We start from the raw sequence: 275,635 nt of genomic DNA on the forward strand, positions 1-275,635 counted from the left end.
GATCTCACTGCCATGGTGGGCACACCACATCGCCCTGATACCTCTCACCTCAGAGATGCCACAAAGGTGCCCCCTACCTGCTGGACACTGAGCCCCTGTTACAAGGAGGGGCCAGCTGGCACAGAGCAGAGCCTCCCCACCACTGAAGCTGGCTCCGCAGATCGCCAAAAGAATCTCCCCACACCACTGCAGAGAGATGCCCCTCAGCCCGCCTTCACTGCTATAGAGGGTACACCAGCCACCCGCCACACCTCATTCAGTGGCCAACAGAAATAAGCCCCCTCTGGAACCAACACGCTCCCACCAGCTGAGATGCCCTCTGACACCCCTCCCCTCCAATATGGGAATATCTGACCTGGAGAAGACTGCCCAAACATCTGAGGGGACAGCTGACCACTTGCTCAAAGGAGCCCCATCGGATAACACAATTGTCACCCAGGCCTGCGAGGGCACAGCAGCCACCTGTGGGACGTCTCCGTGGGGAGCACTCAAGAGAGCCCCCTCCAAAACCGCCACACCGCCACTGCCGAGTTGTCCACGGAAAACGCTCCCTTACAATGAGGGAACTGTGCATACACTGGAAACTCCTTCAGTATCCGAAGTGCCCCCTCACTGCCCGGAAAACCTCCCGGCATCTGCTGCCCCCGGCCACGCATCTGCGTCTCCGAGGGCACACGGACTAGTTGTAATACTTCTCCAAACTGTCCACAACGGCAACTTTGGGGTGTTTTCTCCAACCATACCTGAAGGCCTGCTGCCCTTTACTGAGCAAAGCCTGCCTGCAGGCGACAACCAAGCAGCCACCCAGCAAAGACAGCCTGCCATGGAGGACTCTGCTGGCCAAACCTCCTCCCTGACACCATCCAAGAAGGTGGGTGGCGGGTGGGGGTTAAAGCTTGGCTGTTTTGGATCCAAACCTCCCCAGCGCCGCCTGCCAAGCTGCCCACCTCAAAGTCTCCAGTCCACCAAGGGCAAAGCTGCCGGCGGAGCAGCCTCTCCACTCCGATGGTGGAAGGAGGTGTCACGCATCAAAACCCCGCACCATCACAGGCCTAGGTGCCCATCCGAAGGCCACCCTGCTTCCATCTGCCAAGGTGACATCCAACGAAGCCTCCCTGAAGCGGAGGGCAGAGCTGTCACCTGTAAAACACCTTCCACGCCAGAAGTCAAGAAGGCGCATGGCCGGGGGCGAGCAAGGCTTCGCTGGTGGTGAGCAAGGGCCCCACGCTGCCGTGGGGTAAGCTGCTCTCCGTTAACCCTCCTCTCCAAGGAGGGCACGCTGCCTTACAGCAAAACCTCCCCATCGCTGATGGGACTCCCTCCTACGGCTCCCCACTGCCAACGTCTCCCAGACTAGGGAGGGCCAGCTGATCCTCTACTAAGCCACCCCGCTTGTCATAGCCCCGCTTGTCAACAGCAAGGCCGCCTGCCCGTGGAGGGCACAGCTTCGACTGCAATACCTGCCAGCTGGCTCCACACGAGGAGATGGATGGTCGGAGATGCGCAATCTTGCCGTGGGAAAAACGCCCCCACCACGTCCAGCCTGGCACTGATAACACCCAGGAGAGCCTCCTGGCCACCATGAGCACAGCCGCCAGCTCCTGTGAATCGTCCCTGCTGTGCCCGTCAAGAAGGTGCCCGCCTCCCACAAACCCACCCGCCTTCACAGCCCTGCCTGCCCACAGCAACACTGCCCTGTGACCTAAGGAACATTCGCCGCCTGAAAAACCTACCAGTAAAGAATTGGCTGCTGCTTCAACCTTTTAGAAGTGACCTACTTGAGTGTGTGTGTGTGTGTGTGTGTGTGTGTGAGAGAGAGAGAGAGAGAGAGACCTTTTGCAAGTTCCTTCTCCTTGCCTCGGTTTCCTCATTCGTAAAATAGGGAAACAGTGTACACGTGTAAATTGTCCCTGTCAGTGTTACCAGCGGAACGGACGGGTTGTTCGATGAAGTGAGATGCCACCAGGGTGATGGAAAGGTGGCCTTAAGGATTACATAGTCACATGCTAGCAATCACTGAAAGAGTGAATTTCTTCTCCTTTTCTAGGACAGGTAGCCTGTGAGAATTTTATATGAGGGAGTACCCCCCAAAAAACAGAATTTTTTTTCAAAGCTATGTATTTAAATTATTTTACAAGACAACCTTAGCACCTTCAAAGTACACTCCATTACACTTAATACATTTGTCAAATCTGTGACTCCGTTCTTGGAAACATTCATCTTTCATGACTGACAGCACCTCCCTCGTTTTCATCTTCACCTCCCTCATTATTTTCTTCACCTCTTCTGCATCGACAACTCACACTCCTTTCATGTCCCTCGTCGTTCTCACAAACAGAGAAGTTGCATGGAGCGAGGTCAGGTGAATAAGGTGCATGGAGCAAGAGAGCCATGCTGTTTTTTGCTCAAAACCTGTACACAGATGGCTGCATGAACAGGTGCATGGTGGCAAAACCAGTCCCCCGTCCGCCACTTATCAGGCATTTTTGTTGCACACTGTTACACAATCCTTTCAGAACCTCTAAATAGAAAGCTTGCTTAACAGTCTGAACGCGGTGGAATGAACTCCAAATGCACCACCTCTCTCACATCAAAAAAACATAAATGAGTATTGGGTTTTCTTAGGGAGTACCCCTGGCATATTTTCTATGAATTGAAATCAGCTGAAGAACACTTGGGTTTGCTTTGTTTGGGGTTCTCTGGAATATACAGGAGGAGCCCTTTGTGGTATAGTGATTACAAAGTTGGGCTACTAACCTCAAGGTCAGCAGTTTGAAATCACCAGCCTCCGCTGTGGGAGAATGGCAGGACTTTTGAAACTGTAAAGAGTTGCAGGCTTGGAAACACACAGGAGCAGTTCTGTCTTCCCAATGGGGTCTGTTGCCAGGAGTCAGAATTGACTCAAGGGCAGTGAGTTTGGTTTTGGAGAGGCTCAGGGTGCCCTGTTGGAATAGTAGGTTAAGAGTTGGGCTGCTCACCTCAAAATGGATGGTTCGAACCCACCATCTGCTCCCTGGGAAAAAGAGGAGGCTACTGGCTTCTATAAAGACTTATAGTTTCAGGAACCCTAAGGACTCTTTATTTTTTTTAAAACAATTTTATTGTCATTCAATCCACATACCACACAATTCAATAAGATCAAGAAGAGTTGTACAATCATTACCACAATCAGTTTTAGAATACTTTCATCCCCCTCCCCATGGTTAAATCACTTTTAAAATGAGCTATGTAATCACCAATTCTAGTGCCCCCCCACCCATAGACATCCACTGTTTGATACCCCTGCCCCCTCACCCTCCCTATCTCCTACCCTCACCCCTCCCTTCCTATAAACCCATGCTCAGTTCTTATCTCCTCCTCCTGTGCTTCACAAACTGGAAAGCCCAACAGAATCAGTGAAACAGAAAATAAAGGCTAAAATAATAATAATGCAAAGACAAAAATACAGATAGTAAGAAAGAAAATACCACTGGGACTATTTAAAAGGTCAGGGAAGAAATTTTTGTCATGGAACTAGCAAGAAACATTTGCACCTAGAAGAATTGCAGATTGGGTCAAGAAGAAAGTTGACAGACAAGTATCAAGTTTGATCCAGTACAATCATGATTACAATGATCTCTATCTGAGAGTAAAGCTCTTTATGATCCCTGCCTGTGGCTAAAAGGGATGTGCAAGCCCAATCAGGCGACAGCCTCTACATCTGGGTTTTGGGTGCCCACAGTCCTCCACAGCCTTCTACAAATTGGGTGTCCACAATTTAGGATCTGATACTTTTCCCCTCATCATATTTGAACTTTGTTATTGTCCTCTTTGGGTCACACAAGCTGGTGGGCTTCTTCCATGTGGCAGAGTTGACTCCTCGTGTTCATGGCTGCTTGTTTGGATGCAAGGCTTGAAGGCCCCAGACCCTACTCTGATTGATAGCCAGACACAGTTTGCTGTAGTACCATTATCTTCAGTGATCATTTCATGAAGTTGAGTTTCGAGCAAGGCCATGTTATCAGAATTAACTGTTCTTGGATTGGGGCTACAGTTCAGTGGGGGCCCAGAATCCTTCAGCTTGTCCCTGGAATCTGCATGACTCAGATGTACTTTTTTTTTTTTGGACTCAGATGTACTTTGATGGTTGTATTAGGACAAATTCAAAACCTCATAAGACCAACTGCCCCAACATAAGCAAGCAACCAACTAGCAGACAACAAGAAGCAAGCAAACAATCAAAACCAAGCAAACGAAGGGCAGGAAAACAAATACCAATAGAGGCAGAAAAGTGAAACATTGTCAATCATGCCCTGGGGTACAAGGCGATTGCACTTGTGATGTCATCAATGTTTCCAATGACACACCTCTCTGGACACTGTAGGCACGAGGAGTCTGTGCAAGTACAGTTCCACTGTGAGCTGCCATCCATGGTTGTGGCTCCGCACAGCTCTCCCATGCGATGGAGCTCAGTTTACCTTAATATGGCGATTTGTGCCAGGGGGAATCTTCCTGGATCAGTTCTTCCAAGTTCAGATCCCTGCCCAACAGATCAAAACCTGTCATTTCACTGCGAGGGGGGCCTCCAAGTACTAAACAGGTGGTGCTTCTGGGTCCCTTTCCATTGGACACTCACCAAACCAGGGGTTCCCCCAAAGTTCCAATGACTGCTACTTTCACAGGTCTGGAGCGGTCCCTCTCTGTGTTCTCTCCCATCCGAGTACCCCAGTCCTTGGTCTGAGGGTAGGGCAGCTTTGGGGCAGGGCTCACTGCCAGGCCTCTCTGATCAGTCCTTCTGGGGTAGCATTATTCATAATTGTCACAAGTTGTAAGTCCAAATGTACATCAACAGAAGCATGGATAAACAAATTATACTATCTATGAGGATATTATTCAGCCATAAAATGAAGAAAGTACGGATAGACGCGACAATGGGAATCAAGATACATGCTAGGTGAGTTGAAACACAACAGGATGGTGCAGGACTGGACAGTGTTTCATTCTACTGTACATAGCATTGCTAGGAGTTGGAACCAACTCAAGGATACCTAAAAACAACAGCACAAAATATACCTAATATTCATTTTGGTACATGAATATTCATGTGATATTCTTTTACATGAAGCACGCATAATGGCTCAATCCACAGAAAAATTACAGACATGGATGGTTGCTGGGTCTATGGGAAGGGAAAACTGGGCAGTAAGTGCCGAATGGTTGTTGTGTTTCCTTTTGGGTAATGAAAATGTTTGTAACTAGTTAGAGTGTGATTACATAAGTCTGAATATACTAAATGTATTGAATTCTTCACTTGAAAATGATTGATTTGTTATTTGAATTTCATCTCAATAAGAAATTTTAACTGTTTTTGAAGTATAAAATTCTGTTAATTTTCTGTTTCCTATTTTATTGGTTTCTAGTCAGATCTCTAGTCTTTGTATCATAATTACTTTGAATTTAATTTTACCTTCTTCTTACTTATCTAGTGGTTCTGTAACAGAAATACCACATGTGGAAGCTTTTACAAACTGTTATTTCTTCTCTCACAGTAGAGGAGTCCAGACTTTTGATATCCTGGCACCAGCTCAGAGAGAAAGCTCTCTTTCCCTGTCCATCCCCACTTTAGGCGGAGGGTCTTGTCTCTGTCGGGCCAACAATGGAGGTTCAGGATCTGTTGGGCTGGCATTCGTCGGAGTCTTGATGGGTCTTACTTGGCATCATTCTTCACCTGGAGATTGGAAGTGCCCAGTGCAGGAAACTGGAGCTAATGAACACATTCCACACGGTGTTCTTCTTTCTGGGTCGGAAATTTTCGGTCCCATTGGGTTGGATCTGACCGATAGCGACCCCGTGCACAACAGAACAAAATACTGTCTGGTCCTGCACCATTCTCACAGTAGGTCCTCTGCTCGAGCCCATGATTGCAGCCATGTGTCAATCCACCTTGTTGAGGGCCTTTCTCGTTTTCACTGCCCTTCTGCTTTACCAAGGGGCAGGTAGAGGGCCTCCCTCCACATTATCTTTACTGCTCTTTAATTTGCCCCTCTACTGCCTGCCCACTTACTTTCTTTACTTTCTCCAGGGACTGGTCTCTCGTGACAACATTTCCAAAGTGTATTAGACAGTCTCACCATCCTTGCCTCTAAGGAGCACTCCTGCCATGCTTTTCAAGATGGATTTGTTTTGCTGGCAGTCCTTAGTACTTTCAATATTTTTCTCTAGAGCCACAATTCAAGTGCATCGATTCTTCTTTGGTCTTCCTTCTTCGGTGTCCCACTTTCGCACGCGCATTAGACAACTGAAAACAACACTGCTGGGGCCAGGCACACCTTAGTCCTCAAATGTACCTCCCTGCTTTTAACACGAACCATCACTATCCAAGCAACTGATGGACACGTGGCAAGTCAGTGGTAGTAGGCTCCTCTAGTTCTGCTCACTTCCCTCTCCTTTAATCTCTCCTAAGATACAAGGTGTTGCAGGTCACACGACCCAGGACATTCCCATTGCATCGGAATAGAGCAGTGATAGAATTAAAATTACTGTATGCCACCCTCGATCCTTTAACAACGAATTAATGTATCACCCCATGGGAAATCATCACATGACACTGACATTACATTGTTTTATACCTGCCAACCCCCACTTGTCTGTCAGTTTGTCATAGGGTATTGTGTGTACTGTGATACTGGAAGCAATATCACCAGTATTTCAGATGCCACCGGGGTCCCCCAAGGTGAACAGGGTTTGGCAGAGCTTCCAGACTGAGAAGAGACTACAAAGAACAAATTGCCTATCCACTTCTGCGGAACTCGCCCCAGAAAACCTTTCAGACAGAATCAAGACATTGTTACATTCTGAAAACCTCATGTAAAGAAGCATACCATTGTCAAAGATCGTACTCAGGTTGGAAAGCACTCGAAATATGACTGAGGAGGAGCTGCCTTCTCAAAGCAGGGTCTGCCATAATGATGTGGACGGAGCAATGTCTGAGCGAGTAAAGCCTTCTAGACCTTCATTGACTGATAGAGCACAACTCAACCTGAGGAGGATCTGCACACACCAGTTCATGATTAGAACTTGGAGTTTACAAAGTATGAATCTAGGACAATTGGAAGCTGTAGAAACGGACTTGGAACACATAAATATGAACATTCTAGGCATTCATGATCTGAAATGGACTAGTGTTGGTCATTTTAACTCTTACAGATTACTATGCTCGGGACTTGGGCAATCAAGAGAAATGGTTTTGCACTCCTGGTCAAAAAGGGCATTTCAAGATTTATCTTAGAGTAAAATGCTGTGTGTGACAAGATCAAATGTATCCACCTTCAAGGGCATCCAATCAGAATAATTACTGTACAAATGCAGACATCAACTCCAAAGCTGGTAACAAAGACATTGATGAATTCTACCAGTCTTCAGTCAGAAATTGATAAAAAATGCTATCAAAATAATTAGTGGTGAGTAGATTACAAACGTTGGAAATAAAGGATAGTGGGAAAATGTGGGGCCTTGGGGATAGAAATGAAGCTGGAGAACACATGATCACCACCACCACCATACATCCCCCCACACCCACCCACTGGAAATCCGTCTTCTACTTGCTGTTGTATGCTATAGGTTCATCAGTCCTGGTTTTCATATACCAGAAAACAGAAAAACATATCACAACTTCAAGAGGGTGACCCCCAATGACATAGCACATCTGAGATAAACCCTAATAGGGTCACACAAAAAGCAAAATTAAAATATATATAAAATACTGAATACCAGATCAGGTCCAGCAGGCATCAGAGAAGGGATCAACTGACAAGGTTTTCACTGTTCAAGGCAGGTTTATCCCTTTGGTCTTCTGCACTCATTTCTCCAAGGCACTGTGTTTAGTAACACTTTCCTCTCATCCCTCAATTATGGCTAGAGGGAGATCACTGTAGACTCATTTCCCCTGTAGATCCCACAAATCTATCTGGTGGTCTACTGTCATGCACAGCCTTCTGCACACCAGATTCTCACAGTGTAGTCTCGGATACTAATCCCTCCTTTGACTTCAGATGATAGGATTTACAATCCTTCGGTGACTGATAAATGGGGTGCTACTTCCAACGTGGACTTAATGGACATTGCACTCAGATGGCTGCTTGTTTGAAGACAAGCCTTTAAGACCCCAGGCACCATGTTATCGGATAGCCGGACACCATCTAATTTCTTCATCACTGTTTGCTAAAGCACCAGGTTGTCTGTTCCTTCGAGAGGGCCAGTATTGAGCAGGGCCATGATGTAAGAACTAATTGTTCTTATGTTGGAGCTAGGATTTAGTGTGAGCCCCCAACCCATTCCTGGATCTATGTTTCTGTTTGTTTGCTTGTTTTTAAATCGGCCTTTGACTCCCTTTCAAAACATCCTTGTTAATTTATGATCGAGAGTCTTATCGATCATTAGCTACTGGTACTGATTTTTTAAAGCCCTGTTCAGAGAGGGATACATGACCTTACCATATGAAAAAAGTTTCCTACTATTACTAACTTCTACTCCTACTTAAAAAAAAAGGTATCATGAATTTTCTTATGAATATCATAAATGTTATACTATTTTCTGTATCACTGGGATGTTTCTATGATTATTATTTATTCATTATAAAGGCCTACATGGACAGAACTGGAAACACACGGAATCCAGGACAGATAAACCCTTCAGGACCAGTGGTGAAAGTGGTGATACCAGGAGTGGGGAGGGTAGGTGGGGTAGGAAGGGGGAACTGATTTCAAGGATCTACATATAACCCCCTCCCTGGAGGATGAACAACAGAAAAGTAGATGAAGGGAGATGTCAGATAGTGTAAGACTTGACAAAATAATAATTTATAAATTATCAAGGGTTCCTGGTGGGGGAATGGGGAGGGAGGGGAAAAATGAGGAGCTGATACCAAGGGCTCAAGTAGAAAGCAAATGTTTTGAGAATGTGGATGGCAACAAATGTACAAATGTGCTTGACACAATGGATGCATGTATGGATTGTGATAAGAGTTGTATGAGTCCCCAATAAAATGATTAAAAAAGAAACATACAACATTCCTCTAGTTCTTTTTTTAAAAAATCATTTTATTAAGGGCTCATACAACTCTTATCACAATCCATACATACATCAATTGTGTAAAGTACATTTGTACATTCATTGCCCTCATCATTCTCCAAACATTTGCACTCCACTTAAGCCCCTGGCATCAGCTCCTCATTTTTCCCCTCCCTTCTCAATGCCCTCTCCCTCATGAGGCCTTGATAATTTATAAATTATTATTTTGTCATATCTTGCCCTGTCTAACGTCTCCCTTCAACCACTTTTCTGTTGTCTGCAACCCACCCTCCCTCTACGTTCCCAGTATTGCCACTCACACCACTGGTCCTGAAGGGATCATCCACCTTGGATTCCCTGTGTTTCTGGTTCCTCTCTGTACCAGTGTACATCCTCTGGTCTAGCCAGACTTGCAAGGTAGAATTGGGATCATGATAGTGGAGGCCTCTACTTCTTTAATGCTTCTTCCCCCCCACTATCATAACCCTCGTTCTAACTTACAAATACGGCTAGACTGGATCATGTACACTGGTACAGAAAAAGCTTTTGACACGGGGAATCTAGGACAGATAAACCCCTGAGGAACAGCAATTGCTACCACAATCTGTTTGGAAACATTTTCTTTCTTCTTGAACTCCATGATATCAATTCCCCTTAACGTCTATTTTTCTTAATTCCCTTATTATGGATTGAATTGTCTCCTGAAAAGATATGTGTTGTGAATTCTAACTCTAATACCTATGTTTGAAGGACCCTTTGTAGCACAGTTGATAAAGTGTTTAGCAATAACCAAAAGGTTGGTGGTTTGAACCCATGAGCTGCTTCTGGGGAGAACGATGAGGCAGTCTGCTCTGTAAAGATGTTCGGTCTTAGAAACCCTATGGGGGCAGTTCTATGTGACCTATAGTTCTCTGATTTGAGGTATATCTGTGTTTATAATCCAACGTGGGAACTGGTGTTTTTTTTATAATGTTAAAAGGTGCATATTAAGCCAATCACCTTGGAGTTATAGAGACATTTAGGATAAAGGTTCAGGCATAGATAAGATCATTGCCTTTCCACATGAAGATTACCAAGGGACCCAGGAACTGACACAAAAGAGAGACAAAGGGCCTTTTCTCAAAGCTAACAGAGATAAATAGCCTTCCTCAGAGCTGATAATCAACAACCAAACTCACTGCCTTGGACTTGATTCTGACTCCCAGGGACCCTGGAAGACAGGGTGGAGCTGCTGCAGTGGGTTTCTGAGACCACACATCTTCATGGGAGCAGAAAACTTCCTCTTTCTCCAGTGAGTAGCTGATGGTTTTGCCCGGCTGACCTTGCAGCCCAACACAGAACCCACTGAGAAACCAGGGCGCCTTCCTACAGCCAGTGCCCTTAATTGCAATTCTTAACCTGTGAGAAAAGAAACGACTGTTCATGAAAGCATCTATGTGTGATATATCTGTTATAATAGCATTAGAGAGCTAAGATCAGTGGTGGGATTCTTCTGGTTTGTGCCGGTTTGGTAGAACTGATCCCCATTTTTTGTTTATTTCGGGGAACCTGTTGCTAAATGTCACATAATTATCAAGGTTCTCTCTAAAGTAGATGGCTGGGCAGCAGCCCAATGTGGAAATCACAGATTTATATTCCTTATTCTTTTTAAACATTCATGTGCACAATTGCATATTCTAAGTCCCTGTAGTAATGTTTATTTGGTCCATAGACATAAAAAATTAGACTGAACTATACTTGTAATATTTATTTGTTCATTTCATAAAACTTGTTATACTGTTGATGAAATACTACATTGTTATTCCCTTGCATCTGTTACTTCAATAAACAAACAGACAACCTAAAGAGAAAAAGTGCCTAACACACTCATTTGGTTCAGCTTTGTGTAAAGCCCCAGAATCCAACGAGATATCACGAGTGAATTTTGCAATTCCTGAACGTGTTCAGATAGCTAAAAATATTGTTAGAACAACTGCTGTAAGTTCAGCAGAAGCAGAAAGCGGTTTTTCAAAGATGAATATGTTCATAGAAAAGAAGGAAGGGGTTACTGAAGGGTTGTGGGAGGAGATGAGCCAGTCAGGGTACAGGGTAGCATTGATGAAACATATAACTTTCCTCTAGTTCTTAAATGCTTCTGTTAGGTTTCTCTCTCCGGCCTAAATCTCAGCCTCGGTCCTTGGCTCCACGCGAGAAAGATTTCACGCCGAAGCCGGGCTCGTGATCCAAGTGAATTTAATGAAAGTTCAAAGAAGCATCAGGTTTTACGCGGCACCCATAGGATTCCTTTGACCATGCGGCCTGGCAGAGACTGCTCCAGGACACGCAAGGATCTCTCTCCTCCCACGAAGACCACCAGACCACACAAGCAAGCCAAGACAAAGAGACCAAGCCCCCCTCTCCCTTCAGGTCCCTGTCTTTTAAGGGTTCCTGGGGGAGGTGTGGTGAACGACCACAGGTCGATCCCATTGGCTGAATTGCAATCACCCGGCCCAGGTGGGCTGCTCCAGGTGTAACGCCCATCCAAGCCCACCTGCGGGAAAATCCAGCTTTTGTCTTTTGCTGGCTCTCCTGGGCATGCGTAAATGGACTTCCCAATTCCCTAGGCTAAGCTACCTAACACTTCCTCCCCCCACCCCCACTATCACGATCCCAATTCTACCTTACAAATCTGGCTAGACCAGAGGATGTACATAGGTACAGATAGCAACTGGAAACACAGGAAATCCAGGACAGATGATTCCTTCAGGACCAGTGGTGAGAGTGGCGATGCCTGGAGGGTGGAGAGAATGTGGGGTAGAAAAGGGGAACTGATTACAAGAATCTACGTATAGCCTCCTCCCTGGGGGAGGGACAGCAGAGAAGAAGGTGGGGGGGGGTGGAGATGTCGTACAGTGTAATATATGACAAAATAATTTATGAATGATGATGGGTTCATGAGGTAGGGGAGAGTGGGAAAATGAGCGGCAGATACTAGGGCTCAAGTAGAAGGCAAATGTTTTGAAATGATGATGGCAACAAATATACATATGTTCTTGACACATGGATGTATGTATGGATTGTGATAAGAATTGTACGAGCCCCAATAAAATTAAAAAAAATAAACAAGAAAAGAAAAGAAAGAAGGGGATCCTACTCCTACAGTGACAGGATGGTCAAGGATAAATCACACAGCTGAGGATACTCAGATAAAAGCAGGAGAGTATTGCAAGTGAGGACACTAATCAAGAAGCAATATGGAAATAACAAGAGTTTTATTGGTTTTTGGCAGGCATTACTTAATAGTTTTATTAATATTTTAAAACTAGCTCTTATAACATAATTCACTATAACTGGAAGTGGGAGACCTGCATTCTTTTTTTCTTTTTCTTTTCCCCTGCATCACCAAGCAGCTTTTATTAATTTACTTATTAAGTCATTTTATTGGGGGATCTTACAGCTCTTATAACATTCCATACATCACCTGTATCAAGCATATTTGTACATATGTTGCCATCATCATTTTCTAAACATTTACTTATATGTTAAATAAAATAGATAAATAAATAATAGTTTTTATTTATTTATACTCACATAGCCTAACTTATCTATCAATATTAGCATATTTCATTTCTATAACTCCCTCCATTCCAAAGCAGAGTGAAGAAAATTGAAGACACATGCAACAATTAGTCCAACGGAGAAGCAGACCACTCAACCCAACCTTGAGACCAAAAGAGCTACCACTACCAACTACTCTGAAAGGGATCATAATAGAAGGAGGAGAGGGAGGAAAATGCTAAACCAAATTCAAAATTGTCAAAGACTCTAGGCTCACCTGATAGGATAGAGAATGGTAGACCCTTAATTGCCCTTCAAGTCCAGAGCAGATCTCAGCATCCCCACCCCCACCGCAGGTGGCTAGATTTTAAGCAGGACAATAGGTCTAGTAGAGGAACTGCAGCACTAGGGAAATAGGCAGTGCTTGGAACAATCAACCATTTGAGGTTGGAAAAGGGCAGCATTTGCTCAGGACAAAGTTCAGAAGGCAGGAAGAGAAGAGGAGGAGGAATGTGAATGGTCAGGAACAATATGCTTAACAGAGGCAGTCAGATAAGTGACATTAGGCTGTGGGGGTTGCAGTCAATGACATGAAAGGAAGTATGTACGAATTGTTGACTAGAAAACTGATCTGCTCTGTACCTCTCCATGCAAGGCACACTAAAACGTTGTTGTTGTTTTCAAAATCCCAATGACCCTATAATATCAGATTCTATTCTTATCTTCACCATTGTTCGTAGGATGAAACTAAGCCAGAAGAAAATGAAGTAACTTGGTCAAAGTCCCCAATGAGTGATGAGTCTGGGACTTGAACCCAGGTCGTAGGGTCTGGGACCCAAGTCATTTGATAACTCCTGTCTTAAAATACATAGCTAACAGTTAATGTTTCAGTTACTTTATCTTTAATCAGCACAATAACCCCTTGAAGTGTATGTATACTTGCTATCTCCATTTACAGATGAAGAAACTGAAGTACCCAGGAATAACATAATTTTAAAAGGATCTCATTGTATTTAACCTAAAAGATTCTTGGTCAAAGAGTTGACAAAACACTAGGCATTGTTTTGAGTTGACAAAACACTAGGCAATGTTTCCAACTTAAGGCATTGTGGCTCACGATATTTCCTTCTTGTTATTGCCTTGGTCTACCCATCCAAGAGCTGTCAGCCGTCTCAGAACTCTGGAAAGAATTCTGTTCTGCTTAAGGGTCAGTATTGCAACTCCATAATTACAGTAAGATCAGCTAGTGTGTGTGTGTGTGTATAACTAATCTGCCATAGATACATATTTTTAATGTTGGAATATTGTTAGGCTAGAGAGAAAGTCAGTTCGGACTCACAGTGACCTTGTGTTCAGAATGAAGTGCTGCCCAGTCCTGCATTATCCTGACAATTATTGTTGTCTGAGTTCCTTGCTGCCACCATTGTGTCAAAAGCAAAAAGAGCCTTCCTCTTTTTAGCTGACCTTTGATGTTCATGCTCTGGGACTTACCTTTTCCCAATCAAACTGTCAAAAGTAGTGAGGGAAGTCACTGGGGTTTAAAAGCTGGTCAGTGACGCTTTGCTGCCCTCTGCTGAAAAGGTTTTGTGTGCATCCTCCTCAAGGTCTGATTTCCTACCCAATGCCTTCCGTAAGTATATACTCGTGTAGAAGCCAAGTTTTTCAGCACAAGTTTTTAATGCAGTTTTTTTTGTGGTAAAATTAGGTGCCTCGGCTGATATTCGGGTCGGCTTATACTCGAGATATACGGCATGTTAGCCCAGTGGTAGACTCTGTCCTCAATATAAGAGTTTCAAGGAATTGCCCAGGCATTCCACCAATACCTCACTCAAATGTTATGAAGGCTGTTTTACAATGAATACATTTAATTGTTACACATTTAATCTTGGCACATTGGACACCACCTGAATCTAGTCTTAGAATGTAAAAGGAAAGTTTCCTAAACCAGTTTCGTATCTTTTCCTATACTCTTGTGCCCCATCACTCCCTTTCAAGCCTATGACAGTTAAACCATCCCACTAAGGCAAAGGCTTACCATTAACATTTTTTATTTTGTTATTGTTACTGAGCATATATGTGGCGAAACACCAATGCACAGTTTCTGCACATACAATTCAGTGACATGGACATTAATTGCATTCTTGGAGTTGTGTAACTAGTCTCACCCTCTTTTCTAAGTTGTTTCTCCTCCACTAACACAAACTCCTGTCTAATATTTCATCCTGCTATTGTTAATTTGATTCTATATAGATAACTTTTAAAAGAGCACAATACTCAAGGCAGACTATTTTTTTCTCGCTAGTTAGGCTAACTTATTGCTTGATTTTAAGGAAACTTCAGGGGGTATTTTAGGTTTGAAATGTACAGGTTATCTCAGCACGACAGTTCCTGGACTCCACCCAAACTTCATGGCTCTAGAATGGCTGGAGCTTATAAAAAGTTGAAATTCCATTTGCATTTTTCTTATCTTTGGTCAAATTGTTCAATAATGTGGTCAATAGTAACAGGGGTCTTAAAAGCTAGTCAGGAGCCATCGAGGGCTTAACAATTGGCCTCTCCCCATCGAGAGCAAAGAAGAGCAAAGACAAAAGGAAACAATTAGTCCAGTGGATCACACAAACCTGTCTTCACTACTCTGAGATCAGAAGCGCTCAATGGAGCCCAGCTACCGCTACCAACTGCCCTCACTGGAACCACAAAAAGTCCTGGAGAGAATGAGAGAAAAATATACAGCAAAAATTTAAATTATTAAAAAGAGAAGTTACTGGTCTGATAGAGACAAATAGAACTCTAAGACAGTAGTCCTTAGATTACCTTCAAACCCGGAACTGGACCCATTTCTGGGGGTCATCTTGCAGTCAACCAACAGATTGTCTATAGAGTGAATAATGAAATTTGCTGGGATCAGGTTTCTTGTAACAACTAACCATGTGAGACCAAGAGGGCAGTGTTTGCCCCAAGACACAGCTCAGAACGTTAAGAAGGAGGATGAATGGGCACCAGGAACCCAGAAAGCAAGCAAGAGAGAAGTATGCTACAGTGAGGGAAGTGGAGCTGATGCTATGAAACGAAGTGTGGAAAATTGTTGAATGGAAAACTAATTTGCTTTGTAAGCTTTCACCCAAACTATAAGAAAAAGAAAGGTTTAGTAACAGTAGCCAGACATTTTCCAGTTCTTCTGGTCTCATGGCAAAGGATACAGCTGTTCATGGAAGTAATTACACATACACTTCATTTCCTCCTATTGCTGGCTCCCTTCCTGCTGTTGTTCCAAGTGAATAGCGACCAACTGTTACAACTTGGACTTACGTTTTATAAGGGATCGATGTTTTAACTTGAACATTTTAAATGAGTGTGTGATAGACTGAAGCATAACCCCCCAAAACATATGTCAACTTATTTGGGCCATGCTTTTCAGTGGTTTGACAGTTATGAAATGGCATGATTTGGTGGTTATGTACTAATGTAATTCTACCTCATTGTGTGACCTGTTTGACCCGTCAATGAGTTATGAACAAATCAGAGTGGGATGCAACAGTCTTAATCAGGCCCTGGCCCTGGCCCAGTAAAGGGGCGTTTCCCTGGGGTGTGGTCTGCATGCATCTCCTGTTATCTTACAGGTGACAAAAGGAGAGAGAAGTGAGCAGAGAAATGGGACCGATTGCCACTCAAAAGTCAGAAGAATGGAGCTGTTAGGTGGCTAGCTTAGTGACAAAGGAGACGGTTGCCCCTCCCATGCCTGCCAAGGACCACGGAAAGGACTTGGGGGGAAATCAGGCACCCTATTAGACACCTATGGGAAAACCCAAACTGAGCATACATAGACTAGGACCCCCTACGCCAGGTAAAACCAATACCTCAGGAACACCCACCTTAAGTATCAAACAATATCACACAGGTAGGCCTAACTCAGCCAAGGAATCAGCCAATACCTTCAACCATATCTCCCTCAGCCAGGTGGGAAACACAGCTCTGCACCCCCTCTTGGCATGCTGTCCTGGCCTGCCGCCAATCCTTTTTGCTCTGCCCTCACTCAGGGGCATGCGATGAGGAGGGCATCTGGCATGCGGGAGGTGCACGAGCCTGTGTGATCTTTCAGGGCCCACTCTGGGCCGACTAGGGGCCCACATGCACTTGGGCTCTTGGCCTCCAGGGATTCCCCAGTTCTGCACATGTGGGTGGTCTTTTCCACGTAGTTTTTCATGCCCAGTTGTGAACCTCAGTACAGCTTCTGCACAGCCTGGCACACTTTCCAGAAATAGCGTGTACCTTTTGAGACTATAAAACCTGAATCTTTCCTTTCCTTCACAAAACTCACTTGGAATATAAAATGACTTCAGTGTGAATTCTTTCAGGATTGAACGCAAAGAACCGAGATATCAGAAACCTAATATTTTTGTACCGTGACTCGGACACAGACCTTTGGATTCTACCTTTAAGGTAAGTCCAGCTCGGGACAGTCTTCTGTCCCTGGAACGGGCACAGATCTGTGCCTCACCGACTCTTTCAGTGCACTTTTTGTTTTGGACTGCACCTCCCTGCCTTTGAGAGATGAAGAAGCTCTGGTGGCTGGGTCAAACTTTCTAAGTGTCGGACTGAAACTGCGAGGTGTGCGGTTTGGAAATGCCAGCCGCTGAAAGAGGAAGGGGGACCTCCTCTGCTCAGACTTGTCTGGGGATTTTACAGGATTCAATCCTGCCTTTCGAAGCTGCTGCCAGCTGAGAGCCAACTCACCCAGGGGCCACATGTAACCCTGCATGTCTGCTCCACCACGTGTCTGCTTTCCTATTTCCCCAGGTGTTTCTGGCTTCGATGTTTTGTTGAGTGGCTGCATGTGCAATTCTGCATCCATGTTTTGCTATCTGCATCTTCTAAGGCCCTGTCTTCCTGTAATGCTGCCCGACAATGGCTGTCTGCTGGCCCTGCACTCTGCTCCCACCGACCTAATGCTTGTCTGAGACATTTACTCTGTGTTGCTGCCTCCTGGGGAGCCGCAAACTGCCGCTCACCCGAGCCCTTTAAGGGCTGTGTTGGTCCAATCTGTTGGCCAATCTGCAGGATGCCAGTTCCCCCCACTTTCTCCCTCAGACCCTTGACCCCACGATGTTTTTGGGGTTTTTTTTGGCAGGAGAGCCGAACATATGACTCCATGGACCTCACCAAGATGGTGTCTCCCAACCTCCCTGCCATGTTCATTGCAGGACAGCTGAACACATGGCTTTCCACGGATCTCACCAGGATGGCGTCTCAAGGAGGTGTTCAGTACTCCAACTCCAGCCAGCCTCTTCCAGTCTCTCCGGGTGTACCTTCCCCGCTCCTTCCACTGTTCCGGGCTAGTCCTGCCAGTTTCCCACAATCGGTCCTGCCCTGTTTGTTGTCCCCTACTGGGTTGTTGTTGTTGTTGTTGGTCCCACCAGTGCCCACGGTTTGGGGTTTTGGTTCTCCCACTGTTCCTCCACAACAGGACCAGCCTTAGCTCTAGTGGATACTGCATACCTGTTTCTTCCAGTTTATAAATAAGCAGCTTGGTTTTGATGTTTGGCCTTTGTTTTTCCGCCAGTTTGTTGTTTTTGGTTTTCCTGCTGGCTTGTTTTTCTTTTGGCCACCCTTTGGCAAGAGGCATTTGAAAGCAAGGTCACCGAGTAACTGCTCACCCTGCTGCTTTGAAAGGCTTTTAAGTACAACTGCCTCCCTGCCTTCAGCCTCCAAGCCATTCACGAGCCTGTATGCCAATTTCCCTAGAGGGGCTGCATGTAGATTGAGCCAGCTGACAGGTCCCCATCCCCTTCAAAGGTTCTGGTACGATCACTCAGAGCAGTGGTCCAAATGCCAACCCAACGAGTGGTAGTGATAGCATGGCTTGCTACCTAGAAAACAGTCATGACCTGCCCAGCTAGTTAGGGCCAGGCCCTGACCCCACCATGGCTGGAGGCATCTGTCTATGGCCCCAGGTTCCAGAGGATTGTGGAGCCTCAGGTTAAAACCCCGAGACTCCGGGCAATATAACCTTCATGCTGTGTTTTCTAGATCGGCCACCAGGGGTCCGTTCCTCAGACAATGCTATAGTCCCGCGGTTCTCAACCTGGGTGGTTGCGACCCCTTTCATAACAGCAGCAAAATTCCAGTGATGAAGTAGCAACAAAAATAATGTTATAGTTTGGGTCGCAACATGAGGAACTGTATTAAAGGGTGGTGGCATTAGGGAGTTGAGAACCACTGCCATAGCCTGTCTCTTGGTCAGATTTGACCTGCAGCTGCTCAAGAAGCAGAAACTAAAATTCACCTGCAACCCCTTCTAGCCCCTGTGTATTCTAGGTGATGGGAACACTGACCAAGGCTTAGCACGCCTTCCCCCTCTCCTCTGCAGAGACCCCATAGAGGGCCCTTCCAAAGCCATGGGCCATTCACAAGCCTTCCCCCTAATTGAACTCGGCAAGTGACATTGGCAGTTATTCAGCCAGCACCTCACTCTAGTCTATAACTTGGCTTGGAAGGATGTATTGATCATTTTCAGACAGACTGACAGACTGAGAGAGACCGAGTGCTAAAGGAAGCTAGGAGCTTTGCAGGAGGTTTACATGTGATGAACGATAGGTATCTAAGAAGAGGAACAGCTGTGCCTCCAACGGACCCCACCTGAGATTATCATTAACCCAGTGATGGGTGGGCATGGGAATATTTCCTGGAATGTATAAAAAATGGACTAAAGTCAGGGCGGCACAAGGCCATCAACTACATTAAAGTGACAGCCATTAAGCAGGAGCCTATGAGAGACCTGGACGTTGCTTGGAGCGGCTGAGAGGAGCCCTGGGACTTAGACCCACATGAAGGGCAAGTCCTTCTCAGAGACACTTTTCTCATTCAGCCGCATGGGACATCTGAAAAGCCCCAGAAGTTAGTGCAAACACCTGAAGGAGTGGCCCCGAAGAGACGGCCACTAGTGCCAATGCCACCGTGTACAATAGGGAAAAAGGGCGGGAAGCCCAGGCTCAGGGAGAGAGAAGGAAGGTCATTTGGCCCGCACAGGTCACGGCCGCCATCGCTGACCAACGCCCGTCCGCTGCCTCCCAGGTTCCAAGACCGCTGCATTGGGTACGCAGCCCCATGGGTGTGGGCGTTTGTGTCACAGGGCAAAGGTTGCCTAATGGAAACAGGCCTGCATGAGGGCCATGCTGTCATTGTGAACAAACTGGCCCCTGGCAGCGCTCTGTCCTATGGGGAAACTCAAAGAGGAGAGCGACCTGCTGGCCAGTCTGCACCTGCTACCTGGACGAAGCCCCCGGCTGGACGGCCCAGCAGCATAGGAGTGTTGTTCCTGGTCTGGAACCCTGGCGGTGCACGGATGTTGAAGGTGGGCCAATACATTTTTCCCATTTTGATGTTCTCTACTCTCTCCTTGCTGCTTTCCTCAGACCCCTGGCACAACATCTGTGCGTCATGGGAGTGTCAGGAAAACCTGTAGTCAAACGCTTTACGGAATCCTTAAGGTGCCTCTGGGACAATATTTACCTCTCTCATAGCTTTCTAGTAGTCCCTGAATGTCCAGCTGCCCTTCTAGGCCGAGATATATTTTCTAAGCTATACATATACATCGTCATAGGGCCTTGTCCTCGCTAAGTCCGCTATAGCTTTCCAAATGTTCCTTACCTCCAAAGAGATGCTCAACTCCATTAAGTAGGGGAGCCAAATCAGGACACTCCTAGAAGCGGCCCAAAACCCGGCTGAGGCACCAGACAGGCCGCCCTCAGCACAACCCCCAGTCTCCATAAATGCCTTAGTTCCCCCAAACCAGTTTCCTCTTCCAGAATACTCTCCTGAGGAAGGGGAACAGACAAACACTCAGGAATTCTGCCTTCGACCTGATGGGCGGTGGGAGAAAAATACCAAACTCCCGTGGTCACAAAGGTTACAGTGGAAAGTTGTAAAAGCTTCCCACGATGCCACCCATCTTAGCTCTAAACCCTCTTTGACCCTGTTCATTCAACAGTTCTGTGGGGGCAACTTAACCTCAACTATCAAGTCAGTAACCTCTCACTGTCCCATCTGCCAGACCAGCAGTCCCCAAGGGGCTCTGAGAAGTCACCTTGCTTAGCCTGTTCAACACCCAAGGGATCTTACCCTGGGAAGCCGGGCAGATGGATTTTACCCAGTTCCAGCTGTTCAGGGGTTCAAGCATCTTCTTTACCAGTGGATTGAAGCATAGTCCACCTGCACTGAGAAGGTTCATGGGATGTCTAAAAGGTTACTTCAGGAGACAATTGCTCAATTTGGGTTTCCCAAATCACGACAAGGTGATAACGGGCCTACTTTCATCTCCCAAATCACTAAGGCAGCCCCTCAACACTTAGGTATAACTTAGTCTGCACTGCACCTGGAGACAGAAATCCTCAGGACAAGTAGAGAGAATGATCCAACACTTAAAGCTAACCTTCAGGAAGTTGACACAAGAAACTCAGATGAACTGGAACGATGCACTTCTCTGTTGCATCTCAGAATTGCCCCATGACGACCTATGAAGTTTTATATGGACGGACGACATTTCCTTGTAACAGAGCCGGCTATCGACTCTGAGGTGGCTTTAGTACAGCAATAGGACATCAGAGGAACCCGATGCCAGGATGTAGTCCTTCAGTCTGGGCTCATCAGGCCCAAGGGGAGGGAAAGCTATGCCTCTGGCGCCTCCCTGGAAACCTAGTTCTTATAAAAACCTAGAAGGGTGTGTCCCCTAATTCCTAGATCCAGGCAGTCTGGAAGGGCCCCTTCCCAGTCATTCTCTCCACCCCCGTGAAAGTTCCTGGGTGAAGTACGTGGATCACCATTCCCAGGTGACATTGTGGAAGCCATTCCAACCGGGCCCTCAGAGGTAGATCACATGGACAGGTGCTCCCGTGAACTGTTGGGCGGTCTTCAAATGGTGTCTCAGCGACACCCTGAGACAGAGTGCTCTGAAGGAACCTGCCCCTATGCCTATCAGCCCAGAGTGAATACCTCCCGAGATTTGCTTTCAGATGTTCCCGTGTGACACAACCCACATTTCCATGGGCACTGCTATCTCACAGCTTTGCCCCAGCCCTACCTAAATGGTTCACCTGCTTTGTTTCTTCCAGAAGTCATCAGGTTACTAAGACACGAAGCTAAGATTGCCAACTCCAGGATCACCCCAATCTCATCCACCGTGAGCCCCGAAGTAGACAACTCCTCCCAGCAGAGTAGGAAGGGTGTGGACCCAAAAAGCCCCATGCCATGTCCGGTAGCAGAATGAAGCAGCCAGAGCTGTTGTCACCCAGTACCCCCAAAGATTTGGTCCGTACCCCTTCAGTGGGGAACGGTTAGGTGGATAACTTAGCAACAAAGGGGTGGGTTATCCCTCGTATGCCCGCAAAGGACCACAGAGTGGGGTTGGGGGGAAATGAGACACCCTATTAGACACCTGTGAGAGAAACCCGAACTGAGCATGCACAGGCCAGGATCCCCTCGGCCAGGTAAAACCAATATCTTGGGCATATCCACCTTAGGTGTCAGCAAATGACATCACACAGGTGTGTCTATCTCAGCCAATACCTTCAATCACACCTCCCCCAGCCAGGGGCGGGATAGAATAAAGACAGGAAGCACAGCCCTACACATCCTCTTGGCACTGTGCCCTTGCTCAGACGCATGCTGTAAGAAGGACCTCACTCCAGTCTGGGTGCCCCTCAGAGCCTACTCCGAGCCAACTGGGGGCCCACATGCACTCAGGCTCTTGGCCTCTGGGGATTCCCCAGTTCTGCATGTGTGGGTGTTCTTTTTCACATGGTTTTTGTTTGTTTATTTGTTCGCTTTATCATTTTATTGGGGGCGCTTACAACTCTTATAACATTGCATCAAGCATATTTGTACATATGTTACCATCAACATTTCTAAAACATTTTCTACTTGAGCCCTTGGTATAGCTCCTCTTTTTTCCTCTCCCTCCCCTACCCTCCCACCCTGATGAACCCTTGATCAATTACATATTGTTATTATTATTTCGTATCTTACACTGTCCGCTGTCTCCCTTCACCCACATTTCTGTTATTCATCTCTTTTGGTCGGTGGGGCTATATATCCAACCTTGTTATGAGTTCCGCCTTTCTCTCACTTCCCCTCCACAACAATCCCCCTCCCCTCATGGTATTGCTACTCCTACTACTGGAGTTTAAGTGTCCTGAATTCTATACACGGAAAGCTCTTATCTGTATCAATGTGTGTTCTCTGGCTTAGCCAGATTTGTAAGGTAGAACTGGGTCATGGTAGTGGGGGGAAGAAGCATTCAGAAACTAGAGGAATGATGTGTGATTCATCGGTGCTATACTACACCTTGGTTGAATCATCCCTTCCTTATAACCCTTCTGTGGGGGGATGTCCAATTGTCTACAGATGGGCTTTGGGTGTCCACTCCAATCCCCCTTGTTCAAATCTATATAGTTGTTTCTTTTGGATTGAAAAATTTTTTAATCATGTTATTAGGGGCTTATACAACTCTTATCACAATCAATATATACATCAATTGTGTGAAGCATATTTGTACATTCATTGCCCTCATCATTTTCAAAATATTTGCTTTCCACTTAAGCCCTGGCATCAGCTCCTGATTTTTCCCCTCCCTCCCTCCCTCCCTCCCTCCCTCATGAACCCTTGATAATTTATAAATTATTATTTTGTCATATCTTGCCCTATCCGACGTCTCCCTTCACCCACTTTTCTGTTGTCTGTCCCCCAGGGAGGAGGTCACATGTAGCTCTTTGTAATCGGTTCCCCCTTCCCAACTCACCCTCCCTCCACCCTGTCAGTATCGCCACTCACACCACTGGTCCTGAAGGGATCATTTGGCATGGATTCCCTGTGTTTCCGGTTCCTATCTGTACTAGTGTACATCCTCTGGTCTAGCCAGCTTGCAAGGTAGAATTGGGATCATGATAGTGGGGGAGGGGGAAGGAAGCATTTAGGAACTGGAGGAAAGTTGTATTTTCATCGTTGCTACATTGCACCCTGACTGGCTCATCTCCTTCCCGAGACCCTTCTGTAAGGGGATGTCCAGTGGCCTCCAAATGGGCTTTGGGTCTCCACTCCGCACTCCCCACCTCATTCAGAATGATAAGATTTTTTTGTTCTTTGATGCTTGATACCTGATCCCTTCGACACCTCGTGATCGCACAGGCTGGTATGCTTCTTCTATGTGGGCTTTGTTGCTTCTCAGCTAGATGGCCGCTTGTTTATCTTCAAGCCTTTAAGACCCCAGACACTACATCTTTTGATAACCAGGCACCATCAGCTTTCTTTGCCACATTTGCTTATGCACATGTTTGTCATCAGCAATCATATCATGGAGGTGAGCACACAATGATATGATTTTTTGTTCTTTGATGCCTGATAACTGATCCCTTTGGCACCTTGTGATCACACAGGCTTGTGTGCTTCTTCCTCCACGTGGTTTCTCATGCCCAGCTGTGAGCCCCAGCACGGCTCTGCGCGGGCTTGCTTGCTTTCCAGAAACCGTGTGCATCTTCTGAGACTGTGAAACCTGAAACTTTCCTTTCCTTCATAAAAATTCACTTGGATTACACACATGCTTCAGTGTGAATTCTTTCAGCATGTGAAGCAACAAACTGAGGTATTACTCACTCCAGAACATGTCCCTTGAAGCCAGGGTCCCGATGCTGGGAAACTCTTAGACCCATCCCTCAGTGCTGAAAGAGGACAAAGACCTTCCCCTAAAACTGTGACTCACAGAAAGACACATCCTTCCCCTAGCGTTTGTGCCCTGAATTTCAACTTCTAGCTCCCTAATGGTGAGAGAATGCATTTCTGTTTCTTAAAGCCACCCACTTGTGGTATTACTGAAATAGCTGCACTAGAGAGCCAAGGTGAACTCCGAGCCCCTGGGTAATGATGATTACCCAGGAAGAATCTGAGAAGAAACAAGGTCCTTCCTCCAGAGCCGACAGAGAAACCAACCATTTCCTAGAGCTGTACTCTGAATTTGAATTTCTTACTTCCTACACTGTGAGCAAGTAAATTTCTGTTTATTCAAGGCACCTTTCGATATTGTTGTGAAAGTAGCACTTGACAACTAAGACATAGTGTGAGCTTGTCTGTATCTGAATTGTAGACTGTACGTGGTAAGAAATACTTGGATGCCTTATTTCAAAACACGCGGCATTGTCGTTTTATGGATTACTACCTGGTCCTTCCAGAGAACTCTAAATTCCTGCCACATTTTTATGAGGATAGCGGAGGAGGCTAGGAATGGCATTAGCTATTCTTGTTGACGGATTCCACCCTGTGGCTTCTGTCCTTTGACATTCTCTCGCACTTTAAAATAACCTTGGTTTGTGTTTCGACTGACTTTGACTAAAGATGGCAAAATTCTTAACCATCTCTTACCTATATGGTTGCAAGAATCTCTCGACTAGTCTTCTTACTGTTGGTGTCGTATCCCTAGAATCCACCTTCTGTAGCCAAGAACCAGAATGATCTAAACCACCCATCTGACTGGGGCCTGGGGCCGTGTCAGTTTGTGTAAGTCTCTCGACCGCTATCAGCCCGTTTTATTCCAGCTATAAAATAGAGCTGCCGATCCTCACCCCAGGAGCCCTGGTGGCACAGTGGGCTAAGCACTGGGCTGCTAGCTGAAAGGTCAGTGGTTCACACCCAGCAGCTGCTCCGTGGGAGAAAGATGTGGCATTCTGCCTCTAAAGACTTACAGCCTCAGAAATCCTCTAGAGAAGCTCTGCTCTGTCCTATTGGGTCATTCTGAGTCAGAATCGAGTTGAGGGCGGTAGCTTTGAGGGCGTTTTTTCTTGTTGTTGTTAATCTTCATTGTGCAAGGTTCTGGAAAGATGGAAAACAGATGGTTATGTAGGACCCAAAACGTGGCGGCTGTAGCTGTGTGACTTCTACTCCTCCCCCGGCTAATCCTCCTTGAGCTCTGCTTATCTCCACAGGCAGCTGCAAACGGGGCAGAGGAGGCCCAAATGTCCTAGGTTTTTATCTCTTACATTCAGGATCAAGTCCCAGTCCCTTCAGATAGCACGTGATATTGTCCGGGATGCAGCCCGCCTGCCTTTCCACTTGCTACATGAGATTGCGTGCTAAACACACAGCCCATTGTGCTCCTCGGTGCTTAACTTGTGTCTCATATTTGCGTCCTTTCTTTACTCCCACTGTCTTCTCCAACTGGAAACATTTCCATAGTCCCAGGGACTCCCCTTCCTCCTCTCCTCCGGTAGTCACCCCATCCAGGAGGCTCTGCACGATGGTCTTACGGGCCATCTCTGTTGTTTAACTCTGAGTCTGTTCCAGAAGGAACTGGCGTCTTACGTTTCATCTCATGCATCGGATACATTTCCTGGAAAGTACAACTGGTTTGGGACCTAGTAGTTAAACAACAGAATCAGTTAGTGGATGAGTACTGTAAATTCCAAATGGTCAGAGGCACATATGTGTATATGCCTGAGTTGTTGTCAACAGGAGCCCCTGGGTGGTACAATCGATTCAGAATCCATCCAGGCGGCTTCAATAGGAAGACCTAGCAATCTACTTCACAGCCATTGAAACCCCTACGGAGCACACACATGGAATTAGCATGAGTCAGAAGTGACTTGATAGCGTCTGGCTTCATTTGTTTGAGACTAGCTGATATGTTATTAGGTGTTTGGAAGACACCCACAGACATAACACTTGAAAATAAAGAGCTGATATCAAGGGCTAGAAAGAAAATGCTTTGGAAATGTTGATGGCAACATATGAACAAGTGTGTTTAATATAATTGAATAATGGATTTTTATAAGATTTGTAAGAGCACTCTGATAAAATTATTCATTAATATAAATAGATAAGTAAATAAGCATAAAACTTGCCATTTGATTCTGGGTAAGAAATGCATAGGTTAGCTGTTGTTAGCTTAACCCCACATGGAACAGAAAGAAATGTGCCTGGCCCAGCACCATTTTCATGGTCATTGGTCATCATGCCAATCTATCTCACTGAGGTTTCCTTCAGCTTTGGAATTTTGCGTGAATAATTTTTGAAGGTAGAGTGATTTGAGATAGATATCTCACGTGCATGACTGCCAGAATCTACGATCTATCTGATGTGCTTATTGTGGTAATACTATTTTCATCCTTATTTAGTATAAACTATTTGACAGTATTAAATATTTTACACTGCTTACTGTGTTTGTCAGAAACAGAAACTCAGCTAAGGGTTCTACTACCTATCCTAGCAGTCAAATTAGGAGAATACGTTTCTAGCATTTAAAGTAAAGAACAGAGGCTAATAGAAAAATGTCTTCTAGAGATACACTCACGAGCCTACTCCTTTTTGCTTGTGGATGCTGCGGAGGAAGCCTCCTTAGGAGTATTTCCCTCCCCACCCCTGTCATGTCCGCAGAGCCACTTTGAGCAATGGGGACACTCACAGACTGTGTGGTAAGGAGACATCAAACACCAAGGTATCCAGAGGCTTTGGCTTCACCTACTCTACCGTGGAGGAGGCGGATACAGCCATGAATGCAAAGCTGCACAAGGTAGATGGGAGGTTTGTGGAACCAAAGAAGGCTCTGGCACAAGAGGATTCGCTAAGAGCAGGCGCCCATTTAACTATGAAAAAGATCTTTGTGGGTGGCATCCAAGAAGACACTGATGAACACCACCTACGAGATTATTTGATAATGTGGGAGAAGTGAAGTGACTGAAAGTGGCAAGAAGAGAGGCTTTGCTTTTGTGATTTTTGATGACTATGACTCCATAGATGAGATTGTCATTCAGAAATACCATGCTGTGAATGGCCACAACTGTGAAGTAAGGAGCGCCCTGTCGAAGCCAGAGAAGTCCAGTGCCTCTTCCAGCCAAAGAGGAGGAAGCAGTTCTGGAAACTTCGATGATGGCCGAGGAAGTGGTTTTGGTGGGAATGACAACTTTGGTCAGGGAGGAAACTTCAGTGGTCGGTTGTGGTGGCTTTGGTGGCAGATGTGGTGGTGGGGTTTTTGCTGGCAATGGAAATGGCAATTATGGAAGCAATTGCAGAGGTGGCAGAAGCTGCAATGACTTTGTCCCGATGAAGGAAGGAAACTTTGGAGGCAGAAGCTCTGCCCCTTGTGGTGGTAGAAGTCAACGCTTTGCCAAGCCACGAAACCAAGGTGGCTATGGTGGCTAGCAGTAGCACTGCAGTGGCAGTGGCAGAAGATTTTAATGATTCCCAGGAAACAAAGCTTACCAAGAGAGGAGAGCCAGAGAAGTGACAGGGAAGCTACAGGATTTAACCTATTTGTGAACTCAGCCAAGCACAGTGGTAGCAGGGTATCATGGTTAGGTCTACTGTGCCAATTAGGCCAATAGGAATGTGTGGGAGGAGTTTAATCAGGTTGCAGCTTGAGTAGATCTCTGCCTCAAGTGTGCACTGCACTATCCTTGGGCCAAGGCAACCCATGGATCGTGTAGCTAGAACTAGAGGCTCCTTGAGACCTGCTTCGCCATGCTTCTGGCACACACATTGCTTGTGGTTGAGGCTGGTGGATCCTGTCACAGTGCATAGCTTGAGTTCATTGGGGTCTGCTTCGATTAACTCCCCTGCCTCACCCTACTGCCTGCCTATTGCTGCCTCCCTCTGCTGCCTGCTGCCTGGGAAGACTCCACTGTCTGCTTCCTGGACCTTGGACTCGAAGACCCTGTAAGTTGAAGGACTTTCAGTATATTAACTGTTCTATGAAAGTGAGTTGAACTGAGCCCTCTGTGCTGCTGTGTGGACTAATTAGCTGTTGTATTCCTTCTTGCTGGATAGATAGATAGACAGATAGATAGTCATGTGTCCTGGTTTTGTTTCTCTAGAAAACCCTGCCCTGCCTAACACACAGGACCTAACTGCTACAAAGAAGGTGTGTTTTAGACTACTCATGTGTATGGGCAAAAGAATTTAAGGACTATATTTGTGACTAATTGTGTAACGGATCACTTTAGTTTCTGTTCTGTTGGAAGTATAAAGCGTTCTAACAAAGGGTTTTAATGTGGTGTTTTCTTTCTTCAAAAATTTTTTTGCAACCATGCTGTTGATTGATAAATGTAATAGTCTGATAATGACACTAAAAATGTCTTTTTAAAATGTGCTATGTCAAGTTATTCTACTTTAAGCCATCTTGATAAACTGTCCAACAGTGAGAAGTATGGAATTCCTTCAGGGTGATGCCAGATGATTTGAAATATCCTTATACATAATATTGGAAGACTGCTTAGAGCCAGAGAGCCATGTTTCATAAGCCTAGTTGTGAGTTGAAATGAAGGTTGCTGTTGTGTAACCTGGACTTTACCATTAGAAATGGTCACCCAGCTGCCCCTTGGATGCAGGCTGGATCTAATCTGGTTTCCAATTTTTTTGGTTTATATTGTTGTTTTTTGTTCCTATTGGGGTGTAGCTCAGAGGTGTTATGCCATTAGGGGTCATCCTCTTGAAGTTGTGTTATATATTTTTCTGTCTTTTGGTGTGTGAAAGCCAGGATTGAAGAACCTATAGAGATAGCAGGTAGAATAAGGCTTATGGGAGGGAGGGGGTACAGTGGTGGTGGATGGGTGTGAAGGGGAGACGATATCAAGGAGTACATGTAGAAAAAGAATGTTTGGTAAGAGCCCCCAATAAAATGATTTTAAAAAAAGAAAACTGAAAAAGAATGTTTGGAAATGGATTGGAGTAGCAAATGCACACTTCTGCTGGATGTGATTGAACAATGGAATGATAAGACGTATGTATTAAATTCCAATTAACAACAACAAAAGGTCACCCAAGCAAGTTAATTAGCAGTTTATTTGGTTATAAAACATGGTTGTTGGTGAAAGCTAGATCGATTTAGGGACGAGTGGGGTTGTCTCCTCAATGCCTACAATGGCCCACATGGAAGGGTTGAAAATAAATCAGGCAACCATCGGACACCTATGGGAAAACCCAAACTGAGCATGCAAAGAGTAGGACCCCCTAGCATAGGTGAAACCTAAAACCTAGCCTCCACCGAGACCATGACATCACCCAGGTGCGTTTAAGTGAAGCCAATAAAATCAGCCCAAACTTTCAACCACCACTCACCAACCAGAGGTGTTAAAACTCTAGCTGTGGGTAAGCCAGGTCTCTTTTTACTCTGCCCTTGCTCACGGGCATGGTGTAAGGACCTAGTGTGTGAAGAGAGCAAGCCCCTGCATGCCCCATCCCCTCAGGACCTGCTCTGGGCTCTTAATCTCTGGGATTCCCCAGTTCTGCAAATGTGGGTTCCTGTCCCAGACTTCTTTTCCACGTGGTTCTCATGTCCACTTGTGAACCCCAGGATGGCTTCCACAAGACTTGGCACACTTTCCAGCAATAGCAGGTTCTCTTTTGAGACTGTGAAACCTGAAATTTTCCCTTTCCTTCATAAAAACTCACTTGGATTACAAAACATGCTTCTGCAATGTGAATTCTTTCAGCATTGTGTAGCAATAAGCGAGGTTTACCCAACTCCAGAAACCCAGCATTGGTACATCCTATGCAATACATCTAAACTGAATAATGGTAGCAGATGAAATTATAGATGGAGTTGGAACTTATGTATTGTGGTAGTTACATAATATTATGTCACCTTAGAGTGTAGGGGTGACAGCCTGATGGTACCTTCTTGTGGGTGTGACCTCTTCATAAGGAGGGTCCTGGGATCCTCCTCCTCTCTCTCTGCCTTCACCTTCCTGTTGGAGAGCCACCCGGAGATCGGCACTAGCCCTGAAGATACATCCATTGCCATTGGATCCAAAAGACCTTGCACCCACTGGCCTGCGATCTTTCTGCATCATTGCATGTGGCTTTGTGAGTCTGAAGAGGGATTTGTGGACTAGAATTGGGATTATAAACTAGTATCAGATTTATGGACTTCAGTTGGACTGGGTTGGGATGTTTTCCTTATATATAATTACTTCTTCAGATAAAGCTTTTATATGAGTGTCTCTGGATTTGTTTCTCTAGTCAACCCAGCATAATACATGTATCATCCATTATCATGTGTAACCAATAAACAATTTAATCTTAAAAAAAGAAAAACATCTTCAAAAGTAGTGGTTTTCAACCTTCCTCATGCCGCAACCCTTTAGTACAGTTCCTCATGTTGTGGTAACCCGCCCCCAACCATAAAATTATTTTTGTTGCTACTTCATAACTGTCATTTTGCTACTGTTATGAATCAGGGAACCCCTGTGAAAGGGCCGCTCAACCAGTCAAAGTGGTAGCAACCCACAGGTTGAGAGCTGCTGTTCTTTCTTTTTTTAAAAAAGTGTTTTATTAGGGTCTCATTTAACTCTTATCACAATCCATACATACATCAATTGTGTAAAGCACATTTGTACATTCATTGCCCACATCATTCTCAAAACATTTGCTCTCCACTTAAGCCCCTGGCATCAGTTCCTCATTTTCCCCTCCCAGCCCCCCTATCATGAGCCCTTGATAATTTATAAATTATTATTTTGTTATATCTTGCTCTGTCCGAGGTCTCCCTTCACCCACTTTTCTGTTGTCCATCCCTCATGGAGGAGGTTACATGTAGATCCTTGTAATCGGTTCCCCCTTTCCATCCCACCCTCCCTCTACCCTCCCAGTGTCGCCACTCACACCACTGGTCCTGGAGAACCGGTGTTCTAAAGGGATCATGGAATCACATTATTTTTGTACTTTTTTAAATGAAAGGAATGCGTGGGATTGGCATTTATATTTAAGGTATTTTTGAGCTATTGCAAAATAAAGCAAAACCCTTTTGGCTTTTTTTGAGCAGTATTACCACCTAGTTTGTCCACAGAGAAATTCACTTAGATTCTCTAGAGAGTGGATTAATCACCAAATGGCACAAACCACAAGTAGCACTCCTCTAAATAAGTAACCGGATACCACATTTTCTTCAATTAGATAATTGTCTGGTGTCATCTTTCTATAATTTATGTAAATTACAACCATAGATATACCAATTACCCTATTAAAACTGATCTGGTTCCCCAAAGACTTCTTAGAAGAAAACTTACAATAATTAATTGCCTATCTTTTCAGACTTGTGGGGGTGGGGTGGTATATATATATTTCTTTCTATAAAGTTTTTCAAACCAGGAATTGTTTATATTAAGTGGAAAAAAATAATTAGGAAAAACATGGCTTTATGTTGCATGGGAATATTATTAGAGAAACATTTGAAATAAAGTATTTAGGACCAAAAAGTAATCTATCCTTTGTCTTTAAATAATTGAAATGAAGTTTTCCTTGAAAAAGAAGCTGGAATCACTTTCATTGTTGAGTTAAAAGGCCTTTAAAATGAATAATAATGATTCCTTTAAATATTTTTAATGAAATTAAGCACAGACACAGCTAGCACTTTTGTTACCCACATATCCATATATTGTACTAGTTGGCATGGTAATTACATAATCTGTTGTCAATTGGAGTCTTATGAGTGAAGGGGTAGAACATTGTATTAGTCTGGGTACTTTAGAGAAACAAATCCACAAACTCATGTATAAGAGAGTTTAATATCAAGGTTAAGTGCACATTAAGAAAACATCCCAATCCAGTGCTGCCCAAGCCCACAAGTCCAACATTAACCCATATGTCCAACACCAATCCACTAAGTCCTCCTCCATCTCACAAAACAGATGCAATGTTGCCAGCTGCAGGAGGAAAGCCGAGTTAGTGAATGTGTAAATATCTCAGCCTCAGCGCTGGCAGAGGTCTCCACAGGGTTGCTCCAGCACCCAAGACTGCATTGGGGTAGGCCATTGTGGCTTCTCCTTGGGGAGGTCTTGTAGGAAGTCAGCCTTGCAAGCTGAAGCAGGGAACTGATAAGGCAGCTGCACCCTGGTGCGACCATCACAAAGCAAAAGACCCGAGAACTTGAAACACGAGGCTCACGAGCCATTTATCCCTCCGCCCTTCAGTTAACCCCACATGTATTTATCAGCCAGGTTGGCACAATAAACGAACTACCTCAAGCATGGAGTTGGTTCCAAATCATAGTGATGCCATGTAAAACAGAACGAAACACCACTCAGCCTACTCCATCCTCACAACTATTAGGTTTGAGCTCATGGTTGCAGTCACTGTGTCAGTCTATCTTATCAAGAATCATCCTCTTTTCTGCCACCCTTCTGCTTTACCAAGCATGATGCCCTTTCCCAGAAAGCCTCAGATCCCTCCTGCAGAGTGACTGGCGGTTTCAAATGCTGACCTTGCAGGAAGCAGCCCAACACATAGCCCACTCCCCCACCAGGGCTCCTTAGGAGAGACAGACATAGTTCATTAATCCCACTAATAAGGGAGTAATTCCATAGTGAGGGAGAGGAGGTAAATGGTCTGGTTGAATGGAATGATGTTCTGTGAGGACTTGGCACAAGGATTCTGACTTGGAATGAGAGGATGATCATGGCAGATTCCCTAAGGAAGTGAAGCTGAAGGCAATGGAAGTAGAGGAGCTAAGCAGCAAGGCAGTGGCCTGGGAGGAAGAGCACACCACACTGGGGAAACGGCAAGTGTTGAGGTTAGCTATGTGGTCAGGAGGCTTGGCAAGCGCGCCAGACTGAGGGGAAAGAAAAAAAGCTGTGGCCAGTGTACATCCAGGAGGAGCTGAGGGAAGAATAGCTAGTGGAGTGTTCGGTGCCAGTGCAGGGCAGAAATGAAGACACGGACACGGGAAATGTGGTTTGACACCGCGAAGGGCTCACACCGCTGTGCTGGGTGTAGCCCAGATGGCTGCCCTGCACGGTCTTTTATTTTCTCAGCTAGCGAAGGCACGGGTGAGTAAGCACGGATGCACTTTCTCAAAGTAACAAGGAATGAGGGAACAGACTAAGCACTGGGTTCTCATAACAAACTGCCTTATCAGGAGACTCAAGGTTTTTGTCCTTGGGAAGGAGCTCAGCGCCCTTGGACAGGTCCTGTTCCCAGAACAGCCTCCAAGCAGCCAAGGTGCCCAGACACCCCTCATTTGGGAGGGATATCTGGTGTCCATGGAAACAGTTCACTGCCCTCAGTCTCTATTAACCCCTTCGGGGCCAAGAAGCGAGAACAGTCAGAATCAGGAGGATTCTGTGTGTCCTGAAGAATTCTCATCTTTATCTTTTGAATAACGAGAACCTTAAAACAGAAGAGGATTTTTGTTTGTTTAATCGAAGGATAACATCACACAGCAAAATGCACACATCTATAAGCTTGATAACTATTTATATTTATATACAACCAAGTACCTACCACCAAAAATCAAGATGTAAAGCATTTCCATCATCCCAGAAAATTAATGTGTCCCCGAGTCAGGAACTTTCAAAGGAAATGACTTCTGACTTTATTGCTGTAGATTATTTTTGTGTCATTGAGCTTTATATAAATGAAATCATACAATATACTCTTTTGTGTCTGACGTCTTTCATTAAAAGCCTGTCTGTGAGATTCATCCATGGTATTGTACTTGGCAGAAGTCTTAGGAAGGTTTGACCCAGAAATGAAGGCAAAGGATGTGCAGGAGCTAAACAAGAGCTCTTACAGTAACAGCCCTTGACTCCACAGAGTTCAGCTGAGGTTTGTGGTTATGGGAATCAGGTGTGTGGTTAAAGGAGACTTGCTCATCCCTCCTGATCTTCTAATTTTGAATGGAAGTTTCATTTGTGCTCCTTTTTCTTCTTGTATGGTGGTCTTTCCTTTTAGATGGGGTTGTGTGCAAATGAGTTAGCACCAACTCATAATGACCCTTTAGATCAGAGACAAGCTAGTCCACAGACTGAAATCTTTATGGGTACAGATTGCTGCTAGTCTATAGAAAAATTTTATATCATTTTATTGAGGGCGCTCATAACAATCCATACATCCATTCATTGTGTCAAACATATTTTTACATGTTGCCATCATCATGTTTGAAACATTTCCTTTCTATTTGAGCCTTTTGTATCAGTTTCTAATTTTTTCCTTCCCTTCCTCAACCTCCCTCCTCATGAACTCTTGATAATTTATAATTTCTTTTTCATGTTTCACACCCATCACTGTCTTCCTTGACCCACTTTTCTGTTGTTCATGCCCCTGGGGTAGGGGTTATTCATCAATCATTGTGATAAGTTCCCCCTTTCTCCCCACACCTTCCCCCTACCCTCCCGGTATTGCTGCTCTCATTATTGGTCCTGTGGGGTTTATCTGTCCTGGATTCCCTGTGTTGCAAGCTCTTAACTGTCTAGCCAGATTTTTAAGGTAGAATTGTGATCATGATGGGTTGGGGTGGGGGAAGCATTAAAGAAATAGACAAAACTTGTATGTTTCGTCGGTGCTATACGCATTCCTGACTGTCTCGTCTCTCCCTTGTGATTGTTACATGAGGGGATGCCCAATTGTCTATAGATGGGCTTTGGGTCTCGACTCTGCCCTCCTCCTCATTCGCATCAATATGATTGTTTGTTCTTTGATGTCTGATACCTTATTCCATTGACACCTCATGATCACACAGGCTGGTGTGCTTCTTCCATTTGGGCTTTGTTGCTTCTCAGCTAGATGGTCGTTTGTTTGTCTTCAAGTCTTTAAGACCCCAGACGCTATATCTTTTGACAGCCAGGCACTATCAGCTTTTCTTCACCACATTTGCTTATGAACCTATTTTGTTTTCAGCAATCATGTTAGGAAGGTAAGCATCACAGAATGCTGGGTTATTTGAACAAAGTATTCTTGCATTGAGGGAGTACTTGAGTAGAGGCTCAATGTCCTAGACTGAAATCTTTTTTTCTTTCTTTTTAAAATCATTTTATTGGGGGTGAAATGCACACATGGTAAATGATGCCACTGAGAACAGCACAAGAGAAAAAGATTCTTTTGGTGAAGAACATGAAAAATATAACTTTACAATAACACTACCACCAACTGAAAATATGTTTATGTTTATACAAACATGTATATAGACATATATATGTATGGATATATATGTGTGCACAAATGTGTGTGTACATGCAGGTATGTGTATATAGGCAGGTCTATCTAGCTATATAATAATGACGTCGGGGACATAGTTATAGACGCTTCTGTGACATAAGCAAACACCCATAGTTTTCTAGGTTTGGAGCTTCGGGCCATAGCGGGTGCCACAGCTCAGTTACTTGGTATAATATAGTTCAGCAGCTGCTAGTCCTCCATCCCAATGAGGTGAGTGGTGTCTAAGGTCTTAAAAGCTTGTGAGCAGCCATCTGAGATACAACTACTGGTCTCTGCTTATCCAGAACAAAAGAAAAAAGATGTTGGTCAGAGACCCAGAGAAGAAAGTAATCTATAGGACGTATCGTCTCAAACCACAACATTATCTACCGTGAGGCCAAAAGAACTAGATAATGCTCTGCTGCCCTACTGACCATTCAGATCAATATGGGAGAAAACTATGAAACAGAAGTCAAATCTTTACAAAGTCCAGATTTATTGAACTGGTTGACACCAGTATGACTCCCCAAGACTATTGCCCTGAGATACTCTTTAGAGCCTAGATTCACAAACTTGACTGCTTATTGGAATCACCTAGGGATCTGGTGAAACGACAGACACCTGGGCTCTATTTGAAGAATCTCTAGAGGAGGGGCCCAGATCACAAGATCCACGGATGATTCCAATGACCAGCCAAGTTTGGGAACCTAGGCTTTAGACCTTAAACCAAAACAATCCCTTGGGATCACCTTTTCAATAAATGACAGATGGGTCTCATTTAATAATGACTACAATCTGTGCGTAATGAGCTTGTTTTGTAAAACATCTGTATGAGACTAAATGGTCAAAAAGTGTTAAGAAGTTCTGTTACTATTTGAATTGTGACCTAGCAATTCTTTTGATTCTGTGAGTCCTGAAACTCCAACTATACATTTATTTAAATGCTCTTACCTGTAATTCCTCTACATTTCAAAACAGAGATCCGTTCGAAATATCTGTATTCCTGTATGTCAAGTGTTAGTGTTTCACTCTTTCATGTGGGACTGAGTAACAATGAAAACAACTTTTCAGTATGCTTTTCCATGTCTTCTTCCCATTTTCTTGTTCAGCTGTAATTTTTAAGTAAATTAAGTGGAGATATACAGTGAAAAATCTGACTCCCCGCTTTGTCTCCTGAAAGATATCTTGTGTCCTAATGGGTTACAGATTGGGCTAACTGCAAGCTCAACAGTTTGGACCCACCAGCTGCTTCCTGGGAGAAAGATGAGGCTATTTCAGCCTATAATGATTTACAGCTTTGGAAACCCACAGAGGCAGCTCTACTGCTGAGATGCAGAGTTACTGTGAGGTAGAATTGACTGGATAGCAGTGAAATTGGTTTTTTGGTCTCCCAGTCTCTGTCCTTTTCAGAGGCAATTAATATTATTAGTTATATGTGTAGCCTTTTATAAAAGTTTTATGCAAATTGGTCCATTTACTTAGCTATCGTTGTCCTTTTTTAAGAACCAAACCAACTCACTGCCATCATGTCGATTCTGACTCATAGTGAATCTATAGGACAGGGTCGAACTGTCCCTGTGGGTTTCTGAGATTTTAACTTTTTATGGGAATAGAAAGCGTCATCTTTCTCCCAAGGAGCCACAGATGTTTTTGGACTCCTGACCATATTTGTGGTTAGCAGCCCAACATGTAACCACTATGCCACCAAAACTCCTTGTTTTAAGTATAAATGGTAATATATATCCACACTGTTCTGCATTTTGCTGTTTTTAGGCTTTTCTTTTTTTCTTTTTTACTTAATAAGATAATTACTCTTTAGATAAACAAGAATATGAGTACCTAGCTTATAGGGGAGTTGTGAAAATTAAATGAGTTAAGGAATGCAAAACCGTTAGAAGGGAGGCGAGTACATAGAGGTGTAAGCGGTAATCTGGATGTCATCAAAACTGGTCCAGGAATGGGTTTGGGCCTAGCTCCAATTTATGAACAGTTAGTTCCTACATCATGGGCCTGGTCCAAACTTTCCCTCAGGTCATCATGACCCTGGTCCAAACTTTCCCTCAGGTAGGGAACACAGAGCGCGGTGCTATAGCAAAATGTGGTGAAGAAATTTTGTAGATGGTGCCCAGCTACTAGATCAGATAGTGTTGTCTGGGGTCTTAAAGGCTTGTCTCCAAACAAGCAGCTATCTAAGTGAGATGTCAACTAAGTCCACATGGAAGAAGCACACTATCATCAGTCAGTCACCAAAGGATTGTGAAGCATATATGGTAACCGCAAGTTGAAGGAAGGATTAGTATCAGAGCCTAAAATGTAAGAATATGGGTTTTGCAGAAGGCTATGGATGACAGTGGAAGCCCAAGATCCATTTGTGGAACTGCCTAGGAAATAAGTAAGCCTCTGGTGGGCGAACTCCCTCCATCCAGAATTGAGGGATAAGAGGAAAGTGGTTACTAAACAGAGTGAAGTAGATTTGAGTATAGATCAAAGGCATAAATTTAACTTGAACAGTTAAAACTTTGTCAGCAGATGCCCCCCTACAATGCAGGCTGGAATTGATTGATCTGCTTTCCCAAATTCTCTGTACTTTTAGTTTATACTAGGTTTATCTATTTATTTATTTTTGTTTGGACTTATTAGTGGGTATCTCAGAGGAGTTAGGTCATTGGGGGCTACCCTCTTGAAGTTCTGTTATGTGTTGGCATATGAAACCCAGGATTGATGAGCCTATAGAGATAGCAAGTAGAATAAGGGATTGGGGGAGGGAGGTACAGTGCTGGTGGTGGTGGGGGAGGGGAAACAGAGACAATGTCAAGGAATCCACGTGGAAAAGAAATGTTTGGAAATTGATTGTGGTAGCAAATGAGCAATTCTGCTGGTGATTGAACTTATGGAATGATATATTTATCAAGTCCCAATTAATAAGTTTTTAAAAAGAACAGAAAAATAAGTAACATCAGGATTAACTGGAAAAAGATTGAAGTAGTCAAGGATTTAGTTTTTTTGGATCCATAATCAGAGCTTATGTTAGCATTAGTCAAGATAAGAAACATTACATAGGGCAAACCTGCTGAAACAACAAAACCCAAAATTTATTTTAAAATTTTAAAGAGTAAAGATGTTAGTTACATTGAGGACTGAAATGTACCTGACCCAAGTCATGAGATTATCAGTCACTTTATATGCATGTCAGAGCTGAATAATAAATGATAAATGAAGTGAACCACAGAAGAAATGATACCTTTGATTTATGGTATTGTCAAAGAATATTAGATATACCTTGGACTACCAGCAAATCTGTCTTTGAAGTAGTACAACTGGAGTATCGTTTTATTAGGGGCTCTTACAGCTTTTATAGCAATCTATATATTAATAGTATCAATCATATTTGTGCATATGTTACCATCATCATTTTCAAACATTTTCTTTCTACTTGAGCCCTTGGTATCAGCTCCTCTCTTTCCTTCCCTTCCCTACCCACTCACCCTCACTAAATTATACATTATTATTTTCATCTTACACAGTCTGTTGCCTCCCTTCACCCCCCATGTCTCTGTTGTTTGTTGGGTGTGTGCGTGTGTGTTACACACTGATTATTACTATCAGTATCCCTCTTCCCCCTTCTCCTCTCACCTTCCCCCTACCCTCATGGTATCGCTACTCCCATTACTGTTCCTGAGGGGTTTTATCTATCCTGTATTCTGTGTTGAGGATTCTTATCTATACTAATGTACATGTTCTGGTGTAGCTGGATTTGCAAGATGGAACTGGGTCATGATAGTGGGGTATAGGAAAAGGGACTACAGGAATGTTGTATGTTTCATTGGTGCCATTCTGCACCCTGGCTGACTTGTTCCTTCCTTGATCCTTCTGTGAGGGAGAGACTTTTTTTTTTAAAACGTACTTCAGATATGTTATCAAGGAAGGACAAGCTCGTGGAGAAAGAGGTCAGTGAAAAAGATGAAAACCCTTAACAAGGTGGATTGACACAGTGCCTGCAACGGTGGGCTCAAGTGAGGAGGATGCAGGATTAGGTAGTGTCTTATTATGTTGCACATAGGGTTGCTAGGAACCTAACAAGTTTATGCTGACTGGGTGGAACTAGTTAAGAAGGCCCTACACTTGACCTTGTAGTTGTTTTCCTTTAAGCAGGAGCAATCAACCACTACCTATCTATTTCTAAATATAGTGAGAGTCTGCCTGCAAAAGCTTATACTTTAATTTACCACACATTCACTGTAGGAAAAATGGCAAAACCCAAAGGAAAAAAACCCATAAAGACCGATTAACCCCAGTTCTTCAGAGACAAGTCCTATGGACACTAGATTTAACACTAGGGTTTCAGGTCATATTAAAAGTTTCTTGGTAAGGAGATGAGTCAGTCAGGGTGCGATGTAGTACCGATAAAGAATACAGCTTTCCCCTAGTTCCTAAATGCTCCCCCCCTCCCCCGCACTATCATAATCCAAATTCTACCTTGCAAGTCTGGATAGAGCAGAGGATGTACACTGGTACAGATAAGAGCTGGAGGCACAGGGGATCCAGGGCGGATGATAGCTTCAGGACCAGGGGTGTGAGTGGTGATACTGGGAGGGTAGAGGGAGAGCAGGTTAAAAAGAGGGAATCGATGACAAGGATCTATATGTGACCTCCTCCCTGGGGGACGGACAACAGAAAAGAGGGTGAAGGGAGACGTCGGACAGGGCAAGATATGACCAAATAATAATCTATAAATTATCAAGGGTGCATGAGGGAGGGGAGAACGGGGAGGGAGGGGGAAAAAGAGGACCTGATGCAAGGGGCTTAGGTGGAGAGCAGATGCTTTGAGAATGATGAGGGCAATGAATGTACAGATGTGCTTTACACAATTGATGTATGTATGCATTGTGATAAGAGTTGTATGAATGTATGGATGTGCTTTATACAATTGATGTATGTATATGTATGGATTGTGATAAGAGTTGTATGAGTCCCTAATAAAATGTAAAAAAAGAAAAGGAGAAAAAAAATGATTAGGGCAAAGACTGTACAGATGTGCTTTATACAATTGATGTATGTATATGTATGAACTGTGATAAGAATTGTATGAGCCCCAATAAATTGTTAAGAAAAAGAGTTGTATGAGCCCCTAATAAAACGTTTTAAAAAAATAAAAGATGCCTGGTATTGCTAGAGGCAGTACATACCTATTAAGATAAAAATCTTGCCAGAAGCTATGGTCATTTATTTGATGGAATTAGCTAAAGCTTTTCACTGATGCTCATTTTCCTATCTCCACTCTGGGACTTCATATGCATATTTCACTACGCTGAAGCCCTTTTTGGCCCATGTAACTCGCGTGTGGGAAAGAAGGGGCAAATCGTTTCTCGCAAGTGGGGCTATCCTTGCGTCCTGGGTCTGAGGCCCAGCACAGCTCCTTAACGAGGCCCACTCCAGGGCCAGGGAAGCTCCAGCGGGCCCACTCGCCCGGTAGCACACGGCGGCGTCGAATCACTCTCCAGGCGCTGCCAGCAGCCCTTTTGGCGGGCTCCGACGCCCCGAGGCCCCGCCCCCCGGCGTGATCTATCCGCAGCCTTAGAGGCGGGTGCTGCGGTCTGATTGGTGGAGGAGCCAGGCTGGCTCCGCCCACGCCCGGCACAGACGCGAGCACGCTGAGTGGCAGGAGCCAGCCGAGGAACTGCCCGTGCGAGGAGCGGCGCCCGGGGAGGGGGCGTGAAGAGTGGGGTGCCCGTCTTAGGGCCTCCCCCCAAAAGCTGCGGGGTCGGAAGTGCGGCCAGCAGCCCCGGGGACAAGGGGGTGGGTGGGTTGAGAACAGCTTGGCGGCGAGGCCGGCCTGCCGCCCCTTCCCCCCACCCCCGTCGGGCCTGGTCGGCAGAAGTCCCGCGGCTCGCTCCTCAAGCCGACGCGATGGCGACTGCTGCGGAGATGGAGGCCTCTCCAGCGACGGACGCGAGCTGGGACGGCGGCGGCGGCAGCGGCGGGGACGACGGGATAAAGCAGGCGTTTCCGGAGCCGGAGCCCTCCCCACAAAATGGCGGCGACGGCGTCCTCAGCATCGCGGAGCCCGGCGGCGGCGGCGCGCCTGAGGAGACCGCGGCGGCCGAAGCCTCCCCGGGCCTCAGCCATGAGCAGCTTCCGGACGCTTCCGAGGCGGGCGCGGCCGCCCTGCTCAAAGGCCCCGAAGAGCCGGAAAGGCCCGTTAGGAGGAGTTTTCAGATTCCCAGGAAGAGCCGAGAAAAGAAAGGTGGTGCCTTCCCTCCTCCCCAACCTCTCTCTCTCTCCCCCCTTCATCTTTCCATTAGAGCCGCCTCTGTCTCCTCTCCCCACACCCGCCCGAGACACGTAAGCACGCATCCCGCGCCGGCCGTTTCCGTGCCCACGGCCTTCAGCGCGGCGCGGGAGGCCGGCGGCCGAAGCACGCTCCCTCAGCCCGTGGCCTGTGGAAGTCGGAAGTAGCTGCGGTTGGAAGCTGGTCCCTCAGGCGGCGGCTCCCCTCCCTCCCGGCCCGCCGGGGCGAGAAGCTGGCGTGGCCTCAACCGGATGCTTCTGAGAAGTTGCCCTGTGGAAATAGCTTCGTGGCCCCGTCCCCGGGGCTCCCCCAAAGCCACTGCGTGTTGAGGACCACAAGTGCTGCGCCCTGTGGAAGGAAGGCCCTCGGCGCGCCGGGTCCCCTGGAGATTGGCGTGATGTCCGCGCCTTCCGTGCTGTAGCAATCTGCCACGAGTCGATGTGATCCATGCACACTATTTGCCATCACACTCTTAGTTCCACGTTGAGCTTTTTGGGTGGTGGCCCCGGCCCATGTTTTTGAAGAGTAGATCAAATAGGTGTCTCTCCTTCAATTCACATGTAGTTGGGTTTTTCTTATACTTGAGAAGCTTGGGAAGGTAGGTCCTGGGTGGGTGCAGTAACCTCCCTCCCTAGTGGGAGAGCGGGCCCGGGACAGAAGTGAGCTGTCCAAGAGTCACACCTTGATCTTGCAGAGGATAGGCTAGAGGCCCAGATAATTTTGCACGTTCAGGTTTAGCGCTTGAAACCAATGGAGACAATCATGGGGACGCCATTACTTTTTTTTTTTTTTTAATCTTGGGTACCATCTTGTGACGAACGGAGATGAACATGCATATTTTCATAATCTTTCATTAGGATATTGTTTACTATCCAGAGATTGTAGATATTCAGGATTTGGTTTATGCAAATCCTTGACCTCTTTCCTGCGTGGTTTCAGTTTTTAATGACTTACTTTTGGAAATAATACAAACTTTTAAACTTATAGTAGCTTTCTGGTTTGCAATTTGAATATTGTGTAAAGAATCATCTTAGAATCTTTATTGAGCCGTGTGCTTTTTGCCATGTGCATAACCAGCACCATTTGCTCCAGGGGAAGTTTTGGAGGCTTTTATCAGTTAAGGTACAAATCATTAAGTTCAGAATGGCAAAGCCAAGGAAATGCTTGGTGTTAAAAGAGCACGTTGACTGAGAAGTTAATTTTTGTTTCCCTAATTTGAGGAATATTTCTAGAAGTATTTTTAAATTAAGAGATTTTGAACTTCAAGAATACATTGTTATATCAATTTTCTTGGTCTATTTGGTTAAGTTGTTTAGTTACGGTCTTGAGAAAAGTCAGATGCGCAGGCTGAATTAAAGGTTTGAGATACATTCAGGTGGGGGGGGGGGTCTTTATGACGTAGCAGATGGCTTTTTTTCATTTTAGGATAAAATTACGAAGTTCATATGTAGAGTTTTAAGTATCTGAGAATGTAGATATAAACCTCAATTTACCATTTTTTAATTTAGTTAGTGCCAGAAAATTGGTCTCATCCCTTGCAGTTTAGTATGCGGAATGGCCATATGTGCGTGGTTTTTTAATTAAACCAAATCAGGTTGCTGTAAAATAGACGTCAATTGAAGACATCTAAAGTGAAAGTAATTGAAGGATTAGGAGATAAAAAACCCAGTTTTCCCTGGAGTCTAGTGCTCTTGGGCAAAATTAATCTTTTTAGTTTTCATCTACAAAGCTTGTAGGTAAGAAAAATGCCACAGTGGGCTTTTTCAAATTTAGTGAAACTAACTCATCTAGCTTTTCAAGTAAAGCAGTAATGATTTACGTAGATTTAAGACATTTAAGTAGCTTCACCACAATGTTTTAATCCAAATTTAGAGGTTAATGCTTGATAATGGAGCTGAGAAAAGTTCAACTTTATCTTGTAAGGTGTTTCATTAGAAATGCTTCCGTCTTTATGGGTCATTCCAACATCATTTCTTTGAAGGCTGAAAGCCAGGTATGAGTTGTGGTCATCTGATTTTTACTAGTGAATATTAGGTTATTTTCAGTAGGTAGGACTGCGGGAGCTTTTCTGTATCAGAAGCGTCTGTTGCACTTGTATCTTAATGGCGAACCTTTGCTTAGGACTATGATTTTCAGTGAAATTTAAGATTAGGACTTGAATATATTTTGCCTTAAAAGCAAATGGTATGTAGTTTGTTGACTCTGTTCTTTCCTCTTCTTGAAAAAACTTTTATTGGCAAGCTCTAGTTGTAGGTCTTAGTCTAACAATCTTTTGTGGTAGGTACTATTCCTAATTTGCAGATGAGGAAACCAGTATTGATAGGTAGGTTAATACACTTACCCAAGGGAAGAAGTAGTAAATGTCTTCTTTTGAAACTTAAACCTAAGGTAAAAGTCATTTAGTGAATAGCTCCTAATGTGCCATGGAGTTGATTCTTAGGCATGCTTAACTTACTGCCCCTGGGGCTTTCCTGGGTTTAATCTTTACCAAATAGACCTCCAGATCTTTCACCCTGTGGAACCGGTGGTGGATTGGGATTGCCAGCCTTGTGCTAGCAGTGGAGCACTTAAACCATTGTGCCTCCACAGAATGTTAAGTAGCTTTTTACTGCTATTGCAGTTTGGCTAGCCAGGGTCTTTTTATAATGTAAAAACAAGTGAGTTTTTTTGCTTTACTCATTTATAAAGTGCTCCCTCCCCCGTTATTTATATTTATATTTAGTGTGCCTTTATCTTAGAGGAATTATATTCACTATAAAATAAGTGTTTAATTAATACTGATTAAAGATGAAAGAATTATTGACCGGAAAATAAACAGAAACAAACTCATTGCCATCGAGCCAATACCAACTCATAGAGACCTTATGGGGCATGGTAGAATTGCTTCTGTGAGTTTGCAAGACTAACCAGGGGAGTAGAAAGCTCCATCTTTCTCCAGTGGAGTGGAAAGCTCCATCTTTCTCCAGTGGAGTGGCTTGTGGTTTTTGAAATGCTGAACTTGGCAGTTAGCAGCCCAACTCTTCTGGAAAAGCATAAAAATTACCTTCTTGATGCCCAATAAAACCTGTGAGAGCTGGAACTAGATGGAACTGCTTTGTTTTCAAGGTATCGCTCAAATGTGAACTGGTCTGGCTCTTTTTGAGTTTGCTGCCTTACACAGGTTCTGGCTTTCACAGCTTTTTCATATATATTGACTGGGCTATTTTCATAATGTAAGAGTAACTATTAGGTTTAATCCAATTGGAAAAATACTTTGTTAGATGCTTCATTGTTGGCTACTTTTACTCCAAATCCATTAAGTCCCTGAATATAAATTAAGATTGGTAATTGTATTTCATTGTTTTTCCCCTCTCAAGTTCTTGGGAAATGAGGTAGTGATGATTCACTTTCTGGGAAATGCTTACTGGCTAGTGTTTGTTATGGGGCACAAGGGAGTCTCTTACAAATTAACTGTGTTTATACATCTGGACCCATACTGTTCTAGTTCAGAAGTAAATGACTAGTTTTGTACTCTGAATCTTCCCACAGAATTGCTGTTGTGTCCTTGAATTCTTGGGGCAAAGTTTTGTTTTTAAAGGAAATTTCCACGAAGCTTTAATAGTGGATAAGTAAAACTGGGTCTTGAGTACCATAGTCTCCCTACATGAGAAGTAAATCTGAACAGGAAACTGGGTAGAACCCAGTCTTCCACATAAAACATTTGATGTGTATTCTGTGTAATGGTGCTAAGACCTCTCCCTAGTCCACAAAATTCAACAATCCGTTACATATTTTAACTCAACTCTCTTACTGTCTCCCAGTGTATTTTCTAATTCTGCCCTATTTAATCTTGTTGATAAATACATATATTCACCTACATTAAATACATATGAAACGGCTAAAACATGCCTATATTAGTATTTTTATTAAAATATTTTAAAAATACCTCAAGCAAATGATTTCCAGGAACAAGTGAATAGTTAAATGTAATCATTAATGCCTCTGAACTTCTGCCTTTGGATTCAGAGAGAATTGTGGACCACCTGCGATCCCCAGACTACTCTTGCCATTTCCTCTGATTCCATGAATCAGTTTTATTGTAAATTGAAAAATTATGTTTATACTGTAGATTTTCCATTTGTATGTTTTGATAACACTGGTCTATCCACAATTTTAAAAGCTAATTTTTAGGTGTATGTATGAAACAGTTTTACATAGATGTGCACATAATTTCACCTTACAGATGTTCAATAACACTACATAAATTGATAAAACTAATTGAGGAAATGGTCTTTTGACCAATGAACAAAACTGCTATTAGATGATTTAAATTTTAAGTTCGGTTGCTTAAATGTAAATTTAGTTCTTAAATTAAGTTTTGTACATGACTAGTAATAAAACATGCTTATTGATCGTATAGGGACTCAAGAACCAATTTTAACACGTTTTTATTGTGAATTAGGTGGAGACTTAAAACATTTTAGATCAACAGTCTAAATGATCAACTCCCTACCCCACTAGCTTACCTTAAGCCGGCCCCGCTCTTTGATTTCTCTTCTTTCAATACCCATCAACCCTCATGTTTCACCTCTTCCCCTTAAGTCTGTAATTTCTGAAGTATGTTCCCTTTGATATAAAAGTTATTGCCTTAGTTTCCCTCCCCCCTTATAACAGTGGTCTCATATAATATTTGCCCTTTTGTAATTGACCAATTTCAGTGTAATTTCCAGGTCCTTGAGGTGCTTTTTGGTTTCATTGTTTTTTAGTGATACATATTCTATTGTGTGTATGTACCGGAGTTCCTTTTCTCCATTTATCTGATGAGCATTTAGGTAGTTTCTATCCCAAATTCTTATTGATACTGTTAGTTGCCTCTCCTGATCTGTAAGTCTTAACTACCCTTCAGAATTTGTTTTTTAATCTCATACATCTAGAATCAATTTTGTCAATAGGGAGAACTTGTATGATTAGAAATCAATTTATTAACTGATATACTTAACAGAATTCTTTAAAGAATTCTTTTAAGCAAAATTGCATGTTTTTTTATGTGTGAAGTAACTATTTACACTGATGTTAAACTGTAAGCAACAACAAATGTTAATACTGATTTTGATCCTGTCAACTGTAGGACAGTTAAAATAAGGGAGGGAGGGGGGAATGATCTAAGAGAAGACTAAAGTAGAAAGTATAGATCTAGAATTCAGATTCTTTGTTCTTTTATAGCTAATTTTTCATTACTAAATGGTTCTGTATTTGCTAATCTATAAAATGAGCAAATAATTTGTCCAGCCTTTAGAATATTTGATTCCAGCTATCACATGAATTATATAAGGGTTAAATGTTGAGCTACTGACTCCAACGTGAACAGCTTAAAACTACCAGCCACTCCAGGAAGAAAAGAGACTGTTCTCTTGAAGAATATACCAAGAAAACAAAAAAGATTATACAGTCCCAGAAAGCCTATGTAGGGTCACTACGTAACTCAGAATCAGCTTGGTGGCAATGAGTTTTGTGTTTTATATGTGCATAGCCATGTAACTTCTTTATAGTTCAGGATACTGACTGATTACCAGCTGCCTCATTTATTAACTTATGCTGGATTCTCAGATAAGTATTGGATAGCTAACCACAAAGTTGGTGGTTCAAACCTACCAGGTATTCTGCAGGAGAAAAATGAGGCTATTTGGCTTTATAAAAATTTACAATCTTGGAAACCCTGCTGCATAAGGTTTATCAGTCAGAATCTACTTGGTTTTAGTTTGAACTCTTTAATAAAATATTTGAATTGAGAGAATGCATTTCTCTTACTGTGCTTTCTGAGCTTTCATTTTGTTTTATATTACTGAATTAGAGAATGTGACATACAAATTGAAAAATGTTGCTAGTTGTATACTCGGTTATCAGTATAAAAGTCTTAAAATATTTTTCATTTTCTTCACTCAATCATTTAATCTTGAGTTCAGTAATCACAGTTCTATCAGTATGTTAAAGACAAGACAAACATTGTAGATAACCTGCCCTCATGGAGTTTACAATTAGTAGATTATTTCCTATAAATTTGATTGTAAGTTATTTTGTATTGAGTAGTCTTGGTTCTGTTCAGTTTAGTAGGTATCTACTATCAGCTGCCTTTAAGAGTACAAGTGGAACCTAGAAAATTTAAAGCTATGACTGACATTCATTAACCCTTAATAGTGTCTTGACAGAAATTATGTAATAAAGTATAACAGGTTAGGTGAAGAGTTATAATGCATTTCTGAGTTCTATAAATGGTTGTGTAGACTGCTAACAAGAGATTGGCAACTTAAATCCAACTAGAAGTGGTTTAAAAGAAAGCCTGGCGATCTACTTTAGAAAAATTAAAACCACAAAACGTGTAGTACACTGTTCTAAACACACATGGAATTGTCATGTGTTGTAATCAGCAGTTTGGTGTTTCAGTTTCTGACTAGTTCTGTCTATACTGAAAATCAAATGTAGGAAATTTTAGAAAGTGAATCTGTAAGTTTACTAGTAAAAGTATTCATAAAGTGGAAATTAGCATAGTTTACCAGTAATCCCATTAACTGAATATCTTAAAAAATTAAATGTGGTGTAGCATGGTTGGAAGGAGCCCTGGTGGCATTTGGTTGCTAATCAAGGGGGTGGGTGATAGTTTGCTCATCAGCTGCTCTGCAGGAGAAAGATACGACTATATTTCTGTGAAGATCAGACAAAAAACATGGTTGAAGAATAAAATAAAATCTTGCTATACTACAGCTACTGAGCTTAGAGGTTTTTTTCCCCCCCATTTTTGTCCCATAGAGTAGCATATAATGGTATATAGTAATTAGGACAACCGGAATTCTCCATGTGACAGCTTAGAGATAGGAATTTATGTTTAGTGATTTGCAAAAAAGCCTCATCAAAGCCAAAAATGCTAGATTTGGTATTTGTGTTTAGGTTTGATTTCCAAGTCTCACATTTTCCCATTGTCATAAAAAAGGCTTTAGATTGACCATTAAAAGCCATTACGATACAGCATATTTATTCAAACCTTAGCACTAAAATGGAATCATTTCATAGACACAAGTGTCTTAGTTTTGTGAAGCTTTCATTTATAAGTATTGAATTTGCTGTTCTGGACAATAATTATGTAGTATAGCATAAAGTAGTTGCAATAAGTTGAGTATATGCAGATTCTTAAAGAAAGCCCCAATAATTAAGCTGCTTAATGTAGCATCCCTAAGTTTGCAACCTTCTTGTTTGTATATAATGCAAAATCATTGTTGAAGGAGGAAACTTCTTTTGGATTTTTATATCTTCAGTTAATAGCACTTTGGAATATCACAAAGTGAGATAGCCATTGCCTCTTTTTCACTTTATTTAAGTTATTGTACCCACAAAACAATATGAATTTAAGTGCAGTGATCTTACTAAGTCATTCTTTATTATTTTTATTTTTAGCACTTTTCCAGCCATTAACTCCAAGTTCCCGAGAATTTGAAGATGTTTTAAACATTCTCTACTCATCTTACCTTGAACCAACCTCCGTAACAAATTTTAACTACAAACGTGCTTGCTTGATACATAATGAACTCTTGGAAAAGGAGGTATGCTTTAAAATCAGTTTTTTTTAAGGTCATAACATTTAATTGCAATTTAAAATCAGTCAAGTGAAATCTTTTTTTACCCACTAAACATTGATAAAGAACTATATTTAAGATAGAAACTTAGTGATGTGTAAATATGAAGGGGGCTTCAAAAAGCTTGTGGAAGAGCTTGATTATCTTTTGATTCCATTTTTTATGAACTTTTTTATGCCAAGCCTCTTTGTGATAAAACTTCTTTTCCTAAAAAAAAAACAAAAAAAACTTCTTTTCCTAAAAATGAATTTTAAGTGTAGGGGAGCTCATTGTATAAAATTCATTTGTAAATTTATAGGAGTACTTCTGCCCTTTCATAAGAAGTTACTAGTTTTTTCTTGAGCTTACGTTAATTCAATGAAATCTCTAATAGTATATTATGTCTGAATTGGAAAATAATGAAACCAAGCGTGTATTTTTCTCAGGATTTATTATATTGACATCTCCTTTTCCCGTGATTGCTGAATGCATGGTGTCTGGATTGCCTTCTTTTAATTAGTAGGAATTCGTAATGAACAAGTAGGAACAAAAAGTAAACCTTGACCATGAATTTGTGTTTTATGTACAAGTTAGAATATTCTTTGAGTAGGAAATAGTTCTTTGATAAAGGAAAACTGGCATGTGTAATTCTGAAGTATAAGTGAGAAGTTTAGAAATACTTAATTTTTACTTCTAAAGGAAAATTAAATATTTTCTGCCTTTAGAAGTTGATTAATATGATACTAACTTTGTAAAGATTTTTAAAGGGGAAGAGGATTACTGGCTTTCAGAGGAAATGAGAGCCTTGGTAGTTTGAGGTGTTGCATGGTATCATAGGGATCATTAACTTTTTATATGAAAATGTAAAGATTCATTAATTATTATTGAAGATCAGCAATGGCCTGAAAACTACCCAAAGTTGTTAAGGTCTACATTTTGAACATGTAAGGGGACTTTAAAAAGTTCATGAAAAGACACCTTCATCCCATTTTAATTCCATTTTCAACTGTAATGCAATACAATTAACATCATAGAATTCGATAATTTAATCATATTAAGAAAACTTGTACAGTTATTAGCACAATCAATTTTTGAGCATTTTCTTTTTTCTTGTACTCAGCTTACCATTTTGCTTCAACCTCCCTACCATATCCCTAGGAAACCATTAATCCAGTTACCCCTAGGACACTATTAGTCCAGTTACTGTTTCTAGATTTACCTTAATTCTGTTTTTTTCATAAGCTTTTTTTGGGCCATCCTCATAAATTTATTTGCTTGTACCGGAAGTAAAAGCCAGCAGTTTTAGGGAGTGGTTTCTAACTTGAACTAAGTCATTCTTTTATCTTAGAAATATATATATGGTACCCATCTATGTGCGTGCCTGGCATTGAGAATGGAGTTATAAAGAAAATAAACATCTTCTCTTGCCCTTGTTAGCTATATAGAACTTGGCCATTCAACAAAATTTATTAAACTGCTTATTCTAAGGAATATGGAAAACAGACAACTAAAATAATGTACCTATGAGAGAATTGGAATGTATAAAGTTTTATTAGAAATTTAGTTGAAATTGATAAACACTAGATGTTTGACTATACATATAAAATTTAAAGGACTGAAATTATAAGGAAAATACAGTTTTTTTGTTTTACTTTGATAGGTTTAGAAGTTCTTAGGATCAAAATTCATAATTTGAAAATGGAGTCAATAAGTAGTTAACAGATTTAATTTCATTTAGTTTACAGAAAAGCGAAGAGAATTAAAGTTTGATGGGCGCTTAGATAAGGAACTTTCAGAATCCTATGCATTTCTGATGGTTGATCGACATCAGGTGAGTGAGCTCATAAAAATAATTCATGGGCATTTCTATTATAAGTTAATTTTATAATTAGTAATATAATTGACAATTATAAATGATCATGTTCTATATGTATAAATGGAAGAAATTATTTGTGGGGCAGTTTTTTTATATTGTCATTTATTTTTCAAATGTACTCTTTTCCTTTATTTACTTTTTCTTGAATGTGCTTGATGATTTTTTTAATTAAAATACTGTTTTTTATATTGCTTAATACTTGTGCTTGGAACCATTTTTTTACTTTACCCCTGCCCTTCCCAGAATCTGTCAAACAAACATAGATACTATGGTTTCATTGGGGAGCATAAGTCAATTTCAAACCAATATTTCTGTTAGATTTCAATGAATTAATACTAATAAATAAATGTCAAAATGGGATTTTAATTGGTCCACATTCACATAAACTGGCACATGTATAAGGAGGCTTTAAGTGGTGTATAGAAAGATAGAATTAAAAACTAGGCTTTTTCCGTGATCTTTTAAAAATTCCATTTTATATGAAATTTCCATAGTTCAGAACATAACTAGTTTATAAGCATAGATTTTACTTTAAAAGTTTATAGATTATTTCTGCAAATTTCCCCTCAAATATGAATGTTTGTTTAATATTCTGGTCAGTTTATCATCTCTGTAAAGGCATTAAAAGAAATTATCTCAAAACTTTACCAGAGACTTTAATGTTGCTGCCAGGTTGAACCTGACCTGTAATCCCAGGTATGTCAGAGTAGGGTAATCTCCATAGGGTTATCTTTTTTTAAATTCCAGAGTTCTTTTAATTTGGAAAAGACTGATATTTCTTTGTTCTGTTTGTGTGTGTGTGTGTGTGTGTGTGTGGTGATTTGAGTGAAAGTGTAAAGAGCAAATTGATTTTCCATTTCATAAAAGTTTCTTGACATTAATTGTAGTATCCACCGTATAATAGCAGTTTTTCCACTTTCTGTGCTTAACTGTTTTCATTTATCCGCCTTTCCAATTCATTCCTGCCTTCTGGGGTTTATCCCAGCAGACACTGCCCTTTTGCCTTCCTAAGCTTAACTGTTCTAAGGAGCATATACTTCATTGGTGTTATTTTTCACCCTGTAAATCAGTTTATTGTTTGGCTGTAAATTGAGTCGGGTGGATGAATTTAGTTCTAATCCTGAAGAATGACCAAGCTTCTACCAGTATCTAACAGAGCAGTAAACTTTTAAAACATTTTTAATTCTTTTGTTTTTTCTCACTTTTTCTCCCACTATAGCCAGGAACTTTTATTGTGTTCCCTTTCAGATCAGTCAGACCTTTGCAATATTTTGATGTTATTACAATAGTAAGATGAGTGTTTCCTTTATTTATAGGTTCAGAGCATATGTGAAAAAGGATTGCAGGTGGGACAATCCAAAATAACAATTCTTGGCAGTCCTTCCATGGGTAATTATTAAAATTTTTTGACTATTAAAAATTGTCATTTACTGAGCTCTGTAATTAAATTCACATAATTTTTGGCATATTTCCAGAAAAAGACTAGTTTCACAGCTTTTAAAGACAAAAGAGAAAGGTTATAAAGACTAGAAAGAAAGTAAAGATCAAAGTGGATGGATGTCAGAAGAGACTCTGAAAATAGCTCTAAAACATAGAGTAGAAAGTCAAATGAAAAAAATAAGCCTAAGAGCTGAACAGAAAAATTTAAAGGGCAGCTCGAGAGAGAATACCAAGTAAAATATTATAAAACCTAGAATTAGAAAACCAAAAAGGAAGAACATGCTTGGTATATCTTAAACCCAAAGAACTGAAGAAAAAATCCAAGCCTTGAGTTTCAATATTGAAGAATTCTGTGGGCAAATACTGAACCAATGCAAGAAGCATCAAAAGAAGATGGAAAGAATAGTCATTGTACCAAAAAGAACTAGTTGACATTGAAGCATTTCAAGAGGTAACTTGTGATCAAGAACCAGTAGTACTGAAGGAAGAAGTGTGAGCTGCATTGAAGGCATTAGCCAAAAACAAAGCTTCAAGAGTTAATGGAATACTAATTGAAAAGTTTGCACAAGCTGATGAAGCATTAGAAGCACTCAATTTGGCTGTGCCAAGAAATTTGAAATACTGCTACTTGGCCAGCTGATCCATATTTGTACCCATTTCAAAACTGACCCAACAGAATGTGCAAATTATAAAAGAATATCATTGATAATCAGATGCAAATAAAATTTTGCTGAACATCATCCAACAGCAGTTTACCAGTATATTGAAAGAGAGCTGCTAGAATTTCAGTCCAAATTCGAGGAGGACATGGAACAAAGGGATATCATTGCTGATGTTCAGTTGGTTTTGGGCTGAAAGCAGAGAAATACCAGAAAGTTGTTTATTTGTGTTTCATTGACTAGGCCAAGGCATTTGGCTGTGGGGATCATTATAAACTAAGGATAACCTTCTGAATGGGGATTTTGGAGCACTTAATTGTATTCATGGGGAACCTGTGATCATGAGGAAGTTGTGAAATTGAACAAAAGGAATACTGCATGGCTTAAAATCAAGAAAGATGTGTTGGGATTATATCCTTCACCCTACTTTACTCAGTCTGTATGCTGAGCAAATAGAGAAGCTGGATTATATGAAGAACACAATGCAGTATTGGGATTGGAGGAAGACATTAACAACCTGCAATATGCAGATGACACAATCTTATTTATGGAAAATGAGGAGGACCTGAATCACTTGCTGATGAAGATAAAGGATTGTAGCCTTAGTATGCATTACCACTCAATGCATATCCACCACTGGACCAATAGGAAACATGAAAACCAGAAAAGCTTGAAGTCAAGGATTTCATCTTCCTTTATCCACAATCTGCTCACAAAACCCAACAATCAAGAGGACAAATGACACAGTTCATTAAGTAAATCATCTGTACAAGACCCTTTAAAAAAATACTTTTATTGGGGGCTCTTACATCTCATTACAATTCATACATTCATCCAGTGTCAAGCACGTTAGCACATATGCTGCCGCCATCATTTTTAAAGCATTCTCTTCCCACTTGAGCCCCTGATATTAGCTCCCCATTGCCCCTCCCCTCCCCCACCTGCCCTCCCTATAACGAATCCTTGATAAGTTAATAGATGATTATTTTCATATTTTACATCATCATCCATCACCCTTACCTACTTTTCCATTGTTCGTCCCCCTGGTAGGGGGCTATAAGTTGATTCTTGTGATCAATTCTCCAGTTCTTCCCTCATCCTCCCCTAATCCTCCTGATATCTCTGCTCATTGTTGGCCCCGCACAAGACCTCTTCAGAATATTGAAATCAAACATGTCACTGAGGACTAAGGTGCCGTAGTATTTTCAATCACGTCGCATAAACATGAAAGTTGAATAAGGAAGACTGGAGAATTAATCCATTTGAATTACGGTGCTGGAGAAGAATATTGAAGTATCATGGACTACCAAAAGAACAAATAAAGGTCTTTGAAGAAGTCCAACCAGAATGCTCCTGAGAAACAAGGATGGCGAGATTTTGTCCCATTACTTTGGACATGTTAGACCAACAGAAAGCAGTCCCTGGAAAAGGATATCATGCTTGGTAAGTAAAGTAAAGGGACTATAAAAGAAGACGACCTTCCAGAAGATGGATTAACAAAGTGGTTGCAACAATGGGCTCAAACAAAAAAAGGATGGAACTGCGTGGGCACTGTTTTGTTCTGTTGTACATAGGGTACAGCACCTAACAACAGCATAGTATAAATTCAGTTTTATCTCTAGTTTTTAGATTTTGTATACTTCAGATTGATCAGTGATTACTTTTTAAAATATCTTGATCATAGTGACTTAGAGAAATTTCATTAGATTTTCTCCTAGTTTTTGTATTGGTCTATCTTTGTTATTTGGACTATCCTGAAATTTGCTATTTTAATTACCTATAACTGCCATTGCTAATTTTACTACCCATAAAGGAAGTTGTCATATCTTTTATCTTTATCATTTAAAATATTTTGTATTTGTATTCTACCTACCTAGTATTAATTTTAATTATTTTCTTTCTGTTTATCTAGGTGTCTATCTTTCTAGATATGCTGATTTATTACAAGCAAATCCTTTGGAAGCCGGGGCAATGGGTGATGTTGTTATTTTCAAAATAATGAAGGTAACTAAAACTCTTCATGTCTCAAAGACAACATTTGATCATTTGTTAGGGATTTTCATTTGCCAAATGTTTTTCAAGGTTTGAAATTTAAAAATACATACTTGTGGTTGCTATATAAAAATAATTAAAAAATTTTTTTAGTGTTCCACATTCAGCTATTTATATGTGTTTTGCTTCCTGGCATTATGTGCAATCCCCTCAATATAACAATCCTCTTGTATCTTCCATTCACTCATCATTTCTGCCCTTTTCTGCTTTCTTAAATTAATTTTTGAGCAAATGCTGCTCCTCACAGTTCTTAATGTTGACTTTGTAGGCCTGTCTATTATTTGACTTAACTAGGAATAGATTCAGTTCCAGGTTTGAAGAGTGTCTAATAGCCATTGTCCTCAGGTTCTACTAGTCTCTTAAGTGGATTTTTTTATAGTTTTGAATTTTGTTTTACATTTTACTCTCCCTCTGTCCCTGACCTAATTTGATCATTCCTGATTAGAGTAGTTGGTAATTATGGCTGGGTATTAGCCACTTCTGGCCTTTGGCTAGTAGTAGAGGCTGTAGTTCATGTAGTCCATTATCCTTTGGACTAATTAAGTCTATACTTGGATCACTCTTCTGTACCTTGGACAGGAAGAGACCAGTAGTTAGATCTTAGATGGCTGCTCTAAGTTTCTAAGTTCCTTCTCTGAGAAACCTTAGTTTCCTGCTTGCAAAAGTAGGCTGAAGACCATTGTTGTTATAGATTATGTGAGGCCAATTGACCTCAGCTCTCAAGTCCAGTGACTTTGTCCCTCTCTCAAGGTGTTAGGTTATGGTTAAAAAGTTTTCATAACTTTGGCTCCCTCCTGTATTCTGTATTACATACATAAATATATTTGTAGCTTTTGTAAATACATATGTAGAAATGGCCTCTGTCAAACTACAAGGTTGCTTCAAAAAGTTCATGCAAAAAATGTAATGTAAAGATAGTGGGAATTTTCAACAAACTTTGAAGTCCCTGTGTATGCTCATGGGTGTACTCCTATTCACCAGCCCACACCTATTCAGTCATAACTGACAATGTATTCACTCCTGACTTATTGGTAGAAGTGTTTAGCATAAGATTGTATATATCTAATAGTATGGATCATTAAATTTTGCTCTTGCTTCTTTGCCAGTGTCTCTGCCTTGGTCATATTGTGATGACCTCCCACTTTAAATGTATTTTGCCTTTCCCGTCACATAGTTTAATACATGCTAACTAAACAGTTAGTGATTCTCCCTCCCTCCTATCCCTGGTAATTAACAAAGAATGTTCCCTCCCCCCCTTTTGAATAAACCTTTTCTTGACTTTTCTTAATAGTGGTCTCATAATATTTGTCATTTTGTGGTAGATTTATTTCACCCAGCATATCTTTCAGGTTCAATGATGTTGTAAGAGGTTTCCTAGATTCATTATTATTGGATAACATTGTGTAGTATTCCATTGTTTATATGTACCATGTCGGTACATGTCGGTAAATATTTAGGTTGTTTGTTTCCATCCTTTTGAAATTGTGAATTGTACTACAATGAACGTGGATGTGTATATATCTACTTGTATCAGTGTTTATCTTCTAAGGATGTTAACTGGAAGGTCAGCAGTTTCAAACCACCAGCTGCTCCAAAGGAAAAAGTTAAGGCTTTCTGTTACTGTAATGATTTACAGCCCCAGAAACCCAAAAAGGTAGTCTACTCTGCCCTATTGGGTCTCTGTTAGTGAGAATTGACCTGATGGCAGTGAATCATATTTCTAACCTGGACCTAGCTGTATGTAACATTTCCACAGTGTTTGTACCTTTTTACAATCCCTCCAGCAGTGTATAAGAGGTCCAATGTCCTTAGACCAGCATTTGTTCTTTTCTGTTTTTTTTATCATTGCTATTATTGTTGAGGTGAGATGATGATGTCTCTTTGCATCTCTCTAAAAGACACTAATTACAAGCAGCTCTTTATTTATTGGCTGCCTTAATGCCTTTTTAGTGAGGTGTTTGTTCATGTTCTTTCCCCATTTTTTAAATTGGATTGTTTCTTTTTATTGAGGTGCTAATATTTCCTGTAAATTGTAGATTCATCCTTTGTTATATGTCTGCCCAACCCCCACTCCACCATTACTTGACTCTACATTCTCCTTTTACTCTTTAGAGAAATAATTTTTTTAATGAACTTAAGTGTTTAATTTTTTAAATGTTCTAGTCATTTGATTTATCTTTTGGTGAACTTTTTTTTTTAAAGAGAAAAGACTATTTAGTCCATAAATTAGGGCCCTGCAATTTGCTGATAAGGACCCTCTGTAATGTTAGGCAGTGGACTGCTAACCATAAGGTCAATGGTTCAAACTCAGCAGTCACTGTGGGAGAAAGGTGAGGCTAATTCTTTTTTAGAGATTTATGATCCTGGTAACTGTATAAGGGTGCTATGAGTTGGAATTAACTTGGCACTGAATTGGGTTTAAATTTTGCTGTAGTTTTTCTTCGGTTCTTACAGTTTTAGGCTTTATATTTAGGTCTTTGATCCAGCTTGTTAGTTTTTATATAAGCTGTGAGATATGGATTCTGTTTCATTTCTCTGTAAGTGGCTAATCCAGTTTTTCTATTTTATTTATTTATTTACTTTTAAGTGGCGATCCATTTTTGCCAGTACCATTTCTTAAAGAGACTCCCTCTTGCCTGTTTAATGGAATTCGGTCCTTTGTTAAAGATTAGCTGTCGTTATTAAAAACTCACTGCCACCGAGGTGGTGCCCACTCATCCTTATAGGACAGGGTGGAACCTGTGACTAATTCTTTGTGGGAGTCAAAAGCCCCGTCTTTCTCCTGAGGAGCAGCTGATGCATCCAGCTGCTGACTTTGCAGTTAACAGCCCACTACACCACCGAGGCTCCTCATAGGTGTCCTTGGATGGTAGATTTACTGCAGAGTTCTTAATTCTGTTCATGGTTCAGGTATCTGTTGTTGTATCAGTACCAGACTGTTGAGATTTGCTTGCTATATAGTGAGTTCTGAGACATGGAAGTGTGAAGCTTCTTACTTTGTTCTCATTCATTGGTGCCTTGCTTATGTGGGCTCTTTTCATTTTCAGGTAAAGTTTGCGACTAGTTTTTTCATTATTAAGATACTTTTGAGAATGGTTTATTTCTCATCTATGCTCTAAACTAACAGTATTTAATAACAATCTTAAAAGTATTTTTTACTCTTCATAAGAAAAGTATGAAGGAGAGCTAGAAATATGTTTGATAATATACTTAATTTAATGAAAAGTGTGGGTAGAATTTTGTGTGTTTTTTGTTATTAAGATCAAGTTTTTTAGTGATTAGTTTTTGATTACTGCTTCAGTATTGGTTAAAAAGTATTGGATTTCTTTATTTACCAAGTATTGGAGGATTTATATTCTAAGGAGTATTCTATACTTGTTAATGTTGTACACTAAATATTAAGGTTTGAGTGGGAACTTAACAGGTTTTCTCTATTTTAGGGTAAAATAAAGAGCATATATGATCCCATGGGAGTAAAAAGTTTGGAATCTATGTTAAATAAAAATACTCTAGATCCAACGCCAAAGCATGAATGTCACATATCGAAGAATGCCAATAGGATAACATCACTTTTGGCATACAGAGCCTATGAGCTTACTCAGGTATGTTTCTAGATCCATTTTAATGCTTCGTACCAAATTCTGTAAAATGTCCCTGTTCTTTCTCTCACTATACCAGCATAGACTGGTTTCTATACGGCACTGTCTCTGTCTACTATTTATTCAATGTTCCCAGTATCAGAAACTTAACAGTTTTTCAGGTGTACAGACTTTCCCTGCCTATAGTTGTCAGTCTATAATTTGATGATTTCTGCTTCAACACACCCTATTTCATTTGAACCCTTTACTTCTGGCCTATAAAGATCCCTGACTCATTCTTAAAGTGTAAAGTTGAAGCCCTTTGAAATATCTTTTTTTTGGTTTGTTTTGATAGATATTTCCTGGTTGTATTAATGGGTTTCTAAGATACTAATTTAAAATTAATTTTTAAAAATTTTCAGTTGTGATTGGTATACAGTAAATTAAACATATTTGCATATAAGGCAAACCTAAAATGTAACCTTTGGTGAGTTTTAGTCAGGTTTTAATTTGAGGTTTGAATCTCAAGCAGTGCTATTTTTTTAAATAAATACTTTTGGGAGTGCTTACATCTCATCATAATCCACACAATGATCCATTGTGTCAAACACATTTGTACACATACTGCCATCATCATTTTCAAAGCATTTTCTTTGTACTTGAGCCCTTGATATCAGCTCCTCATTTTCCCACTCCCTTCCCTGCCCGCCCTTCCCCTCATGAACCCTTGATAAGTTTATAGATTATTATTTTCATATATTATATCGCCCTATGCCACCCCTCATCCACTTTTCTGTTCTTCGGCCCCCTGGGAGGGGGCTATATGTTGATCCTTGTAATCGATTCCCCCTTTCTTTCCCCACCTTTCCCCATCCTCCTGGTATCTACTCATTGTTGACCCTGGGGCTTTACCTATCCTGGATTCCCTGTGTTGCGGGCTCTTATCTGAAGCAGTGTGAATGCTCTGGTCTAATCCGATGTGTAAGGTAGAACTGAGGTCATGGTAGTGGGGGGAAGGAAACACTAAGGAACTACAGGAGAGTTGTGCGTTTCATTGGTGGTGTTCTGCACCCTGCCTTGGTCATCTCTTCCTTGTGATCTTTCTGTGAGGGGATGTCCAATTGTCTACAGATGGGCTTTGGGTCTCCACTCTGTTCCCCCCCCCCCTTCACATTGGATCTGATTTTGTTCTGGGTCTAAGATGCCTGATACCTGGTCCCATCAACACCTCATAATCACACAGGCTCGTGTGCTTCTTCATGTGGGCTTTGTTTGTTGCTTCTCAGCTAGATGACTGCTTGTTTATCTTCAGGGCGTTAAGACCCCAGATGCTGTATGTTTTGATAGCTGGGCACCATCACCTTTCTTCAGCACATTCGCTATGCACCCAAAATATTTTGTCCTCAGCGATCATCGGGAAGGTGACCATCACAGAATACCGGATTATTAGAACAAAGTGTTCTTGTGTTGAGGGAGTACTTGAGTGGGGTCCCAATGCTAATCTGCAACCTTAATTCTTAGCATATAGATTTAAGTACATAGATCTGTACTCCTCTCATTATCTATAAATGTATTTACATGTGTATATGCCTGTATTTAGACCTCTAAATGTCCTGTGCCTCCTGGTTCTTTCCTCAATTTTCTTTTACTTTCGTCTTGTCCCACCATCATGTGTGGCCTTTATTTGCGTTTAGTAATTCCTCACTGTTACATTGCCCTTGATTAAGCCCCAGTAGACATCCTATGCCCTTCTCTCCATTGATTTTAGTTCACTCGTACCCTTGTCCCTGGGTTGTTGCCAACCCCCTTCCTTTCTCCCCCGTCCCCTTCTGGTATCCCCTGGGAACCGTCAATTCCATTTTTGTCTCTGAATTGTTTATCCCGCCTGTCGTATCTAGATAGAAATGCAGAAACATTAATAAGTGCAAAAACCAGGCAAGGCCAAACAAAACACCAAAGGAAGACAAAACCAACAAAATAATAACAAAAAGAAAGCTAGGGGGAAAAAAAGCCTATCAATAGTTCCAGGTCTGTTTTTTTGGCCTTTAGGAGTGTTTCCCAGTTAAGTCTGATGGGGTGCCTCACTTGGTCTCCAAAGTCTATTTTTTTGGTCTTCCCCAGAGATTTCATTGCTTTGCTCCCCTTGCTGCTCTGTTGCATGCCCTTGGTGTTTTGCCCCAGTGTGATGGGCACAATTCCAGAAGTGTGTTTCCAGTGTTGTTCCCCGTAGCGTGAAGGTTCAGTGAGGGATGTCCTTTCTCGTGGTGGGGCTGGCCCTATGGTACTCTCTGTGCTTTGGCTGCTCTGAGCAGGAATATCGTCCTTTGGGCTTGGTGGGCCAGGATGTGTTCTCACTCTCCCTCCCTCTTCGTTTCTCCTGTGTGCTCTAATCAGACTTGCACCTCTCCACAAGCTGTAGCTTCAGTGTTGTCCTCAGAAGTGCATTCTTCAGGGGAGGCAGGATGCTATAAAAAACGTTTACATCTAAAATGGGTTGCTTGTGAAAAGTAATGACTATGAGAGAGCTTGATAAAGTTAATAGAAAAAGGAATGACAATGATAATGGATTTTTTTCCCACAAACTTTTAAAAATTCTCTTGTACTCCAGGGATGTTATGCTAACCTTCCTGGAAAATCACACCACTATCAGCAACCGCCCTGTTCTTTTTTAAAAAAAGTTTCATTTTTGACTTTATCCACGTTATACAATACAATAATTCAGTCATATCGAGATGAGTTGTACAATGGTCATCATATTTCAATTCTAGAACATTTTCTTCTTCCTTGTAGTTATTAATGTAATTTTTTTCTAATTGTGGCAGAAATATGCACAACAGAACATACCACCCTGTTCTTTATTTACTATGCCCTTTTCTTTTTGAACAGTCTCAGTGATGAAGACCTGTTAGTGAAGACTTTTAGCCAAACATATTCACCAATGTTACCTGGGACTGACTCATTTTTTTGATTATCTTTTAGGTAGTAGTATTGGTAGATAGGAGCCCTGGTAGCATAGTGGTTACGAGTTGGGCTATGGTCTGCAGTTAAAACCACCAGCAGCTCCTTAGGAGAAAGATGAGGTTTTATGCTCCCATAAACAATTACAGTCTCAGAAACTCACAGGGGGTAGTCTTACCCTGTCTGATAGGGTCAATATGAGTCATCATCAGTTTGATGGCAGTGAATGAGTATTGGTAGATATGAGGCCAAATATACTCATCTAATTTTACCACAGAAAACTTTTTCAGCATAAAATATATGCTGAAAAACTCGGCTTATACTTGAGTATATTCGGTAATTATTGGTTCTTTTAATAGGACTTGTAAACTAGTTTGATGATCTCTCCAAATTTTCTGATCATGTTAGAGCAACCACACATTGGAAACATCAGTTTCCTAGGGGAATGAAATTTGACTGACAGTGTTGATTTGCTTATAAACTCAGGCACTCTCTTTAAATGAAGATGACTAGTTCCTTTGTAGCTTAAACTCAGAGCTACCTCGTATGTCACAAAATCTTAATTTATTAATTGTGGTGAATAAATGAAATGGAGAATGAATTAGATATTAAGAAAGGAACTGATTTCCTTCCTTAATTATTTTTCTACTCTATTCTACCTCCCTTCATTGCTTTTTCTGCAGCTGGGAGTCAGAATGTGTGTTTCCTTTTGAAATAATGACTTAAAGGGTACTTAGGCTTGGTTAAGATTATGTCCTTAGTTTCTTTGAAATACTTTTTGCATGGAGTGGGCTGAAATGAGGTTTTAAGCTCCACATAAAACATATTGATGAGGAAACTTGTTGGTCAGCAGGGCCAACCCAAGAGTAAATGTTTGGAATATCTGTGGACTTAAAGGAGGTTTTATGGTTCACTGGTTAAGCGCTTGTTTGCTAATCAAAATGTCAGTCATTTGAACCCACTAGTTACTTCGAAGGAGAAAGATGTGTCAGTCTGCTTCTATAAAGATTAATCCAAAAAAGAACAAATGAGCTGATACCAAGGGCTCAAGTAGAAAGAAAATGTTTGAAAATGATGATTGCAACATAGGTACAAATGTGTTTGATACAATTAGATGTATGGATTGTTAGAAAAGCTGTAAGAGGCCCCATAAAATGATTCATTAAAAAAAAAAAAAGATTTACAGTCTTGGAAACCCTAAAAGGCTCATCTACTCTTCTGTAGGATTGCTGTTAGAATTGATTTGATGGCAGTATTTTTAACCTTGGAATCTGAATATATTATATAAATATTTTCCATTCCAAAGTGTGTGTATGTACAGTACAAATTATTTTAGTTAAAATTGACAAGCAGTACTTACAGACATTTTCTGTCAAAGACATTTCAAGTTTCAATACTCAAAGGCAAATAAGGTTAATATTCCCATTCTGTACTTCGTGGTCTTTTTTTTTTTTGAGACTTGTTTGGAGGTTCTAGCAGGGGAGCGCAACTACTTGTATAACCTTGACCAAATGACGGTCTTCTATTGGGGAAGGTTGTCCTCTTCAACTGAGCACGCAGCTTCAGGAGGGACGCATGTGGAGGTTGGAAGGTGACACTTGCCTAGCCAGCCAAATCAGCCGAATTAAAAAATCATTGGGGGCTCGTACAACTCTTATCACAATCCATACATACATCCATTGTGTCAAGCACATTTGTACATATGTTGCCATTATCCTCAAAACATTTGTCTTCTTCATGAGTCCATGGTATCAATTCCTCATTTTTCCCCTCCCTCCCTGCCTCCCCCTCCCTCATGTACCCTTGATAATTTATAAATTATTATTTTGTAATATCTTACACTGTCCGATGTCTCCACTCACCTTTCTGTTGTCTATTCCCCAGGGAGGAGGTTATATGTAAATCCTTGTAATCGGTTCCCCCTTTCCACTTCACCGTCCCTCCACCCTCCTGGTATTGCCACTCTCAGCACTGGTCCCGAAGGGATCATGTGTCCTGGATTCCCTGTGTTTCCAGTTCCTATCTGTACCAGTGTACATCCTTTGGTCTAGCCAGACTTGTAAAGTAGAATTGGGATCATGATAGTGGAATGGGGAGGAAGCATTTAGGAAGTAGAGGAAAGTTGTATGTTTCATCATTGCTACATTGCACCCTGACTGACTCGTCTCCTCCCTGCGACCCTTCTGTAAGGAGATGTCCAGTTGCATACAGATGGGTCTTGGGTCCCCAATCTACACTCCCCCTCACTCACAATGATTTGGTTTTTTTTTGTTCTTTGATGTCTGATACCTGATCCCTTTGACACCTCATGATCACACAGTCTGATGTGCTTCTTCCATGTGGGCTTTGTTGCTTCTGAACTAGATGGCTGCTTGTTTACCATCAAGCCTTTCAGACCCTAGATGCTATATCTTATGATGGCCGGGAACCACCAGCTTGCTTCACCACATTTGCTTATGCACCTGCTTTGTCTTCACTGATTGTGTGGGAAAGGTGAGCATCATGGAATGCCAGTTTAATAGAACAAAGTATTCTTGTATTGATGGAGTACTTGAGTGGAGGCCCAATGTCCATCTGCTACCTTAATACTAAACCTATACATATATGCACATAGATCTATTTCCTCATCCTCATATACAAATGTATTTACTTACGTACATGCCTGTATTTAGACCTCTATAAATGCCCTTTGCCTTCTAGCTCTTTCCTCTATTTCCTTTTACTTTCCTTTTGTTCCACTGTCATGCTCAGCCTTCATTTGGGTTTCAGTAATTTCTCTGTTACATTACCCTTGATCATTCCCTACCAGGCTGCTTACACCCTCACCATCACCAATTTGGATGACTTGTTGTTCCCTTGTCTCTGGGTTTGTTAACACCACTTCCTTTCCCCCCTCCTCACCTTCTCCCATGTCCCCCTGGAACTGTTGGTCCTGTTGTTTTCTCCAGGTTGTTCATCCAGTCTATCTTAGTTAGATAGACTTGCAGAGATAATAACATGCACAAAAGCAAGACAGAGCAAAACAAAGCAACAAAAGAAAACAAGACATCATCCACCAAAAAAAAGCAAATGACCAAAAAAGTACACTAACAAAAAAGAAAAACCTGTAGTTAGTTCAAGGACTGTTTGTTGGCCTTTAGGGGTATTTTCCAGTCGAGTCTGATGGGGTGCCAAGCCCTCGCCCCAAAGTCTATTTTTGGCATTCCTTTGGACTTCGTTGATCTGTTCCCCTTGTTTTTGCGCACGCCCTTAGTGTTTTGCCTGTGTGGTGGGATCAGATGGGGTGCCATTCCCACACGGTGTCTCTAGTGTTGTCCTCTGTAGGGCTATGGGTCATTGAGGGATGTCGTGTCTCATAGTGGGGCTGACCATATGGTCTTCACTTCTTTGTCTTTTTTTTTTCCCCGCCCCTCCCCACTTCTTCGTCTTAAGGAAGTTAATTTTGCCTTTTCTTGCTTTTTAGTATTATTTTTATGAGTATGGCTTTGATGAGCTAAGACGAAGACCAAGACATGTATGTCCATATGCAGTTGTGTCTTTTAATTACAAAGATGATATTCAAACTCCTAAGTTTATGTCTTCATCACGGTAAGATTTATTTAAGTTCTAGACATCATCCAGATTGGTTTTGCGGTATATATTGTGCCCTGCTGAGGAATACTTATTTAAATGAAAAAATGTAAAAATCTGCATTGATCGATTGCATTTAATATTTGAATGCTCAGTAATAATTTTTCAAAGGTCAATGTGGAGAAAAAACACTTTGATAGCATGAGAATACAAACATTTCTTACACTTTATTTGGTTAGTTTCTTTCTTGGTATCAAGGTTTTGTGTAGTTGAGTAGAATTTTCAGAAGTGAAATTTTGTGAGTTAGGTTTGCTGAAAAGGAGGCGCTTTTAAAAGATGCCTAGGCTCCACCTTAATTACAGATGTGGATGGGAGCCTAGACACCAGTAGTTTTTAAAAGCTTCTAGGTGATCTTAATTTTCTGCCAGTATTGTGGATCATTGCTAGATTTCTTAGAGCTGTAAACTGAAAGTGACGGAGCAGTCCCCGTTCCTTTTTTCCCTGTGGTGATTCCAGAAAATACTTGACCAAATTGGATATGTGAATTTAGATACATAGAATGCAGGTTAAATTTCTTACATTTCATTTCCTTACCTATACGTATTTATCATCACATATCTCGTAATTAGGAATACCGCTGTACTTTAAAATCCCACTTTATGTACATTTAAAGTTAGCCTTACCCATTTTCTAGATGACATCTTCTATTTAAGTTGTTGGAAATACAGAACTTTTTCCATGTCAATCAATAGCGTTGGAAACCGTCCACAGCTACAAGTGCCAGTTAACATAATATAAAGACTGATTTTCCTTTTTCCATGATTATATTTGTTGTGATTCCTTTCATTAGCATTTTTGGGTCATTTTTTTAATGGTCATTTTCTAAAGTGAACTTTGAAAGATGCTTGGCACTTATAACCATGAGACTTTACCTGACTCTTAAAACCATGAAGACTATAGCTTCAGGAATAAGAACTCTGGTTATTTTTCTTTTCTTTGATTCCATAAGTGTCATTTAAAACATGTATTGATTGTATATTATTGCTCGACCTTGAATGTGTCCAGAGGTGGTCTATCTCAGGGCCTCTGTATTTGCTCTTCCACTCACCGTCCCCAGCTTTCTACATAATTCACACCCACACTTCCTTCAGGTCTTCATTAAGCTCACCCGTATCAATGACAGTTTCCCCAATCTTTTTTTAAAGCCTCTTTCCCCTTATAGCTCTTTTTTTTTTCTTTCCCCATAGCATATATAGCCTCATGGTCTGGTGAGCTTTATATTTACTTTTTGATGGTTATGTCTTATTAGATTGTAAGCTCCAGAAAGGCAAGTACTTTGTTCTCTTCATTTGATTTACTCCTGTTATCTAGCACTGTGCGTGGTATATAAGAGCTTAGTAAACATTTACTGAGTGTATGAATAAATATACTTAAGTAGGCTGTTTTTCTTGAACCTCACCACTAAAATAATGTAATTGCCAGAGATATTAGAGAATTTTTTTCTGATGGATATTTTGGAATGAGGAAGGGTAGAGCAAGCTTCCTTAAAATTTGGCAATCTTAATAATAGCACTTATATTTTGTTCCAAGTGTTCATTTTGATGTTACTTTATTAGTAATGGTTTTCTTTTCAAAATTTATTTGCAGATCTAACAGCTTTAATGCAGACAGAAACACAGGTAAGATTTTTATATATTTTTCTTTCAGTTTTGTAAATGAAAAGAATAAGTACATATAGTAAAACATCAAGTAAGTGCTTTGTTGGTTTTGATAACGAAAGTTTGAGTAAAAGATCTTGAGGCCATCCATGTTTCGTAGTCTAAGGTAAGATTTCCTTTGAGAGGCTGTTGCTATTTAAACTAGTTTTAAAACATTAACTGAAAAATAAAAATAAAGTTTCCTAGTTCAGCCCTTTAAAAATTAACTTTATCAGAGAGGTTTAGTTTTTAGATAAGTAGAGATGATGTGCAATATTTGACATTTGTCTTCAAGTTTCTCTGCAGTAGAAAAACAGCATATACTTAGTTAACCAGAGTTAATAGAATTATCCATAAATAAAGAGCAATCATTGTCTTAAGAAATTTAAGCAAATAGATTGTTCGCTGCAGCAGCTGGAATGATTTTCTATTTTTTTTTCTACTTAAAATCTTGTTTTTGCATGTCTTATTTCTAGTGAACTTGTATTTATCTGTCCTGGCTGCCATGAGACTTTTTTTTTTCCACCCCCCAGATAAATTTAACTATACCTTGTGGAAAGGACAACTTTTAAACAAAGGGAAGCTTTTGTGTTATATTTCTCTGAGGTCACCCACGCGTGCTTTTCTGCCTATCAAGTTGTAAGTATGTTACATGATAAGAAAATAGCAATTGGGGTTGGTTATCGTCTCAATTTATTTTGCTTCCCCCATCCACTTTTTTTATATGTAAATTTTATTTTGTCTACAGCTTGTGAACTTAAATGTAACTGCTTCCAGGTTATCAAGGTTGATTTGATTACATTAAAAACTTTAATGGGAAGATGAGCCTTATATTTCTCTCTAACAAATCAACAGTTAAAATCAAACTAATTGTTTCCTATTGATTTCAACGCAGTGACCTTATAGGACAGAGTAAAAGTGGCCCATAGGATTTTCAAGGCTATAGTCTTTAGGAAACAGATAGTTATATCTTTTTGTTTTGTTTTTTATTCGTTTTATTGGGGCTCATACAAGTCTTATCACAATCCATACATACATCAATTGTGTAAAGCACATTTGTACATTCATTGCCCTCATCATTTTCAAAACATTTGCTCTCCATTTAAGCCCCTGGCATCAGCTCCTCATTTTTCCCCTCCCTCATGAACCCTTGATAATTTATAAATCATTATTTTGTCATCTCGTCCTGTCTGACGTCTCCCTTCACCCACTTCTCTGTTGTCCGCCCCCCAGGGAGGAGGTCACATGTAGATCCTTGTAATCGGTTCCTCCTTTCAAACCCACCCTCCTGGCAGGTATATCTTCTACAGAGCAGTTGGCAGATAAAAACTGCTGACTTCAAGTGACACTTTAACCACTAGCCACCCGGGCTTCTTTTTTTTTGTAGGATTTGAATAATTAGTCATAACTTTTATAAGAAATTTTTTTCATATCTTAACCTCCCTGGTGGTAATCCCGAGTGTGGCTCAGGGTAAATGTTAACTGTGTATTAAAGTTTTTCATATCTGGATGTCTACTAGAGAGATTAAAGTGAGTAATTTCTTATTGATTACAGGCCTACAATATAAAACAACAAATTTTATGCAAAACAATGTACCACTTTGGATAAAAAATTGCTGACATAATTAGACGACCAGGGAGGTTAAAAATAAGTTTTTGCTGCATTATCCTTGTTGGACTTTATTATTATTAATTTCATTTAGAACTTTTGACCATGACAGGTTTGAAAGTTAATCTTTTATTTAAAGAGCTTTGATGTAGTACGTTGTTAAAATAAACAGTCTGTTTTCAGTCCTGTGCAGCACATGTTAAAATAATGTCCTTAGCTGACAAATAGAAGTGCCTAGGTTTTCAGAAGCTGTAAGTGTATGCTGAAGCAAATTGCTACATCTTTCTAATATGAGCAGCTGGTGTATTTGAAAGGTCCAGGCCCACCTTTAGTTTAACAGGTGAGCACTTAACTGCCATTCCATTCAAGGCTCCTCTGTTTTGGTAACACTAAAAACATTGGGCTGATTCTGACTTAGATGCCTTATATAAGTTTTCAAGACTGAATCTCTACAGGAGCACACGGCTTTATCTTTCTCCTTCAGAGAAGTTCGTGGGTTTGAATTGCTTACCTTATAGTTAACATACCAAAGCTTAATTCCCCTCCCCCCCCCAGCTTTTTGATGTTGTGATAAATGTCCCACTGCCATTGAATCAGTTCTTACTCATAGTGACGTTATAGACAGTAGGTTTCTGAGACTGTAAATCTTGTGGGAACACCCAGTCTCATCTTTCTTCCATTTGTTATAATACCAAAAAACCTGCTATTGAGTCAATTCCAACTCTGGATAGAGTGGAACTGCTTCCTAGGGTTTCTGAGGTAAATCTTTATGGGCAGCTGAATGCATAGCCCACGGTGCTACCCTGTGCTCTTTTATGTTATAATAGCAGTGTGTACAGTAATCTTTTGCTTCCAACAGTAAACATTAGAACCCATCCTATGTGTTTGGAAAAAGCCCTAGTGTCACAGTGCTAATGACTGCTAACTAAACGGTCAACCACTTAAATTCACCAGCAACTCCAAGGGAGAAGGTTATGGCCGCCTGCTTTTGTGAAGATTGCAGCCTTAGAAACAGGGCTGCTTCTGAGTTGGAATCAACTCTACAGCAGTAGATTCTTTTTTGGCTCAGTGGTTGAAGATTATTTCAACAATTCATAATTTTCTTCAATAATATTACCAACCTTGTAGTCAGTAAAACAACTTTCATGGTTAGTAAAATTGGTATTTAAGAATACCTTCTGCTCCTCATGGAGACGTGAGGCAGGCGTGTCGTGTTTTACCTCAGCCAGTCAGTCTGTCCCACATACTGTAACTTCCACTGCCCGTGGAGCACGTGGGGCCGAGTTAGCTACTAAATGCTCTTCTCAAAAAAAAAAAAAAAAAGAATACCTTCTGGCCTAAAGATGAAAATTTGGTAATAATGCCAGGCTATCTGTATATAGCTGGATTGTGCATATTGAATCCTTGTTAGACTAAGAAAGGGTATGAGTAAATATGCCCTTCTGTTTTCCACGAAGTAAGTGTTTTGTGTTAACATTCCTTCTATGGGAAATAACAGCTGAGGCACAAACATCTCTCTCTCTCTGTTTTTCAGGCCTGAGAAGTTAGATGTTGAAACAGTTATGAGTATTGATCATCTGAGGCAGAAAATCCCTCCATCACTGTTTTATAAGGATATATACGTAGGCCCAAATGAAGGTAAAGTAATTTAATTTCGCTAAACTATTTAAGAACGGTTTCAACTTCTTCAGTATTTACTATGTATTTTTTCTTATGGCAGTTTTGAAAAATGGCATGTATTGCAGCCTTTATGAAGTTGTAGAGAAGACAAGAGTTGGAAGTAACATGGAGAGTTTACTCCTAAAACTAGAGAAAGAAAAACTCGTAAGTTAAAAAGTTTTAAAATATTCCTTATTCTCCCTATAGGAATATGCATATTAATAAGTGATCATACTAATTTATTTTACTAATGTATTTCACTTTAGTTTCTTAAAACTCCACAAGCTATTATTTATTTATTTATTTTTAAATCAGTGGGGGCTCATGCAGCTCTTACCACAGTTCATACATGCATCCATTGTGTCAAACATATTTGTACATTTGTTGCCATCATCATTTTCAAAACATTTTCTTTCTACTGGAGCTCTTGATATCAGCTCCTAGTCCCCCCCTCCCTCCCTCCTTCACGAACCCTTGATAATTTATAAATTATTATTTTTTTCATGTCTTACACTGACGGGTATCTCCCTTTACCCATTTTTCTGTTGTCCATCCCCCAGGACAACACTTTTCTGTTGTCCACAATGTAGATCATTGTGATCAGTTCCCACTTTCTCCTACCACCTTCCCCTTCCCCTTCTGGTATCACTACTCTCATTATTGGTCCTGAGGGGTTTATTTGTCCTGGATTCCCTGTGTTTCCAGCTCTATCTGTACCTGTATACATGCTGTGGTCTAGCCGGATGTGTAAGGTAGAATTGGGATCATAATTGTTAGGGGAGTAGGGGGGTGGGGTAAAAGAACTAGAGGAATGTTGTTTGTTTTATCAGTGCTATACTATACCCTGACTAGCTCTTCTCTTCCTTATGACCCTGTAAGGGGATGTTCAATCATCTACAGGTGGACTTTGGGTCTCCACTCTGCATTTCCCCTCATTCACATTGATAAGATTTTTTTGTTCTGGGTCTTTGATGCCTGATACCTGATCCCATCGACACTTCATCACACAGGCTGGTGTGCTTCTTCCATGTGAACTTTGTTGCTTCTCCGCTAGATGGCCACTTGTTTGTCTTCCAGCTTTTAAGACCCCATGTGCAATATCTTTTGATAGCCAGGCACCATCAGCTTTCTTCACCACATTTGCTATGCACCTATTTTGTCTTCATTGATTGTGTTGGGAAGGTGAGCATCATGGAATGCCAGGTTATTAGAACAAAGTGTTCTTGCGTTGAGGGAATACTTGAGTAGAGGCCCACTGTCTGTTTGCTACCTTGTTACTTAACACATTGTGGACGTATCCCAAATTTGCTTGTGTTTCCTGCGCCATCTGTTATGGACTGATCACAAGAGAACTTGTGGATTCTAAGCGCTGTCTTCAGATGCCATCTGCTTGGATATATTGTAACTACTTCATCTATTTAGGGGTTTACATCAGTAGTGAATGTATCAAACTTGATTGTCTTCATGTTCTTTTTGTTCACTTAGCATTTTAGTGCATTTTGGTTAAATCAAATAGTTACTATTTGAATTGTTTTGCAAGGAATTGTGCACTTATAATGATCAAACCTCAGTGAAATGTAAAATATCACATATCGCTCAAGTGGTCTGTTACACAAAAAGGCAAGAAATTCTTAGCCCTAATTCTTCTAATTTTTCAAAGTAATATGGATTATGTTGATTATTTTTACAAGTTTATAATTTCATGAAGATTATAGTTCATAAAAGTAATAATGTTCCACATACATTACAAAATGTTTGTTTCATAATGTGAGACAATGTTTTATATTCAAAACTTAAAGTTATAAATAAATATGATAAAAAGTTGATGAGATGGTTTAATGCAAAAATAAAACTAACTGCCGAAAAAATATCCGGCCACTTTGGTAAGGTGGTAAAAAAAAAAACAAACCCAGTCTTTAATGTGTTATCATATAAACATATGTACACAGATCTATTTCCCTGTTATTTATAAATATATTTTTATATGTGTGTCTCTATTTAGACCTCTATAAGTTCCCTTTGCCTCCTAGTTCTTTTCTTCAATTTCTTTTTACTTGCCTCTTGTCCCACTATCATGTTTGGCCTTTGTTCGGGTTTCAGTAATTCCTCTCGGTTACATTGCCCTTGATCAAGCCCTACCAGGCATCCTACGCCTTCCTCACCATCCCATTTTAGGTCACTTGTTGTTTCTGGGTTTGTTCACACCCACTTTCTTTCCCCCACCTCTCCTCTCCCATATCCCCCCAGAATCACCAGTCCCATTGTCCTGGATTGTTTTTTCCCGCCTATCTTCTCTAGATAGACATACAGAGACAATAATAAGCATAAAAGCAAGACAGAGCAAAACAACAAAACCAAAAATTGACAAAAACCAACGGCCAGAAAAGAAAAGAAAAGCTAATAAATATTTCCAGGTCTGTTTGTTGACCTTTAGGAATGTTTTCTGGTGGAGTCCGATGGTGTGTGATACCCTGGCCTCAAAGTCTATTTTTGGTATTCCCTGGGGACTTCATTGCTTTGCTCCCTTTCCTGCTCGGTTGCACTCCCTTAGCGTTTCGCCCTGATGTGGTTGGGTCAGATTGGGCACAATTCTCACACTGCCTCCAATGTTGTCCCTCAGTAGTATGGGTCATTGAGGGGTATCTTGTTTCGAGGTGGGGCTGACCCTATGATCCTCTCTGCATTGGCTGTTCTGAGAAGGAATATCCTTCTCGGTTTGGTGGGCCAGGATGTGTTTTGCTCTCTCCTTCCCTCTTGCTCATGGGTGCTCTGATCAGACGCGCCCCTCTCCCTAAACGGTAGTTTCAGTGATGTCTTCTAGTGAATTCTGTGAGAGAAGGGAAGGGCGGGTGGGGTGGTGTCCACATAGTTGAGATTGGGGCTAGGCCCCGTAGACTTCTTTATTGGTTTCCTGATTCATGCTGGTATGTTGCATTCACATCTTGGTACACCGGGTTGAAGTCTGGCCCCTCTCTTCCTCTCCTGTGGAAATAAAGATGACACCCTCCCCTTGAGTAGGTTAGTGCCCTGTTCACCCTGCTACCCATGTCTTTTTTTTTTTTCTTCCGCCTTTCCCCTCCTTTTTAGTTGGCTGCCGTATATGTCCCTGAATTGTGTCTGGCCCCTGCCATAGTACCTAGGTCTCACCCCAAGAATGTATACATATAGTAGCTTTTCCCCTATGCCCCTTTTGCATTTTTAAGCCTACCTCAGCGGACTCATGTTGCACTTGGCCCCACAAGTTTTTTTTGCTGTTAATATTTAGTTAATGCCTTTACTATGGTGCCTGATAACCCTTCCTTTTGGCATGACACTAGCCTGCAGAGTAGTTTTTCCCTTGAGGAATCGCTGTTGTACTTGCTGATTATGAATATATTTACAGTATTGATTCTATTTTTCTTATTCATGATAATTTCACTAGTGAATGTGACAGAGACTGTTCTCATGCATTATACAAAATGATTACTGGATTTGCTCAGATAATATACATCTACAATGCATTCACTAAGTATGAAATGCTTTTATGTTTACTTTTTTCTGTAGACAACTTGTTCATGATATAAATATTCTCACTAAACTATTTATGTCCTGAGTTGAGAAAGTAGAATTTAATCTTTTTAAATAAGTATGGCTGTATCTTTAGTTTCCAAATCTCTTGGGTTCTGGACTTTGGGAGATGATTGGGAGTTTGGGTGGCGAGTTAGAAAATTAAAAACTTGCTCAGTTTCTCCTCATGAAAATTGCGAGAATACTGGCATTTATTCTTCACCTGAGCAAGTGTTAATTATATTCGGTTCAAGGAAGTCTAGGTTTTTTCCACAATCAAGAATATTGAGATCTCGGGTCTTAAAGGGCACTGGAATTCTACAAGGATAGACTTTCAAATTTAATGAACCTAGTTATTTTGTAGCTACCTGTTTTCTCGCAAACTTCATTGGGAACTATCCTATTTTCTTCATAGTTAAAAGTAAAAAGGCATAAAAATGTAGCTAATATTTACATTTTGATCCTATTATGAACATTCTACTTTAAAAAAAACTTTTGGGGGTTTTAATAGAACTTTGAATCTCTGGGTAGTAGAGAGCTGTTTTTGGCTAATGCTTCCAGTGAAGCTTGAATGTCTCCCTTCAGTATCTTGTACTTTTGATAATAAGCTAATGGCTGAATGTCAGCTAGTTCTCTTTGGTACAGTGACTATGTAATCTGTCTAATCTGTCTGTTTTTGGTGCTTCTGGCATTGGTTCAATATTAACACTTAGGATTTTTTTCCCCTTCGTTCTTTCAGTTTAAGATAAGCAAGTATGTTCTTACTTTTGGTTTTACATATTTCATTACAATATTTTACTTTGTCTTTTTGAGCTGCCCTTTGAAATTTTGTTTAGCTCTTTGACTTCTGTTTTTTCATTTGTCTTAGGTATTCTATGATTAAGAACAAGCTTCAGTCTCTTGACATCCACTTTGACCTTTTATTTTTTTTATTTTTTTTTCTATTTTTACATTTTATTAGGGACTCATAGAACTCTTATCACCATCCATACATATACATACATCAATTGTATAAAGCACATCCATACATTCCCTGCCCCAGTCGTTCTCAAAGCATTTGCTCTCCACTTAAGCCCTTTGCATCAGGTCCCCCCCCCCTTTTTTTCCCCTCCCTCCCCTCTCCCCCTCCCTCATGTGCCCTTGGTAATTTATACATCGTTTTTTTGTCATATCTTGCCCTATCCGGAGTCTCCCCTCCCCCCCTTCTCTGCTGTCCCTCTCCCAGGGAAGAGGTCACATGTGGATCTTTGTAATCAGTTCCCCCTTTCCAACCCACTCACCCTCCACTCTCCCAGCATCGCCCCTCACACCCTTGGTCTTGAAGATATCATCCACCCTAGATTCCCTGTGTCTCCAGCCCTCATATGTACCAGTGTACAGCCTCTGTCCTGTCCAGCCCTGCAAGCTAGAATTCGGATCATGGTGGTTGCGGGGAGGAAGCATCCAGGATCTGGGGGAAAGCTGTGTTCTTCATCGGTACTACCTCACACCCTAATTAACCCATCTCCTCTCCTAAACCCCTCTATGAGGGGATCCCCATTGGCCGACACTTGGGCCTTGGATCTCCACCCTGCACTTCCCCCTTCATTTAATTTGGTGTATATATATATATATATATATACACATATACACATACACACACACACACACATATATTTTTTTTTGCATGATGCCTTATACCTGGTACCTTGGCACCTCGTGATCGCACTGGCCGGTGTGCTTCTTCCATGTGGGCTTTTTTGCTTCTGAGCTAGATGGCCGCTTGTTCACCTTCAAGCCTTTAAGACCCCAGACACTATCTCTTTTGATAGCCGGGCACCATCAGCTTTCTTCACCACCTTTGCTTATGCACCCATTTGTCTTCAGCGATCCTATCATGGAGGTGTGCAGTCAATGATACGATTTTTTGTTCTTTGATGCCCGGTAACTGATCCCTTCGGGACCACTCGATCACACATTTTTTGTCTTTTTACTGACCCTTTGCTTTCTTCCTATATTCGTGCCTTGGATAAAACTCACTGGCTACGATATGGCCACTGCGCAAAGCTATATATTATGTCCTTAAAGTCATCCCACAGCTCATCAAGTCTTCTGAAATCATAGTCTGAAATATCTGTAGTTGTTCGTTACCCTTCAGACCTGGAATTGAACTCAAACTCCTTTCTGTTGTGTTTTAGCCCTATTTTCAGTCTTTTTCAGTGGAACAAAAATGCTAGCGAAATACGCACTACTTCAAATAAAATCACTTGAAACTATAAAGGGTAGCAATTGCCCGAGAACAAAATTCAGAAGGCAGGAAGGTTTAGGAACGAAGGAGAAGTGGAAATGGGAAACAGAGAGGAAGTAGGATAAGTAATATTTCATTTGTGATGGTTGCAATTAATGACATGAAGCAAAATGTTTCTGAATTAAATAGAAAACAGATTCACTTTGGAATGTTTCACCCAATTCACATTAAAAAGTGAAAATAATCACTACAAAAGAATGTGGCAAAGGTGATTAGGACCCATTGTCGCTAACCCTATATGACAAAAGATAGTTTTCAACGTTGTTAAAGTCACCTATCAAATGCATTTTAAGTTAATCAAAAGGAAAACCAAACCCACTGACATCAAATTCTGATTTTTAGGTAGACTGTGGTGCAGGTTTGAGCTGTTTTGTTGGGTTCCTGAGACTAAATAGGAACAAATAATCTCGTCTTCCATCTGTGGAGTGGCTGCTGAGATGGAACTACTGAGCTTACAGCTAGCAGCCCATCAAGTAGCTTACTGTGCCACCAAAACAAACCCAAACCAAACTGCCTGCCATCCAGTCCCTTCTGACTGATGTTGACCTTATAGGGCAGAGTAGAACTGCCCCTGTGGGTTTCTGAGACTCACTCTTAACAGGAGTAGAAAGCCTCATCTTTCTCTCGAGGTACTGCTGGTGGTTTCAGACTAGCTAACTAGGCAGCCCTGCTTGTAACCACTACACTGCCAGGGCTTCTACTAAAACCACCGTGAAACACTATATCACAGCCCGCTGTCTTTACTTACATCGAGTCAGTTCTCATGCACAGCAGCTCTGTCTACAACAGAAGGAAATGCTGTCCCTTCTTCACAATTGCTCTGAGTCCAGTTTAGCAGTCACTGGCAGTCCATGTTATTGGGGTCGTCCTCATTTTCACTGAACCTCTACCAAGAGTGATGTCCTTTTCCAGGCACTAGTCTCTCCTAATCACGTCCAAAATACATGGAACAAAGTCTTACTACCCTCATTTCTTAGGAATATTGTGGTTATAACTCTTCCCCCCAATACATAGCTTTGTTTGTTCTTCTGGCAGTCCTGGTACATTCAATATTAATTGCTAACACCATAATTTAAAGACATTTATTCTTCAATCTTTCTTCTTCATTGTCCAGCCTTTTACATGCATATAAAACCCAGAAAACAAACTACCAAATTCACTGCAGTCAAGTCAATGTTAACTCATACCAAACTCCCTAGAACAGAGTAGAACTGCCCTTTTCGGTTTCTGAGACTAAGTATTTAGAGAGCAGAAAACCTTACTAATTCAAACTGTTGATCTTGGTGATAGCAACCCAACTCATAACCCACTATGTCATCATGGGTTAAGATTGTAACACATTTTTGGGGGACATAATTGAAGCCTTAACGAGTGTTGTTTGTTTTTTCTAGTCTTTGTACTTCTTTTGTGTAACTATAGCAGCGGTTCTCAACCTGTGGGTTGCGACTCCTTTGGGGGTCAAACAGCCCTTTCACAGGGTCACCTACGACCACCAGAAAACACATAAATATTTTACAATATAATTACATATTTTGTGATTAATCACTATGCTTTAGTTATGTTCAGTCTGTAACAATGAAAATACATCCTGCATATCAAATATATATATTATGATTCACAACTAGCAAAATTAGAGTTAGGAAGTAGCAATGAAAATGATTGTATGGTTGGGGGGGGTCCCACAACATGAGGGGTCATGGCATTAGAAAGGTTGAGAACCACTGCTCCACAGTCTATTATCTCTAATACTGTTGAATGAAAATGGTGATTGCAGACATTCTTATTAATTTTAATAGAAATATTTATGACTTCTTACCATTATAGTAGGATGTATGCACTAGGTTTTTCATAGCTACTGCAATTAGTTGTAAAATTTATCAAGATGATTCCTTGATATTTTGTCCTTTAAACTTGATAAGGTGTAAACTACATACATTTTCCACTTTCTATAGCCCTTGCACTCCTGGTTTAGAACCTACTATATAAACATATTTTTTAATTCTGTGTTTTGTCTGTGAATATTTTGTTTAGGAATCTTGTGTGATGATAGTGATGTTTGCCTGAAAATTTTCTTTCTTGCATTATCTCTGTAATTCTTATCAAAGTGCGAATTCACTTGTATTTTTCTCTTTAATCTCAAACCCTTGAAAACCACTAATCTACTTTCTGTGTGTCTCTTTACTGTTTGAGGACCTTTGCATAAATGGAACTATACAGTTGTGGTCCTTTGTGCCTTGTTTCCTTCACTCACAGGGTTTATAGAAATGCTACCCTTTAAATATTAACTCCTCGTTTCCTCCCGCCAGCACTTCTAAACAATCATTTGTTTACTTTTCTGTGTATTTATTCTAAATATTTCATGTAAGCGGATAATATATTTCCCCCTTTATTTTATATCTGTCTTTTTTCATTTAGCATATTTTCAATTTTCATCTATGTAATAGCATGAATCAGAACCTCATTCTTTTTAAAAAGAATATTCCATTGTACAAGAATATCTTATCCATTCATTCATCAGTATTTTGCATTTTTTAGCTGTCATGAATAGTGCTTCTGTGGACATTTGTGTACAAGTTTTCTTGATTGCAGTTTTTCTATTCTATCAACTTAAAAAAATCCGTTAAATATTTTATATTGGTTATTTTACATCAAGATCCTTGGTGACATAGTGTTGAAACCACCAGTCACTCCATGTGAAAATCAGGAGACTTTCTACTCCTGTAAAAAGTTCCAGTCAACTTTAGGTTGCTTTGAGTCAGAACCGACATGATGACAGTCAGGTTTTTGAGAGTCCTTTCTCAACCTGGTAATACGTGGTTATGTGCTCCCTGGATACTTTTTTTTTTTTTTTTCCTGGATACTTTTTTAGTCACTATATTATTTATAATTTTATCTGGAAAGTTGAAATGGTAGCGTGAACAAACACTCCTCAAATTAAGTCAATGTTTTTTGAAGGGAAAATAAAAAGGAATAACAGTAAAGGGTAGCATAGAGTTTTTTGGATTTTTTTTCCCTTTCTTGTAAGCTTAAGTGTTTCTTTGAACAGAAGCTACAGGCTACAACTCTGTTTGCTTTAGTGTTATTTCTGGGTATATATATTCTTTGTTTCATTGGTCTATAGGACTACCTAATGTATAAGAATGTTGATCAACACGTAATCTTGCAACCCCACCCCCCTCAACCTCCCAACCCAGGGGGATGAACAATAGAAACGTGGGTGAAGTGAGACTGCATCCGTATAAGAAAACAATAATAATTTACCGAGGGGGGGAGGGAGGGAAAAGGAGCTTATACCAAGGGCTCAATTAGAAAATAAATGTTTAGAAAATGATGATGGCAACATGTACAAATATGCTTGATACAATTGTTATATGGAATGTTTTAAGAGCTTGTAAGAGCCCCCAATAAAATGATCTTTTTTAAAAAGAAAAAATTTTACAAAGTAAATTAAAAAAATGTTGAGGATAGTAAGCAGTGCAATTTTGAAAACTTCTTTAGAATAGATGAGAGGTTAAAGGCATCTAATTGGTTTACCCTTAACAACCACAAAACATGAAAATCTGTGCTTCCCAACTTTGTTGTTTTGTTTTTGAGAATTGGATGAAAGTTTTAAGAGCAATTGGATTTCCTAATCAAAACTACATAATAAATTGGTTTTATGACATTGACCTGACTTCACAGTATAACATTTTCTCACTTTGACCCTGGGTTTACATTTTTCTAAATTTTTAGAGATTAGGCCCTTCCTTATTTGGTATGTTATTACATATACACACCCTCCCTACCCCCAAATTTGGGATCTCTTTTAACCCTCTTGGTGAAATCTTTTGATGTGCATCAGTGTCTCATTCTTGGCAGGCAAATTTGCATTCTCTTTGTGTTTTCAGTTCTATTTTATTCTTGGGCATGTATTAGAACTCCTAAGTGTGTTTCTGTTTCTTCATTGATAGTCTTAATAGTTTAGATTTTACATGTGAATATTTGATCCATCTTTAATTAGCTTTTGTATGTGGTGAGAGATCAGGATCCGACTTCACTTTCACAACACAGTTTTGCTAGCACTATGTATTAAAGAGACTGCTTGCTCACTTAATGAATTTTGACCTTTTGTTAAGAGTCAATTGCCTGTAAGTAAATGGATTTGCATCTGGATCCTCAATTTTTTTCTGTTGGTCTGCGTCTCTGTAATTGTACTTAATACCAGGCTTTTGTGACTGCTGTGGCTGTGTAGTAGGTTCTAAATCAGAATGGGAGGCCTCCTCAGTTGTTCTTCATTAGTACTTTGCTTATCTAATGTGTTTTCTTATCAAGCTGGTTATTAGTTTTCCATCTCTTTAAAGAGTGATGATAGATGGACTCTGGATCGTGATGTGCTATATCTACAGCTTGCTTTTGAGTAGTAATAACATTTTCACAATGTTAAATCTTCCTCTCTATGGTGTGGTATATTCCAGTTCAGTAAGGTCTCTTGATTTCTTTTTTTTTTTAAACGTTTTATTAAGGACTCATACAACTCTTATCACAATCCATACATACATCAATTGCATAAAGCACACCTGTACATTCCCTGTCCTCATCATTTTCAAAGCATTTTCTCTCCTCTTAAGCCCTTTGTATCTTTTTCCCCCCTCCTTCCCCTCTTCCCCCCTTCCCCCTCCCTCATGAGTCCTTGATCATTTATAAATTATTATTTTGTCTTATCTTGCCCTGTCTGGCATCTCCCTTCACCCCCTTTTCTGTTGTCTGTCCCCCAGGGAGGAGGTCACATGTAGATCCTTGTAATCGGTTCCCTCTTTCCAACCCCCTCTCCCTCTACCCTCCCAGTATCGCCCCTCATACCCCTGGTCCTGAAGGTATCATCCACCCTGGATTCCCTGTGCCTCCACCTCCTATCTGCACCAGTGTACATCCTCTGCTCTATCCAGACTTGCAAGGTAGAATTCGGATCATCATAGTTGGGGGGGGGGGTGGAGAGGGAAAGAGGCATTTAAGAACTGGAGGAAAACTGTGTTCTTCATCGGTGCTTCATCGTACCCTGACTGACTCATCTCCTCCCCTAGACCCCTCTGCAAGGGGATCTCTAGTGACTGACAAATGGGCTTTGGGTCTCCTCTTTGCACTTCCGCCTTCATTCACTATAGTAAGATTTTTTTTTTCCCTGATGATGCCTTATACCTGATCCCTTTGACACCTCGTGATCGCACAGGCTGGTGTGCTGCTTCCACGTGGGCTTTGTTGCTTCTGAGCTAGATGGCCGCTTGTTTACCTTCAAGCCTCTAAGACCCCAGACACTATCTCTTGATAGTCGGACACCATCAGCTTTCTTCACCACATTTGCTTATGCTCCTGTTTGTCCTCAGCGATCATATCATGGAGGTGTGCACCCAATGATAAGATTTTTTGTTCTTTGATGCCTGATAACTGATCCCTTTGGAACCACGTGATCACACAGGCTGGTGTGTTCTTCCATGTGGGCTTTGTTGCTTCTGAGCTAGATGGCCGCTTGTTTATCTTCAAGCCTTTTAGACCCCAGATGCTATATCTTTTGATAGCCGGGCACCATCAGCTTTCTTCACCACATTTGCTTGTTCACTCGCTTTGGCTTCAGCAGTTGTGTCTGGAGGGAGGGTGAGTACCATAGAATGTCAGTTTAATAAAGTATTCATTCATTGAGGGAGTGCTTGAGTAGAGGCCCAAGGTCCTTCTGCCACCTTAATACTAAACCTATAAATATAGGCACAAAGATCTATTTCCCCATCCTCATATATATTTGCATATGTACATGTCTTTATCTAGACCTCTATAAATGCCCTTTGCCTCCTAGCTCTTTCCTCTATTTCCCTTGACTTTCCTCCTGTCCCACTATCATGCTCTGTCCCCATCTGGGTTTCAGCTATACCTCTTCGTTACCTTACCCTTGATCATTCTCTACCAGGCCTGCCACACCCACCTTACCACCAATTTGGATCCCTTGTTGTTCCCTTGTCCCTGGGTTTGTTCAACAACACTTCCTTATCCCATGTCCCCCCTGGGAACTGTCAGTCCTGTTGTTTTTCCTCCAGATAGCCGTATCTCATTTAGACAGACCTGCAGATATAATAACATGCACAAAAACAAGACAGCAAAACAAAGCAACAGTATACAACAAAACAACAACAACAAACCACTGACAAAGAGCAAAACAAAACACACCAAGAAAGAAAAGCTTGTAGTTAGTTCAAGGATCATTTGTTGGCCTTTAGGAGTGTTTTCCAGTCCAGTCTGTTGGGGCACCACACCTGGCCCCAAAGTCTACTTACAGCATTCCTTGGGGACCTTGTCGCTCCATTCCCTTACTGTTTCACTGCACTTCCCCAGTGCTTTGCCTCCGTGTGGTGGGATCAGGTCGGGCGCAATTCCCACACTGTCTCCAAGGTCTCTTGATTTCTTGTAGAATTAATTTTTGGTGTAGTTTTCTTGGTATAGGTTTGTTGTGTCACTGGTTATACTTATTCATACGTACTTCATCGTTTGTGTATTATTGTAAATAATATTTTCCTGGTTTCCTTATCAGGGTTATCTTTGTTAGTGTAGACAAATACTGAGTTTTGTACGTTGATTGTGTATACCTTATTCCAAGAAGAAGGAAAAAAAGGCTGGGGTGGGGAGATTGAAGTAGTGGTAGTTGTCAAACAGGTGTGAGAACATTGCATTTGTTCTTTGGGAGTATGCACCTCTAGCTGGAGTGAGGTGAGGTTGGAAGTGGTTACTGCTAACTGTATGGGTGGTTGGTCGAGGTATCAGCTTTGTGGCATTAAAATGACAACAAAAATGGGCAAGGGAAGTGGAAGAAATGACAGGAAAAAATGGCAGGGGTGTGAGGGAAGAACTAAGATGAAAGATAAGGAGGGGCGGGTGGGATGTGCTATACTGCCAAGAGGCATAGTGGCCTGGAGGTTATACAAAGTAATGGAGAAGATCATGTCTTTGTGGTTGCTGATCACCAATGTGGGTGCTGGTAGGTATATTCTTGGTAATCCAAAAGGCTAGTTTGTACTCTGATTGGAATGCTGCTTGACCTTTGTTATTATGGCCACATTGTGCTGGTGCTATTTTACCACTCTTCCACTGTTTGCATTCATTCTCTTCCTTTCGTGGACATTTGACCTACTGGCTTATCCTTTCCTTTGAGGCTCCGGCTCCAAGATTGTCACCCATATCCATTTTACTTGGTGTGTGTCTCAAGTTTGGCTTGTAGAGGGACTGTATTGTATTTTGCTTAGCTGCCATCTTGGATCCTTGTTCTACAAATTTCTTTTGACAACCAGGAATTGGACGAAATGTATAAAACTATTTGAATACAAGTATTTGATACAAATTTATGCCAGTTGGTTGTCTCTTTTAGGTGTTAAAAATAATGTTTTTATTAAATTTAAGTTAGTAACAGGTTTTTAAAAAATATTTCATTGTGGCTTAGATGAAAATTTACCGAATATTTTAGTTACCCCGCAATTTATGTGCACTCTGTTTTATGACACTGCATTCCTGTCACTGTAAAGGCATTCTTTCTGTTTCCTCTTCGTGCATTCCCTGTTTGCATGCACTCATCTTCCTGCCACTCCTACTAGTTTTGTGTTTCGAGCAAATACTGTCTTTTTCATTTTGTATGGTTGCTTGTTCTGAGCATACTCCTTCCTCACTGATGTTACTGTCCACTTTATAGGGCTGTCTTTTGTTTGAGTGAAAGGTGATTTCCAGAAGAGGGTTCTAGGTTTGAAGGCTGTGTAAAGGCCATACTCTCAGAGTTTCCAGAAGTCTGCTTTCTTATTATTTTGAATTTTATAATACTTTTTTCCCTCTTACTCTGTCTAGAACTGTGTGTGTGTGTTTGTTTCTGATCAGAATGATCGGTAGTGGAAACTAGGTACTGTTTGGTTCATTTGGCCTAGGGCTAGTAGAAACTGTGGTTTACGTGGTTTGTTAACCTTAATTTTCTGCACTCTGCTTTGCTCCAAATGGGGAAAAAAATCAATAATAATGTCTTAAATGTCACTTACGAACTTTATGATCCCAGTTACTCTTTACCAAAGATATAGAACAGTTGCCTTTATGAATTGTTAATGCCAATTGGCCTAGGTTCCTGATAACAGTGTTCCTAAGTCCTCAAGTCCAATGATTATATCCCTTATTAAGGTATTTGGTTATGGACAAGAAAGTTTCATAGTTTTGCCTCCTTTGTACTCTGTTATATTCATGGACATGTTTTCAGCAAAAGTAAATACACATATAGCCTCTGAAAGCTCGTGGTCCTACTTCCATATACCATACCTCACCTGTACACTTTACATATCTACCTATGTATTCACTCATGCATACATTTCTTAACGTTCTTACTGTTGTTTCAGGATTGTATATGTTGTTGTATTTATATTGTTGCCTCTTACTCTTTCATGCCTCCCAGTGCCTTTCCTTGCCTTGGTCATACTCTGACTTTCTCCCTTGTTTTGCATTGCCTTTCTCTTCACTTAAGTTAATACATATCTACTGACCTAGTTATTGATTGCTATCCATCACCCTCCCATCCCTAGTAATCATCAAAGAATGCTTCTGTGTATAAACTTTTTTTACTTGTAAATTATGGTAGTTTCATACAATATTTGCCCTTTTGTGATTCACTTATTTCACTCAGCTTAATATTCTCCAGGTTTATCCATCTTATGAATAATTGTTATTCTTTAATGTTATGTAGTATTCCATTGTGAAATTCCATAGTTTGTTTATCCATTCCTCCAGTGATGGGCATTTAGGTTGTAGCACAGTGACTCTTTGTCCTTTGAAGCCATGGGTTTATTTCCGTGTTTCTGTGACTCATGTGTTTGCTTATTTTGATTAAAAAAATACTTTGTGAACAACAGTGGGTAGCCCCTTACCTATGGTCGTTACATTACATTTTTTCTTCTCTTACACAGTGCTGTCCTTGTGCCCCCCCCTCTTTTTAAAAGGAAACACCAGCCATAAAGGATATATTCTCAATGCCCTGTCTAGGGCAATTAGGAGTAAACAAACACTCTCATCTATCCATAATCTGGCTATGTTCTTTCTTTTGACCTGCTTTATATATTTATCTTAATCTGCCCTTACCCTTTTGCCATTCATAAGTAATGCTGCCATTGCTCAGGATTCTTACTTGTACTATGTCCTTCCCATAATCTCAAGTTCTCGGCCATATACCCATTCCTCAAAATGCACTCTCATTTCATGTTCAGTAAACTTTTCATGCTTATCTTTTATAATCATAAACAAATGTATTTTCCCACAACTTGTTTTTTTGATAAGTCTCTTAGGGAACTTTTTAATCAGGTAATTATTAGTATTACATTGTCCCCCTTGCCCAGATATAAACTTGTGATCAAGAACCTACATTCCTTGTCTTTGAAGTTGTGGCTATCAAGACAGATTGGCATACATGTGTAAGATGTTCACTAAGAATGTGTTGGAAGTAGACTTGGGTAACACATTTTACTTGAAATTAGTCTGTTTTTCAATAGGCAGCGGTTATATCTGTAGCCTACCTTGTTTTGTGTCTTATAACACCCTGCACACTATTGAACAAATATGGAAAATATATGAAGTCCTTTGTTTCTTTAATTTTAGCTTCTAGGAGAAATTAGCTTATTGATATTTCACAGTTAATACGGGGGATTATTTTAATTCTCTCGTTTAAGTTATGAAAAATAAGGGATTTGCATTTGATTGGCATCTAGTCAAAAGAAAACTGGTGGAAACTATTTTTAACTAGCAATATTTTCCCTAAAAATGGATTGAAAACTTTGCAGTTTGTAGAAAGTACTGTGTGTCTGCTTTATGATGAGTGATGGTAAAGCAGGCATAACCTCTTCCTCTCCCCCAAATACAGGTTCTTGTCAAACCTCTGGGAGACCGAGGATTCCTTTTTCTTCTTTCTCCTTGTCAAATGATTTCTCCATATGGTAGGTGATCTCTGTTTTTTATAATTATTTTAAAACTTTAAAGCTAAAATACATTGCTAACAAATTTGGCTTCTCTTTGTAGAATATCAGACTGTCAAGTCTCGAGCCCTACATGCTTTGTTTCTGTTTCAAGAACCTAGAAGCATAGCTCCTTGTAAGTTCTATAATCTTTCAAATCTATGTACTTTAAACATTTTCTTGGAAGTTTCCAGCATTTTGTTTTCATTACAGCATAGTTTGAGGGGTACTCTAAAACCAAACCAAAGTCACTGCCATTGAGTTGCTTCGTCTCACATGACCCTATTGTATAGAGTAGAAGTGCTGTTTTGAATTGCTGGCCTTGTGGCTAGCAGCCCAGCTACCTACACTGTGCCACTGGGGCTCCCTGGGAGGTAGTAGCAATATAAATACAAACCATGTGACTTGAGTATGACCCTTCTCAGTGCCCTCTCCTAGTCATGGGGACATTTATTAAGATTCCACTAAATTCTTGCTCTTTCAAACTTTTATGGTGTATGCTACAACATGCCTAAGCCAGTTTTTCATAAGTATTTTTAAGCTTAATTTTTAAATTTAAGTTTCAGTGATTATAAAAAAAAGCATCATGTGCCAGGTTAAGTCTTGGGGGGTTCAAATTAATAAGAAATTTTGCACTGATTTTAGTTTTTTCTCATTTTAAAGAACTAGCTTTAATACTTCAGGGCAATAGCTGAATAAAACGTTCCCACTGTGGATTTCACTGATGGGTAAAGGATAAGAATTTTGTTGTAATGATTCGATGCCAATATCTCTGCTCGTCAGGACAAACATACGTGTGAAGTTTGTCGTCATTTGTAGGACTAGCCTGCTAAGAGCCTCATCTTGTTCTGCCTATTTATTTTCCCTAGATTTTGCTTGCTGCCATTTGACTTGTTACAGGACAGTTTTTAAAAATCCCAAACTCACTGTCATTGAGTGTATTTCAACTCCTAGTGGCCCTATATATACACAAGAGGGTAAAACTGTGCCCATGGGTTTTTGAGATTGTAACTGTGGAATTAAAAAGCCTTGTTTTTCTCTTGTGGAGCAGTTGGTGATTTTGAACTGATGACTTTGAGGTTAGCAGCCCAGTCTGTAACCACAACCAGGGCTCCGATTGTCTAGGGATAATCCAAACCAAACTTAACTGCCAGTAAGTCGACTCCTGCTCATAAACCCATACAAACAGCTCCACTAGGGCCTACAGGGTTGCTATGAGTCTTAGGGACAATAAAGAGTGAAAAGTACCCTCAATTTTTAGATGTTTTTCCTTTTAAAAAATATTCTGCTTTTTCATTTGTTTTAATTTTATTCTGGCTTATTTTAGGTTCCTGGACCTACAAAAATGGATTTTATGTATTTACTATATTATATATTAGATGTATGTATTTGAGCATATACATATTAGTTTGGTTTACCATGAGTATATGAGCACTGGTGTCTTTTTAGATTATATGTAGATCCACATTTAATTTCCAAGTTGCTGATGTGATTTTCTTTTTCTTTTCTTTTTCCCCCAGCACAAAGAGGTTTCACCAGTACAGTGCCACAGGAAAGGCATGAAAGTGTATCAGATATATTAAAAATAACTCAATTTTTACAATTTTCTTTGATTCAGTGTCGAAAGGAATTCAAAAGTATAAATACTATGAATTTTCACTCTGTTGTTGATAAATATGTAAGTGAATTTTTTAAGCGAGGATTCGGTTCAGGTAAACGAGAGTTTATCATGTTTCCATATGATTCACGATTAGATGATAAAAAATTCTTATACTCAGCTCCAAAAAATAAATCCCACATTGATGATTGCTTACATACCTATATTTTTCGACCTGAGATGTATCAATTACCTATTTGTCAATTAAAAGAGCTTTTTGAGGAAAATAGGAGGCTTCAGCAGTTAAGTCCACCTTCAGATTATGAAGGCCAAGAAGAAGAAGTGAATGGTGCAAAAATGAAATTTAGAAAACGGAATAACTCCAGAGGCGAGATGATCACATCTGGAAAGCAGAAATCATCACATTCATTGGATTATGATAAGGATAGAGTCAAAGAATTGATTAACTTAATTCAGTGTAGGAAAAAAAACGTGGGTGGGGACTCAGATACAGAAGATATGAAAAGCAAAGCTATCTTGAAGAGGAAACTTGAGGATCTACCCGAAAATATGAGAAAACTTGCCAAGACCAGTGATTTATCTGAAAATTGTCATCTGTTTGAAGGTAAATTATTAGAATGTTGCTTATTTGGTATTAATAATATCAAAATTTTTTCATCTTTTTCTCTATTACAAGGATTCACAGACTGACAAATCTAGCTTTTCACCTGTTTTTGTACATAAAGTTTTATTCAGACTCAGCAGTGCATGTTCATTTCTGTGTATTTGGCTGCATCACTATTACAGTAGCAGAATTGGGACAGAGAATGTATAACTTAAAAACCTAATATAATTATTGTTTGGACCTTATGAAAACATTTGCTGTCTTCTGCCATAGTATGTCAAATTTCTGGATTGTTTGGCTTAAACTAACATGGGACTATAAAGCATACTTAGCTATTATCCTGCTAATCAGCACTCCTGGCCTCCTACAATCTTATAGTTGGAAAATTACAACAGAATATTGGGCTCTTTTAAGATGGTGCCTAATGAAAGGAACCATCCTCAATTTATTTTTAATTTATTGGGGCTCATACAACTCTTACCACAATCCATACATACATCACTTGTGTAAAGCACATTTGTACATTCGTTACCCTCATCATCCTCAACTTTAGAACAAAACTTCTAACTCTGGGGTATCTTTTGACTCTTCCTTGCAAAAAAAAAAGTGTTTGTTTACTTTTTTTTTGTTTTGGTAAGCAGTTTGAAAAGTGAAAATTAAGCCTTCATGTTATGCACTAGCCATGCTCAGCCCTAGGTATCCATGCTTTTTGGCCCGTCTCTTTCTTCCCCCAAAATATATCATGAGCAGTCCTTCATGATTCTTTTCCTGCAGTGCATTTTCGTTCTCTTCCTGTAATTCAATCTTTCCTTACATTTTTGGCTGATCTGTTTTACACGCACCATTTCCCTTACCTTATGCCACATTTCTCATTTAGGCTGTATTTCTTCATGCTTACTGATTTGTATTGTCTTGTACTGTGACCTGTGTCTTTAATATTTTATTAAGTCCTTACCATGTGTTTTGTGTATTGTGGATATATTTATTTTTTATAATAACCTGGAGGAGTAGAAAGTTTTGTTTATTTTACAGATGAAAATATGGTTTAAGAGACATCAGATAACTTTAAACTTAATAGTTAATGACAGCATCCAGGTTTTAACTCGATTATCACATTAATGACTGGGTATTTTTTCGGCTATTAGGTTTTTTTGCATTAAACCATATTGGGTTTGTATCTCTTAAACTTTTATCATATTTATTTACAACTTTCAGTTTTTGAATATAAAACATTATCTCACATGAAACAATATTTTTCAGTGTATATGGAACATGATTACTTTTATGAACTATAATCTTAATGAAATTATTAACTTCTTGTAAAAATAATCAACATAATCCATATTACTTTGAAAAATTAGAAGAATTAGGGCTTAGAATTTCTTCATGTCATTTGTGTAACAGGAGACCAAGAGCGATTTAGGTGATGTTTGACATTTCACAGGTTTGATGATGATAAGTGCACAACTCCTTGCAAAACAATTCAAACAAATAGTAACTATTTGATTTAACCAAACTGCACTAAGATGCTAAATAGCCAAAAAGAACATGAAGACAAGTTTGATACATTCACTACTGATGTAAACCCTTAAATAGATGAAGTAGTTACAATATATCCAAGCTGATGGCATCTGAAGACAGCGTGTAGAAATCACGAGTTATCTCATGATCCGTCTGTAACAGATGGCGCAGGAACAGGAGTAAACTCGAGACCCGTCCGCAATGTCTTATGATGCCTTCAAAGCATTGTTTCTGGATTGTTTTTACAAGGGGACTTTGAAACGTGACACAATTGTGGCATCCTCTAATTCGATTTCTTCATGAATTTTTTGAAGCCCTCCCCATATTTCTTAGCACTGAGCATTTGCAGACATGAACTGATGCGCTTAATTTTGGGTACTGACATAATTGTCTAGTTTTATGTACGTGAGAAAATATTTGTAGGTGAAAATCAGGATTATCAATAGTAAAATGGTGGGAAAGACATGCTAATTATAATAGACCAAAGATGAGAGGGCTGAGAGAGAATAGGCTAACCTACAGCTAGTGATGATCAGACTTGCATTTTCAAGTGTTCTCAATGGTGTTTCTTGCTAATCATTTTGCACAGTTTATGTCTACCAGTGGAAACTGAAAGGTTGCCTCTCAACCCATTCTGTGTTTTCAACTTAAACATCAACAACTTTGATGTCCCTGGATGGCACATGTGGTTAGCAGATTAAAGTCGTCAGAGAACGCATGGAAGACAGGCCTGGCAGTCTGCTTCAGAAAGTGCACAGCATAGAAAGCAGTTCTAATCTGTCTCATGCGGTCACTATGAGTTGGAATTGACTTGATAGCAACTTAACAAAAATTTATATTGAATAAAAAAGAACATTCATTTTAAACAGAATTTGAAGATTTAGGACAGCTGTGACACCATTCCAAGATGTAAATATTTCAGTTACCTTTGAAAGTTGCTTTAGGTTCTTGTGGCCTCCCTCTCCACTGATATCTTGTCTCTGTAGATTCTCTTTTCGTGTAATTAAAATCACACATTATGTTGGTACACTGTATCTTTCTTAAATTGGCATCTCTGCAGGTTCCATACAGTTTTCTCCACCCTGAACCTTCCCAGCACGAAAACAAGTTACTTTCTGATGCCTATACCTTTTGCTAGTTTTTATGTGTGTGGGGGAAAATAGAAGATAGTTTTTTTCTGCAAATTTTTTGAAGCTACTTATTTATATCTGTTGTAAAAATTATCCAAATTTATAGCTGGTTAGTCTTTGGCACATAGATTTCTTCAGAATGATTTTGTTCCTATAGTATATACTAGCTTTTTAATGTCTCTAGTCATTCAAGACAAGGTTTAGATTTTAAGAATGTTAACAGCTCCTTAAAGACAAAAATATAATGGGTATGGAGGAGATAGCAATCAGGTAGATCTTGGTTATTTGGAATGTAATTTTCTGATCTTTCTACAAGTGGCAAGAGAACAAATAAAAATCTATACTCACCAAATAATACCAGGCTGGCAGGAATTTTGATGTTGGAGTTTGGAGTAACCAAACAATGTGCACATTTGATTCTTGAGCTCACTTTTTCATTCATAGAATTTAATTAAGATGGAGACTAACTCTCACTTAAGGAATTGTGGGCCAGGTTCAATACTTCACAACAATTATATTTGTAAAGTAAGGGACGTATTTGTAAAATCTTTAAGCCAGTGAATGGCTTAATTGAGCGCTTCCCTATAGTTATACGTTACAATATTTTGGGTGTGTTGAATTTGAAAAAATCTTAAAACAAAAAAAACCCTTAGATCTTGAGAACTTTTAAGAGACGACTTTTCTTTTTTCTTTTAGAGTCTCCACAACTTGCTGGCTCTCTTAATAGTGGTCTTGGGCAGGATGCTGATGTTAGACAGCAGCAGCAGGATACCTCTAACTCTGGCGTTGCCGACATCCACAGGCTGTTTAATTGGCTCTCAGAAACACTAGCAAGTGCACGGCATTCTGATGCACCCCTGACGGACACAGTCAACAAAGCCTTAGGACTGAGCATTGAGGGTGCATCTGAAGAAATGAGGCAAAAGCAAGAACATGAGTTGAATATTTCTCAGGATAAGAAAGAGTGTGAGCAGCCAACTTGTGCAAAAATTGAAAATGTAAATTTTAAGGATTCTCAGAGCCCATTACTAGATGTTGATACTTTATCAAAATATCCTATTGCTGTTTCCACCAATGAAGGAGGCATGGATCACAAACTACATGTGAAAGAAGTAAGCATTTCTATTGGTTACTTTAGTTTGCTTTTATGTGTGAAAGAGATGTAAATATGCTCCACGGGGTTTTTTTCTTTATTTTTAGAAAGAACATACTTTTGAGTAACTGTTTCTGTCTAGAATAACCCTTCTCACGTAAGCCTTGTTACGAAATGGCAAATACAGAAATAGTTTTACTTCCTGTTTATGGGATTTATCTATTGTTATAGAAGTTAGCTATAGATATTGTTTGTCAATAATGGCTTATTGTTTCATAATAATAATAAATTTCCTAGGTAGTGATTGCTGGCACTAACAACCCAAATATAAGATAGATGAGGCAAAGCAAGTGAGGTCATAGCTGCAGTATGATACTATTGGGTACTTTTACATCTATCTCTGCCAATAACAGAGTGACCTTTAGGATTATCTTTGAAGTGACTCTCGCCTTGCTTGTCAGGGAGGGCATCATGGGTTCCTGTGGAGCAATGTGCACAATTGAAGAAAAAGAAGACAGAGCACAGGGGACTGATCTCCATTCTTGGGAGAAACAGAAGAGTCCAGAGTTTATTCAGCAAAAGGGTTTGGTAGTTTTTGAGGCCTGCAAGTCTTCTGTTGTACATACACATTAAACAAATGGGCAATGTGCTATTCTTGAATATCCCAAGCCCTCAAGGGGAATACCTCAAATGGAGTATTTGGTAACGCAAAAGACAAGAGGTGCAAATTGCTCTTTTAAGAATGAGGGACAAAGGGAGTAGTAAATGCTCTGTGACAGTGGTTTTCAAGTTTCCTAATGCCGTGACTTTAATATACAGCTCCTCATGTTGTGGTGACCCCCCCGAACCATAAAATTATTTTCGTTGCTACTTCATAACTGTAATTTTGCAACTGCTATGAATTGGACGACCCCTGTGAAACTGTCATTTGACCCCCAAAGGAGTTCGACTAACAGGTTGAGAACCGCTGCTTTTACTCTTTGTGAGGAGCCAGGCGCCTGTAGGAGACAGTTTCACAATAGCATTTTAATGGGAGAGTCCATGTGTTTGTGGAGAAAACCACCTTCCTGGAATGTGTGCCTTTGGGCGCTTCCCATATCTTGGGCTGTAGAGGCATGCCTCTCACTAGGACTGGCTTGCCAGTGCCAAGCCCTGTGGTCACGAGTACTGGGAGCAGGCCAGATACACTTTTGTTCGGGTCAATTTGCCACATTTCCCGCCTGTTTTATGTAATTGAGATTTTGGAATGTAATGCGCTTGTGCTTGTTCAGTAAGAGCTTGGCCTTGGGACTTGTAAGGAATTCCTGTGGTATAATGGATGTGCCAGTCTTGACAAAAATTGTGGAACTGCTTGCCTAGTGTAAGTGGGATCATGGTCTGTTATCAAATGGGCTGAGCTACCCATCATGACCAAGCAGGACACAAATGGCTAATAGTGTGTCTGGTGGTTGTCCACAAGAACCCTGAGAATGTATCTTTAATAACGTGCACAACTCCTGACCGTCCAAACGAGTATGAAACTATCCATTTGCCAAAGTGCACTGGATTAACTCCACTGGATCTCTCAAGTGTCGTTTGCTGGCAATATATGCAATCTCAGACAATTTGTCTGGCTTAAACCCAGGTCAGATATCTATGCCTCAAGCTAGCTGTGTTATTATTGCAAACCTTGGTGCTCTGCTCACTAGGAAGCAAAAGGTAACATCACCTGCTGAGTTAGCATATCTGCATTGACATTTCCCATGGTAACAAGTCCAGGCAATGCACTATGTGATTGGGTGTGACCCAGGGGGTGGTGGTGGACATGGCTGTGGGATCTTACTTGAATTTGTAAGGTGAGAAAGAACCAATGTGTGAGTTTAGGTATGTTTTCTGATTTGCTGCTTCCATAAAAGAGCATACTTGAACTGCATATGCAGAGTCACTAATTATGTATATTGATCATCTGCTTCACATTTTTAACAATAAAATAAGGGCAAATACTGGCTTTTTCTGAGCAGAGCTAGAACAAGTTTGAAAGGATAGAAAGGAGGGGCCCCAGTAGAGTGCCCAGCCTTTGCTCGAACTGTCTGTAAAATGTATAGGGGTTCCCCTCCAGCGGCTTAGGGGAGATTCTGTTAATAATCCATGGAGTCCATATCAGGAACATTTCCCAAAGGATAATGTCCCATAAAAATCAGCCAGCACTATTTGAAAATCTGAAGAAAATTCCAAGAGTTTTTAAATCTGAGCCAGTGTATAAGGTGAATATAATTGTTGAATCGTGCTCATTCAGTTGTTGACAGCAGTGTCAGCTCCTAGCAATCCACCGAGCTCTTTGTCCCCAATAAGGCCAAATGCCTTTGGGGCTTGTATTGCTCACTACCTAGGCTTTTCCTCTTGGGCTAATGCAGTGGTGGGGGTAATAATATGTGTGGGGGGAAAAGACAAAGTAAATGCTTTTAGCCTGATCAGCATGATAAATTTTACCTTGGCTGATGGGTTCTTCCACACTCATTGTAGACGAGTCTGGGGGGAGGGAGGGGAGTTGAGCAATCTAGGGCTATTCAGCTGGGAATCTCCTTTTAACATGTTCAACAGGTGTTGAAGCACATGTGTGGAAATACCTAACAAAAGTCATACCCAGTTGGTAATCATTCAATGTTTTTAGTTGATGCTTTCAAATGTCAAGTTTCTGTGGCTTGGTCCACTACTGTTCCTAAGTATGATTGTCTGGATCTTAGGAGCAATTGCTAATCCTGCTTGAGAAATAGTCTCACTGATGTGAATATGAGTTTGTTGCAGCATCTCATGTAGTGAATAATGTATTGCTTGGGAAAAAGCGTTGTAACTGGTTCTAAAACTTGGTGACACATGGTGGCGTTGTTGATGATCCCATTTTAATAACCCAGGGGATTTCAGTTTTAATTACAGCTTTAAGTTCTCTTTCATCATCTTGCTCTGCTCAATAACTCCAGTGACAATTTGAATACCTTGAGTATTTAGATTAGATTTTCCTAGCAAAAACCCATTTGCTCCTTCTGGCAGAGACTCCTACACTCCGGCTCTAACAACTACTGGGGACGCTCCAGGCATTTATTAACTGCTTCTTGGCTACTTAGATCTACAGCACAGAGGACATATACCAGTCTGGGCCTTTGCCTGCCCCTGACTGCAGGGCTGGGTGATGGGCATTGCTAGCATTCCTTGTGAAAATGTTTTGTCCCACAATTAAATGTTTCCCCATGGTCTGGTTAAATTGGCCATCATTGTAGCCAAAAGGTCAGCTTTATGTGTTTCAGAACAAACTCCCCTGAAAAACCTTAATATAGTGTAAAATTGTGCTCTGTTCCCGGTAGGGATGGATTGGAAGCTTCTGACTTAACTAGAGCAGAACATCATTTTTCCCACCCCCACAGAGAAAGCTGATCCTGAGAAGACCACCTGGTGGAAGAACGACAGCAGCGTTTCGGAACCGGTTTGCTAACTGCCCAGAGTCGGGGCTATGCTTGTCTTTCCACAGATGATGGAAAACACATGTGGAACTCGCTTTGCAGAGTGCGACCCTGTGTGGAAAGTGATGGAAAAGGAGGAGGAAAAGAAGAAACCACCTGGTTCTTTTGACCCTGATTCCCTCCCCGCCATGGAAATGGCAGCTGTATCCATTAGAAACAGACCCCACAAAGAGGAAAGAAAGGCCCGACGTTCATCAGCTACCCTCCCTACTTGGGGACAGGTGAAAGTGATGAGCACGTGGGCCGAAAGTGCGTTAACAATCAGTGACAAGCCAGTAACCCCAGAAAATTTATTTCTGACCATGATTACTGTTATTCCTGCAGCTCCTAGGGTAGGTGCCAGCCACCCATATTGGGCTTATATTCCCCATTCACCCCTATTGGAAATGGTAGAGTTGACCCAAATCAGCCCCCTCATATTTGTAAATGATTCCGTATCGACCCCTGGTCCTTGGGGAAATGCATTAGCTAGGCACTCATAGGAAGGAGTGTGAATTTCATTCTTGGTTTTGAGGTATTGCCATTATTTGTGGGCGCATAACTACCAAATTACAGGCTTGGAATAATTGGCTGATGGTCACCAACACCCAACTGCAGATACTACGTGATAGTAGCAAAAACATTTGTGGAATAAGAAAATTCCATCAGCAAGGAGGGCAGGAGGGTAGAAGAAAACCTGCAGTTAGGAGTTACCGACATATATTGAAGCCAAATGTCAGGTGCTGCACAGGAAGGTGTTAAGAAACACTATCATTGACTGGGACCCATGAAAAAACTTTAACCAATTGTTCTGAAGAATTAAATTTTTTCCCATGCAACTATGTTAATAACACTAAGTGGAATAAAACCTCTAATGGTGTTAAGACCACCTGGCCATAGCTGATGGCGGAGCATTAGAGCGGCCTTCCGCTGCCTCGTCACTGGTTATTAAAACCTACAATAAGACTTGAACAATGGGATTGATGGAAAATACCTCTAGCCACAAAGCCTATAGCAGGATATACAGGGAATTTTACAGGTCTGATTTCCCCCTCTTATTCTGGAAATGAGACAAGGTATATACTTTATTGTGTGAAATTGCCATATGGATTTTCTGTTGGAAACAAATGAAACTGCATTTACTGTCAAATGTTTAGCTTGTAGATTGTGTACATGTTTTAACCATTCTTTGCATGTAAACTTTTCTAAAGACATCATTCTTGTACTGAAAAGCTGACTGGGGGTGTGGGTTCCAGTGCAGAATGGAGTGCAGGTGGGAAGATAGTCCAAGTCCAGAAGCCTCTCCTATTGCATATAGTACAGAACTGTTTAAAAGACCTTGCCAGTTTGTAGGGATGGTAATTGCTGCCCTCCTGGGACTTAAGATATTGCTACCACTACTGCTTCTCCTGGAGGGGCAGCACAGGAGTTCATCAAAATTAAATAATTTGTGCAGTAGTGACAAGCCGACTCCCTATCAACTCTGGCGCACTCAGGCAAAGGTGGATGACAAATTGGAAAGGAAAGTGGCTGAACTACAGCCAACTTCAGTGGTTGGGAGATCAAATAGTGGACTTACCACACCAATTAATGCTGAAATGTGACTGAAACATTCCAAATTTTTGTGTCACCCCTTATCAGTATAAAGCTTACATGACTGGTCCTTAATTAGACACCACCAACAGGGATTTAAAGGGAGCATCGCATAGATATTAGCGATTTTTTTTTTTTTTGGCATTTAGGGATAGGTTAAAACATCTGGCATTGACATGATTAAACAGTTGGTGGATGGGCTCTCTGGACCTGAGTACAGTCTTAATACCTGGCGTGAGCTCTGGTTTGGCTGTGTGCTTATTGTCATTGGTTTTATCTGGGGTTTTTACAGAAGGCTCCAGTGGATAACGAATAGTCATGTTAAATTTGTAGCCCTTTTGAAGTTAAAACAAAAGGGGGAAATGGGTAAAACTGAGGACTTTGAAGAAAGTGTATGCAGCCTTCTCCCAGGACTTGGCACTGGCAAGCCAGTCCTAGAGAGAGGCATGCTTCCACAGTCTGAGATAATGGGAGGCGCCCAAAGGCACACATTCCAGGAAGGTGGTTTTCTCCACAAGCACATGGACTCTCCCATTAAAATACTATTGTGAAGCTATATCCTACAGGCTCCTCACATACACAGTTAAAGGATGCTTATCTCTTGAAAGCATCAGCTCCTTTTGTCCCTTACTCTTTTTTTGTTGGCTTGCTTGTAACTCAGAGCCATCCTGTCAGACAGTTTAAAATGCCGTGCAGGGTTTCTTTTTTATGAATTGGGGTTTAATATATCATTCCATAGTTCAGTCACTGTCCTTTATTCTTACGGAGTGATTTATAACTCTTGTCTCTTGCATATCCAGTACTCTGAGGTATTCCCCTTGAGAGGTTGGGATATTCAAGATTATTACATTGTTCATTTGTTTAATGTGTATGTATAACAGGCTTGCAGGCCTCAAGTACTATAAAACTCTATTGTTGAATAAACTGAATTCTTCAGCTTCCTTCTCCTAAGAATGGAGATCAGTTCTCTGCTCCGCCGCTGTCTTCTTTTTCTTTTGTACATGGTTCTCCGCCGGACCCTTTCATTGTGGGGCTGGAACCCACAGGGCATGCAGTTTATGTATGATATGTACTTGGGGTACTGAGCTGAATAGTAGACTTAATGCTTCCAAGAAGTGGTTGTATTACAAGGCAGCAGTACTGATAAGGCCTCATTCTCCTAAGGGCTGCTTATTTCTAATAGATCCTTTTCTTCATTTTCTCTTTCCTATACTTGAATAAATGTCATATGTGTATGTTCCCAACCTTTCTTGATACGGTTTTGGGACATGTTTTACAGGGAGGATGGTGGCAGGGGGCTCACCTGATAAAAGTAGATATTAGAAATATCTGTATTGATAAAAATTCCTGACTTAAATGTATATGTGCAGCTGAAGCAAGTACTAAAATTCCTGACTTAAGTAGTACTCAAAATTGGCTTTTACAGTCCTACTGCCTGTGTTTTCACTAAAGCTTTGTTCAAACATAGCCTTGCCTCAATGTTTTTGAGTATTGTCTGTAAATGCTTGAGCAGTACAATGGCTCAATTGAGCACCTGGCCCTCAAAGCCTATATTTACTACTAGCCCTTCACAAAAAAACTTTATGAGCCCTGCTCTAAATTTTCATTTGGTTATGTTTTGAGGAAACATCCATGTTTGAGACTAGAGTTTTACCCATTTACACTGCTGTGTTTACTCATTTACAATATGTATAACTTACTTCGTAGGATCCAAATTTAATTAACATGGACAATTTTGAAGATTGCAGTTTGTGTCCTTCTGAACATGGATTTGGTAGACAACAGTCTAAGTCAGACACTATTGAAGAAGAACCTGAAATACATTGGAAACTGATTCCTATTACAGGTAAGAACAAGTACACTGAGATTCAAGTTTGCTTCCTTTATTAGTGATCAGTTCCTGAAGGGTTTATCTTTTCTAGAGTCACTTCTGTGCAACCAGGACTACATCTTTCGTGGCTTTGAGATCTTCAGTGTCTTTATTTTGAACAGTATTATAATGTTGATCACTGAGTATTGCTATTCTTGGTCAGCATCAGCAAATATCTGCAAAAGGGCTCTTTGAAAATGGGGATCTTAAGACATACTCTCCCATGCAGCTTAGCATACAAGCCTCCAAATGAAAATGATTGGTAGAAATTGAGTTCCTAAGATGAGGTGGCTACATAGTTGAAATGATGGTCTTTGGGCAGCCAATTAAGTGATCTCTTTTCAACTTAGAGTAAAAATATAACAAAGCTATCAAGTAGAAAGTACTTAAGTTTCATCTGTTTAGAAGACATTTTCTTTCTTTTTGTACTGGATTATTCAGAATAGCTGCATCATCTTAGAAAATGGTCTGAAATGTTCAAATAGAATTATCTTAAGAAAGCTTGCCTGACCATGGGGGAAGAATAATTTGGCAAATGTTGAAGAATCTGCAAACACTCTTAATATACATACTCTTAATATTCTACATTCTTCTTCATTCTTGTTGGCTAAGCATTTTTTTGAAATCTCTCCAGTGCACATCTTTTCTATTTCTAGACTTTTATTTAACCCTTTAAAAGAAAACAAAACTAATAAATTTTCCCAAAAGACTGGTATAAACTAGAATCTGCTAAGACCCAAGGACTCTGAGAAAAATTTCTACTTTATTTTTAGTATCTTAAACAGAGAGGACAGGATAATAAATGGTGGGAGAGGAAACTGGAACAGATTGCCTCTTGGATGGTAGGACAGGGAAGTAATTGATATGGAGCGTATCCTAATTATCCCTCATTTAGACATCATCTTGTCCTAGAGACCCATTTGAAGTCTCATCATGTCGGTGTTGATTTTATCATTATTTTTATGGAAAGAGAGCACTTTTCTATTTTTGAAGCACCCTTTAAATCATTGTAGACCAAAGAGAGAATGCTTCCATTGATTAGCATTTAGTGTTGTCTGAAAGGTGCTTAATCGGTATCAGAGATAACTAAAGAGAGTCTACAAATGCCTAATGGATGCTTTCCCTCAGGAGGGAATGCAAGAAGTCCAGAAGACCAGCTGGGGAAACATGGTGAGAAACAAGCACCAGGTGAGAAGGCTCGCTTTGCTTTTCCTCCCAGTGTGCCCTTCTTCAGATTTTGCTACTTGCATTTCTGGTTCTCCATTAATTAGAGCATTGATAGAAATTTCAATAATGATAGAAAGTTTAGAGGATCTGTTTAAAATTTTGTTCTTTGTAAAGGGTGTGCTTTTAGAGACGGTTTACTTCCACTAAAATAAGCTATATTTAATATGAATGGGTTGCAAAGACCAGTAGATTTTCTTCATTTTTGCAGGATATCTATGAGAATCAGTCTTCAAGTTTCTTTTAAAAATTAAATGAAAGGTTATCAATCTTTTGGGTACATTATTCCTTATCTTGAATTTTTTAACCCAGTTCTTCTCATTGTAAAGCTGGTTTCCAAAGATAGTTAAAATAAGAGACATGAGACACTCTTGGGGCCCAGAAGCCTATATGAATATTCCTGATTAACTAGTCACAGTAAGTGCCTAGGATTCTTCTTTGGAGCCCATTGGACTTCCTTCGGGTGTTCATAGATTCTGTTCTCTTGCTTAGAGTTTGTGGTGTGTCTTTTATATTTGTTTTGTTTTGATGTTTCCTTGTCTTGAAATCTGTTTAGTTTTGCCATTAGTAGATCACTACATTGACTCCTTCTCTTGGAAATGTAGAAACAAATGCTGTTGGTTTTCTTCAAGAAAATCTTTTGTCTTCTATAAGGAAGTTAATAGAATCAAGAATAGTAAGTATGGAACATAGAGGAAAATGCACAAATCTTTAGTGTACGACTTGAATATTTAAACAGCTATACATTTAAGGGACCGCCACACAGATGAAGCTGCAGATCCTTTCCAACACCCCTGAGACTTCTCTTCTGTCTCCGTACATTCAGTATATTCAGTCACTGTGCCAGCTTCTTTTACTAGATTAGATTTGACAGGTCTTGAGTTTCAGATAAATAGAACCTAAATATGTCCCCTTTTATGTTAGACTCTCTTACTTACATTTGTCTGAGTTTTATGCTTGTTGTTTGTCTATCAAGACTTCTTTCTCATTGGAAACCGCAGGCATCTAGTTGTTTCATAATGACTCATCAGTATTTACAATTCTTAGTGGTACCATCTTCATATTTTGTGACTGAAAGTGTAGGTTCCTGAATGAAGCTGCCTTTTAGAGAACTCACTATTTCACTTAAAAGTCAAAGTAGTGCCATGTTGGGATATCAGTCTTTGAAGTGTGGGTATTGACGTGTATGAATCTTTCAAAATTGTTGAAGATTTTTTTTAAATGAAATTGTCAATCAAAATATAGGGGAAATTAGATCCTATGAAACCAATTAGATGGTGGTTACCTGCAGGTTTTAAAGGGGATTTAGTACAGAGTTTATTTGCTTTTTAATCAGAAAATTCATTCCCCTATGTGGATTAAAGCTATACTTCTGCTTATAAAAATTCCATTTATTAACGGCCCTTCAGGAACAAGCTCATTGGTAATGCAAAGTATAGCTGTATTTTTAAAATAAGCTGTTTAAATACTTGTATTTCCTCAACTCCTTTGTTTTACAAGGTCCAGTTTTATTGGGTTTTATTTTTAAAAATCAAGACATTTGAACCTGGTAAACAATTCAAGAAATTAGAAAATACTTCTACTCCTGCCCCATTTCCTTTCCAGGATCAGCCACTGTTAGCAATTTCATTATGTGTCTATTCAATCCTTTTTTGTTTTTGCATACTAAACTGTAAAATTAAGATATTCTCTATCCTTGAATTACATTATAGAATTTGAATATATTAGTTCCACACAGTTATAATTTTTGCATTGCGATTTCATATATTTTACTCCCCTTTTCCCTCTCACCCACAGATCTGCTGTGATCTCACTCTTCAGATGGGACTGTGTAGTAAAAGTACAGTGGTTCATGGGAATCACTGGATTGGCAGAAAGTGTCATAGCTGACAACTGTTGAGGCTCTTTTAAAATTTTAGTGAAGTGTGAGTGTGGGGGGAAGATCAAAACTGAATTTTGTTGCAAGGGTGCAACTTGAAAAAACAATTAACCCTATAGTCCTAATAGCAAGGCCAGCAATTTGAAACCACTAGCCACTCCTCGAGAGAAAGATAAGGCTTTGTGCTCCTGTAAAGCTGACATTCTTAGAGACTCACAGAGGCAGTTTTACCCTGTCCTATAAATTTGCTATGAGTCAGCATTATTTCAATGGCATTGAGTTTGGTTTCTTTTGTATTTTCATATACCCAAGGAGTAATTTTTTAGGGATTGTTAAGAAAATTAGTAATTTTTAAAATGTAGAATTTTGTTATACAACTATGCAAAGATTATGGATTTCTGCCTAAAATACAGTATATTATAAATTGCTATTGACTCTATTTTCCCACTGTTTCCTAAGAAGGAGTTAAGGCACTTAAGTAATTTCAAGAACACATTGTGCTTGAACTAGGGCTTTTTTTTTTTAACTTTGAAAAGTCATAAATATTGTAGTCCCATTAGTAGCAGCTAACTGAATGGCCTCTCTATCTCAAATGGTGAAAGCCAACCTGATCTTTCTTGGAGTTAGTTCTATGATAAAATGAATGTGGGAAAGAACTATCAAAGGCATTACAGTTAATGCACCTGTGAGATATTTTTGAGTCGCTCCCTCCCCCCCCCCCCCCCCCCCAGTGAATTATCCTGCATCCTGAACACAATTCTAAATTGGCACTGTTCCCACAGCATTTCTATTTGGTTTGTTTTTCTAATGCTTACTGATGAGAATTCTCACCTTTGGGGAGGGGGAGGGTATATTACTCTACATAGCAGTGAATATGGGGCTTGAACAAACTGTTATGAATCACTGTTCTGTTGAAAACATGTCCACTAAATCACATCTACAAAATGGTAAGGAAGCAGAAATAGACAAAGGACTTAATTTGTCATTACAAGTTGTTGCGTTTTTCCGGACACTTCAGAAGAAAGCAAAGAAAATAACATTTAGAGTTGTCCTAGCTACTGGATTCCAATGACCAATCCCAAGCGGGGCATATGTAGAACCAGGATTTGTTGAGTTTATTGTAATTTCTTTTTAATTTTAGTAAAGCAGTCATTGAAACCCCGAATGCTTGATTAGTTCTAAAAATATACTTGTGCTTTTTTTTTCTTCAATTTGAGTGTGTGTTTTTGGATGTTACCTTTTTTGATAGCTCTTATAATAATGAACTCTTCCTGTATAGGTATGAAATCACCAGAAGACCAACCTGTGTGTCAGCCACCGCAGGAGGCCTTCCCTAACGACCCCCGGGTAATAAGTAGACAGAGAAGTTCTGATTACCAGTTTCCATCCTCTCCATTTACAGACACACTAAAGAGCACCACTGAGGAGGACGTGTTGACAGGTCAGGTGGTGGCGGTGGAGGAACAGTGTGTGCCAGCACCAGAACCGCCCACACTGAGTGAAACCACAGAGAGGACAGTGTTAGGAGAATACAGTCTCTTTTCTAGGAGGATAGAAGAGATTCTAAAGGAAAAGAACGTTACTTATGTCAGTAAAGTTTCCACACCTATCTTTTCAACCCAAGAGAAGATGAAACGGCTTTCTGAATTCATATATTCTAAGACTTCCAGAGCTGGCGTGCAGGAGTTTGTTGATGGCTTGCATGAAAAACTAAATAGTATTATCATCAAAGCTTCAGCCAACGTTGAGAATCTGCCACCTGCCAGTACTAGTGATTCTGGTACCAAGAAAGCATTGAGTACTGTGGGAAGGCACTGCATGCCAGTTTCCTCAAGTTATTTCAACAACAAAGGCCTCCCCGTATCACTTTGTAGTGATGCTTTGAAAGACACCAGCTCTCATGAGCAGCCTTCCTCTTCAGCCTTGCATGTAACTGCAGAAGAGATAAACCAACCATACCATGCCACAGAACCAATGGTGATGTCTGATCATACCGTGCCTGACAATACTGCTCGGGATGCTGTAGAAAAAGACACGACAAAATCACCTAGTGATGTAAACATTTCTGCTCCGCCAGCTCTTTCAAATTTTATAAGCCAGTTAGAACCTGAAGTGTTTAACAGTTTGGTTAAGATAATGAAAGATGTCCAGAAAAATACTGTGAAATTTTATATTCATGAAGATGAAGAAAGTGTGCTCTGTAAAGAAATAAAGGTAACTACATGAGAGAGGCAGTAGTAATGCTGCATAAACTTGTCTTTAAATGTTGATCGTATATTTTCAGTTTAATAATGCACAGGGGAATAAACAACTGTTAAGTTCAACTGAGCTCACAACCTGCAACCTAATTATCTCTGAATTTGTAGTGTCATTTGGAAGGCGATTTGTGTATACACACTTCATCTATACCTGTATAATGTTGGTTCATAATTTTTACTATTTCTTGTGTTTTTTTAATTGTGGGGATTCAGTACATGGGGTTTTGTCAAATAGAAAATGAAACCTGTCCAGGCAGCAGCCGACCTTGATGATCCTGAAAAACAGTTCAATCATGAACAATTCCTTGCTGTTAGGTATTTTCTTTCTGTTGAAGCGGTTGCATAGATGAATATATTAGGTATTGGGTTTTAAAAAAATGCACCTCTGTGTTTTGTGTGCACATGCTTGCACAATTGTGTACATATTAATTGCTTTCAAGCCAATTTGACCCAGTAACCATAGGTGTACAATAGAAATGCACTCAAAACGGTTTTCAAGGTTCTCAGAACACCAAGGTGGAGTGGAGTCTTTGGCTTGGTTTGAACTGTCAACCTTTTGTTTAGTATTCCAGTATTTAAATCTTTTGCATTACCACGAGACTCGTAGTAAAGTTATATACATAAGTAAAATTTGTAAGAGTAGATATGTAACTTGTAATAATTATATAATTGGTTTAATTGTATCAAACTATATAGGAGTTATTTAAGGAAATGCCTAAGGTTTTTAAATAAATGTCTGCTCCCATTTATGGCATTTTGGCCTGGCTTCAGCTTTAGGAAGTAGGACTAATTTATATAAACGGCTTCTTATGTTCTGAATGGTCTAGAAACTCGGTACTGCTGGCATGTCTGTTGGAAGCTGAGGCCGTGTCTTCTGTGTGCTTCAGGTGGTACCTACTAGTGAGGATTTGAAGCATAGGAGTGCAAGAGGAGACAGAGGGTTCTAGGTTCCTTCCATACTGATGCCTTATGGTTTCTTCTCTATTCCATTCCTCCCAACTTGGCCCCCCGACCCCGACAGTGTTCCTAAGCACAGTTCTCTTTAGAGTACTGTCATATAGCATGTTGATAATCGGTTGGGCATAATCCCCTTGGTGCTTGGTATAACTCCACTCCCCTTAACGGTGGCAATAAAGTTATAAGAACTAGATTTGAGGGGATGGGAAATTTATTTCCTTATGAGTGACAATTCATGTTGGCGGAAGAAATGTTGATATAGAAGACTGATTTTTTTTCAAACTGATGGGAAATTATATATGGGAACTCATAATTCTTTCAGTTACTATCCAGTGGAAAATCCCAGCAAAAATGGTACAGTAGCGTAAAAGTTGTGAATCAGACATGAACTTCTTAAATATTTCTGGAGTCAAACTAAGATGCCACTGTAGGAATCAAGCTATCTTATCTAGAATGACATCACATTTAAAGCTGTTTAAACATCAGAGCAGCTCTAGCCAACAGTAATTTGCTGCCTCTACGCGAGTCTGAGATCTGCCCCAAAACTTAAAAGAGTTTAAAGATGTGTAACATGCCCCCTTTAGTTGAGGGCTTCACAAAAATAAACTCATTGGATGTGAAGCTTATAGACAACTCTTCGGAAGAGCAGTAGACTGATCACAAGGCGAGGCTGGTTTGGGTTGTGTCCGTCAGCAGCTGTGACAAGCTTAGGAAAGTTGTTCTGCTGCTGTGTTGGGGGACTGAGGTGGTTGTAAGGTTCAGGATTCTAACTGCACAGACTCCTGTCGTGTGCCCTTTGACAGGTAGATAGCACTAGGCTCCCAGAATGGAGCGAGGTGTCTTGGATAGGAGAATCTGTCTCTATTATTTTGTTTGAAGATGTAAACTTGACAGACATGCCTGATTTTATGTGTGACTTCTCATTCGTACTTACTGAAGCTCTGTATGAATACTCTTGGCTTTTGAATTACATGAGCTAGAGTGATTATACTGGGAAGGGGACTGCACCAGTGATGGCAGATAACCAAAGGCTGGCTTAGAAAGGCATGAACAAAGGGGTGAGGGAGTGGTTAGTGCTTGGGCTCTGAGTTTAATGGAGGTGGGTTAAGAACTAGGGCTAATCCACACCAGCATTTATTTGGCTTTGTTGCTTAATCTTGTAATATAGTACAAAGAGACCTCCTAATGACTGGTCTTGTCCGGTTTAGGTCTTCTAAACAATGGAGGAGAGTGACTCTGATGGTCTCTGCAGGCTCCTAGAGTATCCATAAGCTCCTGGGTTTACTAGCACTCAAATATTAGTTAAGCTATCGCTTTGTTTCATTTCTGGTGTTAAATGGATGTTTGCAAAAAAGCTTTTTAATGTTGATTTAGTTGTTTTTCTTTAACAGGAATATCTTATCAAATTAGGCAATACAGAATGTCATCCAGAACAGTTTTTGGAAAGAAGATCAGAATTAGATAAACTATTGATTATTATTCAAAATGAAGACATTGCAGGTTTCATTCACAAGGTAGACTATTAAGTCATATTCACTTATTTGGTTATAAGAACTTCCTTATTTAAAAATCTTAACTGTCTTTGAGACTCAAGCCGTTTTAAAAATATTATCATAGCTTTAAAGGAAGTAGAACTTTGAAGTTGGGGAGCTTAGCACTGGAGAGCTAATCAATTTGTTTCAAGTTTGTACCTCTGCAAATTTGAATTGCTATACATCACAAATCATCTTCCCTATCATTCAAATACTCAATATTGAGAGTATTAAATCCTTGAGTATCAAGGGTCTGCTGATTTATCCTTACACTGCCATCATTTCTATTGGTATGCCCAAGGCTAAGGCTATTTGTGCCCCTTCTTTTGACAGCCCATTTACCTTTTGTCTTGGATTTGAAGCAGCCCCGTCCAGTCTTTATGAACTTTGCTCAGATCCTTACTGTTCTCTTTAAGGCCTTTCCTGACTGTTAGTACACACAGGCTCTTGCCCTCATCTGAATTCTGACTACTTGGTCAGGCATTTTGTTGATTCTGTTATCAGGACTATTGTAAGCTGCTTGTCCTTCATGGCAGGTACTGGTTTCTATATTGGGAAATATTTTTGTACTTGGCTTTCCATAGGCAACTCGCGTGTGTAAGTCTTAGTTTGTTGTTAGACATTTCTAGTAGGTTACTGTACTCTTGAGTCTGTAAGTTCATTTCCTTACCCCTCTTTATCTGTTTTCATTTTGGCATTGTTGTTACACAGGTACCTGGCTTGGTGATGCTAAAGAAGCTCCCATCTGTTAGTTTTGCTGGTGTTGATAGCCTGGATGATGTAAAAAACCATACATACAATGAGCTATTTGTATCTGGAGGTTTTATTGTGTCTGATGAATCCGTTCTAAATCCAGACGTCATCACAATCGGTAAGCTGTACTGCTCTCTTTTGAGCATGTAACGTCTCCTTTTCTCATTCATGGTATCAGTGATACTTTTAATTTAGTGGCCATTTGCTTTGCTATTTGTGGATAGTGTATTCTCACCATTTTCTAGAAGTTTTATTACTTAAACTTCCTTTCCTCGTTAGCCTTTTCAAGTCATTGTCTCTAAATCGGTTCTAGAACGAGACTCTCCCTGCCACACTTGGAGCACTCTGGTCACTGGCATGTTCCTCCATGCAGGGCTGCTGCTTTGGGGATATGTAGGTCTCTGTCTTCCTTAGAGAGAGAGAGAGGAAATGGAAGATTGAACTTTGTATATAATATGCACAAGCATTTCTGTAATTCAGTGCTGGAGTGACTTATGTATTAAATTACAAATGAATTTCTTTGTCTCTAACAGAGAACCTCAAAAATTTTTTGACATTCCTTGAAGAACTTAGTACTCCAGAAGGCAAATGGCAATGGAAAGTCCACTGTAAATTTCAGAAAAAGTTAAAGGAATTGGGAAGGTGAGATTTGGGAAATAACAAGTAATTGTTGATTAACATTATGTTCACAAATTGTCAATTTTTCCATGGTTGTGGATCATGGATGCTGCTTTAATTTTCACAGGTGTCTTTCAGACACCCCTGGAAATGGTAATAGAATTATGTGGCCATCATACAGGAAGTAGTATTCTTGTTTAGATGTAAATTTGGGGATGCTCTAGTTCAATCTTTGTCACTTGGGAGTTTGGAGTTTACCCTATTCCTCACTTTATCGCTACCTTATATTCCTTACGGCCACAGTAAAATGAACGGCCATTTTGCACATTAGCAATGTATGCCTAGCAGTAACAAAGGCTGGGGTATATGGGGTGAGAGTAACGGTGATTGATAGCTAAGGTTATGTCAACTTGAAAGGCTAAGATGCTCAGCGGTTTGGCGATTACATAATATGACTACCAGTTATGTAACGATGGAGTCATCCTCCAATTTTGCATAAGACCAATTTTCACACAAACTTTGCACATTGATAAGTGAGTATATTTAGATAAGGATTAATCCCCACCCGATGAGGATGAATAATCAATCTATCACAAATCCCTTTAAGTCATGTGAAGTAGTTTCAAAGATGCAACTTGTCCAGTTACGTAGTACTCTCATCGTCCAGACAGTAGCCCATGCCTTCTACTACCTGATGCTGTTTCTTAAAGAATAGAAGTGGCTTTCTGGCCTTATGTCTCTCATTATAAACTCTAACAAAGCTAAAGCTAATTATTTAGTAAGCACAAATGATAGGTGGAGATTTTAGCCTAAACAGAGTTAACTGATGGCCATCAGCGGCAGACAGTCCCTGCACACACATGTGGACAGTAGAATCCCTACACCCTGTTCCCCAGGAAGCAGCCTGCACCAGGCAGTGAACTAAGAAGTGCAGTTGCCACTGGTTACCTAAGTTTAGAAAGTACGGGTTTAGCAAAAAAAAATCTATACTAGATTTTAGAAATGCAGATCCAGACACCAAACTGCTTGATTTCACAGATTGAACACTAAAGCTTTAAGTTTGTTGACGCTTCTGAATGTCTACCAGAAGAAACATCTGGTTGAAATTTTATCGTACCACATATGTGACTCACAAACCCGAAATGCTCCAGAACTGGATTGCCTTATTAGACTTCAGGCTCAGAACATACAGCAACGGCACATAGTCTTTTTAACAGGTAAAGAAAGCACTCTTGACCTACCTTTCTCCTATTGGTCTAGGAATGTGGAGGAAAGGATTTTGTGGGGCTGTGGTAGGTGTTGGTCATTGAAGCTATGATACTGAAAATGTGGGAAAAGGGGATTTTGTGAAGACTGGGCACAGGTACTTTTGGTCCTTGCCTATTTTTAAGTATTTCATATTTGAAACTCTTCCCCTCCCCACCCCCGACTTGGTTTAGAGAAGAACATCAAGATGTTTGACAGCTATGCAGATAACGGAATAGTGGTGGCAACTACTGAAGACTTTATGCAAAACTTTAAAAGTCTTGTGGGCTACCACAACACCAACACAGAAGAAAACCATCCAATACTTGCTGCTACTGAGAATCATGAATCACAGTCAGGTAACTTTTCATTTTCTTTAAGGCAGACAGAAAAAGGATCGTTGTTGCTGAAAATAAGTATAAAATGGATCTGCAAATAAGTGGTGGGGTGGGGTGTGTGGCCCCCACAGGGCCATGTTTTAAGTAATGTATTCTGATACTTAAGCATGCATAAATCTTGCTGATCTTATTATACTCTAGTCAGTACAAGTTGATGTTACATAGTTACATAGTTTATGAAAGCAAACAAAATCTTTACTGGCTGCTATTGTCAGCAAAAGGGGTTGTTGTACTAAGAAAAAAATAGGAAACTAGAGATAAAAGTTTAACATTGGGCTGCTAAAATCTATCACCTTAGATGTGTAAAAGCTATCTTACCGATTTCTATAGCTTTAGTCTTTTGTGAGATGGCCTCTGCTTTAGGTCCAGGTTTTGTAGAAAATGAAAGATGTACGTACTTTTGTTTTTGATGAAAAGCAGAGATGATCAAACATTTGATAGAGCCTAACCAGCAAAGTATTCAGTGAAGCTAGATGTCAAAGAATTTTATTTGATATTTGTCTTGTCAAATACTGAATTACCGTATAACTTTAGATGCCGTTTTGACATTAACCTCTTTGGAGCTGGGAGTTGGGATTTCCCAACATTAAACGTGAACACATTTCGCAGAAGCTTTTAGCATCGGAGTATCTGGACATTCACACCTAGTGTGAGTGTTGTGACTAAATGAACTTGTGGCAGAAGACCAAGCTTTAAGTGATTGTGGACTTGCAGACCCTGACGCATTATATTGTGTGAGTAGTGTATAATTTTACAGTTTAAACAAATTGTGTATTTCAATAGAGGAGGACTTTTTGTTTTTTAAATGTAGCTCTTTTAGAAAGCGCTGAAAAGGATGAAGAGGATATGTCTCTGGATTCAGGGGATGAGATCTCACAAATAGAAGTATGCAGCAATTTTCATTCAGAAATATTGGCGAAAGATACCAAAGGATCACGTGGAACAGAGCAAAAAAAGAATGTTCATATTGAGTTGCAGTCATCTCCTGACATGCACAAAAGTTTATTAGAAGATAAGACTTATGAAAATGATTTTGAAGAGCAAGCTTCTGTTGATAGAGTATGCCCAGAATCAGATGAAAATGGCCATTCAGCAGAACAAGATTTACATAGCAACTTTCAATTAAATATGTCCCATCAGTTTAGTCATTTTAATGTTCTTACTCATCAGACCTTTTTGGGGACACCATATGCCTCAAGAAAGTGAAAATTGCTTTTTATCTGCTTATGCTCAAAACTTGGATAGACAAATCTCCATTTCAGTTGGGAAATAAAGGATTCTTCAAGTTGTTTTCAACGGAGAATAGTAACTTTTTAAAAATATATATATAGTTGGTGGACCTTTTTCTTTAAAGTGAATTAACAAGTCTAAACGAGGTTTCTTGTCTTTTGTCAATTTTTCCCCTTATTTAAAATCATGATGACTTGTAAGTTGAAGCATCTGAAGATTAAAATAAATAAATATATATTTTAACATATATTGTTACTTGGATTATATCATGTTGACACTTAAGTTTTATATGTATAACCGTGGTATTTACAGAAAGGATAGTAAACATCAGTGGTTGTACTTTTGATGTCAGATGATAAACTACTTTTGCTGAATTTATTTTGTCTGACGCTTTTGTATAGTGTTTTTACAAAGGTATAAGCAAGCCAGTGGTGTTAATATTTATAGGGTTTTTTGGCTCAGTACCACCTTAGGACCTACACTTAGCCATGCAAAATCGTTGTTAAAATTTCAGCTAGCTTTTCATTTGAGAATATTTTGATTTATATAATTTTTAGTGCTTGTGTGGTCCTTGACTTAACCAAATTCAATCTCATCTTTTTTTAAAAAAAGACTTGTTAGAGATGTTAAACATTAGCTATAGATTTTTAAACTGGTTGTCACAGAAAAAATGGAAGTCTATTTTTGATGGGATTTTAATAGTATTCATTACCATTTATTATGCACATATATCGTTAACTTTTTAAATTGCACAGCTGAAGTATAGAGTAGATATGTATTCAAACTCATACTTATTGCTTACTCATTACTAATGCTAAATTGTAAATATGCTTTGAATAGGATTTAGATAAAATTTTCATGTATGTCTAAAGGGAATACAGGTTATTCTGTGCCAGACTGTATCACGGTAAGTAGAAAGTTTTTATAAACCTCTAGGTTGTTAAAAAGTTTTTAAAAAAGATTTAAGAAATACCAAACTTTTACAAAAGTGTCTGCTTTATTAAAAGATTTACAGCATTTTTACTACATAATGTACATGTTTTTAAAAAATAAGCTCGGTGAATGATACAAGTGAGCAACAAGCACATTTTTTAATTTTAAAGAGAAAAAGCAAAGGTTATAGATTTGGTTTCTATATTTAAAATGAAGAACCAAAATGATCATCTTGATTTGCAGCTAAAGGCATGAGATTAGTTTCTAATTCCTTCTGCTTCTGAAGAAGCCCCTGAAATCACAATGTTGTGTTTGTTAGTAAAGGGGAGTACAAAAGTAGGCTTGCAAAGTAATTCCTATCTTACATTCCTGTGAATCTTGGCTACAGTATAAAAGCTTTACTCATCTGTCCTGCTGGATTTTCAGCAACACTTGGCACTGGTTTTCTCACTTAGCTAGGTAGCTAGTACCTAGTCTCCCTCCCTTTGGAGCATCGAGATGTCAGTCCATACGGACAAGGGCTTGACTGGGTAACACAATGAAGGACCTGCTGAAGTAGGCCCTTCCTCACAAATTTTATCTCGAGTTAAGCCAGGATGTAAATATACTTTTTCACTTTCAGGAAAGATAATCATGTCATAGTGAGTGGTTAAAATTAGCTCTTGGCTGCTAATGGAATTGCTGGAACTTCCACAGGAGGAGGATATAGGGGGCCGCCCACCTGTTTCAATGAATTGTACTCTGCCCTATTAGGTAGCAGTGAATCAAGACACTAGAGTTGACATTACTTGAAATTAGCATTTCAAAAACTTCAATAAAAAAATCCTACTCATTGAGGCAATTCTAAAAGCCTATATAGGCTTTCTAGGGCTGTAGAAAGGAAAAAAATAGTCTAGTGAATTTTAACTGCCAAACTTGAAGCTAGCAGCTTCAAACACTTAACCAGCACAGCTTCCCCCAACCCCCAGGATAGCGTATACTACTAGCCTTAAATATTGGCTGTTACCCATTTATGGAGAAAATAATTTAAGATTTTACCTATAATTTCACAAAAAATACTGTGGGCTTGGGGCAGCTTTTTTTTTTTTCTTTTTCAGAGGGCCTTACTAATGTTTTACCATTTAAATGTATGTTATTTTTCATTCAATAAAAATGTCAATATTTGAACTGTCTCATGACTTAATACTGCAAAAGAGAATGTGAAAGCTATAGTCCTATAGCACTTCTAACAGTTAAGACACAAAACCAGTCCTACACATGGTGGGAATGCTTATTACCTGTCTCAGTTCGGACAGCCCCTTAAGGATTGCTTGCTGTCGATCTCTGTTTTTCACCAAATTAGGATTAAGAAGTGGGTCCTTGCCATGGTCAGATTCAAAGAGCTGCTGCTGTTCTTGAGCAGAGTCTAAAAGGACAGGTGAAATTAGTACGTCTCATGCATTTCTAATAACATAGCCTTAAATTACGTCGTATTTTAAGAATTCATTAAATTGGGGTGACACAGAATTTTAGAAATAAAAATTTTTAAGAGAAAATTTCCCATCTCTAAAAGGGGCGGGGCACACCTTATTAAGAACTGGGTGTAACACTTTTAACTGAACTTAAAACTCAGGGCTGGAATGGCAATTTGGGTTTAGGGTCCATTTGTACAGCAAGAACACATGTACGTACTTACCATGCTGGCTTTGGTGTTGATGGTCCTGGGTCAAAGGCCTAGAGAGAGGTGCATCAGGATCCAGGTAATAGATCTCATTGGTTCGGACATATGGAATGAAATGGGATATTTCAGAAATCCCAAATGGTGACTCCGATTGACTAGCTCCTGCAATCAGAGGCTCGCTTTCATAACTATTTTTAACTGCTACGCTTGATGTATTTGTCTGAGTTTGTTGGGTTCTGCTTTTCACTCTTGGAATTGGTGATTGAAGCCTACTTTAAAAAGGGAGGGGAGCAAGAATTTTTAATAAGAAAATTGTGCATTTTAATTGAGGCATTTAAAAAAACAAAACACTGCCAGTCCTGGTGGTGGCATGGTGTATTTAGCTACGAACTGAAAGGCCAGCAGTTTGAATTGAGCCGCCAAGGTGGAAAGATTTAGCCATTGAAGCCTACAGGGACAGTTCTACACTATCCTATGGGGTCACTATAAGCTGAAGCGTAACTACACATTTAATTTACTCCAAATAAACTATAACACTTGCAAGAACACCAATTCTTATAAAAATACTAGAGTTCTATGGTAATCTTTGAATAGAACAAAAACCTTCCGTTTTTACTACTGGCTGAGACCTATACTCAAGTACAGGGGTTAATTAGTTAATTCTCACTTTGTACAGATTCCTCGTTGATCTACTCAATTTTTATGTAAATGTAAAATCAAAACTCTCAGCACATGCCTGACGCACATGTCCCCCGCTGAGACTGACACGATCTTGTTTCAACTCGACTGTTTTGCTTTCTGTTGGCAACTTTGCCGTTTTAAACCTGTGCAGCCTAGTGTTCTTATACTTAAAAAGGCTTTGATATACCTTGGGGAGAAAATGTGAATTAAGTAAGCTTCAATGTTAATGAGTCAAGTCTATTAAAATGTCTTTAAATAAAAACATGTAAAGCAAGATTATATACTGACTGGTTGGCAAAACCTGTTATTTTTCCCCGAGGGAGGAAGGAAGGAGCAGTGGTTCCACAGTAGGTTGTAAGTGCTAAGGGCTCACAGTGGCTTTAGCCCATGAGAACCCTCTGCAATAGACCCAGCCTTTCTTTTGTCCATTGTAAAGAAACTATTCAGCCCCATTACAAGACAACACTAACTAGTGCTGGCACAAAGGCAGAATTAGAACATTTCTGCATATGCTGGAACTGTTTTAATTTAAAGAATATTTATTAAGAGAAGAGATAACAAAGACACGAAATGGCATCTGCATGTGGGGGTTTTTTTTGTTGGTGGTGGTTTGAACTTTTTATTGTGAGCTGCATATGCTGGTTTGAATCTCCAACCAGAATGCCTATTCCACTATTTATATACCGTATATACGGTACCTATAAAAACAAGAGCACTAAGCTGACCTAGAGACGGCTCCTGCTGGGGATGCCTAGCTTCGAACCTCCCAGAGGCTTCCCATTCAGGTGTGGTCCAGTCAATTCTTTAGCTGGAGCTTCAATGCCACTTTCCTCAAAACTTAACCACTCACCTGGGAGCCCCTCCCCCTGTCAATTCCTTGCTGTCTTCATGTATGTATGCCTGATCTCCTAGATATTGCTATGTTTAATGCTGCTTGTTCCACACACAAAAAAATTTATGTTACTATAGATTCAGTCTTATGTAATAACATACCTTTCCTTGCTGAAAGAATTAATATTTTGAGGCTCTTCTTCCTAAAAAAAAAGGATAGGATAAATGCAGCTAAGGTGTATTATGTAGCTTTCCCGTATGTCCCCATAGAGATATTCATTGGTTACATGTTGGAATAAGGTGAATAACATCACGGAGTGGAAAGAGGCAGTGTTTTCCTATAGTGGTAGAAACCAGCAATTCTTATTTTATAAGAAAGCTTGACTAAAGAGTAGCACTTACCAAAGGTAGATTTCTGTAAAAGACCAGCTAGTAAACAGTTTGGGGCTTTGCTGTCTCCCCATAAAACTTTACAAAATCATTTCTGTCAATCCCTGGTACAAGTTAAAGCTATTTCTAAAACTCATTTAGAAACAGAAGTTTTGTCAAAACACACAGAATCATTTTAATCTAGAAAAAAAAATACATGCTTGATAACAAAATATCAAGCAGAAAGGTTTACCTTTTTCCCTGGATGCCACTTGAACCTCAACGCTGGGTCGTGATGAGACGCATGAAGAGCTGGAGAAGTCCCTCCATTTCCAATGAGGTGTCCTGGATGATTTCTTTCTACCAAGTGAAGCAGTTCCATCTGACGCCTTAATTTTTTTTCTTCTCTTTGCTTTTGAAGCTGTTTTGGGTACCTTTCTGATGCTGTAATATATCTTTTCAGTGGCTTATTTATATTCCAGTCAGGTCTTTTATGACATTTCTTCATGTGTTTCATTTGTTTCTCTGTTCGTGTGAACTGATTACAGTGTTCATTATGCCAACTGTTTTCTTTTTCTATGTGGGTGTCTTTATCTTGATTGTTTTTCTTAGTGCTAAAAGGTATATGAAATTCTGTAGGAATTTCAGGAGATGGATAATCTATAATCTTTTCAATCACTGATCCACAGTGTGATTCTGCATGGAGAATTCCTTTATTAGTATCATCTAAAAAAATGTTTCAGACGATTATTCTCAGTAACTGGTTTATGTGTGTGTATGAATAGATACATATAAATACATAATTTCTCAGAGCACGTTTCCACAAAATTGGGCTTTTTCTTAGAACACAGAAAATGCATGTGTCCGGGATCAGTGGGTGGCTATAAACTAGCACTCTCAGAATCTCACTTCTGTGGAGAAAGACTGGCTTTCTCGCGCCCCTGTAAACAGTCCCAGTCTGGGAAGCCCCAAAGGGTTGCTCTCAGTCGCATCAACTCCTAGCAGTGAGTTTGGTTTTTGGCAACCTTGTTAAAACCAAAAAAAGGGGCAAGCTTGCTGCCCTCCAAGTCCATTCCAACTCACAGCAGCCGTGAGGACAGAGGCAGAACTGCCCCGTTGGGTTTCTGGGTAAATTTTTATGGGAGTTTTCCAAAAGTCTAATCTTTAATACAAACTGGTTTCCGAAAGGTTCAATTCTATGCAGAGGTCAGCTCAAATGGTTACAGTGAATGTTCTTTTGAGATCCCAAAGGGACAATCTTGATGGGTTTTCTTGAAGACTTTAGTGACTTTCTTTCCTCATCAATGCAGTTTTCAGTTTTTCTTAAAACTTCCAATGAAGGTCCCGGAATTGCTCTTTATTCTTCAAGAAAGGGCAATTCTGGGACCCTCATTGGAAGTTTTAAGAAAAACTAAAAACTGCATTGATGAGGAAAGAAAGTCACTAAAGTTATGCCAAGGAATTATTTTCCCATTATGACAACGTACCTGCTTAATCTTCAAGGGCTACCCTAAAAGAAGCTTACACTACACACCCGACAGCCCTCATCTTAACCCCTTCAGACTTTGTTTTGTCCCCAAATGCAACAATAAAACTCCAAAAAACCTTATAGCCATGAAGTCAATTCCAACTCAAGGTGACCCTATAGGACAGAGTAGAAGTGCCTGAGGATTTCCGAGACAACCCCTTTCTTTATGGGAGTGGGGAGTGTAGAATGCCTCATCGTTTTCCCGCTGATTTGCTGACCTCATGGTTAGGTTAGCAGCCTGACTCTTAAGCACTATGCCATCAGGTGCCCTCCCTAAACTTGACAGAAAAGGAAAACGGTTTGAGCCCCTTCAGGACAATCTTGACAGGTGTGTAAATGTCAGAGTGTGGAATTGTGCAGGGAAAGGTTAGATGGAAACCGTGTCTTCAGATACAGGGAGACATAAACATGGAGAATGTATCAAGAAGCAATGTCTTCACAATTTGGTGGTTTTGGTTAACAAAGGTTTCTATGATTCTGCAGCAATACTTTTGGACCTACTCTTGTATTTATTTCTAAGAGTAATCTACATTTTGTCCCTATCAGGTAGCTCCCAACACTCCCCCCAAAAGCAATTGAAAACAGCTCTTTGAAAATGAACATTTGTAGTTTCCTTGTTATCCTGGTTTAAGATTAATGAACATAAATGTAAAATGATCTGAAAACAATCCTGATTTTCTTTTTATGTGAACAGTTTCATTGGCATATAATTGACATGCCATACAATTCAGTAGCTTAAATATATTAAAATGACTTGCAATCAAAATTTGGGAACACTATGCATTCTTACCCATTATAATTGGCTTCCCACACCCATGTCTTTTAGTTCTTTGCTTTTACCTCAGACACTACGTCATGTGTCATATAAGTACCCACTTGGAGCCACGTTTTCAGGTGATTACTAAGCACACAAAGTCGCGATGCAGTATGTAAATTTAAGTCCTCCCCTCTGTATCTGAAAGGAGCGGGGTGGGGGGGGGGAGTGGGCTACAAGCTGTAAGATGAAACAGACTGAACCCACCAGATGGGTTGCCTGCTCCAGTTGTAAACTACAACCCATTCTTTCTACACCATTAAAGAGATACAGGCTCAGGAACCCACAGGTCAGTTCCATGCTGTCCTCTAGGGTTGCTATGAGTCTTGAGTTTGAATTGAGAAACAACATTGCAAAGGCTCTCATGTATGAATGAAATTTCAACTATCTAACCAGGCACCGAAAGACAAAGCACTGCATAGCACATTAAGTCGAGTTACAGATTTTCTGATTCACTGACAGCTTAAAGAAATACACTACATTGGGTATGTTCTTTAGGCTGGAGCTTCTGTAGGACTAATCCTTAGCAAGGCTACCCAAGCTGCACCATTTCTCTTAAAGCTCTCTAACAGGCAGGACCACACCCATGGGTTTCTAAGTCTGCTGTGTGCTGCTGCTTTCAAGTGGGCTCCAAGGCAGGTTAAAAGGAGGGAAGGCTGGGGTCAGGGTACTTATTCCATTGGCTCATTTCCCTGAGAACTAACCTCATAACCTCAGGCTGACTGCTCCTGAACCAAACACTACTGCTACTTTCAGGTGAGACCTACACTTACCTTCTGGGAAGAGCTCAGTTGCTGCTCACACCAAAGTCAATGCATCATTTACTGTGGTTCCCTTATACCTACTCCGATGGAAATAATTCTGTTCTAAATAAATCATTTTGATTTTTCCTATTTTGGGGCTTTTATGGAATAAATTCCCCCTTTCCCTTAATAGTGCCACGCAATATCACTCTAGTCTTTGAAACTTTCCCTTAATTGACATGTAGGTAGAACTTAAGTAATTGTATTTAGAAAGGGAAGGAGTGAACCAGATTCTGTTATGCCTAAGAGAAGACCAAAATATACCAAGAGTGCATTTGGAAAATAACTTCAGTTAAAGAAGCAGTGGCACTGGCTAACACTTTCCAGAGTCCCGTTCTACTCTCCCGTCATAAGATGTGAGTTACAGTAAAAATATCTACCGTGGCTCTCTGGTACTACCTGTTCGCTTATGGCCAGCCAAACAGATTTTTTGTCTTTACGTTACACCAGGATCCCACAAGGCCCATCAATACTGACTGAGGAATGGAAGATTTCCCAAGTGGGGTGCTGAAAGCATTCATAATAAGCATGAAGATTTGTGATAATGATAGCAAAGATACAAACTTACTGCCTATTTGAAAAATTAAAACCAGGCAATTAAAAAGATGCACAACACTTACCATGAGACATCAGATAAATGCAAATGAAACAACGAGATATCACTTTCAAAACACTAAGCAAAAAACCAAGCTAGTTGCCAAAAAGTTGACTTTGATCATGAAACTGTTGTAAACTTAAAACAGGGATTTCAAGGCTGTGGTATTTAAGAAGCAGACTGTCAAGCCTTTCTTCTGAGATGACTTTGGGTGTGAGAACTGCCAACCTTTTGGTTAGTAGTTGAGCACATACGCATTTATACTATGCCCAGGTAGGTACTCGCTTTGACATAAACTAGGTGGACTATAATAAAAAAGACAATGCTAAAATAAAAAGAGTTATGTGATATGGCAAGTTCACTCTTACTTAGGTCTATGCCCAAGAAGCAACTCAAGAACCTGTACTTGAGTACTCAAAGCAGTTTATGCGTAATAACCCAGTAGCCCCAGAGTGGACATAAACATATCCATTATCTGATAAAATGGATAAAACTATTGGATACAGCATCTGGGGGTCTTAAAGGCTTGTAGTTAAACAAGCAGGCATTTAACAAGAAGCAACAAAGCCCACATGGAAGAAGGAATCCAGACTAAGATGAGACGTCGGCGGGAAGAGCTATCAGAAGTTAAAAACGCAACCAAATCTGTATGAAGGGGAGTGGATGTAATGGAGACCCAAACTCTACCAGCAAGACAACTGGACAGTCCCTTTCAAAAGGGCCACAGAACGGAAGATAAATTCAGGGTGCAGTATGGCACTGATGAACCACATAACTATCCTCTAGCTATTATTTCCTCCCCTTACTATTAAGGTTTTTGTTTTCCCTCAATCATGTTAGACTTGTGTATGTTCATTTGTGTATTTAAGATGGTTTGGTGCATGGTCATCAAGACAGAGGACCCCTCAGGCAGTGACAGGGGCAATGGTTCCCTGAGGGTATGGAAAGTGGGTCAGGGAAGGGGTGGAGGGGGAACTGACAGCACTGATGATTGTAAAACCCTACTGGATGGGATTGAACAACAGAACCGTATGGGAAGGGAAGGCTATGTCAATAAAAATATTTTTTAAATCTATTACCTGGCAATAAAAAAAGAAATACCCATGTACGCTTTACAACAATATGCTAAGTGAAAGTAGCCAGTCATCAAAGACCATGTGAGATGGTTACAATTATATAAACTGTCCAAATAAGGTCAATTTGTAGAGAATGAAAGAATAAAGGTTATCTGGACGTGAAGGAAGCAGCCCTGGTGTAGTAGTTGTGTGTTGGGCTGCCAATTGCAAGATCAGCAGTTCAAAACCACCAGCAGCTCTGTGGAATATAGGGCTTTCTACTCCTATAAAGAGTTGCAGCCTCGGAAACCCACAGGGCAGTTCTAGCCTGTCCTAAATGGTTACTATGACTTGGCATCAACTTGGTGGCACTCACTGAGTGCGAGGGGGTAAACAAGCCCTGGAGGGGCTGGGGATGAGGATAACTGATAATGGTAATGAAGTTTTTTTCTTGGGGTGATTAAAATGTTCTAAAATAATGATAATGGCTGCACAATTCTGAAGATTCTAAAAACCATTAACTTGTATAATTTTAAAAGGATAAATCTTATGGTATATTAATGGTTAAAAAAATTATGGCGGACCTCTAATTTCTAATTTAATTATACTTAAAAACCTCAAATTACTTTAATATTTACATTTTACATTAATTGAAGTTAATTCTCATTGCTCTAATTGTGGCTTAAATTTTAAATCACAAATTCTAAAGAAATACCTGTTTGTACACCAGTATCCTTCTTGGGAGAGGTTGTAGAATTGATATATGTATTCATTTTACCACTGGCTTCATCATAATTATGTCTTGAACTTGAAACATTGTGAGTGGATGCATTATATTCCATTTGTACTGTATCAACTGGAAGAAGAAAATGATCTAATGACAATTCAGGAACATCAATAAAAATTATATGTAGCAGCAACCAAGAATCAGCAACACTTTTAGTTAATGATATAAAAACTGCAATGAACATTTAGAAAGGCTAACTTCTTTAAAAAGGTAATCCACTCCCATCAATTCAACTGTGAATCGGCAATGCTATAGGACAGAGCAGAACTGCCCCCATGGAGTTTCTCTCATGAAGCAGCTGGTGCTTTGCTTTGGGTTCCCATCAAGGCACTTTACCAATGGGACACTGCGGTGCCTTCAAAAGGTTACTTACATTTTATACCTTGCTGAATTTAGGGAGATCAAGTCATCATCTTTGTAAAAACCAGTATAAAAGTACACATCTTAATTACCTCACAGAATTATTGTAGCACAAAACAAATTTATGCAAAAAAGTGAAAGGTATAGTACTATTGTATTTTAAAACGGTTTCTCAAATAAAATAATGCTTTAAAAAGTTCACGGGAAAATGGAATGAAAAGATAATTTTCCCACAAACTTTTCTAAGCTCCTCAAACTGTTGGTTGGCCCCAGTACAACTGAAGGTAATATTGCCCAATCCTGGGCCAGCCTCACAACAGTTGCAGCTACTGTGTCAATCCGTCTCCTTGTGGAGCCCTCCTCTCTTTCGCTGCCTCTTTACTTGACCAAGCATGATGTCTTTTTTTTTTTTCACAAGAGAAAAGCTTGTAGTTAGTTCAGGGATCGTTTGTTGGCATGATGTCTTTAAGTATGGGCACTTATATTGGTTACATTAGTTCAAACTCCAACACCACACGAACAAAAAGACAAAATGATTAAAAAATAGGCAAGTCATGAATATGCACCTCAACAAAGGTGATATTCATGTAGCCAACAAAATGCACGAAAGATATTTAGAGCATTAGCCAATTAGAGAAATGCAATTTGCATCTTCTGCTGAAAATAAGTGATGAAAAAGCTGAAGGTAACAAATGCCTACAAGAATGTGGGAAATTTGGAACCATTATCCAGGACTGTAGCATGGTACAGCCCTTGTGAAAAGTGCTGGTGCTGCCTTACCATTCTGGAAATAGAAACCCTCTATGATTCTCAATTCCACTCCTCTACAGGACATAAGAACAAACTGATGCACTCCAATAGTGCCCATCAATGAATGAATGAGTCAATAAAATGACTCCTTGAAGCATAAGATTCTGGAAGATGGGACACTGAGTGATAGAATCACGAGGACACACAGCATTTGACAATGTTTACAAGAGGACATACAGAAACCAACATGTATTGGTCATGACTAGGAAGGGGCTGAGGGGGAGGAGTGGGGAAGTCACTTTAGATAGGTGAGACTGGTTTTTAGTGATGGGAAAGTTGACACTGAAGATGGATGAGGTACACACACCTTGACACGGTAAAGGCCACAAAACAAGGCACACTGGAGATTTATGCAAGCTGTAGCTACCCTCTGTATCAAAGGTACAAGAGGCCTAATGAAACAGCAGTGATGAGGAAACTGAGCTTCAGAGGAAAGGATAGTGAAGTGGACTGAATACTGGCTAGAAAGCCGCAGCAGCCATGAGAGAGAGGGGAACTTTGCAAGCAGCAGTCCATCCACCCGGTGGCCTGCCTCCCCAGTGGCAAATGATAACAAAGGAGAGATCCTCCTGTATTCCCCACATTCTCCCAAAGATCAACGCATGGCCAGCACCCACCCTACCAACCTAATGGCCAATCACCCAAGCTCACCCCACATGCAGGCCCTGCTTTACCTGAGGTCAGGGGTGAGCCCTTGCACATCAGGGGCTGAGTGCATCCCCTCCGAGTCCAGAGGTGGGTTAACTCCCCTTCATGATATCAGCCTAACATGCAGTGTTGGGTCCCTGGCCAGAGGCAGGAATTCTTACCATGACCCTAGCTGCTTTCTGGGGCCAAATGAATTCCTTCCAGAAAATAGCACTCTGACTTCGGCCACCACTAAGTACTTTGGGATCAGGTACCCTGTACCCAGACAACATATAGGCCAAGTGCATATAGCACCAAAGTACCATCAATCTCTTGCCTCTCCATTCAGATTCTTAGCTGGCAGAGGGTACCAACACATATTGGGCAACACTGCCCCACCTCCACCCCCAGTTTCCTCCTTTCTGTGCTTGTTTTACCTTTTGTTTAACTTTTTGGCTGATGTTTGTTCTTGTTCTCGCTCCCCTTCTCCCCTTCCCTGCCCGTACCGCCTGATTAAAGACTGCAACCGTACACATGGCCCCGCTACATCTGTACCCCTCAGAGACACTGCTGGGTGCGGGCCCATGACAACCACTCCCATACCATCTGATCACTGACACATAGCTCAAGACAGCCACCAACCAAACGCCCTCAGCTTGACTACATAGCAAAGAAAGAACTGCAAACACGCCTGTATTCTCTATTACATTCACTAGGATACAGGTGGTGAGTGTTTAAAAGTCTCACTAACATACAATTATTGATTAAATACAAATACGCTGCCACAGTATTTTGAAAACACGAAATTGCAGTTTACATTAAAAGGCAAAACACAGTGGCCCAAACAAATGTACAGAGCCAGAAGGTTTTTCTTCAAGAAAGAAAATGCATTGGAAATACCTGGCAAGGAATTCAAACTAATGGTATTTGTACTCCTTTAACAAACTGTAATAAAGATCAACAAAGGTACAGATGAAATCAAAGAAAAATCTTTAGAAGAATTCAGAAAAGCAGGACAAGAACATACTGATAGATTAGAAACCATACAGCCATAGAAACCCAGAATACAAACAGAAAATTTCAAAAGTAATGAAGAGCAAAGGAGTAAAATTCAATCAATGAAAGACAAAATTAGTAAGCTTCCAGATTTAATATACAAGTGATTGGAAAGCCACAACAACAACAACAAAAAAACAACGAAAAGCACAGAGAAAATTGTCATGGTTGTTGGAAGAAAACTTCTCTAACATTAAGGTAAAAGAATATTCAAGAAGTTGAATGAATTCCAAATTAGACCCCAAAAGAAAAGCACCGTAATACATCCTGACCAAACTTTCCAAAACCAGTCACAAAGCGCTGCTCAGGGAGAAGTGACGTGACCTAGAAAACCAGTAAGACTAAGACTTCTCAGAACCATGCTAGCAAGCAGGCAATGGGATAACATATATAAAACCCTGGATGAACTGGATTGAAAGTAAAATTTCCAACACTGTCTCCCCCCAATGTTCATCATCCAGCATCTCATACTTCTAACACTGCATCGTCTCTATCAATCAAATTTTCTACCCCCCCCATACTGGTTTAGTGTTGATGATTTTTCTGAGCCCAGGTCAAATGAATGGAAAGAAAATTTCAATATATCACCGAATGGTTTATTAAGTATTAAAGGTAAAAAATAACAGGTTAACTAAGGCTTTTAGATGTCTTCAAGATTTATGAAAAATTAAGGAATTATTCAGTTCCTAGCTAATTTTGATTTATTTTCATTGTAACTAAGACTCCTATAGACTTTGCCAACAAAATTTAAATTCTTATTTTAGGATTGACTCTCAACTAAGCAGATTTTCCTTTTAAGAATTAAATCTAAAAATGTTTATCCTTCGGCTGTCATATTTTGAAAACACATCTGGCCTTCTTATTTACGGCTGTATGAGGTACAGTTCAAAATAAGGAGTTACACCTGGGTTAGACTTCTGTGTGAGATTGGCCCTGACCATGTTCTTTGTGTAGGGGGTATGAATTGAGAATTTTACATCCACTTTCTTCAGGCAGCAAAGCACTCGTGCAAGGACAGCTTCAGCTGTAGTTGGGTTCGTACAGGACCCATCCACCTACAGAAGCAGAAGGCCCTGATGAAAGAAGGCCTGTATGACTGACCTTTTATGTGAAAACTTTTTAGGCACCACTTGTGGACCTTTTTTTCCTGTCTTGAGCACAGTGTTTGGTTGAGAGAAGAGGTAGGTAGATATTTACAGGAGCAAGCAGACGAGTGGCTCTTAGCCTGCTAGCATTCTGATGATAGTAATATCCTTAAGGGAGAACATTCTGAGTAATCACAGTGAACTGCTAAAGCTTAATGAAAATTTTTATTTGTATGATTTAAATGGAGTTGAAAAGTAAGAGTCCTGAAGTGCTCTTTAGCTATCTCACAATTGTTTGTGTGTTTTCTTAAAAGAAAGTAACAGATACTTCCTTTGGTGACACCTTTGAAGGTAGAATCCTAAATGGCTTTTCATCTTGCTCCGTTTTTACAAGGATGGAATCACCTTTATTGTTCCATGTAAATTATAGAATTAAAATAGAGGAGATAAAAGCTTGACTGAAATCCACCTTTTCATATTTTTATAAATTATATTTAGAATACATTGATAAAACCAATTAACTTTGAGAATGATGGCAACATATGTACAAATGTGCTTGACATAATGGATATATGTATGGATTGTATGAGCCCCCCAATAAAATTATTTTAAAAACCAATTAAATATTATAAACGCATATGTTTAAAAAAATACACATGTATTTTTGGACACATTTTACTCAGTTAAATGTAAAAGATGTTTTCAGTCCTATAATCCTCATTAATCGTAGTCATTGAAAAAAAAAACCCAACAAAAAACCCACCTTTTGTTCTATTTGTTATGTGTCCCCTCATACAGTAAATTCATTTCAAGGTTTGTGCCAGTGGGCATTACTGGTACTCTTTAAAGTAAAGGAAGACCTTGTTAATGTTAGGTTACTCTATAATGGCACAGGGAGAAATAAATATATATATATATATATATATTAATATTGTGAGCATTTGTACTAAATAACCTCCCCCTGCCACCCTACCCTGCAAGCAAGACTGGTGAGCAGATGAAGTGATGAAATTCAAAGCACTAATGAACCTGTTTGAAGAGCAGCCGTGGCTTCTGTGGAGTTTACAAGACCTCTTGATGGAAGAGAGCTAATGGCTTTAGTATTTGTTCATTCTACTAAAATGACATCTTAAAATTGTGTATCTGCTATTGTGATGCCAATGCCGGTGTTTTAAATGGAAAAAAAAATGACATGTTTGCTTTGTGCTGTGTACCCAAGAATTCCTGGAAAGGTAAAGAAAAAGTTTTTATGGCTCACACTGCTTAAAAATAGCTGCCACTCAAACATGCGCTCACGGTTGAGCTGCTTTTGTTTTATTCAAAGTAGTTTCTTTTGAGGAAAAAATAAATAAAAGCAACCCTGAAAGAAAAAAAAAGTCAGCTAAAAGTCTATACACAGCAAACGTGTGTCTCAAATACCATAATAAAATTAGGACCTTTCCAGAGAAACAGAAAGCAAAGTAGTTTTTTTAAAGGATCAGCTTTTCAAGAAATACTAAGAGGAGTTCATTGGACAGAGAACCAGCAACAGTAGGTAACAATCTGAGGAGAATATACATGACAGTAACACTTGGAAATCAACCCAGACATAAGACTCCAATGCAAACAAATCGACAAGACTGAAAACGGCAACAGGGATAGGAATTTGTCATAAAGGTAATTGCAAAGTCAGTGTAGGGAACTGTAGTGACAGAACTTTCCAATGGAGTGGATAGCAAGTAGATTTCAGGAAACAACAGACTTAAACTTTAGAAGAAATTAATAAGCTACAGGTTAACTTCAAAGAATATAAATAAACTCCATCAAAATACACAGGAAAATAATAAAGATTTCGTAAACACCAAAAAAACAAAAACAAAACCCAGCATTGAGGAAAAGGACAAGAAAACCCAAACAAAATGAATCAAGCACCGAAAATTACAAAGATCAGAGAACCAGCACCACAAAGAAACAAACCAAACCAGCAACAATAAATTCCTAGCAGTCATTATACTGAATGTAGTAAATGGACTGATTGTACTACTCAAGAGACAAAGAAGAGCAAGATGGATAAATAAGACATCAATCTGGTGTCTACACACACATGCTGTAGACACACAATCAAATCAAAAGGTGGGGAAGAAATCAGACTAATGGCAATCAGGGAAAGCAGCATGGTAACCGTAATTTCGGCTATATAGGCTAAGGCAAAGTCCCGCATGAGCTAAAGAATGATGCTATAAAATGCTTCAAAGGTCTGCTGAACAAAAGAACCTGTTGGCTTTTTTACTGCTAGTTATTATTTTCCTTCCTCTTTTTATTCAATCTTTTGTTTGGTCTCTGTTATTGTTGGTTTTGCCTACATATATAAAATAGGCATGGGAAGCAAGCTACAGGAGAAAGCAACATGGACTTGGGGAGGAGAAGGAGGCGGGGCAAGGGAGCAGTGAGCAAACAACAGGGGATCAACTAGGCAATTAAAATCAACAAGGAGGAGGCCCTAGGGATCCTGGGGGTGTTGGTGCAATAGCAATCTAGCTGAGAGGCAGAAGAAGGGCGAGCGTGAAGGAGGGGCAGAGGAAGGTAAAAAGAAACAGAGGAAAGATCTAGGAAGTAAAGCTATGGATAAAGTTAGTATATGTGTGTACATATGCACCAATAAAACACACAATATCACTGTGGTTCCTTGAGACTTCTTCACTCCCCACTATCATGATCCCCGTCCTGCCTTTCACTGTGGGCTAGACTGGAGCATGTACAGACAAGAGATAAGAACTCAGGACACAGCAATACATGGAGGGGAAGGGGAAGATAGGCGAGAGGAAGGGTGAAACAATAGCAACAATCAACACGTAACCACCACCACCCAGTGGAATGAGTAACAGAATCCATGGGGGGGGGGGGGAGATAGTGGTCGGTGTGACATATGAAAACAATAATTTATCAAGGGGTCACGGGGAGGGATGAGAGAGCTGATAAAAAGGGATCAATAGAAAGTAAATATTTAGAAAATAATAATGGCAACATATGTACAAATATGCTCGATACAATTGATGTCTGGATTGTTATGAGCTGTAAGAACCCCCAATAAAATAATCTTTATAAAAAAGAACTTAACCATAATAAATTTCTATGCATCCAATGAAGCAGCCACAAAACATAATGATCAAACAGTTCCAGAATTAGAAAAATAAGCAAACTCTACCATAATAATAAAAGACTTTCATAGACCACTTTCAATGAAGGATAGAACTAGAAAGAAACCAAAGCAAAAAAAAAGGTATAAACAACATTATCAACTAACCTAACCTCATAAACAGATTTAGGGCAGGCCACGGGCAACATCAGCACAGTATAAAGAATATTACCAATGTGCACCAGGACCCTTCATTTAAAAACTCATCTCTCCGAGACTAAACATCCCTCTCTGTATGAGAAGAAATGGTTCAGCAAATATTCTAAACAAAGGTGAAAGGGTAAATGGATAAGGAAGCCAGATGACCGGAAACGTTTAAAATTAAATTGAGAATGTTGACACATTGTGGAAAATGTAACTACCATCAGTGAACAATTCGTGAAGTAATTGTTAAATGGGAACCAAATTAAGTCTACACAACAAATTTGCTGGGTCAACTCTCACCAAAATTTTGCACAGCTTATTTTTTGAAAGTTACATTAGTTCAAGGTCTGAAATTTCTTTGAAAATTTAGTTAAGTATTTAACCTTTAAAAGCAGTAATAATTAGCTAACATTGTTTTCAAAATACAGTATTACAGAAAATTCTAGTTCGGCACTTACCACCAAGATTTTTTAGTAATCTGGAAGTGTCATGTCCTTTTTGAGCCAATTCTTGAATTCTCTGTTCCTGTTTCTGTCTTTGTGCCAGCTCTTGTGCTCGCTGCATGGTCTGGAACAGCTCATTTGTCTTGAGAGTCATGATTTCCTATCAAGAGATGCAAATCAATAGCCATTACACACAAATATCAAAACATACACCAAGTGTATTTTCTTCTTAATAAGTATTTCCTTAGCTCCTACCATGTGCCAGGTACTATTTTAAATACTGATGGTTACAATGAGCAAGAACGGCCAGGTGCTTGCCTGTTTGGACCCTATACTCCAACATCTTTTTCTACAGTAATATTAGATCACAAATTTAAGAATTATTTTTATTCCCTTCAAGTTTATACTAATTAGATGTTCTAAGTTTCAAAAACTGTTGGTCAATTCCATCACATTTCAATTAAGACTAAAAATAGGGCTATGGTCATATTTTGCAATTCAAGTAATACTTCATTGAGTTTCTTATGAAGTGATTTTAGATGCGTAGCTACACCTCAGTCTCTTCAACACAATGAAATCAAAACTCAGACCAAGTGTCCTTTTATCATTTTCGGAGTACAGCTTGGAAATGGGAAAAAGTTAGAAAGTGCAGCATCTCCTCCTCATCCTTCACCCTTCCACCTCATCCCACCTGGGCCCACTTCAGGGAAAATGCCTGTGCTCTACTTTGGCAATCAAATGCCATTGTACAATTTGTTCTTTGGCAGGTAAGCTTACACCTGCCACAACCAAGACTATTTTGTCTGCACCACTTAATCAAGCTTCTCCTCTTATAAACACTCTTCTTTAGCAGAGAAAAGCTCTTCCATATCATCAACCACAGCCAATCACTCCGCAAATCCATGTTTCTGTACATAAACAGACATGGACAGAAAGGCCTACTTTTACTCTAATCCCGCTAGAAGAATTGCTAACGTAATAATTATGATTTTAAAAATATTTCAAAGTCAAGAACATGGATAATTTGTTTTGTTCTGTAAGGTGATAATTCACTTTGACATTTTAGCAGAAAGTGAAAGTAGAGATCTAGAGCATCTGTGAACTGATGTGAAATAATAGTTTTCTCAAGCACGTGACTTGCATATGTATCTTTAGGCAAAGCTTTAATATTTCCACTAAGAGCTTTATGTTGTCAAAGCAAAGCACACACACATGTTCTGCTTCTAGTTATTTTTCATTAAAAAACAAAAACCCACCAGCAATGACAATACACTACTTCCATTTTTATTCTACAATGTTACAGCCAGAATGTAAAAACCTACTTCTTTTTGTTTCTGCTTCAGTATATCTTCTTCATACTGTTTCTGCATCTCTTCTCGTTCTCGCGCTAAGCGACGCTCCTCTTCTTGCTCTTCTTTCTTTCTTTGCTCTTCTTCTAGTTGCTTCTTCCTGCGCTTCTCTTCAACCTGAGCAGTGATGGCCTTCTAGCCAGGAACAATTACAGAAATCGCCACAGTAAAAGTCCAGGAAACATGTAGTGACTCTAGAACAAGCCTACTAGCACACAGGAAGTAGCACATGTGTAAGTGAAGGGAAAATGTCAAACTCCCAGTGTTCCTCTCACCTCAGAGCAGCCTAGCCTAGCTCTAGAATGCCTTTTCTTTACCCTGAGGAGAGCTGTGGGGACACACACCAGTGCCTGCTCACTTAGAAGCAACATTATAACTCAGCCACTTTCTTTAACAAAACTTTCAAAAAATCACTCAGACATTAGGTCCATAAATGTCAGTTACAAATTAGAAGAGTGCATTTTAATTTTACCCTCCTTTCTTATATATTTGCTAGACTTCTTAATCATAATTCTACTTTGGTATCCTATATATTTCACTTTCAAAGAACTAAGTGTCACCCTAACAGAAAAAAATGAAAAACATCCAGTAACTTAAGATCCAGTGCAAATTCATGTACACAAGCAAATGTCTGTCTTTTATAATACTACTGATTCTAAACACAGTTACCAACTCTTATCATTCCAGTTGAAGCAGGGACTAGTTTCATTGTAAGAGTAAGGCTTATGCTATCCGTTTATATCATAAAACTTAATTTACTTAGTAACCTGTTGGCTAGGGATATTACTTATTATCTGGCTTTACAATGCAATACCTGATGTTCTAACTGTTTTTGTCGCCGTCTGTCTCGTTCCTCAATTTGAGCTGGGTCCAAGAGAGCAGTCATAGAGCGCAGAAAGCTGCGAAGACACACATGTTTGATATTTCAAATACCAAAAAGGTAAATTTGGTTTTGTTTGGGATCGATCTACTATTCCTTTCTAAATGACAGAAAATTTACAGGAAAATACTAAGCATGGAAACAAGTTAGACGTAACAGTAACAGCCCTATGAAATCCCCATCACCAGCTACTGTAGCGGGGTCCTTACTTTGTTTTCTGACTGTTTGTTGTGGCCCCATCCCGAGCGGGCTTGGCTACGTGCTCTTCCTCTGAGGTTCCCACCTGGCGTCCGTTTGTGGGGGTGCAAACACTGCTGATGTCAGCTAGCTCCTGGGCGTCAGGAGAGACGCAGAAGTACTCTGGCTGCTTGTGGGTTGAGTGAGAGGACAGCTGAGACTGAGCGCAAGGGTAACGCTTTAAGGAATCAAAATGCATTGCCCATCTGTCATGCTCTTCACCCTAATAATGCAAAGTAGGAATTGCTAAGACTTTTTATAATTGTTCTTTTATATATGAAAGCATAGGAGGCAATCAAAATGAAGTTTCTAAAAGTCATCATACAGCAGAATATTAGTAGCAGTCAATTGCTGTAACTCAATCCTGACTCACAACCCCCAGCGCGTCAGAGAACTCTTTTTCCCTGGGTGCTCTGTGGAAAGTAGAGCTGCTGGTTCTTCCTCTCCAGGTGACTGCATGGACTCCAACCTTTACACTTTCAGTTAGAGCTAAGTATAGTAACAGTCTATGCAACCCACCGACTCTACAGATGAACAGACCATAATCTCACTCTACTGTCATTCCACATGCAGTTACATAATTCACATGGGAATCCCAAGAAGCCATGTAAAATCACACTTGTTAAATCCATCCAACGAAAGCAGCCGGACTGAGTAAATGTAATATACTCTGGTCATGTAGTTTCAGATGACTAAAGGTTTGTACTGTGTAAAAAATTATTTTTAATGGGAAAAAATTGCTTTACATGTTATAAAATCTCCTGTTACCTTTGAATAGATCATTTTTTCCTCTATTTTTCTTTGCCGGTCCTCTTCGATTTGCTTATTCAACTCTTCAATCCACTTTCGCTGTTGTTCCTGTTTCACAGTACTGAGCGGGAGCGCCAGGGGCACAGCTTCCTGAAGAAGAACCGTTCACACCGGATTCTTATCTCTTTTGCTAACAATCATTTCCATTTTTGCCAAAGTAATTCACATAGGCTTTAGTGTGGTAGTGTGTGCACCTTGTGTTGTAAGGGCTGTAGAGCTGGCTCCAAATTTAGGCGAGCTCATGCATAACGCACCCTCGTCGGGATTGGCTGGGAATTACACTGCTGGGGTTCCTAGGGATTTTGAGAGTAGACTGTGCAGTCTTTCCCCCTAACCCATCCAGAGGCTCCCTGAAAGCAAGCAGGTATCATAGCATGCAGCCTTCACGGACAGAGGGTGGAGGCTGTGCCTGCGGTGCATACACTGTAAGATCACAAGTTCCGTCAGTTGAAGAGACACAAGAATTCTACCACCTGTGCTCTCTGTTTCTCTCTAAAGGGAGCAATTACTTCAAAACAAACTAATATACAGGATTAAGTAGGTAATTTCTTTTTTTAATTATTAATCATTTTATTGGGGGTGAGCGTACAAATCTTTAACAATCCATCATCATAAGTAGTTATTTCCTGACTCACATAATCATATTTGTAAAATACCGAACAGAATAGGCTATGTAACTATATAAGGAAAGGAAATTAATGAAAAATTAGTAGAAAACTTCTCCCAACTGAAAGATAGAAAAACTTTAACACTTCCTTATAGAGTCTCATGTAGACACTGAAAAACAGGGCCTGAGGGTTAAAAGCAGATGAACGCGGTTTGACCTTTGGCTTTGGATTAGCACAGGCACTGTCTCTGGACGGGGAACGAGGAGGTGGAAGCAAACAAGAATCTCTCCCTGTTGAGTCATAATGTTTCTCTACTGTACTCTTCTTCCTGTCCATTTTCACTGCTTCCGTCCTATAACAATCTATGGTGTTTTAATAAGAAAAACAACCCCCAAAATTGCCCATGATTTCTTGAATCCTATGAAAATAAACTAGAGAAGAAACAATAACAAATGTTTGCGGTGGCTTTATTTTATGAGTGGTTAGTATACTCAACGAAAAGGTTAAAACAGTCTTATTTAAACTGAAATGCAACAGCCCCGTGACAAATATTTCATTATATAAAGAAAAGGATGGTGTTATACTATGGTATATAATGAAAATACATTTCAGAAATGGAAAGTTCATATTTTAAAGCCTGATACTTTAATCAAAGAATATATTCATACCAAAAAGATAAATCTTACTGACTCAGATGCTCCTACAAAATTTCTAACAGATAAAAACCATATTTATTTGGAATATTATATATTAAATCATACCTAAAAAAACAAAAAACATTTATTTAAATCTATAAGAATTTCTCAAGAGAAGCATTATCCTTAGGAAAATGATGTAATAATTCTATCTCTAGAAGTGTTTACTTCAAGGGGTCAAAATAGAGAAAACAAGTACGTAAATGGATTCTCTTATCATCTCAGAAGAAAATCTCAACAATGCCTTAATCACCTTATGTTTCTAACCTTTTGAGTAATTCTCAATTAAATCTTAAATTTCTTTCTCAAGGTGGTTTTTTTAAAAATCATTTCATTGGGAGTTCATACAACTCTAATCACAATCCATACATATATCAATTGTGTCAAGCACATCTGTACATTCGTTGCCCTCATCATTCTCAATACATTTGCTCTCCACCCAAGCCCCTGGCATCAGCTCCTCATATTTCCCTCTCCTTCCCCATTCCCCAACCATGAACCCTAGATAATGTGTAAATTATTTGATCATATCCGATGTCTCCCTTCACCACTTTTCTGTTGTCCGTCCCCCACGGAGGAGGTTATATGTAGATCCACAAGGAGGTCTTATAGAGGTACCCCCACCTTGTTTGCCATCTGAATAATTCTGTGTAGGTTTGTCATAGATTAGGAAACCCTGTACGTGTCCTTGTGTTCTTTTTCACAAGGTTCCTCTAATGCACCCTGCTCGGGTAAGAAAAATCAAGGCTCACAGCAGTGCAAAGAGGTGGTGTGCAAAAGGGGATCAAGGGGCATCCTGTCCTCTTCCTTTTGGCTTACTGACTCAGCTTGTGGAAACTGAGCCAAGGCAGATACGTGTACAACGCAAGACCCCAAACTAAAAACCAACAAATCCACTGCCACTGGGTTGATTTGGAATCACAGTGACGCTGTATAGGGTTTCTGAGGTTGTAAATCTCTACGGGACCAAAGAGTCTTGTTTCTCGTGCGAGAGCTTGGTGGGTTTGAACCAGTGATCTTTTTGTTAACTATCCAAAGCTTACTCGATGCATTGAAGCCTTGCTGTATAGTACATGTTGTGTTTTGAGAATGGACCCGTATTTCCCTTGAACTAATTCTCTGTACAGGTGAGAAAGAAGCCTCTTTTCCTAGGTTCACTCAAATATGTTCATTTTAATCTCTCATATTATTCATCTGTGTTATCCCCTCCTCAACAGAAACACCCCTTTTCTAAAAACTCATTGTGAGTCCATGCTCAGAAGACAGCCTGGATACTCACTACCTTCCCCACAAACAGTCCTGAAGTTATGGGATCCTACTGCAACTCTACCTTTAAGTTAGTCTATGTTCGAAAATGTTATGTCTTACTCCTACTACAAACATAACGTGAATGGCAGCTGAAAATCAGAATTGAAAGTATAATAGATGCCGGTTCCATTTCACTCAGTTCTCCCGAGTCAGGTCTTTTAAAACTTGCTCAGTGACGACCTTGTCAAGGTCCAAGTGTGCTGCTCAGAATGCTTAGCCACCATTCACATTGATATGCCTCAGTGTGACCCCTGACATCAGTCTCCAAATCCAAAGCGGCTGTTGCTACTATCCCAAATCGGAGACTCTCAACCATTACCCCACATCCACCCTCAGCCCCTTACGAATTCCACAACAGAACTCTGGGTGAAAGCAGCACTAACTTCGTACCTCCTTGTGGGCCAGCCCCTGGACTTGCAGGTCCCCTAGAGGGGACCTTCCAACTTCTAAAAGGGTACCCCATTCCCACATGTTCTTTCAGCAGCTGTTTATGAATGTCTCCAGGGTAACTGTTGGTCAGGTGGCTAACTTAAGGGCCCATTTTCAGTCTGCCAGGACCAAGGACTCCATTCCTGACCCAAGCCCATAGATTTAAAGACCACATACAACCAGGACCTGAGGGATTGCTTTCCAGGATGGCCAAAAGTACTCTTAGTAACAACATGTAGATGGTAAAGTAGGAGGCATTGGGGGGGAGGGGGGCACTAACAATTCCAACCCCCAGGAAATCCATGAAGGGATTCAGTCCCTCACTGGAGCCAATATCTAATTATTCTTAAAAGACCTGCGAAGGGGCCCTTTAAAAACGATGCCCAGCTGTACCGCATCTACCTAGCCAGGGTACATTAACACTCACCAGCTAAGCAGCCACCACAGGAGTCCCATCTGAGCAACCCAGCCAGGGGTATCGTCTGGGAGTTCATGAGTGATTCACTTCCGCATGAGCCTCCTGCTGGAAACCCACAGACGGCTGAGGAGAGCCTACGTGGCAGCTGAGTGCGCTGGAATGGGCAGATGCTTGCAAAAATGCCGCTGGCTCCAGACACCTAAGGCAGAGCCCAGAGGAAATTCTCCCGAGGTGTCCCTTTGAGGGACCCTCCACTTTTCAGCCCACTCTTGCAGCTGTAATCACATCTGAGCCCACAGTCCAGCAGGCCTCCCAGGTCTCCCCACCACTTGGAAAGGGGCCACATTGTTTGGGAAGTGACACCTGTGACTCACTACCAGCAAAATACCCAAGTGACTTCTGCCCCAGAGAACCCTCAGAACCAGTCTACCAGATCCTTCACGAGCAAACTCCAGCCTGGAGTGGATCCTTCACAAATAAACTCCAACTAAAGTCACTGCCATCGAGCCGATCCCGACTCAGAGCAACCCTATAGCACAGGGTAGAACTGCCCCTGTGGGTTTTTCCAGTTTGTAACTCTTGTTGCCCTCATCATTGTCAAAACATTTGCTTTCTACTTGAGTCCTTGGTATCGGGCTCCTCACTTTTTCCCTCCTTCCTCCACCCTCATGAACCCTTGGAAATTTATAAATTATTTTTATTTTATTGGGGGTTTGTACAACTGATCACATCCATCCATCCATCCATTGTATCAAGCACATTTGTATATTTGTTGCCATCTTCATTCTCAAAACACTTGTTTTAGCCTTGAGCCCCTGGTATCAGCTCATTTTTTCACTTCCCTCCTCATTGATAATTTATTAATCATCATTTTTCCATGTCTTACACTGACCGATGTCTCCCCTCACCCACGTTCTAGTAATCTTCTTGCTGAGCCTTTGCGATTTTGTATATAGGAGTATGTGGGTAAAAACCATGTTTTTCTCCCAAGGAGCAGGTAGTAGTAATTTTGAACTACGATCTGGTGGTTAGCAGTCCAACACATAATCATGACCAAAGGCCACCAAAGACCTCCTAACCTAGCAATATACATAAATAAAAGAACCACATGATTACATCAATTGATACAAAAAGGAATTTCACAATATCCAACATCAATTCTTGAGCAAAGCACTCAGCAACATAGGAATAGAAGGGAAAGTCCTCAACAAACGAAAGGGCCCATATACAAAGCAGTGATCACCATTACTTTCAATGGAGAGGAAGTAAAGGCATTCCCCTTCCATCAATGAGGGCACTGGGACACACCTGAAAACCTTGGCACAGGGATGACATAGGCTATCAGAAATCGGGAAGGACACCAACACAAAGGAGGCACAAATTGACCAGTGGGACATACTAAAAATAAAACACTTATGTACATCGAAAGAATTCCCCAAGAGAATAAGAGAGACTACAGAATGGGAAAACATCTTTAGCGATGACACATCACACAAAGGCTTTATTACTAAAATCTACAATACACTGCTAAACTACAAGAAAAAAACAATTTTCCACTCATGAAGTGAGCAAAGGACCTGAGCAGGAGTTTCTCACGGGCAGAAATCCAAATGGCCAATAAATATATGAGAAAATGTTCCAGATCTCTAGCCATAAGAGAAATGCAAATTAAAACAACTATGAGATACCACCTAACACCCTCAAAGGTAGCCCAATTCAAGAAATCAGAAAGTAACAAGTGTTGGAAGGGATGCGGAGAGACAGGAACTCTTATCCACTGCTGGTGGACCTGTAGGTATGTACAACCATTATGGAAATTGATTTAGCGATACCTAAAACAGTTGGAAATTGAGCTACCTTATGATCCAGCAATCTCCCTACTGGATCCCCCTACCCAGAAGAGACAAAAAACAAACCACGGCCAGACATCTGTGCCTCAATATTCATCACGGTACAGTTCACAATTGCAAGGAGTTGGAAACAGCCCAAATTACCATCAACAGACGAATGGATTAAAAATCTCTGGTACATACATATAATGAAGTACTACGCGTCCCTAAAAAGCAGTAATGATTGCATGAAGCACATTGCCGCATGGGAAGAACTGGAGGAAAGTATGCTAAGTGAAGTAAGCCAAGCACAAAGACAAGTACTACATGAGTCTGCTAAGGGAAGCTCAAAAAAAAAAAGAAAATTCCAAAGGGGCACAGAGAAGATGCGGTGTACATACATACATCCCTTGGGTGAGAGCCAGGGTATATGGCAGGGCCAGACTACACTCAGGGATAAATATGTGTAGCCCATTAAAAGGGAGGATGGAAAAAGGTATGGGTGGCCGGGGGAACTGGGCACTAACCCACACAGGGGGAGGGTCTTGACTGTGTCTCCACAGGGAAAGAGAAACGAGACTTCAACCCGGAGCTCCAAGACAAGAACGCAACACACTGACATGAAGCAGGGAACCGATAGAGAGGTATGCGGGGCCGGCCCCATTACCAACTAAGTGGACAGCACCACCCTGCCCCGAAGAAGTCACTTCAGAGGACAGCACTGACGCTACGGCTCAAGAAGAGGGGAAGAGGACTGGTCTGGTCAGAGCACACAGGAGCCAACGAGGGGGCATAGGGGAAATAAAAGAAAAGAGTGACACACATCCTGGGCCACCAGGCCCTGAGGACAATGTTCCTGCTCAGAAAAGCAATGCACTGAGATGACCGCAGGGCCGGCCTCACCATGGGACACAGCATTCCTCATTGACCCACAGCACCATTGGGGACAACACTAGAGACACACAGCGGGAATTGTGCCATCATGAACTCACCACGCCAAAGCCAGCCTCTGGGGCATGCAGCAGAGCAGAGGGGGGAAGCAGAGCAATGAAGTCCCCAGGAATAGAGGTGGTGCCAGGGCATGGCACCCCATCAGACTCGATTGGAAAGCACTTGTGAAGGAAAACAAAGAGACCCTAAACTATTCATATGTTTATGTGTGTGTGTGTTGTTGTTGTAGCTATTGTTTTACTTTCTGTTGTTGCTTCGTGGTACTCAGTCTTGTGACAGTACATAGCATGTCTACCTGGAAGGGATAAGCGGAAAAAACAAGACAGGAGAACAGGATGACAGTTCTGGGGGGTAGGGGGATAGGAGAGGCGGGGGAAAGGAAGAGGGTGTTAACAAGCCCAGGGACAAGGGAATAACAAGGGATCCAAAATCAGTGTCAAGGAGGGAGTGGGAGGTCTGGCAGGGCTGGATCAAGGGCAATGTAATGGAGAGGAATTCCTAAAACCCAAATGAAGGCAGAACATGATAGTGGGAAAAGAGGAAAGTACAAAGAAGCAGGAAAGAACTAGGAGGCAAAGGGTAGTCATAGAGATTTAAATACAGACATATAAAGATGTAAATATATGATGAGGGGGGAATATATCTATGTACATATATTTATAGGTTTAGTATAAAGGAAACAGATCGACAGTGGGCCCCTCCTCAAGTACTCCCCTCAACACAAGAAAGCTTTGTTCTAACAATTCAGCAGTCTGAGTTGCTCACCTGCCTGGCACAATCGTTGATGACAATGGGTGCACAGGCAAACGTGGTGAAGAAAGCTGATAGCGTCCAGCTACCAAAAGATATAGCACTTGAAGTATTAAAGACCTAAAGATAAACAAGCAGCCATCTAGCTGAGAGACAACAAAACTCACATGGAAGAAGTACTCCGGCCTGTCCCGACTCAATCACTGAGGACAAAGTGGGTGCATAAGCAAAAGTTGTGAACAAAGCTGATGGTGCCCGGCTATCAAATGATATAGCATCAGGGGTCTTAAAGACTTGAAGACAATCAGACGGCCATCTAGCTAAGAAACAACAAAGTCCACATGGAAGAAGCACACCGGCCTACCCCAACGCGAACGCTGAAGACAAAGCGGGTGTACGGGCAAGTGCAGTGAAGAAAGCTGATGGTGCCCAGTTATCAAAATATAGAGAATCTGGGGTCTGATAGGCTGGAAGATAAACAAGGGGCCATCTAACTGAGAAACAACAAAGCCCACATGGAAAATACACACCAGCCAGTGAGATGACAAGGCATCAAAGGGATCAGGGATCAGGCATCAAAGATCAAAAAAAAAAAAAAAATCATAGCATTGTGAATGAGGGGGAGTGCAGAGTGGGGACCCAGGGCCCATCTGGTGGAAACTGGACATCCTCTTGCAGAAGGGCTGTGGGGAGGTGAGGGGCCAGTCAGAGTACAGTGTAGCAATGATGAAACATACAATTTTCCTCTGGTTCTTAAATGCTAAGCCTCCCCCGCCCACCCCGCTATCATGATCCCAATTCTACCTTACATAACCGGCTGGACCGGAAGATGTACACTGGTACAGATAAGAACTGGAAATACAGGGAATCCAGGACAGATGATCCCTCAGGATCAGTGGTAAGAATGGCGATATCGGGAGGGTGGAGGGAGGGTGAGGGAGAAAAGGGGAACAGATGACAAGGTCTACATATAACCTCCTCCCTGGAGGACGGACAGTGGAGAACTGGGTGAGGGAGACATCGGATGGTGTAAGATAAAATAATAATTATTTATAAATTATCAAGGGTTCAAGGGGAGGGGGAAGAGGGGAAAACAAGCTGATACCAAGGCTCAAGTAGAAAGCAGGTGTTTTGAGAATGATGGTAACATACGTACGAATGTGCTGGACACAAATGATGTATTTACGGATTGTGAAAAGAGTTGTATGAGCCCCTAATAAAATTATTTTTTTTAAAAAAAAGGCATTCCCCTTACTAATTGGAAGCAGAAAGGCTGCTTGTGGGAAACTGAGACCCTAGATAAGAATGTAAACAGCCACATTCTCTATGCTCACAATTATGGGGTCTGAAAAGCTGACTCTTCACAGGTATGAGATTAAAAATGATTCTTACTACACATTCTCATGACCAAAACTTACCCTACTCTGGCCCTCCCTCAAGGAGCTGTCATAAAAGATGTGCCCGACTGTTCACTATGCGCCCGGAGGTTATCTGTAATTAAGAGCATTAAGATTCTACTGCCCATCCCACCCAAAAGCGTAGTAAACTCCTGACATCTTTTTCTGATACTGATCGTAGATTGTACTTCTATGGGAGGGCTCAAGGACATATATATAGGTCAAATCGATTAATCATTCTACTACCCACTTATTATATTACCCATTCCCTCTGTTAGGTGTTCACTGCATTACATGTGTGCCTTTTGAAAGATTGGTAAGCCCCATGATTACATATATCTATTAGAAATGAATTAACTCTGTTCATCCTCACACAGGGATAAGGAGCCCTGTGCCCCGCTGTCTTTTCCCAGAATCACAAATTGCTCCTAAGGTCCCATTTGACTCTTGGGGACCGGTACCCCCACAACTGCCCACTACCACCACTCTTCAATATTGTGCTAAAAGCCTTAGCCAGAACTATCAGGCAAGAAGGAAAAACAAAAGGCATCCAAATTAGAAAACTAGCAGTAAAATTCTATTTGCAGATGATATCACCCAATACCCAAAATCTCAAAGGCTTAGCAGGAAGATTCCTCGAACTAATGGAAAGATTCAGCAAAAAAGAAATTGGAGAATGGTGTTAACAAAGTCCACATGGAAGAGGCGCATCACCCTGTGTGATCCAAGGATTACAAATAATAAAATCCAAATCTGAAGGAGGGCATGGTATCAAAGCTTAAATTATGAACCCTCATGTTGCAGAAGGCTATGGATGAGGGGGAGCCCCAAATCCATAGACAAGGTCCTTACTTGGATTAAACTCTAGTGAATATCTTCCAATCATAGTTGAGGGAGGTGAATAACCTGGTTCTCAGAGCATTGCAAATTTGATTATGGAAGATATAGTTAGGCTAAAATGTAATACCTGATTATTTGATCTCCCTTTTGACTTATTTTAAATTTGTCCTAGTTTTTAGTATTTCCTTTCTTTTCTATTGAAGTTTAACTCTGGATTAAGTTGTTATTGTTGGTGGTCTTTCTTTTTCTTTTTTGCTTCTTTTTGTATGTTTCCCAGTAAGGAAATACAAAATAGGTAAATCTATAGATAGAAACTGTATAATGGTCTATTGGGGGTGTAGGGGGGTAGGTTGGGGAGAAGTAGGGAGCTAATAAGTATAAGGAGGAAGAAAATGTTCTAAAACTGATTGTAGTGATGACTATACAAGTTTTTAATATGACTGAACTACTGATGTGTATGCCATGTGGATTATACACAGAATAGTAACACGGGAGGCATCAACTAAGTCCATATGGAAGAAGCACGTCAGCCTGTGTGATCCAAATATTGTAAATGGCATCAGAGCTTAAATTGTGAACACCTGCTATGCAGAAGGCTACGGAAGCGCAAAATCCATTTGCAGGTTTCACGTATAGATAAAAAACCTTCAATGAATCCCCACTGACAATAGTGGAGGGATGTGAATAGGCTAGTTATCAGACAGAGAGCATTGTAAAGTTGATTATCTGTGTGCAAAGACCGATACAGTGAGGTTAAAATGTAGTATATTATTTGATCTTCCCTTAGACCCATTTAAAAGTTGTTTCAGTATTGGAAAAAAAAAAAAAGGAAGTTGAAATACACGTGGATGAAGCCTTGGGTGAATTTCACAGACCAGGGATGTGAACAGTCTTGCTATCATGCAGGGGGCATTGGAAAATGGATTATTGCAGATGTAGTTAGGTTAAAATTTAACAGCTTATCATTTACTCTCCCTTTTGACCCATTTTAAATTTGTTCTAGTTTTTAATATCTTATACTTTCTTTTCAATTGAGATTTTCCTCTATTTTACATTGTTATTAGTTTTTGTTTTTGTATGTTTTTCTGCACAAGAAATGCAGAATAGGTAAAGCTACAGAGATTAATAGTTTCGTGTTATGGTAGGGGAAATAGGGGGGAAATTGATTGTACAACTCTTCTTGATATGATTAAACTATTGAATTGTATGATATGTGGATTAGGTGTCAAAATTATTTGGGGAAAAAATAAAGTTGGATTCATTAAAGTTAACCAAGAAAGCTCTGAACAGGACATCAGAAAAACAACACCATTTACAGTAGCCACCCCAAAGATGAAATACTTAGGAATGAATCTAACCAGAGAAACAAAAGAAAAAAATTACAAAAAAACAAAAAAAACAAAAGAGATTTACATAAACTAAATGGAAGACTATACCATGCTCATGGATAGGAAAACTTAACATTGTGAAAATGTGTTCTACCGAAAGCCATCTACATTTGGGGGGAAGGGAGACTCCAGATAGGGCAAGATATGACAAAATAACGATGTATAAATTACCAAGGGCACATGAGGGAGGGGGGAAAGGGGAGGGAGGGGAAAAAAAAAAAGAGGACCTGATGCAAGGGGCTTAAGTGGAGAGCAAATGCCTTGAGAATGATTGGGGCAGGGAATGTATGGATGTGCTTTATACAATTGATGTATGTATATGTATGGATTGTGATAAGAGTTGTATGAGTCCCTAATAAAATGTAAAAAAAGGAAAGAGGAGAAAAAAATGATTAGGGCAAAGACTGTATAGATGTGCTTTATACAATTGATGTATGTATATGTATGAACTGTGATAAGAATTGTATGAGCCCCAATAAATTGTTAAAATTTAAAAAAAAAAGAAATAAGAGCAGCAACACAAACAGATACATGCACACTATGTCCATCACAACATGTGTTCAAAATAGTAGAAAGGTGGAAACAACGTAAGTGCCAGCCCTGGAAGAATGGATAAACTGGTTTATACACACAATGGAGGGCTACGCACCATTAAAGAATAATGGATCTATCTCGCACCTCACAACATGGAGGACATTATACTTAGTGCGGCAGTTCTCGACCTGTGGGTTGTAACCCCTTTGGGGTTGAACAGCCCTTTCACAGGGGTTGCCTAATACATCCTGCATATAAGCTATTTACATTACGATGCATAACGATAGCAAACTTACAGTTACGAAATAGCAACAAAAATAATTTTATGGTTGGGGGGTCACCAAAACATGAGCAACTGTATTAAAGGGTTGCAGCATTAGGAAGGTTGAGAACCATGGACTTAGTGAAATGAGTCAAGCAAGTACAAAAGGACAAATATTGTATGAGATCACTATTATAAAATTTTTTTTTTAAGTTTTAACACTGGAAGAAACATTCTTTGGTCACAGTAGGAGGGAAAGCCATGGACTCGAGGGTAACCGTATTAACTTGGGTGACGAAGAAGGCAATATATAATGAGAGGGAACTTAGGAGAAAATGATGGAGACAGGTAAAGACACTGAGAGGATCATAAAAGTTAGAAGCAACTGAGGCAAATAGTCTTATTTACACAACCCTGCCATTGTGGTGCTCTACAACAGGTGCTTTGGTAGACAAGCAGGCTGAACAGATGTGGAAGGAAGAATGGGAGTATACACACAAGTTTATACAGGTTTAACAGAGGAGATCTGTATATGTGTATTTACCTTTGCTGCAATATATCCAGAAGTAGTGGGGTATAGTCATAAAAACGTTTTAAGACATAAACACTTGAAGGAAGTGAGTAGTGGGCTCAGTTATCAGGGTCACAGTCTTGAGAGGCACCATGGTTCACAAAGACAATGTTCTAATTCCTACTTTGGCAATTTGAGGCTGCGCCCTTAAAAAAAATCAGCTAAAGTACACATACTGGTATCTGCCTGTCTAAAATTAATGGGTGCAGGAAGCAGGAAGAATTAGATAATACCAGGAAGGGAAGGGGAAGATAGGGAAAGAAAGGGGGAACCAATCACAGTGATCTACATATAATCCCTTCCTAGGGGGAAGAAAAGAAAAATGGGTGAAGGAATACAGCGGTCAGTGTAAGACATGGGGGGGAAAATTATAAATTATCAAGGGTTCTTTATGAAGGGGGAGGGGTTGGGGCAGGATAAAAATGAAGAGCTGATATCAAGGGCTCAAGTAGAAAGAAAATGTTTTGAAAATGATGATGGCAACATGTGTACAAATGTGCTTGACACAGTGGAAGGATATATGGATTGTGATAAGAGCTGTAAGAGCTCCCAATAAAATGACTTAAAAAATATGTGTATGTATATATTATATATATATAGAGAGAGTTAATGAATATTTTAAGATGAGAAGGAATCATTCATTTCCTTTCAAACAATTTATATATAATTTATGTAAGTTTACATAAACAAGAAAATTGGATTATATAATAAAAGAAGTTGTAGACAAAGATAATGAAAAAAAAAAGAACTAGATAATATAAACTTTTAAGTGCAGCTAGCTGCGCACAGAACTAGAACATGGGGGTGGTTATGCGAATGAGTACATTATAATACACACTCCTGAAGGAATCCTGGTGGCACAGTATTCCAGCACTTACCTGCTGTCCAGTTGCTTCTTAGCAGAAAGATGGGAGTTGGGTTCTGTAACTATTACACTCTTGGAAGCCCGATGGCACAGTTCTTGTTTTACAGGGTCATTTGAGTTGGGATGGGCATGATGGCAACAAGGTCTGGTTACGTAAGAGACTCCTTAGGGAGGTAGTCATTGGGGAAAGGCAAGTTTTCATCAAGAAATGCCCCCCAAAAGGCTAAGCCTATAAGGGAGTGTCTTAGAAACAAATCAGGCATTGAAATTGCACAACGTAAAAGAATGTGCAAGCTAAATAACAGGGAAGAAACTACAAGCAGGTGCTTTTTATTCAAGTAGGAAGAGGAGTGAGCCTGAGCCAGGCTTTCCTTTAGGCAGTATGCAGCATTTTCCTCCTTGTCGTACTCCTTCAGCTGGGCAGTCACCTTCTCCTAGGCTGCTCATCATCACCCCTGGAATTAACTCCACACACATCCCAGGTTCTTCGCAACATCACAAGGGACAGGTTCGTATGCTTGCCTTTGTTTCCCAGGCAATACTCATAACAAAACAAGAAAAAGGTTGAAGGGGGCCTCTTAGGTGCATTGTGGTCCTTGAATCATCTTTTCTTCCCTCCCCGTGAGGAGGGATATACATTTTCCCTTCTCACTCACTGCCTGTGTCATGTCTTTACATTTCCCTTTCTTTGTAGCAGACATGGTCTTCCACTCTCTGAGCCTCTGAGAAAGCTGACAAACAGATGGAACCATCTGGGTACGACTTCTTGTGCCCCTTCCAGTAAGTTTGTACAAAAACTGCGTATGAGACACATGGCATCTAGGCTTCTAGGATCCCCTGCCTTTGCCCGTGTTTACTTATATTTCCTTTCATTCGTTAAGACAACAATGGAGACACAGTGAGGCAAAACATTAAGGGCGTGCAACAGAACAGAAAGGGGAGCAGAGCAAGGAAATCCCGAGAGAATACCAAAGAGACTTTGGGGTCAGGGCGTGGTTCCCCATCAGACTTGACTAGAAAACACTCCTGAAGGTCAACAAAACAGACCTGCAAACATTTACAGGCCTTTCTTTTTTAAAATCATTTTACTGGCAGCTCATACACCGCTTATCACAATCCACACATACATCCATTGTGTCAAGCATATTTGTACATTTGTTGCCATCATCATTCTCAAAATATGTGCTTTCTACTTGAGCCCTTGGCATCGGTTCCTCATTTTTCCTCTCCCTCCCTCATGAGCCCTAGATAATTTATGCCATTATTATTTTGTCATATCTTACACTGTTGGACATCTCCTTTCACCCACTTTTCTGTTGCCCATCCTCCAGAGAGGAGGTTATATGCAGATCCTTGTAATCGGGTTCCCCTTTCTACTCCACCCTCCTGGTATTGCCACTGACCACTGGTCCTGAAGGGATCATCTGTCCTGGATTCCCTGTGTTTCCAGTTCCTATGTGTACCAGCATACATCCTCTGGTCTAGCCAGATTTGTAAGGTAGAATTGGGATCATAATAGTTGGGGGGAGGAAGCATATAAGAACCAGAAGAAAGTTGTATGTTTCTTCATTGCTACACTGCACCCTTTTTTTGTCATTGTTTTTTTGTTGTTGTTTCCTTTTGTTGCTTTGTTTTGCTGTCTTGTTTTGTGCTTATTGTTATCTCTAGATAAGATAAGCTGAATAAACAATCTGGAAGAGAAAACAACCAGACTGATGGTTCCGGGCAGGATATGGGAGAGCGCAGGATATGGGAGAGCGGGATGTGGGGGAAAGGAAGTGGTGTTAACAAATTCATGGACAAGGGAACAAGTGATCCAAAATCAGTGGTGAAGAGGGTGTAAGAGGCCTGGTATGGCTTGATCAAGGGCAATATAACCAAGAGGAATTACTGAAACCCAAATGAAGGCTGAGCATGATAGTGGGACAAGAGGAAAGTAAAAGGAAATAGAGGAAAGAGCTAGGAGGCAAAGGCCATTTACAGATGTCTAAATACAGGCAAGTGCATATGTAACTCTATTTATATATGATGATGGGGAAATAGATCTACGTGCATATATTTATAGGTTTACTATTAAGGTAGCAGATGGACATTGGGCCTCCACTCAAGTATTCCCTCAGTGCAAGAACACTTTGTTCTATTAACCTGGCATTCCATGATGCTCACCTTCCCGACACAATCGCTGAAGACAAAGCAGGTGTATAAGCAAACGAGAAGAAAACTGATGGTGCCCAGCTATCAAAATATATAGCATCTGGGGTCTTAAAGGCTTGAAGATAAACAAAGAGGCCATCTAGCTCAGAAGCAACAAAGCCCACATGGAAGAAGCACATCAGCCTGTGTGAACATGAGGTGTTGAAGGGATCAGGTATTAGGCATCAAAGAACAAAAAAATCATGTCATAGTGAGTGAGGAGGAGTGCGGAGTGGGGACCCAAAGCCCATCTATAGGCAAGTGGACATCCCCTTACAGAAGAGTCTCGGGGAGGCGATGAGCCAGTCAGGGTGCAGTGTAGCAAAGATGAAACATACAACTTTCCTCTAGTTCTTAAATGCTTCCTCCTCCCACACTATCATGATCCCAATTCTACCTTACAAATCCGGCTAGACCAGAGGATGTAAGCTGGTACAGACAGGAACTGGAAACACAGGGAATCCAGGACAGTTGAATCTCCCAGGACCAGTGGTGATACTGGAAGGGTGGAAGGAAGGTGGAGTAGAGAGGAGGAACTGATCACAAGGATCTACCTACAACCCTTTCCCTGGGGAACCAGCAACAGAAAAGTGGGTGAAGGGAGACGTTGGACAGTGAGACATGACAAAATAATAATAATTTATAAATTATCAAGGGTTCATTGGAGGGGCAGAGAGAGAGGGGGAAAATGAGGAGCTGATACCAAGGGTTGAAGTAGAAAGCAAAAGTTTTGAGAACAACGATGGCAACAATGTACAAATGTGCTCGACACAAATGGATAGATGGATGGATGGATTGTGATAAGAGTTGTACAAGCCCCCATTAAAATGGTTTTAAAAAAATGAGATTAACGAGTTTTCCTCTCTTGGCTCATCTTTGAGGTCTCCAAACCATCCTTAAGATGCTTGACCAATCTAAAATCTGTTGTTTTATGTGTGGTACCATTCCCGTAAACCTATTGCAAAGCTTCAGTTATTAGGGAAAATGTTCACTTGAGTTTTGCTAAAAATGCGTCCTAATTGCAATAATTCCTCTAATAAACTCAATTGTGTTTGAAAAATAATGATATAAAATAAAAATAAGAGCATTTCCAGCTTTACATACTATAGGAAAATAGGTCATATAGAGATGAAATACTACAGGTTTTAAGCATCCAAAATACTAACACTCAGGACTTACCTGCAAAATTGGACTATCTCTATTCACTGAGTACCCATCAGGCTGGACTGCACCCAGTTGACTGGGACACTGGGAGAGGATGCTTGAAGAGTCAGCAGATAGCTAAAAACAAATAGAAAAACAAGGGCTCAGCCTTGGTCTGAATTTAATGCAAACGAAATGTAAAGATCACAAAGCACTACCCCAGCTGGCATGTCCTTATGTTTGAGAACCAAATCCTGGGTGCAGGGTATAACAATTGCCACCAAGTTGCTTCTAATTCAAGGTAGTATATGTCAGGGAAGAGCTGTGCTGCCGAGGGTCTTCAGAGGCGGCTTGTCCTGCAAGTCAGCCCTTGCTTGTGTGGACTCTCCATTCCAGCTGTGCCGTGTGTGCACTGTTTGTGCCAGGAGGGACACTACCACATTATTAGTGGCAGAGTTTTGTGCTTCCTTTAAAGATGACAGTGTTCCTTTATAGGAGTCTAAAGGTGGTGTTGGTACCTCTACCGCCAGCTATAATGTCCACAATGCAAATCGACATATTGAGGTCATAATTAAAGTCAAAATAACAATATTTTGAAAAAAAAAAGTAAATTGGGGTGAGGATCAGGTAGTATGGCAGGGGCCAGACCAAATCCAGGGATACATATGGTAGCCAACTAAAAAGGAGGAGGTGGGGAGGAAAAAGATTAAAAAAGAAATGGGTAGCAGAGAAACAGGGCAGTAACCCACCGGGAGACAGTATTGTTTATATCTCCACAGGGAAAGAGGGACCAGACTTCAACCCAGTGCTCCAAGATGTGAATGCAACATATCGACAAGAAGTAGCGAACCAGTGAAGAGTTCTGAGGGGCCGGCCCCAATCCCAACTACATGGACAGCTGCCCCTCCCCCAAGAAGAGCTAATTTCAGAGGAGAGCACTGAATCTGCAGCTCAGGGAGAGGGACATGTCTGATTAGAGCACATGGGAGCAAATGAAAGGGGAGGAAGAGAGAGTGGAGCGCACAACCTGACCCACCAAGCCTTGCGGATGATATTCCCGCTCAGAGCAGCCAATCCACAGAGAAGACCACATGGCCAGCCCTACTATGAGACACGACATCCCTCACTGACTCAGCCCTACAGGGGACAACACTGGAGACACAGTGTGAAAATTGCGCCCGATCTGATCCACTACACCGAGGCAAAACACTAAGGGTGTGTAGCAGAACAGCAAGGGGAGCAGAGCAACAAAGTCCCCAGTGAACACTAAGAAAAGACTCTGGGGCAGGGCTTTGGTGCTCCAACAGACTTGACCAGAAAACACTCCTAAAGGCCAACAAACAGTCCCTGAACTAACTACAAGCTTTTCTTTCTTGCTGTGTTTTATTTTGGATTTGTCATTGGCTTGTTGTTTTGTTTTATTTTGTTGCTTGATTTTGCTCTGTCTTGTTTTTGTGCATGTTATCTCCACAGGTCTGTCTAAATAAGATAGGTTGGATGAACAATCTGGAGAAGAAAACAATGGGATCGACAGTTCAGGGGGGACATGGGAGAAGGGGAGGTGGGGGGAAAGGTAGTGGTGTTAACAAACCTAGGGACAAGGGAACAAATGATTCAAATCAGTGGGGAGGAGGGTGTAGGCGGCCTGGTAGGGTGTGACCAAGGGTAAAGTAACCGAGAGGAATTACTGAAACCCAAATGAAGACTTAGCATGATGGTGGGACAAGAGGAAAGTAAAAGGAAATAGAGGAAAGAGCTAGAAAGCAAAGGGCATTTTTAGAGGTCTAAATACAGGCATGTACTTATGTAAATATATTTATATATGAGGATGTGGAAATGGATCTACGTGTATACATGTATAGATTTAGTATTCAGGTAGCAGATGGACATTGGGCCTCCACTCAAGTACTCCTTTATGCAAAAACTTCGTTCTATTAACCTGGCATTCCATGATGCTCACCTTCCCGACACAATCGCTTAAGACAAAGCGGGTGCATAAGCAAATGTGGTGATGAAAATTGATGGTGCCCGGCTATGAAAAGATACAGCATCTGGGGTCTTAAAGGCTTGAAGGTAAACAGCAGCCATCTAGCTCACAAGCAACAAAGCCCACATGGAAGAAGCACACCAGCCTGTGCGATCAAGAGGTGTCGAAGGGATCAGGTATCAGACATCAAAGAACAAAAAAATCATACCATTGTGAATGAGGGGAAATGTGGACTGGGGACCCAAAGCCCATCGTTAGACAACTGGACATCCCCTTACAGAAGGGTCGCAGGGAGGAGACGAGCCAGTCAGGGTGCAGTGTAGCAAAGATGAAACATACAACTTTCCTCTAGTTCTTAAATGCTTCCTCCTCCCGCACTATCATGATCCCAATTCTACCTTACAAATTTGCCTCGACCAGAGGATGTACACTGGTCCAGACAGGAACTAGAAACACAGGGAATCCAGGGCAGATGATCCCTTCAGGACCAGTGGTGAGAGTGGTGATACGGGGAGGGTAGGGTGGAAAGAGGGAACCGATTACAAGGATCTAAGTTCCTCCCTGGGAGACAGGCAACAGAAAAAGTGGGTGAAAGGAGACATCAGACAATGTAAGATATGAACAAATTAATAATTTATAAATTATCAACGGTCATGAGGGAGAGGGCAGCGGGGCTGGGGTTTAGAATGAGGAGCTGATGCCAGGGGCTTACGTGGAGAGTGGGTGTTTTGAGAATGATGAGGGCAACAAATGTGCTTTACACAATTGATGCATTTATGGATTGTGATAAAAGTAGTTTGAGGCAATAAAGTTATATTGGGGAGAAAAGAAATAAAATTATAAAAAATAAATTTTACAATCATCACTAACTAAGCAAGCTTCAAATTGAAATGATAAACTCTTATTTTCAATTATTATACTTTACCTGACTTTGGTCAAGAAGTTGAAGTTTTTCCAAAATTATTTTATCATTTTCATATTTTTTCCAAGGATTATTATTCCATTTTCCAGAAGCTTCCTTTTCTTTCTTCTTTAAAGCAACCTGTTCATCTGTAAATAATGTCCCTTTTTAAAAAATGTACAAAAACTGTAAAAAGAAAATCACGTAAGCAAATCATGACCTTCTTCCATAGTTCACATACCAACACAGATATAATGAAAGTTATTTTTTTATGGATAAATTAACTCAAGACAGAGACGAATTTTAAGAAATAGAGTCTACAACAGTAACCATCAGAACCAAACTCAAATATGATACAAATGGATGGAAAGTGTTTTATTACCATAGTTTTTAATAAGAACAATTCTGGCCTATCATTTAATAGTATGCTATTTATTATACTTTCCTGTTATAATAGTTCAGTTATCAAAAAGAGAATTAAAAGCTAGAAAGAATCTAGAGTCAGAAAACCCTACTAAGTTCACAGCCCGGACGCTTTTGACCCGAGTCTAACAGATACACAGACACAGGGATAAGTTTAAGTCCTCAATAGTTCTTCAAAGGACATATAACGTCCAGAGAAGTAGAAATTTAATTCCAAAAGAATTAAAACATGACTTAGACAAAGAGAAATGTATTTTTCTGATAGGATCAAGTTATTTGTTTGTTTTTTAAGTAAATTGCTTTTTAATACAATAAGTCAAGCATAAAATATTTCAAGTTTGGAATGGTTTTGATAAGGTGCACTTATAATAAAAGACATTATTTAGTCCAGAGATATTTAAAAGTTAAACTATAAAACATTTAGAGCTGATACCATTAATGGCCAAACCTGTTAAAACCTATCCGTACATTTAATTGCTTTACTTTTCTTCCTGTGCTTTCATTCCCGACAGTAATTCATTTTCCTATTTCGGTTGCTTATTTCTTTTCCTAATCACCTCATATTGAGTGGAATGTGAAGCCCATCTTCCTGCTTTAAGATGGTGTGGTAGTTACGTAATTTTAGGTCAACTTGAAGATATATAGAAGTGTATGGGATGATATCCAATCAGGCTATCAATCAGGTCACACAGCCTGCTGGTGCTCCTTTATGGGAATGGCCTTTTCATAAGGAAGGCCCAGAGTCGCTCCCCCCTCTCTGCCTTCATCTGACTGCTTGCTGGTCCCGAGAGCTACTGGAGTCCCATTATATTTCCACCAGCCTTGGACCCATGTAACTACATGAGTCTGAAGCGGGACTTATGGACTAGTATCAGACTTATGAACTTGAGTTGGACTGGGCTGGGATGTTTTCTTGATGTATAAGTACTTCTTGATATGAAGCTCTTTCTTACACATATAAGAATGTCTCTGAATTTGTTTCTCCAGTCAACTTGGCCTAGCACAGGTGACATAACAGTTATCCATTGGGCTGCAATCCAAAAGGTCAGCAGTTTGAAACCACCAGCAGTTCTGAGGGACTTTCTACACCCATGAAGAGTTACAGTCTTGGGAACTCAAAAGGGGGCAGTTCTACCCTGTCCTACAGGGCACTATGGGTCAGTACTGACTCCAAGAAAGCGAGTTATTCTTATGAAGCACAGCCATTACTTCATGTGTCTTCCAAACCAATCACTGGAACCAGTGGCAAGTCCAAGAAGGCAGGGAAGTTCCAAGATTCTAATGGAAACCATACACTTTTGTCATAAAGTCCACCAAAAAGTAGTACATTTATTTTTGTCTAAAATATACTAATTGTCATATTTCTGATTAGTACTTTTGATTAAAATAAAATTATTTGTTAAATGAATCGTTAGACCCTTCAAATTCATGCAAGGGGAAGCCATGAAGAATACCCAGGAGATGAGAAGAGTTCATTCGTCACAGCCAGGAGCGCTCTAGTTCTAGGAGGCTATCAGGAGCATCACTGCTTAGCGCTAGCTTGGGGTACACACTGCCGAGTGCTAAACAAAAGGACATGTCTGAGAACAACACGAGGTCACAGGTTTCAGATGCATTTGTAGATGTCAGATGTTAGAAAAAAAAACTTTCTCCTCAATACTCCTAAAATCAACAAAACTATACTTACCACAAGCTATAAAAATTACCTACCCAGTGCCTTCCTCCATTGGGCTTTTTTTGCTTCCAACAAACTTCTATCACGGTCTCTTTCCCCCAGAGCACTAAATATATCAGCTGGTTTCCACACTGTGTCCCTAAGGCAATAAAAAGACAAAAATAAACAAGCTTCCCATTATACATTTTTATACAACTTTCTTCACAAAAGGTAATACACATGTAAATGGCTCTAAGTCTTCAGAGAAAATGTTTCACATGCAGGTAAAAGAAAAGTAAAGCCATATTCCTGAGATGACAATAACAGACATAAGTAACATACACAACAGTTTTCTGCTCAAGCTGCTTAGATGTCTCCTGTTTTTTATTTTCATCCAGGGCAGATGAAACAGCCTCGGTTTTGTGGAGCAGTCCCATAATGTTCTCTTCCTTTGGCTGATTAGGAATATCATGGAAATGTAGACTGTACTGACCTAGGGGTAGCAAAATGCACATTTTAAAAGTTAACACAGTGAGCCCCCAATAAAATGATTAATGACTCAGTTGTACAATTTGGTGTTCAACACTCAGCACAGGTGAACATGAAGAAATATTTCAAAAATAGAAAAGTTAACACTGTGGTTGCTACTGTGTGCTACTGAGTTGGTACTGACCCTCATGGCTGTAGCATTTATAAACGCACTCTCACGCCTTTCCCCCACAAAGCAGTTGGTGGGAGGCAATGCTGACTTTGCCTTTAGCAGCTGAGTGCTTTAACCACTGCATCACCAGGGTTTTCTCATCAGCACACAAACACACAAAGAAAGTCAAACTGCCACGTGGTTGATTCTGACTCATAGTGACCCTATAGGACAGAGTAGAACTACCCGGTGGGTTTCTGAGACAGTTACTGTTTATAGAGTTGAAAGCCTCATCTTTCTCCTGTAGAGTGGTTGGTGGTTTCGAACTGCTGACCTTGTAGGTGGCAGCCCAACGTGTAGCCACTATTCTGCCACTCTGAAGATGCACATAGAACGACAATGACATGCCACTTCATCTCTACAGGATGGCTAAGGCGGAAAACTACCACTCAGCCATGAAAAGAAATGAAGCCCTAATAGATGTGACCGCATGGATGGACCTTGAAAACATACCGTGTAAGGTCAATCACAACAGAATCAACAGTGTATGACCTCAATGTAATGAACTATTTAGAAATAGGTAAATGCATAGAGACCAAAGCTTACGGGAGATTATCAGAAACAAAAGGGGGTGAGAATCAGGGGCAAAAATCTAAGAACAACTCAATTTTTGGTGGTGGTAAGTTAGCAATGGTTGCACAGCATGACTAATGTAACTGGTGTCACTAAATTTAACACATAAAAATGTTTAGTTGGCAAATGTTGTATTAGATTCTTTACCGAAAATAAAGTTTAAAAATGAAACTAATGCTAAGAGGATAAGGACTTTACCACACAACTTTTATCAACTAAAGCACAAAGAGCCAAAAATAAACTTCCATGTACTCTCGCTTTTTATAAATATGAATTATACCAATATATAACTTAAAGAAAAATACATGTAGTTTTAGGGGAAAAAAATCATTCCATTTATTTTCATTTAGGCGTGAAATCATGGAAACTATCGTGGAATGTTGTCTCTATGCCTAGCTATAGGATTACACCAAATGTTTGAGAGAGCTCATATGCTTAGCTCAAAAACTGTTCTCATACCTCCTGAAATCATTCTCTCTCTTAGTGAAGAGAAAGTCTATTTTATTTGTGGGTCCATTAAGTGGTTAAGCAAACCTTATTTTAATGTTGCAGATGTTCTCTCTCATTATACCAAGTAAGTTTCTTGGCTTTCAAGAGGAAATCCAGCTGCGCAATTTCAAAGCAGAATCTAGATCAAGAGAAGGTCAATCTCCGTCTTAGCACCACAGGATGTGTGTGAGAACTGCTCAGTCCCCAGACCAGTTGTGAGGCCTTTCCCTGGAGACTGCTAATGTTATCATTTCATTACTGCCCAAAACAATTAATATTTTTGTTATCGTCATATTCATAATCCCTTAGCTGAAAAGCTGAAGCTAGAAAGTTCTAAAAACGTAACACAAGGTCCTGAAACAGAAAGCGTAGAAAATTTGACTTCTTTCCAAATCTATTTCCAAGTTTTACATTGGTTAAAAAGATAGCATTGCCAATCCTTACGATAACTTGCAGATCAGAAAAAGCAAAGTTTAAGGGCCAGAAAAGTAATGCTGTTAGCAACTCAAGCCAAATCTTCATATTAAAATTTCTCTAATTTTTAGTTCTCATTCTTTAAGAGCATTTCATTTTTTATAATTTATTTTAAATGTTACCTAAAACAAGCTTTTAATGGCAGTATCTTTTCTAGAGCACAAAGAACTGGGTGTAAGACCATGGGGCATTAACTTTACGCGATGGCATATTTTAACTATGAAAGTAATTTTGCCCATTACAGAATGCCCTCCAAAAGAATGATCATTGTTGAATTAGAATTTATGAGGAGCTTACCAGTTATTTGAAGTTCTAAAAGACTTACACATTAACAATATCTATTAAAATTGTATAGAAATCTTACTTGTTTCCTTTGCATTCTCAGTCAAAGAAACAGATCTGTTTCCCTGGTTTATAGTCATCAAAATCTGTTGCAGTTGGTCTTGTGTTAGACACGCCGAACTGCTCTTCGTACCGTCAGCTGGGAGGTGGTTTTTGCCAGGCTGTTTAGCCACTACAGACGCATGTGTGGCGTTTCTGGTCTTCTGTGCGGTAGGAGATGCAGGGGAAGTCCCTTTGGGGATCTGAAGACAGTCGTCATCTACATACTGCTGGCATGCATTCTTAGTGAGTGAAAAAGCCATTTTATTTTTTTCACTTTTTGTTAGTGAAGTTTCAGAACCAATTTTCTTCTTTTGCAAAAGCTTTTCACTCTTCACACAAGTGTTTTGTGTTGCTTTTAGAATGTGTCCAGTCTGATTTGTACTTAGATGACATTTTGCAAGCTTGGTCTTATTTACCATCTGTTAAAACAAAAGCTTATTCTTTATAATAGCCCATTAAAAAGCAATCAACACATCCACCTTTATTTACATAATCTGTGGTATGTCATTCTTCTAATCCCCCCGCCCCCAGCCCCACCACAGTTTTTTTGCTATTTAGTTGAGAGACATATTCATAAGAAACTCGAGCTTAACCTTTGCAAACCACTCAAACGTCTAACAACAAGTGAAAGTTAATTTCAGGGTGGTGAAGAATACAGAAGAACTTTTATTTGCCTTGCTACAAGTCATGACCATTCCACTCCAGCTTTGACTCTCATGTCATATATCCAAGTGAGTCATTGAATATCTTACTGAGTAACCATCCCAATCTCGAATGTAACTTCTATCTCAACAGTGCTTTCATACCCATGGAGATTGCTCCTTCAATACACTGGCATACCATTCCCTTGAACTCGGCCCTGAGTCTTGTCCTCCACAGCACCTCAGGTATGCATTCCCAGAGGCACTGATAGTGACGCTACTGAGCAGGGCAGAACTGCCCTGGTGAGATTATGTGACTATAACTCTTTGCAGGAATAAAAAGCCCTGCCTTAATCATGAGAAGCTGGTGGTTTTGAACTGCTGACTTTTGGATCTCAGCCCAACATATACCCACTACACCACCCAAAACCAGGGGTCCATTACCCATCATTTCAAGCACCCCCACAATGACCACCTGTTTTTCCAGATTACGTCCTCTCATTCTAATTTCAACAATTCTTTAACTCTGGTAGGATCTATAATCTGTTGTTCCTACCACTCTACTTTCATCCCACTTTCCTCATTACTTAGCATAAAATTCCATGATCAACCAAAATCATCACTTCCTTCCGTTCTCCTTTGCTCTTCTCACTCTATGTTTTGCACATTTGGCAGTCACAAAAAAACAAAATCAAACCTGCTACTGTCGAATTAATTACTACTCAGAGCAACCCTGCAAGACAGCCAAGAACTTCCCTACACGGTTTCCCAGGTCAGCATCTTTCATGAAGCAGACAGTCACAGCCACTGCACCGCCAGGACTTGTCCCCCTAAGTTCAAGCAGTATCAATATTGTATCTCATTACTTGGTGCACTATTTTCCCTGAGCTTTTAATACTCACCCATACTTTTTATTGTAAATATCCTCCCCATCTTTACTTTCCTAATTAAAATATCACCGTCTATACGCACCATCCGTTGTTTTTGACAAACACAGTACAGTTCTACTGGTCTCTCCTTTCCATTGCCCTGGTATAGCACTCATCTCACCACTCATCTGTCAGTGTTTTACACTGTGGAGACTCGCACATTTCTGTGATACTGGAAGTCATGCCACTGGCATTTCAAATCCCGGCATGGTCATCCAAGGTAGACAGATTTCAGGTGAGCTCCTACACCAGCGGTTCGCAACCTGTGGGTCATGAAACCTTTTGGGGGTCGAACGAACCTTTCACAGGGGTCGCCTACTACATCCTTTTACATTATGATCCTAAGAGTAGCAAAATTACAGGTATGAAATAGTAACGAAAATAATGTTATGGTTGGGGTCAACACAATCCTGAGGAACTGTATGAAAGTGTCGCCGCGTTAGGAAGGTTGAGAACCACTGTCCTAGACTAAGCACAGACTGGGAAGAAGGAACAGACTCTCCACTTCTGAGGTATCAGCCACTGAAACCTTACGAACAGCACAACACTGTCTGACACAGTGCCAGCAGATGCACCCCTCAGGTTAGACACACTTAAAAACAGGACTTGGGAAGAGCTGCTTCTTCAAAGTAGAGTTCATCTTAATGACATATTTTATGGACCAATCCTTCATTTCCTGATTGGGTGCAACTCAAGATGAGAAGCAGCTGCAAACATCTACTGATAACTGGTACGTGCAATGTACAAAGCATGACTCCGAGAAAACTGGATGTTATAAAAAATTAAATGGAATGCATAAAGATCATTATCTTGGGCATTAGCAAGCTGAAATATACTGATACTGGTCATTTTGAATTAAATAATCATGGTTTACTAAGCTGGAAATGTCAAATTAAAGTAGAACAGTGCTGTATTTATTGTCAAAAAGAACATTTCATAACGGTGCTGACATACAATGCTCTGATCTGATAAAATCCATATAGTTCACAAGGAAGACACGTTAGTATGACTGGTATTAAGATTTGTGCACTAACCCTACAAGCTACCAATAGAGAAATCGAAGCATTCTACCAACCTCTCCAGGCTGAAGGTGACCAAATGTACTCAAGATGTGTGCGTAATTACCACTGACCGAAATGTGAAGGCTGGAGACACAGAGAATCCAGTAGCTGGAGATAAAAGAACGCTGTAAGACCAATAACTTGTTTGTTGCAAAATACCATTTTCCCAGCAACACAGAGCAACCATACACACGGTGTTTGCCAGATGTGAGACATGGGAAACAAATCACAGCATCTGTTGCAAGAGCCCATGGGGAAATCACTATCAGCCAAACACGGGCAGGGGCCACTTGTGTACCAAGTGCTCATATGCAAGTTCAGGTTGAAGCTGAAGAAAATTAAAACAAGTCCACGAGAACCAAAATACAACCTTGAGTCTACCCTGCCTGAACTGAAAGACCATTTTATGACTAGGTTTGGCTTACTGAACACTGATGACTACAGAGCTGACCAGCTGAGATCCTGTCTGAGACGACAGGAAGGAAAAAGTACACGAAGAGAGCAAAGTTCATCAGAAAGACAGGCGAGAAAGAACAGACCACAATGGCTGTCAGAAGAGACTCTGAAACTGGCTCTTGAAACTAGAGAGGCTAAAGCAACCGGAAAATGCAGCAAAAGAGGGAAACAGAACAATTCAAAGGACAATTCATTCTAATGAATTGTGTACGGCCTAGCGTTAAAAGCAAGAGTCCTGGTGGCATAGTGCTTACAAGTTAGGCTACTAGCCTCAAGAAAAGCAGTTCGAAACCACCAGCTGCTCCTTGGGAGAAAGAGGTTTTCTACTTCCATTAAGAGTTACAGTCTCAGAAACCCACAGGAGCAGCTCGACACTGTCCTACAAGGTCGCTAAGAGTTGGAATTGACCTCAAGACAATGAGTGTGGAGTTTGGTTTTGGAATTTAGAGTTAGAAAGACAAAAGGGAAGCACACTTGGAATTCCTCAAGCTGAGAGACCTAAAGAAAAAGCCCAGCCTCAAGTTGTGATACTAAAGCATTCTATGTGCAAAACTATTGAGCGACCCAAGAAATATCAAAAAGCTCACCTTTCCGACATGATCGCTGATGACAAAGTGGGTGCATAAGCAAATGTGGTGAAGAAAGCTGATGGTGCCCAGCTATCAAAAGATATAGCATCTGGGATCTTAAAAGCTTGCAGGTAAACAAGCGGCCATCTAGCTCAAAAGCAACAAAGCCCACATGGAAGAAGCACACCAGCCTGTGTGATCGACCATGAGGTGTCGAAGGGATCAGGTATCAGGCAAAGAACAAAATCTTACCATTGTGAATAAGGGGGAGTGCAGAGTGGAGACCCAAAGCCCATCTGAAGGCAACCGGACAGTCCCTTACGGAAGGGTCGTGGGGAGGAGACAAACCAGTCAGGGTGCAGTATAGCAACAATGAAACATACAACTTAAAGAAAAACAACACACAACTTTCCTCTAGTTCTTTAATGCTTCTTCCCCCAAGTATCATGATCCCAATTCTACCTTACAAATCTGGCTAGACTTGTGAGATGTACACTGGTACAGATAGGAACTGGAAAACATAGGGAACCAAGGACAGATGATCCCTTTAGGACCAGTGGTGAGGGTGGAGGGAAGGTGGGGTAGAAAGGGGGAACTGATTACAAGGATCTACATATAACTCCCTCCCTGGCGGATGGACAACAGAAAAGTGGGTGAAGGGAGGTGTCAGTGTAAGACATGACAAAATAATTTATAAATTATCAAGGGCTCATGTGGGTAGGTATGGAGGGAGGGGAGAAATGAGGAGCTGATACCAAGGGCTCAAGCAGAAAGCAAATGTTTTAAGAAGATGATGGCAACAAATGTACAAATGTGCTTGACACAATGGATCTATGTGTGGATTGTGATGAGTTGTACGAGCCAATAAAATGATTTTTTTCAAGACAAATTTTAATTTATTTATAATTAGAAAGAAATACTTTACAATAAATAATTACATGTTTTTGTGATTAATCACTATGCTTTAATCATGTTCAATTTGTAACAATGGAAGTACATCCTGCATATCAGATATTTACATTATGATCATAACAGTAGCAAAAATACTGTTATGAAGTAGCAACAAAAATAATTTTATGGTTGGGGGGGGGTCACCACAACATGAGGTACTGTATTAAAAGATCACAGCATTAGGAATTTTGAGAAACACTGCTCTATACTGAGGGGTCAGCTGCTAGACCTGAGGATCCCTCCAAAACAAGTGATCTATGAGTTGAGTGGGTTTCAAGATGCTCAGAGGGTCCAGAAAAATGATTTTTTTTAAATGATCGAAATACATAGTCGCTGCACCAAAAAGAACTGGTTGGTTTTCAACCTTTTTAAGAGGCAGCATATGGTCAAGAACTGAAGGAATGGAAGGCAGGAGTACAAGCTGCACTGGAGGTTATAGTAGAAAAATAAGGCTCCAGAAATTGACAGATGATCAACTGAAATGTTTCAATAAGCTGCTCAAGTACTAGAAGCAATCATTCATCTGGTTCAAGGAATTTGAAAGGCTAACCAACTCAAAAAGACATATATTTATGTCCATGCAGAAATTGTCAAACAATATCATTAATATCACATGTGAGACTGAAGAAATTCAACAACCATTAGAGGAGTGCATCAACAGGGAGTTACCGGAAATTCCAGTTGGATTCGGAAGAGCAGATGCAGCAGTGCTTGTAATTGCTGACATTAGCTGATATGACCTTAGGTGAAAGCAGAGACTATTTAACGCTTCACTGTCTGAAAGCACTCAACTGTGTGGGTCCTAACAAACGACGGCTAATACTATGAAGAATGAGACGTCCAAACACATCACTGTGCTCATGCGGAACCTGTACATAGACCAAAGGGCAGCTGTCCATAAAATACTGCATGATTTAAAATAAAAAAATTTGTTTTTCTGACGGTTGTATCCATATACCACATATATTCAATCTGTATGCTGAGAAATAACCGGAGAAGCTGACAATGGACTATCTGGACTGGGCTATCTGAAGAATGTGGCATCACGAATGGAGGAAAGCTCATTAACAACCTAAGATATGCAGATGACATAACTCTGCAGAAAGAGAAGGGTATTTAAACTGCTTAATGGCGAAAATCGAAGACTACAGTCTTTAGTATGGATCATACTTCAATGTAAAGTAACCAAAAATTCTCATCCCTGGACAAATAAGCGACATCTAGATAAACGGAGAAAAGAATGACAGTGTCAGTTTTTTTACTTGGATCCACAAAGCTCACACAAGCAGCAGTGAAATCGGATGATACTGCATTGTGCAAGTCTGCTGCACAAGATGTCCTTAAAACACCAAAGAGTAAAGACATCACTTTGAGAGCCAAGGTGTTCCTTCCTCAAGCCCCGGTATTTTCCATCACTTCGCAATCAGTAAAGCTGGGCAATAAATAAGGAAAAGTGGAGATGATACATTTGAATTATTCTTGGCAAAGAATACTGAAATTATTGTGCACTATCAAAGAGCAAACAAATATGCTTTGAATGAAGTACAGCCAGACTGCCCCTTAGAAAGAAGGATGGGGCACATCATCTTTTACACTTTGGACATTCTGTCACGATGGACTAGTCCCTGAGACAGGCATCAAGACGGGTAAAATCAGCAAAAAAAGAGGAAGTGCCTCAATGAGAGAGACTGGACTGACACAGGGGCTAAATAGGCTCAAACTTAACTGTGGGGTTTTGTTCTATTCTACAGAAGGTCACTGTGACTCCTGACTCAATGGCACCTAACAACATAGCAGTTATTCTGTGCAACTATTTCATTATATCGTTACTTATATGAAAGCCCCAGAGGCCATTAATGGCAAGAACAGCTGCAGTAAAACCTTGCTACTTAAAATTCTATTAATTGGAGCTTTACTTGAACCAGACTACTGTCATATGTCATTTCAGAATTTATATGTATATATATGGCTTTCTATAATAAATATTTAACTAACGCGAGGCCAATAAACAATTAGGTCAATTCTGAATGTTTATAGCTTAACATCAGAGAGAAATAATGAACAGAAGCTGTGGGAAATTGTGAGCTACATATATTCAATCTTCAGGCTTCTTAATTAAGACCAAAAACAATCTAGTACAAATTATTTCCCAATTCTTACTGAATTAGATGCATTTTAATAGAAGAAACAGGGTGTCATTTTACATTTTCACATACGATGTAGCTTTTATCAAGTTTTAATCTGTTTGAAAATCTAAAATATGAGCGACTTGATTTTGTAAAAGAGCAGCCTAAAAATGAAGGCTAACTCCATGTTAAGTTTGACAGTCTGGAATCCATGCTGAATTTTAAAGTTGCCTTTTCTAAGGGCAGTTATTGTTCTTTCTTGTGCTTAACCACATACCCTAACAGAAATGACTTCATGAAACACAGCATGACAGACGGCCTGCAAGCAGGTCTTTTCCTCTGATCAAACAGATGCAGCATGAGACAGGCTACGCCTGAAGGGCCGTGGTGCACAGCAGTATAAATGTTCATTAAGGTAGACCCCTTACGAAAAGGTTTATTGGAAGCAGTATTGATAAGTGTTCCTGATAGGTATGTCCTGTGAATGAACATCGTTTAACACTTATAATCATCTGAAAAGCTTTATGCTGTAGTGCCCTTTACCTGTCATAAAGTCAATCCCACACAGATGTGAGGTTTCCAATCCCAGGGAAAACTCGACTTTGGGGTGTTCCATGTTTAACTTCATCACCTTCCAATTGCCTGGAATAATCTGGCCAGAGTCCCCTTTTTAATCCTGTAGGGACGGTGATTTCTCTGTTGCAGCTGCTCTCACTTTGTGACTGTGGAGGTTTCTGCTTCAGACCATTCTCCGGACCGCCCTCCAATAAACCTCTCTGATGTTACTTTTACAGAGCGCGCATTTTCACTACAGGGCATATTCTGCCAGCAGTTTTCAGTTATGATAAAATGTCTATTTGTTTGACTAAGGCCAAAAAGAAAACAACTAGCACATTTAAATACAGAATGTGTCATAGCAATACAGTTTTAAATTCTCTAGTATGTCATTATTTTGATTTTCACATGTAGAAATATTAAAGAAAAACTTTCCAGTGTTCAACATGTCACAATTCGTAAGACTATTTTTACTTTAAGCATTTTAGAATCACTATCTTTATTAAATTACTTAGGACACTGAGTTGTTTTCATTTTCCTCCCTGTAAGCCAAGGACTTGGGCTGGTCGAATCGCATACTCTTTAGGGCAGATGACAGGAAAATACAGGGAGACTTTGGTAGACAAGCACTCTGAGCATGCGAGAGAGCTCAGCTATGTTTAAAGAGCACCCAACGGAGAGCACAGAAATTCAACCTCCAAGGGAAGGTCAAGAGTTGTTCGAGAGCTTATTTAAAAAACACACGTGTGGAGAGAACTCATAAATTACCGTAAAGAGACTGTAACATACAGCTGTAAGATATGTGAGATTTAGGAGAGGAAATGACATTTTTTATTTTGTCTTCAGTGAAGTGCACAGAAAGGAAATGAAGGATTCTTGGTAGCTTCTAGCAATCAGGAAAAGAACCCTGAAAGAAGTCGATATAGAAAGTAGACTCACATGAATATTTTGGAGCCCCCAAATTAACAAGGATGGTCCCAATTTGCCTGATGGCAGTAAATAATTACAGATCAACATCAGCCGAGAATACATGATTTTAGAAAAATTCTAGGGTAACATAGCTGAGAGATTTTGCGATGATTCTACAAAAGTTCATGACTTTGCTTATTATGGACATGAAAGGGTCTCTCCACATGTTCTAAGACTGTTTGACAGACAATGAAATGTCTTCACCAATGTGGACCTGTATCAAATCCATAGGGGCATCAATAGAAGAGTCAAAATGTAAAAGAGAACAAAGGAAAGGGGAAGACAGAAATCGACTATTTATAAGCTTTATCATAATAGGTTCCCAAATTTACTTGGCCTACCACCGTATTTTCAGGGAAAAAAAAATTACTTACACCCCGATCTCCTCCCCACCCACAGGAATGAAACACTTTTGTACTATAACCCATAATCCAAGATAAAGTGTAGACGTCTGGTTTTGCAGCCCCCCCTGTGCTACTTCTGTAGAAGTTTTGGAAACCCAGAGGGGCAGTTCTACCCTATCCTAGAGGTTCACTTTGATCAGGAATCGACTCAATGACAGTGAGTTTTGTTGTGTTTTTCTGAATCGTCCAATACCCTCCAGGGGGCAGTATGGCTCACTTTGAGAAACTGGTTTAGATCTAGGAGTTTGAAAATTTGCACTTTATTTGTTAATGTGACTCAAAAGCAATTAACTACAATAGAGTCATGCTCTGCATAATTTTCATTTGGACAACTCCTTGCAACTAGTCAGACAACATATGCACATTCCCAATCCCACCCCTGTCCCCAAGCCTATCACATTAAAAATCTGAGGTACAATGGGTCATGGAAACCAATAGTTGCTTGACTAGCATAAAAACATTACTACTCTATTACTATGTTACAACGTTTGTTTCAGTGTATCTGAACTTACTTTTTATGCAAGAAAAGGTATACTACATACTAAGACAAACACCTGATTAATGAAGCAGATACTAACTGTACCTAATTGCTCCAACTCACTCACAAATTTGGAAGCAACTTGGTTTGGGTATAGTTATAATGTCAAGTACAATAGCTATTATGTTTCAAATCAAGAGTTAAATAAAATTAATCACATTAGACACATTTCAAGTGCTCAATAACCACACAAGGCTAATGTCTACCATACTGGACAGCAAAGATTCTAGAACAATTCTATCACTGAAGAAAGTTCTGTTAGACAGCACTTGTCTCGTGTGTGTGTGTGTGTGTGTGTGTGTGTGTGTGTTATAAACTGAATAGTAGTAAGGCTCCATTTCTGTGAAAGGACTGGCCTGAGAATAAGGAACAACAGCCCTCACTGCCATCATTCCAACCCCGCTAGTAAATGTTTTCACACTCCCAGGAATTATTTTCAAAGCACCGCAAAGAAACTGTATTTTACATCTGAAACAGGGCAGGTCAAAGTCATTTGGCTTACCTTCACAGAAATTTTTGATTTACGGTCTACAAAAGAAAAAAAAATTACTAAACTATCAACAAAAAAAAGTGTAAGCAGTCATGAAAGAAAAGTTTAATTAGCACTGTTTTAAGATATTACAAAAGAAAGAAAACTTCTCTACAAAACATTAATATTGATGAGTGTTCTAAACTCTTACAGTATGGTTCAAGTATTTCAATTTTTGCTCATCTTTGTTAGCTTTCCAAGAAAAACAACTATAAGGCAGAGCAGGGAAAAAATGAATAATGTGAATCAGAAGACTATCAAAATATACAGAATGCAAAACTTATTTTAATACTAAAAATAACTTCAACAGCTTCAACAGTTTCAGTATAAATTTAATTTTCTCAAGCAATACATTCTATATGCAAAATGTTACACAAATGTTATCTATATTTTCATAAGGCAATAAACATATTTGTGATTTATAAATATATTAGATATCTTACACATTAAATGTACTGGAAGATTAGTTTTACTTTAGAGATAGTGGTAAGCAGTAATGTAATTTAACTTGGCTGAAAGTAAATTTTGAGTCAAGTTTGAAGAAATATAGTCTTTTTCAAAGTATCATTTAACTTTGTCTCATTTTATGCAGTCTGGTCTATTACAATCAACAAAATTAATATAAACTTTATATAAAAGTTTTTAAGTTAACATTTTAAATTTCTGTAATATAGCATACCATTTGGGGACAAAATTAGCTTAGTTTTTCCATCCAATAATTCCGTTTCAAGCTTTAAACCATCTCTGCAAAATAAGAGAAAATAAGAGAAACCTTTAAGAAATAGGGACATATTAAATAGCCAGAAATACTCATTTGGACCTCAGAAGAAAATTAGTTCCTTTGAATTTAAAGCATCTTGTAATTTATCAAATCATGATATAAATATATCAAACTAGTCTTGAATTAAAATGTTTTTTCAATCCAAGATAACACTGAAAAATAAAATGAGAAAATTCCTCCTGAAACTGTTCAGTAATAAAGACTTTGTTATTTTAATTTGAAAGCTCATTTGCTATTGGTAAGCAGTAAATTAATTTGGTTATTATACCATGATTTATCTCTGTTACTGCTAGAATAGAAAAAAATAATGGTTTCAGCCTAACTCAGGTAAGTTAAAGGAACAGAGCCTGTCCACTATGTTCACGTCATAGTTATTTCAGGACTAAAATGGAAAATTATATTCTACAGAATCCAGCCAGAGACCAAACTCACTGTCACCCAGTCCACTGGCTCCTAGCAACCCTGTGTGGCAGAACAGAACTGCCCTGTGAGTTTCCTAAGCTGTCAATCTTTCTGGGAGCAGAAATCTCACCGTTTTCCTGCTGAGCAGCTGGTAGGTTAAAACTGCTGCCCTTGTGGGTAGCACCTCAATGTGTAACCCACTATGCCACCAGGGAATACGGGGGCATTATTTGAAAATGAGTTATAAATATTACCACTAAGGCACAGTTTCTCCCCTATTTTGATATTTTCAAGAATATATATGCACATGAAGTTACACTGCTGGTTACGAACAAAAAGTGTTCTAAGATATTTTTAGCAGTCTACTCCATAGATGCATTAAAAAAATAATAGTTGCCCTGGTGGGATAGTGGGCTATAAATTGGGCTGCTAATGTCAAGGTCAACAATTCAAAACCACCGACCCTCCAGGGAAGAAAGATGAGGCTTTCTACTCCTGTCAAGATGGAAACCAAAAGGCGCAGTTCTACTCTGCCCTAGAGGAACACGGCACCGTCCTGAGAGCAGGTACACAGAGCATAACGAACAGCAGACGTGGCCAGCAGAGCCTGTGCTCCTGTCAAGGTTCTAAATATTCCACTAAAACCAAAAAATGACAATCTATCGTTTTACTGGAAGGGGTGATTATTACACATTAAAGGAGAGAAAAAGTGAAACCCATCAGAAAATTAAATCCTGTTGGCCAAAGATGAGAAAGTAGCTGGGCAAAGTCTGAGTAGGTGCAGGGATTTGTGATTATTACCCAAGTAGGGGAATGAAATTACTTCAACTTATTTACTAACACTGGAAAGAATGGGCTTAAGGGTTTTCCTGCTGCGGGGCTATAATGAGCTCATGCTTGTGAAATTTTACCAAAAAAGAAACACATGTGTCATCGCAAAATCTCTCTTCTACACTGCACTGTAAAATTTGTAAGGCGCAATTTGTGCATTCCTCTTATTTCCAGAGACTAGAATATAAGTTTCATTTGCTGGAAGATATTCAGTAAAGCCCGGGTTTTGTGTCTTTTCACCTTCTTATAGCACAAACTTCCTAAGCCGCAACCTCTCCAACAGTCCTTTTTCTTCCTCAACCACTACTTAATGAAGGTCACACCAAGGGTCAGCAACTAACAAACACAAGGAAAGCCTTCAGGTGGCGGCACTGGCAACGCACGCATTCCTAGGGAAACCTTGGTTCCTCGCACCTTTAAAGGGCATAAATCAGAGCCCTCCGATAGTTCACCAAGTGTCAAAACCGGAACGGGCAGAACCATGGGCTTGGGCCAGTATTTCCCCCAGGGCTTCCCTCAAGCCTTTCTCTCATCCGCTCTCGTCCTTTGTCCCCTTCTCCACCAAGCCTGTCCTTCCCGAGGGAAATGAGGGTGCGGCGGGCGGTGGCGGGCAATTTCCACGAGTTTGAAGCGGGGGACTGAACTATGGGGACCGCACCCAGGGGGCTGCAACAACGAGCCCAAACAATGACTGGGATGGTGCAGGGCGAAGCAGTGCTTTCCCAGAGTCACTAAGAGTCTTAGCCGCCTGCACGCCACGTCCCACCCCGCGGGCGACAAAGGCCAAGCCGGCTCCCTCAGGGAAAGGGGCCCTGCCGCTCCCGCCCGCTCCGAGCAGACACTTCTCCAAAGGACCCCGCCGTGCAAGCCGGCCTCCCACGCCGTCCCGCTTCGGTCCAACTTTGTCGCCCCACCTTACCCCAAATTCATGGCCAGCCCTCCTCCCGCCGTCGCAGGATGCTCAAGCCCCTTGTGTACGTCTGTTGCCGCTGCGCTCAATAAACTTTACGCCGATTGGCTTCGACGGAGGCCGGCGAGCAGGGCGTGTCGACCAACCAGAGCGGGCCGTGCTCGAGCGCGCTTCCCGGAGTGGGCGGGACTCCCGGGACGACACGCTGCGCGGGACCCGCCCAGCGCTGGGCGGGGCTCGGGGGGCGGGGCTTGGTCTTCACGGGCAACCCCTCCAGAATCAAGCCAGAATTTGGTTGTTCCTTTGGGACCGTTAATGTTCTTCGCCAGCACAATAATTCAAACGCATCGCCTCTTCTGCGGTCTTCCTTAATCAATGCCCAACTTTCCACATGCATGCAAGGCGATGAAAAGTACCATGGCTTGGATCAGGCGGACCTTAATCCTCAAAGTAGCATTCTTGTTTTTCAACACTTTAAAGAAGCCTTGTGCAGCAGATTTACCACATGCAGTGCTCTTTTGATATCTTGACGATTCAAACAAGACAAAATCCTTGATAACTTTTACCTATTGGTCCCCTTGTCAGGAGTTTGGTCTTCTTTATATTGAGTTGTCAAGCATACAGAAGACACTACTGTGTTAGTCTGGGTACAGTAGAGAAGCAAATCCACAGAAGCTCAGATCTATAAGAGAGGGTGTTATATAAAGAGTACGTACACATTAAAAAAACATCCCAACCCAGTGCTGCCCAAGCCCACAAGCCCAACATTAGCCCGTATGTCCAACACCAATCCACAAAGTCCTCCTCTAGCTCACAAAACACACGCAATGATGTCAACTGAAGGAGGAAAGCCGAGGCAGTGAGTGTGTAAGCATCTCAGCACTGGCCAGGGTCTCCACACAGCTGCTCCAGCACCCAGGGGTAGGTCCATGTGGCTTCTTGGGGATATCTTGCAGGAAGTCAGCCTTGCAAGATAAAGCAGGGAACTGGCTAAGGCAGCTGCACCCTGGCCCGCCCATCAGAAAGCAAGAGACCCCAGAACTAGAAAGGTGAGGCTCACTGAGCCATTTATCTCTCTGCCCTTCAATCAACCCCACATGTGTTTATCGGCCAGGTTGGCACAATAAACTTTAACTATATCAGCTGTCATCCTTGATCTTCAGCAGCAAGTGCTTCAAGTCCTCCTCACTCTCAGCAAGCAAGATTGTGTCATCTGCATATTGCAGGTTGTTAATAAGCCTTCCTCCAATGCTGATGCCACAATCGTCATATAAGTCAGTTTCTCTGACGATTTGCTCAGCATACAGAGTGAATAAGTACGATAAAATGGTAACACCTTTCCTGATTTTAAACCACGCAGCAGTCCTTTGTTCTGTCCCCAAACTGCCTCTTGACACATGTACAAATTCCACATGAGCACAATGAAGTGTTATGGAAATCTCATTCTTCTCAAGATTATTCATAGTTTTAATGACCCACACAGCTGAATACCTTGGCCTAGTTAATAAACCACCAGTAAATATCTTTCTGGTATTCTGAAATTGGTGTCATCAAAGGGGATGCATGAGAATGCTGCGCTGGCAGATGTGGCTATATGTATTTTACTCTCCTATCCTTAGTTCTGACTCAAAGCAACCCTATGTAGGCTCCTTGTACTTCACAACTCTCCTGGAAGTCACCAGTGGGTAGATTAGGAAATCCTTCTCTGAACTTAGAATTGATGAGCCTTTTTTTAGACCAGAGCACATAAACTAATAAACCACAAAGCAAAAGTTCACAGAGAGCTCCAGCTTTGGTGGGGCTAGTAAAAACACAGGGACAAGAAGCATAAATCTTTTAAGAAAATTAATCAAGTTGTGGTAATGATAAAGAATATTGAATACATCGTGAACTGCCAAGAGAATAGGGAGCTCTGGTGGTGGTATGAGTTGGGTTATGAGAGTTGGGCTGCTAAGCAAATGTTGGTGGTTCCAGCCCACCAGCTGCTCCACCGAAGACAGAAGAGGTTGTCTGCTCTTGTAAAGAAACCCTACAGCGAGTTGCTATGAGTCTGAATCAACCTGATGTCAGTAGCTTTGAGTTTTGAGCTAGAAAAAAATGGGTTTGAGTTTTGAGCTAAAAAACAAATGAACAACAACAGAAAAACAAATGAACAAGCTCACTACCATTGAGTCAATTCTGACTCATGGGGGTGCTATAGGGTAGGGTAAAATTGTGCCCTGTAACTTGACAGGAGTAGAAAGCCTCATCTTTTCCCAGTGGAGCGACTAGTGGTTATGAACTGCTAATCTTGCAGTTAGCAGCCCGCCGCATAACCACTTGCCACCAGGGTTTCTAGGGAGGAGTACTGGGGGTGGGTGGGTGGGGGTGTCAAAATTTTTTTAAGTTCATAGAAAAATGTAATGAAAAGATCATGAAATTTTCCCACAACCCCTTGAAGCCCCCCTCCAACAGCCGGAAGATCCCTTATCAGCAAGGAGAACTACCTATTATCAGGAGAAACCAAGCACTAGGAAAAGACATCATGTTTCATTAAGGAGTTATCAAAAAAGGAGACGCTCAAGGAGATAGATTAATATGTCAGTCGCAGCAATGAACTCCATTGTGAGGAGGGAAGTTGTTAGTTCTGCTACACATGAAGTCACTGAGTCAGAACCGTTGGGATGGCAACTAACCACAACAATGTAGCTTGTGGGTGGAAGAGAGGTCTGTTTTAGTAACACGTGCACACACACACACCCCTAAACACACACACACCCCACTTTAAAAAATAGAGTTGACAGGTAGGTATTTCCAGGGCAGGTTCACGATGTGTCTTGTTTTTTTTGTTTGTTTGTTGTGATGAGACTCTGCAGCCATCATAGCACACTGTGGATCTTAGTAAACAACAGCAACAATTACTAATGCTCAATAAATGTCATGCTATATGCCAGCCATGGACCTGAACATCTTCTGTCTGTTATTGAAGTGTTACAATGCCGTCTCTATGTTACAGAGGAGAAAACTGAAGCACCGAGAGGTAAGTGACAAGGACAACGACTACCAAGTAACTTGACAGCAGAGACCATATTCCTAACCAGCTTTATATGAGGCTGGGGGCCCTGTTGTCACAACTGTTAGGCACTTGGCTACTATGGGATATTATGACATTTGGAACCAACCCAGTGGCTCAGTGGAAAAAAGACCTGCTGATCTACTTCCACAAGGATTACCAAGAAAACCCTGCAGGGCCATTGACCTTGTCACATGGCATTGCTATGAGTCAGAGTCAACTCCAATGGCACCCAACAGCAACCACACATTTTAATTCGTCTTTTAGATTCCCAACGCCGTTTCCTTAACTAAGTCCTCCTGAATCCATGCGTGTGTGGATTAGGAACCCATTCTCTGGACATCTCAATTGCTGAACTTTTTACAGATTAAGATATACAATGAATTTACGATCAATTTATGGCAGAGTGAATGTCTTAGTTTTCTATAGCAGAAATTCCACAAGTAAGTATTTTTAACAAATTTATTTCCTTACAGCTTAAGAGTCTAGGAGTCCAAATTCAGGACATTGACTGTAGGGGAAGGAAGGTCTTCTTTCTTTTGGCTCTGGGGGACAGTCCTTGTCTTTGAGCTTCTACTCCTGAGCAAGCTTCATGGGGTCCCCAAATTTGGGGTGTTTCCCAAAGCAATGCAAAGTCAATTCAGCTGCACTAAGTGAAGAGAACGGGAAAAAAGCACACTTATGCATAAGCAGGAAACAGACAGAATTTCAGCAACCCCTATATGTCTGTTTCAAGATGTCTTGGGTAATGAAGGGTTTATATGATTTTTAAAGGAGGAAAGATCATGGGCCAGTGGGTGGAAAGTCTTGTGGATCCAGTGGCAGCAGAAGCATCTCCAGCTGGTGTGGGTCTCCACGTGGCTCCTCCAGCTCTAGAGCCCTGTTTACATCAGCTTAGCTCTATGTGGCTTGTCAACAGCAATGTCTCGCAGGGAGAGAGTGTGTCCCACCTCCAGTGAGCTAATTATCTCCTTAGCGCCTCCAAATGAGGTCATCAAACTACAACCTGATTGACAGGCTGAACTCCATCCCTTCACTCTTACTAGTCTCAAGTTGGCACCAGATTGTGTACCGATCACATGGACTGATGGAATGAAATTCCCTTTGACTGACTCATTTTTCATGGTGTCCATAGATTGTAATGTAGTCTATACAAATTTGCCATGTTTTCATGCTTGCTCTGTACTTTTTAAAGCTACTAATAAGTGACGAATACTTCACTAGCATATGATATTCAGTGAAATTTCGAAGAGCTCTTTCAGTAGTCATTTTTGTACATACAGGCTGTACTCAAATGAATATTTATTGACTTATTTGATTGAAGAAATTAAAAAGCTACATTCAATCCAGTATTTGTTGAGATAAATATGTCTTTATGCACAGAAAAACATCTGAAAGGATATGCACTAATGTATTAACAGTATTTCTGAGAAGTTTGAGTTCTAAATTTTTATTTTAAAACTAATTTTTATTATAAAAATGATTAAATATACCCCCCAAATGAGAGAATATTACTGTGCAATACAATACTACATCCACATACTCTCCACCTAGAGTCAAGACAGTTAATGCTTTGCTCTATTTCTTTTCTATCTCTCTGTCCTCCAGTACCACACATCCTTACATTTTCTTTCTTCCCTTTTTTCCCCTAACCACTTTCAATTAAGTGACAGTTGAACACTTTAACTTAGACAATACACTCCGTAACTCTACAAGGAGCCCTGGCTGCTAATTGAAAGGCAAAATTTAGGGGTTTGAACCCACTTAGCGGCCCCCAGGAGAAAGCCCTTATGGTTTGCTCCCTTAAAAATTTTAAAAAACAAACAAAAAACCTATTGCTCTTCAGTTGTTTCAGACTCATAGTCAGACCCTCTAGGGCAGAGTAGAACTGCCCCTTGGGGTTTTCAAGGCTGCAATCTTTATAGAAGCAAACTGTCACATCTTTTCCCCACAACAAAACTAGTGGGTTTGCAACTTTACTGTAGTTCACTTAATTGATGCCATGTTTTCCCTGTCCTTCAATCAATCAATTTGGGATTTTTATAACTTTCTGTATGGCACAAAGGAAAACATTGGATGCAGTAAGATAGGAAACTGCTGGTGACGGCTAGGATTGGCAGGCTACAGACTCATTCCCAAAGAAGTGGAGTTCAGATGAAGAACTGGATGCTACATATAGATCCAGCGAAAAGCAAACAAGCTTTTCTGGAGTGTCCACATTTATTGGAACCAAAGCATTCAACCTGAAGAGACTCCCTTTAAGTCAATTGCCTGTTCATAGCAGATTTTATTGCATTATGTCTGATCTTTTACAGTATATCAGACGATTACATTATACGAAGTCTCATCATAAAGAATCATTAAAGCGTAACTGCTAAACTATCGAGAATCCTGGTCCAACCAAATGGATAAATGATCTTAACCATCACAATTTGTTTTTCTTTTCCTTTTTTCTAGAATAGTAGGGAAACCTGATATGACACACCCTATATAGACATTCACTGGTTTTGCTTCTCCAGAGAACCCAGACCAAGAGAGAAAAAATGCTGTCAAGTTGATTTCCATTCACAGAAACAACATATGAGAAAGCAGAATTGTCCCATAGGTTTCTAAAATTGTACATTTTTACAGAATTGGATGACCATATCTTTCTCCTGCGAAGCATTTGGTGGATTCAAACAGCTGACCCAAGCAGCCAAGCACTTAACCATAGCAACACCAGGGTTCCTGCCCTAATAGTAGAGCGGTGAAATGTAAAGACCTGGGTTCATGATCGCCCCATCTCTCTTTAGTTGTGGGTTGTGTGAGGTCCTGTCGAGTAGGTTCCAGCTCACCGTGTCTTTGCACAACAGAATGAAGCACTGTCTAGTCCTCACAGTTATGGCTATGGGGGAGGGCACTCTTGTAGCCACTGTGTTTCTCTTGTTCACTGACCATGTACTTAACCAAGCATGATGCTCTTCTCCGGGTCCTGGTCTCTCCTGATACCATGTCCAAAGTCAATGAGGTGAAATCTTCATGACACTTTCAATGCTCTTCAACAGCACCATAATTTACATGTGTCAAGTCTGCTCTTGTCTTCTTTATTCCTGGTCCAACTTTGACATGCGGATGAGGTGATTGGAAATACCCTGGCTTGGCTCAAGCACACCTTAACCTTCAAAGTGAAGTCTCACGCAGCAGATTTATTCAATGCAATACGTCATTTGACTTCTCAACTGCTGCTTCCACGAGCATTGTTTGTGGATCCAAGGGAGATGAAATCCTTTTCAACATCAATCTTTCCTTAGTTGTCTACTGATCTAGTTGTGAAGATTTGGGTTTTCTATTTTTTTTAGTGCTTTTATAGTTTATTCTCTGGTGAAAAAAAAATCCACATAACCAGTGCAGATCAAGTCACTATGGGATCTTGAACCTTTCTTTTTGCCAGCACCAACGTTGGCCTTTGCAGTCCCCCTAACGTTCCTCATCCTGTTCTTGCGTTCCTTGAGTTTCTTTCTTCACCTCCAGGACATGTCTTGCAAGTCCATGTTTAGGTTCGTTTTTCTTTGTATCATCCAAAGAATTGTAAATCATACCGAAGCCAGTAGTCTTGCCACCACCAATGGGTTCTAAATCCAAATGCAAAAATGACATCCGGTGTGTGGTCTTGTACATATTGGCTAATTTTTCACGAATTTCTGTCTTAGGCACAGTCACTTTCCCAGAGTAAGGGGCATCGTTGACCATTTGTTTCCACTGAAATAATTTTTTTGTTTGTTTGTTTTTTCCTGTCTTTAAAAAATAATAATTTTATTAGGGGCTCATACAACTCCTACCACAATCCATACATACATCAATTGTGTAAAGCACATTTGTACATTCATTACCCTCATCATTCTCAAAGCATTTGCTCTCCACTTAAGCCCCTGGCATCAGCTCCTCATTTTTCCCCTTCCTCCCCTCTCCCCCATCCCTCATGTACCTTTGATAATTTATAAAGTATTATTTTGTCATATCTTGCACTGTCCACCGTCTCCCTTCACCCACTTTTCTGTTGTCCGTCCTCCAGGGAGGAGGTTATCTGTAGATCCCTGTAATTGGTTCCCCCTTTCCACCCCACTCTCCCTAGACCCTCCCGGTATCGCCACTCACACTACTGGTCCTGAAGGGATCATCTGCCCTGGATTCCCTATGTTTCCAGTTCCTGTCTGTACCAGTGCACATGCTCTGGTCTAGCCAGACTTGCAAGGTAGAATTGGGATCATGATAGGTGGGGGAGGAAGCATTTAGAAACCAGAGGAAAGTTGTATGTTTCATCGTTGCTATATCGCACCCTGACTGGCTCCTCTCTTCCCCGCAACCCTTCCCTAAGGTGATGTCCAGTTGCCCACAGATGGGATTTGGGTCTCCACTCTTCACCCCACCCCCTCATTCACTATGATAAGATTTTTTTTGTTCTGATGATGCCTGGAGTGATACCTGATCCCTTTGACACCCCATGATCGCACAGGCTGGTGTGCTTCTTCCATGTGGGCTTTGTTGATACTGAGCTAGATGACCGCTTGTTTACCTTCAAGCCTTTAAGACCCTAGATGCTATATCTTTTAAGATAGCCAGGCACCATTTCCGCTGAAGTAATTGATTGGTCATGAACTTTCTAGTCTGGATAGTTACTGTGCCATTCGTGTCATTGTGTGACCTAGGGGAAGCTAATATGTTTTCCGATGGTCTTAGGCGACCCCTGTGAAAGGGTCGTTCGACCCCCAAAGGGGTCGCGACCCACAGGTTGAAAACTGCTCTACTAAAGAATGATTAGACAATCCATCTCAACAGCTTTCAGATCGTCCTTGGATGAGTCTAAATGAGCCTCCATCTCTCTCTTCGCCCATAGTGTCCTCACTGATTAGGATTATACCCCGCTCTCCTGGGAATATTCCAGCAACCTCCAAATTGGTCTCCACACAGTATCTAGTTCTAGAATGATTTTTAGAATGTGAATCTGCTTCTCTGATGCTTAAACTGTCTTAAAAAAATTTTTTAAACGACCCATTGCACTTGATCTAAAGTCTAAAGGACTTACCTGAGTTGCCAAAAAGCTGGGAAAGGCAAGGAAGGCTTCTCTTAAGGCCGCAGAGAAAGTGTGTGCTCGCTGACGTTTTCATCTCAGCTTTCTGGCTTCCGGAACTAGGAGAGCACAAAGACCCCAACTACCAACCACAGTCCAAAAAGCAAAAGCAAAGCCCTCTTGCCCTGTGTCTACCAACTCCGCCATTCAGGAAACGGTAGCACCGCCCTAGTGGGCTCCCAAAGCTGGAATCTTCGCAGTCTTTTTCCTGAGGCGCACATGGTAGTCAACCTTTTGGTTAGCAGTCAAGTCTTTAACCCCTGCACCACCAGGGTTCTTTGGGAAATGCATCCACCAATTAAAACCTTCCCCAGTGATTGAGCAGACCTTTAAGCCCGCTGCCATTGAGCCAATTCCGGCTCATAGCGACCACACATGGGATTTCCGAGGCTGCAACTCTTCATAGGAGGAGGTGGTCTGGGTGGGGGCAGACAAACAGGCAGCCTCAGAGGCATTGGTGCTTTCCTATCTTAAGATGGGTAGTAGACTCAAGTTTTGTTATATTGATTTTGATTCATTTTTCTTGTCTTCCTGAAATGTTACATTAAAAGACACAATGCCTCCTCTGCTTCTAATAATATTTGAAAAAATATGTATCCAGAAGCATATATTTGTTCTCTGCACTCATTTCCTGAGCAGCAGAATGGTAGAGGGTTTTCTTTGATGTAAGGATTTGGCAGTCCTCAAACTTGTGTGTAGATGGCTTCTAATTTGATTTTAAAACAGCAGATGGCAGTGTAGGTTCAGATTTGCATCCAATAATCCCATCTGGACAAGTTCATAGATGGAACCGCTTTTAGCTGGAACATTGTGATCTTAACTGGTTAACAGAGAAAACACCAAATACTAGAAAGTCATGACTGTCTACTTGGAAAAACAGGGGTGGGTGCATTTATTTTCTAACTGTATTAGATTCATTGCGAAAAATAATTTAATAAAGCAAAAGCTCAATTTTGAGCAAAAAGATGAATCATTGCCTTCAGAGAGATACTGCGGCATCTTCATTTTTGCAGGACTATCTGTGAGTGAGTGTAGGAGCTAGTACTAAAAGCTGAATTTTTGCAAATCCCTCTCTCCCTTCTTTCATAAAATTACTTCAGCATCTCTCTGCTTTGTTGCTAGTAAATCACATTTGAGCAAGACGTTGGGAGGCAGCTATGCTCCCCACTATACCACCAATGCACCCTTTTTATAAGACTTTAAAAAGAGATATAATGCAAAGAGAAGTGGAGGTTACATTTAAATATATCTTTATTTAGGAAGTGCAGGGATGAGAATTTGCCAGTACATATTCTTGGCATTCCCCCTGCCCGATTCCTTTGAATCTCCTTCCCTCTTGAACTCTTTGACATCAGCTCCTTTTTGTCACCACCCCGTCTCCACCAATTCACATGATTTTTTGAGGAGATTTTATGATAGTTTAACTGTATGTCTTATTTTGTACTGTCGGAAGGGTATTTACACGGTTTTGAATGTCTTGATACATTTTCTAAGCAACAAGACAGTATCACAGCAAGATCTACCTAAGTTTGTTTCTACAGAGGATCAATAATGGATATTGTATGGATTGAATTGTCCCCATCACCCCTAAATATGGGTCGTGGATTCTAACCTCTATGCCCAAGATTATAATCCCATTTGGGAATAGATTGTTATGTTCATGAGACTGGATGACAGTAAGGTGAGTCTTAAATCAATCTCCCTGAAGACACAATAGAGATAAAGCAAGCGAGCTAGAGAACTCACATGAAGATCACAGAGGAGCAAAAATGACCCTCCTCCAGAGCTGCCAGACAGAAAGCTTTCTCCTGCGGGCAGTGCCTGAATTCAGATTTCTAGCCTTCTAAAGTATGACATAACACATTTCTGTTTGTTCAAGCCACCCATTCATGGCATTTCTGCAGTAACAGCACTCAATAACTAAAACAGATATGAGTAAAATGTTAAGTATGATATTCTTCTTTGATAATGTTTAGTCCAGTGGTTCTCAGCCTTCCTAATGCCGCGACCCTTTCATACAGTTCCTCATGTTGTGGTGACCGCGCCCCCAACCATAAAATTATTTTTGTTATTACTTCATAACTATAATTTTGCTACTGTTATGAATGGGGCAACCCCTGTGAAAGGGTCATTCAACCCTCAAAGGGGTCAACACCGGTTGAAAACCGCTGGTTTTGACATTGTCCAACTTTCACACACATTGGACATGATTGAAAGTACCACAGCCTGGGTCAGAAGCCCGGCTAGTGCAGTTGGTTACGAGTTGGGCTGCTAACTACAAAGTCAGCAGGTTGAACCGTCAGGCCCTCCTGGGAGAAACCTGGGGCTTTCAGCTCCCATCACCATTTAGTCTCAGAAACCTCAAGGGCAGTTCTGACCTGTGACCCCACTGTGAGCTAGAATTTACTTGAGGGCAGTGAGTTTGCTTTGGGTGGTGGTGGGGGAGTATTAGGGGGGGCGTGTCTGATCAATTTAATCCTCAGAATGACAGCTTTGCTCTTCACCCCTCGAAAGAAGTCTTGGGCAACTGATTTGTCTAATGCAATAAATTGGGGGCTTTTCCCCCACTTTTTAAAAACTTAATCATTTTATTGGGGGCTCTTACAACTCTTATCACAATCCATACATCCATCCACTGTGTCAAGCACATTTGTACATTTGTTGCCATCATCATTCTCAAAATATTTGCTTTCTACTTGAGCCCTTGGTATTGGCTCCTCATTTTTCCCCTCCCTTCACGCATCCCCTCTCTCATGAACCCTTGATAATTTACAAATTATTATTTTGTCATATCTTACACTGTCCAACATCCCTTATCGGTTGTCCATCACCCAGGGAGGGAGTTATATGTAGATCCTTGTAATCTGTTCTCCCTTTCCACCCAACCCTCCCTCCACCCTCCTGGTATTGTTACTCTCAGCACTGGCCCGGAAGGGATCATCTGTCCTGGGTCTAGCCAGATTTGTAAGGTACAATTTGTAAGGTACACACATGATAGTGTGTGTGCGGGGGGGTGGGGGAGGTGGGGAGATTGTTTTATTTTTTGACTGCTGCTTCCATGGGTAGTGATAGTGGATCCAACTAAAACAAAATCCTTGACAATGTCAATCTTTTCTCCATTTATCAGGATGTTACCTATTGGTCCAGCTGTGAGGATTTTGGTTTTCTTGATATTGAGTTGTAATCCAGACTGAAGGCTGCACTCCTTGATCTTCATCAGCAAGTGCTTCAAGTCCTCATTTTCAGCAAGCAAAGTTGTGTCATTGACACATGGAAGCTTGTTAAGAAGCTTTCTTCCATTCCATATGCTGCATTCTTCTTCATCTAGTCCATGGTTCAGATCATTTGCTCAGCACACAGATTGAATAAGTGTGGTGAAAGGATACAAACCGACGTGCATCCTTTGGGGATTGAATGACCCTTTCACAAGGGTTTCCCGATTCATAACAGTAGCAAAATTACAGTGATGAAGTAGCAACGAAAATAATTTTATGCTTGGGGGACGGGGGTCACCACAACATGAGGAACTGTATGAAAGGGTTGCGGCATTAGGAAGGCTGAGAACCACTGGCCTAACCAGTTACTGTTAGAGGTTTTTTTGATGTGCTGTCAGAGAAGCCCCGGTAGCACAGCAGGTTATGTTTTAGGATGCTAACCACAAGGTCACCAGTCTGAAACTGCCAGCCACTCAGTGGGAGAAAGATGCGGTTTTTTTTTTTAAACGTTTTATTAGGGGCTCATACAACTCTTATCACAATCCATACATATACATACATCAATTGTATAAAGCACATCTGTACATTCTTTGCCCTAATCATTTTCTTTTTTTTTAAATTTTAACAATTTATTGGGGCTCATACAATTCTTTTCACAGTTCATGCATATACATACATCAATTGTATAAAGCACATCTGTACAGTCTTTGCCCTAATCATTTTTTTCTCTTTTCTTCTTTTACATTTTATTAGGGACTCATACAACTCTTACCACAATCCATACATATACATACATCAATTGTATAAAGCACATCCATACATTCCCTGCCCCAATCATTCTCAAGGCATTTGCTCTCCACTTAAGCCCCTTGCATCAGGTCCTCTTTTTTTTTCCCCCCTCCCTCCCCATTCCCCCCTCCCTCATATGCCCTTGGTAATTTATACATCGTTGTTTTGTCATATCTTGCCCTATCCGGAGTCTCCCTTCCCCCCTTCTCTGCTGTCCCTCTCCCAGGGAAGAGGTCACATGTGGATCCTTGTAATCAGTTCCCCCTTTCCAACCCACTCACCCTCCACTCTCCCAGCATCGTCCCTCACACCCTTGGTCCTGAAGGTATCATCCACTCTGGATTCCCTGTACCTCCAACCCTCATATGCACCAGTGTACAGCCTCTGTCCTATCCAGGCCTGCAAGGTAGAATTCGGATCATGGTAGTTGGGGGGAGGAAGCATCCAGGATCCGGGGGAAAGCTGTGTTCTTCATCGATACTACCTCACACCCTAATTAACCCATCTCCTCTCCTAAACCCCTCTATGAGGGGATCTCCATTGGTCGACACTTGGGCCTTGGGTCTCCACTCTGCACTTCCCCCTTCATTTAATATGATATATATATATACATATATACATATACACATATATAGAAAGATGCGGTTTTGTATTCCCATAGAGAGTTATGGTCTTGAAAACCCATGGGAGCAGGTCTACCCTGTCCTATAGAGTTGGAATTGACTCAATGGCCACGAGTTTGACTTGAGGTTTTTATTGCCAATTGGATCCCATATAGATAATTCTTAAAGGAGCATCATGTTCAAGGCAGGCATGGTTTCCTCTCACTGCCATCAAGTCAATGCCAACTCATAGAGACCCTAGAGGACAGGGTAGAACTCTCCCTAAGTCTTTCTTGTGTTGTTGCTAGCATATCCATCACACAACTTTTCCCAATTCCATTTTTTTACCATTGTGAAACATATCGACAGTAGTTGCAATAACCATCTGTGCAAACTAACCCTTCATGAAAATGTACATGACTGTTAACCATCATCACTCCCTTTTCTTCCTCATCTCAGAACCACTAATAAACTTTGATTTCTATGCATTTGCCTTATCATATCATATTTGTCCTTTTGTGGTTGATTGATTTCATTCAGTATCATGTCTTCAAGTTCCATTCATACTATAGCATGGATCAAGGCTTCATTTTTTCCTATTGGCTTAATAGAATTCCATTGTATGTATGTCATACATCAGCTTATTGATGTATTTGTCTATTGATGGGCATTTAGTTTATTTCAGTCTTTTGACTATGATGAATGTGCTGCAACGAACATTAGTGTAACATGTCTCTTTTCAGTCTTTGCTTTCAAGTCTTGTGGATAGATACCTAAGGGTAGAATTGCTGGGGCGTTCAGCTTTGAGCTTTCTGAGGAACTGCACACTGTTTCACGGTGGCTATTCCATTTCATGTTGCCCAGCAATGGAGAAGAGTTCCAGTTCCCCCATAGTCTTGTCAACACTTGTTATTTTCTGTTTCTTTTTAAAAATCTTAGCCCATATAGCCAAACGCAAGCCTACTGCTGTCAAGTCATTGTCAATGTATAGGGACCCTATATAGGCTTCCTAAGACTGTAAATATTTATGGAAGCAGAGAGCATATCTTCTACCATGGAGTGCCTGGTAGATTTGAACAACTGACCTTATGGTTACCAGCTATATATATAAGCATGTATGTGTGTGTGCGTGTGTGTGTACACAGAGAGAGAGGAAATCAAAGGCACCAAGAAAAAGTCCAAAACTTGCTTCTATACTATTTTCCATAATTGGTTTTTTTTAAGCAAATGAGGGGATGTAGGAAAACCCAAGGGTGGGTGGCTATGAACACATTTACTTAAACACTTAAATCATTGGAGATTGTCTCTCCTTTGCCTCTGTTCCTCTACGTACTGGTTAAGTATATCAAACATATAATGGAAAAGCTGGACATAGATCGCTCCAGATTAGTTTCCTCTCACAAGTCCATTGGGGAAAAGGTGTATGTATGTATCTGTATCCCTAGACATTGCAAGACAGGGTGGACTCTTGCATCTTTGTAACTTAAGTAACAAACACATTGAACTTGTCAATTATCGAGGCTCCACAGATGTCCAGTGAATGTATGCAGGTACATTGTCTGAACATTGCCCGTCCCTGGGAAGTCCCTCAGGCCTCGGAACTTACCACTCCCTTTAACTTAGTCACAAATAACATGATTTAGTGTTCTTAGCTTTAGAGAACATAAGCTATTTTGAGGTATGGTCAGAATCCTGCCCTCTTTTTAGGATTTTTTTTTATCCCAGTAACAACCATATTTGAAGGATAATTTTGCTAGTTATAGGATTCTTGGTTGGCAGTTTTCTCTTTTGAGATTTGAGTATATCAACCCATTGCCTTTTTGTCTGCATGATTTCCATAGGAAAATGTGAGCTTATTCTTATTGGCTCACCATTGTAGGTGTTTATTCTCTCCCCTCCCCCCCCGCCTATGGTGCTCTTAGGATTCCTTCCTTTTCTTTGAGGTTAGAAAGTTTGTCTATGATGTGTCTTGGTTATTTTCTTTGGGGATCAATTCTGTTTGGGGTTGTTTGTGTCTCTTATTTTCTGTCATGTTAGGGAAATTTTATTTTAATACTTTTCAATTATTTTCTCTGTGTTTTTCTTTCTGTTCTGGTATATTTAACAAATGTAAATTACTCCCTTTGATAGTACCTGGTAGAATTATTGGATTTTCTTCAGTTTTTCTAGTCCTTTTTATAGCTTGATCTTGTATTTTGGTCTCACGAGATTTATTTTCCAGATCATGGATTCATATTGTTTCAATTCTTCTGTTTTTTCTTTCAAAATGTTATCCAATTCTAATGTCTTAGGGTTTGCCATTTGCATTTCTTTTTGGGTTAGTCAATTACTTCTAGTTTTTAATTTGTTTTGTCAGATTACTCTTGTAGTACTTTCCTGAGTTCTTTATCTTTTCTTTTTATTTTTTTATGTATTTCTGTCGTATTTTTCCTCTATTCACTTAAAGCAGTTGAAGAGCATTCTCCTAAACTCCCTCATAGGAACAGCTAAAGCTTTTCCTCTTACAAAACCTCCACTGTGTCCACATCTGCATGCAATACACTCAATTGAGCCATTTTCTCTTGTTTTTGCCTTTGCACAGAGATTGGCTGCATCTAAAACATAGTGTTCTTTTTAATATTTGTCTCTGAGCTGAACATACTCCCCAGACACCTAGAGTCAGAGGTGATTAGGTCAGGTCATGCAGCACCAGTCTATCCTGAGCAGGGACTGACTGCAGGAAACAATTAAATACTGCCCCTATCAAGATCTCAGTTGGAGACTCCAGAGTTTTCAGGGAGTGCAGGCCAAGATCAACACAACCGACACAAAGTGGGAGAGAAGACACTGCTCACTCGCCCACCTAAGCTATAGTCACGAGCTATATATCACAGCGGCGCCCAGTCTCCTTAAATGACTCCACTCTGGGCATGAGCTGGCTGACAAAGTGACGCCTCTTGGAATCCTGGGTCCATGGAGAGATGAGGTTCAAACTCTCCTATACTAATTTCCCCTGATGCCAGGCTCACCTTATTTTACACACACCCAGGGCTGGCTCACCAACCCCCACACTTCCCAGTGTTCCAGGGAAGTGTTAACGTGTTAACCATATTCCAGTCCTGAGGGTTCCAGTCAGGCAGTAAGGGGCGCCAATGATTAGATGACTTGAATCTCCCCTATCTGCCCAGAATGCAGGGAAAGGGTTGTGACACTTTCAACCCCAGGGCATGATTCCATCCTAAGTTCAATCACACCTCCCCCTCTCCAGTGTGCACCAGACTCTCTGCCACCCCAGTAAGTTTGGGGAGAAGTGCTAGTGTCTTTCATGGTGCTAATTATGGCCAGGTGTGGAAAGGATGCATCAGCTTGTCCTTTCCTCTTTCCTCCACTGAGCTCTAGAGCACTTGGGGAGGGAGGCAGCTCTGCAGGCATCCTGTTGGGGCAGCCTAGAGTATGTGGCGTTTGCAGGAAGGAGTGTTCGTTACTCTTGGTTCTTCCCTCAGAAATACCAGCCCATCATGCTCTCCCAGAGAGGTATAGAACTCACTCTCTCGCATCTCCTCTGCTTCGAAAATTTTTTGTTTTCATGGGGGGTGTGCAACAGAAAAGTGGGTGAAGGGAGATGCTGGGCAGTGTAAGATATAAAATAATAATTTATAAATTATCCAGGTTTCATGAGGGAGGGGGGAGCAGGGAAGGAGAGGGGAGCTGATTCCAGGAGCCCAAGCGGAAAGTGAGAGTTTTGAGAATGACGATGGCAATGAATGTGTAAGTGTGCTTTACACAATTGATGTATGTGTGGATGGTGATAAGAGCAGTATGAGCCCCAATAAAATGATTTAAAAACTGATAAAAAGTTTTGTTTGAAGAAGGTTTTACAGAGCCTCTGACTGCACAGTCACAGTGGATCCAGAATCCTGACATCTTAACAATATTGAGTCTTCTGATCAGTGAACCTGGAACATCTATCCACTAATTTCAGTCTTCATTAACCTCTTTCAACAGTGTTTTAAAATGTTCATGGTACACATCCTTCAAAAACCCAATGCCATCAAGTTAACTTTGGCTCAAAGACAGAGGCTGTAAATTTCACAGGAGCAGAGAGCCTCGTGGTTCTGCCCCAGATCAGCGGGTGAATTTGAGCTGCATACCTTGCAGTTAGCTGTCCCCTACTTAACCAGCTTGCCATCACACCCTTCATGTCCCTGGTTAAATGTATTCCGAGGTATTTTATTGACTTCGATGCTACTGTAAATGGAATTCTGTTCCTTATTTCCCTTTCAGACGTCTCACTGCTGGTTATAGAAGCCCTGCTGATTCTGGTTTATGGGCCTTGCATCTTGGAACTCTGTTAAACTCCTTTATTAGCTCTAGAAATTTTTCTCGAGGATTTTTTTGGGGGATTGTTTAAATATATAAGATCACACTGTCAACAGAGATAGTTTACTTCTTATTTTCTGATCCTAATACCTTTTGTTTCTTTCTCTTATTTTATTGCTACAACTTCTAATAGAGTAGGAAATTGAAGTAATGACATCAGACACCTCGTCTTGTTACTGATCTAATGTTGACTATTGACTTTTCATATATACCTTGAATCATATTTCCCTTCTCTTCCAATCATCTTTAGGGTTTTCATCATGAAAGGTTTTTGATTTTATCAAATATGTGGCTACATTCCCATAAAATGCTTTTTCTGCCTCACATGGTTCTTTTCCTTTGTTGAACTAATGTGGTATAATATGATTTACGTTGTATTGAAGTGGTGTGTTCTGTATTATGATTGATTTTTTTTCATATTGATTTCTTCTTTAGCTTAGTAGTGTATTTTTAACTTCCATGTTTGTGTATTTCCTAGTTGTGTGTATTATTGATTTTTAGCTGTACTTCATTGTGGTCTGAGACAGTACTTCATTGATTTCATATTATTTAATTTCTCCATTAAATTTATTGAGACTTGCTCTGTTACCTGACATGCTGTCTATTCTGAAGAATGTTCCATCCATACTGGAGTAGAATGTATGTAGTGCTATTATTGGGTGGAGTGTCTATACATGTCTATGAAGTCTAATTAGATTGCAGTGCTATTCAGGTCCTCTCTTTCCTTGATGAACTTCTTCCTGGAGGTCCCATCCAATGTTGAGTGTGGTGCTATTATTGTAGTATCATCTATTTTCCCTTCTATCATATCAGTGTTTGCTTTATATAGTCAGGTGCTCTAATGCTAGATGCATCGATGTTTATGGTTGTTAAATTTTCTTGATTATTTTTCCTTTCATATTTATCTCTTCTAGCACATTTTGTCTCAAAGTCTACTTTGTCTGATAATAAGATTGGCAATCTGCTCTCTTTTGATTATTATTTGTATGGAATATGTCTGCCATTCTTTCACTTTCAGTCTGTTTGGGTCTAAGGCAGCGGTTCTTTAGAGGTCAAATAATCCTTTCACAGGAGTTGCCTGATTCATAACAGCAGCAAAATTACAGTTATGAAGTAGCAACAAAAATAATTTTATGGTTGGAGGTCACCACAACACGAGGAACTGTATTAAGGATTACGGCATTAGGAAGGTTTAGAACCACTGGTCTTAGGTATGTTTCTTGTAAACAGCATATAGTTAGATCATCGTTTTTTTTAATCCATTCTGCCATTTTTTGCCTTTTGATGAGAACTGTTAGCCCACTTGCTTTCACTGTAATTACCAATAAGAAGTTACTTACTCCTGTCATTTTGTTTTTGGTATGTCTTGGTGTAGTTGTTACACATTGTTCTGCTAATTGAAAGGTCAGCAGTTCAATACCATGAGGTATGACTTGGGAGAAAAATGAGGCTGTTTACTCCCATTAAGAGTTAGTATTGCCTCAATGCAAGAACACATTGTTCTATTAAATTGGCATTCCAGGATGCACAACTTCCCGACAGGATTGCTGAAGAAAAATGTGTGCATAAGGAAACGTGGTGAAGAAAGCTGACGGTGCCCGGCTATCAAAAGATATAGCGTCTGGGGTGTTAAAGGCTTGAAGATAAACAAATGGCCATCTAGCTGAGAAGCATCAAATCCCACATGGAAGAAGCACACTAGACTGTCTGAGCACGAGGTGTAGAAGGGACCAGTTATCAGACATCAAAGAACTAAAAATCATATCAATGGGTGCCCACCTCCCTGATATGATCAATGAAGACAAATGTGTGCATAAGCAGTGGTGAGCTGATGGTGCCAACTATCAATAGATATAGCATCTGGGGTTGTACAGGCTCGAAGATAAACAAGTGGCCATCTAGTTCAGAAGCAACAAATGGAAGAAACACAGCAGCCTTTGTGACCATGAGCTGTTGAAGGGATCAGGTACCAAGTATCAAGGGACAAAAAAGCATATCATTGAAAATGTGGGTGAGTGCAGAGTGGAGACTCAAAGCCCATCGGTAGCCACCCGGACATCCCTTACTGAAGGGTTTGGGGGAGGGGATGAACTAGTCAGGATGCAGGGTAGCAATGATAAAACATATAACTTTCCTCTAGTTCTTAAATGTCCCCCCCAACTATCATGATCCCAATTTACCTTACAAATCTGGCTAGACCAGAGGATGTACATTGGTACAGATAGCAACTGGAAACACAAGGAATCCAGGACAGATGACTCCTTCAGGACTAGTGGTGAGAGTGGCGATGCCTGGAGGGTGGAGGGAATGTGGGGTAGAAAGGGAGAAGCAATTACAAAAATCTACGTATAGCCTTTTCCCTGGGGGATGGACAGCAGAGAAGAGGGTCGGGGGAGATGTCGGACATTGTAACATGACAAAATAATAACAATTTATGAATTATGAAGGGTCCATGAGGTAGGGGGAGTGGGGAGGGAGAGGGAAAACAAGCAGCCATTATTAAGGGCTCAAGTGGAAGACAAATGTTTTGAGAATGATGATGGCAACAAATGTACATATGTTCTTGATACAATGTATGTATGTATAGATGGTGATAAGAATTGTACGAGCCCCCAATAAAATGATTTTTAAAAAAGTTTAATAGATAAAAAACACCAAAATGATTCATCACACACACAAAAAAGAGTTAATATTAGGAACCCACAGGGGCAGTTCTACCCTGTCCTGTATAGTTGATATGAGTTGAAATTGACTCGATGGCAGTGGGTTTGGTCTGGGCTTTTTAACTTTCTTTGTCTTTCCCCTCTACTCCTGACTGCTTTTGTGTTTGTTTGGTTTATTGTACGTAACACAGCGTTTGGGGTCAGTAGATAACTGATGTACGTCTGCACCAAAAAAGGGCTCATCATCTTTCGAATTAGCCTCTGCCAACGCCCTGGGAGGGAACCCTACAAATGCATTCAACTACTCATATACTTTAGTAAAATGTGAAAAACTGGTATTTTTATAATAGTTTTATTTAGAATAATTTATACAGCTTAACATTTAACCATTTAATATGTACAATTCAGTGGTTGTATAATCATCACCCTTCTAATTCCAGGACATTTTTTATCTTCCCCAAAAGAACCCTGCACCCATTAGCAGTTGTTCCCAGCTTTCATGTCCCCAGGCCCTGGCAACTACTGATCTGCTTTTTGTTTCTATTGATTTATCTGTTCTCAACATTTCATAAACATACAATATATGGCCTTTTGTGACAGGCTTCTTCCATTTAGTAAAATGTTTTCCAGGTTTGTTTATGTTGTAATCTATGTCAGAGCTTTATTCCTTTTCTTGGGTTGAACAATACTCCATTGTATGAGTATACCACATTTTCTTTATCCACTCATCATATTTTGGCATTTGGGAAAAATAACATATTCTAACTGCAGTACGTTTAAGAGTGCTAATTCTTTTTACTCTGACTTCTCTTCCACATCCCCCCTATGACAGGTGGTATTTTGAAACTCTGGCTAAGAAACTGAGTTAGGAATACATTTAGTTTGAGACTGGTGGGATATAGATGCAGCTCATCATTCCTTCCAGGTACTGGTTATTTCTAGCCGCCCTGGCAATGGAATGGCTTCCAGGAAAACTCTACTTGCCTTGTATTGAAACAGGAAGTTGTGGGGCCTCAGATTGTGCTGGAATCTCAAGCCAATTCCAACTCACAGCCACCCTAGAGCACAGAGGAGAGTGGCCCCATAAAGTTGCCAAGGTAGTAAATTAAATCTTGACAGAAGCAGACTGCTACATCTTTCTCTCATAAAGTGGCTGGTGGGTTCAATTTAACTGGATTTTTTGGGGGTGTGTGTGCTATCTAAGCAGATTCTCAGGTTGGATCCTGGCCAATGCACCACATGCGCAGCCATCACCTATACAGATTTCAGCAGAGCTACGAGGAAGAAAGGCCTGGCGATTCACTGCTAAAGGTCAGCCAATGAAAACCCTAGAGAGAGCAACAGTTTGATATCTGAAACTGACCACAGGGAGCTTGCAGAACTGGAAAACATTGTAAACGGGACAGTCGTGATTTGGGCACCACTGACATCTCTCTCTCAAAAAAATGAACCAGTTAGAATAGAGTAAGACTGACTTGCCTCTCCTAGTATCCTACTGCTACTGTAATAGAAATACTACAAGTGGGTGGGTAGAGAGAACAAACAATTATTCTCTGACAGTACAGGAGACTAAAAGTCTAAATCAGGATTCAGCCATGTAGATTTCTTCCTTCCAGATAGCCCCAGGCATTCCTTGTTTCCTCGATTTTTACCATTTCTTGTGGCACCTGTCTCCCCATATGTGTGCGAGGGCAAGAGAGTGTGCATATGTCACTGTGTCTAATTCAATCTTTTTTGAACACAGAAGTGGCTAGGTTTAGGATAAACCTTACACTGATAATGACCTCATTCGCGTAACAAAGAAGACTATTTCTAAATAGGATTTCTTTTTTTGTTTTGTTCTTGTTTTTTAATCATTTTATTAGGGGCTCATACAACTCTTATCACAATCAATACATCCATCAATTACGTAAAGCATATTTGTACATTCATTGACCTCATCATTCTCAAAACATTTGCTCTCCACCTAAGCCCCTGGAATCAGCTCCTCATTTTCCCCTCCCTCCCCCCTTCCCCCTCCCTTATGAACCCTTGATAATTTACAAATTATTATTTTGTCATATCTTGCACTGTCTGACGTCTCCCTTCACCCACTTTTCTGTTGTCTGTCCCCCAGGGAGGAGGTTATATATAGATCCTTGTAATCGGTTCCCCCTTTCCAACTCACCCTCTCTCCACCCTCCCGGTATCACCACTCACACCACTAGTCCTGAAGGGATCATCCGCCCTGGAGTCCCTGTGTTTTCAGTTCCTATGTGTACCAGTGTACATCCTTTGGTCTAGCCAAATTTGTAATGTAGGATTGGGATCCTGATAGTGGGGGTCGGTGGGGGAGGGAAGAATTTAGGAACTATAAGAAAGTTGTATGTTTCATCGTTGCTATACTGCACCCTGACTGGCTTGTCTCCTCCCCAAGACCCTTCTGTAAGGGGTTGTTCAGTGGCCTACAAATGGGCTTTGGGTCTCCATTCTGCCCTATAATTCACTATGATATGATTTTTTTGTTCTGATGATGCCTGATATCTGATCCCTTCGACACCTCGTGGTTGCACAGGCTGGTGTGATTCTTCCATGTAGGCTTTGTTGCTTCTGAGCTAGATGGCCACTTGTGCTTCTTCAAGCCTTTAAGACCCCAGACACTATATCTTTTGATAGCTGGCCACCGTCAGCTTTCTTCACCACATTTGCTTATTCACATTTGCTTTGTCTTCAGCAGTTGTGTCGGGAAGGTGAGCATCACAGAATGCCAGTTTAATAGAACAAAGTGTTCTTGCATTGAGGGAGTACTTGAGTAGAGGACCAGTGTCCATCTGCTACCTTAATCCTAAACCTATTCTATTTCTAAATAGGATTGCTTCCACAAATTCTCCCCTACCATCCAGTTAGGTATTCCGACTCACAGGGACCCTATATAGGGTTTCTGAAACTGCAAATCTTTCCATGAGCAGATCATCTCATCATTCTACCTCTGAGTGGCTGGTGGGTTTGCACCACCAACCTAGTGGTTACTAGTCCAACATGTATCCCACAGTGCCCCCAGGGCACAAGGATCAGGATTTTCATACATTTCCCCCATCCCTCCCCAGAGAACCAATTCAATCTCTAAGTAGGACTCTACGGTTTCTGCTCCAACTGTCCACCTTTGACATTGTAGCACAAAAGTGATCATAGATAATATGCAAACACCAAACAGGTGGTCTGTGGATCTGCCCCAGAGACCATACTTTGCCCACCTCTGCTCTAGACCCTAACCTCCCGAGGGCAGGGCCTGACTCTGACTTCTTCCTAATGGAATCCCTGGCACCAGGTGATCACTCAGAGCATGTAAATTGGCTACGACACTCTGTGTCTCTCCAGTTGTCATTTTGTCCCCATTTTCTCTATCTTCTGCTGTCATGAGACCACACTAAACTCTGGTTTTTCAGAACTGCAACCATTGCTCCCGAGTGAGTCAAGCAAGGAAGCACCTCTCACCCTGGCAATCAGCTAATTGACACAGTGGAGGGAGCTCACCCGTAATGTCATCTCACTGTCAAGGCTAACACCACTCTGGCAGAAGCATTAAAATGCAGAGGCCCATACTCCTCAGCCAGTGGGAGACGTGAAGTCTTGATATATGGATAGAACAGAAAGAGATCATGCCGAGTGAAATAAGTCAGTCACAAAGAACAAATATTGTATGACCGACTTCTACAGAAAGAGAAGAAAGGACAAATATATGTTAATAGTTGAGTTTTTTGTCTTCTTGGCTCAGCCAGGATTCTCAGTGCTTTGGCGGTTGGGGCCTGGAAATCTCTAGGCTATGACCAAACATTGGAATAAACGCCAAGGGGGGTTGTTGATAGACCCACTGTGGGAGGCAAAGCAGTTGTAAGAGGATGAGAGAGCAGTCCAGCCTCCTTTCTCAGGCACCAGCCCTGATGCAAATGAGAGGAAGCTTCCTCCAGCGGTGTGGCCTATTCCTATTTAAGCAGACTCTGTGGGAAGGCCTGTCTCTCCTTGTTGGTCTGGATCCTGCATCTGTCTAATTGACCTCCCTCTGCTTCTTTGGCTTGAGCTAATGGTTTACTGGATTGCCTGTTGACCCTTGGAGCTGTGAGTTGCCTGCCATAGTGCTGGATTTATTTGACTCTGCCTCCATCCGTCTGCCGTCTTCCTGCTTCTTCAGCCCCAGCAGCTACGTGAGTCAGGAAAAAGCCTTCAGCTTACCATCTGACTTATGGACTTGAACCAAACTAGACCTGCCAGCTTCCACACGATGTGAGCCACTTTTCTTGATATACATTTTCTTTAGATACACATTTAAGTGTCTCTGGTTTGCTTCTCTAGAGAGTCCATATAACACACGTCTATAGATAGAGAACAAAGTTTACTCATTGTTCCCAAAGGCAGGTGAGAGGGGAAAGTGTGTGGAGGTGGGTGGGTGAGGGTGTACTTGCATCTGGAGAACTGAGTTTCAGTTTATGGTGATGGGAGACTCACATTAAGGGCAGGCTCTCACAAACAAATACTGCCACCAGTAAGTCGAACACCTATACAATGTTGAACTGACAAAAGTTGTGTAACAAATATATTTACAACACTAACAAAAAAGTAACTGCTGATGTACAATCAAAACACCTCATAGGATTTGTTCCTTAGTTTGGAGGCTTAGGGTGATGGCTTCATAGGACCTCCCAGTTAATTTGCCTGATAATTATGGGTAGTGCTTGTGTTCTACCTCCTAATTGCTTGTGTAGTGTCTGGGATCTTAAAAAAAAAAAAGTAGACGCCTAAGAACCCTTGAGGGGCCAAGGCTGTCCTCTGAATCCATGCATTTGTTTCTCGCATGTGAAAACACAGCCTGAGCCTCGTCCTCCTTTTTGCTATTCATGTAGTCCAAAAATTCTTATCGGCCGCCAGCACGCTGCTAGGCACGGGGGCGTCAGTTATGTTCTAGCAAGAGAGATGAAAGCTAACATTGGCACAAACACTGGGCCACAGAAAACTCTCTGAAGAAACGGGGTGTGAATCATGAACTATGGGTTGACCCAGAGAAGGTTTGAAGACAAGAACTGGTTCTTCCTGCAGCAAATATGCACGGTCTTCTAGGACAAGCACTTCCTGTCAGAATCACTGGGTGCTGCTAATGCTTTGAATTTGACTGGGAAACCTTATCCCGTCCACCCTATAGGCCTGATCTTGACCTTCTAGACTTAAACCATTTTTTAAAATTAATGAGTCATTTTATTGGTAGCTCTTACAGATATTATAACACCCCATAGTTCAATTAGATCAAGCACAATTGTGCAATTGCTACCACAGTTTCCAAACATTTTCTTTCTTCTGAACTCTTTGATATCAGCTCCCCTTGATCCCATTGTTTGGTTTTTGCCACCCAAACTCCAAGAACAATGAAAAAGGACTCGATTCTTCATGGATGCCCAAACTGACATTTTAAAACAGTGCAAATCAAAGAGCACAGGACCCTTCAGGGAAATGTTAGATGGAAACACCATCGTCAGAAATGTACATACCTAGATGGAGGATGTTGAGAAACATTAGCTTCACATTAAAAATGTTTGTCTAATAAAGTTTTCTCTGATTTTGTAGCAATACTCTCTTACTCTCATGTATCCAAGAACATGATGTGATGTGTGTGTATTTTTGGATCTGTCCATTTCAATCTGAAATTCACGGTCCAGGTGTGGCCAGGGCCACCCTCTCCAGGAAGCCCTTGCTTGTCTGATAGCACCAGCAGCCACTGCTACAAGGCTTTCTTTAAACAACACTACTGATGATGGCTGGGGCTTTTCTGATTAGCATAATGAACGTTAACAATAAACAAGTTTCAGAGGTGAAAGGAGTGGTTTGAAAGGTGCTAGAAACAGATGCTACTGCTGAGATCAGTGGTCTTCAGGATATACAATTTGGTTAAATTACTTTAGAAGCACTCCCTCCCCTGGAGGAGAGCTATTGGCTCAGTGGTTAAAACATCTGACTACTAACTAAAAGGTTGCTGGTTCAAACCCAAGAGTCCCTCATCAGGAGAAAGATGTGACAGCCTGCTTCTGTAAGAATTATATCCTGGGAAGCCTTGTGGGCAGTTCTACTCTGCCCTACAAAGTCACTGGGAATCAGAATCAACTCCACAGCTGCTGTTTGGTGTTTCCTTCCTCTGGATGAGTCAGGTGCTGTTTTAGGGCACAAAAGAGACCCAAATCCCAAATATACTTCAAGACATTTAAGTCTTAAAGACAAAGACATAATTTGGAAGCAGGAAATCATTAGCATGAGGCTAAACAGTGTCCGAGGATTCACAGTCAGGATGCTGGTTAAATAACATAAGGGACAAAGGAAACTGTCACAAAGTCATGACTAGTGGCAGATTAATACATTGCAGTTATAGGTCGGACTACAGAAGTGGGAAGAGGTTTGATGGGAACATTATATTATGTGTGATACATATATGTACATTATGTTAGATAAAGATCTTATAAGATGGGGCCAGGGCCTTCCAACTGATAGAACGGGATAGACTTATGACTATGTGACCTCCAGAACTGTCCATCAAGGACATAGCCAGGCAAGCTCCTAAGGGAGACTGCACACCCCTGGGCAGGCTAGAGAGGGGTGGAGATAATCCACCACTCAATGCACTCTGACTGAGGGCAAAATTGTTCTCTCTAGTACACGATCAGAAAGAATTCAGTGGAGGCTTGATCCACATGGGGATTCTGCAAAAGATTTTGGGCTTTCACTGCTCTCCAAAGCCTTCTGCAAACAGAGTACTCAAAAGGTAAGCGCTACTACAGTGCAAGAATCAAGCAACTCCAGGGCTGGTCCCCTTAGGTATGGCTGCACAGGCTGGTGCCTATTTAATTTGTGTCCAGACATTGGTTTAGGGTGATTCTGGCTCCCTGGTATGGACTGGAGGGGGTTCCAGAATGTGACCCTGGAGTCTTCTTGTATCTACCTCAAATGTACTGAATATGAGACCATGTTGCATTAACTGTTTAGGACCTGCTTGCTGATAAACCATTACCTAATACATGTCTGTGCTGCACTCACCTGCGGATAAATGTCTGTGTTGCACTCATCTCAACCTAAACGTTGGTGGTTTGAACTCATCCAGTAGGATAGGTCTGGTGATCTACTTTCATTAAGATGTGTATTGGACAGGGTTCTCTAGAGAGACAAACCAGATTGCTAGTAATTATATATAAATATATTTATAAAGATAGATATATAATTCAAGAAATAAACCATTAAATAATATACAGATAGATAATACAAGAAACGAACAGTTAAATTATAAAGCAGTGAGACACTAGCAGTCCTTCAAGTTTTGAGAGCTGCCAGTTGCCAGTCCCCTTCTGTAGAGAGAGCTGGGCTATATATACCCAGGCAGCAAACTGCAGGGCAGGTCCCCAACTGTCATCAACTGTCAGTCCCCAGCTCCAGAGATGAACATTCCAATCGTGTGGGCTTAAAGGAGCCTCAACTTACAGCGACACAGTCCACAAGCTAGGCATCCCACAGGTAGTGTACCCCTTTAAACTGAGGCACAGAACAACCAAGGTGAGGCTCACCGAGCCATTTATCCCTCTGCCCTTCAGTTAATCCTACTTGTGTTTATCGGCCAGGCTGGCACAATAAACTATAGCAGATGACAACCAAGAAAACCCTACAGAGCTCAGTTCCTCTCTGTCACGCAGGGTGGCCATGAGTTGGAATCAACTCAAAGCAACTAACAAAAACTACTGCCAAAGTTTGGGGGCGTCTACAAATCCCTCTCCTTGTTGGCTACTACCATTATCTACCCAAAGAACCTATGACGTGTGCATTTCAAATCAGCTCAAGGAATTTAGAAGGTGTGGCACAGGAAGTCAGTGAGCCTGGAATGGGTCTCCTAACTTCCTATCCCTTATGTTGAGAGGGGCCGGGGTATAAATCTGCCCCCTTCCTGAAGGTGTTTCCCTCTCAGCTTGAGGACTGGGCCCCAGGCCAGAAGTTGTTAGCCTAGCAAGTTGGGTGGCAACCTAGTCAGGAGGGTGGTAATGTCTCTGGCTTCCCAAGTGTCCTTAAGAGAGTTATGCCTCATGCTCGTATTTCTGGGATTTACACGGATAAGATTTGCAGAGTTCCCTTCCAGACTCATGTCACCTTCGGTCCTCCTGATCAGCTAAACAATCAAGCCATATAAGACCTCTCTTTTTCCTGTCACATAGAGGACTTAACAAATGCCCAATTTTCACTTCCCTATTCAGTTCTGCCCCCAACTGTCCATGCAGCATCCATCCTCTGCCCCTCACGAGTGAAAGGGCGCCGTCCCTACAGTGCCAAGTCTGTCCAAGACCTCTGATGCCAGCCACAAGCTTTAGAGTCCCCTCAACACCCTCACTTCTGACCTCCTGGCTACAAATTGGGGGTTTCCCTCTCTCCCTTCAGGATGCTTGGGTGGGTATGGGGTTTCCAGTCCTTCCCACTTCTGATTTCTACTCCCTCAGGTCCAGTCATCCTCCCTGTGATGGATACATTTATGCCAACTTGAAGAGGTATAAAAGTGTAGGGGTGGTCAGGGATACATATGATAGCCAACTAAGAAGGAGGGGGTGAAAAAAAGACATGGGTAGTGGGGGAACAGGGTATTGTTTCCACAGGGAAGGAGAGATCAGCAACACATCAGCACTAAGGGAACCAATAGAGAGGCTTCAGGGGCCAGCCCCATTGCCAACTAAGTGGACAGCCCCCTCTCCCCTCAGAAGAATTCACTTCAGAGGACAGCTCAAGGAGAGGGATGTGTCTAATCAGAGCACACAGGAGCAAAAAAGGGGGGAGGAAAAAAGAGTGAAGCACATCCTGGCCCACCAAGCCCTGAAGATAATATTTCTGCTCAGAGCAGCCATGCACAGAGACGACCATAGGGCTGGCCCCACCATGAGACACAACATCCCTCACTAATCCATAGCACCACGGGGACAACCCTGGAGACATACAGCAGGAATCGTGCCTGCCCTGACCCCACCACACTGAGGCGAAACGCTTGGGGTGTGCAACAGAGCAGCAAGGGGAGCAGAACAATGAAGTTACCAGGGAACACCAAAAATAGACTGTGGGGCCAGGGCAGGGCGCCCTATCTGACTCAACTGGAAAACACTCGTAAAGGACAACAAATAGACCTTGAACTATTTATAGGCTCTTCATTTTCTTTGTCATTGCCTTTTTGTTGTTGTTGTAGCTATTGTTTTAATTTCTATTGTTGCTTTGTTGTGCTTGGTCTTGTGTTTGTGCATATTGTTGTCGCTGCATGTCTATCTGGATGGGATAGGCGGGATAGACAAGCCAGAAGAGTGAATAACAAGATGATAGTTCTGGGGGGACATAGGAGATGGGGAGGTGAGGGAAAGGAAGTGGGTGTTAACAAACCCAGGGACAAGGGAACAAGTGACCGAAAATCGATGGCGAGGAGGGTATAGGAGGGCTGGTAGGTCTTGATCAAGGGCAATATAATAGAGAGGAATTACTGAAACCCAAATGAAGGCTGATCATGATAGTGGGACAAGAGGAAAGTAAAATGAAATAGAGGGAAGAACTAGGAGGCAAGGGACATTTATAGAAGTCTAAATACAGGCATGTACATATGTAAATATATTTATAGATGATGATGGGGAAATAGATCTATGTACATATATTTATAGGATTAGTATTAAGGAAGCAGATGAACATTGGGCCTCTACTCAAGTACTCCCTCAACACAAGAATAATTTGTTCTAATAATCTGTCACTCTGAGATGCTCACCTTCCTGACATGCTCACCTTCCTGACATGATCGCTGAAGACAAAGAGGGTGCATAAGCAGATGTGGTTAAGAATGCTGATGGTACCCGACTATTAAAAGATATAGCATCTGGAGCCATAAAGTCTTGAAGATAAACAAGTGGCCATCTAGCTGAGAAGCAACAAAGCCCACATGGAAGAATCACACCAGCCTGTGTGATCATCAGGTGTCGATGGGATCAGGTATTAGGCATCAAAGACCCAGAGCAAAAAATCATAATGTGAATGAGGTGGAGGAATGCGGAGTGGAGGCCCAAAGCCAATCTGTAAATGATTGGACATCCCCTAACAGAAGGGTCATGGGGAGAATATGGGTAAGTCAGGGTACAGTGTAGCACCGATGAAACATAAGGCCCCTCCCCGCCGCCCACCACTATCATGACCCTAATTCTACCTGACAAATCTGGCTAGACCAGAGCATGTACATGGAAACACAGAGAATATAAAACAGATAAACTCCTTGGGACCAATATTGAGAATAGCCATACCAGGAGGGGAAGGGGAAGGTGGGGGAACAATCACAATGACCTACCTATAACCCCCTCCCTGGGGGTATGGACAACAGACAAGGGGGTGGGGGGAGACATCAGACAGTGCAAGACATAAAAAAAATAATTTGTAAATCATCAAGGGTTCATGAGGGAGGGAGGGAACGAAGGAAGGAGGGAGAGGGAGGGGAAAATGAGGAGCTGATACCAAGGGCTCACGTAGAAAGAAAATGCTTGAAAATGATGTTGGAAATATATGTACAAATGTGCTTGAGCTAATGGATGTATGTATGGATTGTGATAAGAGTTGTATGAGCCTCCAATAAAATGATTTAAAAATAGTGTAAGGGTGTTATCCAACCTGTCATTAGCTCACAGGCTTATAGTGCCTCCTTGTGTGTGTGGTCTCATAAGGAAGGGCCTCTCTTTCTGCCTTTCCCTTGCTGCTGCCTGGTCACTCCGAGAGCTGCCAGAACCCTGCCATGTTTCTACTGACCTTGAACCCATGGGACTGTGCACCCGCCGGCCTGGAATCTTCCTGCATTCTGCATCATTGCACGTGACCGCGTGTGTCTGAAGAGGGTCTTATGGACTAGCGTCGTTGATCTAGGCTGGGATGTTTTCTTGATATGTAATTACTTTCTTCTTCTTCTTCTTCTTCTTCTTCTTCTTCTTCTTCTTCTTCTTCTTCTTCTTCTTCTTCTTCTTCTTCTTCTTCTTCTTCTTCTCCTCCTCTTCCTCCTCCTCCTCCTCCTCCTCCTCCTCCTCCTTCTTCTCTTCATAGCACACTGTCCTCTTTATTGTGACCCTCAGCAGAAAACATCTGTAAACCCCTACAGTTGTTTCTTGCTATGAAGCACTTGCTTATACAGAGATGAGTGTTTCCAGATTTCTTTCCCTCATCAACCTGGCCTAACGCACACCCAAAGGACTCACGGAACTCATAGAAAGCATGTCGCGTATAAAATTACACCTTTATTCTAATGGAAGAGGATGCTGAGAGATAAACAGATGTCTGGCAGGGTTCCCAATGCAGCTTCCATGTACCTTAGCAAAGCGGAGGGTTTTACCAGCCAGGAAGCCCAGGGAGCTGTCATGTCCAGAGCTTTCTCTCGGAAACTCATGAAGTGATAGACTCCGGGTCCACAGACCTTGGAATCAGTCAGTTTCTCAAGGTGATCGCAGAGTCAAAGCCACCTCGTCATCATTTCACATAGCAGAGAAGTGTGGTCAGAGCTTTGTGATCCAAGGCACTCACAATTACAGGTCTGTATTGTGGTCATTATGTCTCAGGAATTGAGGACAATCTCCAAATCCTTTAGGGAAAAGTAAGGCAAACCCCACATATCTTTTTCGGGAATTCCCTACCTTCCCAAAGTTTTTTTTTTGAGTGTATGTTTAAAAAAATATATAAATGTAAACATGACCCAGCGTTTGCCAGCTCAACATTTTCAGGTATAGAATTTGGTGATGCCATTTACGTTCATTAGGTGGTGCTAACCATCGCCCCAAATTGTTATCAGATTTCCTATCAGCCTCCACAGGAGCTTTCCTAAGGGATGTTCCTCACTCTCTCCCACCCCCCTCTGGTAATCACTAATGAACGTTAGCCTCTGCTTCTGCCTATTTCCTAAAGGTGGGGTTATGTCATCTCTATCCTTTCACGACTGGCTGAGTTGAGTCAGCATGTTGATTTAGAGGAGCCCTGGTGGACCCGTGGGTTACTCATTGGTCTGCTAACCACAAGGTCCGTAGTTTGAACCCACAGCCACTCCTCGGGAGAAAAATGAGCCTTTGTGTCCCTGTGAAGATCAACAGTGTCAGGAACCACCCATGGGGGCAGTTGGACGGCATTCCTTAGGGTGGCTGTGAGTCAGAATCGACTTGAGAGCATCGGTTGCTGTTTGCAGGGTTCTTCTGTGCCGTGGCATGCATCGTGAGGTCATTTCTCTTTGTGGACGAGCAGCGTTCTATTGGATGTATGTACCCAAACCCACGTCTCTGCCACTGAGCTGATTCCAATTCTTAGTGACTCTTTGTAGGGTTTTCGATGCTACTGTGAATCTGTACAGGAGCAAACAGCCTCATCTTTCTCGGGGTGGCTAGTGGGTTTGAGTCTCCAAACTTTCAGTTAGCAGCCCAGTGCCTAACCTGCAGCACCACCACATTTGATTTCACCCATCCATTCATTGATGGACATTTAGGTTACTTCACCTCTTGACTATTGCGAATCATCCAGATCTTTTGAGAGGCCAGAGGTGGGGAGAAGGGAGTAAATCTTCTCAGTAACCATGCCTATGGCCATTTGGGTAATTTGGGTTAATAAAGGAGGCACTTGGCAGAGAGAGCGAGAGAGCTTGAGAGAGTGAGCGAGCTAGCGAGCTTGTAAGAGAGAGAGAGAGAGCTCCAGTCAGATGCTCTGTAACATGCAGCCTGTGTGTGGGCCAGGCAGAGCCATGGGCTTTGGGGAGATGAACCTTCGTGAGAAATACTTGCAGTCCAGCCTCGTAAGCTGGGCCAGCACAGCTGCTCCCCTGATGAGGTGGGGAGCTTGGAACTGACCCTCTAGCTGACCGTTCAAGCTGCTGTGGAAACGTCCCTTCTAGCAGTAAATATGTAGAGCCAAACCCTGGCTCAGCTGAGTCTGGCGTGGGCAGCTGAGTGCACTCCTTGAATGGGAGGGATACCCGTTAAATGGGCTGGGTCCCACAGGGAGTCAGAGGATCAGCGCTCCCCCTGCCCCCTGAAGATCACCCTGGAGGCCCCTGCCTCTGCTCAGATGGCTCTAGAGGAGAGCAGCGCAGCGTCCCACAGTAAAGAGCTCGCAATGCACCTTTATACAGTTTCTACTCTCTGTCCCTAGTCCTTCTCGGCCCTGCCACCCCTGGATCCCCTCTGAAACAAAACCTCCCACTCAGCTCCAGTCGCAGACTTTGCTTAGTTGAGACCCACCACAAGGAGACATTCTTATATGTCCCGACAGCTGTGTGGCACCGAGAGTTATGGCTCCTCTAGCCAGTCTTTGCAGCCCCCACCAAACGGCTGCTGGGACCAGGCAAATAGGGTCTACAGAATTCTACTGTGGGGGTGGGCCCATTGTGGGATCTTGATGGATTCTTATTGATCCATGTTAGAAGCAGGATTGAGGGAATCTCACAACTATCAAGAAAGGAGGCAGGAGTGGAGTGAATTATTTGAACCCCTAATCCCCTGTGCTAAAACTCTCTGATCCGGGAGGCAGAGGGCTGCGACACCTGAGAAACAGTGGCGGCAGAGGCAAGCGAACCAAGAGTACTAGACAGAGCAGAGAGACAGGCTTCTCAGCTTGTCACAGAGAAAGGACCCTTGGGACGTGAAGCCACTGTTCACTTCCCTGATACAGACCATGATCGTGAGTGCGGTCTGTGAGCTCGGTCTAGCCATGACAATATATTTTTGGACACAGAAGAGGAGAGTGCCCTGTGGGAAACAATGGGTGTCAGAATGGACAGAGATGGTAGGAGGGTGAGGCATGCCTGATCCTGCTGCCAGGGCAGTGAATTATATAATGCGGCTCTTTTGGCTAAAGTCTCTAACTCCCACCAAACAACCTTTGCCTGCGTGGCTCTGGTAAGAAAGCTGTTGCTGTGATTGTTGGGTGTTGTCAAGTTGTTTCTGACCTATAGGAACCCTATGCCAAACTACAGCCTTGAGTGTGTACTACCTGAATGTCACGAACAGATTTACTGCACTGAAACCCAATGACAGAAACCCGAATGAGCTGTGGGAGGACACGAAGACCATCATTCATCACGAAACCAAAAGGTCATTAAAAAGGCAAGACAGTAACGATCAGCATGTTTGTCCAAAGAGCCGCTGAAACGTGTTCTTACTTGTAGAGCAGCTGAAGCAGAGGAAGCGTCGCTGACGTCGAGCTGAGCAGGACATGTCAAAGGGCAGCTCAAGGAGGCAGGGGTCAAATCTTATAATGAAATGTGCACAGCTCTGGAGTTAGAACCCTAAAGGAAGAGCATGCTCAGTACAGCTCAAACCGAGAGAACTCGAGCCCCAAGTTGAAATACCGAAAGATTCCACAGGCAAAATATTAACCGATGCAGGAAGTAGCAAAAGAAAAGACCTGTCCTACAAGGGGGTCGATGGAGTCTGAACCGACTCCATGACTTGAGTTTGGTGTTTGCTTTGAGACAGAGCTAGAAAGGGGGGTGGGGGGAGGTTTGAACCAACGCCCATTCTCGTAACCTCTGCATTTTACCAGACTCTGTGCTAAGTGCACCCATTACTCTACTTAAAACCTCACGATCATCTCACTGCAGGGTTGCGATTATTATCCTACTTAATTAAAACAACAAAGGAGGAAGAAAGGCACAGTCAGCATCTGTCCACCAGGAGGACCCAAAGAATCATGCCGTGCTCCCCCATGCAGAAATATGACACGCTCTTCGATCATGAATTCTTGCCCTGATGCTCGGCCATTCAAGGAGTTCAGGGTTTGCCTTTGGGAGCTGTCTGGCTTGCTCAGGCCTTGGATGGGCAAGCTTCAGTAATTTAGCAAGTCAATTAATTGGTGTGGTCGGGAGACATCCCAGTCATCTCATTAGATTCTCACAACCTACTCAATGAGGATGACTCCCCTGCCCCCTGCCCCCCTGTTCCCACAACTCCCACCATTTTGTAGAGGAAGGCGCAGGTGTGGGGAGGGAAGATAACTTACCCAAGGCCCCGTGACCACCAGCCTGTCAGTTTGTCACACTGGTGCTGGCTCATGTGCTGCTCTGAGGATGGAAGCCGTGCCATCGGTATGTTAATTCCCAACAGGGTCACTCGTGGTGGACAAGTTTCAGCGATGCTTCCGGACTAAGAATAGGGAGAAATGCCTGGTGACCTCTCAAAAGCAGCTAGTGTATGTACCACAAGATACCCTTTGAGACGTTGACTTTCTTACTTTGGATGTGTCATCCAAAGGGCTCGGCGATCGCTGGAGAACATCAGGCTTGGTGGAAGTGAACGGCCAGTAAAGAGGATGGAGGCTTTCAGTGAGATGGGTTGACACAATCACTGCACCAGGCTTTCAAACAAACCAATAATCGTGAAGATGGCTCAGGCGCAGGCAGCGTTTTGTTGTATTTGCACCTAGCAGGCATGAGTCCGAGCTGACTGAACAGCAACTAATTGCAGCAACCACAAGGTCACACAGCGAATCCGTGTGGGAGCAGGAATCTCAACCCAGACTGTTCAGTAAGCTGACCTCCGCCCCTTGCTCCAGGCACCCCCAATCTCAAAGCCTCGCTCTCAAGGCTCAACTCTTTCTGCTCGGTCCTGTGCCCAACAAGCCAAAGAGGCCTTTCTCTGCTCTAGCCTCCACCTCTCAGCTGGGACCTCAGGGAGAGTTAAGCAGAAAGACAAGGCCAGGTGCCAGAGGCTCCCAAGGAGCACAGTGCTTGCCAAGGAAAATACCAAACTTTATAGAGAGAAAATGGTCTTCCCCAGACTCTGGCCCCCACTCCCACTTCGTGACCTTTATTTCTGCCCAACCTTTCCTCTGTCTTCCCAAGAGATTCCTCTCTGAACATCTAAATCCAGATCCAACAAGGATGTATTAATTCCCCGCTGCACGCGAAGAGATAAGCTACCCAACATAATTATGAGAAAAAAACAAAACAAAACACCACATTGGTTGCTGTCAAGTCAGTTTTGGTTCATGACAAACCCATGTGGTACCAAGGGTTCCCACTGCATGACTAACCTCAAAAACCAAAACAAACACTCACTGCCATTGAGTGGAATTGAACTCATAGCAAGTGTATAGACAGAGTAGAACTGCCCGTCTGGGTTTCCAAGACCGGAAAGCTTTACAGGAGTCGAAAGCCTCAACTTTCTCCCAGAGAATAGTTGGTGATTTCAAACTGCTGACCTTGTGTTTAGCGAAGACCAATGACTAACCCAATATGCCATCAGGGCCCTACTGCGAACCTAAAGGTTGTCTATTCAAATCCACCCAACAACACTGCAGAGGTAACATCTGATGGTCTGCTTGAAAAGATTAGCTCCAAGAGTATACTTATTGCTTTCAAATAAATTCTGAGCCCTAGTAACTCTATGGGACCGAGTAGACTGCCCCATAAGATTTTCAAGGTTGTAATCTTTATAGAAGGAAACTGCCACATCTTTCTTCTGCAAAGTAGCTGGTGAATTCAAACCACCAACCATTAGATTAGCGGTCAAGCACTGAACCACTGTACTGCCAGGGCACCCTCTAGAAGGATTACAGGAAATGAAACCCGATGGGACAACTCTGCTCTGTAACACAAGGAGTCACGGCGATTAGGAAACAGACACTATTCTCTCCTTTTTACAATAAGGGAAACGGAGGCCAAGGCCATATCATTGCTGTGGTAGTTATATAATTGTTTGTCAATTTGAGAGGATTAAGAGTGAAAGGGTCGAGTCTAGCCTGTCAATCAGTTCATAGTCAATGAGGCTTCTGTGGTCTTGGGGGCTGGCCCCAGCTCCAAATACTAAGTGGATGCCTGCCCCTCCTTCCAGAAGAATTTATTTCAAAGGATGGCATTGAATATGCAGCTCCTAGAGAGGGACATATCTGATCAGAGCACACGAGAGCAGATGAACGGGGAGTAGAAGAGAGTGGAGCACATCCTGGCTCACCAGGCCCTGAGGATGATGACCCCAATTAGAGCAGCCAGTCCACAGAGAGGACCACATGGCTAGCCCTACTATGAGACATGATGGCCCTCACCGACCCATAGCCCTGTGGGGGACAGCACCAGAGACACAGTGTGGGAATAGCTCCCATCCTGATCCCACCACACCGAGGCAAAGCACTGGGGGAGTGCAGCGGAATGGCAAGGGAATGGAGCGGCAAGGTCCCCAGGGAATGCTGAAGGTGGACTTTGGGGCCAGGGCGTGGTGCCCCAACAGACTGGACTGGAAAATGCTCCTAAGGGCCAGCAAATGATCCTTGAACTAACTACAAGCTTTTCTTTATTGTTCTTTGTCAGTGGTTTGTTGTTGTTTTGTTGTATATTATTGCTTGGTTTTGCTCTGTCTTATTTTCGTGCATGTTATTATCTCCCCAGGTCTATCTAAATAAGATAGGCTAGATGAACAATCTGGAGGAAAAACAACCAGACCAACAGTTCCCGGGGGGGGGGGGATGGGGTAGGGGGAGGTAGGGAGGGAGTAAGGAAGTGGTGTTAACAAGCCCAGGGACAAGGGAACAACCAGTGATCCAAATTGGTGGTAAGGTGGGTGTGGCAAGCCTGGTAGGGCATGATCAAGGGTAATGTAACCAAGAGGTATTGCTAAAACCCAGGTGGGGACAGAGCATGATAGTGGGACAGGAGGAAAGTCAAGGGAAATAGAGGAAAGAGCTGGGAGGCAAAGGGCATTTATAGAGGTCTAGACAAAGACATGTATATATGCAAATATATATATGAGGATGGGGAAATAGATCTATTTGCCTATATCTACAGGTTTAGTATTAAGGTGGCAGAAGGACATCGGACTCTACTCAAGTACTCCCTCAATGCAAGAATACTTTCTTCTATTAAATTGGCATTCTATGATGCTCACCTTCCCAATACAATCTCTGAGGACAAAGCGGGTGAATGGTCAAATGTGGTGAAGAAAGCTGACGGTGCCCAGCTATCAAAAGATACAGCGTCTGGGGTCTTAAAAACTTTTGGGTAAACAAGTGGCCATCTAGCTCAGAAGCAACAAAGCCCACATGGAAGAAGCACACCAGCCTGTGTGATCATGAGGTGCTGAAGGGATCAGTTATCAGGCATCATCAGAACAAAAAATCATATCATTGGGTGCACATTTCCATTATATGATCGCTGAAGACAAATGGGTGCATAAGCAAATGTGGCGAAGGAAGCTGATGGTGCCCGGCTATCAAAAGGTATAGCGTCTGGGGTCTTAAAGGCTTGGAGGTAAACAAGCGGCTCAGAAGCAACAAAGCCCACATGGAAGAAGCACACCAGCCTGGGCGATATACAAGATGTCGAAGGGATCAAGTATAAGGTATCATCAGAACAAATAAATCTTACTATAGTGAATGAGGGGGGTGGTTGAAGAGCGGAGACCCAAAGCCCATTTGTCAGCCACTGGAGATCCCCTTGCAGAAGGTTCTAGGGGAGAAGAGGAGCCAGTCCAGGTGTGATATAGCAACGATGAAAAATATAACTTTCCTCTAGTTCCTAAATGCCTCCTTCCCCTCTTCCCACCCACTATCATGATCCAAATTCTACCTCACAAATCTGACTAGACTAGAGGATGTATGTACACTGGTACAGGTAAGAACTGGAAACACAGGGAATCTAGGGAGGATGATCCCTTCAGGACCAGTGGTGTGAGTGGCGATAATGGGAGGATAGAGAGAGAGTGGGTTGGAAAAAGGGAACCAATTACAAGGATCTACATGTGACCTCCTCTCTGGGGGACAGAAAAGTGGGTGAAAGGAGACATCAGACAGGGCAAGAGATGACATAATAATAATTTATAAATTATCAAAGGCTCATGAGGGAGGGGGAAGCAGGGAAGGAGGGGAAAAAATGAGGACCTAATGCCAGGGGCTTAAGTGGAGAGCAAATGTTTTAAGAATGATGAGGGCAATGAATGTACAGATGTGCTTTACACAATTGATATATGTATGGATTGTGATAAGAGTTGTATGAGCCCCTAATAAAACAATTAAAAAAAATAAAGAACTGAAAAAAAAACTCGAAAAAAAACCGAGGCCTCTGTGTGGGCATGGCCTTCTCCTAAGGATTCTTGGAACTCCAGTATTTCTCTTTGGAGGCAGGAGACTGACTGACTCTCTCTCTCTCTCTCTCTCTCTCTCTCTCTCTCTCTCTCTCTCTCTCTCTCTCTCTCTCTCGGCTTACTCCTTGTGAGACATCCCAGTGGAGAAGAGGACACATGGAGAGAGGTTGATAGAGCCAGACTTCTGGAGCTGGAGTAACCATTTGGAGACCCCTGCCAGCACTGAGATGCTTCCAACTGAATCCATAAGACTTCCCACCCACTGGCCTGTGATCTTCCTGCATTTGGCATCATTGCATGTATTCTGTGAGTCTGAAGAGGAATTCATAGATTGGTATCGAACATATGGGCTAATATGGTATCAGACTTATGGACTTGACCTGGACTGGGCTGGGATGTTTTCTCAATATCCAATCATTCTTGTATATAAAGCTCATTCTTATACACATATAAATGTCTATGAATTTATTTCTCTAGTCTCCACAGACTAACACAGTTGCCAAGAGTTTAGGTCAGAATTTGAATCCAGAGTGATCTCGGTCCTTGTAATTCTTGTTTATTACAGTAAAGCCTAGAAAGAGAGAAAATGAATCACTTCTAAAATAATGTCCGTGGGCTGGTAAACATCCAGCATCTCAGCAAGGCTAGCTGAAATGTGTTTTCCCCTATTTAGCCTTTACCCAGCACCCAGATCTTGCTGCAATAGATTGCTTCTTGTGAATCATATTTCTGAGGCACATTTGTTAATCTACCTCACTTCATAATATGTATGCCCCAGATGACCTTGAAAGTAAATTGCCTTATATTCCCCTAGAGGATTGTGTTTGTAAACCGTCAGTGGCAATTCTTTTAGAAAGCAAGGGGTCCACTTTCTTTTTTTTTTGCTGTCATTTTAATTTTTATTTTAACAATTTACTGGGGCTCATACAATTCTTTTCACAGTTCATACATATACATACATCAATTGTATAAAGCACATCTGTACAGTCTTTGCCCAATCATTTTTTTCCTCTTTTCTTCTTTTATATTTTATTAGGGACTCAAACAACTCTTACCACAATCCATACATATCATACATCAATTGTATAAAGCACATCCATACATTCCCTGCCCCAATCATTCTCAAGGCATTTGCTCTCCACTTAAACCCCTTGCATCAGGTCCTCTTTTTTTTCCCCCCTCCCTCCCCATTCCCCCCTCCCTCATATGCCCTTGGTAATTTATACCTCGTTATTTTGTCATATCTTGCCCTATCCGGAGTCTCCCTTCCCCCCTTCTCTGCTGTCCCTCTCCCAGGGAAGAGGTCACATGTGGATCCTTGTAATCAGTTCCCCCTTTCCAACCCACTTTCCACACGTGTTTATGAGACAGTGAGAGAAGGAACAGGGGGAAGCCCCCTACAGGACAGGGACGCAAAAGACTTGGTTGGGATCATCGTTGTTAAACTTGATAAAGCGGTGGTCCTTGTACTAGACACTTTCCTTCTCTGGGCCTCATGTAGAAAATAAAAAGGTTGGGACAAAAAATAGATGAGAAAGTTGAGACAGGTGTTCTCTCAAGTTCGTTCCTTCCATTCAGTGCTCACATACTGCTTAAAATCCAACATCACTTATGTGTGTTTTGCTTAAAGCAATCTGACTTTTGTCTATCAACTCATCTCTCAACGCCATCAAGTCGATTCTGATTCACAGTGACCCTGCAGGACAGGGTAGAACTGCCCCTGTGGGTTTCCGACACTCACTCTTCATGGGAGCAGGCTGCCTCGGTTTTTCGGTAACCCTGGTGGTTACAGATTGCTGACGTTGTGGTTAGCTGCCCAGAGGGTAACCACTGTGCCACCAGGACTCCTCTGTGTATCAATTGGAGACTGCATTAGACAAAGCTGGACAAAGAAATCTCCACATAATAGACTACGACTACTTGTCGATACGAAAGAATGTGCACAACAAAGAGAATCAATGCAATAATGTGGATGAAAGAAATGAGACACAAAAAACTACATACTGTATGAATCCACTACATAACACTAAAAACTGGGCAAAACTTAACTATTAGGGGAGGCCAGGTGTGAGCAGCTTTTATTGCCTGCCCAAGAACACAAGGGAGCATTCTGGGGAAGTCCGAATGCTGTTCATCTCTCTGGGTGGTGGTTACAGCACTGTAAACATAAGTAACACTTCATCAAGCTATTTATAACCAGTAAACAAACCATAAACCTCCCAAAGTTGCCATGGAGTTCACTGCAATTAAGGACACCCCCGCTCCCCGCCCCATGTCAGAGTAGAGCGGGGCGTTAGGTATTACGTCAACTAGATGTTCCTGGGTAAGGGTAGGGGTGGAGCCCAAGTTAGCCATTGGGTGGCAGCCTGGGGGTGTGCTCTTTGGTGTAAGAGAGAGACTGAATGGAGTTGAACCCTCTTTGGCCATTTGCCTTCTGCTAGAGCTGGTGCCTTCATCTCCTGTGCTGTTACCTGACGATGCAGGAGCAGTCAGCGGAATACCTGTGGTGGATTCATTTGTCTGACTTCGGATTTGTGTCAGCTCTGCATCCGCCAGCCCCACCCCGGTCTCTGCTTCATCACCCTGTCTCCTGTCAGTCAGCTTCCATGAGCCAGGAGAAGGCTGACGTGAACTGGACTGCACTTACCTATTTCTAAACTGTGCGCACCATTTATTGACGTCAATCTCTTTCTCTCTATAAGCACATACACATGTCGCTGGCTTTGTTTTCTCCAGAGAACGCAACCTGACACAAGAGGGATGTCAGGGTTGGTTATTGGAAGAAGGTTGCCAGGCCTTCCTTTGGAGGCACCTATGGGTGGACGTCAGATCAAGCCTTTGGGTTAGCAGCCAAGTGCTTAACTGTTTGCACCACCCAGAGATTCCCTATCAAGCTCTAAACAGGCAGAGCCCAGGAAGTGAACACCAACTTATGCATAACACCTACTTGCCGTCAATGCAGGGCTTTGAACCAGTTCTGTCTTGGCCAAGGAAGCCAAAGTGAATGAGGAACAAACCTACATTTTCACAATTTGAATGATTCCTCATGATAACCAGACTGGGGAAATGACAGGTCCAAGCCCTGGAAGGGGAGGCTCAGAAGAGGCACCATGAATGTCCTTTCAGGAGCCTGATATGAGAGATTGCATCGTTGGGAGCCTGGTGGTCATACGCTATGTATATTTGCCCTCACTTTGAAGGCATTGAACCAGCTCCTACCTGAAAGTGATGCTTCACCAGTCACTTCCACTTGCTGAATCTTGCACAAAAAGACGAAATAAGAACCATATTCTCTTGTTCCAACTGACCTACAAGTTCTTAAAAGACACTGGAACAGACCTAACAAGATCTGCTGTTACCTAGAATGTATTGTAATGACATTGATTATAGGTATGCATGTTATATCTCAATAAAGAACTGTTGACAGACACTGCCGAGTCAATTCAGATGCATGGCGGCTCGGTAGGACAGAGCAGAACAGTCGCCCAGGGTTCCCTCGGTGGTGACCGCAGGCAACCAGATCGCCCCATCTTTCTTGCACAGAGCTGTTGGGTGGGGTCACATCGACGTTTGTCTAAAGGAGGGAAAGGCATCCGAGCTTAAATTGTGAGCCCTCTGTTGCAGAAGGCTATGGATGACAGTGGAAGCCCAAAGCCCATTTGCAGAGGCCACGCTGTAACGCCGATTATGGCAGAGGCAGTGAGGTCAACATGTCATGTCATCTCTCTGCTGGCGCATTTTAAAGCTGTTTCAGTTCAGAGAGGGAGAGAGAGAAGGGGAAACACATGTGCACTGAGCCTCTTTGATCATGGACTCCAGGCACATGAATAGCCTTGCTGACATGCAGCAAGCATTGGGAAGTGGATTGTTGCAGGTCCAGTTAGGCTAAAATTTACCCCCCTATCATTTAATCACCTTTCTGGTCCATTTAACTTTGTTCTAGTTTTTAATATTTTCTGCTTTCTTTTCTTGAGGGTTTTCTGTCTTGCTTTGTTATACTTGTTGGGGTTTTTTTTTTTTTGCTTGTTTTATTTGGAATGTTTTTCTGTATATGAAATCCAGGAGAGATAAATCTATAACGATAGTAACTAGGGGTGTGTGGTAGGGGAGGTTGGGGGAAAATGGGGAGCTCGTGATGATAAATACAAGAATGAGGAAAATGCTCTAAAACTGATTGTGATGATGACTGCCCAGCTCATCCTGATGTGAGTGAACTATTAGATTGTATGATGTGTGAATTAAATGCTATTAGAAGTGTGTGTGAGAAACAAATCAATCAAGCCACTGAGTACTTAATCATTGTTTACATATAAAATTGTGTGTATCTATGTGTATGTGTGGCCTGGTGGCATAGTGAGTTAAGTGTTGACATGTGTGTTAGTCTGGGTAGACTAGAGAAACAAATTCATAGACAGTTATATGTGTATAAGAAAGAGCTTTATATACAAGGACAATTGAATATTGAGAAAACTTCCCAGCCCAGTCCAGATCAAGTCCATAAATCTGATATTAACCCATATGTTTGATAACAATCTATAAATTCCTCTTCAGACTCACGAAATATATGCAATGATGCTGAATGCAGGAAGATCACAGGCCAGGGGGTGGACAGTCTTGTGGATCCAGTGGCAGTACACGCATCTCAGCGCTGGCAGGGGTCCCCATGTTGGCTTCTTGAGTTCCAGGGCTCTTGTGTAGAGCCATGTGTCTTCTCAAGAGGAATGTCTCACAGGGAGTATGTCTGTCCCCCCTCCAGTGAGCTATTATCTTCTTAGCACCTCCAAATGAGGTCATCCAGCTGCAACCTGTGACAGGCTAAACTCCACTCCTTCCCTCTTAAGTCTCAAATTGACAAGAAATTATGTAACTAACACAACCCACTAACCAAAAGAACAGTAATTCAAACGTACCAGTCACTCGGAGAGAGAAAAATGAGGTTGTGTGCTCCCACAAAGATTTAGTCTCAGAAACTCAAAGAAGCAGCTCTAGTCACACACACACACACACACACACACACACACACACACACACACACACACACACACACACCACACACACACACACACACACACACACACACACACACACACACACACCCAGTATACCAGAATTGAAGGGAGCTCTGGTGCATAGTGGGTTATGCTCTGGTTGCTAACCAATCCCAAGGTGAGCAGTTCGAAACTACTGATCCCTCCAAAGGAAGAAGATGAAGCTTTCTACTCCCATAAAGCGTTAAAGCCTTGGAAGCTCACAGAAGTAGTTCTACGCTGTCCTGTAGGGTCACTATGAATCAAAGTCAACTTGATGGCGGTAAGCTGAATCAGAATTAAGCTACCGCTGTGTGTCTGTGTGTGTACATACAGATAGATAGATGCCTACCTCCATATTAGTTTGCTTCTAGAACTGTGCATAATAAAAACTGTTAGGAAGTGTCCAAATGCCAAGCTTTTACAAAACAATTGACCAAGTATACTCCAGAGTGTGATCATGTTTTGAAAGGAAGAAAAATGATCTGATCTCTTGATAAGGACAGTTCTCGGTGTGACCAAGCTTTGGAACATGCCGGTTTGTCCAGGAGACTGCAGACAAGAAAGGCTCCATTTAGAGGAAGTCCGCAAGGCTCAGGGGAGCAGAATCAGAGCCACATGGAATGGAAACAGGCAGGAAGGTGACACGCTGCCCCTGTGGGCTGCATGAGCTATTTCCCAGATGTGGCGGCATCACCACCAAACCCTGGCCCTTCTGGGCACAGTTTTTCAGGGGAGATGAGGTGTCTGGCCACCTTCCCGGTTGAGCCCCAGCCCAGCCCACTCTCACTTCTCCCTGGGAAATCGCCGCTGCCTCCTTACTGGTGCTCTGGCAGCCACTCCTCTCTCCCAGGATAAAGGATCTTTCCAGAACCCAAATTTTATTGTGCTGTTTCCTGCTCAGAAATCTTCCAAAGCTCCCCGCTTGCCTCAGGAGACATTCCAAACGTCTTCCTCTGGCACAAGGCCTGCCATGGTCTGGTCCTCTCCCATCACCCCAGCCTCATCCATCACCCCTTAGTCCTCACTTACTATATTTACCCAGCCTACTCTCTGTTCCCCTCTTACCCTGGACCTTAGCATAAACAAGTCCCTCCATCTAAAATGCCGGAGCAGGTCGCTCGTGAGGCAGCCCCCTTTGCTTGATCCTCCCTCCTGCACATGACCCTGGAAGCCTAAGGATCCTCTGAAAATCCTTTCTCCGTCCTCAAGGCACTTTGTAATTGTGCGTGTGCGCCTGAATCTACCTCAGAAGCGTTTGCACTTTAGATCCCTAGGCAGAACTCTGCTGGCCTCTGGAAGAGCCCCCACCCAAGCCAGGCTCTGATTGGGGGGCAGCCCAAGGAATTGGCTGGGGCAAAGGTGAATGGAACCCCAGTCCTGCCAAATGGGGAGGGGGCTGGGAAGGAGACAGTGGGGAGAGGAGAGGTAGTGGGGCTGGCAGAGACTCCCCAGTTGGGAGGAGCCAGGGGTCGTGTGCTGCAGCAGGTGCGAGGGGGGCTTTTTTGGAGTCAATAGGAATCTACAGAGCCAGAGAAGCAGGCTCCATGGCTTCCAGCAAGCAGGAGGAGGGATGACCATGACAGCTACACCAGGGGTTGGGCACCAGGTCCTGCTCAGCTTTCCCGAGTTCCCCCTGAGGACCTCACCCTTGGCTCTCTTTTTTTTAAAACACCCCTTTTTAAAATTTTATTGAGAACTGGGTGAAGGTTTATGGAGCAGAGCATCAGCTTTCCATTCAACAAATCATGATACACAGTTTGTTTCATGTCACTCAGTGTAATCCCCGTCCCGTGTTTCCTTTTTCCCTTCTTTGGGCTCTCTTAACCCTTTCGTCTTTGCCCGTGGGTCAGCGCTGCTCTTGTGCCCTCACGGCAAGTGTGCCCCACCGCTGTGGTTACTGCTCCCCTTCAGACCTATTGTCCGGCGGCCTTGGAGCATTGGGGGTGAGTTCAGTTCAGACCTGAAAGGTGACTCAGGGCCACCTTTGTCTTGGGGATTTGCCAATCTCTGTCTAACCAGCAAGCCTCAAGCTTTTCTTTCTTTTTAGTTTGGCTCCACACTTTTTTTCCCTCCTAGTTTCTCCAGGACCTCCGAATGCAGGGGTTCTCTACCTTCCTCATGCCGCGACCCTTTCATACAGTCCCTCAGTTGTGGTGACCTCCCCAACCATAAAATTATTTTCATTGCTACTTCACATCTGTAATGCTGCTACTGTTATGAATTGGGTGACCCCTGTGAAAGGGTCGTTTGGCCACCAAAGGGGTTGCGACCCACAGGTTGAGAACCACTGTTCTAATGGGACCCACTTCAGAGCAGTGGGCAATGGCCGCTGGTCACCATGCCGTTCTGGTATCAGGGTCAAGGAGAATGATGTCCTTGCAGGCCATGAGTCCCCTGGACTAACTGTTCCCAATGATCTTTGATGTGCATCACTCTTCTTTCTTCGAGGCCGGGAGAGATCCATCGCTGTGCCTCAGCTGGCCATGAAAACGCTTTCAGGACCTCACCCCTGTTTACCAAAGCCGGATGTGGAGCATGGTCTTTGTGGGCTATGTTGTGCCGACTGACCTAGGTGTCCCTCATGTCTGTTGTGTTGGGCTACCAACATCTTTGATTCTCATTTGGCCCTAAAAAGGAGGAGAAGCCTCTTGAATTTGGAGTGCCTATCACCCTGGAGACTGAGGAAAAGGTAAGTCAGGTAATGAGGTGGTGGTGTATGCTCCCTTGTCATGAAGCAAATGGGTGCCTGTCACATACTTGGTAGCTTACACCAGAGTGAAAATATCAAAACCCAACGAAACGCCATTGCTATACACGCCCCTGTGTGCTTCAGAGCAGGTCTGTGCTCCGCAGGGTTTTTGATGGCTGTGGCCTTTCTGAAGGAGACCACTCAGCCTGTCTTCCAAGATGCCTCTGGGAAGATTTGAACTACCAACTTCTCCATGAATAGCCCAGCATGTAACTGTTTAGAGCATCAGGGCCTTCAGGTTTGGGCCAGTTTCTGGTTCTCTCTCAGGCAGGACTTGAAGTGTACTGGATGGCAGGGAGGTGTTGGCTGCTGTGGTTTCTTTGGCTAAGATGCTGAACTCCAGGCTCGGCTGCCTGCCTTCTGGAGGCTCCTGAGGAACTTGTTTCCTAGTGTGTTAGCCCTAAAAAGGCTAGACTAGAGAAACAAATTCATAAGCACGTGTATGTATATAAGAGAGAGTTTTATATATAAGAGCAATTGAACATTGAGAAAACATCCCAGCCCAGTCCACATCAAGTCCTTAAGTCCGATATTAGCCCATATGTCTGATACCAATCTATTAAGTCCTCTCAGACTCATGAAACACAGGCAGTGACACCGAATATAGAAGATCACAGGCCAGTGGGTAGAACATCTCTGGATCCAGTGGCATTGGAAACATCTCAACGCTGGCAGGGATCTCTGCATCAAGGTAGGTCCATGTGTCTTGTCAACTGCTATGTCTCCCAGGGGGGTGAGCAGAGTGTCTCCCACCTCCAAGGAGGAAGTACTGGAATTCTCAGAATCCTTAGGGGAAGGCTAGGCCCACACAGAAGCCTCATTGACAGGCTAGACTCCACCCCTACACACCCAGTCCTCAAATCGACAATTATGTAACTACCACATCTAGCCTCTTCCACCTTGATTCAAGCTCCCTTCTTTCTTCAAAGATGTTGCTTCTCTCTGACCCCCTTCCCATCCTCATCTCTCCTTCTGTCGCTGGCTCTGGCTGGGAAAGGCTCTTTAAGGATTCGTGTGATTGGGTTGGACCCACTGGGATAATCCAGGATAAGCTCTGTGGGTGAAAATCCTTCACTTAATCACATCGGCAAAGTCCTTTCTGGCCAGCTAAGGCAGCACATCACAGGTGCCGGGACGATGGGCATCTCGGGGGTGGGGTGTTAGGCTTTGAACCGCTATATGTCATTGCCACTTTAACCAAATGGGCTGACTGAGCTCACAGTCTCCACCTTCACCGAGGATACTAGGAAACAGCTGAATGCACTCATCTGACACATGAGAAACCGAGGCCCTGGCACAGTGGGCCGTGCTGAGTCCTTCCTGTGGACCGGTCCCATGCTAACAGCCTCCTGTGGCTTATCTCATTTCATGTCTCCAACAGCCCAAGAGGGATGCAGTATTGCTATACAATTTGCTTGCTTTGGATTGCATCAGGAAATACCAGTCACTCGCAAGGACACGTTTGGTAAGGTTGAGGGCCAGCAGAAAGCGAGGGCACCCTCATGAGATGGATTGCTATGCTAGCCACGCGGCGGGCTCCAACACAGCATCAGCCGGGAAGCCGGTGCAAGGCAGGCAGTGTTTCCTTCTCTTATACATAAGGTTCCTATGCACGGGAACAGCTAGATGGCAACAACCCAGAGCCCCTACGATAGAAAATCCCACCCAACTTAACTCCGGCAAAACATCTATGGGCTCCTGGGTTTAAAAGCCAGGAGGTGGAGCTTCAGGCCCTGCTGAGTCTAGATGTCCGAAGGCTGTCACTTGCAGTCTTTCCCTCCACCTTGTAGCCCTAAGCTCACTTCTCTCCCAGGCATGTCCTCCTTCTCTTGAGGCCCAAATGGCCGTGCACGGCTCCAAGAGGAAATCCTAAGAGCTCCGAAACCCCATGGGAAGAGAGTGGGGGTCCCCAGATGGAGCCTTCCAGGGCAAAGCACCCATTTCAGAATAACTGCGGTGAATAGAAGGCCAAAAGACAGCCAGACCAGACCCAAAATACAAGCGCAAACACAGGGACTGGGAATGCTGGTCATGCCCCAGGAGAAGCTGTGCTATTGCCAGAAGTATCCCTGGGTGGTGTACACAGTTAATGCTCTCAGCTGCTAACCAAATGGTTGACTCTTTGAGTCTAGCTTAAGGCAACTCAGAAGAAAGGCCTGCCAATATACTTCCAAAAAGCCCGTGGTGCACAGTTCTGATGCGATACACCTGGGGATTCCCCTTCAGGGTGACTGGTGGCGGGGTGGATTACTAGACGTCACAATTCATGTGTACGATGGCGGAAGAGCACACACAGAGGCTCACTGCCACCCTCACACCCAATTCACAGAAGTGGACACTGAGGCACAGCGTAGTTTGGTGAAATGCCCTAAATAACACAGCTGGTAAGTAGCCAAGTAAGAACTCCAACCCAAACCCCTCTCTCTGCTTGTGGTCATCCCAAACTCTGAGAGCCCACCACACTGGGGTCTCTCGCTGAACCCCTAGACTAGCGTTTCTCAACCCGTGGGTCGTGACCCCTTTGGGGTGGTCCAACGGCCCTTTCACAGGGGTCGCCCAATTCATAACAGTAGCAAAATTATGGTTGTGAAGTAGCAACGAAAATAATTTTATGGTTGGGGGTCACCACAACATGAGGAACTATATTAAAGGGTCTCGGCATAAAAAAGGTTGAGAATCACTGCTCTAGATCCAATAAGCACAGGCTTGCTTATACTTATTTATTAATTTTCAGTGAATCATTTGACATTTTTTCACCACACGCTTCTAGGTCTGGCTGTCATCTGTCTCTCTCTCAACCCCATTGCACCTTCCTATAGAATCAAAGGCTCTTTGCAAATTTGCACTTCCTGTCAGGTTTGGAGGACCCAGTAAGCAAGGGACGCACAGGCTTACCTGGCACAGGGGCTCCTTCACGGGCTCAGACATCAGCACAGTTGTGAAGATGGCGCAGGACCGGGGGGCAGGCAGCGTTTCGTTCCGTTGCACACCCGCAGGGTCACTGTGAATCAGAGCCCATGGGCAGCACCTGAAATCAACAAACCAACCCAAACAAACAACTTGTGCTTCCTTACGTCCGACCGATTTCACACCTACGGTGGGCTCCAGGGAAATGGTTTACTACGGATCAGGGAGGCCAAATCAGCCTGTGCTCACTGCGCTTGCTGGTATTCCACCCCTGCCCAAAGGTGCACTTGGTCTCTACCCAAAGGTGCAGTCGATCTCTAGCTGGACCCCAGGGCTTGGCCAGGTCGTGCTGCCCACCCTGTCATCTGTAAGGACACTGGTTAACACGCCCAAATGGCTGCTTCAGCTAAGCAGGCACTCTCCATGTGTCCCTGGGCCCCCCTGGAGGACACCCTCCCCCAATAGGCGACGCTGCCCCCTGGGTTCAGCACAGCCAGAGCATGCTTCCTACTTAGCCCTTATCAGAATAGCATCAACCTAACAATGAGTTTCAGGAATGATGTTAGGAGGTCTGTAGCCTACCTCACTCAAAGCGGTTATCCAGTATAAAGAGACCCCAATACAATGACGCCCCCCCTACTGGATTCCTTCCTGTCCAGCTGCCCAAAGAAGAAAAGTAACACTGCTTCCCAGGCTGTCCACCTCCAGTGAACAGAAGCTGACCTCTCTCGGACTGACCTCTCTCAGGCGGGTTTGCAGGCAGTTTTCTCGTCTCTCCCTAGGGAGCCTCGCCTTCCTCTGGCCTGAGCCCAGACACAAGGATCACCCAGAAGAGGCCCTCCTCCCTCTCGGAGGGGCCTCTCATCTGTGGAGGAAACAGACCATCTCCTAGAGCCTCTTGGAAGCCCTGGTCCCTGGAAGGACAAGGAAGGCTCCTCACCATCTTCTCAGGATTCTAAACAAAGGACCGAGCTTACTGGCAATGGCTCCAGCTCAGCCAAGCCATCTTTCCTTGGAAAGGGCGGCGGATGGGGCTGGGGGTGGGGTGGGGACAAAGGAGGTAATCCTCAAGGGGACAGGCTTCCAAGAGATGGAGATAAACAACGAGAGGAAATCACTGTGCCTCTGTGATGTGTTCTTGGAACTCGGGCCAGAAACCAGCCGGATGAGGATAACCCTCTTACGGTGTAGGGGTGGGGGGATGGGGGTGGGGTAGGAGGGCATTCAGATGGAGCAGCAGGATGAAGTCAAGACCTCCTGTGGGGGTAGTGGACCAGGGACAGGTGGCCCCATGGTGGCAGGGCTCAGGAATACAAGTCTTCCATGGAGACACCAGGGTGGTGTTCACATTTATCAAGGGCCCACTATATGCCTAACAACTCACGCCAGGAGGCGCTTCATATTCCCACTCACCGTTCTGGGCATACATTGGTTTATCCGCTCTGAGCTGGGGGAGAAACTGAGGGCCAAAAAGGTAAGGTAGCTCACTCAAAGATGCTGCATTAGAGCTTAAATTCTGAGGGCCGGGTATGCGCAGGGCTTCAAATGTCAGCGAGAGAGCCCACGTAGATTAGCCTCCATGCACGAGAGCAGTCTTGTCTTCAGGGCGAGTGCGATAGAAAGGGGATGACCTCCACCTCTCTGACCAGCCTGGGGGCGAACAGGCTCCGTTAGTGGCTTGCCTACGGGTGTCCTTCAGGGCGGCTGCACTGCTGGGGTCACACAGGCACACGTGCCCATGGTAGTCAAAGGGCCCTGGACCAGTCTTGTGCGCTCTTCTATAAGTCGTCCAATCACATCCCATTCCCATTCTGCACTCCCACCTGTAACTGTGGTGCTTTGATCTGCCAATCATGCTTCTGTGGCAGGCCCCTTGCTGCTCGTGTCCTTCATAAGACCCCGAATCTCTCTGCAAACCCTTAGACACCTGGCTAAACTCGAGCTAATGGTCTCCTGCATCTGCGTGAGGCGTCTTTGTCTTTTCCTGTGTAAGACTTAACAGATGTTCTCCATAAATTATATTTGGGATTTGGGGGTCTTCTTTGTACCCTAAAATCACACACAGTCAAGAAATGGCAACACTGGATTTGAAGCCAGGTCTGTCAGACACCAGTGTCCCTCCCTTGTACAGTCCGTGGTGGGTTATGGGAAGTAGACACCAGATACATCACTAATTTACTGCTTCAAAAGAAAAGTGTTGGGGTGGGTGAAGCAGGCAGCAGTCCGTTTCCAGGTGCTTAGAACACCTTCCAGGTAGCAGCTTGGCCGGTCAAGTCAGTGTGACCAGTCCCTAGCAGCCTGTCCCTTCTCTTCCACAACTGCCTTGTCCAGGATCACCCATGACTCAGGAACCACCCATAAAGGGGATTCCAGCGCTGAGCTCCTAGCTTCTGACCATTATGTGTTTTCATCTGATTCTAAAGCCTATTTTCTTTTTACGGCACTAAGTAGTGTGTGACTTTTAGATGTATATGTTTTAGACTCTCACCTGACTTGTCTCTAAACATAGTGAATCTCATTGTGGCCCTGCTCAATACTCGCCCTCAGGAAGGGAACACAGAAAATATGGGTGCTATAGCAAAGTGTGGTGAAGAAATTAGATGGTGCCCGGCACTCAGATAAAATAGTGTCTGAGGTCTTAAAGGCTTGCCTCCCACCAAGCAGCCATCTACGTGAGATGTCAACCAAGTCCACATGGAAGAAGCACACCATCATCGGTCACCGAAGGACTGTGAAGTCCAAAGTGGAAGGAGGGAATAGTATTAGAGCCTAAATTGTGAGAATCCCGTTTGCAGAAGGCTATGGATGACAGTGGCAGCCCAAGATTCATTTGTGGGAACAGTATAGCCAATAAGCCTCCTCTGAATCTCTCTATAGTCGATTGAGGAATGGGAAGAAAGTAGGTACTGAATAGCACACAGGAGAGAGGGGTACAGAATAGCAAAGGCATCAGTCTGACTTGGACAGTTAAACACTTGTCAGTTGATCCCCCCTCTCTGAAGCAGGCTGGACCTGATTTGGTTGTCAATGTTTTCTGTATTTTTGTTTTATTGTTGTTTGTTTATATTATGATGTGTCTAAGGTGTTATGTCATTGGAGGCTACCCGCCTGAAGTTGTGTTACATGTTTTCCTGTGTTTTAGTATATGAAACCCAGGACTGATGAATCTATAGGGACAGCAAATAGAATAAGGGTTTGGGGGCAGGGTACAGTGGGGGGAGGAGGCTGGATAAAAGGGAGACGATGTCAAGGAGGCCAGGAAGAAAACTGATTCTGGTCGCAATTGTACCATTCTGCTTGACATGACTGAACTATGGAATGATATGACATATGTATTACCTCCCAATTAATAAAAAATTTAAAATAATAAACATAAAAATGGTGAACCTGCAATGGATAGGGCACATACGGTTTATGGGACTAGATATACTTCCTCATGCAACTGCAAAATTGTGTCTCCTTCTTCACTTCCCTGAGTAGTGGGAGTGCTCAGCTGGTAACAGAGAGCTCAGCGGTTTGAGTCCTGCAGTTCTTGTCTGCCTCCATATTGATGACAACGTGGGGAATCCTGGGGGGCGAGGGAGTGTGCTACTCTGCTCTGTAGGGTCAGTATGAGTCAATGGACTCAACAGCAATGAGATTGGCAGATAGTTGCTCTGTCCCTGGAGCCCTGGGGGTACAGTGGACTACGCACTGAACTGTACACCACAAGGTCAGTGGTTTGAACCTACCAGCCACTCCGAGGGAGAAAGATGAGGCTTTCTACTCCTGTAAATGTGTCAAGTCTCAGAAACCCAAAGCGACAGTTGAACCCTGTCCTTTAGGTTCGCTATGAGTTGGAATCGACTCGATGGCAGTTGAGTTTGGTTTGGGCTTTGGTAGAGTCCCTCTAAGCCCACGGGCTACTAGCCATCAAGATGACGATGCAAAGATACTTAGAAAAGCCTCACCCGAAAGGCCAATCTACATCAGAGAAACTAGCCCGTGAAAATAGCCCAGTGGATGGAACACAGGTCTATTCTGACACGTGGGAACACCATGAGGTCAAATCAGTGACAACAGGTTAATCATTGCTATTGGTGTCCCACCCAGGTCCAGACAACCAAGCCAGCATAAAAAATTGCCCAGTTCCACCTCTAGGGCTGTCTCATGGGCAATGACAGATGGATGTGGGGTGCAGAAAGCTGGCTCCTCCTCTCAAAGTGAGGAAAAATTTGGTGGTAGGGTTACCCCCAGAGCTTCTAGTAAGTCATTCAATGCTTCTTCTCCTGGGGAGCATCCTTGCTCTACTTGCTCTGGGCCTGCCCCCAACCTCCTACCCACATATCCTCAGAGGTATACCCTGAAGGCCATGTCCTCAATAAATCCAGGACACCCAAGTCCCTACCTCTAGTTCTGCTTTTAAGAAGCTATGTTAGACTGGACTGACTAGAGAAACAAATCCAGGGAGATGCTCACATGTGTGTAAGCGCAAACTTTATGTCAAAGAGCAATTGTATATTGAGAAAACATCCCAGTCCAGTTCAGATCAAGTCCGTAAGTCAAATATTAGCTCATATGTCCAATACCAATCTATAAATTCCTCTTTAGACTCACGCAAAAACATGCAAGGATGCCAAGTAGAAAGTTTCGTGGATCCAGTGGCAGTGGAAACATCTCAACACTGGCGTGGGTCTCCACGTGGCTCCTCCAGCTCTAAGGCTCTAGCGTGGCTCCATGTGTCTTGTCACCAAGAATACCAAGCAGAGAGTCTGTGTGTATCTGGCCTCCAGTGAGCTATTTATCTCTGTGACACCTCCAAATGAGATCATCAGGCTGTGACCTGAATGACCAGCTAGACTCCACCACTTTGCAAGTTGACACCAGATTATGGAATGACCACAAAAGCTCAGCCAAAGACACCAACCCACTCGTTTTACAGAAGAAGGAACCGAGGCCTAAGTACAATGCTGTCAGAGTTCAGTCCCATCTGTGTCATGCTCTGTCTGCACAGTTAGGAGAGAATGCCCATCTGTCTTCTCCACCCCTTCTTGAATGAGCCGCCCCAGTCCCCAGCTCTCTCACTCTGAGTCATCATCCACGCCGAGTGGAGAGAAACCCTGCCATGGGGCTTCAGCTAACATGTGAAATGAGATTTCTCAGAAGCCCCAGTCTCGCTCTTTGGAGGAAAGGGGGGCTGGGGGAGGAGAGAGGCCCCTTCCCTCTCCTGGTGGCCTGGGCTTGAAGAGGAGGTGACCCAAGCACCAGGGTCCTCACTAGGTTGACAGAACCTTCCTCCTCATGGGCCTCCTTCCATACCAGACCATACTGAGTCCTTAGCAATGTTCATTCATAATTTCCATCATAGACTAATATGTGATAACTAGTTATAAATTGCTTACATGTGATAGTACTTAGATTATATGAATAGTAGCAGCAAAGCTTGCTTTGTAAAATCTTTCTGCATGGAATCACAGTATCATATATTATAACAGTATCAGTAACTGAGCAGAGGCCTTTCCACATCTTTTTCCTCTTTGTTTTCCTTTAATTACTATTTCATCCTCAAAAAAGTTATTGATCTAGACTCATAAATGCCAAGTACCACAACGTGGTGGCTAAAATGGACGTAACCCGCTAGTGTTCAAGCATCAGTAGCAACTAAACAGCAGTGCCTGCTTGTAGCACATGCAGACCAGAGCACATGACCACCATGGGTAATAATGGCCCGTGCGGCCGGAGCACATTACAAGGTTCGAAGGGTAAATTAGTGTTGAGTTTTAGCTAGTTTAGCTAGCTTAACGATACATGTAAATTGATCTTACCCACACACAAAGGGATTTTCTTGCTAACAGAGATATTTTTATTAAAAAAATATCTTTCCACTGAAACATTGTACAAAAAATTTGGCATCACCCTCTCTGACAGTGTCACCTAGCACAGGTCCCATCTCTCACCCTCTTGTGACACCCCTGCCAGGCTCTCCTCAGCCTCCAGCAGAATCTCTCCCTAGGGGAAACCTTAGGAAGGATGTGGCAGATCTTATTTCCAGAACATTCTAGCTTGGGCTGACTCTGCCTCCAAGGAAGTTCAGCAGGGGAACAAGGGCAACAGTGTCCCAGAACTCATGGTGGAGGCTAAGCCGGACTCTTCCCTCACCTGCTTAAACGCCTCCCTGAATCCTCATGGCCCCAAATATCACAGCCCACACTCCAGTCCTGCGTCCTGGCTCTTCTGATTTGGCTCCAAATGTCTTTTCCAATCATGGCTTCTGTGGTTCACTTTTTTTTCAAATTGAAGTAAATTTAGAAGCTGAACTGCATAAGTCCCAGATGTATAAAAAGTGCATTTTGATAAGTATATGAAATGTGTGCTGCGCCCAATGTCATTCTCAAATTAAAGAACACTTTCATCACTTCCGTCCAATTAACCCCCTAGGCAATCACTGTTCTGATTTATATCACTCTGAATTGGGTGTACTCACTCGTTCCCAAACACCATATCAATGGATCATACAGTATGCCCTTTGGGGGCCCTGGCTTCTTTCATGCAGCATCATGTTTGTGAAAATCAGTCATGCTGAGTAGGTACCGTGCATCCACCACTCTTTATTACTGAGTGTTAGTCCTGGTATGAATACCCCCTAATTTGCTTATTCATTTTTCTGTTGGACATTTGGGTTATTTCCGTTGTTTAACTTTTATGAATAACTCTGCTAAAAGTGTGATTGAGAAAGCCTTTTTGTTGACATATGTTTTCATTTCTCTTAGATTAATAGCTAGGAGTTACATTGGTGGGTCATAGGGCAGATACTTGTTTAACATCATAAAACTAACAGATTAGTTAGATTGGTTTTCCATAGTGGCTGTACTATTTTATGCCAGCAATGTTTGATAGTGAACAGATTTATATCCTCATGTGCCAGTCTCATAATTCAGTGTAACTGAATGGATAAGGAGACAGGACCTATTAATATACTGTCTACAAGACAAAAATAGAAGAAAGTCAAAGGATGGTAAAATATATCAAACTAACTAATTTTAAAAAGCAGGAATGGCATTTTAAAATTCTAATAAAATAGACTTTAAAGCTAAAACCAGCATAAGAGACAAGGAAAAATATTACGTATCAATTAAAGGGTCAATTGAGGACATGCCATAATAAATATCTATGCACCCAAGAAAGAACCTCAAAAGACATAAATCAAATTAATAGAATGATAGAGAATAGACTATTCTACAATAATAGTAAGAGAGTGTGGTAGTTACATAATTTCATGTCAACTTGTTAAATTGGTTATAAGGGTGGAGTCTAGCGTGTCATTCAGGTCATAGCCAATGAGGCCTCTGTGTGGGCATGGTCTTCTCCTGAGGATTCTGGGAACTTCTGTCTTCCTTGCTGGAGGCAGGACAAACACTCTCTTTCTGCTACACAAGCCACATGGAGCAACGCTGATGGAGCCAGAGCCCTGGGGCTGGAGGAACCACGTAGAGACCTACAATTACCCAGCCACCTCTGAGGGAGAAAGATGAAACTCTGTACTCCCATAAAGATTACAGCCTTGGAAATTCCCTGTTCTATAGGGTCACTGTGAGTAGTCATAATTAACTCATTGGCAGTGAGGTTGGAGTTTAGTTAGGTTAAAATTTAACAACTTATCATTTGTTCTCCCTTTTGACCCATTTAAAATTTATTCTTGTTTTTTAATATTTTCTATTTGTATTGAGGTTTATTTCTTTTACATTATTGGTGTTTTATTCTATTAAAAATTTTCCATATAAGAAATCCAGGATAAGAAAATTTATATAGAGAAATAACTTTTTAGGGTTATGGCAGGGGAACTTGGGGGGAAATGGAGAGCTAATGAGTACAAGAGAGAAGAAAATGTTATAAAATGATTGTGCTTATTGCACAACTCCTTTAACACAATTAAACCACAGAATGGTAGGGTGTGTTAATTATATGTTAATAAAACTGTCAAAATAAAATAACAGCGAGTGATCATCTCCCCACAACATTAACAGCAAGGTTTCGAAATAAAACAGAAAATAGGAAATGCTTGCAAATGTGTGGAATTCTCATAAACTCCTAGTGACACTGTAACATGGCACAACCACTATGGGAAGTGGCATGGTACGTTCTTAAAAAGAAGCACGGTATGACCCAAGAATCCCACTTAGAGGTACACATGCTAGAGCTATAAGAGTTGTTCCATATGCACACTCATGTTCACGGCCGCATTATTCACAATAGCAAACGATGACAACCACCCAAGTGCCCATCAACAGATGAACGAATAAGCAAATGATGGCACAACAGAATACTATGCAACCCTGACTCTCTCACAGCCAGACACTATGCTGCGTGAACTCAGTTCGTCACAGAATGACAAGTATTGCCGGAGTCCACTCCTGCTGAGAAAAGTCTCGAAATCATGCGGTGAGAGCACTCCAATTTAGTTCTTTTCAAAGATGATCTGTGGGGAGATAGTCTTGATCCCAAATTTCAGATTCTTTACACTCTAAATACAGTTTAGCATCAACTTACAAATATCTATTTTTTAAAAGCCTCTTGAAATTTTCATTGAAAGTTCACAAAATGTGTCGGTAAACTTGAGAATGAACTCTTCCATCTTATGAATGTAGTTAAACTCTTCAAGTATTAAGACCTTCTATGTTTTTCTTAGTTATCTTTTATGGTTTTCACTTTATACTTCTTATAAGTTCATTAAATTTATTCTTAAACATCTCATTTTTTGATGCTACTATAAAAGTATTGCTTTTCATTTTTTAATGTTTGCGGGTAGTATATAGAAATGTAATTAATTTGGGTATATTAACTTTGCAAACTTGCCACTCTCACTTAATAATTCTAATAGATTTTTGAAAGATGCCTGAGAATTTTATCCCTGATCTTTATGCCTTTTCCTTGACTTATTACACTACAATATTGAAGAGTTTTTTTTCTCAGTTTCCAGGATTAATATTCATTGTTCCACCATTTAAATAGCTACATGTTAGAGGTAGATGTTTCATACCTGTCCCCTTCAGGCTGAAAAACAACAACAACAACCCACCTATTCTAAGCTTGCTGTGAGGTTTGCTTTTATTTTAACATGAGTGGGGATTAAACCTTGACATGATTTGTTGCACATGCTGAAATTAGCATATCATTCATCTCCTTTATTCAGTTAATGTTTAAATTATGTTTATTGATTTCTAAAGGATAAATCAATATGGTACTCTGTTATAAACCCCACACTAAATCAAAACAAAACAAAAATACCCAAACTCACTGCCATACAGTCAATCCCAACTCATAGCGACCCTATAGGACAGGGCCAAACTGCCCCTATGAGTTTATGAGGCTGGAACTGTGTAAGTGTGTAAGCGAGTAGAAAACCCTGTCTTCAGCCCTCAGAGCGGCTGGTAGGTTTGAACTGCAGACCTTGAGGATCACAGGCCAACATGTAACTATGATGCCAGCAGGGCTCCCTCCGGAGCACCAAAAATATTTTTTCTTTTTTATATATTGCTGGATTCAATTTGTATTGCTATTATATTTTGTTGAAGTTTTTGTGAAATTGTCTTTTCTAAAAATGTCTTTGTCACATTTTCTTATCAGGATTATATTATATCAGATAATAAGATAGGGCAGTTCTGCTCTCATCTAAGTTCTGAAAGGGTTTGCATAAGATTGACAGAGGGCTTCCAAACGGTTCATTCTAGCTCAACCCCCTGCTAAGAGTTTCATTTTTGTCCCAGTTATATTGGATCCCAAGTTTATATTTTAACAGGATCCCTAGGTAATTCTTCACCACAACAAATCCGTTTGAAGTGCTGTTTCTTCTCTGAAATAACTGATGGGACTTATCACTGAAAAATATGGATCTCTGTGCATGTGTTTAAGAACAAAATTTCTTTTATAGAGACAGGCTATTCAAATTTTCTATTTATTTTTGCAATCATTTTTATAAGTCATGTTTTTTAGAGTCTGTTCATTTTATCTAAGTCCTCAAATTTATTGGAATAAAGTTGTTCAGAACACTCCCCCCCTTTGTCTTTTTAACATCTGTAATTGCATCTGTAAAATAATCTAGTAATCTCCCTTCTTTTGCTCGGGGCAAAAAGAGACCAATTGACATGCCTCGGATGGCCACTTTTAAGACCCAGGCACTACCTAATGAACTAATTCTGTTTTAACTAATGAGTTAAAACAGAAGCTCTGACTAAACACATTACAAGGCCAATTAACTGAATGTCCCATTAAGCCCCAAACCTCCAAATCAAGATGTCAAATCCCATGGCATTTTGGGTTCTGCATAAACAGTCTCAGCGGCTACACTTTTATTCGTATTATCTCTTTTTTTCTTTTTTTGTTCAATGAGTTTTTATTAGTAGTGAAGTCAGGAGTCGGGATCCCAGGAGAGAAGTGAGGCCAGTTCAGATCTTCCCAGGAAATGCGCCTTCTGCCCGGCGGTCATCCCAGGCAGTCACCCAGGAAATGGGGCAGAGGGACTTGTACACATGCTGATACCACTGACACACGGAGATGTCACCCCCTTTGGCATCCATCGAACCTCTCACAGCGGTGGAAGTCCAAGTAGTTCTGCCAGCAGTTCCTGGTTTGGTTCTGGTTGGGGAAGCGGCTGTCAAAAGGCGCAGTCCGGCAGTTCCTGATTTTGGTCTTGATGTCTTCTGCCATGGTGCTGACTCCTAAAGTGCGCCCTCAAGTCCCTTATTATTTCTTTTTAAGAGAACATTTATTATAGTCAAACAGGACGAGAGAAGACAAAGACATATTATCCAGGCTGCGGAGACCATTGGCTTGGGGTCATAAGAGTGTCCAAGGGCTTACTGATATATAGAACTTTAGCTCCATGATTTCCATCAAGCGTTTTCTTGATGGAACACACCCAGGCCAGCTACCAAGGGACTTTGCCTCTCCCTATGCCTATCAGGCGGGGGGAGGTAATGCCCTTTCCACTGCACTCTGTCTGGGGCAAGATTATTCAGAGGGCATTCATTGGCGGCTTTGTCTAAATGGGGACCCTGCAGATGTACTCGTATTTTGTGCTTTCACTGTCATCCATCGCCTTTGCAAACTGGCTGCTCCGAGTTTAAGTTCTAGAATACTTCCCTCCTCTGATCACGGATTTTATTAAAATCCTTGAGTCACACAGGCTGGTGTGCTCGTGCTTCGTTCATGCAAACTGAGCTGACACCTCACTTAGATGGCGATGTGCTTTCAAACAAACTCTAAAGACTCTAGATGCGGCTATTCTTTCTGATTGCGAGACACCATCTGATTTCTTCACTGCATTTTGCAATGGCTACTCTTTGCTATTGTAAAACATCTATCACACAACTGTTGCAGGCTCAACTTCTTACAGGTGCACAACTTATTAACAGCAATGACAATAACTGGCTGTGCCACCGTACCCTTAATCAATGTGACCGGTTTTTCCCATCACTGTTTGCCCACTTTCTTTCTTTTTTTTTTTTTTTTTGACGATTATATATAATTTTTATTAAATACTTTCATTGGGGGCTCTTACATCTCTTATTGCAATCCATACTCTCATCCATCATGTCAAGCACATTTTTACATATGCAGTCCCATGTTTGCCCACTTTCCTCCCTCCCTCCTGCCTCTGGCAATCACTAATAAATGTTAGTCTCTATCTTGGGCTTTCTTTATCTTTTTATATAAGTAAGATCATACAAGGTTTATCCTTTAGTGATTGACTTGCTTGACTCAATATAATTTCTTCAAGTTCCACCTACATTGTAGCATGTATCAAGGCTTCATTCCTCCTCCTGGCAAAGTGCACCATGGTGTCTTTATCCATTCATCCATTGATGGGGGGCTAGGTGATTTCCACCTTTGGAGTATTGTGAACAGTGCTGCAATGAGCACTGGTGGGTAAGGCTGGGTTTGAATCTCTGCTTTCGAGTGTTTGGCGTATCTACCTGGGAGTGGGTCCGATGATAGTTCTAGATTAAGTTACTTGAGGAACCTCCACTCTGTTTTCCACAACAGCTTTGTCATTTCTGGGTTTTTAAAATTAGCTTTAATAGAATTTTATTCATTTCGTTAATCTTTGCAATAAGGCAATGTTTGGCTCTGCCAATTGTTGCTATAGTTTTGGTATTTTATTCTGTTTTTAACTATTATTTTTAGTTCCTTCTTTGACCTTGTTTGGGCTTGATTTCTTCTTCTTTGGATAACTTCTTAAAATGGAAATCTAAATGACCAACTCGTGTGTTTTCATTGATGTGGTAAAATTCACTCTTTGGCGTCTAGTTCTATGGATTTTGATAAATACAGAGTTGTGAAACCACAACCACAATCAAGACACAATTGAAAAACTTCTCTTGACTGACAGCGTCAGCCCTTTCTTCCACCTCTGGCCTTTGAGAATCTTCAGTCTGCCCTCTGTTGCTTTACTTTGCTTTCTCCAGGACTGCACACAAATGGAATCAGAAAGTATGTAGTTTTCTGATCCTGGCTCCTTTCACTTATCACAATGCCTTTGAGATTTATCCATGCTGTTAAGTAGATTCATATTTTGCCTCTTTTGTATTGTGTTGTGTGAGTGAACCACAGTTTATCTATTCCCATGGAAGATGGTTAGTTATTTCTAGCTGTTGGCTATGATAAGTTAAGCTAGTGTAGATAAACATGTGTAGTCTGTATGTGAATATAAGCTTTCCTTTCGCTTGAGTAAATAGGAGTGAGATGACTGGGTCATATCGTAAATGTATATTTAATTTTATAGACTACCGCCAAACTATTTTCCAAAGTTGCTGTATGACTTTTCATTCCCAACATAGGAGACATTGCTGCTCTGTAAAACCAACAGATATGTTGTATTTCAGAAGGGATTTATCATACGTTCCCTATAACTAATGATATTGAACATTGTTTGCGTGCTATTTACCAGGCATACGTCTTCTTTGCTGAAATGCTTGATTTGATTTTGTTTCCAAATCATTTTATTAGGATATAATCCAGACATCATACCACTCAACAGTTCAGTCCTATCAAGCAGTGTTGTACAAAAGCTACCACAATCAGTTTCAAACATTTTCTTCCTTCCTGTACTTCTTGTTATTGGCTTTGTTTTGATTTTTATTTTGGGTCATTTTCTTATTATTGAATTTTGAGCCTTTTGTCAGATTTATGAGTTACAAATATATTCTCCCATTTGGTGTCTTATCTTTTAATTCTCTTAACTATCTTTCATAGAACACAATCGATTCATTTTGGTGCAGCCCAGTTCATCAAGTTTTCTTCCATTGATCATGCTTTCAATGTCATAGCTAAGAACTCATTGCCTTAAAACAGGCCACAACTTTTTTTCTCCAAAAGAAAAATGTTTTTTTCTTTTGCCAATTTTATGGTTTTATTTTGCCCTGTGCTTTCTTTTAGAACATTATGGTTACCATTTAAAAGTTTTCTATTTAGATCTTATTTCCATTTTGAATTAATTTTTGTATGAGGGGCAAGCGATAGGTCAAGGTTCCCTTATTTCATATGGTTGGCCATTGCTCTTGCCTCACTGACTAGGAAAATATTCTTTCTCCATTGAATCACCTATGTAAACAACCAATTGACTGTATTTGTGTGGGTGCACTTCTAGATTGTATATTTTACTGACATTGCTCAATAATGTCTAAAGTTGGCTAACCAGGTGACTGTCCCTCAAATGTCTTGGCATAAACAAGTACAAATACAGCGCTTCCAGAACTCTATCATTCTGCTGGAACTTTTCAGCTGGTATTCTGACAGTTCCCGGAATGTTTTTCATCCATGCCTTCAGCGTAGCCTGGACTTCTTCCTTTGATGTTATCAGTTCTTGATCACCTGCTATCTCTTAGAAGGGTTCTATGTCAACTAACTATTTTAGGTAGAGTGACTCTGTATATTCTTTCCAGCTCCTTCTGATTCATCCTGAATTGTTCAATGTTCGAGCCAGACTCAGAAAAGGAAAGGAAACTAAGGATATCGTTGCTGTTGTCAGATAGATCTTGGCTGAAAACAGAGAGTACCAGATAGATGTTTGCTTGCACTTTATCGCCTCTGCAAAGAGATTTGACTGTGTGAGTCCTAACAAACCATGGGTAACATTGTGAAGAATGGGACTTCCAGAACATTTAATTGTGCTCATGGGAAACCTGTACATAGACCAAGAGGCCTTTGTTCAAGGAGCACAAAGGAATACTGAGTGGTTTAAAATCAGAGCAGGTCTGTCTCAGCATTGAATCCTCTTAGCAGGTTTACTCAATCTGCACGCTGCATCGATAATCTGAGAAGCTGGATTTTATGAGTGAGACACAGCATCACGGTTGGAGGAAAACTCATGAACAACCTGTGATATGCAAATGATACCATCTGGCTTGCTGAAAGCAAAGAGGACTTGAAGCATTTACTGATGAAGATCAAAGACTACAGCCTTCAGGATGGGATTGCAATTTAATATAAAAAGGTCAAAAATCTTACAACTGAACCAAGGAACATTGTGATAAATGGAGAACTGATTGAAACGATGCAGGATTTCATTTTACTTGGATCCACAATCAACACTCAGGGCAGCAGCAGCCAAGAAATCAAACAATATTTTGTACCAGGAAAATGTGCTACACGAGATCTCTTTAAAGTTACAGGGCACGGACGTCATGTTGAGGACCGAACTGCACCTGAAAAGCCACGGTATTTTCAGTCACCTCGTATGCATGTGGACGCTGGAGAATGATGAAGGGCGATCACAAGAGAACTGATGCATTTGAATTCTAGTGTTGGAGAAGAGCATCGCAAGCCCCGTGTATGGCCACAAGGAACAAACCTGTCTTAGAAGAAAATAGAGCCAGAATGCTCCTTAGAAATGAGGATGGTCAGATGTGCGCCTCACGTGCTTTGCACATGTTATCAGGAGAGACCCATCCGTGGAAAAGAGCATCATATTTAATGAAGTAGAAGTCAGCAGAACAGAGAAGGTCCTCATAAAATGGACTTACCGGCTGCAGCAAGAGGCTGAGACAGAACAACACTGGGGGTGGCACCGCACTGGTCAGTGTTTCCTTTGGTTGGGCCTCAGGCTGCTGAGACTTGCAGTCAACTTGGCAACACCTAACCACACGTCTAGATTCCCTGTTCGCTTCCATTTAGCTGTAAGGTTCTCCTTTGGCAAGTGCCGTTCTGTTCTGCTCTTTAGTAAAATGTGAAATCCGATAAGGTGAGTCTTCCAGCTTTTTTAAAATAATTGTTTTAGCTGTTCTAGTTCCTATGTCCTTTCATAAGAATTTTATAATCACCTTGCCAAATAGCTACCAAGAAAAACCACATCCTACTGACATCTTGATTTAGATTGCATGGAATTGACAAAGTTAGAGAAAATTAGCATTTTATAATGGAGTCTTCCAAATTCATGAACATATCTCTCCATTTAAAAGCGTTTTTTCTTTCCTAGTGTAAACATTTAAAGCTATAAGTTTTCCTCGGATCTCATCCCTTTAATTTCGACATGTTGTAGTTTCACATAACATTTTGCTTAGACATTTCGTTAAAAATTTCCTTACTCCCCTAATGATTGCTTCTTTGACCATGGTTTATTGAAAAGTATTGTTTAATTTGAACTATCTGGATTTTTGAAAAAAAGCTTTTCTGAATGTTACTTATATCTAATTAGATTTCCTTGAAATCAGAATGCATACTCTGTGATAGTCCAGTTTTTTTTTTTTTTTAAGTTTTTGGGGAGTCAGTTTGAGAATCAGTTTGTGGTCTATCTTGGGGAAAGTTCTATGCATCTGAAAAAAATGGGCATTCTGTAGTTATTTAATGTAGTTTCTATAAATGTTAATTAGATCAACGTGACTGACAGGGTTGTTTCTTTTCCCATGAATTTAAAAATAAACTTCTGAGAACTATTAAAATTATTAAGGCTGTAGATTTGTCTATTCTTATGTTAAGCCAGTGATTCCCAAGTTGTGGGTCACGGCCCCTTTGGGGGTTGAACGACCCTTTCACAGGGTCGCCCAATTCATAACAGTAGCAAAATTACAGTTATGAAGTAGCAATGAAAATGATTTTATGGTTGGGGGGTCACCACATGGGGAATTGTATTAAAGGGTTGCGGCATTAGGAAGGTTGAGAACCACTGCCTTAAGCTTTAGGATGTTGGCTTCATTTATTATGAAATTTTGCTTTTAAAATGCATACACCTTTTAGATTGAACCGACTCTCTTTTCCTCATGAAATGTTCTTCTTTGTCTCCGTAATACTCCTTGTTTTGAAGTCTGCTGTGCTACCTTATCTGTGTCTGTAGACTACATTACTGATAAGCTCAATTTCAAACTAGAGTATCTACTCCCTCGATAAGATACTGAAATGACTGATACAGTTGTGTTTTAACATATCAAAGTTATATTGCCTTTACATTTATCTTTTGTTTCTTTCTTCACTTCCTCTTTACCTTTCCTCTTTTGAGAGAAAAATATTTTTCAGTATCCTACTTTTTAACGTTTTTATTGGCATCTAAGCCACATGTACAATTCAATAGGTCAATCATATCAAGAATTGTACAATCATCACCACAGTCAATTTTAGAACACATGCACCCTCCCCCCCAAATCGCCTTTAAAATGAGTTGTGTAATCACAATCAGTTCTAGTGCTCCCTTCCCCTCCCCACTTCATTTACTCCAGAAATCCCCTCACCCTTCCTCTCTCCCACCCTTGCATATAAATCCTGGCATCAGTAATTGTCTCCATGCATCCATTCCTGTGCTTCACAAACTATAATAATTTTTTTAAATGGAAAAAAGTGGTGAGGATAAAATAATAACGATATAAAGATAAAAACTCAAATAATGAGTAAGAAAGAAAAGACCACACTCACTATTTAAAAAGCAAGGAGAGAAGTGTTTGTCATGGAACACAGGAGAGATACTTGCCCCCAAGAACAAATTCACGTTGGGTCAAGGAGGAGGTCAAAGCAATTGATTATCAGTTTCGATGCAGGATAATCAAGAGGACCACGATCTCTGTCTGACAGTGTGGCTGCTGGTGGTCTGCCAGCGGCTCAATCTCACCAGTGCCTCTGCAGATGGGTTTCTACTTACCTGTTGGCTTCTATGGCTTTTCCTCCCTGCTCTTCAGATTGTATCAGTTCTCTTCAAAGCTGTCGAGTTCTCTTGTCCATTCTTCGCCTATCTGCAACGTCTACCCAGAAAATTACTTACCATACTATATTTCTCAGTTTTAGAATTTCTATTTAGTTGTCTTATAGATACTTTCTACTCTTGACTGGGTTCTCAGCTGCTCACTCCTATTTCCATCTTTCCTTTTAAGCTTATGAATACCTTTATATCTTTATTTTTTTTCCCTTTATATCTTTATAACAGCTGTTTCGAAGACTATGGTACATTGAACAGCTAGAGACAGCTGAAGCTCTCTGTTCCCATAAAGATCGACAGGCTTAGGAAAGCCTCAGGAGGCCTAGATGAGTTGGAATCCATCCAATGACAGTGAGTTTGCTTTGAGTTCTGGGTCACTGTGAGAGGGCCATGGTTCTCAACTTTTTATCAGATAATGGACATACCGTCCCAATTATTCAGATGTCTACTAATTTTTATTTTATTCTGGACACTAATGAGAATATTGTAGGGATTTTAAATTATGTTTTCTTTATTTAAAGAATATTGGGTAGCGGGGGAACAGGGTACTAACCCACCCAAGGGGAGGGTGATGTTTGTATCTCCACAGGGAAGGAGGGACCAGACTTCCTGGTGTTCCAGGACCTGAATGCAGCATACCGGCATGAAGCAGGGAACCAATAGAGAGGTCTGAGGGGCGGGCCCCAATCTCAAATATGTGGACAGTCCTCCACCCCCATCCCCCTTCCCCCCGAAGAATTCACTTCAGAGGACAGCACTGAAGCTACAGCTCAGCGACAGGAGCATGCCTGATCAAGCACACAGGAGCAAATGAAGGGGTTGGGAGAGAGAGTGAGAACACCTTCTGGCCCACCAAACCCCTGAGGATGATATTCCTGCTCAGAGCAGCCAAAGGAGAGGGAGGACCATAGGGCCAGCACAACTAAGAGACACAACATCCCTCCCTGACCCATAGCGCTACTGGGGACAACACTGGAGACACAGTGTGGGAATTGTGCCCAATCTGATCCCTCCACACAGAGGCAAAACACTAACGGCTTACAACAGAACAGCAAGGGGTACAGTGCAATGAAGTTCTCTCGGAACACCAAAAACAGACTGTGGGGCACCTCATCAGATTTGACCAGAAAACACCTAAAAAATTAAAACATTTTATTGGGGCTCATACAAATCTTATCACAATCCATCCATCCATCCATCCATCCATTGTGTCAAACACATTTGTACATTTGTTACCATCATCATTCTCAAAACATTTTCTCGGGAAAACACTCCTAAAAGTCAACAAACATACCTTGAACTATTTATAGGCTTTTCCTTTTTTGTGGATTTTTTTGTTCTTGTCTTGTTTTCTTTTGTTGCTTTGCTTTGCTCTGTCTTCTTTTTGTGCATGTTATTATCTCTGCATGTCTATCTACATAAGATAGGTGGGATAAACAATCTGGAGGAGTCAACAATAGAACCGATGGTTTGTGGGGTGGGGAACATGGGAAAGGGGCAGACAGGGAGAAAGGAAGTGGTGTTAACAAACCAAAGGTCAAGGGAACAAGAAGTATTTTAAAATTGATGGTGAGGAGGTTGTCGGAGGCCTGGTAGGGCTTGATCAAGGGCAATGTAACCAAGAGGGTTACTGAAACCCAAATGAAGGCTGAACATGATAGTGGAACAAGAGGAAAGTAAAAGGAAATAGAGGAAAGAAGTAGGAGGTACAGGACATTTATAGAGGTCTAAATACAGGCATGTACATATGTAAATATGTTTATAAATAATGATATGGAAATAGGCCTATGTGCATATATTTATTGGTTTAGTATTAAGGTAACAGATGGACATTGGGTCTCTATTCAAGTATTCCTTCAATGCAAGAATACTTTGTTCTATTAACCCGGCACTTCATGATGCTCACCTTCCCCACACAATCGCTGAAGACACAATGGGTGCATAAGCAAATATGGTGAAGAAAGCTGATGGTGCACAGCTATCAAAAGACATAGCGCCTAGGGTCTTAAAGGCTTGAAGATAAACAAGCGGCCATCTAGCTGAGAAGCAACAAAGCCCACCAAAGGAAGAAGCACAGCAGTTTGTGTGGCCATGGTGTGTCCATGGGATCAGGTATCAGGCATCAAAGACCCAGAACGAAAAAATCATATCATTGTGAATGAGGGGAAGTGCAGAGTGGAGACCCAAAGCCCATCTGTAGGCAAGAGAACACCCCTTACAGAAGGGTTGTGGGGAGGAGACAAGCCAGTCAGGGTGCAGTATAGCACCAATGAAACATATAACTTTACTCTAGTTCTCTGATGCTTCCTCCCCGCCCACTATCATGACCAAAATTCTATCTTACAAATCTGGCTAGACCAGAGCATGTACATGGTACAGATAAGAGCTGGAAACACAGGGAATCCAGGACAAATAAACCCCTGAGGACCAATATTGAGAGTAGCCATACCAGGAGGGTAAGGGTAAGGTGGGGGGAGATAGGGGGAACTGATCACAATGACCTTCTTATAACCCCCTCCCAGGGGGATGGTCAACTGAAGAGTAGGTAAAGGGAGATGTCGGTCAGTGTAATACATGAAAAATAATAATTTATAAACTATCGAGGATTCATGAGGGAGGGAGGGTGGAGGAGAGGGGAAAAAGGAGAAGCTGATACCAAGGACTCAAGTAGAAAGAAAATGTTTTTAAAATGATGATAGCAACAACTACACAAATATCCTTGACACAATGGATGCATGTATGGATTGTGATAAGAATTGCACCAGCCCTCAATAAAATGATTTTTAAAAAGAAGAATATGGAGTTTTATCCTAAAATCATTTATATTTTTGATCTGTCATCTCAATTTTGTCAAGTTTGGCTTTGTTCTGACAAGTTTTTTTAGGATTTTCTACTTATGAGATAGTTCAGGTTTAATGTGCCAACCTGGCTGATAAACACATGTGGGATTAATTGAAGGGCAGAGAGATAAATGGCTCGGTGAGCCTCCCCTTTCTTGTTCTCGGGTCTCTTGCTTTCTAATGGTCAGACCAGGCTGCAGCTGCCTCTTTGCAAGACATCCCTGAGGAGAAACCGCATGGACCTACCCTGATGCAGCCCTGGGTGCTGGAGCAGCCGTGTGGAGACCCCTGCCAGTGCTGAGATGCTTACATGTTCACTGATTCGGCTTTCCTCCTGTAGTTGGTGTCACAGTGAGCACTTTGTGAGATGGAGGAGGACTTTGTAGATTGGACTTATGGGGTTAGACAGCACTGGGTAGGGATGCTTTCTTAATGTATACTTACCCTTTATATAAAACTCTCTCTTATCCATATGAGTTTCTGTGAATTTGTTTCCCTAGTTCACCTAGACTAACACAATTTAGTACTTGTTATAGATTGAATTGTGGCTTTCCCCAAAATATGTATTGAAACTCGATCCCTGGACCAATTGATGGATGTGATTCTGTTTGGAAAGTTTTTCTTTGTGATGTTAATCAGGTCACACTGGAGTAGGTAGGTCCTAAATTCAATGATTTCTGAATTGCAAAAAGACATAGAGATACATATAGGAAGAGAGAGAAATTAACAGAATATCAACAAACAGTACCAACAAGAAAGAACTTCCCTTAGGACCATGCCCGACATTCAAACTTCTAGCTCCTTGAGTTGTGAGAGAATAAATTCTGGTTCTTTAAAGTCACCCACTTATATTTCTGTATAAGAGAACTAGGTAATTAAGGCAATTCTAGAATGTGGCCCTAAGGTTTAAAACTTATTCTCAAAGTGTGGTATTTCTGATATTTCAACCGAATACCCAAGGCCTGTCTCTAGCGGAGACATGCCCCTACTGGCATCTCCATTAAGCTCTTAATCACAGGATTCACTTTCTGTTGGGCCTCATGGGGTCGCATGCTGTAAATGTGCATTCAGCCCTTTGCAGAAGAAAGCCTATTAGAAACCCCCACAGACTTTAGCTCCCTGCACTGATTTCCTACAAACACTTTCCTCCCCAATACTCGGTCCCACAAATATCAAACTGCTTGAGCCACTTCAATTCAAACCTCTGTCACCACCCTACATCATGATCTGGAAAGCACCTCTAGTCTGAAAGTCAGGGTGAACATGGGTCTTACCTGTGCGTTTGCCTGTTTCCCATCACTCAAGGATCAGTTGTTCCTGGATGAAGGTGAAATACCCATCTTTTTTACTTTGTGATTTAAAATGCATGCAGGAAATCAATCAATCAATAAGAGTGCGCAGAAAGGTACATGGTGAAAACTGTTCAAACCACCTTGTCCCTAAGTAGCCCTTTCCTTCTTCGGAGACAAGCCCTTTCCTTCTTTGGCTACCAGGGTCAGTCCGTCCTCTCAGAGCTATTGTACATACCGACATGGATGTGTTCTTTTCTTTTTAAAATGGAAATGGCCACATGCCATATAAAGCGGACTTTTCTGCTCAAACCTCCCCATCACACACAGAAGCAAGGTCAAAGTCTTTACAATAGCATTTAAGGCCCTGCATCAATGGACTACATCCACATATGCTCTCCTCCTGAACACACTCCATTCAGCCCCACTGCCTTCCTGGCTGCTCTGGGAACCGGCCAGGCATTCTTCTGTCCTGGGCCTGTGCCCTTGAGCTGCTGTCTCTTCTTGGGAAAACTCTTCATACTTCACTTCATCGCTCCCTTCAGGACTTCATTTAGCTGCATCTTCTCGGTGAGGACGTCTCTAAAAACAAGTGACATTTTTACCCCTCTTCCCTCACTACCTCGAACTTCCTTTCCACACTCTTTATCGCATTTCATGAACTTACAGTGCCCCGGAATACTCGTGGCTCGCTTTGAATTGCCGATCGCTCCTCTCTAGCCAAATCGGGATACCAAGACAGTGTGTTACAAGACCAAGACAGTGTGCTACTATGACCACGGGCAGCAGCACATGCCTGCTCATGCCTGGTATATAGCCTGGGCAACCACTCCCATGCCTGTTTCCTTTGAGACAGGCTATCCTCAGTGTCCAGCCTAGAGTCTGGCAAGGCCAAGGTCCCTTGAAGCCTTTGCTTAATGAAGCCAGAAGTCCTTTTAGACCTTACATATGGACCAGAAACTCAGGCAGCCAGACAAAAGACTAAGTTGCAAGGAGAAAGTTTTCTTTGAATATATGGTGTCAATCCAGGTGGACTAGAGAAGCAAAGTCATAGACACTCATATGTGCATAATAAAGAGCTTTATGTACAAGAGCAATTGAATATTGAGAAAACATCCCAGCCCAGTCTAGATCAAGTCCATAGGCCCGATATTAGTCCTTATGTCCGATACCAATTTATAAATTCCTCTTCAGATTCACAAAACACTTGCAATGATGCCGAATGCAGGAAAAATCACAGGCCAGTGGGTGGAAAGTCTTGTGAATCAGTGGCAGTGGAAGCATCTCAGCACCAGTGAGGGTCTCCACATGGCTCCCCCAGCTCCAGGGTTCTAGCATAGCTCCAGGTGTCATATCAGTAGGTCCTCCAGGGAGTGAGTGAGTGTCCCATCTCCATTGAGCTATTTATCTCCTTAGCAGCTCCACATGAGGTCATCAAGCTGTGACCTGATTGACAGGCTAAACTCCACCCCTTCACTCTTAATAGTCTCAAATTGACAACAGATTATGAAACTACCACCATGGAAGTGACAGATCTGTCCTCATTTGGAGAGAGTGAGGTTCCTGTGCCTGAGCCTTAGCTGTTAAAGTTCTAAATATAAATGTCAGACTGCTGTTAGGGGAAGTGCAAAGAGATGGGGCTGGGACTCAAGTTCAAGTTATGTTTGTATCCAACTCAAATCCCAGCTATGTAACTTTGGTCAAGTGCCTTTACCTCCATGAGCCTCAGTTTTGTTTTTAATTTAAATCATTCTATTAGGGCTCATATAACTCTTATCCCAATCCGTATATATATATATCCATTGTGTCAAGCACATTTGTGCATTTGTTGCTCTCATCATTCTTAAAACATTTGCTTTCCACTTGAACCCTTGGTATCACCTCCTCATTTCCCCCTCTCTCCCCACTCCCTCTCCCTCATGAACCCTTGATAATTTATAAATTATTATTTTCTTACACTGTCCGATGTCTCACTTCACCCACTTTTCTGTTGTCCATCTCCCAGGGAGGAAGTTCTATGTAGATCTTTGTAATTGGTTCCCCCTTTCTACCCCTCCTTCCCTCCACCCTCCCGGTATCATCACTCTCACCATGAGCCTCAGTTTCCTTATCTATAAAACTTAGCTTTAATTGGGGTCACATGCCCTGGAGCAATAGACCTTGAGTGCTCACCATGACACTAGCAACAACATACATGCTGGATAAATGATGATGACAACATGCAACGTTTATTGAGCACTTACCATTTGCCAGATGCCGCAAAGAACTCATTACAAGTACTGTTTCATTTCATCCTCAGAATATATTATACCAGGAAGGTCTTATTATTACCCCAGTTTGACAATTAAGAAGACTAAAATGTAGAAAAGTAATGTGATTGTGTTCAGAGTCACCCAGCTACTTAGCCTGAGAGAGGACTTTGGACCCCAGAATATAAGCTATCGATAACCACATAGTACTTCTTCCCTCTCCTTACCCTTCCTCCCCTTCAGGGTCCTGCCTCCCCCCTTCCCCTCACACAACAGGGGACAAAATTACCCAAAGTTAGGAACTGGCTATTGAAGACAAACAGCCTCTCTTTAACTCCTAGCTGTCACTTACTTGCTCAGCGTCAAGGAAGTCACGTGCCTCAGTTTCGGTATGCATGTCCCGTTGCTGCCATAGTCTACCATAAGCAAACATAGGGATTGTGCTAATGCGAGCTGATTATCTCATAATTCCTTAAGTACAGCAGGCGAGCCTCTGCGCTCTGCTTAGGGTCTCCCCAGACAGACATGAAGGCGCTGGCTACTTGGCCCCTCTGTGGAGGCTGCGGAGAGACTCTGCTTCCAACCCTGGCCGGGCTGTTGGCCAACTCCAGTTCCTTATGGTCATGGGACTGAGGTCCCATTCCCTAGCTGGCTGTCGCCAGGAGCTGATCTTGATTGCCAGATATCACCTACATTCCTCCTCACCTCTCTAACAGAAGGTCAGGTCCCTCACACTTTCTATCTGTCTCTTTAAGCTGCGTCTCGCATTCCAGCCAGAGACCACTCAGCTTTCTAAGGGCTGGTGTCACCAGGCAGCATAGCGGCCCTAAGGACAGAACGGAACTCTTCATAGGGTCGATCCCCAAGGCTCGAGATCTGTATGGACGCAGACGGGGTCCGACACAGGGTAATCTTCCCATTCTAAGACCTGTAAGCACATCTGTAAATCCCCTTTTGCCATTTAATGAACATGATCTCCAGTTTTGAGGAGCCCTGGTGGCACGGGGGTTAAGCGCTTGGCTGCTAACCCAAGGTCGTTGGTTGAACCTGCCAATCACTCGACAAGAGCAAGCTGTGGCTGTCTGCTTCCATAAAGATTTGCAGCTTTGGGAACTGTGGGCACAGTAGGATCATAGTAGGCCTGTTAGGATCACTATGAATCAGTACCCACTCAACAGCAATAGTTTTGACTTTGGTTTTATTCACTGGCTCCAGGGCTGAGCAAGTGGATATCTCTGAGGGCTATTCTCTCTACCCTGACATCCCAACATCCCGTTCTTTGCTCATTCATTCAACAAGCACGTACTGGCTTTGTAACAATCACTGTTGGTGCCTGCCACACCCACTGCTTAGTGCATGCTCAGCCCCCTTCCCACCGCCAGCCCCTGCTCCCCCTGGCCTGAGACTTTCTCAGCCACACAGCCCAGAGAGTGGGGCAGAGTGAGGTAAACACACATCCTCACCCAGGAGCAACCTCCGAATGCAGCCTCATAAATATTCCAGCCCTATCACCCACCAATGGGGGTCATGCTGAAGGTCATGCTGAAGGCACCAATTCCCATAAGTCCCCAGCAGGCTTCATCTCCAATTGTTCGTAGTGGTAACATTGAATAACAGACCCTTCCATGGCTCCTTCCCTTCCCTGCCTGACTCCCTGTTCAGCTCCCTGGAATCTCTGTAAACAATACTACAGAATGCATTGGGACCCTTCTCTCGGGCCTGCAGTAACCAAGACAAGTACTTTCTACATGACAGGTACGATTACAGACACTGGATCGTCTGAGTTGTGCAAGCAGTTAAGTGTTCAGCTATTAATGGAAAGGTTGGGAGTTCAAATCTACCCTAGACGTGTCTTGGAAGAAAGTCCTGGTTATCTACTTCTGAAAGATCTGTCATTCAAACTCCTGTGAAGAACACCTCTACTCTGAAACACATGGGTCACCATGAGTCAGAATTGTCTCAATGGTAAGTGGTTTAGTTTTGAATTGATTTGATTCTAGGCACTATTATTATCTCCATTTTAGAGATTAGGAAATAGGACATGGAGAATTTAAGTAACTTGCTAACATAGTTAGCATCTGGCAAGGCAAAGATTTGAATCAGGCAATCTGGCTAAGATTAAACCATGGCTGGAATCCATTAAATGGTAAAGGGAGTCATTTTAACAAATAGCAAAACTGGACATCAATTTCTTGAAAAATGATATATGATTCATACCTCACACTACATACAAAAGCTAACTCAGGGTCAATCAAACTTAAATGCAAAACCTAAATGATAAAGATTATCAAAGAAAAATAGGGACAAACTTAAGGACACTAATTTATGGCACAAATAGATGGTGATCAAACAAAACTAAAAATGCACAAGCAGCAGAAGATAAAGTAGTTGATCAGGACATTCTAAAAATTACTTACATGCATCAAAATTCTTCTCCACAAGAGCACACACAGAACCTTTAGACAGGGGACATTTTTTGGCAATGACCTATCTGACAAAGGACTAATCCCTAGAAGTCACAGAGAGCTGCAACATCTTAGTAACCAAAGCACAAACAGCCCAGTCTAGAAATGGGCAGCATACAGAAGCAAGCACTTCAAGAAAGAAGGCAGACAGGTGGACAACAAACACAGGAGGAAGTGCTCAAGAGCCCCAGCCAGTGGAGATCCACAAATCAAAACAACAAGCAGATACTGTTAGAGCAGGTCCTCCAGAAACCGGTTTCCTCTGACCTGCGCCATGATTCTTGGGATGATTTTATCCTCTGTTTTGTGATCTGGTGTAATTATTCTATGTGTGATAAGTCTTATGATATGAATGAGGCAGCATTAGGAGGACCTACAGGATTTAGGTGGAATCCTGAGTCAGTCTCAAGATAAAAAGATATTAAACAGGCAAGAAGAAGTCCGTGGGATCTACTACCACCAAGAAAGAAGGGCTGGGAGCAGAGTACATCCCTTGACTCTGGGATCCCGGAATTGAGAGCCTTCTAGACTCAGGGGAAGATTGATGCCAAGGCATATGTAAATTCCCAAAGGATGTCCATCCCACAGATGTTGAATGGAGACAAAGACGTTCCCCCAGAACCAACAGAGAGAAAAAGACATCCTGTGGGAGATAGCACCTGACCTCCTGAACTGTGAGGGAACAATTTTGTTTGCTAAAATAACCCATTTGTGGTATTTATGAACAGCAGTACTAGATGACTAGCCTATATATCATCTCATTCCAAAATAACAACAAAGCTAAAACAAAGACAACAACAACAACAAACAAAAAACAACAAATGCTGGAGAGTGTGTGGAGAGACTGGGCCTCTCCTCCACTGTTGGGGGGTTGTAAGTTTGCACTATCACTGTAGAAAACAGTATGGTGTTCTCCTAAAGAGTTGGTAATATAAATACTATATGATCCAGCAATTCCACTATTAAGTATATACCCTAGAGAAATTAGAGCCATGACCCAAATAGATATATGCACACTCATGCTCATTGCAGCACTAGTCACAAGGGCAAAGAGATGGAAACAACCCACAATGGTCCATTAACAGATAAATGAATAAATAAAGTGGTACACACACAAAATGGAATACTATACAATGCTAAAGAACAATGAAAAAATCAGCAAAACATCCATAGATGAACTGGATGACATTATATTGAGTGAAATCAATCAATCACAAAAAGACAAATATTGTATGGAACCATTATTATAGTCAAGGAAAAGTTTAGACATAGAAATAAATGTCAGTTGATGGTTACCAGGGGTGGGAGGGGGAGGGAGGCCTGGGTTCCCTAGAGAAACAAAATCAGTGAAGATTCTTTATGTGTACATATGGAGAGATTTATATCCAGGAACTGGCTCATTGAGTTGTAGAGAGGGGCAAGTTCCAAGTTCATGAATCAGATATCAGGCTGAAGATGTCTCCTGACTCAAGTAGCAACATGGGCCGATGAACCCAGGATCAGCAGGTTAGACAGCAGGCTGCTAATTCAGGCCCAAAGAACGGGAGGTCAGGTGGAGAACCAGATGTAGGCTCCTGACCTACCCCAAAGCATCCACTTATATTGGAATTGGCCACACCCTCACCCCCAAAGAGATCCTATCATGGAGAATTACATCTTAATGGCTAAATCACTGAGAATCCTGGCCCAGCCAAGTTGATGAAAAATCTTAACTATCACAGAATGTGTTTACTTGGATGAAGGGAAAGGTAATGTACTGTAAGGGGTGGGGGGAAACACAAAGCGATCAAGCAAAGGAAAACACTCGGAGGGGCATAAGAGATAAAGGCAACAGATGCTATTGCGCACACACTCCTGCAATAGCAGTAATAACAACAATCGAGCAGTGAACACTCAAGCTGAACAAGGTGGGAAGGAAAATGGGACTAATCACACAAATTATATATATATTTATTTGATATCATTCTTCATATGTATTTGAATGTGCTGCAAATACATCCAATGATATGATATTGTAGCGTATACAGGGGCCAAAGTAATGAAAACTTATTAGACAGAACCAACGCCTCATGGAATGAATTGCTGGGCATGGGTCCACAGGAGCATCATCGTGGCAACTGTCAAGATCAACTGACATAGCATAATCCACAAAGACAATGTCTTACATCCTACTTTGATGAGTAACGAGATTAGGATCTTAAAAGTTTACGAGACGCCATCTAAAATGCAACTAGTAGTCTCTCCTCGTCCGGAGTGATGAAGGGTGAAGAAAATCAAAGACTCAAGGAAACACTTAGTGCACAGGACTACCAGCTGCTCTGACTGGGATCACAACAGAAGACCCTGAACAGAGAGGGGGGAACATAGAACATTCCAAATCATAAACAAACAAACAAACACAACACCCTGACTGGTCCGAGAACTGGTGGAAGTCCTGAGGCTAAGAGCCTCAGTCACCCTGCAAACCTGGAACTAAACCAACCTAGAGGCTCACTTTGTAGTAAAAAGATTCCCAAACAAAACCAACTGCCCTCGCGTCAGTTCTGACTTACAGTGACCCTACAGGACAGAGCAGAACTGCTCTTGAGGCTTTTCCAGGCTGGGACTCTTCATGGGAGGAGCTAGCCTCATCATCTTCCCTGAGCGCCTGGTGGGCTCAAACTACTGACCTTGTGGTTTGCATCCCAACGCGTAACCTTTGACCAGGGCTCCTCAGTCACATAATAAACCAGCCTATGTAGTGAACAATCAACCACACAGGACCAAAAGAGCATTTTCCCCAAAACAAAGCTCAAAAAGAAGTATGGAGCAGAAAAAGATGAATGAAAACCTAGAATCCAGGGAGGAAGTGAGAGGAATATACCTTTTGAGAGGATAGCACCAAATGTCACACACAAAGAAATGTCTATAAGTTGTTGAATGGAGAATTAGATTGCTCTATAAACTTCACCCAAACTACAATAGAATAGAATAATAATGATAATAAACCCCACCAGCTTTTCATTAGTTGAGGGCAATGTTCTTTATTCTTATTTCCCCCACCAATATTCCTTATTCTATAGCACCCCTGTGAGGATTAAATGAGATAGTGCTCACACAAGGTCATTGTGTTATATCTTGAGCATTTAACAAGTGCCAACTTAACACAGCAGTAACAAGAAGACTACTACTACTATTGAAAATGATATTAGCGGTGAGGAAAGCTGATGGTGGCCAGCTATCAAAAGATATAGTGTCTGGGGTTTTAAAGGCTTGAAGATAAACAAGCGGCCATCTAGCTCAGAAGCAACAAACCCCACATGGAAGAAGCACACCAGCCTGTGTGATCATGAGGCGTTTAAGGGATCAGGTATCAGGCATCATAAAACAAAATAATCATATTATTGTGAATGAGGGAGAGTGCAGATTGAGGACCTAAAGCCCATCTGTAGGCAACTGGACATTTCCTTACAGAAGGGTTGTGGAGAGGAGACAAGCCAGTCAGGGTGCAGTATAGCACTGTTGAAACATACAACTTTCCTCTAGTTTTAAAATTCTTCCCCCCTCCCAACGAGGATGTACACTGGTACAGATAGGAACTGGAAACACAGGGAATCCAGGACAGATGACCCCCTTAGGACCAGTGGTGAGAGTGGTGATACTGGGAGGGTAGAGGGAGGGGGGGCTTGAAAGGGGGAACCGATTACAAGGATCTGCATATAACCCCCTCCCTGGCTGGCGGACAGACAACAGAAAAGTGGGTGAAGGGAGACATCAGACAGTGTAAGACATGACAAAATAATAATTTATAAATTTCAAGGGTTGATGAGGGAGGAGGTGTAGGGAGGGAGGGGAACAATGAGGAGCAGGTACCAAGGGCTTCAGCAGAAAGCAAATGTTTTGAGAATGAGGGTGGCAACAAATGTACAAATGTGTTTGACACGATGGATGGATGTACGGGTTGTGATAAGCTTTGTACAAGCCCCAGTACAGTGATTTAAAATAATTAATAATAATATTAGCTCACAGCTAGCTCTGAGGGCAGAAGCTGGGCCAGTAGCCTGCCAGCTCCAGCAAGACCGGTCACTCAGCAGCCAGGTCTATTAGCTAAGAGGGAATAAACAGCCCAGCTAAGAGCCAGGAAGGTGCTGGGTGTTGTTATAGCAACTGATGAGCTCTCTATGTCCTCACGGACAAATGGGTGGTGGAGCAGGGGAGGAAGGAGCTCCTGCCAGCACTCAGAGGAAGCCAACAGGAAGTGAAGGAGGGGCATACTCAAGGGAACCTCATCCCAGCCAGACAAGCCCCTTATCCCTACCCCATCTTTACCGGGAAACCGTGGCCTACACACCCTGGACTGGGACTGGCAGGGGGCCAGGCAGGCTGCTTCACTTTGGAGGCTGGGAGTGGAGACCAGAAAGAGGAGGAGAGCGTGGAAGCCCATAGCACTCAGTCTTCTCCCCAAATAACCACAATGGTAAGTTCTATGGCCCCAAGAATGTCCACTCCGCCCACCCCCTCCCCCTGCCTCCTGGATAGAGTGTCACTCCAGTCTGGTTGCTCAGTAACGGGACTGTTCTTGATCTTCTTGGACCTCAATCAAACAATCTTTCTCATCATTATTAATGGTCAAGGTCATAACCATCTACACTAGGAACCGAACCATTTCTCTTCCCTCTCTCCTAGTACTCTCTGTCTGTTAGCAAAACAAACCCCCAAAAGACCAAAGTCACTGCCATAGAGTTGATTCCAGTTCATTGCGATCCTCTAGGGCAGAGTCGAACTTCCCCTTTAGGGTTCCAAGATTTTAAATCTTTATGTGAGTTGATAGCCTCATCTTTCTCCCCTGCCTGGTATAGGACTTATTTTTATATGTGCAGCATTTTACCTTACAAATAGTGAGTTCCTAACTCATTCATTTCTCAGTGTCAGAGATAGTGCCAGAAAACTAGCCCCTCGGGTCAGAAGGCACTAAAACGACTGAGAAAGAGCTGCCTTCTCAAAGTAGAGTTGACAATCATGACATTAACAGAGTAGTCTGTGGAAGGAAAGACTTTTGGACCTTCTTTTGATGATGGGGTACCCCTCAAAATGAGAAGAAACAGTTGTGAGAGTCTACTAATAATTAGAACTTGGAACGGAAGATGTATGAACCTGGGAAAATTGGAAGTCATCAAAAATTAAATGGAACACCTAAAGATTGAGATCTTTAATTCGGTGAAATGAACTGATATTGGCCATTTTGAGTAAGAAAATCATGTTGTTTGCCACGTTGGGAGTGACACAATCAAGAGGAATGACATTACATTCGTTGCTAAAAAGGACATTTTGATAACCTATCTTGACGTACAATGCTGCCTGTGACAGAATTTTATCTATCCACATTCAAGAAAATACAATCAATGCAACTATTATTCAAATTTATGCACCAACCACTAAAGCTAGTAATGAAGAAATCGAAGAATTCTACCAATGTCTTAGTCTGAACCTGATTAAACCTGCCATCAAAATGCATGGATAATTATTGGAAATTGGAAGCCAAAGTTGGAAACAAAGAAGAAGGAACAGTAGTGGGAAAATGTGGTCTGGTTGATAGAATTGAAGCTGGAGAGCCTATGATTGACTTTTGCAAGACCAATTATTTGTTCATAGAAAATAACTCTTTTCAACAACACAATGGAAAGAATACACATGGACTTCTCCAGATGGAGAATATACAGCAATCAAATTGACTACATTTGTGGGAAGAGATGATGCTCCATACCAGCAGCTAAAACCAGACCAGGGGGCTGCCTGTGGAAACAAACCACCAATCGCTCACATGTAAATGCAGGTTGAAGCTGAAGAACATTAAAACAAGTTCATTAGAGCCAAAGTACGAACCTGAGGATAGCCCACCCGAATTTCAAGAACATCTCAAGAACAGATTTGACACACTGAAGACTAATGACAGATCTGATCAACTGTGGAATGACATCATAAGCATCATTCACAAAGAAAGCAAAAGATCATTAAAAAGGAAGAGCAGCTCAAAGTGGATGTCAGAAGAGACTGAAGCTTGCTCTTAATTGTAGAGTAGCGAAGGCAAAGGGGAAAATGATGACGTCAAAGAGCCGAACAGAACAGTTAGGAGCGCAACTGGCAAAGACAAAGTGAAACATTATCATGAAATGTGTAAAGACCTAGAGTTAGAAAACCAACTACTGAATGACACAGAAAGCATCAAAGGAAGCGCGACGGATCAAGTAGAAATACATTGATTTGGAAACGTTGATGGAACATACGCACAAGTGTGCTTACCACTATTGAATAGTGGATTGTTATAAGATTTGTAAGAGCCACCCAATAAAATGATTCCTTTAAATAAATCAATATATAAGGAATATACAGAATCACTATACCATAAAGAGCTAGTGGATATTCTACCATTTCAAGTGGTCGCATAGGAATAAGAACCAATGATACTTTAAAGCTGCACTGAAAGCATCAGCCAAAACACAAGCTCCATGAATTGATGGAATGCCAATTGACATTTTCAACAAGCTGATAAAGCAACGGTAGCAATTACTGTTCCATGCCAAGAAATTTGTAAGACAACTACTTGGCCAACTGACTGGAAGAAATCCATATCTGTACCAAGAAAGTTGATCCAACAGAATGCTCAAATTATAAAACAATATCATTGACATCACAGGCAAGTAAAATTTTGCAGAAGATCATCCAGCAATGGTGGTGACAGTACAAGAACTGCCAGAAGTTCAGGCCAGATCCTGAAGAGGACATGGAACAAGGGATATAATTGCTGATGTCGGATGAATCCTGGTTCAAAGCAGATGATATCAGAAAGATGCTTACTCGTGTTTTATTAACTACACAAAGGCATTCCGCTGTGTGGATCATAACAAATTAGGAGCAGCCTTGAGAAGAATGGCTGTCCAGAATATTTCATTGGGCAGCTCTACATGGATCAAAAGGTAGTTGTGTGAACAAGGCAATACTGCCTGCTTTAAAATCATGAAAGGTGTGTGTCAATGTTGTATCCTGTAACTATATTTATTCAGTTTGCATGCTAAGCAAGTCGTCAAAAAAGCTGGATTATTTGAAAAAGCATGTGGCATCAGGACTGGAGGAAGGTTTGTTAACAACTTGCAGCAACATGCAGATAACACAACCTTGCTTGCTGAAAGTGGGGAGGATTTGAAGCCTTTGCTGATGAAGATCAAGGATTGTAGCCTTCTGTGTGGATTACAATTCAATGTAAAGATGATCAAAATCCTCATAAATGGAGCAATAGTTTGAACAAACATCGTGATAAATGAAGAAAAGACTGAACTTGTCATGGGTTTTTGTCTTGCTTGGGTTCACAGTCAATGCTCATGAAAGAGGTCAAAATCAAATGATACATGGCACTGGGTCAACCTGCTGCCCAAGACCTCTTTAGAGTGTTCAAAAGCAAGTATGTGACTTTTGGGACCAAGCCATGATATTTTCCATGGCCTCATATTGACATGAAAGTTGAACATCAAATAAGGAAGACAGAAGGAGCACTGATGGGATTGAATTGTGGTGCTGGTGAGAGTACTGAAGGTACCATTGACTGCCAAAAGAACAAACATCTGTCTGGGAAAAGGTACAACCAGAAAGCGCCTTAGCGGCAAGGATGGTGAGACTTGGTCTCCCGTACTTGGGACATGTTATCAGGAGAGACCAGTCCCTGGAGAAGGACATCATGCTTGGTAAAATAGAAGGGGGGTGAAAAAGAAGACCCTCAGCAGATGGATTGACACAGTAGCTGCAAAAATGGGCTGAAGATTTAAGAACAATATGAGCAGGACTGGGGTTGGGATGTGCTTAGTTTGGTTGTACACAGGGTGGCTATGAGTTGGAACTGACACAATGGAACCTAACAACAACAATTCAACCATCCACCCATCCATCCACCCATGTTCACCAATCGTCTCCCTCATATGTGGAGTTCTGCTGTATGCAAGTCTTGGACACCCACGAGGGCAGTTCTACCTGTTCTATAGGATCACTATTGTTGGCATCAACTCAATGGCAGCAGTTTGGGGTTTTCTTTTTGATATCATTAACTGTGCTATGTACGTTACAGTTGTTTGTCAACTAGAGAATCATGATCCCAGTGCGCTCTCAACTCAGGGTCTCATGAGAGGGACAAATAGTCGGTTAAGCAACACACAGAGAAGGAAAAAAACATAGGATTTAAGTGGTAAACCAGGGAGTTCAGATTGGAATGCATTCAGTTCATAGACACATTTTGTTTGCCCATCAAGGTGTTTTCAAAATAAGGTTACCATATATACTTGAGTATCAGCCGACCCGAAAATCAGCCGAGGCACCTAATTCTACCACAAAACTGCATTGAAAATGTGCTGAAAAACTCAGCTGATACACGAGTATATACGATATACAAAAATCCCTCAATTTTAGGTTCTCATGAAAAATCGGGAGTTTTCATTTCCCCTGGCAATGATCATTAGAACCTCAAAGTAAAACTCCTCCCATTCTCCCAGACTCCACCACCATCTATTGCCTACACCTAGTCCTGGGCCATCCAGGATTAGAGTCAGGCGGACTCAGCACTTGATATCTCAATCTCAAAGATCTCTCCTTAGAATACCTAATGGGTCTGACCTTTGGTGGAAATCATAAGCCCTCTTTTTAATTTTTTAACTAAAAGATCATTTATTTGGGGGCTCTTGCAGCTCTTACAATGATCCATATATCAATTGCATCAAGCATATTTGTATATATGTTGCAATCATTATTTTCTAAACATTAACTTTCTATGTAAGCCCTTGATATCAGTTTCTCCTTTTCCCCTCCCCTCTCCCATCTTTGTGACCCCTTGATAAATGAGAAATTATTATTATTTCCATATCTCACATGGACTGATGCCTCCCTTCCTCCATGGTTTCTGTTGTTCCTTCCCCTAGGGTGTGTGTGGTTATGTGTTGATCATTGTGATTGGTTCCCCCTTCCTCCTCTTATTTCCCCATTTCCTCCTTACCCTCCTGGTATTGCTACTCTCATTTTTGTTCCTGAGGGGTTTATCTGACCTGGATTCCATGTGTCATGTACCAGTGTACATGTTCTGATCTTGCCTTAAGGGAAAAGCAGGACTGGGCTCATGATAGTGGGGGGTGAGGTTAAGAAACCAGAGGAATATTGTGTGTTTCATCAGTGCTATACTGCATCCTGATTGAACCATCCCTTCCTTGTGACCCTTCTGTGAGGGGATGTCCCATTGTCTACAGATGGGTTTTGGGTCTCTTCTCTGCCTACCCCCTCCCCTTGATCTCAACAATATGGTTTTTTTGTTTGTTTGTTTTTAGTCTTCTGAGACCTGTTACCTGATCCCATGGACACCTCATGGTCTCACAGGCTGGTGTGCTTTCTTGTGGGCTTGTTACTTCTCTGCTAGATGGTCACTTATTTAACTTCAAGCCTTTCAGATCTCAGACACTATATCTTTTGAAGTTGGGCACCATCAGCTTTCTTCACCACATTTGCTTGTGCACCCTTTTTGTCTTCAGTGATCATTCTGGGAAGGTGAACATCACAGAATGCCAGGTTGTTAGAACAAAGTGTTTTTGCCTTGAGGGGCAAGCTTTCACTCTTGATGTCATGGATAGGGATATTGTAGGCCAAGAAGCGGTGGGATGGTGTTCATGGAGGTATGAGTTCAAGCAGCCTCAGGCTGAAACCACCAGGAACGAAGCCCTCAGGAACATGCATTGCCCCAACCATGTTCTATATCTGGACTGCTTCTCCAAGGCCATAGTCATTATTCCAGGTTTGCCTGACTCGGCACACTCACAGAGCTCATCTATTCCCTAAGGAGAATTTTGGGATCTTATAGTATTCTAGACTCTCCTCAGATTTGTAATTAAATAATTAATCACTAAATGATTTTCTGCTGAAGGTTTGTGCGACAGTTAAGGTTCTTAGGATGTAAGCCACAAAAATGGACATATGTTGAAGAGAACTTAGTGGGTTCATATTGAGGGGAGGAGGCTCAGAACCAAGTGAAAGGTAATCTGGTTGAGACCAATATAGAAACCAAGGTAATGTCAGAGGTTGGGGATGCCAGAACCTTGGGAGTGGAAGAGTTAGGGTGGTTTGGCTAGTATGACATTACTTGATGAGTAATATCTAACCAGGCTGATCTCTTAGTCCCTCTGTTTTGGTTTCAGATTCTACAGCGGTATGATGATAAGATTATGGGGCATGGGTCAATCCTCTTTCTAGGAGTGCTTCATTCCCAGCTACTTTAGCCAGATGATAGAGGTTGTCAGGATTGGTTAATACACAGAGACAGAAAGTAGATTAGTGGCTACTAAGAGTTGAGGGGTGGGAAGGTGTAGAGCGTTATTGCTTAATGTGTAATAGAGTTTTTCATTTTTTGAGGATGATGAAATTGTTTTAAGTACATAATTTTGACAGTTGCACAATCCGGTTCAAGTCCGTGCATCAGATATTAAGTAAGAGGCGTTTCCTGATTTGTGTAGCTGCCAGGCTGATGAACCAGGAAGCAGGAAAATGAACTCAGAACCAGGAAGGTCACAGACCGGTGGCGGCAGAGATGGATGAATCCAAGGTCAGCAGCTCAGCCTGATGGATACAGCAGTCCAATGAATTCAAAAGTGGCAATGGTGGTTGACTCAAGTCCAAAGAACCAGAAGTTGATGAGACAGATGCAGGATCCAGATCAACAAGAAGAGAAAAGCCTTTTAAAGAGAGTCTGCTTAAATAGAAGTAGGTTATTCCCTGAGGAAACTTACTTTCAATTGTACCAGGGCTATGACCTCCTAGCTGCACTCCTCCCTAATCCTCTTGGAGTTATTTACCCTATGTTGGATCACATCATCGGGAGGCCTCCGCTGCCAAACGACCGAGTTGACAGAAAACCTAACCATCACAATGAGATATGCCTTAAGAGCCCCAAGGACAAAAATCCTTGTAAACCTACCTCATGTTACAACAGTGTAAGGTGCTAGGGACAGTGATGGATAAGGCAGATTTTCTAACCCTTGTGGTTCTGTTACATGTATCCCTTTCCAAAAGCACCCTAATTCTCTCACAAGACAAGTTCTACTATGGAAAATCTCAAACATGTACAGAAGCAGAGAGAACTATATAAAAACTTCCATTTGCCCAACACCCAGCACCACCCATTCTCAATACTGTTTCATTTTACCCCACCCATCTCCCCTCCCATAATATCTTCAATTCCTGACTTTATTTTATTTCATTCTTCATAAATGTTTCTGTGTCTAAAAGATAATGACTGATTAAAAATATATAACCACAGTGCCATTATAATGCCTAAAGCAAATAACAGCTCCTTAGACTCATTAAATATTCAGTGTTCAAACTTCCAGTTATTTCTAAAATGACAAAATGTTTAAGATTCAGCATCCAAACAACTTTGATATGCTTCTTAAGAATCTGTTCAGAAATGGGTCTCTCTCCTTTGCTTTTCCTCATTAGAATGTACTCTAAAAACAAAAACGACTGATTTTTTGGGTAGCATTTCCTACAGTTTGAATTGATTGCTACATCACCTTGGGTTCTGTCCTCTGAATCTTATGGTAGTTGACCCAGAGCAGTGCTGTCCAGCACAGCAACCACCTGTGGCTACTAAACACTCAAATTATGAACAGTGTAATTGCAATGTACTGTAGGAATAACATGGGATTTCAAAGACTTAAGCTTACAAAACTAATACAAAAATATTTCATTGGTCTTTTTAAAACTTTTTCATGATTTGTATTTATTATTCCTCCTTCTATATGTTTGTCTCATCGTTCAGTATAACACAATTACTTTCCCACAAAACATGCTCTGTGTGCTATTTTCAGATTTTTATTTGTAGTTTAATTTTTTTAAAACTACAAATGCACTTAGGGAGGGTTATTATATGGGAAAATTGGTAAGTTAGGAAATCATCTTTTTTGTTGTTTTGTTTTTAAGTGGATGTTCACCATTTTATCATTTATTTTTGTTATTTTATCACTTATGACCTTTTTAAAATTTTTTTTTTATTTTATTTTTTAAGTTTTCAATTTATTTAATTAATTAATTTATTTGTTTTTAACAATTTATTGGGGCTCATACAATTCTTATCACAGTTCATACATATACATACATCAATTGTATAAAGCACATCTGTACAGTCTTTGCCCTAATCATTTTTTCTCCTCTTTTCTTTTTTTACATTTTATTAGGGACTCATACAACTCTTATCACCATCCATACATATACATACATCAATTGTATAAAGCACATCCATACATTCCCTGCCCCAATCATTCTCAAGGCATTTGCTCTCCACTTAAGCCCCTTGCATCAGGTCCTCTTTTTTTTTTCCCCTCCTTCCCCTTTCTCCCCTCCCTCATGTGCCCTTGGTAATTTATACATCGTTATTTTGTCATTTCTTGCCCTATCTGGAGTTTCCCTTCCCCCCTTCTCTGCTGTCCCTCTCCCAGGGAAGAGGTCACATGTGGATCCTTGTAATCAGTTCCCCCTTTCTAACCCACTCACCCTCCACTCTCCCAGCATCGTCCCTCACACCCTTGCTCCTGAAGGTATCATCCACCCTGGATTCCCTGTACCTCCAGCCCTCATATGTACCAGTGTAAAGCCTCTGTCCTATCCAGCCCTGCAAGCTAGAATTCGGATCATGGTAGTTGGGGGGAGGAAGCATCCAGGATCTGGGGGAAAGCTGTGTTCTTCATCGATACTACCTCACACCCTAATTAACCCATCTCCTCTCCTAAACCCCTCTATGAGGGGATCTCCATTGGCTGACACTTGGGCCTTGGGTCTCCACTCTGCACTTCCCCCTTCATTTAATATGGTATATATATACATATATATACATACATATATACATATATACACATACATACACACACTTATATCTTTCTTTTTTTTTTTGCATGATGGCTTATACCTGGTCCCTTGGCACCTCGTGATCGCACTGGCCGGTGTGCTTCTTCCATGTGGGCTTATTTGCTTCTGAGCTAGATGGCCACTTGTTCACCTTCAAGCCTTTAAAGACCCCAGACTCTATATCTTTTGATAGCCGGGCACCATCAGCTTTCTTCGCCACCTTTGCTTATGCACCCATTTGTCTTCAGCGATCCTATCATGGAGGTGTGCAGTCAATGATATGATTTTTTGTTCTTTGATGCCTGGTAACTGATCCCTTTGGGACCACTCGATCACACAGGCTGGTGTGTTCTTCCATGTGGACTTTGTTGCTTCTGAGCTAGATGGCCGCTTGTTTATCTTCAAGCCTTTAAGACCCCAGTCACTATCTCTTTTGATAGCCGGGCACCATCAGCTTTCTTCACCACATTTACTTGTTCACCCACTTTGGCTCCAGCCGTTGTGTCGGGAGAGTGAGCATCAAAGAGTTCCAATTTAATAAAAGAAGGTATTCATGCATTGTGGGAGTGTTTGAGTAGAGGCCCAAGGTCCTTCCGCCACCTTAATACTTGACCACTTATGACCTTTTGTGGGAAGAACTTACATGGTGAGTCATTTAGGAAAACAATGCATTATTAATTACATTTTTTACTAAGCTTATTAATTAAGTATTTAAAAAATCATTTTATTAGGGGCTCATACAACTCATCACAATCCATACATATCAATTGTGTAAAGCACACTTGTACATTCATTCTTTTCTATATTTATTATATGTCAGATGAATATATTTTGGATGTACTGGGTTAAACGAAATACAGTTTAAAATGTCATCTCATTTGTGATACATGTAACGTGCATTTGTGTCCATTTCTGAGCTGATGGTCCATCTAGATTCGGGTTCCGTTTTCTGGCAAGGCGCCTGTAGAGAGGCAAGTCGGCCCCTTCAATGAGGTTTGCAGCAATCGACAGCCAGTGCCTGGATCTCTAAGCCCACGTGCTGACATGCTCTTAGTTACCCTTGAGGCAGCTCGACTCAACGTGCCCTTATGGACCACAGAACGACACATGGCCCATTCCTATGCAATCCGCATGATTTTTTAGAATGCGTGAGTCACGGTCATGGCTACGGACTCGATATGTCTCAAAAGGGGATTTTCCTCATGTTCACAGACTCTTTACTTTATCAAATATGATGTCCTTTTTCAGCAATTACTTTTTCCTGCCGATGTGTCCCAGTAAGCATGCTGAAGTCTTACCTACTTTGCTCCAAAGGTGGCTGAACATTATTATATTCTCACTCTCTGGCTTAGCTTCATTTATTACGTGGAATTCTATCAAGAAAAAGGAATGATCTTAGAGATGCAGTCACCTCCGGAGGAAAGTCTTCTCGGACCTGCCCGTGTACATTGAACCCGTGGTAGTTCTTTTCATTGTGCTGTTGCACATATTTGTCACCTTCACAGCCTATGAGAGGTAATCTCATGTCACCTTGACCAGGCTATACAGGTTCTCAGGTTTTACTGTGAAGGGACTCACATGTCATGAGCTTTTATAATCAATGTGGGTGGGTCTCATCTAGTCAGCTGAAAGCCTGAAGAGCAACAACTGAAGTTTCCCTGCCTCAAAACAATAACAAAGAAATCCTCCCTGAGTTTCCAGTCTGTCATCTGTACTGTGGATTTCAGGTTAGCCAGCCCCACTATCCTGCGAGCCAGCGCCTTAAAGTCAGTCAATCTCTTTTTCATACATATTGTCCTTGTCAGGTGCCATGATGTGAGTTCAGATGACAGCAACCATATGTACACAGGAGTCCTGGTGGTGTCGTGGGTTGTATGTTGGGCTGCTGACCACGTGGAGAAAGGCAAGGCTTTATACTCCCATAGTTACAGTCTTGGAAAACCCCCAAAGGGTCAGTTCTACCCTGTCCTATTAGGTCACCGAGCGTTGGCATCACCTCAACGGCAGTGAGGTCAACAGCTGAACAAACACCGCCTGGCCTGTGCCATCCTTGGAGTTGCTATGTTTGAGCTCTTTGTTGTAGCCACTGTGCTAATCCATCTCTCTTCCTCGTTTTTCATCAACGCTTGGCTTTTTTTTGTCTTTTTAAAATCATTTTACTGGGGGCTCCTATGATTCTTTTTACAATCCATACATATATAGCCATTGTCTCAAGTACATTTGTTGCCATCATCATGCTCAAACCATTGGCTTTTTACTTGAGCCCTTGGTATCAACTCCTCATTTGTTTGCCCCCTCACTCAGGAACCCTTGATAATTCATAAATTATTAGTATTTTGTCATGTCTTACACTGTCTGATGTCTCCCTTCACCTACTTTTCTGTTGTTCATCTCCCAGGGAGGGGGTTGCATGGAGATCCTTGTGATCGGTTCCCCCTTTCTACCCCACCTTCCCATTCCCCTCCTGGTATTGCCACTCTCATTATTGGTCCTGAGGGGTTTATCTCTCCTAAATGCCCTGTGTTTCCAGTTACTATCTGTACCAGTATGCATAATCTGGTCTAGCTGGATTTGTAAGATAGAACTGGGATCATGACAGTGGGGGGAAGGAAGCATTACAGAACTAGAGGGAAGTTTTATGTTTCATCTGTGCTATCACACCCTGACTGGCTCGTCTCCTCCCTGTGACCCTTCTATAAGAGGATGTCCAGTTGCCTACAGATGGGCTTTGGGTCTCCACTCTACATTCCCTCCTCATTCACAGTAATATGATTTTTTTTGTTCTTTGATGCCTGATACCTTATCCCATTGACACCTCGTGGTCAAACAGGCTGTTGTGCTTCTTCCATGTGGGCTTTGTTGCTTCTTAGCTAAATGGCCACTTGTTTATCTTCAAGTCTTTAAGACCCTAGATACTATATATTTTAATAGCCAGGCACCATCAGCTTTCTTCACCACATTTGCTTATGCACCCTCTTTGTCTTCAGCGATTGTATCATGAAGGTGAGCATCATGGAATGCCAGCTTAATAGAACAAAGTGTTCTTGCATTGAGGGAGTACTTGAGTAGAGGTCCAATGTCCATCTGCTACCTTAATACTAAACCTATAAATATATGCACATAGATCTATTTCCCCATCATCATATATAAATATATTTACATATGGACATGTATTTAGACCTCATGTATTTATAGAGGTATTTAGATCTCTATAAATGCCCTTTGCCTCCTAGTTCTTTCCTCTTTTTCCTTTTACTTTCCTCTTGTCCCACTATCATGCTCAGCCTTCATTTGGGTTTCAATAATTCCTCTGGGTTCTATTGCCTTGATCAAGCCCTACCAGGACTCCTACCCACTCCTTGCCATCAATTTTGGATCACTTGTTGTTCCCTTGTCCCTGGGTTTGTTAACACCACTTTCTTTCCCCTGCCTCCCCCTCTCAGATGTTCCCCTGGAACCATCAGTCCCATTGTTTTCTCCTCCAGATTGTTTATCCTACCTATCTTATCTAGATAGGCCTGAAGAGATAATATGCACAAAAAACAAGACAGAACAACACAAAGCAACAAAAGAAAACAACAAAAAAGAGAAGAGCCTGTAAATATTTCAAGGTCTGTTTGTTGACCTTTAGGATTGTTTTCTGGCTGAGTCTTATGGGGTGCCATGCCCTGGTCCCAAAGTCTATTTCTGGTATTTCCTCAGGACTTTCTTACTCTGCCCCTCTTGCTGTTCTATTGCACCATTAGTGTTTTGCCTCGGTGTGCTGGGGTAAGATCAGGCACAATTCCTGCACTTTGTCTCCTGTAGGGCTATGGGTCAGTGTGGGACATCATGTCTCTGAGTGGGGCCAGTCATATGGTTCTCTCTGTACACTGGCTGCTCTGAGCAAGGATATTGTCCTCAAGGCTTGGTGGGCCAGGATGTGCTCCACTCTCTCTTCCTCTCCCTCCATTTTCTCCTGAGTGCTCTGATCAGACATGTCCCTGCCCCTGAGCTGTAGCTTCAGTGTTGTCCTCTGAAGTAAATTCTTCTGGGGGCAGGGGGGACTGTTTATGTAGTTGGGATTGGGGTCGGCCCCAACCCTTTGCTTTACCAAGCACAACATCCTTCTCCAGAGACTTGTTCTTACTGATGTTGTGGTCACTGTTGTTGCTAATGCTGTTGAGCTGGTTCTCATAGTGATCCTATGCACAATAGAACAAAACACTGCCCTGTTCTGTACCATCCTCACAGTTGTTCCTATGCTTGCATCCATTAGTGAAGCCACCATCAACTCTCCTTGACTCTTCCTCTTTTGTGCTGACCTTCTATGTTAGCAAGCTTGATATCCATTACTACAGACCAATTTCTCCAAAGTATGTGAGATGTAGTCACCATTCTTCCTTCTAAGGTGCATTCGGGCTGTACTTCTTACAAGGCCACTTTGTTTGTTTGTTTGTTTTTTGTTAGTCCCCAGTACTTTCAATAGTCACTGTGTTAGGCAGGGTTCTCTGGAGAAACAAAACCAGCAAGAAGGAATATAACAGCTCATTAGTCCACACAGCAGTACAGAGGGCTCAGTTCAACTCACTTTTATGGAATAGTTAATATACTGAAAGTCATTCAACTCATGTGGGCTCAAGGAAGCAGACAGCAGTCTTCCCTCAGGCAAGGCAGCAGACAGCAGAATGGGCCAGCAATAGTCAGTAGTTTGGGGGCTTAGCAAGGCAGGTCCTGCTGGAATCTAAAACTCAAGCACGGTGACAGGACCTGTGACGAAGCAGGTCGCAAAAGAGTCTCAAGCTCTAGTAACATGACCCACAGGTCAGCTTGGCCCACGGATAGTGTAGCACAGAGGGTGAGGCAGAGAACTAGCTATAGCAGCAGCATGTTGGTCCAATCCCCAGGAAGCAAGAGGGAGATGGGATACCGGTTGTCTTATTTCAGTCGTCCTCCAATAGAGCTACAACTTGGCCAAACTCTGCCCACATGTTCCTATTGACCTAGTTGGCGCAATAAACCAAACTATCGAAGTCGCCATAATTCAAATCCATCAATTCTTTTGTGGTCTTCCTTGTTCATTGTCCAACTTCTGACGGCACATAAGGTCAATGAAAATACCATGGCTTTTATCAGGCACACGTTAGTACTAAGATTGATATTTTTGTTCTTCGGCACTTTAAAGAGGCCGTGTGAAGCAGATTTTCCCAGTGCAATAAGTTGTCTGATTTCTTGACTGCTGCTTCCATGAGCATTGGTTGTGGATCTAAGAAATCTGAAATCCTTGACAACGTCTAGTCTTCATTTTCCATGATGCTGCTTACTGTCCACTTGTGAGCATTTTTTTTCTTATGTTCACAGGTAATCCACACTGATTGTGGTATGATCTTCATCAGTACATGTTTCACGTCCTCTTTGTTTTCAGCAAGCAAGATTGTCATTGTCATATCACAAATTGTTAATGATTCTTTTTCTATTATTAGTCACATGTTTTTTGTACAGGGCAGCTTCTTGTATTAGTTGATCAGGAAACAGATTAAATGAAGATGTTATCAATTGCTCAAATTCGGGTTCAAATTGAAGCTGAAAAAAGTTAAAACAAGTCCAAGAGAGACAAAGTATGCCATTATCCACAAAGGGGAACCCCACAAAACATAATTTTCTTTTCAAATCTATGTATGTGAACTTTTAAAAAAACAACCTTATCACCTTCAAAGTACTCTCCATTGCACTTAATACAGTTGTCAAATCTGTGATCCCATTCTTGGAAACATTTTTCAAACTCATCTGTTTGGATGGCTGACAGGACCTCCCTTGTTTTTTCCTTCTTCTACATCATCGAATTGTTGTCCTTTCACGTCCCTCTTCATTCACAGAAACAAAAATAAGTCACACAGAGTGAGATCAGGTTAATAAGGTGCATGGAGCAAGAAAGGCACGCTGTTTTTGCCAAAAATTGGTGCACTGAGATGGCTGTATGAGCAGGCACATTGTCATGGGAGCAAAACCAGTCCCCCATCTTCCACAAATCATGACATTTTTGTCATACACTGTTACACAATCTTTTCAGAATCTCTAAATAGAAAGCTCGATTAACAGTCTGATCTGGTGGAATGAACTTCAAATGCACTATAAGCCGACATTTTCATCTGTTTGGGAAGCTGATGGATGTCCAGAACAAGATTTGTCATCGATTGACATTTCACCTTTTTTGAAACGAGAAAACCACTCCTACACTTGAGCTCTTCCCATAGGGCTGTCCTTGTAAACTGTGTTCAGTTTACACCACAACAGCTCCTGTGGCATTTTTCCTAAGCAGGAAACAAAATTTCACAGCTTCACACCATTCTCTCAAATCAGCCATCACAAAAAAAAATGAGATTCGAGAAAAACTGCTTTTATGAAAAAATTCACTGTGACCAAAGAGAACCTTCCTAGGCAATGCCACTGGGTGCACTAACTCAGAGCGAGTTGATGGATGCTTGCTTTTGTACTATGAAAGCTCCACTCAGCCCAGTGCAATTCTGGTTTTTGAGGGGTAGCCTCTTGCATGCCCTCACCTGAATTTAGAGATCATCTCAAGAACAGATTTGTTACACTGAATATTAATGACTAAAGACCAGGTAGGTTGTGAGATGGTATCAAGGAGGGTAATGTAAAAGACAGGAAAGAAAGGAAAGACAAAAATAGATGTCAGAAGAGACCTGAAACTTGGTCTTGAAAATAGAACAGTTGAAATAAATGACTTCTATATGGATTACACCTCAACATAAGAAAGTGAAAATCCTCATAATTGGGATAAGAGGCAGCATCAAGACAAATAGCAAAAGAGGGAAGTTGTCAACGGTTTCATTTTATTTGGATCCACAATCAAAACCTTATGAATATAGCAATCAAGAAATCAACTTATGTATTTCACAGGGCAGATTTGCTGCAAAGGACTTCTTGAATGTGGTAAAGAACAAAGAAGTCACTTTGAAGACTGAGGTGTGCCTGACACGCAATAGACTCAAGTATTGCAGTGATGATGAGGATGGTATAGGATTGGGCAACATTGCATTCTGTTATACACAAGGTCACCATGGGCTAGCGTCAACTCCATGGCAACCAAAAAAAAAAAAAAACTAACAAAAACGGATTAATCCACCATGTTATTGGGCACCAGTGGTTGTAAACATCACAAAAACGAAGGCATCGGTATGCCGACTTATGTCAGAGCTGAGCGTCACCGCTAAGGAGCCTTGTACTTTTTGTAGAATCCTGAGTAATACACAGAGCTACGTAGCCCTTTTTCACTGTCTTCTGTTATCAGGGGTTTTGTCTGCTTGCTTGCATATTGCTTTGTAGTGTTCTCCACTGTGGTGTAAGCTCCCTGAGGGCAGAAACTCTTCTGTTTTAGTGACCCATGAAGGCCCAGTGCCCCAGTATGAGAAGACATGAGAGAAGTGTTTGTTGAATAGATAGAGAGACTTTGAAGTGGACAAAGCCCCTCTTCCTGACACAGTCAACCTGAGTTCTAATTCTGACTCTGTCGTTGCTGAAGATTTGGAGCAGCTGCACCCAAATAAGTGGATGGGTGAACAGTCTGGTCCCTGAAGCATAATGGCCACACTGAGAGACTCTTTCTCTGCACAACCGGTCTCCACTCAGCTTCTAGAAACCTCTGTTATGCCAGGGCAGAACAAGAGTGAATGATTAAGGAGACACCCCACAGTGGAGAAATCCAAAGACAATGAACCCCAACCTGGCTTATCAAAGGAAAGCAAGTCTTTCTGCAGAACTAATGGCAGGTGGCACTAATACCTAATAGCTTATCCTAATCACTTTCTTTGCCAAAGATCCCCTGTCTTCCACTTTCAATCAAGCAAAGAGCATCCATGGAACAAGTGCCTCTGAGTCCCGCCCTCTGGGAGAAAGGGTAATAAGACCAAAAGCCATCCTGCCGGGAGCTAACAAAGAGAGTTGGCCAGACCAGATTGGACATTCAGAGACAGGAAAGAGCACAGTGTAGATAGAGCAAGAGGTCTATTGTACCTGCCTTTCAAAAAGGAACTTGGAAAATCCTAGTCAACTGTGGATGCAAAAATTCCTAGCACTTCGTTCAATGTATTCTAAATGCTCACACCAGGATTGGTTCCTCACAATTCTGTAGGGCCATCTTGGTAAAGACTATTACCCCTACTTTGCCTTTGGGGAACCAAGGTTCAGGATCAGATGGACAGGCTTAGTGCAAAATTTAAAAGTCAGCCCTTACAAATTCAATCATTAACTAAAATTTTTAATAATAATAATGATGATGTTATAAACCAATGGAATAGAATTGAACATCAGAAATAAACCCATACATCTGTGACCAATTAATTATCAACAAGGGAATCAAGTCCATATAATGAGGAAAGAATAGTCTCTTCGACAAGTGGCACTGAGAGAACTGGATCGCTACATGCAACACAATGAAGTCGCACCCCTACCTCACATCATGCACAAAAATTAACACAAAGTAGATCAATTACCTAAAACCATAAAACATGCAAAAGAAAACAGAGGTAAAGCTTTAAGACCGATTCTTAAACCATGAATTCTTAGACATGACAGCACAAAAGCAAAAGCCAAATTAGATCAACGAACATCATCAAAATAAAAACTGGTTGTGCATCAAAGGCCTTTATCACCAAAGTGAAAGACAACCTACAAAATGAGAGAAGAATTGTGGGAAATGTCTTAAGTGGATTATTCAATACCTTTTATATTATATATATTTAAAATCTTATAATTTAAATAGACTATCCCAGTTGGTAGAAGACAGATAGTAAATATGTAATTAAGTGTGATATATACCAATTTAGATAGTGATAAATGCAGAGGATCATTAAAGTAAGGGCTAGAGGAGAGAATGAGTCCATGGAGAGTGCATGCAATTTTAGACTGGGTGGCCAGGGACGCGCTCACTAATAATATTCCTGCATCCGTCAGGTCCCTGCAGGGAATAGCTGATATACACAAGTGGGAAAATGAAGGAGAGTTAGCAAAGGGATTATTAACAATGATGTGCGCATAATCGAGGGCTGGTGTAGTTGGGTTCCTGGGAAGGAAACAGAACATAATATAGAGAGGATGGTGTGGACAGGGTCACTTGACAGGAGTGTGTCCTTATGAGTTACAGCCAGCCCACAGGAGTCACGGCAGAAGAGGTCCAGGGAGCGTGTGCCCGCACTAGGCTCTGCTTTCTCCCGTCACCCTTCTCATGCCCTTGCTGCCCAAGAAGTTGGAGGGCAAAGAACTCCTTGATTGAGTTCCCGCCATCAGCTTCTTGGGGAACAAAACTGGGGGAGATGGGGGTTGAGTGGACATGGGGTGCAGACAGGGAATACTCACATAATGAACCTGAGTATGGACCTGAAGGGATGAAGGAGCAGGTCCAATGGCTGTGCGTGGGAAACATCTCAGGTAGCAGGACCAGCACACATGTGTGCTTGGATGTCTATGTGACACTAAGAAAACCTTTGTGGCTGCAGCAGAATGGTGGAGCGGCAGATCAAGCAGAGCAGCAGACGAGGAAGCAGATGGTGTCAGCTTTTGATTGAGATGGGAAGTCTTGGAAGAGTGGTTAGCAGAGGAGGGGTGTGATATGACTTACATTTTGAAAGCATCCCTTTGGGTGCCCTGGGGAGAATAGACTGTAGTGAAGTGACAGGACTGGGATGTGTCCTCTGTCAATCAGCCATGGGTCAGTGTGTGGAGGCAGAGAGACCAGAGAGGAGGCCAGTGGTCCTGATGAGTGATGTCCCAGATGACTGGGATAAGGTGGTGGGAGGAAAGAGGGTGACAAGTAGCTGGAGGGTGACGATATTATGAAGGCAGAGCCAACAGCTTTGCAGATGGGTTGGTTGTAGAATATGAGGCAAATCACACTGTGACTCTTTTCGATCATCTTTACATGGTTTCTTTATGGTCTCTGCATGCCCCTTCCAAGAGGCAATTTGCTTGTTAAAGGATGGAGAGAGAAAACCTACGAAGTCTACAAATTTACTCTGAATTTTCTTTGGGGATTATAGTTGGTGGGGGGGTGTGTGTGTTGATGAAGAACACAGTGACAGTGTTTTAGAGCGACATCCTTATCTCTTAGAGACACATTCTGAAATATTTACAGATAAAATGATAAGAAGCCTGAGAATGGCAGCAAAAGAACTGGCAGTGGGTGAAGCTGTAAAAGAGAACATAATTAGCCATGAATTGTGAATTGTTGAAGCTCGTGATAGTGTATAGGCATTCGTTCCACTATGGTTTTGTCTTTTGTATAGCTTTAATTTTTCCAAAAGAAAGGTTTTTTAAAAAATCCCTTTTGTGGACCTTTGTGATGAAACTATTCTGTATCTTGATTGTGGTGGTATCACATGTAATTAAATCAGAAAAATCCAAGCATGCACACGGCTGCATGTGAAGCTGGTGAAACCTGAGCAAAGTTAATGGTTGCATCGATGCTCGTGTCCTTGTGATATTGTACTAGAGTTACCCAAACGTGGCCTTTGGGGCAGACTGGGTGAAGCGTGCACAAGATCCTGTGTGTTACTTCTTACAACTGCATATGGATCTACAACTATCTAAAAAATTGTTCTTAAAAGAACAATGAAAATTTCAGGACATTTAACTGTGCTCCTGGACAATTTGTATATGGATCAAGAGGCAGTCATTCAGACAGTTCCAAATTAGAAAAGATCAGTGCATGCCCCAATGTGCTCTCTTTTAGTTTCATTCAATCCACACGTTGAACATATCATCATAAAGGCAGACTACGTGAAGAAGACATAGTGTCAGCATCGAAAGAAGACTCATTAGCAACCTGCAACATGCAGCCGAACAGCCTTCTCTGCTGAAAATGAAGACATTTGGAGCACATAATGATGATGATCCAAGATTGCAGCCTCCAGTATGGATTATATGGGATTACATGTGCATGTGAAGGGAACAGACATCTTCACAGATGGGCCAATGGAAACATCGTAATAAATGTCGGAGCAATTGAAGCCATGGTTTTATTCTACTTGTACCAACAATCGATGTTCATGGAAATCATGGCCAAAAACTCAACATATTTCATTGGACAAATAAGCCGCGAAAGACCTCCATAAAATTTTAATAAACAAAGATGCCATTTTTTAGGACCAAGGTGCACCTAACCCAAGCCATGATCTTTTGAAGTGCTTTATGAATGCCTGAAATATTTACAGATACAATGATAATGAAAAAGCAAGAAAGAGAAAAATTGATGCACTTAAATTGTGGCGTGGGCAAAGCCTATTGAATATGTAAGTGGGCCGCCAGAGGAGTGGGCAAGTCCATCTTGGAGCAGGTTCAGTTAGAATGCGTCTTAGAAGTGAGGATGGCAAGGCTTTGGCTTGCCTGCTTGGCATTTTGTCACCCGGAAAGATCAATTGCTAGAAAAAGACACCATGTTTGGCAGAGGGTCAGTGAAACTGAGGGAAACACTCAATTGGGTGGATTGACACAAGAGCTGCAACAATAAACTGAATCATACCAACAATTACAAAGAGGATGCAGGGCTAGCGGATGTTTCCTTGTGCTATCAAAGCTTAGACTCGTTTTACTGTAAAGCTATTTCTGGTATCCTTGTTTTACTGCACTTCACTTTGTGTGCTTTGCAGATGCTGCATTTTGTTATGAACTGAAGGGTTGTCCTAGTTCTGCATTGAGCCAAGTCCCTCACCATGATTTTTTCCAAGTGGCATGTGCTCTTTTGTGTCCCTTTGTCACATTCTGATAATTCTCACACAATTTTAATCATCTTACTTTTGCACACTTAATAGACCACCATCTAGTAAAAACATTACTCTTACATATGTGTTAGTCTGGGTACTTCAGAGAAACAAATCCACAGAAATTCTTATGTATAAGAGAGAGTTTTATATAAAGGGTAAGTGCACATCAAGAAAACATCCCAACCCAGTGCTACCCAAACCCACAAATCCAACATTAGCCCTTATGTCCGACATAAATCCACAAAGTCCTCCATCTCACAAAACACACTATGATCCCAACTGCAGGAGGAAAGCCGAATCAGTGAATGTGTAAGCACCTCAGCGCTGGCAGGGGCCTCTACACAGCTGCTCCAGCACCCAGGGCTGCATCCAGGTAGGTCCCAGTGGCTTCTCTTCAGGGATGTCTTGCCGGAAGTGAGCCTTGCCAGCTGAAGCAGGGACTGGCTAGGGCAGCTGCACCCTGGTCTGACCATCACAAAGCAAGAGACCCAAGAACTAGAAAGACGAGGCTCACCGAGCCATTTATCCCTGCATCCTTCAATTAACCCCACATGTGTTTATCGGCCAGGTTGGCACAATAAACTATCTCACCATATTTGCTTTCTTGTGGTGTTCTAGAGACAAACCCACATATCTCTGAGGTACATGTATTTATATGACAGTATGTCAAGAAGTATTACTATGAAATCACAGAGACTTTTTGAAACAACAATGTTAAAGTGTGAAACTATTGTTTCTTGCTATATCCTCCATCTAGGTCGTCATACTTCTGAGGGCCCCGTTTCCATCTTTCCAGCCCCGCCCGGAGGAATCTGTGCTCTTCTGTTACAGCACATCAAACAGAAGTGCTCACATCCTCAAGGGACTCAACTCAGGCCTTTCACTGCTCTTTGAACTGGGAAACAAAGCAGATCTGAAGGGGCAATATCAGGGCTGCAGAGTGGATGAGGTAAAGTCTCCTGACGAAATTGGTGTAGGAAAGAAAGCTCCCGCTAACATGCAAAGAACGGGCAAATGTGTTAGAACTGGGTGGGGTTTCCTCAGCACAACTTTCTTGGTCTTTTTTTCTCACCAATTCACTTTTCAATTTTCTTAAAACTTCTTCATGTCTTCTTCCTGTCTTGTGTCCATATAAAAAAACCTACCAGGATGACCCCTTTGGAAATTCCAGAGATAGTCATAACCTTCTGCACTAATCTTTTGATCATGGATGTAATTGGCACAGTAGATTCCCTCAGTAGTCTTTTTTTTTTTTTTTTGGATCTTCATTTTGAAGGTACCCTAATGAGACTAAGACAAGTGTTTTACTGAGAGAACTTATCTCAGCAATCCAATGATTGCTGATGTGCTTAAATGCTAAAAAGTAAATCCATCCATGTATGAACTAGTAGCAAGACTTCTTTACTTAACCTTGTAGTTAAGGTCGCCAGGAGCCCTGGTGGTATAATGGTTACAAGTTGGGCTGCTAACCATAAGATTGGCAGTTCAAAACCACAAGCAGGTCCAAGAGAGGAAGACGAGGTTTTCTTCTCTCATGAAGAATTATAGTCTAGGAAACCAACAGGGGTAGTTCTACTCTGTCCTATAGTGTTTCTATGAGTCTCAACTGACTCCATAGCAGTAAGAGTTTACAAGCCGAAGCTTGCACAATGGCAACTAGCAACAACAATGATGTAAAAGACCAGGAGAAAGGAGTTCACCAATATCTCAAAAAGTTAACAAAGTATGTTGTGATTGAATCTCATCAGTGTCCCTTGTTTTGTTTTTGTTAATCATTTTACTAGGGGCTCATACAACTCATCACAATCCATACATACATCCATTATGCAAAGCACATTTATACATTTGTTGCCATCATCATTATCAAAACATTTTCTTTCTATCTAAGCCCCTGGTATCAGCTCCTCACTTTTCCCCCTCCCTCCCTTTCCACCCTCTCCCTCACGAACCCTTGATAATTTGTAAATTATTATTATTTTGTCATGTCTTACACTGTCCGATGTCGCCCCTCACCCATGTTTCCATTATCCACCCCCCAGGGAGGGGGTTATATGTAGATCATTGTATTCAGTTTCTCCTTTTCCCCACCACCTTCCCCTTCCCCTCCTGGTATCCCTACTCTCGCTATTGGTCCTGAGGAGTTTATCTGTTCTGGATTCCCTGTTTCAAGATCTTATCTGTACCAGTGTACATCCTCTGGTCCAGCCAGATTTGCAAGGTAGAATGGGGATCATGACAGTGGGTGGGAGGAAGCATCAAAGAACTAAAGGAAAGTATATTTCATCGTTGCTACACTGCACCCTGACTGGCTTATCTCTTCCCCGTGACCCTTCTGTAAGGGGATGTCCAGTGGTCTACAGATGGGCTCTGGGTCTCCACTCTGCACTCCCCCTCAATCACAATGATATGATTTTTTGTTCTTTGATGCCTGATACCTGATCCCATCGACACCTTGTGATCACACAGGCTGGAGTGCTTCTTCCATGCAGTGCCCCTTGTTCTTTTTGTTTTGTTTTTTAACCCAGAGTTACACAATAAAAGACAGAAGAAAAGCCTTTGATAGATACTCAATGTAGATAATCCCAGTGTCTTAGCACGGCCATCACAAGGACCGTAGGCAGAGCGCTCATCGACAAGGGAAACCCTGAGCAATCATCTGTCAAATATCAGTCATCTAGGAGGGGTGATCAGACTCTAATAACATACCACGGGGTTCCAGATGAGAGGCCATGCCGTCTGGGAGAGGTGATGGCATCACATAGTTGCTCTCTCTCCAGCTCTGGTGGAAGCTCCTAGAAGGCAGAGACCATGTCTGTCTCGATCACTGCTACATCCACAATTCCTAGACAGGGCCTTATGCATAATAGTATTTCAATACACATCAGTTGAATAATTAAATGAATATTCATTATTAATTAAGTGTCTGTGGTGGCTATGGTGCTTCCCCTGCAAATTTTCTGATGAGAGGAGTATATTGGGTTGACAGCACAGCGACAGATCCCAAGCTACTCCCGGTGGATGGCTGAGTGCAGTAGAGGTATGAGAGCTGAGTCTTTCCTTCCCAGGAGGGAATCCTCTCACAGCCAGTCTTTCCCTGGGTTCCCACTTGGCCTGGCCAGGGCTCCCTCAGGCTGCACACAGCACTCAGCCCTACCTGAGCCTCTAGTCTGCCCTCTCCCCTCTTATGGGTGTCTGATGGACACGGATATCTGAGGATCTCTTCACCCACTTCTGCTCCTCATCCCCTTATTTCTCTTCGTGTGTATTGTCCTGGTGTCTGTTTTGGGAGAAACTAAGTTTGCATTTGTTGCAAATGGACGGTGAGCTAGGAACTGGAGTCTGATTCTCTTGTTCCTACCAAAGCATCCACCTTCCTCCTGTGGGGGGCCGAGCCTCCGTTCTATAACCACTCCCAGCTTAATGAGTACATGCTGGCCATCCCTCTGTACTTATCGATCCTTCTTTCCCATTTATCTGTTCACTCTTGCTCAGTTAGATCAGGAAAATAAATATGCATTTTTTCCTTGCTTTCAGTCCTTCCCTCTGGGTCACAACTTTTAAGGATTTCTCGCCAACGCTTGCTTTTTCCTTTACATTTAACTCACCCCTCCAAAATCTGATCTTTAAAGACGAGTTTTGCCACTGCCATAAGCAAAATGGAAAACAAAAGCAAGTGGAATGGAAAACAATAAATAGAAACCCACTAAGCCTCTGAAAACACAAAGACATTGTCATGAGCATCTTCACATCTCCTCCTGCTCTAATTAAATCTGCTTTTTGCCAGCTGCCAAATTCAAGATCAATTAACTAGATAAGGAACACTGATTAAACTGTTCTAGCAATTCAGATTTTATTATTTATAAGTGTGAGCCTGGGCACCAGCATTTTAATTGTATGCAAGTGGGGTGGGTAATGGAATCACTACGGGGGTGGCCAATATCAGCACTGGAATCATTGGGATGGTGGGGGCTTGCAGAAGGGAGTTCCCAGAAAATTAGCACATGTAGCCAGAATTAGGAACCATTGTTGCAAGAATATTCCCATATGCTTTTAGCTAGTTCTGCCAGGTGTGTGCCATATTTTGCAAATGAGGAAATTGGGCATCAGGGGCTTGGTTGGAAGCAGGACCAGAAGCCCTACGTCTGAGCCTTGTGTCTGAGGAGGAAGCACCAAGCGTTTCTCTTCTTCCACCAACTTGCTCACTTCCCCCAACCTATCTGCCAGCTGTTGCTTATGGCTTCATTTTGTTCAGTAAGACTTTAGGCCCAATTTGTTTCTTTCTTAGGAAAACATCCTGTAACACGCATTTATCCCATTACACCTTGTAAGCTGGTACTTTGCATGTCTGCCTCCTAACCACACTGACAGAGGATCTCCTTGTCCTGGATTTGACAGTGGAGAGCAGAACAATGCCAGGCCAACAGTAAGTGCTCCAAAAATGTTGGGGGAAGGGCTGTCAGAATAAACATGGATGGCATGGATGGATAGGTGAACAGACAAACTTGAATGGATGGCTGAGTGGATAAGTAGAAAAATGGATTTTGATGAATGGATGGACAGATGGTTAGATGTATGTTTGAATGAATGAAGGTGACAAATTCTTGTGTCACAAAGAATTTAATTTAAGAATATGTGTGTGTTAAAACAGAAAATTAACTTTAACACCTTTTCCAAACGGATTCTATATACACTTAGAATAAGTAGTGAAGAAAATGCAAAAGATTCTTCCTCTCTAAAACTTACATTTTAGCATCATGGGGCAGATAATATTCAATATAAATGATAGAATATGTTAGAAAGTTAATGATATTGGCAAGAGTCAAGAGTAGAGAAAGGTAGATTGGGTAAGTCTGGGACTTGGTGTGTAATTCTACCTTGGAGATTCAGGAAATCCTTTCTAAGAAGGTAATGTCTGAGCAAAGAGTTGAGAAGGTAAGGGAGGGAGGTCTACAGAAACACAAGAACAGTAGAGTGTTTCAAACTGAGGAAAGGACCTGAGAAAATGTCATGATTGGGGGTTGTCTACTGTTGTGGGTGGGCAACAACAAAGAGGCCAGTGTGACTGGGGAAAGTAAGGAGAATAGGGAGAGGCTGAAGAGGACATGCAGTGCACTGGCGAGGACTACAGACAGTGATGACAACTATAGATCTATGCTGAGTAAATTGGGAGCCATAGAGGTGTGTTGAGTGGAGGAGGGGCACAGTCTGGGTTAGATTTTAAAAGGCTCCCTCTCTTCAGGCTGTTACAAATAAGTAGCTCATAAACAATTACATACCAAGCAATATAGCAAAAACAAAAACAACAACCTTGGCAGAGTTGAAAGGAACAAGAGACAGATGTACAATAATAGTTGGGGATTTTAATACTCTACTTTCAATCATAGAAAGGACAACTGCAGAATATCAGTTAGGGACACAATAAACCAACTAGACGTAATGGACATAGCATACACTCCGCCCAACAAGAGTAGATTACACATCCTTCTCAAACGTGCATGGAATGTTCTCCAGACTAGGACATATATTAGGCCACCAAAAAGTTCTCAATGTACTTTAAAAGATCGAAATACTTCGAAGTATCGTCTCCAAACACCAATGAATAAAACTATGAGGGGGTACCCCGCCCCCCTCAAAAAAAGAGAATGAAGTTACACTTGGGGGAGCTTTTATAGTATGCCTTTTTCTCGCTAGGTGAGCATCCAGTATCTCACTCTGAGTTGGTGCACCCAGTGGTGTTGCCTGGGAAGGTTCTCTGAAGTCACAGTGAATTTTTTCATAAAAGCAGTTTCACTCGAACCTTGTTTTTTGTGATGGCTGATTTGAGAGAACAGCATGCTGCTGTGAAATGTTTCCTGCTCATGGAAAAATGCCACAGAAACTGTTGTGATGTTGAACACAGCTTACAAGGACAGTGTTATGGGGAAAACTCACGTGTATGAGTGTTTTTCTCATTTCAAAGAAGGTGAAGTATCAATTGATGACAAACCTCATTCTGGACGTCTGTCAACTTCCCAAAGGGATGAAAATGTCTACAAAATTTGTGCACTTGTGCTCAAAGACCGACAGTGGATCACCGAATAGATGGGGACATTATCTAGATGTTCTTGGAGCTCGGTTAAGTGCATTTTAATGGAAGATTTGGGAATAAGAAGAGCCACTGCAAAATTTGTGCCTTCAGTTCTGACTGACCAGCAAAAAGAGAGTCAAGTGGAAACATGCCGTGCTTTGAAAGAACAGCTCCAAAGGAACCCACTTCCCACCAACATCATTACTAGTGATGAGACATAGTGCTATTCTTATGACCCCCAAAGCAAACATCAATCAAGCCAGTGGAAGATGCCATTGTAACCTCACCCTAAGAAAGCTCAAGGAAAATCAAAGATCAAGATAATGCTCATTCTTTTTGTGTGTGTGTTGACTAAAGAAACAAATTGACTTGAGAAACAAGTTCATAGACACTCATATGTGTGTAAGAGAAAACTTTATATCAAAGAGCAATTGTATATTAAGAAAACATCCCAGGCTAGATCAAGCCCATTAGTCTGATACTAGTCCATAAATTCCTCTTTAGACTCATGCAGCCAAACTATGATGCCCAAGGCAGGAAGATCATAGGCCATTGGTTAGAAAGTCTTGTGGATCGAGTGGTGGTAGAT

At 41.6% G+C, this 275,635-nt stretch overlaps 2 protein-coding genes and 2 pseudogenes across 12 annotated transcripts; 2 read left to right on the forward strand and 2 right to left on the reverse strand.

Annotated features, from left to right (window-relative positions):
• Nucleotides 1–340: 340 nt before the first annotated feature.
• On the forward strand, nucleotides 341–27,762 carry LOC142449276 (heterogeneous nuclear ribonucleoprotein A1-like 2; annotated as a pseudogene).
• A 13,412-nt stretch (nucleotides 27,763–41,174) lies between these two features.
• Nucleotides 41,175–113,414, forward strand: TASOR (transcription activation suppressor). 9 transcript variants are annotated; one of them, XM_075550012.1, is made up of 24 exons: nucleotides 41,175–41,773; nucleotides 49,244–49,389; nucleotides 51,140–51,232; nucleotides 52,594–52,666; nucleotides 55,289–55,380; nucleotides 58,869–59,030; nucleotides 65,428–65,552; nucleotides 67,182–67,213; nucleotides 67,765–67,870; nucleotides 70,375–70,478; nucleotides 70,561–70,664; nucleotides 86,228–86,300; nucleotides 86,383–86,454; nucleotides 87,839–88,540; nucleotides 91,888–92,303; nucleotides 99,058–99,196; nucleotides 100,349–100,408; nucleotides 103,603–104,537; nucleotides 106,930–107,052; nucleotides 107,782–107,941; nucleotides 108,357–108,465; nucleotides 109,480–109,658; nucleotides 109,881–110,045; nucleotides 110,896–113,414. In XM_075550012.1, the coding sequence occupies exons 1-24, from the start codon at nucleotides 41,437–41,439 to the stop codon at nucleotides 111,288–111,290; spliced, it is 4,902 nt and encodes a 1,633-aa protein (XP_075406127.1). In that variant the 5' UTR covers nucleotides 41,175–41,436; the 3' UTR covers nucleotides 111,291–113,414. The 9 variants fall into 9 exon arrangements, with proteins under 9 accessions (XP_075406127.1, XP_075406135.1, XP_075406129.1 ...); XM_075550020.1 differs by having other exon boundaries at nucleotides 103,603–103,670; XM_075550014.1 differs by having other exon boundaries at nucleotides 103,726–104,537.
• On the reverse strand, nucleotides 112,280–168,901 carry CCDC66 (coiled-coil domain containing 66). Of its 3 annotated transcripts, none has more exons than XM_075550024.1 (19): nucleotides 168,774–168,901; nucleotides 166,520–166,584; nucleotides 165,814–165,839; nucleotides 156,093–156,531; nucleotides 153,835–153,985; nucleotides 153,549–153,652; nucleotides 151,440–151,564; nucleotides 148,564–148,665; nucleotides 132,305–132,436; nucleotides 131,509–131,759; nucleotides 131,234–131,318; nucleotides 130,393–130,554; nucleotides 129,086–129,230; nucleotides 121,299–121,439; nucleotides 116,042–116,484; nucleotides 115,582–115,622; nucleotides 113,923–114,179; nucleotides 113,525–113,652; nucleotides 112,280–112,539 (listed from the first exon to the last, which is right to left on the reverse strand). In XM_075550024.1, exons 1-19 carry the CDS (start codon nucleotides 168,782–168,784, stop codon nucleotides 112,453–112,455), a joined length of 2,895 nt encoding a protein of 964 aa, XP_075406139.1. In that variant the 5' UTR covers nucleotides 168,785–168,901; the 3' UTR covers nucleotides 112,280–112,452. The 3 variants fall into 3 exon arrangements, with proteins under 3 accessions (XP_075406139.1, XP_075406138.1, XP_075406137.1); XM_075550023.1 differs by having other exon boundaries at nucleotides 113,923–114,176; nucleotides 116,042–116,514; XM_075550022.1 differs by having other exon boundaries at nucleotides 116,042–116,514.
• A 59,831-nt stretch (nucleotides 168,902–228,732) lies between these two features.
• LOC142448968 (cytochrome c oxidase subunit 6B1-like) lies at nucleotides 228,733–229,011 on the reverse strand (annotated as a pseudogene).
• Between the last annotated feature and the right edge of the window lie 46,624 nt (nucleotides 229,012–275,635).

The sequence above is a fragment of the Tenrec ecaudatus genome, chromosome 5 (assembly GCF_050624435.1).
Source record: "Tenrec ecaudatus isolate mTenEca1 chromosome 5, mTenEca1.hap1, whole genome shotgun sequence".
Classification (NCBI taxonomy): Eukaryota; Metazoa; Chordata; class Mammalia; order Afrosoricida; family Tenrecidae; genus Tenrec; species Tenrec ecaudatus.

Coding starts and splice junctions, on each gene's coding strand:
- CCDC66 (XM_075550022.1), bottom strand. Junction 121,440..129,085: donor ATTACTAAAAAATCTTGGTG/GTAAGTGCCGAA, acceptor TTCTTCTTCCAG/TTGATACAGTACAAATGGAA. Junction 112,540..113,524: donor GGCTGTCCGAACTGAGACAG/GTAATAAGCATT, acceptor TTGTGATTTCAG/GGGCTTCTTCAGAAGCAGAA.
- TASOR (XM_075550012.1), top strand. CDS start 41,437: ATGGCGACTGCTGCGGAGATGGAGGCCTCTCCAGCGACGGACGCGAGC. Junction 59,031..65,427: donor GAGCCTATGAGCTTACTCAG/GTATGTTTCTAG, acceptor CTTGCTTTTTAG/TATTATTTTTATGAGTATGG. Junction 70,479..70,560: donor ATACGTAGGCCCAAATGAAG/GTAAAGTAATTT, acceptor TTCTTATGGCAG/TTTTGAAAAATGGCATGTAT.